This window comes from Bos grunniens, chromosome 6, assembly GCF_055505025.1.
Source record: "Bos grunniens cultivar Pamir isolate PY7600 chromosome 6, Bosgru_T2T1.0, whole genome shotgun sequence".
NCBI classification, from domain to species: domain Eukaryota; kingdom Metazoa; phylum Chordata; class Mammalia; order Artiodactyla; family Bovidae; genus Bos; species Bos grunniens.
In genome coordinates, this window is record NC_141170.1 from 52,999,015 (window position 1) to 53,287,372 (window position 288,358).

Below are 288,358 nucleotides of genomic sequence, written 5' to 3' on the forward strand. Positions count from 1 at the left end.
TTAACATTATTCAGTGGCCTATTTAATGAATACCAACATTTCATGACTTCTTGGCAGTTGATGACCTCTGTGGAATTTAGATACATTTGCCCTAGATTCTCAATATTACAATGTTAAAAAAAAAAGGTATTTGAACAATTAGTATTATAATCACTGGAGAATTCCAACCTATGAAAAAGACAACCCCAGCTTTATCCCCCATTGGCTTGCATCATGTGGAGTGCTGTTGTGTATACCACCATTACCTAATAGTTAAAGATCAATTCAGAGAAGAAACATTTGTTTTTCCATAAAATCCATTGAGGATACATCTCTCTGTTTTAAAACATGAAACAAGATTGTGAGAGAACTGGGTCACATATGTTGCTGTCAACAGGGTATAAAAATTAGAGGCCATTCAGGTTCCAGGGAAAAGAATTACTGGGGCAGGGTGGCTTCTTCCTAAACCTTAGCTAAAAATGGCAGCACAGTTAAGTAAAGGGAGTTCAAAGTTTGGGATTGTGACAGTGGAGATATGTTTTTCTGCTCCTGTTGCACCAGCCCCTTAACCATCCCTTTATTTAGCTAATTGACTCCAGACCTTAGTGAACTGGCACTTGAGCCAGTTAAAGTGGCAATTTGAAACAAAGAAATTTTAAAATTAGTTTTGGAGGTTCAATTCAGTTCAGTTCAGTCGCTCAGTTGTGTCAGACCCTTTGCGACCCCATGGACTGCAGCAGCCAGGCTATCTGTTCATCACCAATTCCCAGAGCATACTCAAACTCATGTCCATCAAATCGGTGATGCCATCCAGCCATCTCATCCTCTGTGGTCCACTTCTCCTTCTGCCTTCTATCTCTCCTAGCATCAGGGTCTTTTCCAATGAGTCAATTCTTGCCATCAGGTGGCCAAAGTATTGGAGTGTCAGCTTCAGCATCAGTCTTTCCAGTGAATATTCAGGAATGATTTCCTTTGGGATTGACTGGTTAGATCTCCTTGCACTCCAAGGGACTCTTAAGATTCTTTTCCAACACCACAGTTCAAAAGCTTCAATTCTTCGGTGCTCAGCTTTCTTTATGGTCCAACTCTCACATCCATACATGACTACCGGAAAAATCCTAGCTTTGACTAGATGGACCTTTGTCAGCATAGTAATGTCTCTGCTTTTTATATGCTAAGTTGGTCATAGCTTTTCTTCCAAGGAGCAAGCATCTTTTAATTTCATGGCTACAGTCACCATCTGCAGTGATTTTGGAGCCCAAGAAAATAAAGTCTCTCACTGTTTCCATTGTTTCCCCATCTATTTGCCATGAAGTGATGGGACCGGATACCATGCCATGATCTTCTTTTTTTGAATGTAGAGTTTTAAGTTTTTTCACTCTCCTCTTTCACTTTCATCAAAAGGCTCTTTAGTTCCTCTTTGCTTTCTGCCATAAGGGTGGTGTCATCTGCATATGAGAGGTTATTGATATTTCTTCCTGCAATCTGGATTCCAGATTGTGCTTCATCCAGCCCAGTATTTTGCATGATGTCCTCTGTATATAAGCTAAATAAGCAAGATGACAATATACAGCCTTGACTCCTTTCCCTATTTGGAACCAGCCTGTTGTTCCACGTTTTGAGGTTCAGTATCACAAATTTAGACAGGCGGTTCCAATGACCTAAATAAATGGAGAAGTCATTTCTGTCTAATATCCTGCACAGTATTAGCTATAAAGAAAATAAAAATAAAAACTTGCCAGGAATCATAATCTCTCAAGCATTCATGTGGTACTAATGTAGTTAGATATTTATTTTTAACCTGAATCACTTCTTGATGAAGATATATTATTTTATGACATCTCCTACTAAATTCCATTGTTTGTTTCATTAAAAAAATTTTTTTTGATTTTTTTTTCAAGTGTATGATTCTACTGCAATCATACATTTGCAGTAGAATGGTTGTAGAATCACAGCACAGCACTCAAAAATCAATTTCCAAGTAAATTAATTTATTCACTTGGATTTCTTAAACACCTTGAAGTGTATGCATATAATAAAAATGAACCACTTAAAATCTCCTCTTATGTCCTATCCCTTTCCCCATATTCCACAGTCATTCCCATTTCCCTGCCTCCAAAAGTCTTCATAAATGCCTCCTTAAGGACCTATATCATTCACCTCTCATTTTTTTACAGCTTTCTGCCTAACTCTCTAGTTTGCTTCTTCTTCATATTCCATTGTTCTTTAAAACAAAGCATCAGACTTTACTTTCACCACCAGACACATGCACAACTGGTCATCGTTTCTGCTTTGGCTCAGCCTCTTCACACTTTCTGGAGCTATTTCTCTCCTCTTCCCCAGTAGCATATTGGACACCTACTGACCTGGGGGCCTTATCTTCCAGTGTCATATCTTTTTGTCTCTTCTTACTGTTCATGGAGTTCTCAAGGCAAGAATACTGAAGTGATTTGCCACTCCCTTCTCCAGCGGACTACGTTTTGTCCTGGAATATTCATTGTAAGGACTGATGCTGAAGCTGAAGCTTCAATACTTTGGCCACCTGATGTGAAAAGCCAACTCATTGGAAAAGACCCTGAAGTTGGAAAAGACTGAGGGCATGAGGAGAAGGAGCGACAAAGGATGAGATGGTTGGATGGCATCATCGCCTCAATGGACATGAGTTTGAGAAAACTCTGGGAGATATTGAAGGACAGGGAAGTATGGTGTGCTGCAGTCCCTTGGGTCACAAAGAGTTGGACACGACTGAGTGACTGAACAACAACAACATATTCCATTATGAACAAAATAACCCATCAGGCAATTGACAAAATTTTCTTCAGAGAATTTTGATCATTCCTTCTCTCCAACTTGGATTCTGAATGGATCTAAATTTAGAAGTAGGAGTAGTGTGATCAGTTTTCAGAGATAGAAAAAAGAAAAATGTAGGAAAAGAAGAGAGGTAATACAGGGTGCCAATTTTCACTTCTGAAGTTAAGCTCTATGATGGAACAACAACAACAAAAAATCTACATGGTTAGAAATAACTATAAAGGGAGGAAAGTACATAAAATATATGTAGTTGAGTTGGAGAAGATCTTTTGAAAGGGGATTGCTTCCACACCTTTTCTGAAGACTTTCTGAAAGTGTCAGGCTCACAGAAGTGTGCCACAGAAAAGATTGTATATCCCATTTCTTGGCATCTTGTCCAAAATAGTATTTATCCCAGATTTTAAATTTTTGATTAAAAATTAGTCTTTATGTTTGTACTAAAATAAGTCAGCTATTTGTTAGATCTTAGCCTTATTCTTCTGACTTCTACCATGGTCTCATTTAGAAATGTGAAGCATGTATAACAAACAAAATTCTGATTTTGTTCGTTATGCATGATCAAACCTCAGAAACAACCAATAGTAGATTGTCTCTGGTTCTTGTCTTTCCAGACCCAATATAACCAACGTCTTTCCATTAAGAATATTAGGTAAGATACTGATAAAGCAACATGATCTGGGACACTAGCAGCTTAGGGCAGCTAAGAGAACTAACTTCTGGTCTTGGGTCATGGTGAGCAAGCTTTCTGATGCTGTTCTCCTTACTGTCCTGTTGGGGTACCATTCTGCTGTGACCTGGTTCAATAGACCTTTGAGAGACAGAGGTCCTCCTTTAGATGCCAAAGGATGTACTCAGTGAAACATTGCAGATAAGGTACACAAAACAAGCCTGGGCAACTGAGGCTAACTTATACTACTCTTGAGCTCATGAATAAGCTGAATTTTCTTGTCACAGTTGTTTTGTCATTTATTATATATTATAATAAAGTACTTTATTATTTAGTAAAATTTTAACTTGCAATAAGCCTTTTCATAAACAATCAGACTTAAAAAAAGGAAAGTGTATATTAAATGAGATTTTAAATATTAAATTTCTGTTTTTAAGAAAGTTCATAAATATTAAGTACACAAAAGAGTTTTCACCATTTATCATCCATAATGAGAACTTTGGTAGTGATATCACTACCAAAGCCAGAAGTGATAGATTTGCAAAAGAATCATCAGCATTTACTTCAAAGGTTAGTAGTTATTTTAAGAAGACTGTACTGGAAGATAAGAAATTAACCCACACATGGCTACAGAAGGTGCATCTATACATTTCATTGTGAAATAAATATTTTCCTTTAGAGCAAATGACTATTTATCTAGTTGTTTTTTATTATATTTTTAATCCCAAATATTTTAGTGCATGCAGTTTGATATATTGGCTATTACATAAGGCTGGTTTTGTATTATATTGCTATTTGGTGCTTCAGATAAATTCCCATGCTTTTTCTTTACTATTCAGCTTGTGGAATCACATTAAAACCTGAAAATTCATTCCTCAAAAGTAAAACATCTATTTTTGTGAATGTCATTTTATATTAAGTTAAAAGGATTATATTTAAAATAAACTTATCTTCAGTGATATGAATTTAAATTGGGCAGGTCATAAGATCATAGTAAAAGATAAAAATTCTTACTGAGAAATATATGCAATGACTATATCCTCAGAATTGGTGGTGGTATGTACATAATTCATAAATGCATCCAAACTGCAATTGACTTGTAAGCTATTAATTGTCAAACTTCACAAATAATGTTAGGTGCAGATATACCTTGTTTTTTTGTGTGTGTGTGCTTCATGTCACTGTGTTTTGTAGATACTGAGTTTTTTGCAAATTGTAGGTTTGTGACAACTCTCCTTTGGGCAAATCTATTGGAGACATTTTTCCAACAACATTTGATCACCTTGTGTCTCTGTGTCACATTTCAGGAATTCTTGGAATATGTCAAACCTCTTCATTTTATTATATTTGCTATAGTGATCTGGATTAGTGATCTTTGATGTTACTACTATGACTTGCTGAAGGCTCAGATGATGGCTAGTATATTTTAGCAATAAAATATTTCTTAATTAAGGTATATTTTTAATTTTAATTACAGTATATACATTGTCTTTTTTTAGATATAATGCTATTGTACATTTAATAGACTACAATGTACTTAAACATAAATTTTATATGTGCTGGGAAGACAAAAAGTGTGTGTAACTTGATTTATTTGATATTTGCTTTGTTCTGGTGGTCTTGGGCTGAATTTACAATATCTCTGAGATATGCCTGTATATAGATGACCTTCAGCATCTGCAGATTCCACATCCACAGATTCAACCAACCAAAGATTGAAAATATTTGAAAAAAATTTTCAGAAATTTATGAAAAGCAAAACTTAAATTTGTGGTACACACGTAACTATTTATATAGCGTTTACATTGCTTCAAATATTGTAAGTAATCTAGAGATAATTTAAAGTAAATGGGAGAATGTACATAGGTTATATGCATATTCTATGGAATTTTATATGAGGAACTAGAGCATCCATGAATTACTACTGTATATAACAGTTTGATGAATTAAACTATAAAACATTTTGTGATAAAACCAGAATTGGCTACCCCCTCCAAAAAAAACAACAACAACACTCAAACATAATAGCATATATTTTCTCTCTTTAGTTTCTCCTTAATAAGATTTTATGAATATTTAATTCTTTAAAAATACATTTTAAAATAAATTTAATTATCTAAAAATCTACTCAATTTTTTATAAACCAAAGTTAAAAATTTTGTTGCATTGTTTAAAATTCATTTAGAAATTTTAAACAGTTCAAAAGCTGTGTTAATGGAATTCAGATTTTGAAGATATTACAGTTATTGAAAAAGTGCTTGTGACACAAGAAAGACATTTATATTTACCTCTCCAAACTAAATAACCTAATCAAGTTCACATGAATTTTAAATGATGCATAATGTAAGATTTAATTTTGACATTCTATAATTATTTCTTGGGATATTTTAACTCATATGAAGAATCTTTTGATGGAGTGCTTATTAAAACAGGATAAATTTGCATTCTTAGAGAAAATAAATGAAATTTAAGAGGCTCTCCAATTTGCAGCATCTAAGTTTGGCAAAACCTTCAAAAAGATCATAAATAATGGAAAACATTTTATGAAACTTGTATCATACAAATGTTTGCTGAAGATTGTTACTTTGAGTAGAGACAAAAAAGACAGTACTTGGGAAAATATTTGGACTGGAAATTATATATTTTAAGAAAAACTGGAAATGAGATTTTCTGTTTAGCATAATTTCTCTGAGTTTATTTTCTAAATTTAAAATATTATCTACAGTGAGGAGTAAATTAAAGATGTCAAAATTTCCCATATATCAACCATAAGATACATATTTGACAAGACTGAAGGCAATTAAAAAATTTTAAAACAGTAACACCATATTGGAGAAGGCAATGGCAACCTACTCCAGTACTCTTGCCTGGAAAATCCCATGGATGGAGGAGCCTGGTAGGCTGCAGTCCATGGGGTCGCGAAGAGTAGGGCAGGACTGAGCGACTTCACTTTCCCTTTTCACTTTCGTGCCTTGGAGAAGGAAATTGCAACCCACTCCAGTGTTCTTGCCTGGAGAATCCCAGGGATGGGGGAGCCTGGTGGGCTGCTGTTTTCGGGGTCGCACAGAATTGGACAGGACTGAAGCAGTTTACGGAGAAGGCGATGGCACCCCACTCCAGTACTCTTACCTGGAAAATCCCATGGACGGAGGAGCCTGGTAGGCTGCAGTCCATGGGGTCACGAAGAGTCAGACACGACTGAGAGACTTCAGTTTCACTTTTCACTTGCATGCATCAGAGAAGGAAATGGCAACCCACTCCAGTGTCCTTGCCCGGAGAATCCCAGGGATGGGGGAGCCTGGTGGGCTGCCGTCTATGGGGTCGCACAGAGTCGGACACGACTGAAGCAACTTAGCAGCAGCAGCAGAAGTGACTTAGCAGCAGACTTAACAGTAGCAAAAGCGACTTAGCAGCTGCAGCAACAGCAGCAGCAACACCATATTAAAAATATATTCTTCAGGAAAATATTAGTGACAGTATTACAGACAATAAAGGCTGAAACTAATTAAAATACATTAAGATTTGACAAGAATTACCATTTTGCTGTTTTTTAATATTCATATTATAATGAAGACATCTTAAAGTTTTTGCTTAAATATAGTTTAACTTTGAGAAATAATTTCATTTAAAAAAATGAATTTTGAATTGCTGTCTATACTAAATTCGCCAATATAAAATCTCAAAAATTTATAAATTTATTTTATTGTCCCCTTTCACTTTCAGGGGTCCTAGCTTGGAAAACATGGTTACTGTAATTAATCGGAGAAGGCAATGGCACCCCACTCCAGTACTCTTGCCTGGAAAATGCCATGGATGGAGGGGCCTGGAAGGCTGCAGTCCATGGGGTCGCTGAGGGTCGGACACGACTGAACGACTTCACTTTCACTTTTCACTTTCATGCATTGGAGAAGGAAATGGCAACCCACTCCAGTGTTCTTGCCTGGAGAATCCCAGGGACGGGGAAGACTGGTGGGCTTCCGTCTAAGGGGTCGCACAGAGTCGGACACGACTGAAGTGACTTAGCACCATAATTAATAACTTGGCATGCTTAGGAGAGGTCAGATACACTGCAAGACTTGTGGCTCATTCTCTGATTACAGGCACTTTCAAATTTCCCTCACGGCCAGGTGGGATTAAGATGTAACTGAAAGAAACAACCGGAGAGTTTGCCGTAAAATCGCTGTGACAAAGAAGGAAAAGATTTCCACCGGAAAGACCATGCATTATGTTAAGGAACAGGAACCCTTGTCCCAGTGCTGTTTCCTTTACATGGAGGGACACATACAAGAACAACACCCTTAACGGTTCTCGATCTTTGGACTTCTTCCTGTATAGCCTGTGGCAATTAGCTATCTGATTGGTCAGTTCTGAAAGAGGAAGTCGGGATGTGACCCGCCCCTTTATTTCCTTTTAGGGAGGAGCGATTTCTAATAGGTTCCCACCTCACTCGGCACTCAGGCCCCCAGGCGGTAAAGTTGACAGGCGACGAATTTGCTTCTGCGCCATCTTCCGTTGGACGCTGTCTGGCCAGTGTTTGGTAAGTCTAATTCTGGAGTTCAGTATCAGTAAGCCTGCGGTTATAAGCCATACTTAATTAAGTACCTTCTCTAGCAGTTGTAAGGAAATATTTTGGTTTTCCTGCCGCTTTTATTTTTTTTTTTCATTTCTCTCAAGGGAAGAGAGAGAGTTTACTTACGGGACTCTTCTCACATGCAGACATCTAGAATATAGAGTGGGAGTAAAGAGAAAACGAAAAAGAGAAATCTGTGTTTTAGAGTGTTTATGGAGTAACACTTCAGGTGCATGCTTATGGCATGGTTGGAGTGGGAGGTATTGGACAGTGTTGGACTAGGCACTGACCACATATTTTCAGCAGTAGGGAGCTGTGACAACGTATTTTCAGTGGTAAGGGGCTGTTCCAGCTTATGGCAATTTTGTTTACAGGAGAGTGGCTGTTTTTATATAAGCAGACGCCGATTTCTGTAGCGGGCAAGTCTGCATACTTTGGGATGTAAGCAAAGGTAGGCAAGCTTTCAAGGGCTCAGCAAGAAAATCTGACCAGTACCACTGAGATATCCTTATTAAATGCATCCTAGCCAAATAGTTGCTGCTGCTTGACCTTAAATTCTACATATTTGATTATTTCTAAGTAGCCTTGTCAGAGACAAGGGTTTGATTATAGAGAGTATTTTCGTGTACCAGCCTTTTTTAGGTCTCAAAGTGTTGCTACTGTAATCAGCAGTATCTGCAGGATGTATTTAGTGCTAGGCTTAGGTTGTGGCAGAGAAAATATGAAATTCTGGTTATTTTTTATATTATTTGGAGTCCTTTTCAGAGTCAAGAGAGGAAACAGAGGGACAAATCTAGGAGTCATGTGACTTGTTCCTATGTTTAAAAGTTTCTCCTATCTCTTTGGGGAGATACAACAGGACTTAGTGACTAAACCACCACCACTTATCTCTTAATCTCAAGTGGCCCTAAATTTGATAATTTCATACAGTCTGACCATGACTTTTCACTGCTGAGATTCAAATTGTGACTCCACCAATAGGAGGTTGATGGATACCAAAATTAAAAAAAAAAAGAGAACCCTTACTGTAAAGAGTATCTTGTTGTTTAGTCCCTCAGTCATGTCCAACTCTTTTATGACAGGCTTCTCTGTCTGTGGGATTTCCCAAGCAAGAATACTGGAGTGGGTTCTCATTTCCTTCTCCAGAGGATCTGTCTGATGCAAGGATTGAACTTCGGTCTCCTGCATTGTGGGCAAATTCTTTACCGCTGAGCCACCAGGGAAGCCGATAAGGACCATATAACTTCCTAAATTCAGCAGGAAAAATAACTCAATAAAACGATTGCAAAAATAGTGTCTAAGAAAACAAGTCAGATAGGCTTGCGTTTGGGAATCTCTGGTTCTAATGATTGCATTTGCTTAGTTTGAGGTATTCAAGTAATTTAAAATTCGTGCTCAGGTTAATATAGAACAATGGAAACAAATGAACAATGGAAACAAAAGAAAAACTGGCGGAGAATAAAACTTATTTTAGAAGAAAACTTGAGAAATTATGAAGTGAATTGACAAAGGTGACGTAGAAAATTACACTTTGAAGTTCCAGTAGACATCTGTAAGGGAGAAATAGAGAGTCAAGGGGATGTAAATGCTGTTCCACAGAGTATAAGAAAAGGGAGAGGTGTTTAGTTGTTACTAGATTGAAATAGGTCCCCAGGTCCCAAAGTAATCAAAAAGAGAAAGAGGCAGGGTCTCAAATGGAATGTCTCCTTCAAAGAGAGTCAAGAAACAATTGAGGTAAGAAAATGATATAAAGTGCATTAGAACAGAATCTTAAATAGTGAGAAAAGTAGGAAGTTCTGTAGAATATACAGAGTATCATTAGGTGATTTTCAGGTACTGTAGTCTTTGTAGATTTGCAGAGAGATATACTTAGTTTGTGCCTTAAAGGAATATGCCCAAGAATTAGGACTGAAGACAAGGCTCAGCAAGATAAGGCACATTGCAAGGAACAAGGCAAGAAGATGAGTTAAATTTAAGCTTGTATAGGCTTGATATCAGTCTGATGGGAGAAAAGTCTTTTTTTGTTGAATTATCCATCTCAGAGAAGTGGGGGATAAGAAATCTGTTTAAATAGTAGATACTTTTAGTAAACTCAGAATGTAGTGATTTCATCATTGATAGTTGAAATGATTCTGGAATTTAAGAAATGGAGGAAGAAATTAGAAAAAAAACAAAACCCACAAACCCTGATGTCTGGAAAAGATAAAAAGGAAGGCAAGTATTCATTTCCAGCAAACAGCAATAATCTGTTATATTTTGGAGAACAGACCAAATTAATAAGCAGGTTAAGCAGTTAGAAACTCAACTTTTGAAATGGATTAAATGGTTAACAAATTAACTCCAACTTTCTGAAAGGTATAGGAAGATAAAAAGTAGAGGCATATTTTATTGCTGTAGAAAAATGTGTAGCAGAAAAAAAAATGCTATTCAAGGCCTGAACACTTCAGTGATGAAAGGCACTGCCCGCAGGAGCATATGGAAGGGCTATTAGTTCTCAGTGGGCCCCTAGGCTCTCAGGCTTCAGAAACATCAATTGCAGCTTCACTTCAGGAATCAACTTTTGAGAGTGATTTTTCAGCCAAAATAAATAAGATAAAAAGGAAACCCTCTCTGAGATACAGGTTTCACCAGCTAAGCCATTCCGTAGCAAGAGGCAGTGGAAAGAGTCACTGTCATATAGGATTGAAAATATCTGCTTTCTGGAGGTAGTAAGGCTTATTTCATGAGATAGAGTTTCCACTTCCAGTAGTAACAGAGTGTCAAAAACTGGAAGTTAAAGGAGAGAACAGAAATGAAGAGGTTTTAAAAATATGTTGCAGAGGGAAAAATTATACTTCAAGTAAAATCTGGCGATCTTGACTGCAGAATTTTAAACTTTTCTGAAAGTCAGGAATGTCTGAAATGTCAGTCCAAGAGAGGCAGTGGTATGCTAAATGCATTTTTGTGCCTAGATTGATGAGTCCATAGTGTCATAATTAATATACTAATAGTTTCCTGGAATCTGTACCGCTCACACAGACTTACAAGCATCCAGATAAAGCTAAAACCAATAATATTTCCAGGTATACTTCTTCCTTTTCGTGCATACTCAGTCGCTCAGTCCTGTCCAACTCTTGGTGACCCTATGGGCTGTAGCTTGTTAGGCTCCTCTGTCCAGGGGATTCTCCAGGCAAGAATACTGGAGCGGGTTGCCATTTCCTACACCAGGGGATCTTCCCAACTCAGGGATCAAACCTGCATCTCTTGTGTTTCCTGCTTTGGCAGGTGGATTCTTTACCTCTTGTGCCACCAATTCTGATTTTTAAGAACACAGTGTTTTAGGGGGATATCTAGTCTAGAATCTGGGAATGTCTTATATTTAAGTTTTAGTGCTCTGGGGCCAGTTTTAAGTTTATATGTTAATTTACTTTTGTTTTTGAACCATACATTCCAAACTCAAAAACTTGTAATTCAAAAACTAAAAAAATATACATTGATAAATCTAATTTCTGTTATATTTCTTTCAAGTTGTACTTACTGATATTTACTTGTTTAACATGGGATTCCCAGGTGCTTCAGGGGCAGAGAATTTGCTTGCCAAGCAAGAGACCCTGATTTGATCCCTGTGTAGAGAAGATGCCCTGGAGAAGGAAATGGCAACCTAATCCAGTATTCTTGCCTGGGAAATTCCTTGGATGGAGGAGCCTGGCAGGCTACAGTCCAGGGAGTCGCAAAGAGTTAGACACGACTTTGCCACTAAACAGAAGCAGCAGTTGTTTAACAAACATTACTGTAATTGTTAGTAAATGCCCAATATTGTCCTGTGTACTTTGCAGTTGTTAACTCATTGTTTTTGTGTATCAATCCCTAAAGTAAGAATTCCTACAATTTCCGTTTTATAGATCGTCTAAAAGACTTTAATTAATTTGTAAGTGTGAGAGATAGACCCAGGCAGTTTGGTTTGAGTTAGACTATGTGGGAAATTCTTAAAGAGATGGGAATACCAGACAATCTTACCTGCCTCCTGAGAAACCTGTATGCAGGTCAAGAAGCAACAGTTAGAAACAGACATGGAGCAACAGACTGGTTCCAAATTGGGAAGGAATGCCTTAAGGCTGTATATTGTCACCCTGCTTATTTAAGTTATATGTAGAGGACATCATGAGAAATGCTGGGCTGGATGAAGCACGGGCTGGATGAAGCACAGGCTGGAATCAAGATTTCTGAGAGAAATATCAATAATCTCAGGTATGACAGATGACATCACCCTTATGGCAGAAAGTGAAGAGGAACTACAGAGACTCTTGATGAAAGTGAAAGAGAAGAGTGAAAACCTGGCTTAAAACTCAACATTCAAAAAGCTAAGATCATGGCATCCAGTCCCATCACTTCATGGCAAATAGATGGGGAAACAATGGAAACAGTGAGAGACTTTTTTTCCTTGGGCTCCAAAATCACTGCAGATGGTGACTGCAGCCATGAAATTAAAAGACGCTTGCTCCTTGGAAGAAAAGCTACAACCAACCTAAACAGCATACTAAAAGGCAGAGATGTTACTTTGCCAACAAAGGGCAGTCTAGTCAAGGCTATGGTTTTTCCAGTAGTCATGTATGGATGTGAAAGTTGGACCATACAGAAGGCTGAGCACTGAAGAATTGATTCTTTTGAACTGTGTTATTGGAGAAGACTCCTGAGAGTCCCTTGGACTGCAAGGAGATCCAACCAGTCCCTCCTGAAGGAAATCAGTCCTGAATATTCATTGGAAAGACTGATGCTGAAGCTGAAGCTCCAATATTTTGGCCACCTGGTGCAAAGAGCTGACTCATAGAGAAGACCCTGATGCTGGGAAAGATTGAAGGCAGAAGAAGGAGATGACAGGATGAGGTGGTTGGATGGTATCACTGACTCAATGGACATGAGTTTGAGCAAGCTCTGGAAGATGGTGAAGGACAGGGAAGTCTGGTGTCCTACAGTCCTTGGGGTTGCAAAGTTTAAATGCAAATGTATGCATATATGAATACATATTTTTAATTTTGCCTTTTCTCTACAAAAGAAATCAAATTTTATATACTGTTCTACATCTTGTTTTTTCCCTTAGTTGCTCATTCTAGAAATGCTTCCATATCAATAGGTAGAGAGCTTCTTTCTCATGGTATAAAATATTAATATAGCATAACATGAATATTTGCTATGTGAATGTATCATAGTTTATTTAAATATTCCCCTGTTGATAGACACTTGAGTGATTTCCCTTCTTTTGCAATTAAAAATAGTAGTTTGGTAATAAGCTTATATACTTCTCATTTTTGGCAAGTTATCTATAGTATAAATTCTGAGACTTGATTTTTTGGATCAGAAGTTAAATGCATATATAACGTTGTTTGGTGATGGTGGTTTAGTCGCTAAGTTGTGTCTGACTCTTGTGACCCCATGGACTGTAGCCTGCCAGGCTCTTCTGTCCGTGGGATTCTCCAGGCAAGAGCATTGGAGTGGGTTGCCATTTCCTTCCCCAGGAAATCTTCTTAACCTAGGAATCAAACCCAGGGCTCCCACATTGCAGGCAGATTCCCTACCGACTAAGCTATGAATAAATGATTTCAAATATTACTAATGGACCATATATCTAATCAGTTACAGGTTCCATTATTCATCAAATATATGTTAAACTTAGCTACCAAATTCATCCAAATCTTACGTATGGAATTTTATTCAGAAACTAATGCTCTCCATTTCAAGAGACCAATATTGTCAACACTTAAGCACTTAATATCCAATTCTTCACATGAATTTTTTTGTCTGATGGACCACTGTTAACTTTTCTCATGAAGTCTGAGCAATAAAATTATATTTCATAGATGTTCTTACAGTATTTGCAGTAGATAGCATTGTTTATATATTGCTAAATCTCATAAGTCTTTTACATTTTGCATTCTGCTTATATGCCTCACAATAGCCTTATTAACAATATTATGAAAGGTTGAGATTTTTGCCAATCTGATAAGTGAAAAATGTTACTTCAGTGTTGTTTTAATTTGCATTCATTATATAATAATAGGACACAAAAGAGTTTGATATCTTTCCATTTGTTTAAGGGCCACTTGAATTTTTCTGGGAACTGGCTCTCAGTTTTTGTCCTTTTTCTAGGGAACCCTTAGTGTTTTATTTCTGTTCGATATCCAGCTGCTCTTTTTATATGAAGAAGATATTACTTTTGTCTCTGATGTGAGTTTCACATGTTTTTCCCATGTCAGTCATTTGTCTTTTGACCCTACTAATTTTTTTAATGTGGTAAAAATATATCTATTTTATTTTATGAGTTTGGAGTCATATTTAGAAATGTATTTCTCCAAGTTTATAAAGAAATTTATTTTCTTTAGTACTTTTATGGTTGCTTTTTTTCCTTTATACATTAAATTTTTGATTCTTTTTGAGTTTGTCAGTGGTCATGAAGTAAGATACAGATTCAACTTTATTTTTTTTTCAGATGACTACTTTTTGGACTCTTTAAGATGTTTGTAGTAAAAACATGTCTTTTTACCTGTCTTTAACATGATACAATTTATGAATCCTTGAGGAAACTATACCCATTTTAGACACTGAGAATACCTCTGACTGAGAAAAAGTAGAATAAATTTATCAACATGAGTTTTGGACTTTGTACTAGCAATTTGGTTTTAATATTTTCAAACTGCAGCTCACAAAGGCCTGAGACTTTGACCATAGACATTAAATTTCTTTCAACCTTAAAATTTCTTGTATTTAAACTTTCAAGGTTATCTAATTTTTGGACTTTAATTTATCCTTGGGATTTTAATAATTTAAAGAGGTTATTTTCAAGTTTGGAATATGTCTATAATGTCAGAATTTTATTCTTAGAATTTCAGCCTTTTGATAAAATTACAGGACTGCTGATGAAAATGGTGAATGTGCTGGTCAAAATTTGGGATAAGAAATAGAATTGGGATTAAATTTTCAGCATTAGATTTAGAATGACTACAGATTTACTTCAGTTAATGTGGTTTTTGACCTGTTTTGAAGGATTCTGAGCTTGAAAATCTAAACTGGAAACACTGGCTCTAGAAAGATACCCAGAGTCATAGTTGGAGTGGGTGACTCAATGGTGGGAGCAGGAATGTCTTGATAAGATACTCATTCCTTTCTCTAGGGGAAAGCCACTCCTCAAGCTGAGCTGAAGCTTAAGATTAAGCTTAGAGGTTTAGAAAGAATAGAATGCTGCAGAATATTGGTGTATGGGAGGGACCATAGAATGCTTCCTGCCCACCTCTGATGTTTCCTTTATGTGTAAGATCCATTGTCATAACATGTCTGAAGTAGTTCAGGGAGTTATTTGATTGTTGAATTGATAAGGAGAAACTAGGAACCCCTTTATTTTCACTTGTTCTTGGAATTGAACTGTCTTCAGGAAGCTGCTCTGCTCTCTTGTTTTACAAGGGTAGAAGAAGGACTATCGCCAATACCTTATTTCTGAGACTAAAAGGGAAAAAGCATAATTTTGGATTCAGTACTAGAAAATATATTAATAGATAAACTGCAGTCTTCACTATCTGCTTTAGTTAGTTCAGTCGCTCAGTCATGTCCGACTCTTTGCCACCCCATGAATCGCAGCATGTCAGGCCTCCCTGTCCATCACCAACTCCCGGAGTTCACTCAGACTCACGTCCATCAAGTCAGTGATGCCATCCAGCCATCTCATCCTCTGTCGTCCCCTTCTCCTCCTGCCCCCAATCCCTCCCAGCATCAGAGTCTTTTCCAATGAGTCAACTCTTCGCATGAGGTGGCCAAAGTACTGGAGTTTCAGCTTTAGCATCATTCCTTCCAAAGAAATCCCAGGGCTGATCTCCTTCAGAATGGACTGGTTGGACCTCCTTGCAGTCCAAGGGACTCTCAAGAGTCTTCTCCACCACCACAGTTCAAAAACATCAATTCTTCAGCGCTCAGCCTTCTTCACAGTCCAACTCTCACATTCATGCATGACCACAGTAAAAACCATAGCCTTGACTAGACGAACGTTTGTTGGCAAAGGAATGTCTCTGCTTTTGAATTTGCTATCTAGGTTGGTCAAAACTTTCCTTCCAAGGAGTAAGTGTCTTTTAATTTCATGGCTGCAGTCACCATCTGCAGTGATTTTGGAGCCCCCCCACCCCAAAGTCTGACACTTTCCACTGTTGCCCCATCTATTTCCCATGAAGTGATGGGACCAGATGCCATGATCTTCGTTTTCTGAATGTTGAGCTTTCCAACTTTTTCACTCTCCTCTTTCACTTTCATCAAGAGGCTTTTTAGTTCCTCTTCACTTTCTGCCATAAGGGTGGTGTCATCTGCATATCTGAGGTTATTGAGATTTCTCCTGGCAATCTTGATTTCAGCTTGTGCTTCTTCCAGTCCAGCATTTCTCATGATGTACTCTGTATATAAGTTAAATAAGCAGGGTGACAATATACAGCCTTGATGTACTCCTTTTCCTATTTGGAACCAGTCTGTTGTTCCATGTCCAGTTCTAACTGTTGCTTCCTGACCTGCATACAGATTTCTCAAGAGGCAGGTCAGGTGGTCTGGTATTCCCATCTCTTTCAGAATTTCCCACAGTTTATTGTGATCCACACAGTCAAAGGCTTTGGCATAGTCAATAAAGCAGAAATAGATGTTTTTCTGGAACTCTCTTGGTTTCCCATGATCCAGTGGATGTTGGCAATTTGATCTCTGGTTCCTCTGCCTTTTCTAAAACCAGCTTGAACATCAGGAAGTTCACGGTTCACATATTGCTGAAGCCTGGCTTGGAGAATTTTGAGCATTACTTTACTAGCATGTGAGATGAGTGCAATTGTGTGGTAGTTTGAGCATTCTTTGGCATTGCCTTTCTTTGGGATTGGAATGAAAACTGACCTTTTCCAGTCCTGTGGCGACTGCTGAGTTTTCCAGATTTACTGGCATATTGAAAAAAAGAGAAGGATAAATAGAGGTTGAAGTATTGATAATATTTATTGGAGGAGATGGTACATGATTTGGACCTTGCTTTTTATAAGTAAAAAAAGAAAGCATATAGGGTGTGGATATTAATATGAATTAAAGCCATTTCTTGAACATATAATAACTTTCTTCTCCAACTATAGAGAAATATAGCAGTAAACAAAAAGTGATGAACAGCCCCTTTTCCCTGATTTTACAGTGTGGTAATTTTACAATACACTGTGATTTATTGATTATTCCTGTGATTAGGGAACAAAGGAGATATGCTGTCAGCAATGAACTTACCAGGTTAGACCAAAGAGTTTAGGATAGATGCTATGCATTATGTAGGATCAACAAGAGATTTTAAACCAGAAAGTGAAAGCATGAAAAATGGTACTTTAGAAAATTTGGTTGTTGGTAAATTGAATGGAGAGAGACGTAAGTCAGGAAAATCAATTAGGGAAATAGTAGAATAATCTAAGCAATAAATGATGATAATAATTTAATTTTGACTTTTTCAACAGAGAATTCAAAAGAATCAGTAGTTCTTTTAGGTTTAATTTATGAATGGAAGAGGTAATTCAGCTTCAGGATTTGTAAAAAGGTATAGAAATTTGGAAGAGAAGTAGTTAAATTCATCTTGATATACAATTGGATATTGGTCAGTGCCTATATACAGGAGAAAAATCCCTATATAAATATTAATGTTTTAATATTAAAAATGTTATAAAAATCAACATTATAAAATTTAATTTTGTATTTTAGGGTGGCCTGCCTTGAACCCCATCACTTGAGAGTGGACAGTAATAGGCTGTTTCCTAAATTAGTGTCTGCTAGTAGTACTGGTAGCTACTTTGTTTCTTCGCAGAAGTCCAAGTGGTGTTTTTCTGCCTTAGCATTTTCTTGTTATAGAGAGAAAGAATGCCAACTGAGCCAGGAGAGATATCACCTCCTTTTCTTTTTAAAGATCTGAAACAAGCATGGGGGTAGGTGAAGACAGGGGAGAAAAGAGCTGGAAACTAAATTTTATGAAAAAACTAGCATTTCTTAATAGGGCCCACAGCTTGAGTGACCTGTATTTCCAGACAGTTGCCCCTGTCTTGACCTGTTCATTTCCGGTTTGTTGTCTGTGCCCCTGGGGTGAGGCTAAAGACAAAGGACAGTTGGGAAGCCAGCCCTGGCCCACAAAATAAGCCTTCAATTGTCATTTTAATGGCTCTACCATTTCACCTTAATATAATTTCCCTACCTCCAAGAATATATCTTGTTTTGTAAGTTCACAAGCTGACACATCATCCAGAGAGACTATTTATTTTTCCTATCTTCTCCACACAAATGCTGAGATTATTCTAGCAACAGTAATCAAGATCTTCTGTCTTTGGGTTGCAAAGAAAATGCATTCAACTGTACTTGAAAGAGGAAATTGAAATTTGGCAACAGATGATAAAGCACATTCTCCTCTCTTTCGATTCTGTCTGCTCTTATCCACTGAACTGCATTAATAAAAGCAAAAGGGGCAAATATACAATATTCAGTTGCCCAAAACTATGTTTTAGGTGTGTTGTGGTTATTCCTATTACAGAACCTTGTGCCTCTAGTCATTTTTTGGGTCAGTGCTAGCATGGTGCAAAATGAACCACGAAAATAGTCCCTAGAGGAAGGTTTTCCCACTAGCTTTAATAGCAGAGCTACTGTGAATTTTCTAGAAATATGATCAGATCTCAAATATGATTGTCTTACCTATCTGCTAACTGTAGCCTTTTCACATTTACTGGGGTAATTATTTTAGGAAACAACCCTGTAAATTTATTAGCATGCTTAATGCTAGCTTTAATTATTTATTGCATTTATTGGGTATGCAAGTCATGAAATTGCCACTGGGTACATTTACCAATAGCACAACCACCACAATAATAAAAGGCATCCAAAAATAAAAGTAGGTTGGTGCCTCTGAGAGAGAGTTCCATAAATAAAGGGCGTACTGCAGATTTTTCTTTTCCCCCATCAGACATTCTCATGGTCATGATGATTGTGAAACCATAGTCAAATTTATAGAAATGCATGGGTAAGGGCAAAATAAAAGTTCATACTCACGTACACTCAAAATAATCCTTTATTGCTAGCCCTGTAATAGGTGTGTGGCACGAGTCTAGGCAAAATTTTGAAGTAGGAATAGTTCAATTTCAGGTGCTTCTAGTTTGAGAAGGAATGGCAACCCACTCCAGTGTTCTTGCCTGGAGAATCCCAGGGATGGGGGAGCCTGGTGGGCTGCCGTCTATGGGGTCGCACAGAGTCGGATACGACTGAAGTGACTTAACAGCAGCAGGCTCCTCCTTGTGTACCTACTAATATTTCCTTCTCCAGAAGCCTCATTTATTTTCTCTCCCCTCCAAAATTATTTATTCTCAAGAGGAGATGAGATGCATTAACCCTGGGGTTTAAATGATGAAGGGGGCTCTATGATGCTAAGCAGCCCTAGTTTCAAGTCCATTTTTTATTATTTTCCATCTATGTGATTTTAATGAATGATGTCTACCTCAGGGAGATTGGGTGTTGGTACAGCTTGAGCTTATGCAATTTAGAGGACTCTTTTTAGAAAAATACAAAACTGTCTATGCATTTAGGTAAGAAAGTGAATATTTATAATTATACTTTAAAAATGACAAATACATCAAAATTCAGGAAAATAAATTTTACTGGGCATTCACCAGTCATATTTGTCCATAAAAATTTTTCTACAACAACAACAAGAATACCTTTCCAAGATAATGAGTGGTCTTGGGATACAGTGACCTATTCTGATTTTCTGAAGATGTAGGACTACTTTGATTTTCTCTCCTCTTAATGAGTCATTTTTTTCTGATAATGAGAACTGATGTGGGGAAGATGGGTAAAGTTTGGGATGAGTCAGGCACCACTGAGTAAGTCACGTCTTCAAGAGCACTGAGCTCTCCCTTTCATGTAAGCTGGTGGCAAGTCCCCAAAGTAACTCTTGTGCAAGGAATGCATGTCTTTGCCTTACTTCCTGAATCATGGCCAAGCCAATAAACTGCTTGTAAGATGTATCATAAAGTCCATAAAGAACTATAGAAATAAAGGTAACGTGACAGTGATTTCAAAGATGCTCACCTATACTGTTTACCTATATGTGACATTTCCAACAGACTTCTCCCAGTAACATTATGAAAAGTATCACTTAAGTCCAATACCGCATGTGATACTGCTTGTCTTTTCTTTTTAGCCTATATTCTAACCTGTAACAGTAATACCAACAGTCCCTGCAGTTAATATCAAAGTCAGGAAGAAGACTCCCAGGCCACCAGAGTTAGCAAGAAGTCTTTGACCCTCCTGAGAGGAAAGGTATTCTTTCCTTTGACATTGATGCATTAAGCAGGCTGTTTTTGGAACCTTTGGGTTGTACTCAATTATAGTCCTTAGTATTTGTCTCTCCTAAAGGATGCCCAACAATAGCTAAAAATAAATTTAACTGAATAGGGTGAAAGAGTAAGGAAATAAAATGAATACATAAGAGGTCCGTTGCACAGAGCTGGAACAAAAGAAACCTACTTATATCTGAGATTCATTTTCTCTTCACTGCATCAGAATAACATGCCTGAAATTTAATTTGATTTTACAATGGTCACAATCAAGCTTGGCTTTCAGGATGTGTTATTCTGAAAAATCTGTGGTCTCTTCAGCTTTTGCTGAATCCAGAGTCATTCTCTAGTTGAAAGAGGAGAAGGGAAAGAAACAAGAGTGGGCTCAGAGTAAGCAAACTAATCCATAACGAGGTGGCACAGTATTTACTAGTCTACTACATAGATTTCCCCCATGAGAATTGGGGAAACTGAGACCTGATGTAAACTACTGTCTTTTCTCCAAGGCTCTGAGATCAGAGACAAGACATGGGAGTTTTACATAGTTGTGTTATTCATCATATGTGAAACGAATCACCAGTTCAGGTTCAATGCATGATACAGGATGCTCGGGACTGGTGCACTGGAATGACCCAGAGGGATGGTATGGGGAGGGAGGTGGGAGGAGGGTTCAGGATGGGGAATACCTGTACACCCATGGTGGATTCATGTTGATGTATGGCAAAACCAATACAATGTTGCAAAGTAATTAGCCTCCAATTAAAATAAATAAATTTATATTAAAAAAAACAACAACAAAGTGCATTCTCTTAGACTCTTTCAGTTGGTTCTGGGGGCATCTTCTAATCTTCTCCTTGTCTCGTTGGTTTTCCCTTTCAGTCCTCTCTGCTGGATCCTCTTTTTCATTCTGGCCTTAAATGTTGAAGTGTCCCAGGACTCCGTCCCTTGACCGTGCCTGTTCTTTAGACACATTCACTCCCTAGGTGATCTTTTAATTACCACTCTGACACCGAAGGCTCCCTAGGTTCCATCTATGGCCTGAATCTTTGAGCCCCACATCCAAATGTCTGCTTAAACCTAACGTAACCAAACTTGAATTCTCGATTTTTCTCTACCAACTCTGTTTCTCTCATAGTATTCCCCTTCAAGCAAATGATAATATCTAGTTGCTCAAGTCAAAAAATTTGCCATCATCCTTGACATCACTCTTTGTTTCATATCCCGCATCAGCAAAACTGTTGGTTGCGCACTTTTGAATCTGACTACTTCTCTCCATTTCTGTTGTCACCACTTTCATTCAAGCCACCATCATCTATTGCCTGGACGTTTACTTAATCCTCCTACCTCTTATGTCTTCCCTTGCCTCCATTTAGCTATATGTCTTACATTGCCAAAAGTTCCATTTAAAATGTAAATATGCTACGACCCTCTGAGTAAAGCCCTTGAGTGCATTGCTATCATACTCAATGAAGTAGAAAATCCTTATTCACCCGAAGGCCTTAGATTATGTGCCTCCAGACTCCCTAGTTTCTGTCCTTACTTCCTGTTCTCCAGCAGCTCTGCTGCTCCTTTGCACTCGCTGTTCTCCTGTCCAGAATGATATTAGTCCGTGTGGCTCGCTCTTTTATTTCTTTCAGTCTTTGTCAGCTTGTCAGAGAAAACTTCACTGCTTGTCTTGCTCAAAGAAGCAGCTTTATCCTGCTTTATTTTTCTTTAAATCTTTATTGTCTGCATCTCCCAGTAGATTGTGAGATCTATGTGGAAAGAGATGTGGTCTGATTTGTCTTCTTTTATATGCCCAAAGTGTCAGATGTCGGGCATAGTGTAGTCAGTAAGTAAATATTTGGAGAGAGAATGAATAAGTCACCATTAATGTTCTTGGGGGGCTCCATTTGTTTTAGAGCAGCATCCTTTCTGTTGTGTAGTCAAGTCCATTATAGTTCCCAGCCAGTTTCCAGTCCTGGCTTTTAGTAGCTAATCTCTACTAGAACAGATGCCAAATCCTAGTGATTATGAAAACATGGCATGCACTAAGGAAGGCCTAGACTTAGGCTACATTTCTGCCCAGACACACCAGAGTAACAAAGCTTCAGAGCTCATAGCTGTCCTGCTCTCTTCAGCTATAAGTCATATTTTCAGAGCAGGGACACCTGGCTGTGCTGGTTGAAGGTTTCAAGGCTTAGTGACTTCCTGTAAGAAATGCTGCTGGGATTTATTCCTTTGTGTAAATCAATTTTCCTTTGTTATAAAAGTAACACTGACTAGATGAATGAGGAAACATTGGCAAAATAAGAATTGTAGAAAAAAGTAGAGAAATAATTATTCAAAATTCCACTACTTGCTGTGTTTCTCATTAACTTTATTTTAGTGTTTGTTTATATGTGTGTGTGTGTGTGTGTGTGTGTGTGTGTGTATGTATGTATGTTTACACAGTCGGGGTAAGCCAACAGTATTTATTGAGCACTATTTGTTGCCCTGGCGGCTCAGGCAGTAAAGAATTTGCCCACAATGTGAGAGACCTGGGTTCAATTCCTGGGTTGGGAAGATCTCGTGGAGAAGGGAATGCAACCCATTCCAGTATTTTTGCCTGGAGAATTTCATGGACAGAGGAGCCTGACGAGCCCCAGTCCATGGGGTCTCAAAGAGTCGGACACGACTGAGTGACTCACACACACATTTTTATTCAGAGCCTTCTGTCCCTGTCCTAATGATCTTAATAAAAAAATGAGGGGTTTTGACTTTCTGTCCTCAAGATGAATACTCTCCAGGAGGCATTCCTTTCACATGAAATTAAACTTCAGTCTTTCCACGTTACCATTACCCTGTGCTGAATGTACATTTGTCCTTTTAGTTACCTATCTATCTAGTCTCTCTCCCTCTCTGAGAGGTAGTACCCCTAGAAGCCTGCTCAGATATGTTGGAACAGTGTTGGAAAACAGAATTCCAGTGAAAACAAGAAAAAAGTATGTGAGAGTGTCATTGACTTGAAGAGGAGTCAAGTAGTATTGTGGTGTCAGGCTTGGTGGATATAGGGAAGAGTTGAATGTTAAGGAATATTTGTGACTGAACCTAAATTCAGGGAGCAGATAGCAGGTTTAAGGCCAGACCTAACAAAGAAGATGTGAAGTCCTAGCCAGAGAGAATGCAGATAGTAAACATAATGTATAATGGAAATGTGAGGACGTTTTATAGAGGTAGATGAATTAGTTCTACCAAATGGACTTTTCTCCTTGGGTTTATTAATATATGATCATTATAGAAACACTAGAAAGTGCAGTTAAGTAGCTGTCCACTTGGTGCTTGCTTTGTGATATTAGTGATGTCTAGGGTAGAGATTAGAGAAAGAGAGAATTGGAAATTGGAAGAGGTAGGGCTTCCCTGGTGGCTCAGATGGTAAAGAATTTGCCTGCAATGCTGGAGATCCGAGTTTGATCCCTGGGTCAGGAAGATCCCCTGGAGAAGGGAATGGCTACCCACCCCAGTATTATTGCCTGGTAAAGTCCATGGACAGAGGAGCCTGGCGAGCTACAGTCTGTGAGGTCACAAGGAGGCAGACGTGACTGAGTGACTTTTACTAAGAAATGAATAGGGAAACACATCATTGTAATATAATCATTCAGAAAGAAATAGTAATCTGTCATCTTTATAAATATAGTAACCTGTACATCCCTGCTGCTTGACTTGTTATGTATTACTTTTGTGATTTGAGTCAAATCTGTTACATTTAAAAAAACACTTAAATTCATAAATTGGCATTAAGAAGGTGGAAATAGACCAGAATTTAAATGCTACTTATTTCCTATAATTCTAAAAGACTTCTTTGAAATCTTGGTGGAATGCAATGTCTAATACCTGAGGGCACCCTTCTGAGATACCTAAGTCTTTGCCTCAAAGGAAAGCGATGGGCTCTTGTGGCTGGGACCACTTTGTCACTCTCATTGTGCTCTGAATTCACAGTACCCGGCATGTGATTTATTGCTTATTAGAGAAGCCCTTACTGTCACTGTGAGATGTTGTTCTCCAGATGTTTGAATCATTAAGAGTGGTGTCAGCACAGCAAGCAAGCCTTCCGTTTTGGAACATCAGTGCCTTCTGCAGGGGTCGGCAGCCAGTTGGTTCTGGCCTGATTAATAGTTGCAAACAGAAGTGAGCTGTGTCCAAGAGGTGGCGAAAGAATCCCTGGACCAGGCTAAGTGCTTCCTTTGTTTTTATTCTTCAAGCTGCCTCCAGTGTGTGGAGGCTAATTCTGCTTTGGTGAGGCAATTAGGGAATAGATAGTAAGACTGCTTTCTTAGCTGGTAAAAATTGTCACACAAGCCTCAACTGTCTTGTATCTGTATGAGATATTTACTTTGTAAAGTAATTTTACACACATCTTAGATGAAACCTATGAGTCCTCGGTGGCGGACAGTGTACAGATGAAGGACATAAGAACCTTTTCTCATGACCGTCAAACTGGTTAGGGTTAGAATGAAGTTTTGCTTCTTAAATGAATGTATTTGCATTTTGATGTTGTTATTTGTTAATACTCTTGGGCTGGGAGGACATAGTATCTTTCTGTGGAAAATGCACATGAAAATCTATGCCCTAAAATGCTTCTCAGCAAAAAATGAACAAAGTGAAACATGAACAGTTTAGAAAGAAGAGATGAGATTCATTCCTTCCTTCCCTCTTTCCTCCCTTTCTCTCTTTTTTCCTCTCTCCCTTCCTTCCTTTCAGTTTGATTTGTATTAAACCCTCCTAGAGTGAGGTCCACTTAATGACTCCTGCCTCTTATTAGAATTGTAATGCTAATTGTTTTTTAAAAAGCAAATTATATTTTCATGTTGCTGAGAGGATTTCTGCCTAGAGTATAAGACACCTGCTTGTGAGTTTTTTCCCCATACCAATTAACTGTTCTGTCCAGTAGGTGGACTCCTTCATGAACATATAAGGGTTTTCTTTTTCCTTTAATCAAGTGTTCCTTAACTCTGTGAAAAAGCATTTCCTCATATTGAACTTTTGATTTCACCAATTTATTTTCTGAAAGGCTGAAAATAGATTCTGGAATACTGCCTATTCCTGTTGAGAAATGACTTCATCTTTAGTTATTTTTTTAAATTTCATTTTTGTTTTAGTCTATATCTTGACATTTTTTATTTATAAGTCAGAGCTTCTTTGCAGTAACTAAACTTCATCTTCACTGGATTCTCTTAAACTGAATTTCTGTGCTTATATTCACTACCATATACAAATATATGATTAATGCAAATTGACACCAAGGACTAATAATTACGTTTGTTATGATAATAAATCACTTTATAGTCTCCATAGTTGTTTTCTTCACCTTGTTCTGCAGTAAATACTTTTTATAATGGTTTTTTCAACAAGTAATCTGGCACTTGGGTCATTTGTAAGCCAGTCCCTGAAACTTCCACTAATTACTGCCCCTAGGCTGATCTGAAGTCAGGTGTTTTTAGCAGTTTCTCTACGGCCTCTGGGACAAGTGCAAATTCTCATTTTAAGTTATGTCTTTCTTTGTCCCTAAATTCTTACTTTGTTCTTTGAAAATCTTATCATATCATGTACTTATAGACACAGATGTTGTATGCATGAAAATTACAGTAGTTGATTCTGTACTTTTATGTCAACATAAAGGAGAAATCTTTTGAAATGGAAATCCAATTTAGGAAAAGCTTCATTTGGGTAACCTTTGTGTGCTATTTCTCTGTGACTGAGCCAGTGAGGATAGCATGTGATCTGAAACCAAATTTCTCAAGTAATTCATTGCCTTTAAATATATGTTCCACCTCCAGTGAAAGATTAAAATGTCAAAGATAAGTAGAAAAAGAAAAGACAACCTTTTTCTTATATAATCAAGAGCAATTTTGCTGTTTTTATTCTAGCTTATAAATTTGTTGAAAGAGTTGTATCTTACTCATCTTTATATTGATCTTAGTATCTGATATCAAACATGGAGGTATAGCTGAACAGAATGTGTTCTGTTACTTTAAAAATTGAAATAACTTGAATTAGAACCTTCTATTAAGCAGAATAATTAAGGATGTCATTATAGAAACAGAAATTTTTTAAACCCACACACAGATTTTCAAGACAGGCAGGTACAGTTTTGACTCATGACTCCTTTTATTAGCTGCCTGACCCCGTACGAGTCATTGAACCTCTCGGAGCTTCAGGTTTCTCAGTTTCTAAAATGGGATTAACAATACTTAGAAATAATCAAGAACAAGATATTATATAAATTATCCAATAATATGCTACAAAAATGATTCAAACCTAGCTCTTCTGATTTATTTTATATAACACTGAAATTGTCTTCCTATACTTTAAGCACTTATAAGGACAGGGATTAGAAAATTCTCCACACTAGTTATGATAATCCTGTTCTACGATGTTACAGGGAGAAGAAAATAGGAAACTTCACTCTGAAAGCAGATTTGAATTTTGAGACCTTTATACTATCTGAATGTTTGAGTCCCCTTCAAATTCATATGTTGAAATCCTAAGGCCCCATGTGAAAGTATTAGTATGTGGGGCCCTTAGGCAGGGTGCTTAGGTCATGAGGGTGGAGCCTTCATAAATGAGATTAGTGCTTTTATAGAAGTGACCCCCATAGAGCTCCCTAGCCTCTTCCACCATGTGAGGATACAATAAGAAGTTTGTAACAGGAAGAGAACCCTCAGCCAACCACACAACCTGACCTTGGACTTCTGGCCTCCAGAACCATGAAAAATAAATGTTTATAAACCGCCTGGTATATGGTAGTCTGTTGTAGCAGCCCAAATGGGCTAAGACAGATCCTGATAAGAATTTTAAACTGATATTCAGGCAATGCAATTAAATGTTTATAAATTGGTAGATAAGAATTATTTTTAGAGAAAATTTTTAGTGTGAAAAAATGTGGAATGATGAGGAATTCTGCAAGGAACAAATCTGAGATACTATTCTAAATTAAGTCAAAAAACCAAGATATATGCCAAGCCATTAAATCTATGAAGTAATTTCAAGAAAGCATGAAGAAAATAAACAATCAGAATTGTCAGAGCAATTGATAACATCTTTCACATGGTTAAACATTTTCTTCTAGAATTGAAAATTTTAATCCAGATATGATATCAATTTAATTATACTCAAGATTGGTACTAGCCTTATCTAGGATTCAACTGAGTATGAAAATATAATACACCTTGATTTTTTTCTTTACCAAAAATTTAAAATAGAGATTTTATTTCCTACTACCTATCAAAAATAAGAGGGAATTGACTTTATTTTTTATACTATTATAACCTTCAGATTTGGTTGCCCAAGATCCTGAGTGAAGTGAAAGTGAAAGTGTTAATCACTCAGTCGTGTCCAACTCTTTGGTACACCATGAACTGTAGCTTTCCAGGCTCCTCTGTCCATGGAAGAATACTGAAGTGGGTTGCTATTCCCTTTTCCAGGGGATTTTACCAACCCAGGGATTGAATCCAGGTTTCCTGCATTGCAAGCAGATTCTTAGCATATGAGCTGCCAGGGAAGCCCATAAAACCCTGAGTAAAGGATATTTACTATCTGTCTTTTCCCCATTGCAAAACTAGGAATAGTACAGATATGTGATAATAATGATAATTGCATACAAAAAATGATTAAGAACCAAGGTTATGGGACTTTTCAAGGAAATGAACAGAGTCTACAATTTGATTCTTACTCTTCACTGCAGGCACTATATCAAAAGCATTCAAAAGATTCAGTTCAGTTCAGTCACTCAGTTGTGTCCAATTCTTTCTGACTCCATGGAGGGCAGCACGCCAGGCTTCCCTGTCCATCACCAACTCTCGGAGCTTACTCAAACTCATGTCCGTCAAGTCGGTGATGCCATCCCACCATCTCATCCTCTGTCATCCTTTTCTCCTCCTGCCTTCAATCTTGCCCAGTATCAGGGTCTTTTCTAGTCAGTTCTTCTCATCAGGTGTCCAAAGTATTGGAGCTTCAGCTTCGCCATCAGTCCTTCCAGTGAATATTCAGGATGATTTCCTTTAGCATTGACTGGTTTGATCTCCTTGCAGTTCAAGGGACTCTCAAGAGTCTTCTCCAGCACCACAGTTCAAAAGCATCAATTCTTCGGTGCTCAGCTTTCTTTATAGTCCAGCTCTCACATCCTGGAAAAACCATAGGTTTGACTATATGGACCTTTGTCGGCAAAGTAATATCTCTGCTTTTTAATATGCTGTTTAGGTTTGTCATAGCTTTTCTTACAGGGAGCAGGCATCTTTTAATTTCATGGCTGTAGTCACAATCTGCAGTGATTTTGGAGCCCAAGAAAATAAAGTCTGTCACTGTTTCCATTGTTTCCCCATCTATTTGCTATGAAGTGATGGGACTGGATGACCTGATCTTAATATTTTAAATGTTGAGTTTTAAGCCAGCGTTTTCACTCTCTTTCACCTTTGTCAAAAGTCTCTTTAGTTTCTCTTTGCTTTCTGCCATAAGGGTGGTGTCATCTGCATATCTGAGGTTATTGATATTTATCCCTGTCATTTGATTCCAGCTTGTGCTTCATCCAGTCTAGCCTTTCTCATGATGTACTCTACATATTAAATAAGCAGGGTGACAATATACAGCCTTGATGTACTCCTTTCCCCATTTGGGACCAGTCTGTTGTTTCATGTCTGGTTCTAACTGTTGCTTCTTGACCAGTGTACAGATTTCTTAGGAAGCAAGTAAGGTGGTTTGGTGTTCGCATCTCTTTAAGAATTTTTCACATGTGTTATTCAAAAGATTAGGCTCTACCTAATATCCTTTGGGCTTTGCAAATCTGCATGCTACATTGGGAAAACCTCATCTTACAGGATATCCTGTTCAAGCTGTACTGTAAAGGCAGAGAAAGAAATAGGTCCAGGCTTTCTGTCAGGACTCCTCTTGAGATATTAATGTATAAATTTACTAATGTTGAATTACAACCCAGGTTCGATTGGATCCATTAAAATGGCTTATGGTTCTGAGTAATTTATCAGATTTTTATATCTATTGGCAGAAATTGTAGTGTCATATAGACCACATACACATTGAGTTGGGGAAAGAAATCAATCCTTGTCATCCTTTAGTCTCTTTTGTCTTTGAGATGTGGCAGGAGTAGTGCTGAATGAAAGCCAAGTAAGCCAGAATCTATCCTTCTGTTAGAGTGACTTGGGATAAGCTCTCAATTTTCACATAGATGTTATTTTTAAAATACTGAGTTTAGAAAGAAGAGAGCTTTGATTGTCAAGGAGATATTTTTATTATCCTGGGATACATACATCTCAAATTCTGGGACTTTTCAGTAAAAAATTTCTGCATAGCTTCCAATCAATTGCACCAGCTGCTTCTTCAGAATACCTCTTGTTCAGTATTGCCCATGACACTGGAAGGAAAGGAGAGAAACTTTCTATACATTAGAAGTGGAATCTCTGCTAAGAGATTTCTATATCTGGTTGTTGGTCTGAAGCTTTGAACTGCTCCATTTTTTTCTAATATTTCTTATTAGATCAAGAATGTGTATTTTTATGGTATTTTATTTATCTAAAAAAATTTTCTGGCTCTTCTAGTTCAGTTCAGTTAGTTCAGTAGCTCAGTCGTGTCCGACTCTTTGCGACCCCATGAATTGCAGCATGCCAGGCCTGCCTGTCCATCACCAGCTCCCGGAGTTTACCCAAACTCATGTCCTTCGAGTTGGTGATGCCATCCAGCCATCTCATCCTCTGTCGTCCCCTTCTCCTCCTGCCCCCAATCCCTCCCAGCATCAGAGACTTTTCTAGTGATTCAACTCTTCGCATGAGGTGGCCAAAGTACTGGAGTTTCAGCTTTAGCATCATTACTTCCAAAGAAATCCCAGGGCTGATCTCCTTCAGAATGGACTGGTTGGATCTCCTTGCAGTCCAAGGGACTCTCAAGAGTCTTCTCCAACACCACAGTTCAAAAGCATCAATTCTTCGGCACTCAGCTTTCTTCACAGTCCAACTTTCACATCCATACATGACCACAGTAAAAACCATAACCTTGACTAGATGGACCTTTGTTGGCAAAGTAATGTCTCTGCTTTTGAATATGCTATCTAGATTGGTCATAACTTTCCTTCTAGTTAGCAGAAGACAAAGTCAGCCCACCATATTTGGACCTTAGTCATTACCAGGCTAGACTAACTGCCTTTCCAAGATGAATTTAACAGATAAACAGTGAACAACCAAAGTTTTTCTAATAAAACTTTTTTTTTTTTCTAAAAAAACTTTTCTCAGTTGTATTTAGCCCTAATTAGATGTAGTGACTTTTCAGAGTAAAAATGTCTGATATGTTTTCAGCATAGATGAAACTTCACAAGTACCCTCTTGGGTACTTGCATCAAACTTCCCTGCTCTAATTTATTTTATATACAAGTGGCTTTACATTAACCTGTTTTAAAACATTGTAATTTTTTTTTCAAAGTATCTGTTGTTAATACTTTTCTTATAGAATTTCAAACTTAGAAAAATTAGAAGCACAGTACAAATACTACTTTCTTCTCCTGAACCATTTGTAAGTTACTGAATTGATTCTTTATCATTCCCAATACTTTAGTGTTTAAACCTTATAAAGAAGGACATTCTCCCACATAATCATGGTACTACCTTCAAAACCAAGAAATCAACTTTGGTACATCAGAGAAATCTCAGCATCCAGCATCCAGCAAAAGAATCCAGCTAAAATTCTCATATTGTATTTAGCTGTTTTACCTCTTTTGACTTCTTTATTCTGGAACATTTCCATGATTTTTCCTTTGATGCAAGCTCCAGGAGTTGGTGATGGACAGGGAAGCCTGGCATGCTGCAATTCATGGGGTCGCAAAGAGTCACACATGACTGAGTGTCTGAACTGAACTGATTATGACCCTAACACTCCTGAAGATTGCAGACTAGTTATTTGGTAGAATTCCCCTTTAATGTGAATTTGTCTGATGTTTCCTCATGATTAGATTCAGATTAGGAATCTTCGTCAGAAACCACAGAAATACTTCCCTCTTTTCATTGCAGCCTATCAGGTGGTACATGATTTCAGTTTTACCCTTTACTCATGATATTCACCTTGATTACTAGATTAATGCAGTATCTGCTAGATTCCTTCACTTTTATAAAGCAACTCTTGTCCCTGTTTATATTTTGTGGGAAGTTACTTCGGTGCTGCTGCTGCTGCTAAGCTGCTTGAGTTGTGTATGACTCTGTGCAACCCCATAGACGGCAGCCCACCAGGCTCCCCTGTCCCTGGAATTCTACAGGCAAGAACACTGGAGTGGGTTGCCATTTCCTTCTCCAGTGCATGAAAGTGAAAAGTGAAAGTGAAGTCGCTCAGTCGTGTCCGACTCTTCGCGACTCATGGATTGCAGCCTACCAGGCTCCTCCGTCCATGGGATTTTCCAGGCAAGAGTACTGGAGTGGGGTGCCATCGCCTTCTCCGGGAAAGTTACTTTGGAACTGTGTAAATATCCTGTTCCTCATAAATCTATTCTTTAATTTGTTAATTTAGGTCAATATAAACTAGAGACTTTCTATTTTATTTTTGTGTTCAAATTGTCCCAATTTGGCAAGCAGTAGCCTACTTAAGCTGGCTTCTTTGTTCTTAGGATATGCATATTATTTGAGTACTTCCTTTTTGTGACTTATCTTTTACATTTTTTTCCAGCTCTATTGAAACTATGACCAACAGATACAAATTGTTTTTATTTAAGGTGTATGGTGCAATGATTTGGTATATATATACCTTGTGAAATGATTACTACATTAAGAAAATTAACATACCTGTTGCCCCACAGCTAACTTTGTGTGTGTGTGTGTGTGTGTGTATGGTGAGAAGACTTAGTATCTCTTCCCTTAGCAAATTTCGAGTAAACAATACATTATTATTAACTGTAGTCACCATTCTGAACTTACTCATCTTAAAACTGAAAGTACCTTTTGGCCAACATTTACCCATTTTCCCTAACCCCCAGGCTCCAGTAACCATTCTTCTGCTCCATTTCTATGGATTCAACTCTTTTTTAGATTCCATATATAAGTGGGATCATGCAGTATTTCTCTTTCTGTGTTTGGCTTATTTCACTTAGCATAGCGTCCTGAAGATTTCTTATGTTGTCACAAATGGTGACATGCTGAATACTATTCCATTGCATGTATATGTATATCTTTATATGTATTTGTATATTATATATAAATAATAATACTTATATGTGAAATATATATTAATGATAAATTTATGCATTGTATATAATATATATATGACTGGATATGGAAAATTTGGTTTATATATATATATATAATTTTCTTTATTCATTCATCTCTTGATGCACACTTAGGTTGTTTTCATGTCTTGGCTGTTGTAAATGATTCTGCAGTCAGCATGAGAATGCAGATATCTCTTTGAGGTATTAATTTTATTTCCTTTAGATATATACCCATAAGTAGAATTTGTGGCACATAGGATAGTTGTTTTTAATTTTTTGAGGAACCTCTCTACTATTTTCCTTATGGATATAACAAATTACTTTCCCACCAATAGTATATAAAAATTTCCTTTTCTCCACATCCTTGCCGACACTTATCTTTTGACTTTTTGATAATAGCCATTCTGACAGGTTTGAAGTATCTAACTGTGGTTTTGATTTGTGTTTCCCTAATGATTCCCTAATGGCTGTCTGGGGACGCCTTACAAATAGCTGTGAAAAGAAGAGAAGCAAAAAGCAAAGGAGAAAAGGAAAGATATAAACATCTGAATGCAGAGTTCCAAAGAATAGCAAGAAGAGATAAGAAAGCCTTCTTCAGCGATCAATGCGAGAAATAGAGGAAAACAACAGAATGGGAAAGACTAGAGATCTCTTCAAGAAAATCAAAGATACCAAAGGAACATTTCATGCAAAGATGGGCTTGATGAAGGACAGAAATGGTATGGACCTAACAGAAGCAGAAGATATTAAGAAGAGATGGCAAGAATACACAGAAGAACTGTACAAAAAAGATCTTCACGACCCAGATAATCACAGTGGTGTGATCACTGACCTAGAGCCAGACATCCTGGAATGTGAAGTCAAGTGGGCCTTAGAAAGCATCACTACGAACAAAGCTAGTGGAGATGATAGAATTCCGGTTGAGCTATTCCAAATCCTGAAAGATGATGCTGTGAAAGTGCTGCACTCAATATGCCAGCAAATTTGGAAAACTCAGCAGTGGCCACAGGACTGGGAAAGGTCGGTTTTCATTCCAATCCCAAAGAAAGGCAATGCCAAAGAATGTTCAAACTACCACACAATTGCACTCATCTCACATGCTAGTACAGTAATGCTCAAAATTCTCCAAGCCAGGCTTCAACAATATGTGAACCGTGAACTTCCTGATGTTCAAGCTGGTTTTAGAAAAGGCAGAGGAACCAGAGATCAAATTGCCAACATCCACTGGATCATGGAAAAACAAGAGAATTCCAGAAAAACATCTATTTCTGCTTTATTGACTATGCCAAAGCCTTTGACTGTGTGGATCACAATAAACTGTGGGAAATTCTGAAAGAGATGGGAATACCAGACCACCTGACCTGCCTCTTGAGAAATCTGTATGCAGGTCAGGAAGCAACAGTTAGAACTGGACATGGAACAACAGACTGGTTCCAAATAGGAAAAGGAGTACATCAAGGCTGTATATTGTCACCCTGCTTATTTAACTTCTATGCAGAGTACATCATGAGAAACGCTGGACTGGAAGAAACACAAGCTGAAATCAAGATTGCCAGGAGAAATCTCAATAACCTCAGATATGCAGATGACACCACCCTTATGGCAGAAAGTGAAGAGGAACTAAAAAGCCTCTTGATGAAAGTGAAAGAGGAGAGTGAAAAAGTTGGAAAGCTCAACATTCAGAAAACGAAGATCATGGCATCCGGTCCCATCACTTCATGGGAAATAGATGGGGAAACAGTGGAAAGTGTCAGACTTTTGCGGGGGGGGCTCCAAAATCACTGCAGATGGTGACTGCAGCCATGAAATTAAAAGACACTTACTCCTTGGAAGGAAAGTTTTGACCAACCTAGATAGCATATTCAAAAGCAGAGACATTCCTTTGCCAACAAACGTTCATCTAGTCAAGGCTATGGTTTTTACTGTGGTCATGTATGGATGTGAGAGTTGGACTGTGAAGAAGGCTGAGGGCCAAAGAATTGATGCTTTTGAACTGTGGTGTTGGAGAAGACTCTTGAGAGTCCCTTGGACTGCAAGGAGGTCCAACCAGTCCATTCTGAAGGAGATCAGCCCTGGGATTTCTTTGGAAGGAATGATGCTAAAGCTGAAACTCCAGTACTTTGGCCACCACATGCGAAGAGTTGACTCATTGGAAAAGACTCTGATGCTGGGAGGGATTGGGGGCAGGAGGAGAAGGGGACGACAGAGGATGAGATGGCTGGATGGCATCACTGACTCAATGGACGTGAGGCTCCGTGAACTCTAGGAGTTGATGATGGACAGGGAGGCCTGGCATGCTGCGATTCATGGGGTGGCAAAGAGTCAGACACGACTGAGCGACTGATCTGATCTGATCTGATCTGAATGATTAGTAGTGCTGAGCAGCCTTTCGTATACCCGTTGGCCATTTGTATATCTTCTTTGGACTCCCACGTATACATGTCCTCTTCACATCACTAGGGATCTTATACCCCATCCCCATTTACATCATTCTTCATTGAAAGGAGCTCACCACCTCATTTGGATTCTGACACCCAGTGCTACACTGCCTTCACTTACAAATATTTTCCTCTCTGCATTTGGGCTCCTGGTTCTCTTTGTTGGACCAATCTCTGTCTATACAGAAAGATCCTTCTCACTCTGCTGGAGCTCTGACATGACACACAAAGCTATGCCCATGAAGAGATACCCTTCTCTTCTTGCTTTGATGCTGGCATCTCACGGCAGTCCAGCTTCCCACAGGAGTCACTGCTAACTCTGGTTCTTAGTGCCTACATTGGCCTCTCCTCTTCTCTCTTGTTTGGATGTTCCCTAACTCACTCCAGGTTGCTATTCCATGAGGGAGGCCCTCCTCACATCAGACTCTGATACTTCATCAGAGGGAGATTTTCCCTGTGGATATCCTTGCTTCTCATTCATGCTCTGATACACTGCTCTTGGTTTCTGTTGGTACCCTTCTCACAGCTGGCAGACATATCTATTAATATTTTGCTTTCCTCCTGTATCTTTTTTTAACTCCTACTTTAAAAAATAAAAAAGCTTTCTTTTTTAAAAGAACAGGACTGAAACCTGTCTGAAACTTTGGATGTGAGGTGGTCCTCTTCTGTTTATAAAAATAAGATTTCTACTTAATCTTTTTCAGAGAAAATACATTTGCCCCATTCACATATCATATGCAATCATTAATTAATCCATAAGTAACACTACAATTAGAATTTTATTTTGTAAACCTTTTTTAAAGATGATGATGTCATGTCCACTTTGTGTTCTCATATATCTAGTGTGTTTCCAGCAATAAAAAAAAAAATGGTAATAGATGGCTTAGGGTACTATCTCATCACCTCAAGTTGCTCATGATCTTTTTGGATTAGCAGTAGTTCCAAAGGATAAAGAAGGCAGCACAATATATAAACTTCTGTGAATAACTTAGACAGTTGGTAAGTATGGTGTAAATTCCAAGAAAAATATGACTTGTGGTCTGGAGCAGTTGAATTTTCTTATAGGAAATGTCTAAAGGGTTATCACTTCAGTTGATTATGAACAGTAAATGGGATTCAGATAGATGAATGCATGGGGGAAAAAAGAAGAGGCAAACATCAGGAAAATCACAGGTAGAATAAGCATGGCACATGGGGGATGCAAAGAAATCTATTTTGATGGGAGCAACAGTAAAGGAGAAAGTCATAGGAGGTTAGATTGATAACTAAAATGGGGGCTATTTCCCACACCGTGGAACCTGTCAGTATAAAGAGTATGATCTTTTTTCATAATCACTAGAACCACAGTGGGATCTTAAGCAGTATTATGACATGATGAAAGTTGTGTTTTAGGAAATTTAATCTAGAGGTTGTTTCTACCTTGTGTGGATTAGAGTTGGGGAAAATTGTCACTTAGGCAGTTAAAAATGAATTGGGAATGTCCAGAGCCTAAAATTCAGCTATGAGACTGAGGATGGAAAAGATGAAACAACTCAGGGCTCTTTTCAAGAACAACTGAGAACACAGTGAAACAAACCGAAAAATGAAGGGTAAAGAGTGGCTTCGGAAGACATCAGGCAAAATGAGTGGACATTGCATCCTCTGGAAGAAACATTAACATCTAACATTTTGCACTTGCTATTGGATTTAAATGCTTTTCTTTAACTTCCTTGTTTAGTAATTATTTTAATCCATGACTTTCCAGAAAATCTGCAGAATGTTGATTTTAAAAAGCAAAATAGGAAAATTAAAAAGAATTGGTAATGAATGATCCAAAACACATACATGAACAGAAGTTATATCTTTATGCAGTGTAGCAGTTACCCACAGGAGGTACGTGTTAGGCAGCTTTAGTTCCCAGCCATGGTCTTGGAAGCAGATGGGAGATTTGAAATATTTTTAATAAGCATTTGGAGGCGGGATTGAACCCATAATTTTCAGAGAATACTTAGGAGACCAGCTGATATATCAGATTGGGAGCCCTTTGGTAAATGGTAATATGATTATATCTGTGTACAAACAAACACACAACAGAAGAGAAGCAACCAGCATAGAATTGCATGTGTCAGTCTTAGAAAATACAGAAAAATATCAGTGTTGAGAGAAAATCTAGGAAGCATCTTCATTTGCAGCTATTCAGCCAAGTTTACAATTTTCTCTTTTTTTTTTTCTTTTAAGCTTCGAATAGAAGTCTACATAGAGAAAAAATACTGTGGTTTCAGAGGGCATCAGGGACTATATACAATCTACTTATCAAAGCATAATGTTTATTTTGAAATATTAATATAGATGAAAATACATTCTATTCTTGGAACAAAAATAATACCCAAAGAATCAATGTGATGGGCCATGTATTATTTGGTAGTTATAAAATGAAACATAAAATGAAGGCTAGTTAGTTTTCAGTTGTTTTTTAGTTATATATATATTGAATGTTGCAACTGAAAAAAATATATTCTCAGTGAAGGTATTAGGGGTGAAATTCTACTCACTGCTGCATTTCATTTGGTTCTTATTGTATCTTGACTGCAACTAAAATAACCTCAAATTTGCTTTAAGTATATTTTGTGAATCCTAAAAGTATCTCAAATGTAAGCAAATTCCAACTCCCCCCCCCCAAGTATGTTGCTCTTACTTGAATAAAACAAAATTAAATGTTGGCTTTTGGTTGTAGGTTGTAAATTATGCACTGAATTTAGTTTTCTCTGAAACGTGAGCCAAAAATTTTTTTTTTTTAAAGCAACAAAATAGATGGATAAGCTACAGTTTCCAAAGTAAGAAAAGACTTGCTTCTGTTTGAGTTGGGACACAAAGTAAATGTAATCTGAAAGGAAAATATATTTTTTTCTCTTTATATTTTATAATAATTTATTTACCAACTGGGTATCAGTCTCCTGATAATCTGACCAAAAAGATGTGGCTGAGGTTTAAATAAACAAGGAAATAATATCTTTACTAACAAATAATAACAAAATTTATTGAATTCTTATCATAATTTAAGTGCTTTCTATTTTCTATTTAATTAAATTAACACCACAACTCTATGAGGTGGGTAGCATTGCTGTTGCTATTCTAGGCACAGAGTGAGTCAGTAAATTGTCCAAGTTTCCACAGCTAGGAGCAGGTGAAGACAGAAACTCTGACATTCTGACCTTTGAGTTCATTTCCTTTTCTCATGCTATAGAACTTCTCTGTTTGACATAATTTGTGAAGAATTACCTTTCTGAGATAGAAAAAAGAAACACAGATATGTATTACCTAGAATCAGATAACTTGAGGATACAAAATGTCATTAAAGACATAGAATATAATAGCAATAGCTACTAGACATACTTCTTAGGTTATCATACGTAAGAGCTTTTTACTTATTTTCTTTCCCAAGCACCATTTTCCAGATGAGGAAACTAGAACTCAGATACATTATATACCTTCTTCAGTATCACAGAGCTTGTAAATGTCAGATTCAGAATTTAAACACAGATCTCTGACTCCAGAAATCTGTGTTCCTTTTAATAGGAACCTGTGAGTCCAAAAAAAAGGGAGCTGAATAAAGATTTAGGAAAAATATAAGATGCTATATCTGTGGCAAGGGCAGTAAGGAAAAGGAGGAAGTTGGTAGATCTGAAATATGGATTGTTAGGTTGGAGACAACCTCATTGGCAGGAAGAGACATTTCTGGTGAGACAGGGGCTTTTAGTAATCTCACCCTTTTATAGAGTCCAGTGCGAGGGCTAATTCATCTAACCATGCATTTCTCAACATATCCATCCACATGTTTTAAATACAATACACTCTATGACACTCTCTATGAGTATTTTTTCCACCCTAAGTCAGCAAATATAAGATGAGGTTCTGAATCTGCCAGCTACTGTATAATGATGAGGCATATCATAAACACACACTTTTCAGCATTCATCTTCCAAGGTTGAAGTAAGGAGCAATCAGTGATGTTTGTGAAATGACTTTAGGAAAGTGGTCAGTGTGTCATACCTGTTAGTTGCTGTCATGACTAGCTTAAGTCTAGGACAGTGATTGTCAATCCTTACAACCTCCAGAACCCAAACAAAGGTACCCATACACACACACACACACACACACATACATGGTACCCATCAGAATCTTTTAAGAATTGAGGGAAACAGAGCTGTATTGTTTGGTAAAATCTCCTGGTCCCAGGAAATTCTTAGGTATTACTCTTGGGTATGTCTAACTGTGGGATTCCCTGGTGGTTCAGGTTTGATCCCTGGATTGGGAAGATCCTTGGAGAAGGAAATGGCAACCCACTCCAGTATTCTTGTCTGGAAAATCCCACGGACAAAGGAGCATGGTCAGCCACAGTCCATGGCGTCGCAAAGAGTCAGATACGACTAAGACTTCTCTTTCTTTCTGTTGATGGATATTTAGGTTGTTTCCGTGTCCTGGCTAATGTAAATAGTGCTGCCTGCAATGCGGGAGACTTGGGTTCAATCCTTGGAGGAGGGCATGGCAACCCACTCCAGTATTCTTGCCTAGAGAATCCCCATTGACAGAGGAGCCTGGCCGGCTATAGTCCATGGGGTCGCAAGAGAGTCGGACATGACTGAGTGACTAAGCACAGCATATCTAACTATACCAAACCAAATAATTAGATAACTTTGAAATGTAGTATTTTATTTTATTTATTTTCTTAGTTCTATATTTTCTTAAATTTTTACTGGGGTATAATTGATTTACAATGTTGTGTTAGTCTCAGGTGTACAGCTAAGTGAATCTGTTACTCAAATAAATATATCCACTCTTTTTTAGATTCTTTTCCCGTATAGGCCATAACAGAGTATTGAATAGAGTTCCATGTGCTATACAGTAGGTCCTTAATAGTTACCTATTTTATATATAGTAATGTGTATGTGTCAATCCTAGTCTTTCAGTTTATCAGTGCCTACTGTAACTCTGGTAACCGTAAGCTTATTTTCTACATCTTTAACTCTGTTGGTGTTTTATGGGAAAGTTCATTTGTAGCCTTTTTTTAAGACTCCACATCTGAGTTGTGTCATGTGATATTTGTCTTTATCTGACTGACTTCACTCAGTATGAGAATCTCTAGGCATATCCATGTTGCTGCATATGGCATTACTTTGTTCTTTTTTATGGCTGAATAATATTCCATCACATGTACATATGTACCATGTCTTCTTTATCCTTTCTTCTGTTGGATGGGGGCTTCTCTGGTGGCTCAGATAGTAAAGAGTCTGCCTGAAGTGTGGGAAACCCCTTTTGATCCCTGGATTGGGAAGGTCCTTGGAGAAGGAAATGGCAACCCACTCCAGTATTCTTGTCTGGAAAATCCCACGGACAAAGGAGCATGGTCAGCCACAGTCCATGGCGTCGCAAAGAGTCAGATATGACTGAGTGACTTCTCTTTCTTTCTGTTGATGGATATTTAGGTTGCTTCCCTGTCCTGGCTAATGTAAATAGTGCTGCAGTGAGTATTGGAGTGCATGTATTTTTTCAGATTATGGTTTTTCTCTGAGTATATGCCCAGGAGTGAGATTTCTAGGTCATAATGGCTAAGTCATGTCTGACTCTGCAAACCCATGGACTCTGCAAACACACTGGGCTCCTCTGGCCGTGGAATTCTCCAGGAAAGAATACTGGTGTGTGTTGCCAACTCCTTATGGTAGTTCTGTTTTTAGCTGTTTGAACTGAGAACTTCCAGATGTACAAGCTGGATTTAGAAAAGGCAGAGGAACCAGAGATCAAATTGCCGACTCCATTGTATCATAGAAAAAGCAAAGGAATTCCAGAAAAACCTCTATTTCTGCTTCATTGACTACACTAAAGACTTCCTGTGGATTACAACAAACCATGGAAAATTCTCAAACAGATGGGAATACCAGACCACCTTACCTTTCTCCTGAGAAATATGTATGCTGATCAAGAAGCAACAGTTAGAAATGGGCATGGAATGATGGCTGCTTCCAAACTGGGAAAGGAGTACATCAAGGCTGTATATTGTCACTCTGCTTATTTAACTTATATGCAGAGTACATCATGCAAAACACTGGGATGAAGGAAGCACAGGCTGGAATCAAGATTGCCAGGAGAAATATCAATAACCTCAGATATGCAGATAACACTACCCTTATGGCAGAAGGCAAAAAGGAATTAAAGAGCCTTTTGATGAAGGTGAAAGAGGAGAGTGAAAAAAGCTGGCTTAAAACTCAACATTCAAAATATTAAGATCATGGCATCTGGTTCCATCACTTCATGGAAAATAGATGGGGAAACATGAAAACAGTGGCAGACATTTTTTTCTTGGGCTCCAAAATCACTGTGGACCGTGACTGCAGCCGTGAAATTAAAAGACACTTGTTCCTTGGTAGAAAAGCCATGACAAACCTTGACAGCATATTAAACGACAGAGACATTACTTTGCTGACAAAGGTCTGCATAGTCTAAGCTATAGTTTAACTTGGTTTAACTATAGCCATAGTCTAAGCTATGGTTTTTCCAGTAGTCATGTATGGATGTGAGAGCTGGACCATAAAGAAGGCTGAGTGCCAAAGACTCAGTGCTTTCAAGCTGTAATGCTGGAGAAAACTCCTGAGAGTCCCTTGGACTGTATCAGTCCAAATCAGTCAATCCTAAAGTAAATCAACCCTGAATATTTATTGAAAAGACTGATGCTGAAGCTGAAGCTCAATACTTTGGCTGCCTGATGTGAAGAGCTGACTCATTAGAGATCTTAATCCTGGGAAAGATTGTGGGCAGGAAGAGAAAGGGATGACAGAGGATGAGATAGTTGGATGGCATCACTGACTCAATGGACATGAAAGTTTGAGCAAAGTCTGGCAGATGGTGAAGGACAGGGTAGCCTGGCCTGCTGCAGTCCATGGGGTTGCAAAGAGTTGGACACAACTGAGCGACTGAACAACAAAAAGGAACCTCCGTACTGTTCTCCATAGTGCTGTAACAGTTTGCGTTCCCACCGACAGTGTGGGAGGGTCCACTTTTCTCCACATCCACTCCAGCTTTCATTGTAGATTTTCGGATATATAAGGTGACTTGTGTAAGGTGATACCTCACTGTAGTTTTGATTGCCATTTCTCTAATAATTAGTGATGTTGAGCATCTTTTCATATACTTTTTAACTATCTGTGTATCTTATTTGGAGAAATGGCTATTTAGATTTTCCACCTATTTTTGATTGTTTTGTTTGTTGCTTTGATATTGAGTTACTTGAGGTGTTTGTATATTTTGGAGGTTAATCCCTTGCCAGTTCCTTTGTTTGCAAATGCTTTCTCCCATTCTGAGGGTTCTCGTTTCATTTTGTTTATGGTTTCCTTCGTCACGCAAAAGCTTTTAAGTTTTATTAGGTCCCATTTGTTATTTTTGTTTTTTTCATTATTCCAGGAGGTGGATTGAGAAAGATCTTGCTGTGACTTATATCTGAGAGTGTTTTCTCTATGTTTTCCTCTAAAAGTGTTTATATAGTCTTTAATTCATTTTGAGTTTATTTTTGTATATGGTGTTAGGATGTGTTCTAATTTCGTTCATTTACACGTAGCTATCCAGTCCAGCACCACCTTTTGAAGAGACTGTCTTTTCTCCACAGTATATTCTTGTCTCCTTTGTCTTGTATTAGGTGATAATAATTGCATGTATTTATCTCTGGCCTTTCTATCCTGTTCCATTGTTTTTGTACCAGTACCATATTCTTTGTTAATGTGGTGTATCATATTGATTTGTGCATGTTGAAGAATCCTTGCATCACTAGGATAAATCCCACTTGATCCTTTTAATGTGTTGTTGGATTCAATTGGGCTTTGATAGTGGCTCAGATGGTCAAATGTAGAAGGCAATGGCACCCCACTCCAGTACTCTTGCCTGGAAAGTCCCATAGATAGAGGAGCCTGGTAGGCTTCAGTCCATGGGGTCACGAAGAGTCGGACACGACTGAGTGACTTCACATTCACTTGAAGGAAATGGCAACCCGTTCCAGTGTTCTTGCCTGGAGAATCCCAGGGACAGGGGAGCCTGGTGGGCTGCCGTCTATGGGGTTGCACAGAGTCGGACACGACTGAAGCGACTTAGCAGCAGCAGCAGCAGATGGTAAAGAATCTGCCTGAAATATGGGAGACCGGAGTATTCAGTTTGCTAGCATTTTGTTGAGGATTCTTGCATCTATGTTCATTAGTAACATTGGCCTGTAAATTTATTTTTTTGTGATTTCTCTGTCTGGTATTGGTATCAGGGCAAAGGTGGTCTTGTTGAATAAGCTTGGAAGTGTTCCTTCCTCTGCAGTTTTTTGAAAGAGTTTCAGAAGGGTAGATGTTAACTTCTCTAAATGTTTGATAGAATTTGCCTGTGATTCCATCTAGTCCTGTACCAGTCATCTAATCCTGAACTTTTGTTTGTTGGAAGATTTTAAAAATACTTTTATTGATTTATTTTTGGCTGTGCTGGGTTTTCGTTGCTGCATGGGCTTTTCTCTCATTGTGGTGGGTGGGGGCTGCTCTCTAGTTGTGTGGTGTGGGCTTTTCATTGCCCAGGCTTCTCTTGTGGCAGAGCATGGGCTCTAGGCACATGGCCTTCAGTACTTTGTGGTACATGAGCTCAGTAGTTGCGGCTCCTGGGTTCTAGAGCACAGGGCTCAGTAGTTGTAGCACACAGACCTAGTTGCTCCACAGCATGTGGGATCTTCCCAAATCAAGGACTAAACCTGTATCTTCTGCATTGGCAGGCAGATTTTTTTTATCACTGAGCTACCAGGGAACCTCCTGTTGGATGATTTTTAATTGCAGTTTCAATTTCATATTTGTGATTGAATGTATTCATATTTTCTGTTTCTTCCTGGTTCAGTCTTGAAAAGTATCTTTTTAAGATTTGTCCATTTATTCTAGGTTGTCCATTTTATTGGCATATAGTTGCTTATAGTAATCTCTTATGATTCTTTGTATGTCTGTGGTGTCTGTTGTGACTTCTCCTTTTTCATTTCTAATTTTATTGATTTGGATTCTCTCCCTTTTTTTCTTGAGTCTGGCTAAAGGTTCATCAATTTTATTTATTGTCTCAAGGAATCAGCTTTTAATTTCATTGATCTTTGCTGTTGTGTTCTTGATCTCTGTTTCATTGTAGTTTTGCTCTGATCTCTGATTTCTTTCCTTCTACTAACTTTGGATTTTTGTTGTTGCTATTCTTTCTTTAGTTGCTTTAGGTGTAAGGATAGGTTGTTTATTTGCTATTCTTATTTCTGGAGGTAAGATTGTATTGCAGTAAACTTGCCTCTTAAGACTGCTTTTCCTGTGCCCCATAGGTTTTGAGTTGTCATGTTTTTATTGTCATTCATATCTAGGTACTTTTTGATTTCCTCTTTGATTTCTTCAGTGATCCATTGATCATTAAATCAGATATTGTTTTGTCTCCATGTATTTGTGTTTTTTCCAGTTTTTTCCCCCTATAATTGATTTCTAATCTCAGCATTGTGGTCAGAAAAGATGCTTGATACAATTTCAGTTTTCTTAAATTTACCAAGACATGATTTGTGACCTACCCTGGAGATGTGATTTGTCCTGGAGAATGTTCCATGTACACTTGAGAAGAAAGTGTATTCTGCCACTTTCAGATGGAATGTCCTATAAACATCAATTAAGTCTATCTGATCTAATGTATCATTTAAGGCTTGCATTTCCTTATTAAGTTCCTGTCTGGTTGGTCTTTCCATTTATATAAATGTCGATGCCCCTTTTATGGCTGTTAGCATTTGTCTTATATATTGATGTGCTCCTGTGTTGGATCCATATATATTTATAATTGTTAGATCTTCCTCTTGGTTTGATCCCTTGATCATAATGTAGTGTCCTTTCTTGTCTCTTACAGTAGTCTTTATTTTAAAGTCTATTTTGTCTGATATGAGTATTGCTTCTCCAGCTTTCTTTTGACTTCCATTTGAATTGAATATCTTTTTCTGTTCCCTTACTTTCAGTCTGTATGTGTTTCTAGGCTTGAAGTGGGTCTCTTGGAGACATCATATGTATGAATCTTGCTTTTGTATTCATGATGAAGTATTTTAAATCTCTAGAATAATGTCTATATCTTTTCTCTTTCTCTGTTTTAAATGTATTAATACAGAGATAATCTTTTTATGAATGAAAAATTTCCAGAAACCCACATGCTGCTTGGGCTGGCTTATTAAAATATATTAAAATCTAAGTGATGCTACAATATTTTCTTCATTTTGATGGAAAATTGGGTAAGGGGAACAAAGAATATTGTACTAAAGAAACTTAACAAGTGATTTTTCTGTTTCCCAAATGTAATTAGCAGTCTCTTTCCTCCTCACCTTTGCATAAGCCATTCCTACACAAAGTTTCTTAGAGCAGTGCTTGAACATTACTCCTTATCCTGCTCTGACCCAATCATGGCTAATTTCTGAATTTCCTTTAGGGGGTCTGCAGACTTCTGGATTTTTATTTTTCTAACCTTATAAGTTATTTTCTTAACTGAGCCAAGATTTTAAAAATTGAGACTTTACATTAAAAAACCCCTGCTTTCCAGTTTTATTTTTTTTTTAAAGAATATCAAAAGTTCTAACAACACTGGACTATCTCTCCAAGGCTAGATCTGAGATAAATAACCTTACTCATGAGAATATTATTTTAGATTTTCCCACAAAGCTTAGGTAATTTTAAGGAAGATAGTATAATTTTATTTTAAATCAAATTTAAAAGGGATCAGTGCCTTCTTTTTGTGGTTTTGAAATTAACATTATTTGTTTAAGAAAGTAGACTAGTTTCATTGTGATCAAGGCAGTTCTTAAACTTTTGGCTGGGGACAGATCATACTCTCTTGCAATACCATTGTCAGACACTTTGTGGGGAGACTGGGTAATCTCTAGATGAAATTAAGAAATGTAACTTTAAAATAATAATAACATTAAAAGTTGTTGATCATTATTTGACACTGAAGATTAGCAGGAATAGAAAAGAATAATTTAAGTTTACTAGCTTTTGATGTTCTGTTTTGTGTCAAATGTTAAATTAAATGTTATCTATGTATTATATATAATAGATTTTTCCTAGTTCCAACTATGAAATGTCTACCAGTCCAGTTTCCAAGTTTATCTCTAAAAATACCATGCTCATTCCTTCCTCCAGTATTCACATATTGCCTATAACTAAAACCATTTCATATCTCCCCTTTGGATACCCAGATCTTTCCTACCCTCCAGGGTCTAAAATAAAGTTCTCTTTTTTCATGCATCTTTTTTTTTAAATCAAAAAGTATTGCCTATTAGAAAGGATAGGGACTTGAGAGGTAGACAAACTCCTGAGAAATCTGTATGCAAGTAAAGAAGCAACAGTTAGAACTGGAAAAGGAACAACAGACTGGTTCCAAATCGGGAAAGGAGGATGTCAAGGCTGTATATTGTCACCCTGCTCATTTAACTTATATGTACATCATGAGTAGAGTACATCATGAGAAATGCTAGGCTGGATGAAGCACAAGCTTGGAATCAAGATTGCTGGGAGAAATATTAATAACCTCAGATATGCAGATGACACCACACTTATGGGAGAAAGCAAAGAAGAACTAAAGAGCCTCTTGATGAAAGTTAAAGAGGAGAGTGAAAAAGTTGGCTTAAAACTCAACATTCAGAAAACTAAGATCATGGCGCCTGGTCCTATCACTTCATGGGAAATAAATGGGGAAACAGTGGAAACAGTGACAGACTTTATTTTGGGGGGCTCCAAAATCACTTCAGATGGTGACTGCAACCATGAAATTAAAACTTGCTCCTTGGAAGAAAAGTTATGACCAACCTAGACAGCATATTAAAAAGCAGAGACATTACTTTGTAGTCAAGGCTATGGCTTTTCCAGTAGTCATGTGTGGATGTGAGAGTTGGACTATAAAGAAATGTGAGCACTGAAGAATTGGTACTTTTGAACTGTGGTGTTGGAGAAGACTCTTGAGAATCCCTTGGACAGCAAGGAGATCCAATCAGTCCATCCTAAAGGAAATCAGTCCTGGGTATTCATTGGAAGGACTAATGCTGAAGCTGAAACTCCCAATACTTTGGCCACCTGATGCGAAGAGCTGATTCATTGGAAAAGACCCTGATGCTAGGAAGGGTTGAAGGCAGGAGGAGAAGGGGATGACAGAGGATGAGATGGTTGGATGGCGTCACCGACTCAATGGACAGTTTGAGTAGGCTCCGGGAGTTGGTGATAGACAGGGAAGCCTGGCATGTTGCAGTCCATGGAGTCACAAAGATTTGGACACGACTGAGCTGAACAGAAACTTGGTTTTGAAACCAAGTCTGCTTATTTATGTGACTGTGTAGACAATTTTAGCTTTCCTGATCCTCCATTTCCCCATAAAATCATAAAGTTGGTGTAATAATTGCCTCACTTTTTATGAGAAAAATGTTACAACATGCTAAACATCTGAAGATTCATAAAGTGTTAACATATTTTCTCTAGCATTTAATAATCCAAAGTAGCAGCTCACAAGATGCATAAGCCTCAAACTTGTGTCTGTTTGATTTACCCATGTTTTAAAATGTTTACATTAATTTCCAGCACTAGAAAAATATTGATATTTTAAATAAACCTCTAAACTCTTGTTTCTGTTTAGAAAATTTGAAGATCTGGGAACCCTCGACCTCTGTTACTAAATGGCAGCAATCCATGGGTAGCTTTTCTGAGAAAACATGTTTCAGTGTGGCTCAGTATCTACTTTGCCCATTGCGTGCACTTATTTGCCTTTCTTGGGTCTGATTATCATTTGAATTTGCTATCCTAGTGTTAAGCCATTTATTTTTGTATTTGAATATATTCTACCTTTCATCTTTTACTATATGTGTATATATATATTTCATAGTCTGTGCATGCATGCTCAATTGCTCAGTCATGTCCGACTCTTTGCAGTCCTATGAATTGTAGCTCACCATGCTTCTCTGTCCATGGGTTTTCCCAGGCAAGAATTCTTGAGTGGATTGCCATTTCCTTCTCTGGGGGATCTTCCCGATCCAGGGATTGAACCCTGGTCTCCTGTATTGCAGGCAGATTCTTTACTGCTGAGCCACTGGCGATGCCCATCATAGTCTATAGTGTTTAAAAATACCATGTATTTTAATGTACCTTGTTTTATATATAATGTATATTGTATGCCTTATTCTATTATATGTTATAAACATATAAATGGGGCTACCCTTATAGCTTCATTGGTAAAGAATCCACCTGCAATGCAGGAGACCCTGGTTTGATTCCTGGGTTGGGAAGACCAATGGAGAAGGGATAGGCTACCCACCCACTCCAGTATTCCTGGGCTTCCCTTGTGACTCAGCTGCTAAAGTATCTGCCTGCAGTGTGGGAGACCTGGGTTCGATCCCAGGTTGGGAAGATCCCCTGGAGGAGGGAATGGCTACCCACTCTGGTATTCTGGCCTGGAGAATTTCATGGAGTGTACAGTTCATGGGGTTGCAAAGAGTCAGACATGACTGAGCAACTTTAAGGACTTCCCTGTAGCTAAAATGGTAGAGAATCTGCCTGTGATACAGGAGACCCAGGGTTCAATCCCTGGGTCGGGAAAATCCTCTGGAGAAGGGAATGCAATCCACTCCAATATTCTTACCTGGAGAATCCCATGGGCAGAGGAGCCTGGCAGGCTACAGTCCATGGGGTTGCAAAGAATCGGACACTACTGAGTGACTAGCACACAGACATATATAAATAAATTCCTAGATGGCACATATGAGATTTTAAAAAATCTTCAAAACTCTACCAGCTTCTGGTTGTTGTGTCACATCATAAGTTAATAAATACTGGTTAAATTATAGTATAAGGTTAAAAGGTGTAAAGATGTAATGTGTCCGTGGAGTTAATTTTATCTATCATCAGTGTACCTTCCATCTGTCTATGAAACTATGAAGGAGGATACATGCAGAGGGGGGAAAAACTTATTTTTTTTTTTCTTTTCAGCATCAGGATTGGTTTTTCAGGGTTTTTATTCTGTTCACTGAAACTTTAGTACGCATACATTCTGAAAATTCTTTGTTTTGATCAGTTTTTACTTCTGTAGCTCTCCCACTGGGAAATTTTACTTGTTCTTTGTTTAATTTAGCTGTTACATAAATATGTTGAAATGATCCATTATTTCAATTCCTACTGTGAAAATATTTTGTAAGCAGCAGTATTAAAGCACTTTTTTTTTTTCCCTCTCAGCTGTATAGATCATAGGAATTTGAAAGCAGCCAGAGAATATAAACCTTATCCAGCAGACCTCCTCATGACACCACTGGGGCTCTGGAAAGAAAATGTCCACAGCTCACCTCTAGATTGAAGAACCTCAAGTAGGGCCTAGCATACATGACTCCTGTTCCAACCAGTGTTTAAATTTTAAATAGTAATTCAGCTTTTTATGATGATGTGAAGCAAATAAAATTGATTTCACTGAAATAGTTATGTTTTCAACCTCATAATCTAAATCAACTAGTATTTATTAAACTTAGTATGTAGTTTTATTTTATTTTCACAAGAGCTGTGTGGGATATGTACTGTTATTATCTCATCTTACCGCAGGGAAATCTGAGTGACTTTTTGAGAGTTAGAAAGCTAGTGATGGTGGATGTGATATTTCCACTCTGGCCATCAGACTTCAGCTTCCATGTCTGTAACCACTTAGGCCACCCGCTTTGTCATCATGTGCTTATTTTCTCTATTCTGTCTTGCATTTGTCATGTCCATGTGTAAGAACTGATACAACGTTGACAAAGTTTTCAGTCTATCTGTGATTGTTTGAATGTTAACTTCTAAAGTTAAAAATTTCTACCTTCATTACACAGTTCTATCAAACTGTATCGCTACTGTTCTGATTCACCATTTCACCTATCTGTGAAATTCTGAAATTGCTATAGTGGTGATTTTCTTCCTCTGCAAATACCTCTACTGATGTTTGCCACTTTAAAAACAAGCAAACAAAAACACTTTAGGTATGATGACTTTGGATGAGCAAAATAATTCTTTTAATAAGTATGCCTCAAGCCTTTTCTCAATTGCTCAAAAAAATCTCATTTCCCATAGAAATAATTTTGGTCTTCAATTTTCAGTTTCACCCTTTTTATGTAAAGAGTGCCTGATGGGATGAAAAGCTGTGTACTTTCTATTCAAGAGAGGGTTTTTCATTCAACTTGTTAATGTCTTCATTTTTACAGAAGCTATATCCAGTGCTGGATGAGGCACTATGTAGGAGACCAAAGGATTGGAAGTTGGACTTCACAGTTGAGAATTAAAACATATGAACAATTGGTTAAATAACTTAAATCCATATAAGATGACCCTGAGCAGTGAAAGTCAGTGTTCTAGTCCTCTAGTGCTGAGCTAAAGAGAGTATGTGAAATAAAGCACAGTTGAGTCAGGTGATGTTAATCAAGGGCTTTGGAAAAAAGTACCATCCAGTTCTGGTTCTGTAGTCATATCCTCTGCCTGGCTTTCATTTCTCACTGATCTGTAAGAAATTGGAGGAGGCACATAAGTAAGATTCTGGGCTATCTTTTTTGTAACACTTTATTTTTCTGACTAGAAAACAAAACCAGACTTAACTGTGAATATTTAGAAACTATAAAAAAGTATGAAGAAAAATATTGTCATCCAACACCCAGAGAAATCCATTGTAAACAGTTAATTTTCTATTTTTCCAGGTCTATGTGCTTAACTGTTTAAACATCTCTTTGTTGCCTTTATATTATATATGTTCAACAAATTTAGGATCGTATTGTTTATGTACAATTTGTTTATTTTTAGTTCACTTTTTCTCACTTAGCCCAGAACTCAGAGGAGCATGAAATGCATGACTAGTTTGCATACGTTTAGTATTGCTCAAAAGGATGTTTTAATGCATTTGTCGTGTTTTCTTCTGTGATGATTAGTGTATTGTTATTCTGCTATTACATCTTCTCTCTTCATTTTTTAATTGAAGTATAGTTGATTTATAATATTATATTAGTTTTAATTGTATAACATAGTGATTGAATAATTTTATAGATTATACTCCATTTAAAATTATTATAATGGCTGTATGTGCTGTGCTATACATCATATCCTTGTATCCTACTTTGTAGATAATAGTTTGTACTTAGTCCTATATCTCTTGCCCCTTTCCCCTTTCTCTCTCCCTGTTGGTAACCACTAGTTCTCTCTATCTGTAACTTTGTTTCTGTTTTGTGTTTCTGTATTCATTTTTTTTTTTATTTTTTAGATTCCACATATAAATGATATAATACTTATCGTTCTTTCTTGACATATTTCATTGCGCCTAATGCCCTCCAGTTTCATCCGTATTGTTATAAATGGCAAAATTTTATTTTTTATGGCTGAATAATATTTCATTATATATCTCTCATATCTTCTTTATACATTCATCTGTTGGTGGAAACTGAGGTTGCTTGCTTTCATATGGTGGAAATTGCAAATAATGCTTGTAAGAACATTGGAGTGCATATATCTTTTTGAATTAGTGTTTTCATTTCCTTCAAGTACATATGTATTAGTGGAATTGCTGGGTCATACGATAGCTACATTTTTATGGTAGATAAATTTTGAGGAACCTCCATACTATTTTCCGTAGTAGCTACACCAATTTATATTCCCACAAACAGTGTTTTAGGGTTCCCTTATCTCCGTGTCATAGCTGATATTGTTATTTGTATTCTTTTTGATGATAACCATTCTGACAGGTGTGAGGTGATACCTCACTGTGGTTTTATTTGATTTCTCTGATGATTAGTGATGTTGTGCATCTTTTCATGTGCTGGTTGGCCATCTGCATGTTCTCTTTGAAAAAAATGTCTAGTCTGTTCTTCTGCCAATTTTTATTCTGTTTATATTTGGTATTGAGTTGTATGAGTTGTTTGTATGTTTTAGATATTAATCCCTATCAATCATATAATTTGCAAATATTTTCTCCCATTCAGTAGTTTGTCTTTTTGTTGTGTTGATGTTTTCCTTTGCTGTGTAAAAGCTTTTAAGTTTAATTAGGTCCCATTTGTTTATATTTGCTTTTGTTTTCTTTGCCTTAGGAGGTGGATCCAAAAAAATATTATGGAAATTTTTGTCATTGAATGTTCTGCCTATGTTTTCTTTTAGGAATTTTATAGCTTCTGGTCTTACATTTAGGTCTTTAATCCATTTTGAGTTTATTTTTGTATATGGTGTAGCCATATGGAAAAGGTTTGGCGATTCCTCAAAAAATTAAAAATTGATCCCTGGATTGGGAAGATCCCGTGGAGAAGGAGATGGCAACCCACTCCAATCCTCTTGCCTGGAAAATCCCATGGACAGAGAAGCCTGGTAGGCTACAGTTGATGAGGTTGCAGAGTCGGACACGACTGAGCAACTTCACTTCATTTCATAATCCAGCAACTCACTTCTAGGTGTATATCCTAAAGGAATGAAGTCATTTCCATAGGGAAAGATAGCTGCACCCTTATGTTCATTGTTTCATTATTTACAATAGCCAAGGTATGGAAATAAGTATCTGTTGATGGGTGAATGGATAAGGAAAATATCCTGTACAGGTTTCTCACACTACTTGAAAGCAGAATGTTCCTATGAAACCTTTCTTAAGCTGAAATGGCCTAAAGTGAAGCAGCAGTTACCTTATGATACACACATCTCACTAACAGATGCATGAAATAAATCTAGATAAAGCACACATGCTCACACACAGTTCAAACTATGATGACTTTATGCTAAGATACTGAGTGTAGTTAATGGGGAAGAAGCTTGGTGGCGCCACTCTAAAACAGATGCTGAATGCTATTTTCACTTTTTGCCTTTTTTCATATATGTGAAAAGTCTTCTCTGGATTTCTTTTAACTAACAAAAACTGGTACTAAAAGCCAACTGGTGTAAAGCAAACCTTTGAAAAAGCAGGATTCTATATATCCTGGAGGATATGTATCTCCTGGAGGAGGGCATAACAACCCACTCCAGTATTCTTGCCTGGAGAATCCCATGGACCGAGGAGCCTGGTGGGCTACAATCTATAGGGTTGCATAGAGTTGGACACAACTGAAGCGACTTACCACCCAGTATGCACTAATATAGTATGTTGATTATTGATACTCATAACTAATATATAAACATTGTGTAATATAATTATTATATAATATTTTCTAAATAATATAAACTTATTCAACCATAAATAGAAGAAAATTCAATTTCAAACAACAAGGATGGATCTTGAGGGCTAAGTGACTTAAGTCAGAGAAAGTACTGAATGATCTCATTTATATGTGAAATCAAAAAAAAAATAAACTCAGAAACAGAGTTGCAGTGGGGAGAGGGAAATTGGGTGATAATGGTCAAAAGGTACACACTTCCAGTTATAAAATGAGTAAATTAGGGGGATATAATGTATTATGTGCTTGAAAATTGCTCAGAGTGTATCTTAAATGTTCTTATGCACCCACACCCACACTGCCCTACACACATGTAACTGTGAGAGGTGATGGCTGTGTTAACTGGCCTTACTCTGGTAATATTTTGCAATATATTGTTGTTGTTCAGTCCCTCAGTCATCTCCAACTCTGCACACACCAGGCTTGCAATATATATATCTACCAAATTGGCACATTGTAGCCATTAAACTTACCCTTTGTTATATGTCAATTATATCTCACTAAAGCTGGGAGAAAAAAGGCATCTTCTTACTAGAACACAGATGAATTTGTACTGAACTGCAACGCAGGTGCTCTTGGGGGCTACCTACTTTGTTGGATCCTGTCATAAACCAAAACACCTCCAATGGCAACTCTACTATCCTCAGTGCCTATATTCCCAAGTAACATTTATTGCCTCTTTATTCCTCTGTCATTTTCAATTCCATCACTGCTCAATTTCCTTGTCATTTCTTAGTTTGAATCCAAAGAGAAAGAAGTACATTGGCTCCAGCATTTTTTAAACTTGAACCAGTTCTCATTTATTGTCACAAGCCAACCCAATGAATTCACTGTCCTTGGATTAGATGCCTAGCCCAAGATGACTGACTTCTGTTTCTATGGGGACATGGAAATGTGGTACAAAGCCTGGCTGCCTAATAATTGCACTCATCAGGAATAATGGTTTCAGCAGCCTGCTATGGTACTGGCAAGCAATGCATTTGGCCTATGGAGAACAGCAATTTATTCTCACTAATATATGACTTGGTAAATAACTATACTTTTTTTTTTTTACAATGTTAGTAATTAATTTACATTTCTGCAGTGTTTCATAGGCTAAAATTGTGTTCACTTATATAATTTCATGTGATACTTCATATTACATTTTAGGGGAATAGAAAATGGATCTTAAGATATGTTTTCCATGTGTGATATCTATACTATACATATTATTCTGTATTTGGGAAATTTACAAGATACTTATGTTCATTTAGCAATCTGTTTCTTTTTCTTGAAAATGCTCACTAACTTGTTCTAATAAATAATAATTATCCCTGGATGTAGGAATAATTAACACTAAGAATGATAGTTGATAGAATCACACAGTTGATAGAATTTCTGGAAAGAGCTGTATACCTCACTCAATTCAACATCTTCATTTTAACAATGCTGTGTCCATTTATCCATCTTTCTTTAGATCATTAAGGAAGACATGCTCTGATTTTTAATTATCTTTGCAATAAATTCTTGGAATTAATCACCTAGGGAAAAATGTTTTCTTTCATAAAATGAAATACTTATTTTTGTTGGAAATAAGGTTACAGAACTTGTTTTTCTGTCTTTGTAATAGCTGTGAGAAAGCACAGGGCTGGATTTAATTTTCAAAACAATTACATGGGCATATTTTTCAAAACAATTATTGTCTTCAATTCATTAGACAAATTATTGAGTGAACAAAACTATGGGTTAAGCATTTTGTAGGCCCTTATATTTAGCTGTAGTTTGTATATGTTTATCTAATGGTGTATTTCCATTTGATTGTGTAAATGCATATTTCCATTTTCATGCAAGCCACCTCAGTCATTTGGAAAAGTAGTTTTCCAGTCAGGTAAATCTTATCGAGCACATACTGTGGGTTCAAAAGTACTTCAGTGAAAAGCTAATAGGAGTAAATACTGTGGAGGGATATATATTCTAGTGAGGATTGGACAAAGAAGATTAGGAAAACTGTTAGTAATAAAATAAGTTGAAAACGCCTCCATGCCATGATATAATTCCCCTTGCTTCATGGTGCCAAGGACATTACTGAGAATAATGAAACCTGCTAACCCAAACAAAATGAAGTATATCAGCAATTGATTTAACTTTTAGCATTAATAATGGAGTAAAACCTTGGGAAGAGCTGATGGTGCAAGATGGAGAGTTGCATTGCTAGCTTAGCAGAATATCTATAGAGAAATATACTATAAGTATATATATACACACATACATATGTATATACCCACATAAAATATATTTATATATATATATGTATATATATGTGTTAGGCAGAGTAAATGCATATATAATGTATATGTTTACAGATATAATTGACCCTTGAACAACACAGATTTCAACTGCATAGATCCACTTATAGGCAGATTTCTTTCTATAGTAAATGCTATAATACTACCTAATGTGAGTTTGGTTGAATCCACAGATGTGGAATTGAGAATATGGTGGAACCATTAATTCAGAAGGCAGACTGTAAAGGTATAGAAGAATTTTTATATGTGCTGATGGTTGTCACCCTAACTCCTGTGTTGATTAAAAGAGTCAACTCTGTATAATATACACGTACATATAACACATGTATACACACACACATACATATAGATACCACATATTGCATATGTAAAATAAAAGGGAAACATTTTGCACGTTTTGGATAGTATTGTTTTCTAATAGAACAGGAATAATGAATACTTGTGTATCTTTTATACAGTTTGCCTCTCTATTTAACTAAGTAAGTGCTCAATATATCTTCAGTGAATAAATGAACAAGAAAGAAACTGCTTTCAAAGCATTATAGGAAAATAGGATGCTCACTGTAGATAAATGTAGATAAAAGCTGAATATTAATGATACTAGGGCACAACATAGGTTTTGATTATGTGACAGTGTTTTATAAATAGTATAAGTTTGCTTACAAATTATAGATGTTCAAAAAGTGGCAGGGCAGTTTCTTTCACTGAGACATACCTAGTTAATTCAGGGCCTTTCACATAATACATGCTCATTAGATTTAGTTGTATTAATTTTTAAAAAATGCACATTAAAAGCTAATCTGAGCATGTCTAAAAACAAAAGTTTAAAAATAAGTTGTTAGCCACTTAGTAATTAAAATGAACTGACTTTGATTAATATTAAGTGTTAACCAGTTTTGAAATACCAACTTTCAAAGCCTTATAAACAGTGAAGTAGCACAACTCTGGCACTAATTGGGTCTTCCTGGGAGCCTAATAAGGCTGAATGTCTTTTACTTAGGAATGCTACTTAGTGCTTTCTCCTCAGAAGGAGGCTGGAGTGAAGGCGGCTGGGACTTTGCTTCTTGTGTCCCTTCCAATGATGATCACCTATAAGCTGGCTAGAACACTAAGACCCACCTCTTCACAGAAACATCTGCAGGGACACTCATCATTGCTTAAAAAACTTAGTCTTTCATTGAAAGGACTAGTAGTATTAGTGAATGACCTCCTAAGGCAGAAGGAACTGAATGCTTACTGGCTTCTACCAATGTGCACGCAGAATCACTGCCTCTTACCTTTCTGCCAGCAAGGTGTTAAGTAGAGGATTCCAAGGCTGGAATGGAGATGGCTCCCCTGGTTTCCTTGTTCCTGTAATTGGTGATTACCCCCTGTGCCCCTAGTAGGTCAGAGGACTCAACTTTCTCTTTGCTCTTTATCTCTGTGTCAGATTTGTCTGAAGAATCTGGAGAAATTTCTCTTGGAGAAATGCTTTTCTCTTGGTTTTCCTCCTACCTCACTAGTCTCTCTTTGTTCGTCTTTTCCCTGGCTTTTTCATAATTCCTTAGCCTCTAAATTTTGTAGTAGCTCAGGACTTGCATAAATTTCTACTGATGCATAAAAAAATTACATCAAAGTTGGCTCAGATGGTAAAGAATCTGCCTGCAATGCAGGAAACCCAGGTTCAATCCCCAGGTGGGGGAGATCCTCTTGAGAAGGGAACGGCTACCCATTCCAGTATTTTTGCCTGGAGAACTCTATGGGCAGAGGAGCGTGGTGGTCCCTGCTTGGGGTCTTTGGTCTTTGTGTCACAAAGAATCAGAAAAAACTGAGCAACTGACACTTTCCAATTGTTTTAAACAGCACACATATATTATCTCACAGTTTCTTTGGGTCAAAAGTCTAGATGCAGCTTAAGTAAGTCTTCTGAAAGACTGCAGACAAGGTGTCAGCTGGTGTGGAGGTAACATCTGAATCTTTACTAGAGAAGAATATATTTCCAAGCTAAACAGGTTGTTGGCAAAATACATTTTCTTAAGGCAATAGAAGTGAGGGCTTCATTTCTTGGCTGAAGTTCAGAGACATTACAGGAAGCCAGATAGAGGCTGCCCTCGGTTCTTTGCCTAGTGGGTTCCCCAACATGGCTCTTGCTTCACAGAAATCAGCTAGCAAGGGAAAATCTCCAACACTGTGGGCACTATATACTTTATTGTAATACTGTGCTCACAGTGTCAATCATGTGCATGCTGTCATGTATTCTGTTGGTTAGAAGCAAGTTACAGGTCCTGCCCACATTCTAGGGAATGGGAATCAAACAAGAGCATGATACCCAGGAGGCAGGAAGGAGTGAGGCACCTTAAGAATCTACTCACCCCTAAGGCTGGTCTCTGTCATCTTTCTTCTCTGTCTGTACTCACTTCCTCTTGTATCTCATGTCTTTATACTATCAATGAGTTTACAATCCTGTTTTATATTTAAAACTTGATATCCTTCTGTAAGGGGCTTCCTCTGTAGCTCAGCAGTAAAGAATCCAGTGTTCTCACCAGGAAAAATCTCATGGACAGAGAAGACCGATAGGCTAACAGTCTGTGTGGTCACAAGAGACAAATGTGACTGAGTTGGCATACACAAGCACATACAAATCCTTCTGTAAACTCCACACTGATAAGACGCTGCATTCTTTATATTGTTTCTTTTGAGTATGTCTGATAGATATCTAAAAAATTCAAATATCGAAAGTCAAAATAATTGTTTCCCCTAATAGTAAAAATAATTGCTTCACCAGTGGTTTCACAGTCCCACTAAATGGCAGCTATATTCTATGCTTTCAGTTCCTGAGATCAAGAAACTTGTGTCATTCTTGACTCTTCTCTCTTATCCAAGACCCAAGTTATTAAATCTCTTACTTTTTAATTAGTCATTTCTTGATTATGCTTATCAATGTAAAGAAATTTAGGAAAACAATAGAATGGGAAAGACGAGATCTCTTCAAGAAAATTAGAGATACCAAGGGAATATTTCATGCAATGATGGGCACAATAAAGGACAGAAACAGTATTGACCTAACAGAAGCAGAAGATATTGAGAAAAGGTGGCAAGAATACACAGAAGAACTATACAAAAAAGATCTTCATGACCCAGATAACCACAATGGTGTGATCACTCACCTAGAGCCAGACATCCTGGAGTGCAAAGTCAAGTGGGCCTTAGGAAGCATCACTACGAACAAAGCTAGTGGAGGTGATCGAATTCCAAGTGAGCTATTTCAGATCCTAAAAGATGATTCTGTGAAAGTGCCGCACTCAATATGCCAGCAAATTTGGAAAACTCAGCAGTGGCCACAGGACTGGAAAAGGTCAGTTTTCATTCCAATCCCAAAGTAGCACAATGCCAGAGAATGTTCAAACTACCACACAATTGCACTCATCTCACATGCTAGCAAATTAATGCTCAAAATTCCCCAACCTAGGCTTCAACAGTACGTGAACTGAGAATTTCCAGATATTCGAATTGGATTTAGAAAAGACAGAGAAACCAGAGATCAAATTGCCAACATCTGTTAGATCATAGAAAAAGCAAGAGAATTCAAGAAAAACATCTGCTTCATTGACTATTCTAAACCTTTGACTGTGTGGATCATAAGAAACTGTGGAAAATTCTTAAACAGATGGGAATACCAGACAGTCTTACCTGCCTCCTGAGAAATCTGTATGCAGGTCAAGAAGCAACAATTAGAACCGGACATGTAATAACAGACTGATTCCAAATAGGGAAAGGAGTAGATCAAGGCTGTATATTGTCATCTTGCTTATTTAACTTATATTCAGAGCACATCATGCGAAATGCTAGACTTGATGAATCACAATCCAGTTTGTGATGAATCACAAACTGGAATCAAGATTGCAGGGTGAAATATCAGTAACCTCAGATATGCAGATGACACCACATTTATGGCAGAAAGTGCAAAGGAACTAAAGAGCCTCTTGATGAAAGAGGAGGGTGAAAGAGCTGGCTTAAAAACTCAACATTCAAAAAACTGAGATCATGGCATCCAGTCCCATCACTTCATGGTAAATAGATGGGGAAACAATGGAAACAGAGATTTTATTTTCTTGGGCACCAAAATCAGTGCAGATGGTGACTGCAGCCATGAAATTAAGAGACGCTTGCTCCTTCGAAGAAAAGCTGTGACAAGCCTAACATATCAAAAAGCAGAGATATACTTTGCTGACAGTGGTCATGTGTGGATGTGAGATTTGGACCATAAAGAAAGCTGAGCACTGAAGTTCGATGCTTTTGAACTGTGGTGTTGAGAAGAGTCTTTTGACTTTTGAGTGTCCTTGGACTGTAAGGAGATCAAACAAGTCAGTCCTAAAGGAAATCAGTCTTGAATATTCATTGGAAGGGCTGATGCTGAAGCTGAAGCTCCAATACTTTGACCACCAGATGCAAAGAACTGATTCATTGGAAAAGACCCTGGTGCTGGGAAAGACTGAAGGCAAGAGGCAAAGGGGACAACAGAGGATGAGATGGTTGGATGGCATCACCGACTTGATGGATATGAATTTGAGCAAGCTTCAGGAGTTGGTGATGGGTAGGGAAGCCTGATGTGATGTGGTTCATGGGGTCACAAATAGTTGGACCTGATCCTTATGTTCAGGTAGCACTGGGACCTGATCTAAAATATAGGTCCCTTGGCGACTCTGGCAACTGGAGTCATAATGAGAAGTAACCTCTATCTGTTTTCTACCAGCCAGCTCAGCGCCTGCTTCTACCGGGATGGACCACGTGACACTCCAGCCCCTCAGCTTTCTGACTTTGCTGCTGATGGAAACTCTTGTGATTTTACAGTGTGCCAGAGTTGCCTCTCAGCAAACAGGTCTGCTTTTGCCTTAATGAACCTCTCAGTACAGAGTAGGAGGTGCAGGTAATGGGAGTCACATACGTCCTGTCTTAATATACTCTGTCTTCAGGGTTTTCTCTTCTTGGGCCTTCCTGCTTTTCTTCCATTATTCTTTTTGTTTTTCTTTCATACCCACATTTTGGAAAACTGTTATTATCTGTTTCTGGTTAGGTAGGGCTTCCCATCATCCATTTACACTTTGGTTGAAAGTATTGAATAAATATATCATTTTCTCCAGGTGTGTTTTTATAGAATAGAAAAAAAGTGTTCCTGTGACTAGAATTTGAGGCATTAAAGTGGATTTAGGGCACAAACAGTAGAGACGTTCATAATTGTTTCCTTGAACTCGCATGGATGAGGTAGCTGCCTATATTTGTACATATCAGGTGAACCTTGATCAGAACTCTGCCTATTTGGGCTTGGACACAGGTAAATGGTGACTCATGGAGGCAGCTGACAGATAAAAGAGTGTGGTCTCTACTACATGGGTTTAGAAAATTTTACAGACTCCTTCTGTATCTCCATAGGAAGGCAGGAACCATGTCCCCTTCCTTTCATATGCTTTGCAGTTCTTTTCTTTGTACTTTATTTCTTCAGGTTTGTTTAATCAGGTGTTGCTTGTGTAAAATATTTTGTTGTTGGTGGAGTAGTTCTATGGTGATTTTCTGGATAATATAGCTCACTCTTTACTTTTTGCCTTTTTCTGTTTCCTTGAAACCTCATACTAATTCTCTAATTATATTTTTAGGAATCTGAATCTTGAACTTTGTGAGGAGAACATCTGAGCTTCAGTGTTCCTGTCAGGTAATGATAAGATATGGAAAAGGCCCATAGCGCCACGATTAGAATTTCACTATGAGTGTCAATTTTAGATAATTTTAAGGAACCCATTTTTTTATGGGGGCGGGGGAAGTATGGAAAGTGCTAGTAAGAAATTATAAACAAATAAAATTAACAACAAAGTCGGGGTGAAAAGTTGTATGTACTTCTAAGCAGTGTATTTATTATTCAGAATTAGTCCCACCACAGAAAGAATGGGGGGCATATGTAAATAGGTAAATGTTTCCAAAATAAGATTAATTCCTATCTGTCAAAAATGTTTTATTTGAGAGATTAATTTGATAATCTTAAAATGAAAGCAGTTGGATGAAAAATAAAATGTGTTTATTGCCAGCAAACATTTTGGAGAGGTAAACACTTATTGCAAGTACTGTACAGGCTTAGAAAGATCATTTTTTTAGCTAGCTGAGACCACCATTTGTTTTAAAATGCCATCCATCATTTCAGTGTTAAGAGCGCCCCCTGGTGTGATTGTATAATCATGCTTATGAGAAATTTAGGCACTATCCTTTTTCATTTTAAAACATTTTTATTGAGTACTCTTTTATTGATACATATAGTTGATTTTTAATATTATCTTAACTTCAAGTATACAGTACAGTGATTCAGAATCTTTGTATATTATACTCCATTATAAGTTATTAAAAGATAAAACTTAAAATTCTGTGTCCTGTACAATATCCTTTGTTAGCTTTTTTATATACTGTTTTTTAAATCTCATTTTTCTTTTTTTTTTTTCATTTTTCTATTATATGGTGATATGACTTCTTTTCCTGCTATGCCAGCCAGACCAGTATGATGTGTAACTATCTGAAGAAATGTGAATTTATTTTTTGCCTTGCCCTTATCCATTTTTATATCTGGAATCAGTGGTGAACCTGAATGTAGAATTTGGGAATACTAAGCCGTAAACTCCTTAAGTTAAAGTTAATGATCAGTAATATATGCTTTGGTAAATATTAAATTATATACTGAGATAAAATTTTACAGGGTAATAAAATTCTTTGATGGTGGTAGCTTTGTTCAGTGCCAAATTTCTATAAACAGTTTCTTTTTGGTAAACTCATGAACATTTTAATAATTAAATATGAGAATTAAGACATCACATTTTACTTTTAAAATATTCATTGTGTGAAAAAATTGATCTTAAGTTCTAAGTTTTTTTTTTATATTCTAGTACCCTCCTATAACCACAGAAATTCCAAATATAAACATAATAATTCATCCTTGAATCATAAACAGAACTCTTACCCACCCCCTGAAATCACCCTCACTCCTGTAAATTATCATTCAAATGTGGCAACAGATTGTCTATTTTATAACTTCATTTTCCCTTGCATTTAATATTTAGTCCTTGGGGTGTAATTAAACCATCCTTGCAAACTGAAAATGTGTATATTATTCTAAACTACATTTCTGTAAATTTGGTAATTGCAGTTATATTCCCTCTACTGTCTCTTCTCCAAACTTAAATTATCATGATGATATTAACCATTTCTTTTAGGTTCTAAACATGATCATTTATAGGGCTATCACACTGAACTCTTTGGAGTAAACTGGTTTTACTTTCATTTTCTTCTATATGGTACCTCTTTCATTGAATTCTGAAGTTAGAAGTTCAGCACAGGATTTATATTATGTCCTGGCCTGTTAAAAGGATATTTTCTAAAATATAGAATTAAAAAAATCAGAACAGTGAACCTATGATAGTTGACCTGTATTTGAATCTGTTGTTGAAATTTACTAGCATTGTGACCTTGAATAAATCGGTATCCATCACAGAGCCTTAATCTCTCTGTAAAAGGGGAATGCAAATTGCTACTTTGCAGAATATTGTTAATTCGTCATTTATATCAATATGCATTTAAGATTTACTATCTGTCAGATTTAAGGCTGGATGCCTTGTGAGCATTTCATTCTCAAAATAATTCTGTAAAGTGGGTGCTGTTCTGTGTTATTGATGAGGCTTAGGCCAAGATTTCTATTGTTGTCTTTCTGATTTAAAATGAGCTTATAAACACTATGCTTTGTATTTGTTTAAATCATACTTACTCATTTCTGTTAATTCATTGATTTTATTGTCCTTAAGGTCAAATCATCTCCCAATATACAAACGTACAAGAACCCAATCTTTTGAAAAAGAAGAGCTGGATCTTTTAATATGGATGCTCTTTATATTTGGAAATCAGAATTACTTTGGGGATTTATTCTTCTACACAATTTTTTCAAACCAGGCAACGCATTAAGAGGTTATTAGCATGGTTGAGCTGATAGTAGTGACAAGGACTATTGGGTTAGTGAACTTTGAGGTACGTTTATGCATACTATAAAGTAATAAATGCTAATCATGCTTCCAACTCACCATTTCTGCTGGTTTTCTCTGGAGCTGGAACCATAATCTATTCCTTTGTGCCTTATTGTTCTTATTAGTATTTAAGTATCTAATTACTAGGAATGGCTTTGTGAAGGCTACATCATTTTCCTTATGGTTTAAGAATTTTCCCTCATGTTTTAGATACCAGATTTTATTCTTTAATTGCTACAGAAGCTAATATAAGTTTCTCTTTTTGCTAATAAGTTGTTTTGAAGACTACTAAACAACTCAGTAAGGAAACGGTGTGAACAGGCTTGTTCTTTTGGAACACTATCTCTAGGAAAATCATCATTATTGAATCCATGAATGAGTGAAGAAATGGGAGTTGTTTTAGTTTTCTGCCCTCATTTCTGTCCCATTTCGGAACTTAGTCTCCTGCCTGCCCATTACATACACATACACACACAGCATTTGGTGAGTTTATTCTTTGACTTGTTTAATGTTCATGGAATCCAGTCTCTTTTTTTCCCCAAATCCTATATTTTTCATTGTAACAATTGGAATACTCCTTTATTTTTCATATTTTTCATTGGAACAATCATATTTTTCATGGAAACAAATCATATTTTTCATTGGAGCAGTCGGAATACTCCTTTAACTGAATTCTCCCTCCAGTGTTACCTGTCTCCTATAAATTGTCCCCGGTAGCACCAGAATAATTTTCTGAAAACTTAGAGCTAGTAACAGCTTAAAATTATTCATTGTCTCATTGTTCAAAAAGACTCTTTGGTTCTTGCTTACCTGTCTTCTGATTTGCCTCACTACCGTTGTCTTTACTCTTTGAATTCTGTGCTTTGCACTACTGAATACGTTACACATCCCAGAATGCTTTCCTGAGCCTTTATGCACTAATGCATTTGCCTTTATGCTGGTAACATCCTTCTGCATTTCATCTGGTAAGCTCCACTTTTTCTTCTCTGACAGTCAGTCCTTCCCTCTCAAAACTCACCCCACAAGCACATAGAGAGTCTAAGTGCTTCTTTAGTGGACAATTGCAAGATCCTGTGCTCACTTCTGTTGTTACAAAGTTTAGATTAAGGAGGGCAGCTTTAAAGCAAATATTGTGTTATATTATTCAACATACCACAGAGCCAGATATTTAGAAAATGCTCAGGACTACTTTATTTATAAAACCCATAAAGAGGCTTGATGAAAAATAAATATTGTGTTAGGATTCCCATGAAGATCCCATGCCTCAGTCAGGCTTGTGGATCTGATTGATTTCTGTCAGCTGGGCAGGATAGTGAAGCAGCCATCAGCTGACTTTATATGCTCTCTTTCATTTACATTGAATCTTTTACATTTTCACTTAAATTGACTTTTTCCCAGCACTCATGCACTTCTCAGTACCCCTGTGTGACAGCAATTTCTTGTGACTTGTTCTGTACTCATTCTCTTCTTCTTACTTGTGGAGTCAAGAGAAAGAAAAAAAAACCCACAAATTCCCCATTATCTCATTCTCCTTGTTGCTATGGGAGACAATCTGCCATAATTCTGTCTAATGAAATATAAACAAAAATCCGATGAAATTCCTGGGAAATTTCTGCATTCTTGATGTTGATTTTCTTGTCTTCCTTCTGGCCTTTTCTTTCTTGTTCCTGGAAGGTGCTCATGATGACTGGAACCTTGCTACTTTGAAAGATTAGGAATATTGCTGAAATTTTAGCCATGACTTACTTGAACTTCCAAATCAATATCAGTAATCTTCTTCCCTTGAACTTATTATGAGAGACAAGTGTCACCATTTTGTGTTTAAGTCATTGTTATTTGAATTTTCTGTTGCATCAACTGACTCGGTTCCCAAATTGATACTTCTTACAGTTGAAATGAATGCCTTGGAAGTTAGTGGTATAAGTTTTTCACCTGTTCCAAGTGTTTTGTATCTGGTAACTCAACAGCCATGTATTTAGACCTATTGTCATCATATACTACACTAGACACTAACGTATAAGGTCTAGAACATCATTCCTATGTAGATGGCTTACAGTCCCATAGATGCATATAAACATAAAATTAATTGTGATATTATATATGAACTATGATGAATTATGACAATAGAATATGAAATCGCATATATAATATGGTAAACACTTCAGCAGTATATGTAAAAAGCCTAAGTGTGTACAGAAGACAGTATTTACAATTTGATCAAGCTCTCCTAAAAACAAAGCTGCAATTTTTGAAATCAGAGAAATGAACCTCTTTTCTGGGATTTCAGGCACCTTGGACAGGACAGTGTGGGTGGTTACTTACCTTTATGGGTCTGTCTTCTGACTCTCACTAATAATTAAAATGAACACAGTCTCTGAAACCAGAGATAAAAATCTACACTTTGAATTGCTGACAGGCTATCTTTGGAAAGTCAAATTGGTGAAAAGCAATCTGTGGAGAAGGAGTGGCAAGAAATGACACAGGAAGTTGCCAAGGATTCTGTTGACACAGAATAGTAAGCCAAGAGCTGTGACAAGGATGGCAGTAAACAAGGAACTGAAGCTCGGTGGTTGAAAGGCAAGAGTTAGTTAATGGAGAGAGACATCAAAACATCAGGCAGCCAACAGCCCGGAACAGACTCACAATGAGGGAGGGCTAGGGAACAAGCCTCCTCAAGAGAGCACAAAAATAGGCTGCTCTTCTCCGGGACTCTCGGCACAGTCTGTGAGGAAAGCCAGAAACAGATCATAATAAGGACACTATTTATAAAATTACAGCCACTCAAAGGAGTTAAAATGAGAAAATGGTCTCAAAATAGAGCATAAAAATTTTAATCGGTCAATGTTTTGAAAAGCACTAAACATTCAAAGAACTTGCTTCAAAAAGAGAGTCCAGGGACATTGGCATTGATTTCAGTGCTTGATCTTGAAGTGATGTTTTTTTGGTACAGATTTTGAAATGAAAAAATGTTCAGGAAAGGCAAAAATCAATGTGGAATAAAATTTCTGGGCTTGGGCCAAATGCCATTCAGAATTCTCAGGTCTTGGGCTAAACTACAGAAGGAAATTTGAGCACGTTACTATTTCTTTTAACTGTGACACAGGGTTTTCCCAGAAGATGAATGAGAGGAAAGCTGCCAGTGATCCAGGTTTGAATAATAAGGACTGGCCATCTCTAGTCTACCACACACTTGAGAGAAGCTATGAATACCAATCAGGCAACAAGACATGTTGTGTGATCACAGAATACTCCATACTTTTGCTCTACTCAGGATTAATGGACCAAGTTATGCTTTGATAGATGACTCCCAGGGTCTGATAGAAAATTATAGACACTTTTCTGTGGTACAGTTCCAGTCTTCCTGAAAAAGAAAAAAGAGGATAACTAACAAAAATAAAGAGATATTTTGGCTTCTATGACCATATTGCATCTGCATTCTTCATCTAATGAAGGATGCTAATTACCTTGTTAAAATGGAATTTGATCAAGAGTGATTTTCTGGTGTGTGTGTATATATATATATATATATTTCATTTTTATATATTTTTATATCTGAAATATATTAAATCATTTATTACAAATTAAATTATTTCTAATGTAAGACATATAGATAGTTCATTCGTTTTTTTTTTTTTAATAGCTTTTAAAGTGCTTGCTGCCTCTGAGGAAGCATGATTACTTTGCATGATGTCAAATGCCACAGAATAAGGGTTTGACCTAAATACCTTTTACCTTTTCTTCATAATTTGATGCTTATCTAGAATATGCAAACTCATCTAAATTTTCTAGGAACTATTTTGCTTGTAGTTGGCAGGCTGCTTTGCTTCATCTGTGAAACACTAATGTGCTTTCAAAGAGTATACTGTTTTCTAGATTTATGTTCTAGGCATCCAGAATTCAGTAAATGCCTATGTTCACTTTATTCATGTCTTCTCTTTTTGAAGTAGCTTCACTTATTTCAACCTCAGTCTCAGAATGAGGAGTTTTGACCTTTGGTGTCTTTTCATTTATAAATCTGTTCTATGGTTTATTACTATTATTGTCCTTAACCAAACCTTACCTTCCTTTTTAGTATTTCTGAAATGTAGCAAACAGCATGAGGCTGTATGTGTGCATACATGCTCAGTTGCTCAGTCATATCCGATTTTTTGTGACCCCATGGACTACAGCCTGCCAGGCTCCTTTATACATGGGATTTTCCAGGCAAGAATATTGGAGTGGGTTGCCATTGCCTCCTTCAGGGAATCTTCCTGACCCAGGGATCAAACCTGAATCTGCTGCATTAGCTGCATTGTCAGGTGGATTCTTTAACACTGAGCCACCTGGGAAGCCCGTGAGGCTATATAGAAACACAAAAAAGAGAATGTTATAAAAAACTCTTGGTGGATATATAATCATCATTACTTTTCTAAGAGCACTGTCTCTTCCTGTTGATGAAACCTATCTCCAAATAATATATTCCTGATTTTGATAAACAAGGTTATGATTATAGTGAGTCATTAATATTTGATGAATATAACTTGAAAATTACGTTAGATTTCCAAAAGAGATCAAGGTCATATAATAATCAGGAATTAATTACGAATTTGCAAAGAAGTTTTATTTAAAGAGGCATTTTGTTTTTAACTTCTCAGTATCTTCCTTAGATTATTTATATAGGAAGATATTTTTTTCTTTCAAGAGTTTTCACCTATAGAAAACCAAAGGTAATGTTTTCATTTATTTGTGCCTCTACTTGTATGTTTGGGTTGGATCTCACTTATATGTTGCACAGGCTTCCCCAGGTAAGTCTGATGCACACCAGTATTATAAGAACATTCTAAAATACTCAATAAATGCAGAGTGAAAACTATTATAATGAGAATATACTTAAAAATATGTTTAAGGTTTCTGTGTTGATTTCAAATTAAATATAATTGCAAAGTATGTGTTGTGGACTGAATGTTTGTGTTTCCCCAGAATTCATTTGTTAATTCATTCATCAAAATTCATTTGATGGTATTAGGAGGTGGAGCCTTTCGGAGTTCCTTAGTTTAGATGAAGTCATGAGAGTGGAGACCCCATAGTGGGAACAGTGTTAGATGTTAGAGGATTATCAATATAATTAATATAAGAAGGGGAAGAGACTAGAGCTCTATGTGAGGACACAGTGATCTATGATACACTGCAAGCCAGGAAGAGAGCTCTCACCAGGAACCAAATCTGCCAGCACTTTGATCTTAAACTTTGCAGCCTCCAGAAGTGAGAAATTGTATTGTTCAAGCAATCCAGTCTATGTATTTTGTGTTACAGTGGCCTGAACAGATTTAATGGTATGAATTGGAAGCCAGAAACAAATTGAAAATTTAAATACCTTTTTCTAACTAAAGTTGACTACTAAACTTAGAGCTGCCTCAATAAAGAATGTAACCAAATGACCAATAGTAGGCATTACAGAAAAGATGATCCATTAGGAAACAGAATGTTTGGAAAATGTAGTGCAGATACATCCTATAGCTAAATTTAAATATGGAAAAACGTAGTTAAGCAGAATGCCTAGAGAGACATTGTTCTAATTTAATTGGATCTTTGATAAAAGTTGAGCTGAATGTCCTTTGTGACTCAGTCATTGCTGACAACTTTATCATCAGTAAAATGTTATCCTTATCTGCTCTCCCTTAAGGTAATCAGAATTGAATTGTTTGCTTTTGGAAACTTTACCCTGAAGCATAGTTCTCATTCCACAGTACTATCAAGGGATGAGGATTAAGAGCCATAAGTGTTTGTAATGGGACTCTCTGACATTACCTTTGTGTGATTTGTCACATTATGTTATTAATGGAATATAGAGAATTATAGATAAATAATTCAAGTTAATGATTTTATTGAAAGAACTTTTATTTATTTTTTATTTATTTATTTTTTTTGAAAAAACTTTTAAATCTTAGCTGTTAAAGGTGTTTATTCATCATAGAGAAAGAATTTTGTAAAACAGGATTTAGGAGATTGATATAGTCTAAAATATTTAAAGATGTATCCTGATTCTGCACACTACTTTTTAAAATTAATGGAGGTTTAAATGGAGCTCTATCTATAGTACTTATTTTGTGCTGGGCATTGAGTTAAATGTGTATACACATAAGCATACACATATAAAATCTCATTGCTATATAATATATATAGTCTGATTTCTGTAACAGCCTAGAAAATTAATGTATTTGTGAAAATGACATGAGTTTGTGTATTTGTATGTGGATTTGAGTGTTCAGAGCAATAGCAAACAAAATTGCTCTATTATCAACTGGAACATAATTGTATTTATTATTATTATTGCTGTTGTTAGTTAAGCTTGTTCTAAAACTTGAAGAAATAAAATGAAAACTTAATAGAACTCTCAGAAATAAAATGCTAAATTAAAAGCATGGAAAAGATAAAAAAAGAAGCACTAGAATTATCAAAATAGTGTATTCAGAGGAGTGAGAATCAGGAACAGGGCAGAAACAGTAGAAGACTTATGTTTTATCTCATAAACCTATTTTAAAAAAACATTTGATTTTTTAAAAATATGATTTTATAAATAGGTTTCAAATGTAACAAAAAAATAATTTTATGAGTTAAGAAAAAGAAATGAAGTGCTTAAGATACAAACTGTCAGAACCATTCTAGGTCGCTTTAGCATCAGGTAGGAAAGAAACAAGTTCATCAATTAGGTAATTACAAATTAATTAACTTTAAAGTAGCAAGATGTGTAAGATCTTTCTTCTTTTACTACCTTTACTTGATTCCTTGTCTCCATTGGCATTCCTCTCCACTCTTACTCATGTTAGATTTGAGTTGAATGTATATTTGAAAATTGTATAGTGTTACTCTGCATGTATGTGTTCATGTGTTTTTAGTTTACATAAATTATGACCAGTGGGCTTCCCGGATGGCTCAGCTGGTAAAGAATCCGCCTGCAATGCAGGACACCCCAGTTCAATTGCTGGATCAGGAAGATCCGCTGGAGGAGGGATAGGCTTCCCACTCCAGTATTCTTGGGCTTCCCTTGTGGCTCAACTGGTGAAGAATCTGCCTGCAGTGTTGGAGACTGGGTCTGATGGCTGGGTTGGGAAGATTTCCTGGATGAAGGGAAAGACTACCCACTCCAGTATTCTGGCCTAGAGAATAAATGAAAGTCAGTCACTCAGTCCATGGGGTTGCAAAGAGTTGGACATGACTGAATGACTTTCACTTACTTATTCTATTTAATAGGTTTTCTGATCAGCCCTGTTTTTTCTTGTGATTTATTAATTCTCTTAATAGTATTCATCTAATTTTATTCTTCTGATTGTTCCCTTGAGTTCGTCTCATGCATATACCACATTTTACTCATCTTATCTCTTATGATTGACACTTTGTATTACCAAGAGGATTCTATAGGTCACATGTGGATATAATTTTACTAAGTACTTCTTGATTGCTTTTCTAAAATAGTTTATAGGCCTAACAGTAAAACCTGGAAGCTTAACTTCACTCTTATATTTTCTAACATTTGTACTATGCAACTTCCTGATTTTTGTCACTTTGAAAATTGGTATTTTGAAATTTGTATTACTTAGTAGTGAAGATGAGCCTCTTTTTCACATATGTAGCCTTTGTTCATTCTTTTGGGTTTCTTGTGTTTTCCTTGACAATTTTTAGGAGCTTCTTATATATTCTCGATTAATACTTTGCAACATCTAGTCTTTAATATCTTTTAATTTTGCTTATAGTATTCTTCACTGAACAGAAATTCTGCATGTTTTGTCAAATTTAGTAGTTTTTTGCTTTATATATATCTTAATCAAAGTTAATAAGGTGTAATTTATATACAGTAAAATGCACTCATGCTGAGGATACAGTATGAAAATTTTGACAAGTATATACATCTGTGTGCTTACCATCACAATGAAGATACAGAAAATTTCCATCACACCAGAAACTACCCTTGTGACCCTTTGCAGTCAATTTCTTCCTTTTGTCTCCAGCCCCAGACAACTAATGTTCTCTTTTCTGTTGTTAAAGATTAGTTTTGCTTTTTCTAGAATATCATATAAGTGGGATCATGCAGTGTGAACATTCTTTTTCACTTCTTATACTCAACATGTTTTTTAAAGAAATTAAAAGGAGAAAATGTATCTCTACATACATACACATACACATATATGCATGCATACATATATGTGTACGCATACACAGTTAGATGTATACATACTATACATATATGTACAGTTTATATTTCTTCTTGTGTATCTTATATATCATTTCTTTTTAATCCTTCAGACTTCCTTTAGCATTTCTTTTAGTGAACCTCTGCTAACTCATTAAAAATGTTTTTCAACTTTATTTTGGAAGAGTAGTTTCACTCGATATAGATTAGTTCTTAGCTGAATTGTTTTTTCATTTGTGCTATGGACACATCATTCTCTTCTGGAATCCACTGTTTTTGATATAAAACCCATTGTTGATTGAATCACTATCGACATCTATGTAATATGTCAATTTTTCCCCTGCTTCCAGAGCTTTTTTTTTTTAATCTGTAGCTTTCAGAAGTTGACTGTGCAGTACCTGAGTGTGATTTTCTTTGTGTTTACCCCACTGGGAGTTTGTTAAACTTCTTGGATATGTAAGTTAATAATACTTTTTTCTTTCTTTTTTCCTTTATATTAAGTTTATGAAGATTACAGCCCTTAATTCTTGAAATATTTCTCTTTCATTTGTTGCCTCTATTCTCCTGGTACATTGAATCATTTGATGTTACCCCAGAGTTTCTGGGGCTTCCCTGATGGCTCAGACAGTAAAGGATCTGCCTGCAATGCAGAAGACCTGGGTTTGATCCCTGGGTTGGGAAGATCCTGGAGAAGGGAATGGCTATACACTCCAGTATTCTTGCCTTGAGAATTCCGTGGACAAAGGAGCCCAGTGGGCTACAGTCCTTGGGGTCACAAAGAGCCAGATACGACTGAGTGACTTTTCACTTTCTGAGTGAGTACTCAGAGTCTCTGAGCCTTTATTTATTTTCTAAAGTTTTTGTCTCTTCAAATTCTATTCATTCTAATGATCTACTTTCAAATTCATTGATTCTTTTTCAACTAGTATTGACCGCATTTAGTAAAATTTAAATTTCAGTTTACTTTTTAATCCAGAATTTCCATCTCATTCTTTTTATAGTTTCTATTTCTCTGCTAAGATTCCATATCTGTTCACACATTGAAGTGTTTTCCTTTAAGTTTTGAATGGTGATGTTTAGTCACTAAGTCCTGTCTGACTCATTGTGACCTCATGGACTGTAGCCTGCCAGACTCTTCTGTCCATGGGATTGCCCAGGCAAGAATGCTGGAATGGGTTGCCATTTCCTTCTCCAGGGGATCTTCCCCACCCAGGCATCAAACCTGTGTGCTCCACTTCTCCTTCATTGGAAGGTGAATTCTTTACCATATCTCTCTTTAATTCTTTGAACATGTTTGTAATAGCTGCTTTGAATTCTTTGCCTGGTATGTCTAGCATCTGTGCCTGTTCAAAGTCAGGTTATATTAAAATGAATATTTCATGAACAGGGGTCACAGTTTCCTGCTTTTATTGTTATTTTATTGCTTGCCTACTAATTTTTGGTAGAAAAGTGGACATTGTAAGTAATATGCTTTAATGACTCAGAAACTCCTTTTTTTCTTTCCCTGATGATGATGATGGTGATTATGACTTTGTTCATCAGAAAAAATGGAGAAAGCCCTTATAAGTTAATTTGTTTGGAATCAAATTTTGAAATCTTATTTCTCCTTCAATGTTCATCAGCATCTGATTTTTTCTTAGCTTCTGGCTGTTGCTACTGCCTCTTTGTCCTCCTATTCTCTCCTTGTTCTTCTTCCTTTTCTCTTCATTTTTCTTTTTCCCTCTTTTTGTCTAGCCTCCCAGCTCTAACCTGAGCATGAAGTTTAGCAATTAATCAAATATCTTATGTGCAGAGTTTATACTCAGATTCTGGGGCTCTGTTAGCTTTTTACCAGTCTGTTTGCTTTGTCTTTAGTTATTGACATAATTTTTTTACTTTATTATCTTATAATTGTGCATTACATTGGTTAGTTTCAAATATAAAATCAATTTATATATGATTTGTTTCCCTTTTTATATATTTCTAGATTTGATTGACTGATATTGTTAAAGTATTAATGTTGATTTTTATGTAGTTTTTTTTCCTCTAATAATGTCTTAATCTACTTTTGATTTCAAGATAATTCTGGAGTCAAAAAATGAGCAGAGATTTATTTCTTCCTCTCATTGTAATATTGCTTTGGCAGGGTTTCTATTGTTTTTTTTTTTTTTTTTTATGTGTTTGGTAAAACTGTCAGTAAAGCAGTTTATCCTATAGTAGTCTTTGTGGGGAGTTATTAAGTTACAAATGCAATTTCCCTAGTATATATAGAGCTATTTAATTTTATGATAATTTTTGAGTTAATTGTATTGTAGTCATGAGGAACCAGAGCTCAAATTGCCAACATCCATTGGATCATGGAAAAAGCACAAGAGTTCTAGAAAAACATCTACTTCTGCTTTATTGACTACACCAAAGCCTTTGGTTATGTGGATCATAACAAACTGTGGAAAACTCTTCAAGAGATGGGAATACCAGACCACCTTTCCAGCCTCCTGAGAAATCTGTATGCAGGTCAAGAAGCAACAGTTAGAACTGGACATAGAACAACAGACTGGTTCCAGATTGGGAAAGGAGTATGTCAAGCCTGTATATTGTCACCCTGCTTATTTAACTTATATGCAGAGTACATCATGCAAAATGCTGGACTGGATGAAGCACAAGCTGGAATCAACATTGCCAGGAGAAGCATCAATAACCTCACATATGCAGATGACACCACATTTATGGCAGAAAGCGAAGAGGATTTAAAGACCTTCTTGAGGAAAGTGAAAGAGGAGAGTGGAAAAGCTGGCTTAAAACTCAGCATTCAAAAAATGAAGATCATGGCATCCAGTCCCATCACTTCATGACAAATAGATGGGAAAACAGTGGAAACAGTGAGAGACTTTATGTTTTGGGTTCCAAAATCACTGCAGATGGTGACTGCAGCCATGAAATTAAAAGACACTTGCTCCTTGAAAGAAAAGCTATGAAAACCCTATAAAGAAAAGCTATGACAAAGAATATTAAAAAGCGGAGACATTACTTTGCTGACAAAGGTCCATGTAGTCAAAGCTGTGGTTTTTCCAGTAGTCATGTATGGATATGAGAGTTGGACCATAAAGAAGGCTGAACACCAAAGAATTAATGCCTTTGAGCTGTCGTGTTGGAGAGACTCCTGAGAGTCCCTTGGACTGAAAGGTGATCAAATCAGTCATTTAAAGGAAATCAGTCCTGAATATTCATTGGAAGGACTGATGCTGAAGCTGAAGCTCCAGTACTTTGGTCACCTGATGCAAAGAACTGACTCCTTGGAAAAGACCCTGATGCTGGGAAAGATTGAAGGCAGGAGAAGAAAAGGATGACAGAGGATGAGATGGTTGGATGGCATCACCGATTTGATGGATATGAGTTTGAGTAAGCTTTGGAAGTTGGTGATGGACAGAGAATCCCTCAGTGCTATAGTCCATGGGTCACAAAGAGTCAGATGCGACTGAAGGACTGAACTGACTATAATATTTGTGATATGAACCCTTTAAATGACTAGTTTTATGGTATATGATTTTTTAGAAAATGATTAGGTATAAAGTTTCATAAATGTCATCTAGATCAAGTGAAATTTTCTCAGTCATGTCTGACTCTTTGTGATCCCTTGGATTGTAGCCTGCCAGGCTTCTCTGCCCATGGAATTCTCCAGGCAAGACTACTGTAGTGGGTTGCCATGCCCTCCTCCAGGGGATCTTCCCAACCCGGGGTTCAAATCCAGGTCTGCATTGCAGGCATAATGTTTACCCTCTGAGCCACCAGGGAAGCCCAGTTTATTAATAGTGTCATTCAAAATTTGTATATTGTTAGTAATATTCTGTTTGGTTTAGTCTAACACTTGTGGGATCATATGGTAAATATATGTTTAACTTTATGAGAACATGCCAAACCATTTTCCAAAGTGGCTGTATCATTTTGAATTCCCACTCTCAATAAATGAGTGCTCTTTTTGCTTCAAAGGCATTTTTTTATAGAACTAGAAGAAAAAATTTACAATTTCTGTGGAAACATAGAAGACTGCAAATAACCAAAACAGTCTTGGGAAAAAAGAATAGAGCTGCAAGAGTCAAGCTTCCCAACTTCAGACTATACTACAAACCTATAGTAATCAAGAAAGTATGGTACTGGTGCAAAAACAGATACATTATATAGCTCAATGGAACAGGATAAAAAACCCAGATATAAGCCCATGGACTTACAGTATGTGACTTCACTTGTAATGTGATATTTTTGTTTGGTATAGAATTCTTTGTTGGCAAGTTTTTGTCTGCTTGTGTTGTTTTCTCTTAACACAAGAAAGATATCACTCTATTGTCGTCTTGCTTGCCTGGTGGTCTGGATCCAAACCATCAATATATTTGAAGTATTCCTGTAACTGTTTGTATTGAGACCTCAGTTCTTTGGTGTATTAAAGATAATTTTTAATTTGCTGTTTGTCTTATTTTTGTTTCTGTCATGTAAATTAGGAGTGAGGCTCTTTCTAGTTCTATTGAACTCCAAACTATTATTTTTAATGTACTAGTATATTATACAGTGTGTGAACTGTGGGCTTCCAGATGTTCAAGCTGGATTTAAAAAAGGCAGAACCACCAGAGATCCAACATCTGTTGGATCATAGAAAAAGCAAGAAAGTTCCAGAAAAACATTTACTTCTGCTTTATTGTCTATGCCAAAGCCTTTGACTGTGGGGATCACAACAAACTGGAAAATTCTTCAAGAGATGGGAATACCAGACCACCTGACCTGCCTACTGAGAAACCTGTATGCAGGTCAGGAAGCAACAGTTAGAACTGGCATGGAACAACAGACTGGTTCCAAATTGGGAAAGAGTACGTCAAGGCTGTTTGTTATCATCCTGGTTATTTAACTTATATGCAGAGGATATCATGCGAAATACTGGGCTGGATGAAGCACAAGCTGGAGTCAAGATTGCCCGGAGAAATATTTATGACCTCGGATATGCAGATGACACCACCTTTATGGCAGAAAGCAAAGAAGAACTAAAGAACCTCTTGAGGAAAGTGAAAGAGGAGAGTGAAAAAGTTGGCTTAAAACTTAACTTCAGAAAACTAAGATTGTGGCATCCAGTCCCATCACTTCATGGCAAATAGATGTGGAAACAATGGAAGCAACTGAACTGAACTGATTGTTATCTAGTAATCTGTGTTTGCTTTCATAAATACTTTCCTTATCCTGTTTTAGAATATGTATTGTCAGTTCAGTTCAGCCGCTCAGTTGTGTCTGACTCTTTGCAACCCCATGGACTGCAGTGTGCCAGGCTTCACTGTCCCTAATCAACTCCCAGAGCTTGCTCAAACTCATGTCCATCAGGTCGGTGATGCTATCCAACCACCTCATCCTCTGTTGTCCCCTTCTCCTGCCTTCAATCTTTCCCAGCATCAGGGTCTACTCCAATGAGTCAGTCCTTTGCATCAGGTGGTCAAAGTATTGAAGCTTCAGCTTCAGCATCAATCCTTCCAATGAATATTCAGGACTGATTTCCTTTAGGATTGATTGGTTGGATCTCCTTGCTGTCCAGTGGACTCTGAAGAGTCTTCTCCAATACCATAGTTCAAAAGCATCAATTCTTCAGTGCTCAGCTTTCTTTGTAGCCCAACTCTTACTTGCATACATGACTAAGGGAAAAACCATAGCTTTGATTAGCTGGACTTTTGTTAGCAAAGTAATGTCTCTGTTTTTTAACATGCTGTCTAGGTTGGTCATATCTATTATCCCAAGGAGCAAGCATCTTTTAATTTTATGGCTGCAGTTCTTTCCATAATATAAGTTGGTAGAATCATTTTTTTTCTGTAAGAATTTATGTGACATAGATATTAACTGTTTTTAAAAACAATATGGAGGGAGGTGGGAGGGGGGTTCAGGATGGGGAACACGTGTACACCTGTGGCAGATGCATGTTGATGTATGGCAAAACCAATACAATATTGTAAAGTAAAATAAATAAAAAAATAAAAAACAATATGATTGTGGAAAATCTAGGATTTTTAAAATTGTTGTAAGGGAAGACATTCCTTTAATTTCATTTTGTGTAAGTTTTTCTATTTTTGTTCCAATTTTGCACAGTGCTTCTGTTTTCCTGCCTATGATGGGGTTGGGCAAAAGTTACATCATAAGGAAGAAAAATAACACATAAATAGATATTTTCCCCTATCCCTCCGTAGTCCTCTCTCCACCTGCACCTCCTTCATGTTATCTTTTGTCTCTCTAGATGTTTCTTGTAGTTTTCGTGCTATATTCTGGGCTCTTTTCATCCTTCCTTGTCATTTTTGAAGCATATCCCATGTTGTTTTTGTGGACAGGATCTAGTTCATGTTAGTGGCCTTTTCCTTGAAAGACAGAATCTCTCATAATTTCTATTTAAAAATAGAAGAAACTGAGTTCTTAAAGTATATTAAACACTTGACATCTATTTTGGCAGTGTTAGAGAGACATACTTCATGATTTCTGTTTCCTAGGCTTAGTTTATCGGAGAAGGCAATGGCACCCTACTCCAGTACTCTTGCCTGGAAAATCCCATGGGCGGAGGAGCCGTCTTTGGGGTCGCACAGAGTTGGACAAGACTGAAGCGACTTAGCAGCAGCAGCAGCAGCAGGCTTAGTTTATAGACTTCCCGGGTGGCACTAATGGTAAAGAACCTGCCTGCCAATGCAGGACATGTGGATTCTATCCCTGGGTTGGGATGATCCCCTAGAGGAAGGCACGACAGCTCACTCCAGTATTCTTGCCTGGAAAATCCCCTGGATAGAGGAGCCTGGCAGACTATGGTCCATAGGATCACAGAGTCAGAAATGACTGAAGCGACTTGGCACACACACATGTGGTTAATCAACAGAGATCCCTCCATATTCCATTATCATCCTAAGTATTTGACCTTGATAATAAATATTTGTGAGAGTGATGATTATTCAGCTTCTATATTTAAATAATACTTCAGGTTTTATACTACTTATACATTCAGTTGATTCTCTTTTCTGCAAGTGTGAGCTAAGATACTGTTGTCTGCGTATCTAAGATTAGAGAATCTGATGCTGATGGGATTAAATGATCTCCCTAATATAAAAAAGTGAATGGTAGAGCAACCACCAGATCTTAATATTCCAAACCCAGTCCTGCTATTGCTAAAAAGACTGCTGCATGTGATCACCCTTCTTGGCTGCTTATGTTGTGTCTTAATTTGTCAATTTACATACAGGCTGTAACATGGAGTCAAAAATACTTAAGGATTCACTGAAAACTTCAAAGAATGTTTCTGCTAAATACAGTTCATATTTTCTTCTGGAAAAGTAATTTCTGTCAGAAGGAATTATTTATGCTAACTGATATTACTTTCTTGATGAGAGTGACTGAATTCTGTCTGGTACAGTTTTCAAAGTGCCTCTCATGACTTTGACTTCACATTTTCCTGTTGTATTTATGACATCTTGTTAAAGAATAATTAGAAATTCATATTTGAGTTGAAGTCAGAGCAGAAGAACCTCAACAAGAACAACTAGGTATGAAACTCAGAGTTGATTTTTAAGTCAGCATATGGTAGTGGATCTAATTTTAGTATGTGGAAAACTTAATTGACAGACCTAAATTAAAATTCAGATTCCTAGCCTTCAACTATAGTAATTCTGGTTGGGTTTCTGTGATGGGCTGTTGCATCTAAATTTTTACCCTTTAGAGATGTGCTACCTAACTTACTCTTCTGTATAAGCCAAAAGCAAGTAAGCAAAAAGCAAGTCATCAGATTAGATAGAGAATTATATTAAGCTGAATAGCTAGCAATCAATCTTGCAGAAACAGTGCAATTGCCTTTTGAAATGCAGACAGTGGAAAGATCTGGAATTCTACCCTGATCTAGTTTCTGTCTGGGACTAGATCAGAATTTCCTGTCACTGCTTGGTTTTACTTTAGCATTTAATTATGGTTTGTAACACTTATTTGTTGCTTTAATTTATTTCTATACCTGTGGATTGTAAAATTCCTGAGAGTGAGGTATTTGTTACTGTTTTCCTTTCAGCCCTTAGGATGGGAGCTTTAATTCCATATGTAGAAAGAATGAATGAGGTGTGACTATGAAATGATACCACCAAAGGAATTTTTGATGAAAAGTTCAATCAAGAAGTTTTCCAAATCAAATTTGACCTAATTTTGCATTTTTTTTTCTATCAAAAATACTCAGTAATCCCTATTATGCAAGGAACTCTTGTCACTTGTCAGCCAAGAGAAGCTAACATGCTAGGAAAAAAAGACTTTGTTTTAAAAAGGGCAAAATTTGAAGTGATTGTGAACATGTGAAAGTGACACTGAAGATGTATTCATTTTATTCAGTCATTCATTAAAAAATAGTTTTTGAGCACTTATATAAGTAGTTTTGAGCACTTATATTAATTTACAGGTAAATTAATTAATAGGTAGAATAGGTAAATTAATAGGTAGAAATAATGGTCACTTCGTTTTTGAAGCTTACGGTGTTTGGAGGAAGAAAGACAGCCAAATGAGTAGGTAAAACAAAGGAGGGGCTTTCTGCAACATTGAGATATCTGAAGTATCACAGAACAGAGCCTCCAAATTTATGGCATAGATAAGACAGATATGGAATCTGTGGTCTGCTTCACACAGATGATAACACATATGTATGCCATGTCTAAGAGAACTACTTACAGTAATGAGAACATTTTTGTTACTTGGTTTTCCATTACACTGAAAGATGCTTAAAGTCTGCCATGCTTTGCTAAGTTACTTCAGTCATGTCTGACTCTTTGCAACCCCACCAGTCTCCTGTGTCCATGTGGTTTCTCCTGCACTGGTCCATGCCAGAATGGACTGTTTGAAAACATCCAGAAAGTAGTGCAAGTGAGAATAAATAGAGAGAGAAATTATGTCGATTCTCAAATTATTCAATGATCTTGTAGTACTCAGTAACCTTTATTGAATTTACTGTCTTATTAATCCTTTGTACTTCCAGCAGAAGGTAAGAAGGGTCAGTTTGGTTTTTTGTTTTGTTTTGCTTTTGTTTGTTTTATTGGAGTTCCACTCTATTCAGAGTATTCCAGTGAACTTCGTAGAGAATATTGGTATTGTTTAGTTACTAAGGGGATCTTTCCGATCCAGGGATCAAACTCATGTCTCCTGTGGCTCCTGCACTGCAGGCAGATTCTTTACTGCTGAGCCTTATGCTCTTGTATTTTTCACAAGGGTGGCTAAGTGGTAAAGAATCCTCCTGCCAATGCAGGAGATGCAAGTTCAGTCCCTGAGTCGGGAAGATCACATGGAGAAGGTTACTGAGTATATACAAGATCATTGAATAATTTGAGAATGACATAATTTTTCTCTTTATTCTCACTTGTACAACTTTCTGGATGTTTTCAAACAGTCCATTCTGGCACAGGTACCAGTGCAGTTATCCTTTGTAAGGGGCTTAATAAGACACTGGAAGCCACTGTACACTATTTTGGGAAGAAGTCTATCTTCTTCAATTTTGAATTTTTCTGAAATTTAAATTTCTAATCAGTTCTTTTTCTTTGTTCTACTGAGAAATGCGTAGGTTCAAAGAGTTATTCAGACATCTCGTGTGCAAAGCAAGTTCTGAAGTTGAGGGATAAAATGTGTTTGAAGAGGGTTTCAATAAGGTGACCCTCCAACTCTGCTCACTACCTAAACTCTAATCTACTGAGATGATTAGAGTGTCTAGGCTTTTTCAGCTGCCCCAGTTTGAGGCTTTTCCCCCTGTCTCCTAGTTTTCTTTAAATTTCATTGAGCCTGACTCTGCAACCAGACCCTAATCCTCTTTGAGGCTTCTTTAACTTCATCCTGTTTCCTAAAGATGGGAAAGTATTTCAGAAAGTGCTTTTTACTCTGTGACCTAGGATTATGCTTTGATTATGTGATTATTCAGAATATTTAGAGCTTGTAGTTAGTGAATTAGAGTCACCCAATTAAAGAATGTCAGAGAGAAGTAATAGAAAAAGCACAGTGACAGTGAAAATGTCAATATTCAGATTGTACTTGATTTTTTCAGCATACTATAGTAGAGAGATCATAAACTGAGGAACTGATGGGATGAACTGTGAACCTGGCTTGTCTACTTACCTTGTAGGTATACTTAAATCCCTAGTGCCTCAGTTTCTTCAACAATGAAAAGAAGGAAAATGATTCTATCAGATGTTAGAAAGGAATAAAATAATTCATGTAAATCACTCAGCAGAATGTCTGGCTCTTGTTAATATCTAATGTGTTAACTTTTCTCTGATTCTTACTTTGCCTTTCTTCCTTCCACACACAGACAGACTCTAGCAAAGACTGATGACATGTTATTAGTTAACCACTTAATCTGTGTAGTTGAGGTTTGAAATTTACTTGCTTCCCTTCTATCCCCTTTCTTGTCTCATTTTAATTTCCCATTTATGTTATGAGCTTAAAGCCTTGAGCTAAGGTTTTATTTTTTTTTAATTTTTATTTATTTTATTTTTAAACTTTGCAATATTGTATTGGTTTTGCCAAATATCGAAATGAATCCGCCACAGATATACATGTGTTCCCCATCCTGAACCCTCCTCCCTCCTCCCTCCCCATACCATCCCTCTGGGTGGTCCCAGTGCACCAGCCCCAAGCATCCAGTATCGTGCATCAAACCTGGACTGGCGACTTGTTTCATACATGATATTATACATGTTTCAATGCCATTCTCCCAAATCCTCCCACTCTCTCCCTCTCCCACAGAGTTCATAAGACTGTTCTATACATCAGTGTCTCTTTTGCTGTCTCGTATACAGGGTTATTGTTGCCATCTTTCTAAATTCCATATATATGTGTTAGTATACTGTATTGGTGTTTTTCTTTCTGGCTTACTTCACTGTGTATAATAGGCTCCAGTTTCATCCACCTCATTAGAACTGATTCAAATGTATTCTTCTTAATGGCTGAGTAATACTCCATTGTGTATATGTACCACAGCTTTCTTATCCATTCACCTGCTGATGGACATCTAGGTTGCTTCCATGTCCTGGCTATTATAAACAGTGCTGTGATGAACATTGGGGTACACGTGTCTCTTTCCCTTCTGGTTTCCTCAGAGTGTATGCCCAGCAGTGGGATTGCTGGATCATAAGGCAGTTCTATTTCCAGTTTTTTAAGGAATCTCCACACTGTTCTCCATAGTGGCTGTACTAGTTTGCATTCCCACCAACAGTGTAAGAGGGTTCCCTTTTCTCCACACCCTCTCCAGCATTTATTGCTTGTAGACTTTTGGATTGCAGCCATTCTGACTGGCATGAAATGGTACCTCATAGTGGTTTTGATTTGCATTTCTCTGATAATGAGTGATGTTGAGCATCTTTTCATGTGTTTGTTAGCCATCTGTATGTCTTCTTTGGAGAAATGTCTATTTAGTTCTTTGGCCCATTTTTTGATTGGGTCGTTTATTTTTCTGGAATTGAGCTGTAAGAGTTGCTTGTATATTTTTGAGATTAGTTGTTTGTCAGTTGCTTCATTTGCTGTTATTTTCTCCCATTCTGAAGGCTGTCTTTTCACCTTTCTAATAGTTTCCTTTGTTGTGCAGAAGCTTTTAAGTTTAATTAGGTCCCATTTGTTTATTTTTGCTTTTATTTCCAATATTCTGGGAGGTGGGTCATAGAGGATCCTGCTGTGATGTGTGTCGGAGAGTGTTTTGCCTATGTTCTCCTCTAGGAGTTTTATAGTTTCTGGTCTTACGTTGAGATCTTTAATCCATTTTGAGTTTATTTTTGTGTATGGTGTTAGAAAGTGCTCTCGTTTCATTCTTTTACAAGTGGTTGACCAGTTTTCCCAGCACCACTTGTTAAAGAGATTGTCTTTAATCCATTGTATATTCTTGCCTCCTTTGTCAAAGATAAGGTGTCCATATGTGCTGCTAAAGTTTTATCACTCTCTCTCTCTCCATACAAAATCTAAAAGGCAAAATGAAGCAAAATCTTGAATCTAACCCCCATTTGAAAAACAAAATTCTCAGAGGCTCAAAAAAAGCTGTAAGCTATTCAAAGTAGGATGCCAGTAAATTGACCACAACACAGCAAATAATACACTAGATGCCTTGTATGAAGGTCCACTTCTAGCCCACACATAACCAGGGTTATGGTGAAAATGAATCAGTGAGATATGAAGTATTCTAGTGAAAGTGAATACTGTGCTATTTCATGAATTTTTATTATGCAAAATAATTTTTCTTGTTGTGGAAAATCATCCTAATGGAAATAATATATTATTTTGAAATTAAATATTTCTTAAAATTAAATAATATTTTCAACATTTGATTTGCATTTCTGCCATGTACAGGATATTTCACAGAGAAAAAAAAAGTCCAGATACCAAACATGATTTCAAGGTGATTACAGTATAGTAACAGGATAAGTATTAAGTAATTATAAGCCAGACTAGATCATTTTAAAGTTTCTAGTAACATACTATGAGAATTTAGAGAAGAACATGATTACTTCCTCTCACCTAAACAAGAAAGTAAAAATTTTAAGTTCTTAATTCACTGTTTAAGCAGAACTGAATCTGCATTTCTGCAGTTGTAAGTGAAGGCAGAATGTGTCCATTTTCTTACTTTGCTGAGATTTCTTTTACTAGAGTCAGGGCAGTCTTTAATTTCAAAGGCTAAGCTCTGAAATTTTCTTGGTTAGCACTGAAGAGTTGCATGGGGAAGTCAGATCTAAGATGTACAAAAGGTACACTATAAATAGGGAAAGGCTGTATTAGAATTGCTAGCAAGTAGGATTGTTAATGATCACATTGGAAGCCATAATGTGACTATCATGATTTCTATTGATATCTAAATAGAGTCTGCATAATTTTACTTTAATAGGCATAAATTCACTCATTCTACATTAATTGACCATTTATTTATCATTTAAAAGAAGAGTCTACCCTTAGCCCAACTGGAAATAATTTTTACTCACTATCTGAATAATTTATATGCCTCTCAATGACATTTTTAAAAACCAAATTTGTATACTAATAAATAGAAGAATGATAGGATTGGCAGATTTGGTTTTACCAATGCATCCAAATTCCCTAACGTCTAAAATATAACTACTGTAGGAAATCATAACTCATGCTGATATCTCTTCATTGAAAGAATCCAATGGCAGTCAGTACATCAGTAACACACAGTTATAAAAAAAGACTGTCAAAACTTATAATACAATCTTTGAAATCATTCATTGCCAACAACCTCGTAACATATCACCATTCGTTAGTATAACTATGACTTCACATAGCAAAGAGGGTGTTTGCTGTGACACATGGACATCACCAGATGGTTAATACCGAAATCAGATTGATTATATTCTTTGCAGCAAAAAATGGAGAAACTATACAGCCAGCAGAACAAGACAGGGAGCTGCCTGTGGCTCAGATCGTGAATTCCTTATTGCCAAATTCAGACTTAAATTGAAGAAAGTAGGGAAAACCACTAGACCATTCAGGTATGACCTAAATCAAATCCCTTATGATTATACAGTAGAAGTGAGAAATAGATTTAAGGGACTAGATATGATAGAGAGGTGCCTCATGAACTATGGACGGAGGTTTGTGACATTGTACAGGAGACAGGGAGCAAGACCATGCCCCCAAAAAAGAAATTAAAAAAGCAATGCAAATGCAAAAGCAAATGCAAAAAAAAAATGGTTGTCTGAGGAGGCCTTACAAATACCTGTGAAAAGCAGTGAAAAGCAAAGGAGAAAAGGAAAGATATACCCATTTGAATGCAGAGTTCCAAAGAATAGGAAGGAGAGATAAAAAAAAAGCCTTCCTCAGTCATCAGTGCAAATAAATAGAGGAAAACAATAGAATGGGAAAGACTAGAGATCTCTTCAAGAAAATTAGAGACACCAAGGGAACATTTCATGCAAAGATGGGCTCAATAAAGGATAGAAATAGTATGGACCTAACAAAGCAGAAGATATTAAGAAGAGGTGGCAAGAATACACAGAAGAACTATACAAAAAAGATCTTCATGACCAAGATAATCACAATGATGTGATCACTCATCCTGGAATGTGAAGTCAAGTGGGCTTCAGGAAGCATCACTATGAACAAAGCTAGTGGAGGTCATGGAATTCCAGTTGAGCTATTTCAAATCCTGAAAGATGATGCTGTGAAAGTGCTGCACTCAATATGCCAGCAAATTTGGAAAACTTAGCAGTGGCCACAGGACTGAAAAAGGTCAGTTTTCATTCCAGTCCGAAAGAAAGACAGTGCCAAAGAATGCTCAAACTACTGCACGAACACTCATCTCACACGCTAGCAAAGTAATGCTCAAAATTCTCCAAGCCAGGAAGTTCAACAGTATGTGAACTGTGAACTTCCAGATGTTCAAACTGGTTTTAGAATAGGCAGAAAAACCAGAGATCAAATTGCTAACATCGTTGGATCATCTAAAAACCAAGAGAGTTCCAGAAAAACATCTATTTCTGCTTTATTGACTATGCCAAAGCCTTTGACTGTGTGGATCACAACAAACTGTGGAAAATTCTGAAGGATATGTCAATACCAGACACCTGACCTACCTCTTGAGAAATCTCTTTGCAGGTCAGGAAGCAACAGTTAGAACTGGACATGAAACAACAGACTGGTTTCAAATAGGAAAGGAGTACGTCAAGACTGTATATTGTCACCCTGCTTATTTAACTTCTATGAAGAGTACATCATGAGAAACACTAGGCTGGATGAAGCACAAGCTGGAATCAAGATTGCTGGGAGAAATATCAATAACTTCAGATATGCAAATGACAGACACCACCGTTATGGCAGAAAGTGAAGAAGAACTAAAGAGTCTCTTGATAAAAGTGAACGAGGATTGTGAAAAAGTTGGCTTAAAGCTCAACATTCAGAAAAACAAGATCATGGCATCTGGTCCCATCACTTCATGGGAAATAGATGAGAAAACAGAAGAAACAGTGGCAGACTTTATTTTTTTTTGGGCCCCAAAATCAATGTAGATGGTGACTGCAGCCATGAAATTAAAAAACGCTTGCTCCTTGGAAGAAATGTTATGACCAACCTAGATAGCATATTCAAAAGCAGAGACGTTACTTTGCCAACAAAGGTCCATCTAGTCAAAGCTATCGTTTTTCTGGTAGTCATGTATGGATGTGAAAGTTGGACTATAAAGAAAGCTGACCACCGAAGAATCAATGCTTTTGAACTGTGGTGTTGGAGAAGACTCATGAGAGTCCCTTGGACTGCAGGGAGATCCCACTGGTCCATCCTAAAGGAATTCAGTCCTGAATATTCATTGGAAGGACTGATGTTGAAGCTCAATCTCCAATACTTTGGCTACCTGATGCAAAGAACTGACTCATTTGAAAGGACCCTGATGATGGGAAAGATTGAGCGTGGGAAGAGTAGGGTACAACAAAGGATGAGGTGGTTGGATGGCGTCACTGACTCAATGGATATGAGTTTGAGTAAACTCTAGGAGTTGGTGATGGACAGGGAAGCCTGGCATTCTACAGTCCATTGAGTTACAGAGAGTCAGGCACGACTGAGCGACTGAACTGAACTGAACTGAACTGAACTTTACATATACATACCTTTAAAGAAGGACTCTCTTAAAGTTGCTTTTTTTGAATAATCACTGTAGGCTTAGTTCATTTCCTAAAAGAAACATATTATTTTAAAAATACTCCATAATTTGCACTGAAATCAACTATATATTTTTAGTAGTAATTTTTCAGTAGGAAGATGATTCTGTCCAGGAAGGATACACTTAAAGATACATATTACATGTCACTTCCTGAGGTTGAGCCAACTAAAGGAAAACAGATGATGTATTTCTTTGCACATGGCAACTTCTCTGGTGAACTACAGAAAGCAAAGTGGAAGTTTCCTTCTGAAATCTGCAAGGCTACAATATCTTATGACAGACTAATAGTTTAGGCAAATAAGAAATATTTTAAAAAGTTTGTCATATGATTAAAGAAGTATCATCAAATTAACCTCAAAATTCACATGTAGCTAATAGTACTATTATAGACATTGCTGGTTGCTGATCAAAATCCATGTTTTAATTGTCTTTCTAGTCACACTGGTAGTGCTTGCCAAACTTTCTTGTGAATAGGCATGCCATGTGACTGAGTGCCACCAAGTGGAATGGGAGCAAAAGTAAAACATGCCACTTACTCACTTGAAAATGAAATTAAACTTCTCATGTTTGTGCTTCCCTCTTTATGACTCTTTTCAACAGCCTGGAATTGAGACTCCATTTTGCATGGGAAGTCAGCTCTACTGTTTACCCATCTAATGCTTTTATGTGAACAAGAAACAAATTTCTAATATGCTTCACTCATACTATATTTTTGAGTATATTTGTTATAACCATTAGACTATCCTAACTCATATAAATATGTATTGTAGTAATTAAATAGAATAGTATTCGGTTCAGTACTGAAGCTAGGGGAGCCGCACAGTTTAAGTCCATATTTATTAAAAGGAGCAACAACAGCAACAACAAACAGATCTAACCGATGATGGTTACATGAAAGTATGGAAGGGTATTCCTCTTACTTTTATTTTTCATGATAGGGAAAGTCAGTTATTAGCATTGTGATTTTATTTTTCCAATTAAGGCCCTAAGCCATGCTTCTTGTCATTTGACTTGGTTGGTTATTAGAACATATTAAAATGGTGTATTAAAATATAGATAATCTGTTACAATTGAGATGAATAAAAGGAGAATGATTGTAAGGGCATAGTTAGGGCCAGTACATTAAGGACCAGCAGAAACCCATGTAACCTAAAATAGCAGCAAAGAAATAAGATGAATACACAATGACAGGAAGATTGAAATTGAACCAAACAAGTATTTCTTATGAGGCAAATTAGAAAGGCACAGACAGTGCCTCTTGAGATGTGTGTGTGTGCATGTATGTACACGTGGATATGTGCATGCTTGCACCTACCTGTCCGAATTGATTAAGCATATATGCTGTATGAAGAATTAGAAACATAAAGGAAGCGGAAGAAAAAGATCAGGACTCCAGGTGATCAAAACATAAGGCTATTCAAGACATCTGGTAAAGAGCTTGTATCTTCCCATTCCTTCAAATATTTAAAGATTACATGAAGACATGGAAGGGTTTTATTTTATTTTATTTTTTTGAAACAACATCAAATAGAAGCATAAAGAGTAAAAACATAAAATATCTTATTTACCTATGAAAATCTACAAAGTGGCTGGAAATATGGGGGGAAAGAGGACATTGCAAGAAGATAAATGAAGATAGCATGAAATGACAGAAGGAAACAAATGACATCATTAAAATATTATATTTGAAGTCTTTTAAATTAAAAAATATTGAAATATAGTTGTTTTACAGCCATATTTCAGGCGTTAGTTTCAGGGGTACACCAAGTTAATTATATGTATATATATATATTCCTTTTTTTACTTTCTTTTCCCATTACAGGTTATTACAAGATATTGAGTGTCATTCCCCTTGCTATGCAGTAGGTCCTTGTTGATTTTCATCTATTTTATATGTAGTAGTGTGTATCTTTTAATCCCAAACTCCTAATTTGTCCCACCCTCTCCTTTAGTAACCGTAGTTTGTTTTCTATGTCTATGAGTCTTATTTCTATTTTGTAAATAAGTTTATTTGTATTATCTTTTTTAGATTCCACATATAAGCATATCATATGATATTTGTCTTTCTCTGTCTGGATCACTTCACTTAGTATGGTAATCCCTAGGTCCATCCATGTTGCAACAAATGGCATTATTTCATTCTTCTTTGGGGGCTGAGTAATATCCCATTATAATATTTGAAGTCTTAAAAAATCTAGGCTTAGCCCCTACACCTTCCATTTGTTGGACATATAACCTTTGATTTCACCATTCTTAATTTTCGTAGTCCTATTTGTGAAAAAGAAACCAGAATTCTTGATGTATTTATCTTGTAGGATTGTAATGAAGGTGAAACAGGATAATGGGTGTGAAAGAACTTTACAACCTATAACATAGTCTTACCTACGTAGGTTTTGGAGTATATTGTTTGGTTAACATGTAACATCTTGAGTTTTTTTAGAAGGAGTGTAGTGATATTTTCCTAACAGAGACCTCCAAGGTAACACAAAGGCAAGATTCATAGGGAACATAGCTTACGAAAGTCTCATTCTGATTTTTTTTTTTTTTTTAATGAGGGGGGTGTAAACTATAATGAATACTTGACTTTGTGGACAGCTTTATGTGTTACAAAGTAGAGAAAGCAGTAAAGTAAAGGAGGTTTAATTTTTGGACAAAGAACAAGAATGATTGTGATTTGAAAGCACTGAGGAAAGAAAGAAAATGGAAAGAAAGTGTCCAATTTATCTGAGAATAAAGATTTGTACTATATTTATAAATGCTAAACATTTGGAGTAGGGGGTAGTGGGAGAAAATGTAAAGAAATTGCATTGTCTCAGATTCTTAAAGGAACACTGGCTCAAGTCAGATGAGAATCTTAAAATTATGGAATCTAATGAAATAAAGTATTTGATGAAGAAATGGGAAGCACGGTAACTGGACAAGGAACTGTAATTGAACTCATATTTTTAAAAAAGATCCAGAGAAAAGATGAAAAGAGGCTCAGTTAACCCCACAGCATTGTGAAAGAATACCAAACAGAGCTCAGATTGAGCTACAATTTGAGAAAAGTGCTAAATTCAAGAAGCAGGAAATTTTATTTGTGATTAAGGAAAGTTGGACAGGATTCTAACTCTAGGTATGGATGTCATGATGTTAGCACCTGAAGCAAGAAGTCATAACACCATGGTTTTATTTGAATTCCATCTTCTCCTATAAAGAGGAAGTGGTTGAAACATAGAATCCTTTTTCTCCACACAGCATATTTAGAACCAGTAGAAAAGTTACCTCAAAAGAGGTGCCATGAAAGGTGGAACATGGTATAAATTTTCAGTAACTGAAAATCTGATGGTCTAGCCTAGAAGGTAGTGAAACTTCCATCTCTAGAAGTATTCAAGTAAAGGTCACATCGTTAATATCATTATTGAGTGGAACTTAAGTTGAAGTAGTTTGTTATGTTCACTCGCTCAGTCATGTCTGACTCTTTGTGGCCCCATAGACTGTAGCCCTCCAAGCTCTTCTGTCCGTAGGGTTTCCCAGGCAAGAATACTGGAGGAGGTTCCCATTTCCTTCTCCAGGGAATCTTCCCAACGTGTGTCTCCTGCTTGGCAGACAGATTCTTTACCACTGAGCCATCTGGGAAGCCCCCAAAATACGGGACACCTGGTTAAATGTGAATTTTAGATAAACAATGAATAATTTTTTAGTATAAGTATATATAAGATATTTTATCTAGAAAGCCTTCTTCTAGACATTTTTTTCCCCAATGACTCTCTGGGTCAATTTTTCCTGCTCTCTTATTATACAAGGAATAGGGAAGAAAGAAATTACCAGCACAGCACAGCCCAACACTACTTACAGACTTGACTCCAGGGGTTTTCTCAAGATTATTAAGTTAGAATCCATAGAATCACAAAATTGAAAGGAACTCCTATGTGAAATCTGGAAAAGTCCTTAATTTTAAGAGGAAAATGAATGATTTGGCTTCTCCAAGACAGAACATAATGATGTAGAAAGTTGTTTGCCACAGTTACTGGTTGCTAAGAAAGTTTATGGATTCTCCTTTATTGTAGGTGATTCAAAACCATTTAAAATTCATCCTTGTGCTTGTGGGAATGGAAGATAAACTTCTCCAGGTACATTTTTGCTCTGGAAGCCTATTATTAAGCCTTACCAGAATTCCCCTGACGTATAATCCCTTCACAGTTTTATAGGACTAAGTTTTTCAGCTCATCGATCCCTGAAGTTCCAGTAATTTCACTACAGATAGTTGTGGGGATAATTTAAGCAAGTCCCATTTCCCCCCAATTTCCTTTTCCACAACTTTACAAAATAACCCAAGCGTGGGACATTCTGTAAATGTGACAGCCTAGTTTTCAGCCTCTCCTGGGGTTAGAAGCTCTTGTGGCTAACCTTTGAAGAACTAACTCAAAGAAGAAATCTCTTAAATAGTTTGTTGTTGTTCGGTCACTAAGTTGTGTCCAACACTTTGCATCCCCATGGACTGTAGCCCACCAGGCTCTTCTGTCCATGGAATTTCCCAGGCAAGAATACTGGAGTGGGTTGCCATTCCCTTCTCCGTTCAATAGATTGCAAACTGTAATTCATTTTTTGTTGCTTGAATAACATATAAAATGATAGTAATGTTGCTGGGCATGAGGGTGGGGTGAATATTTGACTTATAATTAAAGCCATGTACCCCGAAAAAGGACATTTTAAAATATCCTGCAAAATTTTCTATTATGCATGATTTTTTCAATGTCAGCACTTCCATAAAACCATTTTACTCATTCCATGAAAGAAGCCATAGAAATTAGCTAAAATTAGCAAGTTTTTGTCATATTGAAGGACACCTTCCAAGATGTTTCATGCACATTCAACCTAATTCCCTTGTCTACTCCTGCATATCTCCTTTAAACTAATAGACTTATCCGTGTAACATGTAGCCAAAATCACTTACTATAACCCTAACAATCCTTTGAGCTTCCCTGGTGGCTCAGTAGTAAAGAATCTGCCTGCATATAAGAGAAGCAGATTTGATCCCTGGGTTAAGAAGATCCCCTGGAGAAGAAAATCTCAACCCACTCCAGAATTCTTGCCTGGGAAATTTCATGGACGGAAGAAACTGGCAGGCTATATAGTTCATGGGGGTCACAAAAGAGTTGGACACGACCTTAGCGATTAAACAGCAACAACAATCATTTGAGCTCTTGGGATTCTCCTCTTCATCTAAGCACTGGCTCTTTAGACTGACATATCTGCCTGGTTTGTTCTAACCAAATGAATGGAAACCATCTTAAACTGAACTCTCAACTCTAATACAGAGGTAACTCCTATGCTGGTTGTTTTCTATTGAGAGGTCCCCTTAAAGTAGGAAAGAACTATAAAGGGCTGTCTCTGTTAACATCATGTATGGAACTCACAGTGCTTAAAATAAATATATCTGCTCTAAGCTCTAAAGACCTGTGCATACAAGGGATATATTCAGAGCTTCCTGAGGCAAATTTTGTATGAGTTCTTTGATCTTCCTGGCAAAGGCCCCAATACTTTTATGTTAAGAAAACAAATGGGGAACTCAGAGGCAACGAAAGTACTAAGTACTTAATTTAGGGCCTGGGTTGTTCCTCAGCCTTCTCAACTGACTATGTCAGATGGGATGGTGAAGGTTAGAAAATTCACTAAACTTCCAAAATGACTCTTAACTCATTGATATCTGCTATATGGCACCCCACTCCAGTACTCTTGCCTGGAGAATCCCAGGGACGGGGGAGCCTGGTGTGCTGCAGTCCATGGGGTCGCGGGGGGTCAGACACGACTGAGCGACTTCACTCTCACTTTTCACTTTCATGCATTGGAGAAGGAAATGGCAACTCACTCCAGTGTTCTTGCCTGGAGAATCCCAGGGACGGGGGAGCCTGGTGTGCTGCCATCTCTGGGGTCGCACAGAGTCGGACACGACTGAAGCGACTTAGCAGCAGCAGCAGCAGCAGCAGCAGAGCAATGGATGTTAGAGTATTTAAAATCTGATTTGGGTGATGGCAGTGCCAAATGCTTCATTTGGGTTACATGATATATTAAAACATGGGGCTTCCCAGGTGATACTAGTGGTAAAGAACCTGCCTGCCAATGCAGGAGATGTAAGAGATGTGGGTTTGATCCCTGGATGGGAAAATCCCCTGGAGGAGGAAATGGCAACACACTCCAGTGTTCTTGCCTGGAGAATCCCATGGACAGTGGAGCCTGGCAGGCTACAGTGCATGGGGCTGTGAAGAGTCAGACATGACTGAAGTGACTTATCATACATGCATACCATGCATGCATGCAATATATTAAAGATTACAGTGTCTAATAAATCATATTCTCTTTGGCTTCTTAGAATCTGGGATAGGAACAATAGGTCTTGGGAATGTCTTGGAAAATCACCTGGTTCAAAAAATATAGAAGTAACTTCAATGACATCTCCTCTGGGTCAGTATAGATTCAAGACCTTTAACTAGATTCTTGTTTAAGTATCTGAAGGTCACAGTCTTAGGCAATCTGATTGGGAAACTGGAAGATTCTAAGCAAAGTATTTGCCCTCCTAAAGGATCCCTGATCTATCAAGCACACATAGGAGTTCTGCCTCTCATGTTGAAACCTACTTCTGGAAGTTAATCAGGCATGTTTCACTGGATCTTTGTGATAGCTGAAATATTGGGGGAATTTGAGGTGCTCTTTGTATGCATTTGAACAGTGTTATTGCATTTCATTGGTGTGTTCTAAAGTCAGAGTTGAAAACAGCTGTTAATTGTCATATCATCTTTTCATGCAGTGTCTAAAGACTTGGGTGATACCAATAACCATTCCTGGGTGCAAGCTGGAATTCAGGCAGGAGGGTCAGCAGATAGAGAGGTCCCTTGTTCTTTCAGAGTCCCGTGGAAAGGAATGCTTGGGTATGAGGGCAGCTATAATGCTCTGTGGGTTTGGATTCCAGGAGAGGGACTCTTAACAGCTGTTGTTTTCTTTCAGTAGGGCAAATGTGAGAACAGCTTTGCATGGGAAGAAATGGACAATTTGGGCTTAGGTGCTGGGCATTTGAGTGTTAGAAAGCCAGATGCCCAGCCCTGTGGGATCTAGGAAGCTCCTGGTCCCCTTGGGAGTTTTAATTTGGAAAAAGGAGAGCTACTTGGTCCTAGCTACCTAACTGCAAAGCAGTCTAGAGGAACCTCCCAGTGTCATTCACTAGATTATCCTATCTAACACAAAGTAAAAGAGACAAATGTATATCTGCAGGTTAGTCAAGACTCACCTACAAATCTACTTAAAATCCACCACTCTTGTTCAAAATAGTATCATTTTGTTAGAATTATAAAATATTATATGTGTTTCCTGATACTGTTTCCACTTGAAAGGGTGCTTAGTCACACAGTTTGTCAGACTCTTAGTGACTCCATGGACTGTAGTTCTCTAAACTCTGTGGGATTTTCCCAGTAAGAATACTGCAATGGGTTACCACTTCCTACTTCAGGGGATCCTCCCCATGCAGGGATCAGACCAACGTCTCCTGTGTCTCCTGCATTGCAGGCAGATTCTTTACTGCTGAGCCACTGGGGAAGCATTTTTACTCAAAAAACTCGGTGATTAATTAATATATAGTATAGAGTTTCACACAGCTGAGAGACTAACACTTTTCTCTTTTTTTTTCCCCATTGGACTGAGGGTGAGATGAAGTATCCTTCCGGAGCAAACTTAACTTTTTTTGTACAATGGAATTTCACTCTCACTGAGGACATTCAGGAAAAAAAAAGAACAGAAAAATGAGAATAAGCTAGGGCTTGATGCTTAATAAGCAACAAGAATGACAGTGAGAAGTGAAAGTCGTTCAGTCATGTCTGACTCTTTGCAACTATACAGTCCATGGGATTCTCCAGGCCAGAATACTGGAGTGGGTAGCCTTTCCCTTCTCCAGGGGATCTTCCAAACCCAGGGATTAAACCCAGGTCTCCCACACAAAAATAGGGTGTTTTAATAAACAGAGTTGGGGCATAATAGATGGTTCCACATGGTAGATGGAACCATAATAGATGGTCAGGCATGTGCCCAGAGCTCATCTGGTAGACTTTGTCTCAGCAGACCCTATTGAGACTGATAATGCATTGCTTTCTTTGGACAGATTTGTTAGGAATAGTAAGAGTCTGAGCTTATTAGAAATTCCAGGAGGATATAGGGAACTAGAACAGACATGGGCTGAAAATAATTAAAATGTATTGGGAAGTGGGATACCAAAGGCAGAGAATATAGTTTGGGGTGACCTTGTTTGTCTTTGTCTGAAATGGCACAGTCTTGATCTGGGATCAAGTAGTGACAGTGAAAGAGGAGCAAAAATAAGACAGGCATAGCAATAATAAAATAATATATATGTAATATGAATTTTGAACATGAAGTCACCAAACTGCTGATCAAAATATTATTCAAAACACTACAAATGTTAGATACATACCTTGAAGACTCAGGAATCTGGCTCTTTAAGGGCTACTTAGCTGCCCCCTCCAAATGAAATAAACCCACACATTTAGGGTACAAACTATGAGTCATCTATAGAGCTTAGCCTTAGGCCAGGGCTTAATAAATATTCGCTGAGTAAGTTAATAGAATTGCAAAGAGCACACCTATTTTGCCAACAAAGGTTCGTCTAGTCAAGGCTATGGTTTTTCCTGTGGTCATGTATGGATGTGAGAGTTGGACTGTGAAGAAGGCTGAGCACCGAAGAATTGATGCTTTTGAACTGTGGTGTTGGAGAAGACCCTTGAGAGTCCCTTGGACTGCAAGGAGATCCAACCAGTCCATTCTGAAGGAGATCAGCCCTGGGATTTCTTTGGAAGGAATGATGCTAAAGCTGAAACTCCAGTACTTTGGCCACCTCATGCGAAGAGTTGACTCATTGGAAAAGACTGTGATGCTGGGAGGGATTGGGGGCAGGAGGAGAAGGGGTCGACAGAGGATGAGACGGCTGGATGGCATCACTGACTCGATGGACGTGAGTCTGAGTGAACTCCGGGAGTTGGTGATGGACAGGGAGGCCTGGCGTGCTGCGATTCATGGGGTCGCAAAGAGTTGGACACGACTCAGAGACTGATCTGATCTGAAGACAGATAAATTGTTTACTCTGTTTCTGCCTCAAATGTCCCAATGTTTCCTGATTTTAAGTAGACAATGTATAAAGGTATGCTTAGATGACAGACGTAAAAGTTAAAGACATTACATCTTTTCACCAAAAGTATACCTGATTTTAAGATATAGTATTGGTTCAAACCAATATATATTATTGCTATCTCTTTTAAAACAAACCTAAAAAATAGTTTTTAGATGCAAAATATATGATAACCTTAGTTTATTTTAGTTACTAAGAGACAGTTCCACAGAGGGTCTCACTTACCTCATGTTTCTTTAAAATTCCAAGAAGTGTCACTTTTACACTTGCTAAACCTGAACTTCTACTAGTAGGATGCCCTTTAATTGGATCTATGAAAGCAATTCCCCTAGAGTATAGTTACAACCAGTTTACAGAAACCAGTTCAGGGTTTACAGAGAGATAGGAAAAACAATAACAACACTGAAAAACGGCAAGTCTTCCTTTGCTCAGCTTAATATTTAGAGGAAAAAGTGGGGTTAAGCTTCAGGGGTTCATCTGAATGACAATTTTTTCCTTCCTTGGATTATATAAAATAAAGAAATAAAACAATGTGTTTTATTTCTTTTTATGTAGTTTTCCCCAGTGTTTCAGGATCATGACATTATTAAAGCTGTGAACAGTAATATATGCCCACTGGCAATAGTTCATTCTAGAATTTTCAGAGTAATGATAAACAGTGTTAGATCAATGGAATTGACAGATAATTCAAAAGGGTGTTCTTATTCAGTAAACAATTTCAACATTCCAAGAGAATGCAGTTTTTAAACCTGTTTTTCTGTTGTGAGATTTTGCTTTTTGTAATGATTGTTTTTAACAGTAGTTACATACAGGTAGGAGAGGCACAGTATTGATCTGTTTTTTGATTCAGTTGTCTTGTTTACTTATTTTGGACCTTTCTGTATTTTCGTCTTATCTGGTAGAAATGCAAGTAGACAATTGAATAGTTAAAGGAGAGGCAATCAGAGGAAGAGAGGTAAATGGCTTTGATAATCCATACACTAGCTAATCATCCACCTAATTTTTGAGAATTGATTGGATTCACAAGGTGTGAAATAGAGTCCTGTAAAGTTTTTCTAACTAAACTTCAACTTATTTTTGCTTCCCAGTAACAAACTTTGTGAAGTTCAGAAATCGAATACTAAGAACACACCAGAGATGACTTAGGACCCAAAACAGAAAATAGAAAAGCAGGTATTTGGGGAAACTAGCTGAGTCATCGCAGTGCTTATTAGAAATGGTAGCCTCCACACTGAAGTCTCTACAATCCTGAGGATAAATAATTTTCTTCCATGGATCATTCATGGGCTGATGTAGGTCAACACTTTTCTCTGCTTTCCACTTGCATGTGTGCTAAATCACTTCAGTCGTGTCCGACTCTTTGCTACCTGATGGACTGTAGCCCACCAGACTTCTCTGTCCCTGGGATTCTCCAGGCAAGAATCCTGGAGTGGGTTGCCATTTCCTCCTCCAGGGGATCTTCCGGACCCAGGGATCGAACCCAAATTTCTTACATCTCTCTTGCATTGGTTGCGGGTTCTTTACCGCTAGCACCACCTGGGAATAGGCAAAATCATGTTCTCCATGGACGCATTAGTTTTTTTAGGGGGGGAAGCATCATTTCAGTAAATTAGAACAATATGAATTTATTATTAGAGTTGGAACATACTGGATCAATTTGGAATTTAGATCATATTGGAACAATATGAATTTATTAATAGATTACTATTAGATTATTTTTTGTGACTTTGTTAGAAAGTTTTATTAATTAACACAACAAGAATCAATCAATCCTGGTGATTCTTAGGATCCTAAAAAGTATCATTTAGGTCAAAGCATGCTGGTTGGAAATTCTGTTTCGAAATTCTGACTCCTCATTTTAGATTTTTGACTCCTTAAAAACAGCCATTTCACTTGATACGGATTTTTTAGCTAAGAAATGACTCTTTGGTATTTAAAAAATAGCATTAAAAAATAGAGAAATTTTTTCAAGGACACATTAATCTCATCAAAACTCTCAAAAGGCAACTTTTGCCTTTTGTTATCCTGTTATGTATAATGTTTTTATTGTATGACAGAAATAAAATTGGTTTTTCATTTCAGTTTTTATTATGTACTATCCAGCCTTGCTTGGTTTCATTTATATTGATGTAAATATAACTAGACTGAATGTAGGTGACCAAGAATATGGAACATGTTAAACTATGGAATTGGGGGCTTCTCTCTTATTGGATACCTTGTTCTACAATGTTGTTCTATAACTTTTCCTTTACTTTTCTTTCCTGGGCTTTTGTTTGTGCTGTTTTCACAATTTGGATGTATTCTCTCTAAGTCCAAGTGCCCAGCTCAGTTTGTTGAAAGCCTTGTCTCGTAAGTCCTAAGCTACAAGAGAGATAGCTGTAGAATAGAGTTGATATCATATTTAAACAATATGGTACACTTTATAGATGTGTTAAGAGGATAGATCTCATGTTAAATACTCTTAGCACAGTATTTTTTAAAAAGCAGGAGGGAGAGAGTTTTAAAAAAAAAGGAATTGCGGATCACAGGTCATACATGTCAGGACTAAAAAGCCATTCAAGAGTCTTGGAGAGAGAAGGATACACTTCGAGTGATGGAATTACCTGGGTGGTCAGGAACTGGCTAGGTTGAAGCCACTAAAACTAGAGTAAACTAAAATCCTGGGAAAGAAAATAAGGAGAACACCAAGTACATAGAGCCAATGCAGGGTGTGAAAGTAATTTCAGAATTTATTTCTAGCTTCCCTGCAGTTTAATGAAGTCCTACTGAGCAGGCACTGAGTTCTACTTATTTTGAGGTCTGGCTCAGCCAGACACTGCCTTCTAGGATTTTCATGTCAGATGGTTTCTCTTCGATGCACTCTCTTTGGTATCCCCAAAGCTACAATTAATATATCCCCTCAATACTCCACCAATATTCCCATTGTATTTTTACTTTCTAATTCAGTTTAATAAATATTGAGTGGCTACAGTGTTTCAGACATTCTGCTGGGAAATACCTTGTCATTTTTTATTGGTCTCCCATTTCCTCCTAAGGCTTCCCAGATGATTCAGTGGTAAAGAATCCGTCTGCCATGCAGGAGACATTTGATCCCTGGGTTGGGAAGATCCCCTGGAGGAGGAAATGGCACCCCACTCCAGTATTCTTGCCTGGAGAATCCCATGGACAGAGGAGCCTGGTGGGCCAGGGTCCATAAGATCACAGAGTTGGACATGACTGAGTACGCATGCACATTGTTCCCTCCTAACATCAAAAAGGAGAATTTGCACTTATTAGAAAATGGAAGAAGATTTCTGACTGGTCTCTTTGTCATGATTGTTAGTATCATCATCTTTTCCAAACCCACAGCAAACACTTGAAATCCAGAAACTTTATCTGTTTTCATATATTTTATGAAGATTCAAGTTTCTAAGGTATGCTATCCTGCAATGATACTCTCTTAGATACGGCCACCTTGGGGACCAACTATGGTCTATAATACCAGAGGTACCTCATCACTCAGTCATGTCCAACTATTTGCAACCCCATGGACTGTAGCACGCCAGGTCACCCTGTCCATCTCCAACTCCTGGAGTTTACTCAGACTCATGTCCATTGAGTTGGTGATGCCATCCAACCATCTCATCCTCTGTCCTCCCCTTCTCTTCCTGCCTTTAATCTTTCCCAGCATCAGAGTCTTTTCCAAGGAGTCAGTTCTTCACATCAGGTGCCCAAAGGATTGGAGTTTCAGCTTCAGCATCAGTCCTTCCAATGAATATTCAGGACTGATTTCCTTTAGGAAGGACCCGTTGGATCTCCTTGCAGTCCAAGGGACTCTCAAGAGTCTTCTCCAACACCACAGTTCAAAAGCATCAATTCTTCGGCACTCAGCTTTCTGGAGTCCAACTGTCACATCCATACATGACTACTGGAAAACCATAGCCTTGACTAGATGGGCCTTTGTTTGCAATGTCTCTGCTTTTTAATATGCTGTCTAGGTTGGTCATAGCTTTTCTTCCAAGAAGCAAGCGTCTTTTAATTTCATGGCTACAGACAGCTTTTTCTACAAGCAGGTATCCTTACCTTAATGTTTTCCACCCTAGGGTATCTCATATAGTCTTCTGAATGATTTTATGCTTTTTAAAAAGGACATGCGTCTTAGGTTGCTTCTGCTTTCTACCCAGCTGTAAACCCCGAGGGGAAGAATTACGAAGCCAGATTATCTCAGTAAAATGGGGGAAGGGAAAAGAGAAAATATAGCTGAAGTTCTCAAAAATTTACTTCCCAGACAGATATTGAACAAATGACTATTATAGATGAGAAAAATAATTATAGTTATCAGATCAGATAAGTCGCTCAGTCATGTCCAACTCTTTGTGACCCCATGAATCGCAGCACGCCAGGCCTCCCTGTCCATCACCAATTCCCAGAGTTCACTCAGACTCACGTCCATCGGGTCAGTGATGCCATCCAGCCATCTCATCCTATGTCGTCCCCTTCTCCTCCTGCCCCCAATCCCTCCCACCGTCACAGTCTTTTCCAATGAGTCAACTCTCCACATGAGGTGGCCAAAGTACTGGAGTTTCAGCTTTAGCATCATTCCTTCCAAAGAAATCCCAGGGCCGATCTTCTTCAGAATGGACTGGTTGAATCTCCTTGCAGTCCAAGGGACTCTCAAGAGTCTTCTCCAACACCACAGCTCAAAAGCATCAATTCTTCGGTGCTCAGCCTTCTTCACAGTCCAACTCTCACATCCTTACGTGACCACAGGAAAAACCATAGCCTTGACTAGACGAACCTTTGTTGGCAAAGTAACGTCTCTGCTTTTGAATATGCTATCTAGTTGGGTGAGAACTTTGCTTCCAAGGAGTAAGCGTCTTTTAATTTCCTGGCTGCAGTCACCATCTGTAGTGATTTTGGAGCCCAGAAAAATAAAGTCTGACACTGTTTCCAATGTTTCCCCATCTATTTCCCATGAAGTTGTGGGACCGGATGCGGTGATCTTCGTTTTCTGAACGTTGAGCTTTAAGCCAGCTTTTTCACTCTCCACTTTCCCTTTCATCAAGAGGCTTCTGAGTTCCTCTTCACTTTCTGCCATAAGGGTGGTGTCATCTGCATATCTGAGGTTATTGATATTTCTCCCAGCGATCTTGATTCCAGTTTGTGTTTCTTCCAGTCCAGTGTTTCTCATGATGTACTCTGCATATAAGTTAAATAAGCAGGGTGACAATATATAGCCTTGAAGAACTCCTTTTCCTATTTGGAACCAGTCTGTTGTTCCATGTGCAGTTCTAACTGTTGCTTCCTGACCTGCATACAAATTTCTCAAGAGGCAGATCAGGTGGTCTAGTATTCCCATCTCTTTCAGAGTTTTCCACAGTTTATTGTGATCCACACAGTCAAAGGCTTTGGCATAGTCAATAAAGCATAAATAGATGTTTTTCTGGAACTCTCTTGCTTTTTCCATGATCCAGCAGATGCTGGCAATTTGATCTCTGGTTCCTCTGCCCTTTCTAAAACCAGCTTGAACATCAGGAAGTTCAGGGTTCACATATTGCTGAAGCCTGGCTTGGAGAATTTTGAGCATTACTTTACTAGCGTGTGAGATGAGTGCAATTGTGCGGTAGTTTGAGCATTCTTTGGCATTGCCTTTCTTTGGGATTGGAATGAAAACTGCCCTTTTCCAGTCCTGTGGCCACTGCTGAGTTTTCCAAATTTGCTGGCATATTGAGTGCAGCCCTTTCACAGCATCATCTTTCAGGATTTGAAAGAGCTCAACTGGAATTCCATCACCTCCACTAGCTTTGTTCGTAGTGATGCTTTCTAAGGCCCACTTGACTTCACATTCCAGGATGTCTGGCTCTAGGTCAGTGATCACACCATCGTGATTATCTGGGTCGTGAAGATCTTTTTTGTACAGTTCTTCTGTGTATTCTTGCCATCTCTTCTTAATATCTTCTGCTTCTGTTAGGTCCATACCATTTCTGTCCTTTATCAAGCCCATCTTTGCATGAAATGTTCCTTTGGTATCTCTGATTTTCTTGAAGAGATCTCTAGTCTTTCCCATTCTGTTGTTTTCCTCTATTTCTTTACATTGATCACTGAAGAAGGCTTTCTTATCTCTTCTTGCTGTTCTTTGGAACTCTGCATTCAGATGTTTATATCTTTCCTTTTCTCCTTTGCTTTTTGCTTCTCTTCTTTTCACAGCTATTTGTAAGGCCTTCCCAGACAGCCATTTTGCTTTTTTGCGTTTCTTTTCCATGGGTATGGTCTTGATCCCTGTATCCTGTACAAGGTCACGAACCTCATTCCATAGTAGATCAGGCACTCTATCTATCAGATCTAAGCCCTTAAATCTATTTCTCACTTCCTCTGTATAATCATAAGGGATTTGATTTAGGTCATACCTGAAGGGTCTAGTGGTTTTCCCTACTTTCTTCAATTTCAGTATGAATTTGGCAATAAGGATTTCATGATCTAAGCCACAGTCAGCTCCTGGTCTTGTTTTTGCTGACTGTATAGAGCTTTTCCATCTTTGGCTGCAAAGAATATAATCAATCTGATTTTGGTGTTGACCATCTGGTGATGTCCATGTATAGAGTCTTCTCTTGTGTTGTTGGAAGAGGGTGTTTGTTATGACCAGTGCGTTTTCTTAGCAAACCTCTTTTAGTCTTTGCCCTGCTTCATTCCATATTCCAAGGCCAAATTTGCCTGTTACTCCAGGTGTTTCTTGACTTCCTACTTTTGCATTCTAGTCCCCTATAATGAAAAGGACATTTTTTTGGGTGTTAGTTCTAAAAGGTCTTGTAGGTCTTCATAGAACCGTTAGCTACCTAATAAATTTGAAGGATTTATTTCCCCCAAACAGTCAAACACACTAGTATTAAGTTACCTTTATGTCTAGCATTGGCAAAGGAAATGGCAACCCACTCCAGTACTCTTGCCTGGAAAATCCCACGGACGGAGGAGCCTGGTAGGCTTCAGTCCATGGGGTTGCGAAGAGTCAGACACGACTGAGCGACTTCACTTTTACTTTTCACTTTCATGCGTTCGAGAAGGAAATGGCAACCCACTCCAGTGTTCTTGCTTGGAGAATCCCAGGGACAGCAAAGCCTGGTGGGCTGCCGTCTATGGGGTCACACAGAGTTGGACATGACTGAAGTGACTTAGCATGTCTAGCATGTTCAAAAACAGAGACATTACTTTGTCACCAAAGGTCCGTCTAGTCAAGGCTATGGTTTTTCCAGTAGTCATGTATGGATATGAGAGTTGGACTGTGAAGAAAGCTGAGCGCTGAAGAATTGATGGTTTTGAACTGCTGTGGTGTTGGAGAAGACTCTTGAGAGTCCCTTGGACTGCAAGGAGATCCAACCAGTCCATTCTAAAGGAGATCAGCCCTGGGTGCTAAAGCTGAAACTCCAGTACTTTGGCCACCTCATGGGAAGAGTTGACTCATTGGAAAATGCTCTGATGCTGGGAGGGATTGGGAGCAGGAGGAGAAGGGGATGACAGAGGGATGAGATGGCTGGATGGGATCACCGACTCGATGGACGTGAGTTTGAGTGAACTCGGAGTTGGTGATGGACAGGGAGGCCTGGCGTGCTACAGTCCATGGGGTCGCTAAGAGTCGGACTGAGCAACTGAACTGAACTGAACTGAACTGATGTCTATCACCAACCCACTCCAGTAGTCTTGCCTGGAAGTCCCATGAACAGCGTCACAAAGAGTGGGACACAGCTGAAGAGACTTAGCATGCATGGCTTGGCATGCCTATCACAGAGTCACTTATTAGAAAAAAAGACATAGATATTAGTGCTCAGTAATGAGAGTATTCAAATAAAGTGTTCAAATAAAGTTACATCTGTAAAAGGATGTAGTTCATGCATGGGTACATGGGCATTTAAATGATGGTGATATTGACATTAGAAAATTAATATATATTTATATGCAAAATACAGTTTACAAAGAATATGATTAACAAGATACATACCCATGTTATACCAGTGGTTATGACTAAGTAGTCCATTTAGTGGGAATTCAACAGTTTTCGGCTTTATTCTTTTTGTTCTCTTGCATTTTAAAATTTTTCTCCAAGGAATGTGTATTGTCTCTTAACCATGAAAATAAAACTAATGAACAATTTTGAATTTCAAAAAGATCTAACTGCTTCCATCTAGTAAGTGTTTATTGTGTGTGGTCACTTTGGTAGGCACTTTACATACATTATTTCTATTTTTCGCCCCAGTGTTAAGAATTGGTATAAAATGGAATTTTTTCCTATTTATTTCCTTTATTTGTTTCTAGAAGAGGAAGTGTTAATCAGATTGGTAGATGGGAAAGCCCTGTTTCCTTCTCGGCAGGGTTGCTGTATAGTAACAGGCTCTTTTCTCACAGGCCACCCCCCTTCTGCTCCATCCATGTGATTAAGTGAAGAAGAACCCTCCACCCATGGCTTTCTTTTTTCCTTTCTCTATGATTATTATCTTAACATACTTGCTGTGATTTGGATAAAATGTGGTGATGAAGGGACTTTAAGTATGGAGTAAGAAGAAGAAATCTGATTTTTAAAAATTTAACTGTGGAGGAATTTCCACACAAATGGCTGCATTAGATTTTATGGAATTCATGTATGTTTGTTTCCCAGCAAGGGGATAGATTTCTCAGGAAAGCAGCATTGTGTTAGTTCTACATCTTTGGTAGTATTTTCCATTTCAGTGATGGCTATAACTTTGCTTAACAGTGTATCATCCACTAATTTAATGGGCATGTAAGTGAAGCTCTACTAATTGGAGAATCAAAAAGCTGCACAAGCAATGAGACATAAAGTGATAAAATATGTGCCTTAACTGATGATTTTTAATGCTACTGAAATATATTTTTAAAAATCAGAGTAATAGATTCTGAAAATGTATTGCAATATTTTAAATTTCTTTTATATTTACAATTTTATGCCAAATTCTTTTCATGTACCTAAATAAGCATATTATATTGGGCTTCTCTGGTGGCTCAGATGGTAAAAAAACTGCCTGCAATGCAGGAGACCTGGGTTCGATCCCTGGGTCAGGAAGATCCCCTGGAGAAGGGAATGCATATGGATAAGATACCCATTGAGTCATGAGAATTACAACCTGTCATGGCCTAACTGATCCTTATATATCTAACGTAGATCTTGGAGTTGAAAATTTCACTCCAGTTGGTTTTTAGTATGTAGAAACAGGTCATTCACTTGATTCACATAGCTCGTTTTATTTGTATAAGTCTATTTAGTCTTTACTGTTGTTGTTCAGTTGCTAAGCTGTGTCTGACTCTTTGCAGCTCCATGGACTGCAGCACAGCAGCTCCTCTGTCCTCCACTATTTCCTGGAGTTTCCTCAGATTCATGCCCATTGAGTTAGTGATTCTAACCATCTTTACGACCTAAGCCTGAATTTATATGGCTGTTGTTGTTCACAACAACAACAGTGATGCCATCCAACCATCTCATTCTCTATTGCCCCCTTCTCCTCTTGATTTCAATCTTTCCCAGCATCAGGGTTTTTTCCAGTGAGTCAGCTTATCTCATCTGGTGGCCAAAGTATTGGGGTTCAGCTTCAGCATCAGTCCTTCCACATTTCATTTTCTTGGCCTCCAAAATCAACATGGACAGTGACTGCAGCCACAAAATTAAAAGACACTTGCTCCCTGGAAGAAGAGCTATGACAAAACTTAACAGTGTATTAAAAAGCAGAGACATCTATTGTCAATAAAGGTCTGTATAGTCAAAGCTATGGCTTTTTCAGTAGTCATGGATGGGTGTGAGAGTAAGGCTAAATTTATATGGTACTTTATACTTTGCAGTGTAGTATGTTTTTTAATCCACTGTTCAATTTTTGTCTACCGAGTATCAATCTTGCTAATACTAGTACCAACTTCTTTGTACTTTACCACTCCTCTCTTCCATGAGGTTCTGAGGGGACTGCCATTCTCCAAGGTAATTTGATAGTGTAGGAGGCTTGTAAGGTACTGGAGATCTGGCTGTGATTACAATGAGGACATTTTTAACATTGAATGAAATACTATATACAAACACTGGGAAATAGAAGAAAAGTTATGATATTGTCTCAGTCATGTCCTCTGCCAAAGAGAGGATTCCAACCATTAGTAGAAAAGACAAAGAATGAGGAAAAGGAAAGCTAACAAATTCTGAGACCTGGCATTTCTATCTTATCACTCTATGTCTGTTATAGGTAGCATTTCTAACCTTCCCAGTTAAGTAAATTGGTAATTTATTTTTTAGCTTGTTTCATATTATTTGCATACAAAATGTGAGTGACCTCATTGAAGTGAAGTCGCTTAGTCGTGTCCGACTCTTTGCGACCCCATGGACTGTAGCCTACCAGGCTCCTCCATCCATGGGATTTTCCAGGCCAAGGGTACTGGAGTAGGTTGCCATTTTCTTCTCCAGGGAATCTTCCCAACCCAGGGACTGAACCCGGTCTCCCGCATTGTAAGCAAACACTTTCCCATCTGAGCCACCAAGCTTATGCCCAGTATATGTGACTTTTCATTAGTAAGATCCTACTTCAAAGAAAGGTAAATAGAATGACCTACTTTATAGATGCAGTCATTCTGCTTCCTTTGTCAATTTGGGGTTTATTCAGTAGGCTCATTTACAAAGTGGAAAAATAGAATGAGTATGGAGATGCTGGTGTGCTCAATAAAATGGACTTCCCCCATACCAAGACTGACCTGGCTACATCCACCGAGAGTGCCTAATTTTCCCAAATTGTTGACAAACATCACCTAATATGAAATGATATTTCTAGGAGATCAGCCAACTACCTAGTTATGGGTCAACTACATCGAATTTCTTTCATTTTAAAATGCCAACAGTCTACAACCTCAAAAATACACATTTTGAATTTGGTTTTGTTTTCTTACCTGTAATGTTTCTGTCAGAGCCATTATTCATCAATTTCCTGAATGTTCTAATATTGTCAAAATATTCCACACAAACCATCTTTTCATATTCTGTTTGACTTCACAGTGGAACAAGGGATGTAGTGGACCAAGGCCTTGGGTTCCCTAGACTTTTCATGAATCCCACTTGAGGTACCAGGTTAGAATTTATAACTGTTTCAGTAGTGCAAAAAGAACTAAGTTGAACATAGAACTGGCGATGGACAGGGAAGCCTGGCATGCTGTAGTCCATGTGGTCAGAAAGAGTCAGAAACGACCGAGTGACTGAACTGAACACAGAATATGTAGGAAAGGATTGAAGGGAAGACTTGAAAACCAAGCCTTGAGGTGTTCAGAAACTAGAGCAGTTCTGTTTTTGTCTACAGTAGATGATGCTGGCTGAATCTCTAAGGCACTGTCATCAGAATCTCAGCTCTAATTTTGGTTTCTCTCTGTGTGTGTTTTTCCAGACACTATCATTTCTGGAGCGGAGAATCTGGTTGGCTTAGTTTGGGTCTGTGCTTACTTCTGTGATAAATGTGGGGAGAAAGAAGTATATTAAATATTAGGCATCCAAGGACTGGACTGTAGTAGCTATTACTTTTGCTTCCTCAGGATGTTTCCTTTGTGTCTCCCTCTTTTCCCTGCTGCCCACCATTTAATAATAGAAAGTTTGTTCTCCTAGCTATATGGTTGAACATATGATCTGAGCTATTGATAAGCAAATCTAGCTGTTACTGTGGTGACTGTTTCTAATTTCAAAAGGATAATAGTCATTCTTTGTCTATCATATTGAAATTCATCATAAGCTATAAAATCTCTTTTGCAAGGATAATTTACAGTTAAAAATATTTTCATATGGTTTATAAGTTTATTTTCCTAGGTGTAATAAATGAAGACATTGACTTCACATAATAAAAATGATATGGAGTTGTGGAGTAATGCACTATTTTACGGAGAAGGCAATGGCACCCCACTCCAGTACTCTTGCCTGGAAAATCCCATGGATAGAGGAGCCTGGTAGGCTGTAGTCCATGGGGTCGCTAAGAGTCGGACACGACTGAGCGACTTCCCTTTCACTTTCCACTTTCATTCATTGGAGAAGGAAGTGGCAACCCACTCCAGTGTTCTTTCCTGGAGAATCCCAAGGACAGGGGAGCCTGGTTGGCTTCCGTCTCTGGGGTCGCACAGAGTCGGACACGACTGAAGCGACTTAGCAGCAGCAGCACTATTTTAATTTTATTAATTTTATAGAGAAGATGAGTATGGATTGCCTCCAAATTACTTATAATGTATAAACAAAAGATTTTGCAGTTGTTCAACTAGATGATAAATTGGAGCAAAAGAGTGTAAGCATGCTAACCTGAAGACAAAGAAAAAAAGTCAAAACAATTAGGGTTGTATTTATGTTTCAGATATAGGTAATCACAGATCTGATGTTTTAATTCTTAGGGAACCAACCAAATCCTGCCAGAGATTGTATGCCTGAATAATTCTGTACTTTTTCCTTAGAGTAACTTATTATATTGGTTCTGAAATTTTTGGTTTTATGTTCTTTGTCCCCATATCACACGGTGAGGCAGAGACTGTCATTCATTTCTATATCTCATAATCTACTCTTTAGTTCAGAACATGACAACACAGAACATAATGGTCACAGACATAACACATGAGTTTTGGCTTTAGTGAAAGGTGTTTGATTATTGGATTTACCAAGTTCGAGCCATGTAACCAGGAGTAAATTGTTGACCCTAATCATGCTTATTACATTTTTATATGTGATCTGGGAATAACATTGCCTCTTTGGGTAATGTAAGAATTAGGTGTGATAATGTAAATAAATTCCTAATCACAGTTTTGACATAAATTTTAGATGAAATATAGTTAGTAGCATTGGTTATCCAATAAATATTTTTGGCTTCTTAAGTGAATGGTTATTTAATTCTTCTTGGTAAAAGCTGTTTTTTTTTTTTTTCTAAAAAATTATATCAATGAATGTAAATATTTCCGGTATCTACAATGCAAGAGTATTATCTTGTGTTTGATATAGTATTTTTGAATGTATGCAGTTATAACAATGCAGTGTTATTGAGTAAGAACACATACCTACTGCATAAAATATTGTTACATAAGAAGAATGAGTCTTGTAATTGAATAAAATAGGCACAGGGACCATTGAACTACTACAGTGAAAGTTTGGTTTCATTGATTATTCTGCTAGCTTAATTAACAGATGCTATAAATACTAGCAAATATCTTAATGCTGATGGAGCTAATTGATATATCAAACTATTCAGTGGATCATCAGCTGATGTGATTAAATATGCAAGATGTAAGTGATATTTTAAAATGTCTACTAATTCTATATGCTTCATCTCACACATTAACACCACACATTTTTAAATTTGAGTGTAACAGTGGCAAGCTGTTTAAGTATGTCATTCATAATTGCAATTGATATATAGTGCTTATTTTTCTTGTTCTGCTAGTAAACAAATATTTTGGTAGGGTAGTCATGAAAAATAATGAAACTTAAGATCTGCATGCATTTACCTGTAACTATGGTATTACTAGGAGAAAATACTGATAGCATAGAGAATTCAGAATACAACTTGTCTTGCCAAATGCATGTTATTATCATAGTTACTTTATATTGAGAGAGAAAAATTAATGAAAATAGCAGATTTTGTAAATCCCTTTAGAAGAAATACAAACAGTAAGGATAGTGATACGAAGGGTTTTAGCCTTGTTCTGGATACTCCCGAGAAAGAATCTGGACCTTTTCAATGTATTACAGAATTTGATTTTTAGATCATGTCTCTCACACCTGCTCTCCCCTCACCTCATAGCCACTTTAACCACAGGGAAGGTCTTGTCTTTGTTGTGGGAAGGAATCATTTCACTCTGAATCAATGAGGATAGTGTTAAAATTAGTAACTGGTGGTAATACTAATAGGTCACCCTTTTTGAATACTTATTCTGTGTCAGGTACTATGTAACCACTTTTCAGGTGTTATTTATTCATTATTAGTTCTGTGCCTACTAAGTCTTGGACATTTAAGAACTAGGAATATAACATAAAATAGGAAAAATGATGGAAATTCATGTCAGAGCTTATATTTTGTTGAGAATATATTGAAAAATAGATTGCTGTGTTATTTAATCCTTTTCCGCTTTATTCATTTGGTTCCAGTATTATCTTCATCTACCATTGAAGAAATGGAGGTTTAAAAGAAACCCACAATGCTGTGGCTCAGATTGTAAAGAATCTTCCTGCAATGCAGGAGACCCAGGCTTGATCCCTGGGTCAGGAAGACCTCCTGGACAAAGGAATAGCTATCCATTCCAATATTCTACCCTGGAGATTTCTATGAACAGAGGAGCCTGGTGGGCCTGTAGTTGTTCTATGGGGTCCCAAAGAGTAGGAATGATGGCAAGACTAACACTTTGTTAATTTGCTTTACAGTTCAGTTTGGTCCAGTCGCTCAGTTGTATCCAACTCTTTGTGACCCCATGGACTGCAGCACACCAGGCCTCCCTGTCCATTGCCAACTCCTGGAGTTTACTCAAACTCATATCCATTGAGTTGGTGATACCATCCAACTATCTCATCCTCTGTCCTCCCCTTCTCCTCCTGCCTTCAATCTTTTCCAGCATCAGGGTCTTTTCAAATGAGTCAGCTCTTCGCATCAGGTGGCCAAAGTATTGGGATCTCAGCTTCAACATCAATCCTTCCAATGAATATTCAGGACTGATTTCCTTTAGCATGGAGTGGTTGGATCTCCTTGCAGTCCAAGGGACTCTCAAGAGTCTTCTCCAACACCACAGTTCAAAAGCATCAATTCTTTGGCACTCAGCTTTCTTTAGAGTCCAACTCTCAACATCCATACATGACTACTGGAAAAACCATAGCTTTGACTAGATGGACCTTTGTTGGCAAAGTAGTGTCTCTGCTTTTTAGTATGCTGTGTGGGTTGGTCATGACGTTTCTTCCAACGAGCAAGTGTCTTTTAATTTCATGGCTACAATCACCATCTGCAGTGATTTGGGAGCCCCCAAAAGTAACGTCTGTCACCGTTTCCCCATCTATTTGCCATGAAGTAATGGGACCAAATGCCATGATCTCAGTTTTCTGAATGTTGAGTCTTAAGCCAATTTTTTTACTCTCTTCTTTCACTTTCATCAAGAAGCTCTTTATTTATTTATTTATTTTTAATTTTATTTTATTTTTAAACTTTACATAATTGTATTAGTTTTGCCAAATATCAAAATGAATCCATCACAGGTATACATGTGCTCCCCATCCTGAACCCTCTTCCCTCCTCCCTCCCCATAGCATCCCTCTGGGTCGTCCCAGTGCACTAGCCCCAAGCATCCAGTATCGTGCATTGAACCTGGACTGGCATCTCATTTCATACATGATATTTTACATGTTTCAATGCCATTCTCCCAAATTTTCCCACCCTCTCCCTCTCCCACAGAGTCCATAAGACTGTTCCATACATCAGTGTCTCTTTTGCTGTCTCGAACACAGGGTTATTGTTATCATCTTTCTAAATTCCATATATATGCATTAGTATACTGTATTGGTGTTTTTCCTTCTGGCTTACTTCACTCTGTATAATAGGCTCCAGTTTCATCCACCTCATTAGAACTGATTCAAATGAATTCTTTTTAATGGCTGAGTAATACTCCATTGTGTATATGTACCATAGCTTTCTTATCCATTCATCTGCTGATGGACATCTAGGTTGCTTCCATGTCCTGGCTATTATAAACAGTGCTGCGATGAACATTGGGGTACACATGTCTCTTTCCCTTCTGGTTTCCTCAGTGTGTATGCCCAGCAGTGGAATTGCTGGATCATAAGGCAGTTCTATTTCCAGTTTTTTAAGGAATCTCTACACTGTTCTCCATAGTGGCTGTACTAGTTTGCATTCCCACCAACAGTGTAAGAGGGTTCCCTTTTCTCCACACCCTCTCCAACATTTACTATTTGTAGACTTTTGGATCGCAGCCATTCTGACTGGTGTGAAATGGTACCTCATAGTGGTCTTGATTTGCATTTCTCTGATAATGAGTGATGTTGAGCATCTTTTCATGTGTTTGTTAACCATCTGTATGTCTTCTTTGGAGAAATGTCTATTTAGTTCTTTGGCCCATTTTTTGATTGGGTCATTTATTTTTCTGGAGTTGAGCTGTAGGAGTTGCTTGTATATTTTTGAGATTAGTTGTTTGTCAGTTGCTTCATTTGCTATTATTTTCTCCCATTCTGAAGGCTGTCTTTTCACCTTGCTGATAGTTTCCTTTGATGTGCAGAAGCTTTTAAGGTTAATTAGGTCCCATTTGTTTATTTTTGCTTTTATTTCCGATATTCTGGGAGGTGGGTCATAGAGGATCCTGCTGTGATATATGTCAGAGAGTGTTTTGCCTATGTTCTCCTCTAGGAGTTTTATAGTTTCTGGTCTTATGTTTAGATCTTTAATCCATTTTGAGTTTATTTTTGTGTATGATGTTAGAAAGTGTTCTAGTTTCATTCTTTTACAAGTGGTTGACCAGTTTTCCCAGCACCACTTGTTAAAGAGATTGTCTTTAATCCATTGTATATTCTTGCCTCCTTTGTCAAAGATAAGGTGTCCATATGTGCGTGAAATCTTAAAAATTAGAGCAGAAATAAATGCAAAAGAAACAAAAGAGACCATAGCAAAAATCAACAAAACCAAAAGCTGGTTCTTTGAAAGGATAAATAAAATTGACAAACCATTAGCCAGACTCATCAAGAAACAAAGGGAGAAAAATCAAATCCATAAAATTAGAAATGAAAATGGAGAGATCACAACAGACAACACAGAAATACAAAGGATCATAAGAGACTACTATCAACAATTATATGCCAATATAATGGACAACGTGGAAGAAATGGACAAATTCTTAGAAAAGTACAACTTTCCAAAACTCAACCAGGAAGAAATAGAAAATCTTAACAGACCCATCACAAGCACAGAAATTGAAACTGTAATCAAAAATCTTCCAGCAAACAAAAGCCCAGGTCCAGATGGCTTCACAGCTGAATTCTACCAAAAATTTAGAGAAGAGCTAACACCTATCCTGCTCAAACTCTTCCAGAAAATTGCAGAGGGAGGTAAACTTCCAAACTCATTCTATGAGGCCACCGTCACCCTAATACCAAAACCTGACAAAGATCCCACAAAAAAAGAAAACTACAGGCCAATATCACTGATGAACATAGATGCAAAAATCCTTAACAAAATTCTAGCAATCAGAATCCAACAACACATTAAAAAGATCATACACCATGACCAAGTGGGCTTTATCCCAGGGATGCAAGGATTCTTTAATATCCGCAAATCAATCAATGTAATACACCATATTAACAAATTGAAAAATAAAAACCATATGATTATCTCAATAGATGCAGAGAAAGCCTTTGACAAAATTCAACACCCATTTATGATAAAAACTCTCCAGAAAGCAGGAATAGAAGGAACATACCTCAACATAATAAAAGCTATATATGACAAACCCACAGCAAACATTATCCTCAATGGTGAAAAATTGAAAGCATTTCCTCTAAAGTCAGGAACAAGACAAGGGTGCCCACTTTCACCATTACTATTCAACATAGTTTTGGAAGTTTTGGCCACAGCAATCAGAGCAGAAAAAGAAATAAAAGGAATCCAAATTGGAAAAGAAGAAGTAAAACTCTCACTATTTGCAGATGACATGATCCTCTACATGGAAAACCCTAAAGACTCCACCAGAGAATTACTAGAACTAATCAATGACTATAGTAAAGTTGCAAGATATAAAATCAACACACAGAAATCCCTTGCATTCCTATACACTAATAATGAGAAAACAGAAAGAGAAATTAAGGAAACAATTCCATTCACCATTGCAACGGAAAGAATAAAATACTTAGGAATATATCTACCTAAAGAAACTAAAGACCTATATATAGAAAACTATAAAACACTGGTGAAAGAAATCAAAGAGGACACTAATAGATGGAGAAATATACCATGTTCATGGATTGAAAGAATCAATATAGTGAAAATGAGTATACTACCCAAAGCAATTTATAGATTCAGTGCAATCCCTATCAAGCTACCAACAGTATTCTTCACAGAGCTAGAACAAATAATTTCACAATTTGTATGGAAATACAAAAAACCTCGAATAGCCAAAGCAATCTTGAGAAAGAAGAATGGAACTGGAGGAATCAACCTACCTGACTTCAGGCTCTACTACAAAGCCACAGTTATCAAGACAGTATGGTACTGGCACAAAGACAGAAATATAGATCAATGGAACAAAATAGAAAGCCCAGAGATAAATCCACGCACATATGAACACCAAGAAGCTCTTTAGTTCTTCTTCGCTTTCAGCCATATGGGTGGTGTCATCTGCATACCTGAGATTATTGATATTTATCCTGGCGATCTTGACTCCAGCTTGTGCTTCATCCAGCCCAGTGTTTTGCATGATGTACTCTGCATATCTTTTAGGCAATGGCTATTTTAGGACTGAACCCAGGAACTAAAGCCCTGCAGTGTCTTGCTCTACCATGATATTCTGTTTTTCCTAGTCTACTGCTTCTTTCTTTACAGCCCTGTTCATTTCTTGAGAAAACTGAAGTTTCTCCCTGGCAGCATCTGTTATCCACATAGTCTGTCTTCATTCTAATGATACAGATGAATTTTCTGTGTGCCATTCTGGAGCCACTTCCTCCGTTTGTACCCAGGATCCCTCTGCTCTTGTCTAGTTAAGGACCTTGTTCTAGCAAATTTCCCCTTTCTTTCCTGCATTAGTATTTTCCTCTCTCACTCTCTCTCTCTAGATCTACTGGATCATTCCCAATTAGAAGACATAAATTCTATTATTTTCTGTTATTTAAAACACTTGTGCATGCATGCACATGGGCACACATTCTCTTTACCTCAGTTTACCCTTCAGTTACTGACTCACTTATCTGTTCTTTGTTAAAAGCAGAATTTCTCATGAGTAATCCATACTGGTTGTATTCAATTGCACTTCTTCCACATTTTCTTAAAACCATCACATGCAAGCTATCACTCTTATTTCACACTGAAGTTTCCTTAAGTCCAAAGGCTTCTGAATTCCTAAATCCAGGTGTCATTTGTCAGTTCCCATTAGCTTATTATTGACATTTGGCACAAATAATAACTCTCTTCTCCTTGAAATTCCTTCTATACTTAGTTTCCAGTTGAATACACTCTTCTGTTTTGTTATTTAGTGGTAGCTTTTTCTCAGTCGCTTATCAGTTTTTCTTCATCTGGTCGTCCTTCTAATGATAAAATGAGCCTGGGCTCAGTTCCTAATAATTTTACTTCTTTTGCTGCTATACTCATTTGATGATCTCATCTAGTCTTGATTTTTAAATACAAATATATAATCTGTGATAAACTATACTATTGCACTCACTCACTCATTCTTTGTGTTCTTGCAACAAGGTTTCACATTCTTTTCTCTTGTAGCACTGTTTTATCTTCAGGGCACAGGAGAATTCCTAACGGAAAGTAAATATATCTTTGGATAAATTTTCTCCAGTTAAAATAAACATTCTACTGTCTTTTCTAAAATTGCCAATAATTGCATCTAGTCTTTTGCCAACAACTTGGAAATAATGATAGCCATTGTCCTGTTTAGTGCTTGGATTTTCTATCAACTTCAGGCTTCTTTTAACACCTCGGAAAACAGGGATCTCACTACCTCCAAAGGTTCTTGTTTCCTCAAAAGATAGTTTTAATGTTTATAATTCTCTTCCTTGTGTTGAGCCAAAGTCTATCTCTAAAGTTCTGTTCTAATTTGTCTTACTTTTTCCCCTTTGAACCCCATCTACTGTTTTTGCAGACCTCATAAATAATGGAAGGTTTTGGCTGTCTATATATCTTGCTGCTATAACAGATTTTACTTTGTATGTGGAGAAAATGACATTATTCAGGAGCTTCGTATTATACATCAATACATAATGCAGGGCGCGGTTCATTGCAATATGACCCAATTAGAAAAAAGCATTTAAATAACATATTTATCACTGAACAGTAAGATATTAAGCTAATAAAAGTAGTGCACAGTTATGTGCAATCTATTTGAGGGAAATGTAAGATTCTAAAAAGTGGACATTATGATTTCTATGATGAAAGATTTAAAGTCATCCTAAAGTACAGTGACTTTTTGCAATCGCATTAGAGCACCAAACTGAATAGAGATGATCCCTTTAACAATACATGACTATAGTGCTAAAATTTGGCTCCAGAGGGCCCAATACTCTGGTTTGCAAAATACAGTCTTGTAAGATAGGCTTTGCATAACATACTGGAAGTCCTCTTTTACTTTCCTATAAAGAATATAGCTTGTCTTTTCTTAGTCATTTTCATTAATAGTAATAAAGAATGACTAGCAAACCCTGTATATTTGCTGTATATATATATTTTTTAAATTTTATTTTATTTTTAAACTTTACATAATTGTATTAGTTTTGCCAAATATCAAAATGATATTTTTAAGTATCAAGCAGTATCACGTATAATATCTAGGTTAAGGTTAAGTCACTTCAGTCATGTCCGACTCTGTGCGACCCCATAGACGGCAGCCCATCAGGCTCCCCCATCCCTGGGATTCTCCAGGCAAGAACACTGGAGTGGGTTGCCATTTCCTTCTGTCTAGAGTAGGGCTAATTATGTAATTGAGGTAACAAATCAGAATATTAAAAGTTTCAGAAGTCTAATTTTATTTCAAAGATGCAGAAACATCATTGCATATTTGACAGTAAATGATACCTCTTTATTTATATTTCCAAGTAAAAATAACCTGTCTTATTATATAATGCCTTGTGTTTCTGAGTGAATAACTTGCTGTGTGAATTGAATAGTCAAAGTGTAAATTTTACATGTAGTTAAATCTCTGATGCATTTAACTGTTCTCCTTTTGGAGTCAAGATCAACCTTAGGAAAAGTAGTCCCTTCACTGCTCTCAAGAGAGTTTGTTATCAGCTACTGTTTTTACTCACCAGTGATAAGATTTGAGAAGAGGAGAGGCTCTGGTGAAAATGGAGCTTTCAAAATAGATGGAGATGTGAAAGTAGGGTATATAACAAAGAAGGAGGAAAGAAAAGTCATCGATAACTCTCTATAGCCAATCAGTCCAGCAAACCATAGTTCACATGGAATTTGGAGAAACAGATAATAGTCTACCAATGGAAAAAGAGTAAGATAGACATCACCTTCCTCCTAAAGTCAAGTATTCCATTTTGTGCCAACATAATAAGACGATCTGGAGAAGGCACTGGCAACCCACTCCAGTACTCTTGCCTGGAAAATCCCATGGACGAAGGAGCCTTGTAGGCTGCAGTCCATGGGGTCGAGAAGAGTCAGACACGACTGAGTGACTTCACTTTCACGCATTGGAGAAGGAAATGGCAACCCCCTCCAGTGTTCTTGCCTGGAGAATCCCAGGGATGGGGGAGCCTGGTGGGCTGCCGTCTATGGGGTTGCACAGAGTCTGACATGACTGAAGCAACTTAGCAGCAGTAGCAGCAATAAGACTATACACAAAAGATTTAGAGTGGAAAATTGGTGATAGGCATGAAAAATTAATAAAACTAAAGCACTGGAGCAGTACTGTATAGACTAATGGGGAGTTAGTATAATTTCTCTGCATATGAGGACATGGTCAGGCAAATTTAAAATCCAGGGCAGAATCTTTGAAAGTAGCCATATTAAGCTACTCAATAGAATTGAGTTCTAAAATAATGAATTATAATTGTATGGCTAGCCAATGCAAGTAAGGAAGGATGCATTTGTAAAATCATCTGCAAAAATTTGAGGCATCTTTCAAGAAGGGATTATTGGCTATTTGAACTGTTGAAAACAATAAAAGGTGAAAGCCTTAACTGAAAAACAGCTATGAAAAACATAACCTAACCAAATCTGTAACAGACTTTTTAGAAACTGTTAATGGGCTAGATTCCTGAAAGAGCAATGCTTAAGAGCAAATATCCAGGTCAGTTTAAAGAGAAAAACTGGATGAGGGAATTAGGAGGCTATATGTTTCCAGTTACTATAGGCAATACAGCCTTCTCAGGATCATGAAATTAAGTTTACTCATTGTCTGACTGAAACATCCATCTCAGTCCATTCGGGTTGCTATAACAAAGTGCCACACATGGAGTAGCTTATAAACAATAGTTCTAGAGATCAGAAGTTCTGAGATTTATTTCTCACAGTTATAGAGGTCAAAAGTAAGAGATCAGGTACAAGCATTGTTGGGTAAGGGCCTTCTTCTGCATTGCAGACTGCAAGCTTCTTGTGCTATGTCCTCAAGTACTGAAAGGGTTGAGGATCTCTCTGGAGCCTCTTTTATAAGGTACTAGTACTCTTGCTTGGAAAATCCCATGGACAGAGGGGCCTGGTAGGCTGCAGTCCATGGGGTCACTAGGAGTCGGACACGACTGAGCAACTTCACTTTCACTTTTCACTTTTATGCATTGGAGAAGGAAATGGCAACCCACTCCAGTGTTCTTGCCTGGAGAATCCCAGGGACGGAGAGCCTGGTGGGCTGCCGTCTCTGGGGTCGCACAGAGTCTGACATGACTGAAGCGACTTAGCAGCAGCAGCAGCAATCCCATTCATGAGGGCTCCACTTTCATGATTTAAGTACCTCCAAAATGCTCCATCTTCTAATACTGTTACATTTGGGGGTTAGGATTTCAACATGAAATTTTGGGGGAGGCAAGCATATAGACAATAGCAACATTCCTCTAGATAAGGTCTTACAGAGGCACTCCATAGACTGAATATGGCCCTCAAATGTGTTTTGTTTGCCCTACACCTTATTTTTTAAAATTAAACCTACTCTTGAAAGTCAGAATATTTCACATTCATAATCTGGATGTTCAGCTTCTCTTTAAAAAAATGAGATCTGGAAAACCATCTCAAGTCCTAACAAGGCAACAGTGAAATAAAGTTTCCATTTGTGGAAAGGATTTGATTTCATTACTTTACCATGGTTTCCAACATAGCCTATTTTTCCCCAGCACTAAAACTGGGTGTCAGTTCTGAATTTGAATCATGCTTACACCATGGATTTTCTTTGTAACAGTATAGAAATATTTTTCTGTGCCCACATCTCTATCTAGAATGGAAAATCTAATCAGTGTAAAAATCAACGTATTTCATATGTTACAAGGAAATGGAGAATACATGTATTGGGGGGCTTCCCTCGTGGTTCAGTGGTAAAGAATCCACCTGCAATGCAGGAGACACGGGTTTGATCCCTGGGTAGGGACGATCCCTTGGAGAAGGAAATGGCAACCCATTCCAGTATTATTGCCTGGGAAATCTCATGGACAGAGGAGCCTGGCGGGCTTCAGTCCATGGGGTTGCAAGAGTCGACTAAACCACCACCACCACCACGTTATTTTTGTTGAAATGTAAAAATGTTCTGCCTAATTCGTATGAAAATCTTTAGACCCTTTGCCATGTTTCCATTATTTTTCTAGCTTCTGTGGACGTTTAAGTCTATGCCTTGTGTAGTGGTCTCAATAGTCCAAAGTTTTAAAAAACAATCTTACTTAAAGTTCACGACACAGAGTCATTAGGTAATTTCGGTGTCCTTGAGTCAGGTACTCTAAATAGTGCACTAAGGAGGCGCTGGCAATAAATCATCCTGAACATCTGAAACCTAAACAATCTGCATACGTTGTTGGAAAGAAAAAAGACCTTCTGTGCAAATGAAAATGAGGTACTGGATTGTGATCACTCCACTTAAGCACATAATATAGCTGACTGCTATTCTATTCCTTGACATTTCTTTAAGTGAAAAAAACATATTTTGTTTCTATGTGTATATGCATATATTAATATATTTTATCTATAAACCCATATATGGGTATATGACATTTGAATTCTCTGATGGCTTCATGTTTAGTTCATAAAATTGAAAGGTTGATTTTCCATTTAAGAAATCATATAGAGTGTACACCTCGTTCCTGCCTTGGGCTGGATTTCTTGCCTCTTAAGTTCCTATGATTTGGCAGGGGTGGAGACATAGTTACTGAGGTACACAGAGAGTCTGATTAAGTTAGTGTGAAATTTCGTTGAATTAAGATCATGTTCATGAACTCTGGTAGAAATGGTCAGGAGCAGGATCAAAGACCTTATTTTGTGCTTGAAGATTTAAATGTTGTAGTCCTTTAGAAAATATATCAAAGACAGTTTGAAGTCCAACTAGACCACCTGAGTCACTGTTGGTAAGAATAAGATTCTGTCCTTGGGTCTACTCTAAGACCATTTAATGGAAAGGATCACATATGCACAAAAAGGGGGAAATGGGACATGTTTTTTAAGCTCATGAAATTATAACCTTTATAGAAAAGGAAACTGAAGCCAGCTGTTATATATGTCTATATGTGTATGTTTCCATTTTCCTGAGGTGGCATGAAAACTGTAATGTATACATCCCCACTTCCTTGGCATCTCTGTTAAGGTGCTATAGTTGGACACTTACTGACTTAACTCTATCAGAATTTATTCACTCAGCAAGGATTTATTGAGAACTTTTATATTCAAGATACTCTGTAGGTGCAAGTAATTAAAATATGAGTTGAAAACTACCTATTTTTAGTAAGTTTATTATTAAGTGGGAAAATATCAGATGGCAGGCCTTATTAATAAAGTTTAGAATGTATAACTATAGTGCTAAGAGCCTTCTTGTTCTGTGTTGGACACTGTATTTCATTGTCACCTATTTCTACGCTGATTAAACCTTTTATAAACTATTTCCCCTAAGACTGCAATAGTTATTATTATCCTTATTTATATATTAGGAAAATTAAGCAAGGAAAGTTTACAACCTGCCCAAGGTCACATAGTTACTAAAGTTGCAGAGTTGAGACTAGAAATTCCTGAATCCTTCACCCAGGATCATACTATTCATGTGGTTATGTGCAGTCTTAGCAAGATAGTCTAAAAAAATAGTAGATAAATATATGACAGTCATGATTAAAGGTATCAGTAAGGTGCCTTAATAAATGATGGAATTTTTAGGTCTTTTATATTTCACTCTTCTCAACAACTTTGACCTATAGTTAGAATTTCTGATCTCTCCTGGGTGCTCTTGATTTTTAATCCCGAATGTTTCCAAAGGTCTGAGAAGGGCATAACAGAAAGCAATTCATCATGTTGGCCAGCAGAGATCCATATTTCCCTGGGGCAAAGCAATGAACCTTTGAGTTTCAAACTGCTTGGGATATTGAGTCCAAGCATTCTGATTTCAGACGTAAAACTAAAAGGAACTAATAGTCTCTGAAAAATGCATTCTCAGCCTTAATTCTATTCATACTTTCTCAGCAAGAAGCAGTGGTACGAAAACGCAAAGAGGAACAGTTCATCTCTCTCCCACCTTTCGGACCAGGAGAACACAATGTAATCTATATGTGGAAGGAAGAGGAGACTGTATTTGGTAAAGGCCGTTTCTAATGTGCCTCTGGTAGCTGTGCCAGATCTTTAATGGGTACCATGGCCGCATGAAAACTGCAGGGAACTATATTGCACTCCAGATGCTACCATTTAGGTGGTCCCCTGCTACTGGTTCTGCTGACAAGCAAGTTGTGCAAATAGAAGGAAGGGCTATTTTTCAGGGAGCTCTGGCTTCTGTTGGCATAGTGTTCTTTTTAAAGCTGTTTCTAGTCACTTAAAAAAAAAAAAAGTGAAAGTCGCTCAGTCATTTCCAACTCTTTCTGACTTCATGGACCATAGTCCATGGAATTCTCCAGGCCAGAATACTAGAGTGAGTAGTCTTTTCCTTCTCCAGGGGATTGTTCCAACCCAGGGATCGAACCTAGGTCTCTTGCATTGTGGGAGGATTCTTTACGAGCTGAGCTACAGTTCAGTTCAATTCAGTCGCTCAGTTTTGTCCTACTCTTTGCGACCCCATGAACTGCAGCACGCCAGGCCTCCCTGTCCATCACCAACTCCCAGAGTCCACCCAGACCCATGCCCATTGAGTTGGTGATGCCATCCAACCATCTCATCCTCTTTCGACCCTTTCTCTTCCTGCCTTCAATCTTTGCCAGCATCAGGGTCTTTTCAAATGAGTCAGCTCTTCGCATCAGGTGGCCAAAGTATTGGAGTTTCAGCTTCAACATCAGTCCTACCAATGAACACCCAGGACTGATCTCCTTTAGGATGGACTGGTTGTATCTCCTTGCAGTCCAAGGGACTCTCAAGAGTCTTCTCCAACACCACAGCTCAAAAGAATAAATTCTTCAGCACTCAGCTTTCTTTATAGTCCAACTCTCACATCCATGCATGACCACTGGAAAAACCATAGCCTTGAATAGACAGACCTTTGTGGACAACGTAATGTCTCTGCTTTTTAATATGCTGTCTAGGTTGGTCAAGACTTTCATTCCAAGGAGTAAGCGTCTTTTAATTTCATGGCTGCAATCACCATCTGCAGTGATTTTGGAGCCCAGAAAAATAAAGTCTGACACTGTTTCCACTGTTTCCCATCTATTGCCATGAAGTGATGGGACTATATGCCATAATCTTAGTTTTCTGAATGTTGAGCTTTAAGCCAACTTTTTCACTCTCCTCTTTCACTTTCATCAAGAGGCTTTTTAGTTCCTCTTCACTTTCTGCCATAAGGGTGGTGTCATCTCCACATCTAAGGTTATTGATATTTCTCCCGGCAATCTTGATTCCAGCTTGTGCTTCTTCCAGCCCAGCGTTTCTCATAATGTACTCTGCACATAAGTTAAATAAACAAGGTGATGATATACAGCCTTGATGTACTCCTTTTCCTATTTGGAACCAGTCTGTTGTTCCATGTCCAGTTCTAACTGTTGCTTCCTGACCTGCATACAAATTTCTCAAGAGGCAGATCAGGTGTTCTGGTATTTCCATCTCTTTCAGAATTTTCCACAGTTTATTGTGATACACATAGTCAAAGGCTTTGGCATAGTCAATAAAGCAGAAATAGATGCTTTTCTGGAACTCTCTTGCTTTTTCCATGATCCAGCGGACATTGGTAATTTGATCTCTGGTTCCTCTGCCTTTTCTAAAACCAGCTTGAACATCAAGAAGTTCACGGTTCACATATTGTTGAAGCCTGGCTTGGAGAATTTTGAGCATTATTTTACTAGCGTGTGAGATGAGTGCAATTGTGCGGTAGTTTGAGCATTCTTTGGCATTGCCTTTCTTTGGGATTGGAATGAAAACTGACCTTTTCCAGTCCTGTGGCCACTGCTGAGTTTTCCAAATTTGCTGGCATATTGAGTGCAGCACTTTCACAGCATCATCTTTTAGGATTTGAAAGAGCTCAATTGGAATTCCATCACCTCCACTAGCTTTGTTCGCAGTGATGCTTTCTAAGGCCCACTTGACTTCACATTCCAGGATGTCTGGCTCTAGGTCAGTGATCACACCGTTGTGATTATCTGGGTCGTGAAGATCTTTTTTGTACAGTTCTTCTGTGTATTCTTGCCATCTCTTCTTAATATCTTCTGCTTCTGTTAGGTCCATACCATTTCTGTCCTTTATCGAGCCCATCTTTGCATGAAATGTTCCTTTGGTATCTCTGATTTTCTTGAAGAGATCTCTAGTCTTTCCCATTCTGTTGTTTTCCTCTATTTCTTTGCATTGATCACTGAAGAAGGCTTTCTTATCTCTTCTTGCTATTCTTTGGAACTCTGCATTCAGATGTTTATATCTTTCCTTTTCTCCTTTGCTTTTCACTTCTCTTCTTTTCACAGTTATTTGTAAGGCCTCCCCAGACAGCTATTTTGCTTTTTTGCATTTCTTTTCCATGGGAATGGTCTTGATCCCTGTCTCCTGTACAATGTCACGAACCTCATTCCATAGTAGATCAGGCACTCTATCAGATCTAGGCCCTTAAATCTATTTCTCACTTCCACTGTATAATCATAAGGGATTTGATTTAGGTCATACCTGAATGGTCTAGTGGTTTTCCCTACTTTCTTCAATTTCAGTCTGAATTTGGCAATAAGGAGTTCATGGTCTGAGCCACAGTCAGCTCCTGGTCTTGTTTTTGCTGACTGTATAGAGCTTTTCCATCTTTGGCTGCAAAGAATATAATTAATCGGATTTTGGTGTTGACCATCTGGTAATGTCCATGTATAGAGTCTTCTCTTGTGTTGTTGGAAGAGGGTGTTTGTTATGACCAGTGCATTTTCTTGGCAAAACTCGATTAGTCTTTGCCCTGCTTCACTCCGTATTCCAAGGCCAAATTTGCCTGTTACTCCAGCTGTTTCTTGACTTCCTACTTTTGCATTCCAGTCCCCTATAATGAAAAGGACATCTTTTTGGGTGTTAGTTCTGAAAGATCTTATAGGTCTTCATAGAGACCTACAGTAGATAGAGTCAGGACAAATTGAACTGTAAAATGAAAGTACTATTTCCAGTTTATCAGGCTACTGTGTGCGCCAAAATTATATTCTTCATCAGTGCAAGAGTATTATTAGACCTAATGTAACATTTCTAGTGAACCATGTATCTTGTTGTTGTGGTTCAGTTGTTAAGTTGTGTCTAACATTTTGAGACCCCATGGACTGCAGCATGCCAGGCTTTCTTGTCCTTCACCATCTCCTGGAGTTTACTCAAATTCGTGTCCATTGAGTTGGTTATTCCATCCAACCATCTCACCTTGTATTCACCCCCTTCTCCTCCTGCCCTCCATCTTTCCCAGCATCAGGTTCTTTTCCAATGAGTAAGTTCTTCGCATCAGGTGACCAAAGTATTGGAACTTTAGCTTCAGCATCAGTCCTTCCAGTGAGTAATCAGGGTTGGTTTCCTTTAAGGTTGACTGGTTTGATCTCCTTGCTGTCCAAGGGATTCTCAAGAGTCTTCTCCAGTAGCACAGTTCAAAAGCATTAATTCTTTGGCACTCAGCCTTCTTTCTGGTCCAAGTCTCACATCTGTACATGACTACTGGGGAAACTATAGCTTTGACTCTGCAGGCCTTTGTTGGCAAAGTGATGTCTCTGCTTTTTAATACACTGTCTGGGTTTGTCATACCTTTTCTTAGGAGCAAGTGTCTTTTAATTTCATGGCAGCAGTCACTGTCTAACTCATATTTTCATTGAAAAATTATTTCTAATATATTTTATTCTAAATAAGCCCTCTGATATATATTTCTATGGTTATGTGCTGGGTGCATATGTAATTATTCCTGAAATGTGCATTTCTGACTGCATGCATGCTAAGCCACTTCTGTCGTGTCTGACTCTTTGTGACCCTATGGACTGTATAGCCTGCCAGGCTCCACTGTCCATGGGATTTTCCAGGCGGGAATACTGGAGCAGATTGCCATGTCCTCCCCCGCGGAATCTTTGCAACCCGGGGATCGAACCCACGTGTCTTATGTCCCCTGTATTGGTAGGTGGATTCTTTACCACTAGTGCCACCTAGGAAGCCCATGCATTTCTGATTAATAAAATTCAAATGCTAACATCCCCTAGGATATAAACTGAGGTTAAATCATTTACATATATATTATACTATTTTTATTTAAACGTTTCAACAGTAAGTCATCTGAGAGTCTAATAAAGATTTGTCAGTGTGGATGTGATACAGTCATGTTTCTGCTTTTAGAAGATCGCTTATGAAGGAGGGTTCAACATATACAAGTCAAAAAAATGTGATACAGAACATTAACAAAATGAAAGATGAAAATCATATGATCACCTCAATAGATGCAGAAAAGGCATTTGACAAAATTTGAAATCATTTTATGACAAAAACTCTCAAAACATTTGAGTATAGCATCAGTTCAGTTCAGTCGCTCAGTCGTGTCCAACTCCCTGCAACCCCATGAATCGCAGCACTCCAGGCCTCCCTGTCCATCACCAACTCCCGGAGTTTATTCAAATTCATGTCCTTCGAGTCGGTGATGCCATCCAGCCATCTCGTCCTCTGTTGTCCCCTTCTCCTGCCCCCAATCCCTTCCAGCATCAGAGTATTTTCCAATGAGTCAATTCTTCACATGTGGTGGCCAAACTATTGCAGTTTCAGCTTTAGCATCAGTCCTTCCAGTGAACACCCAGGACTGATCTCCTTTAGAATGGACTGGTTGGATCTCCTTGCAGTCCAAGGGACTCTCAAGAGTCTTCTCCAACACCACAGTTCAAAAGCATCAATTCTTTGGCGCTCAGGTTTGTTCACAGCCCAACTCTCACATCCATACATGACCACTGGAAAAACCATAGCCTTGACTAGATGGACCTTTGTTGGCAAAGTAATGTCTCTGCTTTTTAATATGCTATCTAGGTTGGTCATAACTTTCTCAAAATAATAGAGACCATGTATGAGAAGCCCAGAACTATCATACTCAAAGGTGAAAAGCTGAAAGTTTTTCCTCCGTGATCAGGAACAATTCAAGGGTGCACTCTTTTGCCACTTTTATTTAACATAGTATTAGAAGTCCTAACCAAAGCAATCTGACAGGAAATGTAAATAAATTAAAGGCACAAGTTGGAAACCAAGAAGTAAAATTGTCTCTATTTTCAGATAACATGGTACTTCATGTAGAAAATTCTGTAGAATCCCCCCTAATTTTTTTTTCAGTAAAGTTGCAGAATATGAAATCAACATACAAAAATAAATTACATTTCTATATATTAATAATGAACTATCTATAAAAGAAATAAAACAATTCCATTTACAATATCATTAAAAACAATAAAATATCTAGGAATAAATTTAACTAAAGAAGTGAAAGACCTCTGAAAACTGTGACAGTGATGAAAGAAATTGAGGGAGACACAGATGAAAGATATCACATATTTATGGATTGGAAGAACTTAATATTATAAAAATGTCCACACTACCAAGTGATATATATAGTCTATGCAATTTTCCCAAATACCAATAGTATTTTTCAAAAAAATAGAAAAATAATCTTAACATTTTTATGGAACTATAAGGACCATAATTACCAAAAGCAATCTTGAGAAAGAACAAAACTGGATGCATCACACTCACTTATTTCGAACTGTATTATAAACCTATAGTAATCAAAACAATATGTACTGGCATAAAAACAGACACATAAGACCAGGGGAACTGAGCAGAGAAGCCAGAAATATACCTACGCATATATGGTCAAATAATTTTAACAAGAGCACAAAAAACACACGCTGGGGAAAAGATAATCTCTTCAATAAATGGTATTGGGAAAATTGTATATTCACATGCTAAAGAATTAAACTAGAACCCGAGTTTATATCACTCGTAAAATTTAACTTGAAATGGATTACAGACTTAAATGTAAGACCTGAAATCATGAAACTCTCCTATAAGAAAGCATATGGAAGAAGCTCCAAGTTGTTGGTCTTGGCAGTGATTTTTTAAATTTTGAGACCAAGCCACAGGCAACAACAACAACAAAAAAAATTAGAGCTATATCAAAGTAAAAAGATTCTGTAAAGCAAAAGGAACAAAATGAAAAGGCTAGTTGTGGAATGGGAGAAAAATATTTGAGAACCATATATCTAAGGGATATATATAAGAGATAATATACAGGATAAGGGATTAATATACAGGATATATAAAGAATTTATGCAATTCAATAGCAAATAAATAACCCAGTTAAAAAATGGGCAAAGAATCGGAAAAGACATTTATCCAAAGAAGATGTACAGATGGTCAGTAGGTACATGAAAACGTGTTCAAGGTCGCCACTCAGGAAAATGCAAATCAAAACCATAATGAATTATCACCTCACATATGTTAGGATGAGAGCAAAGTCACTCAGTCATGTCTGACTCTTTGCGACCCCATGGACTGTAGCCTACCAGGATTCTCCATCCGTGGGATTTTCCATCAATGTGTATTTTCCAGGCAAGAGTACTGGTGCTAAGTCACTTCAGTCATGTCCGACTCTGTGCAACCCCATAGACGGCAGCCCACCAGGCTGCCCCGTCCCTGGGATTCTCCAGGCAAGAACACTGGAGTGGGTTGCCGTTTCCTTCTCCAATGCATGAAAGTGAAAAGTGAAAGTGAAGTTGCTCAGTCGTGTCTGACTCTTAGCGATCCCATGGACTGCAGCCCACCTGGCTCCTCCATCCATGGGATTTTCAAGGCCAGAGTACTGGAGTGGGGTGCCATTGCCTTCTCCAGGGGATCTTCCTGACTCAGGGATGGAACCCAGATCTCCTGCATTGTAAGCGGATGCTTTACCGTCTGAGCCACAAGGGAAGCCCCATGTTAGGATGGCTACTATCAAAAAGGCAGCAGATACCAAGTGTCTTGGAAGATATGGAGAAAAGGGAACACTAATGCACTGATGGTGGGAATATAAATTGGGCTGGAAAACACTATAGAGGTTCCTCAAAAAATAAAAATAGAAATATTATATGATCCAGTAAATCCCATTTCTGGGTATACATCCAAAGGAAACAAAATTTGTGTTTTGAAGAGAGATTTGTACCCCTATGTTTATTGTAGCATTATTCACAATAGCCAAAAATGTGGAAATAATCCTTCTGTTGACAAATTAATAGGTAAGTAAAAGGTGGCATATGTTCAGCTATAACAAAAAGGGAAATTCTGCCATTTGGGCCAACATGGATTAACCTAGACTGCATTATGCTGAATGAAAAAGTCAGAGAGAGAAAAACAAATACTCCATAATCTTATTTATAAGTGGAAACTGGAAAAAAACACACAAACACAACAGAACTCATAGCAGCAGAGAGTAGATTGGTAGTTGTCAGGCACAGGGGATGGGGGAAATTGAGAGATGTGTATTCAAGGATGCAAATTTCCAGTTATAAGTTTTGAAACTCTAATTGATAGCTTGTTGTGTATACTAACAATTCTGTACTGTAAAGCTGAAATTTGAAAGTAGATCTTAAATGCCCTCATCTCTCTTTTCCTGTCTCTCCCTCCCTCTCTCACACACACAATGACAACTATGTGAGGTGACGGATGTGTTAACAACCTTCATTGTTGTAGTTCATTTCGCAAAGTACACATACATCAAATTGCCACACTATGTAACTTAAATGTATGCAATGCCATATGTCATTTATACCTCAATAAAACTGGGGGAGACAAAATCACAAAAATCTCAAGCAAAAAGAAATCACTTATGAGCAGTTGGGAGAATAGATAGAGAATGTGGGATGGCAGAGGCACCATTTATGGAAATCATTCACCATTTATGAAGAAAAGTTGAGCTATGATAGAGGCAGTTTGGATAGAAAAAAATTAATGGATTTGAGATGTTTTTAGGATGAAAATGTAAAAGAATCCAGTGCTGTATTAAATGTTTCAAGGGAGTTGAAGGTGTCAAGAATCATTTGTAAGTTTTAAGTTACTCCACCACGTGTGTGGAAGTAATCTTTGCTAGGTTAGGAAGCATTAATAAAGACCAGGTTTGAGTGTGGAAGGGAATAAATACACTTAGACCTGTTGATTTTGTAGACATCAAATTATTTTGGATTAATTCATAATATCTTTGAATTAGAATTATCTTAGAGATGTTAAGAAGGCAGTTTAATGTATTGCCCTGTATCTAAGAAGATAGCTTATATGTGGAGACATAATTTGGGAGTCATCTAATTGCCCATTGATGGTATGTTTATTAGTGTGCCTAGGAGTACCTAGTGAGAGAGAAAGCATATATATTCTTGAAGTACTCCTTCACAAAGGACCTAATAGAGAACAACGAGTTTGTAAAGAAGAAATAGCCATAGAAATAGAAAACTTAAGAGATATTATAGAAGCTAATGGAAGAGAAGGTATTCAGAAGAGGGGTGCATCATTGGATTTTATTGTAGCAGAAAAGTCAAGAAAAGGGATTTACTATATCATTTTAGAGACAGAAGAGCCATTATTGCTCTTTGTAATATCTATTTATATTGAATGAGGGGAAACCAGATGGGGTGCAAGGGAAAAAAACTGGAAACTCAGGAAATTTTCAGGGTTCATTAATTGTTTGAAACTAGATCTCTCTTCCATGGAATTGTGTCCTTCTATACATTCTTACATTGTGTGCATGCATGTATGCTAAGTTGCTTCAGTCATGTCTGACTCTGTGCACCCCTATGGACTGTAGCCCATCAGGCTCCTCCGTCCATGGGACTCTCCAGGCAAGAATACTGGAGTGGGTTGCCATGCCCTCCTCCAGGGAATCTTCCTGACCCAGAGATCGAACCCACATCACTTATGTCTCTTGCATTGGCAGGTGGGCTTCCCTGTTGGCTCAGACTGTAAAGAATCCACCTGCAATGTGGGAGACCTGGGTTTGATCCCTGGGTTGGGAACATCCCCCGGAGAAGTGAATGGCTACCCACTCCAGTATTCTTGCCTGGAGGATTCCATGGATAGAGGAGCCTGGCAGGCTAACAACCCATGGGGTCACAAAGAGTTGGATACGACTGAACCACTAAAGCACAGCACACCACAGCACCACCTTGGAAGCCCTTCACATATATCTACAGTTCACATAATGTAAATCGCTGTTTTGGCTTAAGGCTTCCCTGGTGACTCAGACGGTAAATAATATTCCTGCAATGTGGGAGACCTAGGTTCAATCCCTGGGTTGGGAAGATCCCCTGGAGGACGGCGTGGCAACCCACTCCAGTATTTTTGCCTGGAGAATCCCCATGGTCAGAGGAGCCTGGCAAGCTATAGTCTGTGGGATCAGAAAGACTTGGACATGACTCAGCAACTAAGCATAGCACATTTTGTTGTTGTTCTGGGACTGTTTTCTACAGTCAAATAAATGAATGTTTTATGTAGGAAATCCCCAGCATCATCTAGCTGCTGGGTTTATGTTGTATCAGTAATTTTGGATTTTCCCCATATTTTGACAAATACCATTTGTAGGCACTCACCTAATGTGTGACTTTGGATGTTAGGCATACTTAAAGGGAATACCTTCACAATCTAGCTTAAATTCAGTCCTGGATGAAGCAAGTGCCTATGAAACATGGCTATCATTTATTATCCCGGTATCAATTGCAAGATTTTCTTAGTTATTCTTTCTGGCTCTTTAATATAAATTATGAAGTTATAGGTGACCCTGTAAAATCATGAACTATGAAGTAAAAGCAGGAGCTTGCTTCACTTTGGATATTATTAATTCAAAACACAATTAGATTCTAACAGTCTTAATTCTAATTATTTTGTGTCTGTCCGGTCTTATAAATTGCCTGTATTTGTTCTCAAGTCTCTCAGGCTTATCTGCTATTATTTCTCAGAAACATTAACAAGTTTTTATGATGATTACAATATGATGTTCAGTCTAGATGAAAATGTATTATAGAATTGGCAAAAAGTCAGAAGGAGCTTCATTCCAGTATGATGTTTATGTGCTCCCATTACCGGTGCTGTTGTTATAAATTTGACATTAAAGGAGACCTCTTAATCTGTACATCATCAGACCTGAAGATCACCTTTAAAGAGGAAATGTTTGAAAATTAAATTTTAGTTTTGCTAGTTGGAGAAAAACCCTCAATAAAGCTTTCCACCACCATTCCTTTACATCTGGTTGAGCTTATTTATGAATTTTAGCTCACTCATCCATTACTCCAGGAAGCTTTTACTGAGCTCTTTGGCTGGCGTAGATGCCTTTTTTTTTGGTGGCTTAGCATCTTGATCATATCTGTTATAGAACTTTTCATATTGAAACCTTATCATTATCTGTCTTTCCCACTGAGCGTTCTTGGAAAGAATGGACCTTTCTGATCCATTTTTGTAACTCCAGTGTGTAGCAGGCTGCGGTCACATAATAGGAGCTTAATTGAATCATATTTAAGCATAGAATAGTCATAATACTATTTAGGATTTTCTAGAGGATCATTTCATTATGCAAAAATCTTGAAATGGAAATTTTCAGTTCTGTAAATGGCAGAAAGAAGAGTGTACATGCTCCCATCCTCACAGTCTCAATTGCTCCTTTTACTGACTTCTCTCTGCCAGTGCAGCATATTTATTTGAAACTTTTGATAATAGAAATAAAATGTTATAGATGGAAAAAGCTGGAGAGAATCTAGTCCATGGATCCCTGTCATTTAATGACTACATTGCTGTGTTTCCACTCCCTTTCCAATGGACTTGCATTTGGATCAGCTTTTTCTCTCAGTATAGTGGAGATATTTTTTGGTTTTGGTTTTGTTTGTTTGTTGTTTTGGTTTGCCCTTGCCCATTCAGTATGCCTTCCACCTTCTTCTGGTAACAGTAACCCATTGCTTATTCAGTGTCCTGATCTAAGGGAGGGCAAAGGATTCATACCTGTTTCTATACTTTGATCTTTGTGCCTCTTTTGTAACTAGCTTACATTACATGGAGAAGGAAATGGCAATCCACTCCAGTATTCATGCCTGGAAAATCTCATGGACCGAGGAGCCTGGTGGGCTGCAGTCCATGGGGTCACAAAGAGTCAGACACGACTGAGCAACTTCACTTATATTAGAAAAATACATACATGTGTTTGATTTTCCCTCAGTTAGAATGTGAATTCAGGAAAGGAGTAGTTTAATCTCTGTATTTACTCTACTCTGTCTTCCTATTTCTACCCATGTTTTTCCTCAACATTTATTTATAGTACTAAGTCATGAATGACCAATCACCAAAAGCTGACTATAAGCATTAATTATCAATTTAAAGTGATGTCTGGGTCTTTCAGATCTTATGGTTTCGATTCAATGAATGTGATAAAATACATAGTCTATATAAGAAGCCCCACAGATCCTCATCAGCTGGGTTCTAAGCTATATATAAATTGTGAAAGTGAAAGTCACTCAGTCCTGTCTGACTCTTTGCGACCCATGGACTATAGAGTTCATGGAATTCTCCAGGCCAGAATTCTGGAGTGGGTAATCTTTCCCTTCTCCAGGGGATCTTCTCAACCCAGGAATCGAACCCAGGTCTCCCGCATTGCAGGCAGACTCTTTGCTAGCTTAGCCACAAGGGAAGCCCACATAAATTATATGTATAATCAAATTATGGCCTATTTGCATATTAATCTTACTTTTCAAGTTAACAAATGTTCAAAATAATTTAAATTATGCCAGGTTAGTTTAAGAATGCCCATTTAGTCTGTGAAATGTTAGACTCTGTTAGATTAAAGAAAAAGAACGTGAAAGTAACCTCTTTGAAACCAGAATTCTAATTGGAAACCTTAAGATTTCAAAACAAGAATCTGTGTTCTGAATTTCTGTTGCATGTGCTTGGATGGGTAACCTCCCTCAGACTTGCTTTCTTCTTTAGCCTCTTTCCCTCAAGGATTTAAAAGAAAAACTAAAACGAAATATCAGTTCACTAAAGCAGGCACCCTGCCCCAAGGTTTGGCAAAATGCATCCTGTCTTACTGTGTCTTCTGAGGCATCTGCAAGGGAAAAAAAAAATCAGTTTACTAAAGTCAGCCCCTCTGGCCAAAGTCTTTCTTACTTCCAAATAATGAATTCTAAATGGAAAGGAAAAAAGAGTAGAATACCAGCATCTTGTTAAAAGTTTCCAAAATTTTATGAAAGCAAAAATAAAAAAATAAATTGTACTGAAAGAACTGGTAAAAAACAACTTGCAAAGTGATCACAGTTACTACTTGAGGGCTGTGAAGTGCTCATCTCATCAAATGATATTTCTCTGCAAATGCTCCATAAGTTGCCCAGGTGATGGCAATAACAAAAGTCTTATTCTGAAAGGTTTTATTTGCAGATATATTTTGAACAGAGTTTAGCAGGACAGAGATAGTCCAAGTAGGAAATAAAATCTGGATTTTTCAGAAACAAGGATGAAAGGATTATTCTGCAGCACTCAATATTCCAATCTAAATGTGGATTTGATCCGAATTAACTTCTGGAATAGACCATTACTGCCCTAATTTTTGACCAGTAGCTGAAAACAATTTTCATGAAAAGTAGAGACACTTTCAAAATTAAAATGTGGTTGATATCTAAAAGTTAAATATTAATATTTTAATTTTTCTCTACTTTTACGTGAATATGAATAAATACTTAAAGATAGGAATACCTTGCACGTTTTTATTTCAAGATTTAAATGAAAGTTTCACATTTTGCAAAGAGGGGTCATTGATGCAACTCTAATGGCCGACCACTTTCTAACACCATACACAAAAATAAACTCAAAATGGATTAAAGATCTAAACGTAAGAGCAGAAACTATAAAGCTCCTAGAGGAGAACATAGGCAAAACACTCTCTGACATACATCAGAGCAGGATCCTCTATGACCCACCTCCCAGAATATTGGAAATAAAAGCAAAAATAAACAAATGGGACCTAATTAACCTTAAAAGCTTCTGCACATCAAAGGAAACTATCAGCAAGGTGAAAAGACAGCCTTCAGAATGGGAGAAAATAATAGCAAATGAAGCAACCGACAAACAACTAATCTCAAAAATATACAAGCAACTCCTACAGCTCAACTCCAGAAAAATAAACGACCCAATCAAAAAATGGGCCAAAGAACTAAATAGACATTTCTCCAAAGAAGACATACAGATGGCTAACAAACACATGAAAAGATGCTCAACATCACTCATTATCAGAGAAATGCAAATCAAAACCACTATGAGGTACCATTTCACACCAGTCAGAATGGCTGCGATCCAAAAGTCTACAAATAATAAATGCTGGAGAGGGTGTGGAGAAAAGGGAACCCTCTTACACTGTTGGTGGGAATGCAACCTAGTACAGCCACTATGGAGAACAGTGTGGAGATTCCTTAAAAAACTGGAAATAGAACTGCCTTATGATCCAGCAATCCCACTGCTGGGCATACACACTGAGGAAACCAGAAGGGAAAGAGACACATGTACCCCAATGTTCATTGCAGCACTGTTTATAATAGCCAGGACATGGAAGCAACCTAGATGTCCATCAGCAGATGAATGGATAAGAAAGCTGTGGTACATATACACAATGGAGTATTACTCAGCCATTAAAAAGAATACATTTGAATCAGTTCTAATGAGGTGGATGAAACTGGAACCTATTATACAGAGTGAAGTAAGCCAGAAGGAAAAACATAAATACAGTATACTAACGCATATATATGGAATTTAGAAAGATGGTAACAATAACTCTGTATACGAGACAGCAAAAGAGACACTGATGTATAGAACAGTCTTATGGACTCTGTGGGAGAGGGAGAGGGTGGGAAGATTTGGGAGAATGGCATTGAAACATGTAAAATATCATGTAGGAAACGAGTTGCCAGTCCAGGTTCGATGCACGATGCTGGATGCTTGGGGCTGGTGCACTGGACGGCCCAGAGGGTTGGTATGGGGAGGGAGGAGGGAGGAGGGTTCGGGATGGGGAACACATGTATACCTGTGGCGGATTCATTTTGATATTTGGCAAAACTAATACAATTATGTAAAGATTAAAAATAAAATAAAATTAGAAAAAAAAAAAGAATCATACAATCTTTCTGCTCATAGAGTGTTTAATGAATAAAAAGGTAGATAGGGAAAAACATACACACAAAATATTAAAACTGTAGAAGTCAGATTCACATAGTGAAGGCTAGAGTTAATTGCTGAGAGTGTTAAGATACCCCCAGGCTTACCACACACGCTATACTCCCTGAGTCATATGTTGCAAGTCCCCACAAGGAAGTGATTTAGTTTGCAAGATGCCTCCTGGAGCTATTAAACTATTTAAAATGAGTACAGTGATGTAACAGCATTGAGAACCAGAGACATCCTTTGGTGTTCCCCAAAGTGCGTTCTGGAAAACACTAATATGGAAATACGCTCCAGAGGAAGAAAGCGTGCTGGCTCAACTAAGTTTGGAAATCTCCACATGGCGTTCCTCTCAGAGAATCACTGTATGCGTTAGCACCATACAGGTTTGGGAAATACTTCAGTAAAAAAGAGTTCAACTTTATTACCTGCATATTTACCAAATTTAGATGACACTGAAGTCGTTTAAATAAATAACACTCACTAGCATCAAACAGAGATACTGAAATAGGCATATCTTTAGGGAAATGCTGATAGAGGGTTACTTTACTACTGAAATCAGTGTCAGGCAAGTTAAAAGATATATTATGTATTCCAGTCACTGGATTGGGATATTATTCTTTTAAAGTTTAGAAAATAAATTCTCACATTCTGGTTTCTATGTCAAGTTCTGAGAGTTCCATTGGCATGAGGTGGATGCTCATCTTTACATGCCATGGCAACCAAAAGAACTGTGGTCTGGTGCTGCAGAGCAAAGGACTGGATACAGAAATTTGAAGACTGCAGAAACAAGGGACTGGCATCTTTTAAGATCTTGATTGGGTGAACTGTCCAAGTTCTAATCATTCATCATTAGCATTTGCATTATTCCCTTGCAAACTCTTCCCCACACCAGAGTAATGTCTAAGGTGCAATGTTGACCCCATAACTCATGTTCCTAATGTCTCTCAATGGCTCATTTTCTAGATAAAATTTTCAAAGCTTCTGGATTTATTAAAACCACATTCTTTTTCTTTAAAAAGAAACCACTCTTTCCTTTCCAAGATTAAGTTGGATAAATGCTACACATTTCTCCAGATGTTTCAGTTTACTGAATCCATAGACTCTTTTAGCTGGACCTGACTCTACAACAACCTACAAGCCTTGGAATGCACTTAATATAAAATCTTTTGGGAGTAAGCACAGCAGCCTCCTTTCTGACATTAATACATTGCCTAAAATAACAAGGTCACTTATTTCCAATGTTTGAAATGGATCGTAATGTAAAAATAACATGGAACTTTGCTGGATCTACTAGAGTTTAAGGGCTTCCCTGGTGGCTCAGCAGTAAAGAATCTGCCTGCAATGTGGCAGACTTAGATTTGATCCCCGGGTTGGGAAGATCCCCTGGAGGAGGAAATCGCAACCACTAAAGTTTAATAAAAAAACAAGATAAAGTCTAACAGAAAACAGTCATGCCATTGACTTGTAGTGTGGCGTGGAGAAGAGCCCCCAACCTCTGTGTAACAGTTTTGTTCTGTTATACGTAACTATCAGAAAGGGAGAAAATGAGGATAGTTGAGAGTGCTTTGTGACTAAAGAAAATATAATGGGCACTTCAGGAGAGAAGCACATTAATGTAATCAGTTACATGAAAGGAATTGCCTGAATGAACACTATGGTTATTCTGAGGATGGATAGAATTGAATCCTTTCAGCATTCTATATAAGATAGAAATAGTCTGCTCACTTTGGCTGTGAGAAGTACCTGAGGGAGAATATATATGTTCTATCCCTTCACTCTTCAAGCACCATTTGCCATTTGAGGGCATTGGCTGGCAAGTTGTCCAGTCTGTCATTTCTCCCTCCTGGCACAATAATCCACCACTGTAATCTGCCTTTGTGTTTGTTCAGGTGACATCCATTTGTGTCACTTTTAGGCTTAATAAAGTGACATAATCCACACCCTTAAACAAGTGGCTGCACCATCCATCGATTGAGTAACTCAGGAGGCAATATCATTACATATGAAGTAGACTATTGTTCAACATTTCCATCAGGGGCACTGCTTCATGCAGGGTTCCCAGATCTCCTGTTAGAAAAAGGCTGAAGGCTTAATTGTGATGGGTGACACCACATCGTGTACACTTAATCCCTCCTTGAGCAGCCTAATTTTCTGAGAAATACATAAATGAACAAAGACACTGCCGATTTGGTGCATTTTCATTTCAAGACGATTACCTTTTTACTGTTTCTTATTTTGCGTCAATGTTCTGAAGTCATTGACGAAGAGTAGAAGAGTAGAAATAAAAGGTGGAAATAAAAGTGTTGCAGTTGAGTAATGGAGTCTAGGAGCCTTAACTTTGAAAGCATATTATTCGTTATACAGCAGAACACCCGTGTTACTAGTGCTTTTAATGTTTTTAAATGCTACCAAATGTTTCGTTGACTAACCTATTCCCAGGGGTTCCGTATAACTCTTTCAGGTCACTCAGGTACTGCTTTCTAAATTACCGTGGTGGTGAATTCAATTACTGCTGTACTCTTTCAGTGGCCTAAAAGAATAAATGGTCTTCCTAAAATGTTTTTCTCTTTGGAAAGGTCTAGAGTGTTAGGGCTGAATAGGACCTTAGAGATGATCTGATTCAGTGTTCCATAAACTTGTCTGATGACAAGATTCTCCTGAGAACTTGTTTTCAAAAATATAGATTCTCAGGCTTCTTCCCTGGATACTCTGTTACAGTATATTTGACATGGGGCCCAGGAATCTACATTTTGTGATGAAGATTCCAAATAACTAAGGCGGGTTTGGGAAAAGCCAAATTAGTTCCACTTTTTAATTTTATGGATGAAGAAGCAGATGCCTAGATAGATTAAATGATTCATCTAAATTATACTGCACAGAATATTTTGAAAAATTGAGATTATTTCAGGAAAAAAAGTTGTGATGGGCAACTTGCATGCATCTCATAGTAGAAAATGTATTTTCTTAAAATTTAAGCCTTCTTTATTGAATAGAACAGTGCTATTTAGAAGATTGTGACAGTAGTGATGGAAGACACTTGACTGCATACGACAGTGGTTCTCAAGAATGATTTTGCCCCACAGGTGACATTTGGCAATGTCTGGAGATACACTTTGGTGTCACAGCTAAAGAAAAAGAGGTACTACTCGTATGTAGTGTATAGAGACAGAGATGCTACTAAACACACTGCCACACACAAGACATCCTCCTACAGCAAAGAATTACGTGGACCACAGTGTCAATAGTGTCCAAGTTGGGAAACCCTGGTATTAATTGCTTCTTGAGCATTATCTCCCTTTGAGATACTTAATAAGCCTATCTGGGCACATTTGAGAAGTAGGATACAGTTTCCAATTTTCTTCCTGAAATTAGATAGAAAGTCTTATACCAAAGTTAAGCAGGTTATTTATTGACCCATGTCAGGCTATTCTTAGGCTGGGTGAAATTCTTCTTTTTTTTTTTTTAATTTTAGGACGATACAGTAAAATCCTTTTAGGATTCTTCATCTTTCGTCTACTCAAATATCTAGACCTGTCATTCCTAGTACACCTCAATTATGTCTGCTTTGACCTTTCTGCATTCTGTATCTAGATCACCCAAATTCTAATTCCATGGGATCAGCTAAAAGCTACAGTGTCAATGTCTGCTGAGTTTTAACAGAAATTGAGACAGTTTGGGGCATAATCTTAACCTAAAGGCTAAAGTGAATAGAATACAAATTTACTTAGAGTAACTTATTTTCAAGTCAGTATGATTTTTTCCCCTAATATGTCTCAATTTTATCTCCTCTCTGTCGTCAGTACTTAATTCAGATACTCATCATCTTTTTAGTAAACCATTGAAAGAAACACTTAACTAACCTCTTAACTTTTCTGCCACTTTTGCTGTTTTCTTACCATTTTTTCACCTAATCTAATTTGTAAAGTGCTTTTTCCTCCAGATTTTCCCCCACCTTAAAATTTTCCTGATTAAACCAATAGGTAGTTTCTCCCCATCAGTAGAATGTTTCTCAATTGTGGATTACATATGGAATCTTTATAAAGAGGAAAGAAATCATTTTATCTCAGCTGATATCTACTTAATTTGATTGTAATATCACATGTATTTATGTATAAACATAAAATCAAATTCTTCTTTATGTTTAACGTTTAACACAACTATGAAACCAAAACAAATTTTCAAATTAAAAATGAACCAAACTATTCAACAAATAAAATTCAAATTTGCAATATAACTCAGTAAGACAGTTAATATTGTCTTGAAACTAAAGCATTGCTTTCAGTGGCCTTGTGTTCGTTATTTTCAAGTGCCTGTGCTATATGGTAAGCTGTGGTGTGACTGTTCATCTAATTCTTTATTCTGTCCCTGAAATCAGTGCATTATTTAAATATAAAACCTGCCTCTATTCTTTTCATATTAGCCCAGGACAGATAAATGTACACTAGTGCAATTGAAATGCAAAACAAGGATAAACACAGGTACTAGAAATTGATACATCAGCCAGTTCTCATATTATTTTCTTATATTTATTTATATTGTATTATTATAAAGGGAAAAATCACAGAATTAAGAATTCTTGTAAATTACAGGAAAGGCTTTGTGTTTGAGCACTGTTTCCTCAACAATGGGAAAGACTGACCTATAGAATTGAGTCCAGATGCCACAGCAAGGCATGTAAAGTCTTCAGTATCCACTGCTGTTCTTTTTTCATCCCTCCAGGCTCATCCATGGTATTTGCTGTTTTAGTACTTATTACTTAGTGTTACAGAGCTCATCAGACTGCCTTGCTCCCATATTATTTCACCTCTCTGTGCTTTTGCTTGTGGTACTTGGTCTACATTTTTTTCCTACCAGTTTTGTTTTTTATGTTTCTTAATCATCGTTCAGATCAAGCCTAAATATCTTTTCCTCTAAAACCATTTCTAGAACCCCAGGGTGAAATGTACCTCTCCTCTGTGGATTAAGGGTACCCAGTGACCTTCCCTAAACTGTCTCCTCCCTTGTGACAGTGCTCTGTCCATCACCTCCCTCTATCAGAGATACAATAAGAGTAGGGATGGTGCCACTAGCCCAGGTCCTGTCATACCAGGAATCACTCCAGAAATATATGCATGCATGTATGTATGTATGTATAGTAAGCTGAAGTGACCCATTTTAAACTAAAGACCCATCTCTGGTAACCAGGCTAGCTTTTGTTTCTTTGTATGTATGTTTGTTTCCAATGCTCAGAATTGAATGTACTTTAGGAAAACATGGCATAGTTGAAAATGCACAGTATTTAAAATCAAAGGACTTGATTCCACATCTTGCCCTGTCATTTATTCTTGTGTGTAAGATGGAGATAATCACCATCTCACACTCTTTTTGCGAATGTGCAAAATTTTGGCATAATATTTGGCAAACAGGCATATATGCAATAAATGTTCGTTTCTTTCCTATGTTATTGCTTTACTTCTTTTTATGGGCTGTAGGTATTTAAAATTGTTATTGTTACCAGTGAAGTTTCAGATTTATATACCTCCTTATTACAGTTAGATTGAGGACCACTGTTAGTTACTTTTTCCTGCACTGTGCTTCTGCTTTACTATATAAAATAGATGGGACAATCCATCTTTCCTTTTCATCCTCACAGGATACCTCACTCCCTGTAACTATTTATATTTATTCAGAACATATTTTTTTCTTTTATTGCCACACGCATGAGAGAACCTCTACTTTGTTCTTATTACCTAGAAAAATCTGTCTTCTTCCTTCTCTTTGTAGTCCATTTTCATCAAAAAGCATCTACTTTGAGAAGCATTCTCTTTACCGGCATTGTGTTTTTGAATTTTCCTTTTTTATGCTTTCATACAGTTATGAGAATCTATAGCTTCAGTTCTTTGGGTAATAGACTTAAGGCTCTTAGATAACACAAAATTTATTGTAAAAGTAAGTCATGTGGAGTTCAGCAAGATGGAAAATTTCTCTAATCAGTAGGTTCCCAGCTCTTACATGTGTTTTATAAACAAAAATAGATCAAAGGTAGATATGAAAGCAACTAATTCTGATTTAGCTGATGCTTACAAGGAAAAACAAAAAAAGAATGAAAAGGTGGCAGTTTTTTTATTATAGAATGAAATGACTGTAACTACATAAAGCTACAGAAAGCATTCCTAATATGAAATTCTTAATAATGGACACTTATTGGTACAAGAAAATTCAAACTAGATGGAAAAAAGTGTCACAGATCTGGTGATAGCCAGAGGATGAACTAAGCAGCAGAGGGATACAACCAAGTGTCACTAGAGACAAAGTATTTGAGTTTCAACTTAACATTGAGAGGATAGGAATAGTGAAACCAATTTGTCATAGAGCAGCAGGCATGAGTTGATGACCCACAGGAGATGCCTATTATCACGAATTATTCTCTGGTTCCGTGCGTTCTTAGAGACTGAAAGCTCTGTGGCGCAAGCGCTTTTGTATTGTATTAAGGCTGCACCTGTCATACTCTGATCCATTTCACCTTCAACCAACTCTCTGAACACCACTCAGACTAAAACTGCAGTGCTTTTTGGTGAAGAGAGTCATGACTAACAACAAAAAAAAAAAGCTATGAATACTTGAAACATCAGAGGAAATGCATTTGGTTCTGTTTTTACCCTGTTTGTCACAGTCACGAAGAGTACCACTTTACCATCTGGTAGGAAATAAAAGAGAACCTTAGGGTCTTGTTTTCTAAGTTGGGAATAAAATAATTTGAGTTGGAAAATCTCAGTGAACAGTTAAAAGTTCACAAGTACTGACCTCAGGCCCTTTTGTATCCATGTTGCCTGCATTTGGGGTTCGGTTAACGTATGTCATTGCTAGAGACTGAGCACTGTTTGACAGCTTGCACAGAGAAGAGAAATTAATAGAAGGGACTCCTCCATGCATTTCTGCTTCTATATCTCTTTTCAGTGTAACTATCTGTTTGAAAAATTAGAATTATTAGGGCTATTATGGTCATGTACATCTGATTTCATGATTTGGGGTCTTGTTCTCAGTTGGTTTTAACTTCTTATGAGAATACCAATGTTCATTTATATTTCAGATTGACTCAAAAATGTTCTTTCTTAATTTTCATGTCAGCTACTGGGTATGCAAAATTACATTCTTTGTTCTTGAAGATTTTCAGATTACTGGAGGAGAATATAAAGATAATTCTTTAAGAGAATGACAAGACAAGCCATAGGCTGGAAGAAAATATTTGCAAAAGACATATATGATAAAAGACTGTAGGGTCATTGCAACAAATCTAACAAATGTGCTATGCTGGTGCAGGATGGTAAAGGCACAGGATTATATGGAGACTTTATACTTTCTATTCAATTTTTTGTGAATCTAAAACTAAAGAAATTAAGTTTGTTTTAAAAATGATTAAACCAATGCATCATGCCAGATGGTATGAAAGAAGGGTTGTAAGAAGTGTAGAAGCCCAGAGAAGAAGGGCTTATTCAGCCTAGAGGGGTTTCAAGAAGACTTCATAGAACCAATGGCCTTTAGACCAGGATTTAAAGGTAAATAGAAGTTGCCCTGTAGGAAAGTGCAAGGCAAGAATTACAGGTAGAGGAGAAGAAATGAGGAGGTTTCGAAGGGAAGAAAGGAGCAAGAAAAAAAAGAGATATGACATACTTGTGAATGCCTTTTAATTCTGACTGAAATTAGAGTTTTACTGTAGACATAGGCAGGTCATTGGACTAGTGTGGCATGTTGGAAATCTAAGCCATTTTATCAGCTGGACATTTTTGTCTCAGTTTGCCATTGAAGAAATTAAGGCAAAAAGAACTATATGAACTGCCCAAGTTCATATAGCTGGTCAGTGGCAGAGCTAAGACTCAGATCCAGACATCATGAAAACTCAGCTGCCTGACCACACTGCAGGAGATGGTGTGGGTAAAACCTTCAAACTGGGAAGAACTAAATGTAGGTCAGATGTCATTGCCCATTTTTTGTTTTTGCAGGTTTCTTCACAAGGAAATAGACCAGCAGCTTCAATCAACTTCAGTTCTGTCATACCTTCATGATGTTTCCCTTGGTCAGAAATGCACTAAGTAGTCTCAGGATCCGAAGGATTCAACAAATTAGACAGAGTCACTCGAAACACTCACCAGATTTTCATGACAAATACGGTGATATCCTACTAGCCAGTGGAACCTCTTTCTGTCTTGTTACATGGGTATTTCTAGTCACACAGATTGGCATACAGTGGGGCCGTTCCCCTGTTGGCAGAGTCACCCCACAAGAGTGGAATGAAGAGTAGCCATCACAGTTACTGTAAAACAGAATTGTTTCAAGGTCAATTTGTTCTTTAAGCACTCTGCTGCTCATTAAACTATAGCATAATTGAAGAAATAAAATGCATGTGAAACTGTTGAAAAGTCATTGAAAGTAGTCATTATTGTGCGTGAAAGCAAGGCAGTAGTGGTATGTATAGATTCCAGGGCATTATGAAGAATAAATATTTGAAAGAATTAATGAAACATGTACTTTTCTGGTTTAATAATTTACATATCCTTCAGCAGATATACATACATAGGTACTTTACAGAGGGGCTTCCCAGGTGGCACTAGTGGTAAAGAATCTCCCTGCCAAATCCAGGAGCTGCAGGAGACTTGGGTTTCATCCCTGAGTCTGGAAGATCCCTGGAAGAAGAAACGGCAACCCACTCCCATATTCTTGCTGGAAGAATGTCATGGACAGAGAAGCCTGCTGGGCTATAGTCCATGGGGTTGCAAAAGAGTAGGACATGAATGAGCATCTGAGCACACACATACACTTTACAAATTTTACAAATTTTTGTCTGGCAAATCCTATTAAATCTTACTTTAAAACAATTCATAATTGACCATTTTTCCTTCCTCGATCTGAACCAACATACTTTCACTGGGATTATTATAAAAACTTCCTAGCCTGTCTCCTTTTCTTTACACTTGATGACCCCCAAGCCTGCCCCACACCCCCCAACCCAGTCACACACTATTTTAAGGACAACAGCAAGAATGATCATTTTAAAACATTAGTCTAGTTGGGCTTCCGTGGTGGCTCAGACAGTAAAGAATCTGTCTTCAGTGCAGGAGACCTGGGTTCAATCCCCGGGTCAAGAATCTGTCCTGGAGAAGGGCATGGCAACCTACTCCAATATTCTTGCCTGGAGAATCCCCATGGATGGCGGAGCCTGGCAGGCTGCAGACCATGGAGTTGCAAAGAGTCAGACATGACTGAGTGACAAAGCAGAACACAGTGATTTTACTCCTTTCTTCAAAACCCTGCAGCTCCCCCTTCCCTCCAGAGTACCTTCTCTCTTCCTGGAATGCATTTCCTCCAGACCCTGTATGACTCACTCCATCACACATTTTCTTGGTCTTGTTTGCATACTGTCTTTTCAGAGAAGGTCTCTAACTACACTTTCGAAAATTGCAAACCCTGCTTAGACCAAGCTTTGTTTATCCTGTCTACTTGCTTTATTTTTCTCTATAGGATTTTCATCATCTGACACATAGGATATATTTTATTATTTATTGTCTGTGTATTTTTTTTTCATAACTTTATCCCTACAACAGGGCCTGATAAATTAGGTCTTCAGTAATTACTGGTTGAATTAATGAATTAATGACTGATTTGAGATAAATCACAGTTGTCCTTCTTAGTCTGAAAATAATACTTTTGTTTACCACGGTGGGTTTGCAGTGATTACTGGAGATTTTATTAGTATCTGTTGCTACTTTACAAAGTGCCTTAAAATTTAGTGATTTGAAACGACAAACATTTATTATCTCACAGTTGCTGTGGGTCAAGAATCTGGGTATGACCTAGCTGGATATCTCAGGTCCAGGACTTCTTCAAAGTATCAGACAGGGCTGCTGTTATTTTAAGACAAACTGAGGGAGGATCCATATCTAAACTCACTCACATGGCTGTTGACTAGTCTGAGGGCCTGACTGGATTGTGGCTGGACACATCAGTTTCTTGTCATGTCAGTCTCATCATAGAGCTTATACTGTAACAGAATAAGAGAGGGTGTCCAGGACAGAAGCTTCAGTCTTTTTGTAACCTAATCTTATAAGTAACATTCCATCACCTGCACCATATTTTGTTTATTAGAAGTGAAACACTAAATCAAGGTCCTGCAAAAGGGGAGGGAAATTTACAAGGGCATGATTGCCTTAAGGCAAGGATCACTGGAACTATCTTATGAGAGAGACTTACTATCTCTTACTAGAGTGACTAGACCACCTCCTACTTCTGGATGATCAATTTCAAGGTAAGTGTACTGTTCTCAAGCTCAAATACATATTCGTATAATTACTCTCTGGATAAAGGACACATTCCTCCCTATTATTATTATTTGAGGGTTTTCTAGAATCTTTCTGAGGTGTGTTATTTATAGGTCTTTGAGGAATGCCCATTTTCAGTTCTGTTAGTATTACTAAGTTATTCCCCAAAGTGGTTAGTTTACATTCTTTTTTTTTTTAATTTTATTGTATTTAACTTTACAATATTGTATTGATTTTGCCATATATCAAAATGAATCTGCCGCAGGTATACATGTATTCCCCATCCTGAACCCTCCTCCCTCCTCCCTCCCCATACCATCCCTCTGGGTCATCCCAGTGCACCAGCCCCAAGCATCCAATATTGTGCATCAAACCTGGACTGGCGACTCGTTTCATATATGATATACATATTTCAATGCCATTCTCCCGAATCATCCCTAAGCAATGATATGTACAACTTCTTGTTTCACATCCAAACTCACTCTTAAGAGTTTTCATACATTTTAATATTTTCTACTTTAATGAGCATGAAATTATAACTCATACTTTGTTTTCCTGATAATTTATGAGGTCAAACATCTTGTCTTAGCTTTTTGTGTTTGGGATTTTTTTGTGTATGTGAACTTTCTATATGTTCCTTTTTGCCATTTTTTTTAATTATTTACCTTAATCATGCAGAAAATTTTGTATATTCTTCATACTATTAATGATTATATCAGTCAGGATTGAATCAGAGAGACAGAAGCTGTGTGAATAGTATAGACTCTAGAGCTAGAAGAGAAGTTTTTACAAGGCTGTTGTCTTTGGTACTGAACAAGTTCTCAGTAAAGGAGGAAAGCTGAACATCAATAAAGGGAGTGCTGGGGCCAACAGGAATTGAGAAGGATGCACTGAACCATGGCTATAAACTGGAAACTGTGCCTCTTTCTCACTGTCTCTTAATTGAGATGACAAGGATGCCTTATGGGAGAAGCTGGAGCCCTTCACAGTGGAACTGCACATTAACCTGGCTCAGGACTCAAAAGAGCTGGAGAAAAACAGGCGTTTGAGCAGTTACAGGCCCAGATGCTATTTCTTATCAATCAAGCCAGAAGATCGGTAACAGCATACGCAAGCTGCCACAGTGCAGGGCCACTTCAGTTCAATTCAGTTGCTCAGTCATGTCCGACCCTTAGCAACCCCATGAACCACAGCACGCCAGGCCTCCCTGTCCATCACCAACTGCCGGGGTCCACCCAAACCCATATCCATTGAGTTGGTAATGCCATCCAACCATCTCCTCTTGTCGACCAGTTCTCCTCTCCTGCCCTCAATCTTTCCTAGATCAGGGTATTTTCAAATGAGTCAGCTCTTCGCATCAGGTGGCCAAAGTACTGGAGTTTGAGCTTCAACATCAGTCCCTCCAATGAATACCCAGGACTGATTTCCTTTAGGATGGACTTGTTGGATCTCCTTGCAGTCCAAGGGACTCTCTCAAGAGTCTTCTCCAGCACCACAGTTCAAAAGCATCAATGCTTTGGTGCTCAGCTTTCTTTATAGTCCAACTCTCACATTTATACATGACCACTGGAAAAACCATAGCCTTGACTACATGGACCTTTGTTGGCAAAGTAATGACTGCTTTGCTATCTAGGTTGCTATCTAGGTTGGTCATAACTTTCCTTCCAAGGAGTAAGCGTCTTTTAATTTCATGGCTGCAGTCACCATTTGCAGTGATTTTAGAGCCCAGAAAAATAAAGTCAGCCATTGTTTCTGCTGTTTGCCCATCTATTTGCCATGAAGTGATGGGACCGGATGCCATGATCTTAGTTTTATGAATGTTGAGTTTTAAGCCAACTTTTTCACTCTCCTCTTTCACTTTCATCAAGAGTCTCTATAGTTCTTCACTTTCTGCCATAAGGGTGGTGTCATCTGCACATCTGAGGTTATTGATATTTCTCCCAGCAATCTTGATTCCACCTTGTGCTTCATCCAGCCCAGTGTTTCTCATGATGTACTCTGCATATAAGTTAAATAAGCAGGGCGACAATATACAGCCTTGATGTACTCCTTTTCCTCTTTGGAACCAGTCCATTGTTCCATGCCCAGTTCTAACTGTTGCTTCCTGACCTGCATATAGGTTTCTCAGGAGGCAGGTCAGGTGGTCTGGTATTCTTACCTCTTTGAGAATTTCCCACAGTTTGTTGTGATGCACACAGTCAAAGGCTTTGGCACAGTGTGCAGAAATAGATATTTTTCTGCAACTCTTCCTTTTTTGATGATCCAGCGGATATTGGCAATTTGATCTCTGGTTCCTCTGTCTTTTCTAAAACCAGCTTGAACATCTGAAAGTTCACAGTTCACGTATTGCTGAAGCCCGGCTTGGAGAATTTTGAGCATTACCTTACTAGCGTGTGAGATGAGTGCAATTGTGCAGTAGTTTGAGCATTCTTTGGCATTGCCTTTCTTTGGGATTGGAATGAAAACTGCCCTTTTCCAGTCCTTTGGCCACTGCTGAGTTTGCCAAATTTGCTGGCATATTGAGTGCAGCACTTTCACAGCACTGTCTTCCAGGATTTGAAATAGCTCAACTGGAATTCCATCACCTCCACTAGCTTTGTTTGCAGTGATGTTTTCTAAGGCCCACTTGACTTCACATTCCAGGATGTCTGGCTCTAGGTGAGTGATCACACCGTCGTGATTATCTTGGTTGTGAAGATCTTTTTTGTATAGTTCTGTGTATTCTTGCCATCTCTTCTTAATATCTTCTGCTTTGTTAGGTCCATACCATTTCTGTCCTTTATTGAGCCTATCTTTGCATGAAATGTTCCTTTGGTATCTCTAATTAGAGGTCTCTAGTTTTTCCCATTCTGTTGTTTTCCTCTATTTCTTTGCATTGATTGTTGAGGAAGGCTTTATCTCTCCTTGCTATTCTTTGGAACTCTGCATTCAGATGCTTATATCTTTCCTTTTCTCCTTTTCTTTTCGCTTCTCTTCTTTTCACAGCTATTTGTAAGGCCTCCTCAGACAGCCATTTTGCTCAGCCACTGCTGAGTTTTCCAAATTAGCTGGCATACTGAGTGCAGCACTTTCACAGCATCATCTTTCAGGATTTGCTCTACACCAATCTTCCAAGTGTAAAATGGATGCTGGTTCATGTCTGCTATCCCTATCTCATGCATCTCTCTCTCCTGTGGCCAGTCCTAACCTGAAACCATAGAGGGGAGGGAATTCTGGAAAAAGTTCAATCCTAGCTAAATTGACATTTAAAAAGCTACAGTAATCCACCACTTGTCAACTTGCCATCCATGCCAGTACTTGAATTTCAAATAAAGACAGTAGCAAAAATAAGCTTTCACCTAACACAATGCAACTGTCTCTTTTAAAACTAATACTCTAATCCTATCCTCAAAAGAGGACACCACAAAGACCCTTTATCTGTGGCAGGGCCAGTTTAGTGGAGCTGTTGCTGTGACCTCTACTGGAAACTTAGATGTCTAGACCAGCAAAACTCTAAAGTTACAGGGACAGGAAACAAATGCTTCTCTAGTGTAATGCTAGGGGTGATTGTGGAAAAGCAACTCTAATCTCCACCTCTTGATTTCCAGGCCTGTGAAGCTCAGTTCTGGGAAATAGCACCATATATTTGTTGGTTATTTAAAGCAAGTCCAGCATCTTGGGAGACATTACTTCAGCTGGCAAGGTAGTGTTGCCCAGTTGTTGCAGTCACTAACACTTCAAAAATGTCCCATTACCATTTCATAAGTGATGGGAAATGTGGTAATATTAGTGACTCCGAGAAGCATAAACCTATTACTATACTACATTTGCTATAAAGTAAGCTTCTTTGTCAGTATCAGTGCTGTGTTACATACCATGGTACTAAGTAAGACACTTTGTAAATTAATGGATGATGGTATTCACAGAAAAGTCACAGAGAGAAGAGGTAAATTGACCTTGTTAGTAAGTGTGTATTCGAATGAGAACAAAATGTTGCCTGTTCCATGATGGAGATGTCTAATGAAATCAACCTAGCACTGATAGCTAGCTGACTCCTTCCTTTCCTCTAAGAAATTAGTGTCCAGTAAAGGTGCAGTGTTGGTCTATTTATTTGATAGATTGGGCACTCAACAGTGACTACAGCCAGACTAACTTTGATGAGTGCAAGTCCACGTTGTTGAGCACAGACAATCTCCCTACCTGCTGTCATGATGACTTTGTCTCTGAGCCACGGTGAAAGTACAGGGTGGTTGAGTGTGATAGCCGCAAGAAGGGATCATCTTGTCCACCTGAGCATTAAGATAGATACACTTCTGATAAGTGTCCTTTTGGTGAGCATTTATATGGGTCTGAATATCTTCCTATTCTGTACTCATTTAGAGAAATCTGTTACATAATCCATTCCCAGACTTGTCACCAATTTTCCAATAGTGTTGCTTCTAATTCCCTGACCAGCTTACCAAACCATTAGGTGGTATCCATGACCAGGTGTACGGTTGTACCTCCAACTAAGCAACAACTCTGTGTACTATTTCATGTACTGCCTACCAAGATTTCCCTTCTTCAGGGACAATTGGTAATTAAACTATATTGCTGAAGCTGTCTGCTTTCAGGTAGGGCCAGCATATTTTGTAGAACCAGATCTGAATTCTTTATTCCTCATTCAAATGGCTTATGAACCTATAAATCCTAGATTTTGAAGTGACATGAGACTTTCCCAAACCTACAATGTGTAAACAGTGGAACCTGGAGTCAAACTTTAGAATATGTTATTTTACTTCCAAGTTACACTGTCTCTCAGTGTTTCTTAGTGTACGGCTTGGACGTTCCAGAGAAGGACTCAAGCTGGAGCTAGAGAAGATAGGGAGTTATCATAGATTGTTGTGAAAACCAAGGGGGTGAAAAACATTATCAAGAGAGTATATCAACAAGGTGGAGGAGGAAATGGGAACCCACTCCAGTATCCAGTATTCTTGCTTGGAGAATTCCATGGACAGAGGAGCCAGGTGGGCTACAGTCCATGGGGTCACAAAGAGTTGGACATGACTGAGTGTCCGAAACATGTATCAACACAAACACACACACATATCAACAAGGAAGCAGGTATAAGGAATACATGAGGTATGCAATGAATACTATTATTTTATGTTCACCTTGAATATTTTCTAATTTGAAATGAGAATGAAAGCCTATCTCTTTAGGCTTATATATGCATATGTAAGTATGGGCATGCATAAATGGGAATGTGTGTGTGTGGGGGGGGGTGTGGAGTGTGCATATTTAGGTATACAGATATAGACACATATCTATATCGATATACACAGATGTATACATATTTTTAAAATTTATTTAAAGGGATGTCTATACACATAAATGGACTTCCCTGGTGGCTCAGATGGTAAAGTGTCTGCCTACAATGCAGGAGACCCGGGTTCAATCCCTAGGTCAGGAAGATCCCTTGGAGAAGGAAATGGCAATCCACTCCAGTGTTCTTGCCTGGAAAATCCCATGGATGAAGGAGCCTGGTAGGCTTACCATTCATAGCACCACAAAGAGTTGGACATGACTGAGCAACTTCACTTTCACTTTCATACATATAAATAAGCTTTGCTGCTGAGTCACTTCAGTTGAGTCCAACTCCCTGCGATCACATAGACGGCAGCTCACCAGGCTCCCTCGTCCCTGGGATTCTCCAGGCAAGAACTCTGGAGTGGGCTGCCATTTCTTTCTCCAATTCATGAAAGTGAAAAGTGAAAGTGAAGTCGCTCAGTCATATTAAAATTTGTGACCACTGGTCTCTTACAAGAAATTGAAATATTGAATTTTTTGCTATTTCTGTCTTTTCCCACTGGATTGTAATCTCAGTTCAGTTCAGTCGCTCAGTCGTGTCCAACTCTTTGCAACTCCATGAATTGCAGCACGCCAGGCCTCCCTGTCCATCACCAACTCCTGGAGTTCACGCAAACTCACGTCCATCGAGTCGGTGATGCCATCCAGCCATCTCATCCTCTGTCGTCCCCTTTTACTCCTGCCTCCAATCCCTCCCAGCTTCAGAGTCTTTTCCAATGAGTTAGCTCTTCTCATGAGGTGGCCAAAGTACTGGAGCTTCAGCTTCAGCATCATTCCTTCCAAAGAAAACCCAGGACTGATCTCCTTTAGAATGGACTTGTTGGATCTCCTTGCAGTCCAAGGGACTCTCAAGAGTCTTCTCCAACACCACAGTTCAAAAGCATCAATTCTTTGGCCCTCAGCTTTTTTCACAGTCCAACTCTCACATCTATACATGACTACTGGAAAAACCATAGCCTTGACTAGACGGACCTTTGTTGGCAAAGTAATGTCTCTGCTTTTGAATATGCTATCTAGGTTGGTCATAACTTTCCTTCCAAGGAGTAAGCGTCTTTTAATTTCATGGCTGCAGTCACCATCTGCAGTGATTTTGGAGCCCCCAGAAATAAATCTGGTTATTATTATTATAATATGATCAGACATAAAGCATCAAATTCAGGCTGTTTTATTATTTTCCATGTGTCCTAAAACTAACTTTTGAATACATTTATCAAATTTTCAGCCACAATGTAATTTTTTATAGTATCTCATACACTTCTTGGAAGATTAATTTATATTATTAAAATGTCACTGTTTTTGTTCAGTTGCTAAGTCATGTCCAACTCTTTGAGACCCCATGGACTGAAGCACTCCAGGCTTCCCTGTCCTTCACTGTCTTACAGAGTTTGCTCAAACTCACGTCCATTGAATCGGTGAGGCCATCCAACCATCTCATCCTCTGCTGCTTTCTTCTCCTCTTCCCTTCCATCTTTCCTGCATCAGGGTCTTTTCCAATGAGTCAGCTCTCCACATCAGTTGGCCAAAGTATTAGAGCTTCAGCTTCAACATCAGGGCTCCCAATGAATATTCAGGGTTGATTTCCTTTAGGATTGACTGGTTTGATCTCTTTGCTGTACAAGGGACTCTTGGAGTCCTCTTCAGAACCACAATTCAGAAACATCAATTCTTTGGCACTCAGCCTTCTTTATGGTCCACCTCTCACATCCATACATGATTACTGGAAAACCATAGCTTGACTGTATGGACTTCCATCAGCAAAGTGGTACCTCTGCTTTTTAATATGCTGTCTGGGTTTGTCATAGCTTTGTTCCATGGAGCAAGCGTCTTTTAATTTCATGGCTGCAATCAGCATACACAGTGATTTTGGAACCCAACAAAATAAAATCAGCTACTGTTATCATTTTTTCCCCATCTATTTGCATGAAGTGATGGAACCGAATGCCATGACCTTAGTTTTTTGAATGTTGAGTTTTAAATAAGCTTCTTCACTCTCCTCTTTGATGGCTCACACGGTAAAGAATCTGCCTGCAACATGGTAGACCTGGGTTCGATCCCTGGCTTGGGAAGATCCCCTGGAGAAATGAATGGCTACCCACTCCAGTATTCTTGCCCAGAGAATTCCATGGACGAAGGACAATGGCAGGCTATAGTCCATGGAGTTGCAAAGAGTCAGACTAATACTTTCACTTTCACCCTCATAAAAGGCTCTTTAGTTCCTCTCTGCTTTCTGCCATTAGAGTGGTATCATCTATATATCTGAGGTTTTTGATATTTCTCCTGACAGTCTTCATTCCAGCTTGTGATTCATCCAGCCTGGCGCTTCATATGATGTACTCTACATAGAAGTTGAATAAGCAGTGTGAAAATATACAACCTTAACAAACTCCTTTCCCAATTTTGAACCAGTCTGTTGTTGTTCCATGTCTGTTCTAACTGTTGCTTCTTGGCCTACATACAGGTTTCTTTGGAGGCAGGTAAGGTGGACTGCTATTACCATCTCTTTAAGAATTTCCCAGAGTTTATTGTGATCCACACAGTTAAAGGCTTTAGTATAGCCAATGAAACAGAAGTTAATTTTTTTCTGGAATTCCTTTGCTTTTCTTGCAATCCAACAGATGTTGGCAATTTGTTCTCTGCCTGTTCTAAATCCAACTTGTACATCTGGAAGTTCTTGGTTCACCTACTGTTGAAACCTAACTTAAAGAATTTTGAGCATTATCTTGCTAGCATGTAAAATGAGCACAGTTGTAATGTAGATTGAACATTCTTGGTAGCTCAGCTGGTAAAGAATCTGTCTGCAATGCAGGAGACCCTAGTTCAAATCCTAGGTTGGGAAGATTCCCCTGGATAAGGGATATACTACCCCCTCCAGTATTGTTAGGCTTCCCTGGTAGCTCAAATGATAACAAAATCTGCCTGCAATACAGGAGACCTGGGTTCAATTCCTGGGTGGGGAAGATCCCCTGGAGAAGGGATCTACTACCCACTCTGGTATTCCTGCATGGAAGATTCCATGGACAGAGAGGATCCTGGCAGGCTACAGTCCATGGGGTTGCAGAGTCAGACATGACTGAGCGACTTTCACTTTCACTTGCACATTCTTTGGCATTGTTTTTCTTTGAGATTGGAATGAAAACTGACTTTTTCCAGTATTGTGGCCACTGCTGAGTTTTCCAAATTTGCTGGCATATTGAGTGCAACACTTTAACAGCATCATCTTTTGTGATTTGAAATAGCTCAGCTGGAATTCCATCACTCCATTAGCTTTGTTCATAATAATGCTTCCTAAGGCCCACTTGACTTCACACTCCAGGATGGCTGGCTTTAGGTGAGTGACCACACCACTGTGGTTATCTGGGTCATTAAGACCTTTTTGTATAGTTCTATGTATTCTTGCACTTCTTGTTCTCTTCTGCTTCTGTTAAATCCTTGCTATTTCTGTCTAGGTCTTTTCCCTTCTGTTATTTTGCTCTATTTCTTTGCACTATTCACCAAAGAAGGCTTTCTTATCTTTTCTTACTTATCTCCCGAATGCTGCATTCAGTTGAGTATATCTTTCCCTTTCTCCTTTGCCTTACTTCTTTTTCTCAGCTATTTTTAAGACCTCCTCAGACAACCATTTTGCCTTCTTGCATTTCTTTTTCTTTGTGATAGTTTTGGTCACTGCCTCCTTTAGAATGTTATGAACCTCTGTCCATAGTTCTTCAGGCACTCCTGTCTATCAGATCTAATCCCCTGAATCTATTTATCATCTCCACTGTATGATCATAAATGATCTGATATAGATCATACCTGAATAGCCTAGTGGTTTTTGCTACTTTCTTCAATTTAAGTCTGAATTTTACAACAAGGAGCTCATGATCTGAGCCACAGCCAGCTCCAGGTCTTGTTTTTTGCTGACTGTATGGAGCTTTTCCATTTTCGGCTACAAAGATAATAAGCAATCTGATTTCAGTATTGACCATCTGATGATGTCCATGTGCAGAGTCAGCTCTCGTGTTGTTGGAAGTGCATGTTTGCTATGACCAGGGTGTTCTCTTGACAAAACTCTGTTAACCCTTACTCTGCTTCATTTTATAATCCAAGGCCAGCTTGCCTGTTACTCCAGGTATGTGACAATATCTTTAGTATAATTGTTCTCTAGTTTATGAGTCTCCCACCTGGCAGCTCTATGATAGCGCTTCAGGCTCTATGGTAGGGCTAATGGCGCCCTCCCCTGAAAGGACTTATGCCAACACACCGACCCTCCTAGCACTGCTGTTGCCAGTTCTCCTGTGCTGCGGCAGACCACTGCTGACCCATGCCTCCACAGGGAACCTTCAAACACTTACAGGCAAGCCTGGCTCAGTCTTTTGTGGCAGTTACTGCTCCTTTCCCCTGGGTCTTGGTGTGAATGAGGTTTGTTTGTGTCCTCCAAGAGACTCTGGTGGATATGGGGTTTGATTTTAACATCCTTTTAATGTGATTCCTACTGTCTCATTGTGACTTCTCATTTGTCTTTGGACATGGGGTATCTTTTTTTGGTGGGTTGCAACATCTTCCTATTGATGGCTGTTCATCAGCTAGTTGCAATTTTTGTGTTCTCACAGGAGAATATGAGCACACATTCTTCTACTCCACCATCTTGTATATATCATTATGAGGAAAATATTACTTGGAAATTACTGAATATATTTGCTTGCTGCCATCAAAGAAGGAGAACTTCATTCTGACACATTATTTATTTTGAAAAACTGGGCTAGTAAGGCTACACTTTGATACTGGGCTTAAGTATGAATAATAAGTGAAGATAGAATAAAGCTTTCTATTTCTACATGCTCTTTTAGTTGTTGAAGCATTGAATATTTTTCTTATTTGAAATGTATAGAGTACGTAAGCTTGTCATGTATCCTATTGAATAAATGTATATCCGTGATTAGCCATGGGTTGGTTAAGTTTGCATGTCATCCAAAATTAAAGATAGAGATAGAACCCACATCTCTTGGCCTTTGGTCTACTGTCTCATTAGAATTTCACATGCTTCTAAGAAAAGACAACCCTGATCTCATCCCTTGGGATGATGGTAAATTGATAAATAACTGGAGTGGCTGCATGCCAGCTATTGGGAAAATAGGTAAGTTAAAGTCAGGCTGGAGAACAGGACTGAAAGGGTGGTGTGTGTGTGTGTGTGTGTGTGTGTGATCAGTCTAATTTATGTGCATGCACCCACTTTAATGTGATTTGAATATGAGGTCCAGCAATTACTAATTAATAAAAATGACAGAAGCTATCCAAAAAGTATGAACAATAAGTAAAGAGATATCTCTGTGCTAAATTTTTCACTCACATCATTAATTGATGTAACAGATGCAATGTGTGCCATCTTCAAAGATGTGACGTAAGAAAAATGAAGTGGAGATGACAAGCTAGTTCTTAACAGCCATTGTTAAAACAGATTTCAGTAGAAAATTCCCTCTTTTAAGGGAAATTTCTGCTAAATTTAGAACTGTTTAAGTATCATGTTAGTTTTTCATTTGTTACAAGCATAGAAAATAGCATAGACGTTTGACCTACATCATAAAATCTTTAATGTTTTGCAATAACTGCAGTTGCTTTCCTTAGTTGGGAGGTATATTAATTTGAGCAGTTATCTGTTATTTGCCAATAACCTTTTACATTACAAAGAAAAAAAAATATTTGTAACTTCGTTTTCTTCTCCTATCTGGAAACCATAGAAACCAATGCGAAATTACAGCAAAGAAGTTCGTCACTGGGCTATCTCAAGCTGATCTCCATGGAAACATTTCACATTTTCTTGAAATGAAAGATATTCCAATCAGACACAACCATAACTGATGGGTGTCTGACAAATATACCACCACCAACAAAAAGTACACAGATATTTTTATTAGATAATACATTTGGAAGAGTTTTATAACTACTTCATAAATGAGGACATTTAAATGGTAAGTGTGATACCAACTACAGAAATAAAAATACAGTTTTGAAAACAATGTTCTGTCACTCTATTTAAATATTTTTCTTTCTAGATTTTTGCATAAAAGGCAACTTCCTAAAATAGTATGGACTTCGAATTCAGAAAGATCTGTATTCACAGCGTAACTCTGCCCCTTAGCTGTCTGGCTTCTGACTCCTAATTTTTTTATTATAAAGTTGAGGAAAATAATACCTGATTTACAGGTTTTCTTTGCTAATGGGTTATGCTAAATGCTTAATAAGCAATTATGAATTTTTAACTGGTTAAATGAATAAATGAGTGATGGACGTATTGATAAGGGTGAGAAGGAGGATTATATCAGCCTTTTAATGAATGGTTAAGAGATGAAAGGTGAAAAGAGACTAAATAGGTGAAAGAGACCAAATAGGAATGTCAAGAGTTTTGACAATGATTTAATTCTAATAATACAATGATTATTCCTAATTCAAAATTTGAATAATCTCCAAAAGTTTATTTCTAAGATTGCTGTTTGGAGTTTGGGTCATATGAATGGAGTGGAGAAGGGACTTCATCATATTATAGGAGTGAGCCCTAAAATAAGCCCATAAGGTAAAAATCATATTTTCAAAAGTATCTTAAATTGCATGTAAAATTCAGTATCCATTAAATGTGATCTGTTATATAAAGAATATACACAGTAACACATATTAACCAAGACATATACATGACAAATATACAATATACCTCCGTAGAGTGTGAGGGCATGTCCTTTTATGAGAGCAAAGTGAAACCAAAAAAAACACTCAGAAACACGTAGGCTTACTGAGCAGAACAATAAACGGATTGTGTAATCACTATATTTTTGTGTGTGTCTGTCATTCTGTATCTGTGTTCCAGTCTCTTTAATCTCTCCCCATGCCTCTTTCCATTTTCGTGTCCTCCTGTTTGTCTCCAAGCCTATAAGCTGATCTGATTAAATCAAACACATATATGATATGACTCCACTATATTACCATGGAAGCAATATTAAAATTAAGCAGCAACACATGCAACACATGCTGAGTGATATAAAACAAACTTCTATGGGTGATTTCAGATTTTTATTTTTCCAAAAATAAGGAACGCTAAAGGAACATGCATGTTAAGTAAGTTAAGAAGTCATGGATATGCATAAAAGTATTTTAAACACACACAATTTCATTGATTATAGAATGATCAAACTTTCTAAGGAAATAACTAAACATGCATAAGCTGTATAATATGGAGAAGGACATGGCAACCCACTCCAGTATTCTTGCCTGGAGAATCCCAAGGACAGAGGAGCCTGGTGGGCTGCCGTCTATGGGGTCGCACAGAGTTGGACATGACTGAAGCAACTTAGAAGCAGCAACAGCATGTACATTAAAGACCTACATTTAAAATTTTTGCTTACTTTAGGTTAAGATAGGATTTCAGTTATGTTACAATTTCCAGTGCATTACCTTTGACTACACACCTTTTTATCTCAATGAAATAAATTCACATGTTAATATGTGTAAAAGGCATATGATAGGAAAACCTTAAACTACTCCAATTTCTTTCCTTTTCTTTATATATCTACCTCACCTACCTACTAAATAATTTGTGAATCTGAGTTTTTAACTCTTAGGACTTTAGCAATAAAGACATTATAATTTTTACATCACTTAATGAGAATGCTGGCTAGGATTATATGACATCTTGCCAAAGTTTGTTTACTTCATGCATTCTCTAAATTGTGATATCAAGAAAATGTTCTGTTCTGATAGCTCTAAAAATTACCCTCTAATGATACTGAAAAGCTCTAAAAGCTGTTATCCCCAGTGAAATAGAATGGCTTATGACCATAAGTGAATATCCAGTTGCTTCAGTTATGTCTGACTCTTTGCAACCATGTTTACAGTAGCCTGCCAGGCTCCTGTGTCTATGGGATTTTCCCAGCAAGAATCCTGGACTGGGTTGCCATGCCCTTCTCCAGGGGGTCTTCCTGACTCAGGGATTGAACCTGCATCTCTTGCATCTTCTGCACTGCAGGTGGATTCCTTACCTCTGAACCACCAGGGAAGCCCACTGACTGTACACTTATTTTTAAAAAGTTACTTATAAATTAAATTTATAAGTAAGAAACTACCCACTTCATATATGAATGAAAATTAATCTTCAGTGTATTTTCACAGTCAGTTCAGTTCAGTCGCTCAGTCGTGTCTGATTTTTGCGACCCCATGAATTGCAGCACGCCAGGCCTCCCTGTCCATCACCAACTCCCAGAGTTCACCCGAACTCACGTCCACTGAGTCGGTGATGCCATCCAGCCATCTCATCCTCTGTCGTCCCCTTCTCCTCCTGCCCCCAATCCCTCCCACCATCACAGTCTTTTCCAATGAGTCAACTCTTCACATGAAGTGGCCAAAGTATTGGAGTTTCAGCTTCAGCTGAAACTGATCAGTCCTTCCAATGAACACCCAGGACTGATTTCCTTTAGGATGGACTGGTTGGATCTCCTTGCAGTCCAAGGGACTCTCAAGAGTCTTCTCCAACACCACAGTTCAAAAGCATCAATTCTTTGGCACTCAGCTTTCTTCAGAGCCCAACTCTCACATCCATACATGACCACTGGAAAAACCATAGCCTTGACTAGACGGACCTTTGTTGGCAAAGTAATGTCTCTGCTTTTGAATATGCTATCTAGGTTGGTCATAACTTTCCTTCCAAGGAGTAAGTGTCTTTTAATTTCATGGCTGCAGTCACCATCTGCAGTGATTTTGGAGCCCAGAAAAATAAAGTCTGACACTGTTTCCACTGTTTCCCCATCTCTTTGCCATGAAGTGATGGGACCGGATGCCATGATCTTTGTTTTCTGAATGTTGAGCTTTAAGCCAACTTTTTCACTCTCCTCTTTCACTTTCATCAAGAGGCTTTTTAGTTCCTCTTCACTTTCTGCCATAAAGGTGGTGTCATCTGTCATTGATAGCTTGTGCTTCTTCCAGCCCAGCATTTCTCATGATGTACTCTGCATATAAGTTAAATGAGCAGGGTGACAATATACAGCCTCGATGTACTCCTTTATTATAACTTAAATACAAATAAATTTTTTATTTTCCTAATCTGACAACATAGAATGATTTGTTGAGCATGATAATTATTCCATAAATTTAAAAATAATAATAATTTAGCTTTACTGTGTTGGGACAAACAGCATTACAACTTGACTAATTAAAGCATCAGACTAACAAGAAAAAAATAGAGTTTCTTTATTTGCTAAATATTATCCAACTTCAGTGTTCAGTTTTTGAGTTATTACCTCACAAGTGAAGAAACCAGGTAGCTCGGACGGTAAAGTGTCTGCCTGCAATGCAGGAGACCTGTGTTTGATCTCTGGGTCGGGAAGATCCCCTGGAGAAGGAAATGGCAGCCCACTCCAGTATTCTTGTCTGGAGAATCCCATGGATAGAGGAGCCTGGCAGGCTACAGTCCACGGGATCGCAGAGTTGGACAGGACTGAGCAACTAATACTTTCACTTTTTGCTTCTGTAAAATGAAAAAAAAAATGCTATTAGTAGCCTTTAAAAGGCAGTTTCCAAGAGAATTGGGCAAAGAGGAATTTTATATTTTACACAACTATTCTGGTATATTACATAAAAATTTTAAGCAAGATTATTTGCTTTGTCTTTAATTGTGTCACATAATTATGTTGTTGTTGTTATTGTACAGTCACTAAGCTGTGTCTGACTCTTTGCTACCCCATAGACTGCAACATGCCAGGCTTCCCTGTCCTTCACTATCTCCCAGAGTTTGATCAAATTCAAGTCCATTGAGTAGGTGATGCTATCCAACTATCTCATCCACCACCACCCTCTTCCCATTTTGTCTTCAAACTTTCCCAGCAACAGGGTCTTTCCCAACGAGTTGGCTCATCACATCATGTGGCCAAAATATTGGTGCTTCAACTTCAGCATCAGTCCTTCCAATGAATACTCAGGGTTGATTTCCTTAGGATTGACTGGTCTGATCTCCTTGCTGTCCAAGAGACTCTCAAGAGTCTTCTCCAGCACCACAGCTCGAAAGCATAAATTCTTTGGTGCTCAGCCTTCTTTATGGTCCAATTCTCTCATCCATACATGACTACTGGAAAAATCATAGCTTTGACTACATGGACCTTTGTTGATACAGTGATGTCTCTGCTTTTTAATACGCTGTCTAGGTTTGTCATAGCTTTCCTTCTAAGAAGCAAGTATCTTTTTATTTCATGGCTACAATTACCATCCAATGATTTTGGAGCCCAAGAAAATAAAATCTACTACTGCTTCCACTTTTTCCCCATTTATTTGCTATGAGGTGGTGGGACTGGATGCCATGATCTTAGTTTTTTGAATACCGAGTTTTAAGTCGGCTTTTTCACTCTCTTCTTTCATCTTCATTAAGAAGCTCTTTAGTTCCTCTTTGCTTTCTCCCATTAGAGTGGTATCATCTGCATATGTGAGGTTGATATTCTCCTGGCAATCTTGATTCCAGCTTGTGCTTCCTCCAGCCCAGTATTTCACATGAAATACTCTGCATATAAGTTAAATTAACAGGGTGACAATATACAGCCTTAACATACTCCTTTCCAAATTTTAAATCAGTCTGTTGTTCCATGTCTGGTTCTAACTATTGCTTCTTGACCAGCATACAAGTTTCTCAGGAGACTGGTTAGGTGTTCTGGTATTCCAATCTTTTTAAGAATTTTCCGTAGTTTATTGTGATCCACACAGTCAAAGGCTTTCATATAGTAAATGAAGCAGAAGGAGATGTTTTTCTGGAATTCTCTTGCTTTCTCTATGATCCAATATGTGTTGGCAATTTGATCTCTGGCTCCTCTGCCTCTTCAAAACCAGGCTTGTACATCTGGAAGTTCTTATTTCACATGCTGCTGAAGACTAGCTTGAAGAATTTTGAGCATAACCCTACTGGCATGTGAAACAGGTGCAATTTTACGGTAGTTTGAACGTTTTGGGCATTGCCCTTCTTTGAGATTGGAATGAAAACACATTTTCCAGTTCTGTGGCCACTACTGAGTTTCAAAATTTGCTGACATATTCAGTGCATCACTTTAACAGCACATCTTTTAGGATTTGACATAGCACAGCTGAAATTCCATCACTTCCACTAGCTTTATTTGTTTAAATGCTTCCTAAGGCCCACTGGACTTCACACTGTAGGACATCTGGCTCTAGGTGAGTGACCACACCATCATGGTTATCTGGGTCATTAAGACCTTTTTTGTATAGTTTTGTTTGTTTGTTTATTCTTGCATCTCTTCCTAATCTCTTCTGTTTTTCTTAGGTCCTTACCCTTTTTGTCCTTTATCATGCCTATTCTTTCATGAAATAGTCCCTTGATATTGCCAATTTTCTTGAGATCTATAGCCTTTCCCATTATGTTATTTTCCTCTATTTCTTTGCATTGTTTATTTAAGAAGGCTTTCTTGTCTCTCCTTATTATTCTCTGGAACTCTGCATTCAGTTGGGTGTATCTTTCCCTTTTCCCCTTGCCTTTTGCTTCTCTTCTTTTCTCAGCTATTTTAAAGCCTCCTCAGACAGCCACTTTGCCTTCTTGCATTTCTTTTTCTTTGAGATTGTTTTGGTCACTGCCTCCTGTGCAACATTATGAGCTTCCATCCATATTTTCAGGCACTCTGTTTAGCAGATCTAATCCCTTGAATTTATTTGTCACTTCCACTGTATACTCATAGGGATTTATTTAGATCATAACTGAATGGTCTAGTAGTTTCCCCTACTCTCTTCAATTTAAGTCTGAATTTGGCAATAAGGAGTTCATGATCTGAGCACGGTCAGCTCCCGGTCTTGTTTTTGCAGACTGTATAGAGCTTCTCCATCTTTGGCTGCAAAAAATATAATTAATCTGATTTTGGTGTTGACCATCTAGTGATGTCCATGTGTAGAGTCCTCTCTTATGTTGTTGGAAAATGGTGTTTGCTGTGACCGGTGTCTTCTTTTGAAAAAACCCTGTTAGCCTTTTTCCTGCTTCATTTTGTACTCCAAACTCAATCTTGCCTCAATACTCCAGGTATCTCTTGATTTTCTACTCTTGCATTCCAGTCCTCTATGATTAAAAGTATATCTTTGTGTGTGTTAGTTCTAAATGATCTTATGGGCTTCCCTGATGCTCAACAGGTAAAGAATCTGCCTGTAAGGCAAGAGATGCAAGAGATATGAGTCCCATCCCTGAGTCTGCAAGATCCCCTGGAGGAGGGCATGGCAAGTCACTTCAGTGTTCTTGCCTGGAGACCTATTACTGTGATGTTGAATGGTTTTCCTTGGAAGTGAACCAAGATCATTGTCATTTTTGAATTGCACCCAAGTACTGTATTTCAGATTCTTTTGTTGACTATGATGGCTACTCTTATTTCTTCTTCGGGATTCTTCCCCTCAGTAGTATATATAGTGATCATCTGAATTAAATTTGCCCTCTCCTGTACATTTTAGTTCACTTATTTTGATGTTCACTCTTGCCATCTCCTGCCTGACCACATTCAAGTTACCTTGATTCATAGTCCTAACATTCCAGGTTCCTATACAGTATTGTTCTTTGCAGCATCAGACTTTACTTTTACCACCAGATACATCTATAGCCAAGTGTCATTTCCACTTTGACCCAACTGCTTCATTCTTTCTGGAGCTATTGGTTATTGTCTCTCACTCTTCCCCAGTAGCATATTGGACATCTTCCAACCTGGGGAGCTCAACTTCTGGTGTCATATCCTTTTCTGTGTTCATACTGTTCATGGGATTCTCTTGGCAAGAATACTGAAGTGGTTTGCTGTTTTCTCCAGTGTACCACATTTTGTCAAAACTCTCCCCTATGACTAGTTTGTCTTGGGTGGCCCTGCACAGCATGGCTCATAGCTTCATTGCATTATACAAGCTTCTTTGCCATAACAAGACTGTGATAGTTCTTTAATTAATAGACTGCTATCATAGAGAATGTTTGTATCTCTCCAAAATTCATTTTGAAACTTAATTCCCAATGTAATGGTATTTGGCAATGGGATCTTGGGGAAATGATTAGATTATGATGATGAAGCCCTCGTGAATGGGGTTAGTGCCCTTAGAAGAGATCCCAAAGAGTTTACTTGCCTTTCTGACATGTGAGAACTTAATCAGAAGAACCTATATTTAAATCAGAAAGCAGGATTTCATCAGACGCTGAATTTGACAGCAGCTTGATTTCAGACATCTCAGCCTCCAGAACTGTGAGAGATGCATTGCTGCTGTTTATAAGCCACTCAGTCTCTGGGATTCTGTTATAGTAGCCTGAATATACCAAGACAAATGTTTTGTATATTTTACTCATTCAAAATTATTAATTTATTGGGTTGTATTATAAATCTCCTCAGAATACAATATAATTAAATAGTCTGTAGGACAGAATTATTAGCATTTGAAATGATTGTGGGAAAGAGAGTGGCAAAGTAACAAAAAGAAGTATCTTCTTTTATGAGTTAGTCCAAAACGCATGCCACACTTTATTTGTATTAGTTGGAACTGACCGTTTTGTAAAGTTACCTGTCACTAAGCCAATGTCTCTTCAGAGATAAACTTTATAAACTTGGTCAATTTGTCTGTAGTTAGTTAGATAAAATAAGGCTAAGCTTAAAGTTGAAATTTATTTCTTTCTGATTTAGCAGTTCTGTGCAGGTGAACAGTTTAGGGCATTAAGCAACACCATAGCAACAGCAGAAGCCACTGGAAATTCGAGGACAAATAGGAAGCATTCACAGTAAGAAGGAGATTAACACACCCCTTACACCAAAGCAGTGCAGGTTCCCTGTTTTCTCTAAAATAGTACGGTTATAGAAACAGAAAGGTTGTGTGTGTGTATGTGTGCATGATTGTAGTAATAAATTCTATGACCATACTGCAATTACAACCAAAACAAACAAAAACTCCCCAAATTTTAAAACAGAAAGCCCTGCCCACTTGGTGTGTGTGTGTGTATGTATGTATGTATATATATGTATGTATATATATATATATATATATGCATTTCATTATCAGGTATAGATTAGTTCCTTGGTATAACAAGGAGATCCAACCAGTCCATCCTAAAGGAAATCATTCCTGAATATTCATTGGAAGGACTGATGGTGAAGCTGAAACACCAAACTTTGGCCACCTGATGTGAAGAACTGATTCATTTGAAAAGACCCTGATGCTGGGAAAGATTGAAGTTGGGAGGAGAAGGGGACGACAGAGGATGAGATGGTTGGATGGCATCACAGACTCAATGGACATGAGTTTGAGTAGGCTATGGAAGTTGGTGATAGACAGCCAAACCTGGCGTGAGGCAGTACATGGGGTCACAAAGAGTCAGACACGAATGAGCAACTGAACTGAACTGAATAGTTTGGCTCATGCAATGATGAAGGCTAAGTTCCAAGATCTGAAGGGTGAGTGGGCAAGCTGGAGATCCAGGAAACAAAAGTGTAATTCCTGTCAAATTCCAGCAGCCTGAGAACCAGCAGAGCTAATGATGTAATTTCCAGTCTGAAAGTCAGGCAGGCTCTAGACCCAAGGTGAGCAGATATTTCAGTCTGATTCCAGGGGCCAGTGTCCCAGCTCAAACAACAAGAGGATTTTTTATTTGCAGGAAGGTCAGCTTTTTATTCTTTTCACACTTTCAACTGATTTGATGAGGGCACACACATTAGGGAGGGCAGTCAATTTTATTCAATGTATGAATTTCGAATTTCAAATGTTAATCTCACTCTAAAACACCATCTCAGACCTACCGTAATGCTACTTGACCAAATATATGGGCACATGAAATTAACTGTCACACAGCTCATGGGTCAAAGAGTGTTACTGAAAGAGTATGTGTTTGGGGTCTGGCTGCTCACTGCTTAAAAGCCAATGAACATGTCAGGTTGGTGGAAAGGAACATTTGCTTTATTTCAGATGCTGGCAACTGGGGTGGGGTTTGGGGAGGGTGGCAGACATCTGTCCAAAGGCAGACTCGCCCCTGATAAGCAGGGGGTGTCAGCTTTTATAGACAGAGTGGAGGGGAAGTACACAGCACTGTCATCTCTAACATCATCTTCAAATTGGTCATCGGTGGTCTGACCAGCATCATCTTTATTGTTTTAGGTACAGTTAAAGAATCTTCGGTTCCAAGGTCCATTTGCTCCCATTTCTTTGCTTTCAATTCTCTGAATTGTGGCCGCTCATGCCCTGGCTACAGCCTGGTCCTCATAGTTAACTTCTCCACCTGGTGTTTTGGTATCTATAAGACAGCTCACAGAATATGACTCAGAATATTACCTACAACCCTTGAGAAAGAACTAAAGGTCCCTGATGATGTTTAGTGACTTTGTTTATGTTATGTTTGTTATTTAACCCCTTTTGACTGTTTTCCTTTGTTTCAGTATTTCTCACTTCTCTGATTAAACTTATTCTTTGACTAAAGGTTTCCACAGGCAAAGGCAGGCCGAGGACATAGTGGGGGGCGGTGGGATGGGGGGGCAAGGATCATAGGGTCCTGCTCAGTTTCAAGAGGAAGTAGAGTCCAAAAGTTCAGACCTTCCTCAAAATTCAAGAGAACACAATGTATCAGAATTGATGAGATACAGCTAAATTAGGTATTAGATGACAATTTTTAGATTAAATATTTATAAAAATAAAAGTGAAAAGTGAATTAAACACCTCGCAGCTCAGTAAACAAGAAACTTTAGAAAGAATTATATAAAACTCAAATCAGAAGATTTAAATCAACTCTAAAACTGAAACATAATGAAACATCATTAAGAACTAATAATCCAAAGGTGAACTCACTCATTTGAAATGATCAACACAATAAGAGAGAACTAATCAATAAATAATCATATTAATTTTAAAAAATGTGTGGGAGAGGACACATATACTGAAATTTAGAAATGGCAATGTTTTATTCAAACTGAAAAAATATAACAGATTATTCATATTCTGTTTATATATATTATTTACATTTATATATATTTATATTCAATATATTTAAAAATCTAGATGAAATGAATAATTTTCTAGCAAAATATAATTTATCACAGCTCATTTATTCTAAAGGATATATAAACATACCAATTACCTAAGAATAAAGAGATGACTCCAATAAAAAAAAAGAAAAGAAAACCCTGAATAGGCCCAGTTGAGAATTTGGCCAAACTTTGAAAATAAGAAAATCCTCAATCTATTTAAACTATTATAGAACAGGAAAAAATGAAAATTCCAAATTTATTTTAGGAAATAAATGAGTTATAGACCCTCAAATTAAAAAGAATGTACCTAAATTAAAATTCAATCTCAATATCAATGTGGGAATAATACACAATGATCATGTGGATTTATTCCAGGAATGCAATGATAGTTAAATATTGACATTTACATAACCCATTATATCAATGGAACTAGGGAGGTAAATGATATCCTCAGGTTCAAAGATGTATAATGATATTTAACAATGTATAAATTTTTTTTCATTTAAAAAATATTCATGTGTGTGAACATACACACGCACAGACACACACACTCCTACAACCGTTGATCCCAAAGTCAGCATCTTACGTAATGGAAAAGCACTGGGGACTCTGATTAAAATAAAGCAAAAAGCACATATGTTCTCAGCTTCTATTATTATTTAAAATTTTAATTTACAGGAAGTAGCATATACAATTAGTCAGTAAAAATGCAATTAGAAGCGTAGGAGTTGGAAAGAGTTAACTCCTATTTGCAGATGACAGAATTGTGTATGTGGAAAATGGGGGGAAAAAAAAAAACTGATGGAGTAACTACAAACAATAAAAGAATTCCAGGTGAGATCAGATTATAAAATCATAGAGTCAACATTTGAAAAGATAATGTGGTTGAGACAGTTCCACTTACCAAGGAAAAATAATGAGCACATAGAACAGCTATATGTAGAAAAATGTACAGCATGTGTATGTGTGTCTATATGAACGAATGAAAACACATGCCATGGTCTTGGACAGAGAACTTCAGTGTCATAGAGTTTAATCTTCCCTGAGATAATTTTAGCATTAAAGCTTTTCTAGGAAATATTAGTAAACTGTTTTTCTTTAGGACTTGGCAAGTTAATTATAAAATTCATTTAGCAGAGCAGATAATAATCTGGACACATGAATATCCTGGAAGGTAGTGACTGTCTCTCTTAGTTATTGAAACATTTTTCATAATCTTAATTTCTAAAGCAGTGTGCCATCATGTATAAATAGAAGCCAGACCAATATAATGGAATAGGGAACCCATAAATAGATTTTTTATGTGGAAATTTAATATATGACAAAGGTAGCATTTAAACAGTGGGGAGAAGATGCATTTTTAATGAATAGTGTTGGGATAACTAGTCACTCACAAGGAAAATAAATAAAATTGTGTCTACTTCTGACACTTAATACAGAATAAATTCCAACTGGTTTGGATCTGGAGAAAATTTTTTTTGAGTGACAAAAGTTTCATAATTATAAGTCAAAATCAATATACAATGAGAAAAAATGCTGATAAATTTAATGATATAAAGAAATAACTTTTACATTGCAAAACAATCCAATAAAGTAAAAATTACAATGACAATTAGGAGAAAAGTGTTTGAAAATTATGTCATTTTAAAGAGTTATTATCCCTAAAAAAGCCTTATACTCACTTAGGTTGTTACATAATATTGAGCAGAGTGGGAAAATAATTTGAAAAAGAATATATACGTGTGTACATACAACTGAATCGCTTTGCTGTATACTTGAAACTAACACAACATTGTTAATCAACTATATTTCAATATAAAAAGTTAAAAAATAAAAGTCTTCTGAAAGTAGAGAGATAAAAGGCCAATTTACAAAAGAGATATGAACAGATAGTTCACAGAAGAAATGCAAATAGTTCTTATATATGAAAATATTCACAACTTTCCATAAGAGAAATGTGCTAATTACAGCTAAGCTGAGATACTGTTTCTCATCAATCAGATTGACAAAAATCCCTCAACCTCATCAACGTTTGGTTGAGGGAAACGTTGATGAGGTTGAGGGAAAACAAGCACTTTCATAGATTACTATTGGGAATGGAAAATGGTAACATTTCCTGAAGGAGAATTTAGCTATATTTTCCATTTATCTTTTGATCCAGATATCTCATTTCCAGAAATGGATCTCAAAATGCACTGACAAATACATGAAAAAGTATAAACAGCATGCTATTCATGGCAACGGTTTTGAAAGAGAAAAAAAAATAGCCTGTTATTGAACGCTTATTTATTTATTTTCAGCTTCAAAATCCACACGTGTATAACTGACCAGATTTGCAGTCTGGCTCTATTGACCACAGTTCTGTTTGCTCCATGGCTTCTGTTAGTCTCTGCCTGCAGGGGACACTATAACAAACAGAAACTCAGAAAAGGAAATAAAGAATGCTAACTTTTCCAAAACATCTAAAGGATGATTTGCCTTCAGTTTCTTTGAGTGTCACAACAGCAATATTTCTTCACTCCAACAACAAGAACTTGTTCCCCAGTGATTTAAATGCTGCCTTTATCACATAGTAAATGCTTTGTCTGAAGCTTAACTTGTTGGTAATACAGTTCATTTGGAAGAACAAATAATATCCAGGAAAACCTGGACTTTTTACTAAATTGTGTTGGACTAGCTGGTTAACCACAGGAACAATAGATAAAACTGATTTTATTTATGACCTTCTCCACAGGTTTGATTCCAGATGGTTCTGAGATTTAAATATTTTAAAAATGAAATTGTATAACTAGATGAAAATGGGAACACTTATGGGTCACACAGGTAGTAACTACAGAGAAAAAAAAACCTATGACTAGATAGCATATTCAAAAGCAGAGACATTACTTTGCCAACAAAGGTCCATCTAGTCAAGGCTATGGTTTTTCCAGTAGTCATGTATGGATGTGAGAGTTAGACTGTGAAGAAAACTGAGCTCTGAAGAATTGATGCTTCTGAACTGTGGTATTGGAGAAGACTCCTGAGAGTCCCTTGGACTGCAAGGAGATCCAACCAGTCCATTCTGAAGGAGATCAGCCCTGGGTGTTCTTTGGAAGGAATGATGCTAAAGCTGAAACTCCAGTACTTTGGCCACCTCATGAGAAGAGTTGACTCATTGGAAAAGACTCTGATGCTGGGAGGGATTGGGGGCAGGAGGAGAAGGGGACGACAGAGGGTGAGATGGCTGGATGGCATCACTGACTCGATGGACATGAGTCTGAGTGAACTCTGGGAGTTGGTGATGGACAGGGAGGCCTGGGGTGCTGCAATTCATGGGGTCATAAAGAGTCAGACACGACTGAGTGACTGAACTGAACTGAACCAATGACCGGGGAAACAAAGGGGTGAATAATCTGCAGTTATGAGAACTTGAAAGCCTGAAAAGGGAAGTAGCAGAACTGGTACTTAGACCTCTAAAGGAAGGGCACTACTTGGACGGCACTGGCGTCTTTGATCTTCGAGTCCTGTGGAGCTGGCATCCAGGCCTCCAATGAGGGGAGACCAGCAGGTATGTGCTGCTCTATGAGAATTAGAACCTCTAAAATGGAATCAAATGCTCCCTTTGGAGAATTTAGGAAACCATCTCATTTTTTCCAAAGACTGGAATAAAAAATTTTAGTATTCATCCTGCCTCTTCTCTATGAACTCAACTAACGGATAAACAAATGGCAAGAAGTCTCTTTTCATATTATTCTAGCTAATGAATAAGAATAAAACGAGTTAGAATATAACCAGGAAAGAATGGATCTAAGCAAAGTAACTAGTGACTGCTGCTGCTGCTAAGTCGCTTCAGTCATGTCAGACTCTGTGCAACCCAACGGCAGCCCACCAGGCTCACCCATCCCTGGGATTCTCCAGGCAAGAACACTGGAGCGGGTTGCCATTTCCTTCTCCAATGCATGAAAGTGAAAAGTGAAAGTGAAGTCTCTCAGTCGTGTCCGACTCTTAGCGACCCCATGGACTGCAGCCTACCAGGCTCCTCCGTCCATTGGATTTTCCAGGCAAGAGTACTGGAGTGGGGTGCCATTGCCTTCTCCAAATTAGTGACTACTCACAATTGCACTCATCTCACATGCTAGTAAAGTAATGCTCAAAATTCTCCAAGCCAGGCTTCAGCAATATGTGAACTGTGAACTTCCTGATGTTCAAGCTGGTTTTAGAAAAGGCAGAGGAACCAGAGATCAAATTGCCAACATCCACTGGATCATGGAAAAAGCAAGAGAGTTCCAGAAAAACATCTATTTCTGCTTTATTGACTATGCCAAAGCCTTTGACTGTGTGGATCACAATAAACTGGAAAATTCTGAAAGAGATGGGAATACCAGACCACCTAATCTGCCTCTTGAGAAATTTGTGTGCAGGTCAGGAAGCAAGAGTTAGAACTGGACATGGAACAACAGACTGGTTCCAAATAGGAAAAGGAGTACATCAAGGCTGTACATTGTCACCTTGTTTATTTAACTTATATGCAGAGTACATCATGAGAAATGCTGGACTGGAAGAAACACAAGCTGGAATCAAGATTGCCAGGAGAAATATCAATAACCTCAGATATGTAGATGACACCACCCTTATGGCAGAAAGTGAAGAGGAACTCAAAAGCCTCTTGATGAAAGTGAAAGTGGAGAGTGACAAAGTTGACTTAAAGCTCAACATTCAGAAAACGAAGATCATGGCATCTGGTCCCATCACTTCATGGGAAATAGATGGGGAAACAGTGGAAACAGTGTCAGACTTTATTTTTCTGGGCTCCAAAATCACTGCAGATGGTGACTGCAGCCATGATATTAAAAGATGCTTACTCCTTGGAAGGAAAGTTATGACCAACCTAGATAGCATATTCAAAAGCAGAGACATTACTTTGCCAACAAAGGTTCATCTATTCAAGCCTATGGTTTTTCCTGTGGTCATGTATGGATGTGAGAGTTGGACTGTGAAGAAGGCTGAGCGCCGAAGAATTGATGCTTTTGAACTGTGGTGTTGGAGAAGACTCTTGAGAGTCCCTTGGACTGCAAGGAGATCCAACTGGTCCGTTCGGAAGGAGATCAGCCCTGGGATTTCTTCGGAAGGAAGGATGCTAAAGCTGAAACTCCAGTACTTTGGCCACCAGATGCGAAGAGTTGACTCATTGGAAAAGACTCTGATGCTGGGAGGGATTGGGGGCAAGAGGAGAAGGGGACGACAGAGGATGAGATGGCTGGATGGCATCACTGACTGGATGGACATGAGTTTGGGTGAACTCCGGGAGTTGGTGATGGACAGGGAGGCCTGGTGTGCTGTGATTCATGGGGTTGCAAAGAGTTGGACACGACTGAGCGACTGATCTGATCTGATATCCTTCCCTGGTGGCTCAGATGGTAAAGCGTCTGCCTACAATGCGGGAGACCCGGGTTCAATCCCTGGGTCAGGAAGATCCCCTGGAGAAGGAAATGGCAACCCACTCCAGTGTTCTTGCCTAGAAAATCCCATGGACAGAGGAGCTTGGTTGGCTACTGTCCGTGGGGTCGCAAAGAGTCGGATACGACTGAATGACTTCATTATCACTATCACTATATCACACATAGAAGAGAAAATCAGACAATATATACCTACTGGTGAGAATACAGAGACTATTTCTGGACCACTCTTGCCAAAAGAATTCCCAGAGTTGAATGTCATTCTAACTACCGATTTACAGGAAATAATGAGAGAGAGAAACATTTTTGACAACACCTTGGAGATGCGCTAAGCAAAATCAAGTCTGGGAAACTCTTGGACAAATATCCAGTTTCCTCTGCAAATAATTGGCAAGGAAAAAAAAAAAAAAGAGAGACAGAGAAAAAAAAGAGGGAGTGGGTGGGAACATATAAAGTGAAACTTGAAACAAAATAATTACAAATTGCAATGTATGGACCTTCCTTGGATTTTGATTCAAACAAAATATATACGAGACAATTGGGAATTTGAACACTGGCCTGAACGTGATGATTTTAAGGAATTTTGTTTTAGATATAACAATGATATTTTGGTTGTGTTGCAAGTAAGAGAATGTTCATATTTTAGAAATATACCCTGAGACACTTTTAAGTAAACTGCTACCTAGAACTTGCTTCAAAATAATCCAGTGTGCATGTTGGGAGCAGGCAAGCATAAATGAAATGAAAATGGTCACTTGTTGAAAACTATTAAAACTTAGAATTGTGTGCATAGGAGTTCATTTTCTTATTCTATTTGTATATTTATATATTACTTTTTACATTTTTCAAAATTAAAAGTAAATAATTTAGTATGTTTATTTATAGTATTTTTGCTGATAATCATAGTGATTAATATAATGACAATGAACATTTCATTTGAGAACTGTGATGCTTAAATGTACTTTAAATGCTTTATTTCTTTAAATTTCCCCAGTAAATATGTGGAATACTTATTTTTGTAAAAGTATTTCCATTTTGCCTGATTTCAAAACCTGTATCTTCACAACTATTTGCGTCTCTGCCATTCTATCTAATTAGTGGTAAAAGGTGGTAAAAATTTCAGTTTCAAGTTTGTCAGTGAATAAGTTCTTTTAATATTAATGTTTAATAATTATTAAATAATAATGGTTGTCTGTTATCATTATGTACCAGGCACTGTTCTAAGGACTTTGAGTATTTATTTGACACCTTTGACTATTCTAAGAAGTAAAACTTTTATTAGCTAAATGCATTTTATCATGCTTGGAAAGCTTGTGTGATTTCGGGGTCTCCTATGCAGAATCTATTTAAACATTTATCTTGTGTTAGACCTATAAATTCCTCATTTGTTCCTATTAGAAATAATACTGTATGAGGAAGTCTTATACACAAATCTTGAAGCTTCACTTTTGGTATTTTTAAGAAGAATCTTAAGAGAAAAAATTTACTAGGTATAAACATTTGAAACTTTATATATTGATATGTATATTGATTAATAATCCCTTTCAGAAAAACTTTGTCAGCTTCCACCAGTTTTACATAACAGTTCCAGTATTATGTGGAGTTCAGTACACTTGAGTTTCGCTTAGTAATCTCATTTTTTAAAAAGCACAGTTGAAACCTGAGAGGTTTCATGCGATTTGTATGTTAATTTTCATTTCTTTGATTGTTAATAGTATAAGACATTTTGAAGTAAGATAATTTTGTGTGACTTGTGTATATGTGTATATGTGTATTGTGTATATGTGTAATGTGTATATTGTGTATATGTGTAATGTGACTATGTGTATATGTGTATTGTGTATTTTTTTTGTGTGACTTGTGTATATGTGTATATGTGTATTGTGTATATGTGTAATGTGTATATTGTGTATATGTGTAATGTGACTATGTGTATATGTGTATTGTCCATTAGTTTCCTTCATCTGTTTTTTTATATGAAGATTTGTTTATTTTTGGTCATGCTGAGTCTTAGTTGCTGCATGGGCTTTTCTCTAGTTGCAGCAAGCAGGGACTGCTCTCTACTCATGGTGTGTGGGCTTCTTGTTATGGTGGCTTCTCCTGTTGTGGATCCAGCAGTATTTGCTGCCTGTGGGCTCAGCAGATGTGGCTCTTGGGCTGTAGCGCACAGGCTCAGTAGTTGTGGCATATGCAATTAATTGCTCCTCAGCACGAGGGATCTTCCCAGATGAGGGATGGAACCCATGTCTCCTGCATGGACAGAAAGATGCTTTACCACCCAGCTACCAGGGAAGCCTCTGTTTGTTTGACTGACATTCTTATCTTTTTAAATTCTAAGACTTCTGATAATCATAAAATACCAGTTATTTTCAGTCATATGTCCTGCTTTTTTTTTTTTACTTTAGTGTTTGCTCTTTATATTTGTTCACGATATTTCTGACAGGTGATTTTTTCCAATTTTGATCATTTAATCATTTAATCAATTGATTTTTTCCAATTTTGATCATTTAATCATTTAATCAATCATTTCCTTTTACATTTTTCAATGAGCTTTTTCACTTGGACAGTCTTTGGGGATCACATCAGAGAAACATTCACAGACTTGTGCACTAATTGGTTAGGTTTTGAGCCATTATTCTCCCCTTTGCCCTCAAATGCTCTAGTCAACTGACTTCCTTTCAGAATCTTGACTCTGTCAAGCTCTTTTCCAGTTTAGGCTGGGAAAACATTGTTGTAACACCTGCTCTCTAGGCAGTGCAGAGCTGGACCAACTTGTTCTAAGGCTGTTTTGTAGTCTGAATTGGTTGAAGAATCCTGGCTGTCAAAGTACCTGATCTCAGCAGGAAGTTTCTGGAGTTGAGCCAAGGAGCATTATTAGTGTAAAGGCTATGGAAGGCAGCTTGAGAGGAGAGCATCACCAATGCCTTTCTGTGTGAACACTTGGTTTGGATGCAAATAGGTCCTTAGTAGAAAAGACAGAGGAGAAATAATTGAAAAAAATCAACATTTTCGAAGCAAGTTTTAATTTTTGTTGGCATTGCTGAAATGGAGCAGGATCCTGTGGTCCTTGCCCCTCTAACCTGCCCCATGTCTTCTGTCTTCCTTTTGTTTGTGGTAAACCAGTCAAAGAAAAAGTTTAATCAGATAAGTGAGAAATGAGGAAACAAAGGAAAACAGTCAAAGGAGACTAAATAATAATAATGTAGTCATTAAGCATAGTCAAAGACCTTTAGATAATATTCTGAACCATATCCTGTGAGCTATCCTGTAGATACTAAAACACCAGATGGAGAAGTTAACTACATGTTGACTAGACTATACCCAGGACATGAGCTGCCACAATTCTGAGAATTGGCCACAAGAAATGGGAACAGATAGACCCTGGAACTGAAGATTGACTGTCCCTAACACGAAGATGACACTGGTCAGACAGCTGATGACCAACTGGAAGATGACTATTACAGATGACTGTGCTGTTTCTGCATGCGGCCCCCGCAGCCTTTAGACAGATGTTGGCCCTCCCCCTCCCCACTGAGTTGCCAGCACTTGAAATAAAGCAAACTTTTGTTTCAACCAACTTGGCCTGTTTATTGGCATTTTGAGCAGGGAGCAGCCAGACGCCACCACATACCATGTCTTTAATGATGGCATAGGAGATATTTAGCAAGATGCTTGGAGATTTTCATTCCGGGACATAGCTTTATCTAAAGCACTGAAATTCCAAAGTTCAGTTCAGTTCAGTTCAGTCGCTCAGTCGTGTCCGACTCTTCATGACCCCATGAATCGCAGCATGCCAGGCCTCCCTGTCCATCACCAACTCCCGGAGTTCACTCAGACTCACGTCCATCGAGTCAGTGATGCCATCCAGCCATCTCATCCTCTATCGTCCCCTTCTCCTCCTGCCCCCAATCCCTCCCAGCATCAGAGTCTTTTCCAATGAGTCAACTCTTCGCATGAGGTGGCCAACATACTGGAGTTTCAGCTTTAGCATCATTCCTTTCAAAGAAATCCCAGGGCTGATGCAAAAGCATCAATTATTCGGTGCTCAGCTTTCTTCACAGTCCAACTCTCACATCCATACATGACCAATGGAAAACCATAGCCTTGACTAGACAGACCTTTGTTGGCAAAGTAATGTCTCTGCTTTTGAATAAACTCACATCAAGTACATACTTGACTAAAGAATTTCAGTGATGGCAACAAAATTAATCATTCCCATTAAAACTTCAGAGATGATTCTCCGTTTCTGTTTTCACTACTCAGAATGAGAGTTAAAGCAAGTGTGAATTTAGAAACCTGACTTTTGTTTGGAAATCTTATTTTGAGAAGGAACATTTTGAAACAGATTTCTTCCCATTTTTAACATTATTTTTTATTTGTAACAAAGTAGTACAAGTACATGGTTTTTTAAACTCTAGCAATATAGAAGGCTTAAAAAAAAATTAGTCTCCCACACAATTTCCTTCCATCTTCAGTTTCTCTCTCATTATAACCTTTTTACCATTTTCTAATTGTTTTTCTGTTTGCTAATTTTTATTGTAGCTCTACATCATAAACTGGCATTGATATTTCTTGATTAATTTATTTCAGCCTTTGTCTCTGCATATCTTTGTATGATGGATGCTGTGCATGCCCAGTCATCCCAAACTCTTTGTGACCCCATGGACTGTAGCCCACCAGGCTCCTCTGCCCATGGGATTTTCCAGACAAGAATCCTGGAGTGGGTTGTCACTTCCTCCTTCAGAGGATCATCCCGCCCCAGGGATCAAACCCACATCTCCTGCGTCTCCTGCATTGGCAGGTGGATTCCTCACCCCTAAGTCACCTGGGAATGATAAATAAGTATTTAGCAAAATTTTCTGTTCTTATTTTGGGGATTAGAAAATCTTTTCAAATCTGTGTACTAGGGTTAAAATTTTTTGTTTTTTAAAAAGCTCACTTCAATTCCCTGATAATTGATCTTTTTCCTTTGGTAACTTTTTCAAATTTGTTTAGCTTGATCTTTCCCTTGCTACAGATTTTTCTTCAGTTTCTAGCGTATTTCTTTCATAGTGAGAATGACTGTCAATGTAAGGTGTGTGCTTGGGGCCTGTGAACTGGCAGGCTTCGTTTTGAATAATTGAGCAGGGAACTGGAATTTTTCTGAATAGTAGAATTTGAAAATTTTTGCTTTTGAGGCAAATACCCACTTATCTCAGTTTGTCCACAGACATTTAAGTTTCATTAGAATGAAGTCCTCTTCCTCCTAACCCCAACACTTTGGGTGATTTTGCTTTATTTACAAGTCAGGATAAATGGGGACTGTTCTGACTTTTCTAAAAATTAACACTAAGGTGTTGTATTTAGAAGGTCAGCTCCCTGCTTTTCTGGGTTCTTCCTTAAATTCTAGGGTGGGTGGGTCCTCTTCTGTTTGTCCATGTTTGGTAAATCTGCTGAAGCTCTTATCTCATTTTAGTATAGTCATCTATATATTTTTTGACCATTACTTTACTAGCGTGTGAGATGAGTGCAATTGTGCAATAGTTTGAGCATTCTTTGGCATTGCCTTTCTTTGGGATTGGAATAAAATCTGACCTTTTCTAGTCCTGTGGCCACTGCTGAGTTTTTCAAATTTGCTGGCATTTTGAGTGCAGCACTTTCACAGCATCATCTTTCAGAATTTGAAATAGCTCAACTGGAATTCCATCACCTCCACTAGCTTTGTTCGTAGTGATGCTTTCTAAGGCCCACTTGACTTCACATTCCAGGATGTCTGGCTCTAGGTCAGTGATCACACCATCATGATTATCTGGGTCATGAAGATCTTTTTTGTACAGTTCTTCTGTGTCTACTTGCCACCACTTCTTAATATCTTCTGCTTCTGTTAGGTCCATACCATTTCTGTCCTTTATCAAGCCCATCTTTGCATGAAACGTTCCTTTGGTATCTCTGGTTTTCTTGAAGAGATCTCTAGTCTTTCCCAATCTGTTGTTTTCCTCTATTTTTTTGCATTGATCACTGAGGAAGGCTTTTTTATCTCTTCTTGCTATTCTTTGGAACTCTGCATTCAGATACTTATATCTTTCCTTTTCTCCTTTGCTTTTCGCTTCTCTTCTTTTCACAGCTATTTGTAAGGCCTCCCCAGACAGCCATTTTGCCTTTTTGCATTTCTTTTCCATGGGGATGGTCTTGATCCCTGTTTCCTGTACAATGTCACAAACCTCATTCCATAGTTCATCAGGCACTCTATCTATCAGATCTAGTCCCTTTAATCTATTTCTGACTTCCACTGTATAATCATAAGGGATTTGATGTAGGTCATACCTGAATGGTCTAGTGATTTTCCCTACTTTCTTCAATTTAAGTCTGAATTTGGCAATAAGGAGTTCATGATCTGAGCCACAGTCAGCTCCTGGTCTTGTTTTTGTTGACTGTATGCTGCTAAGTCACTTCAGTCATGTCTGACTCTGTGCGACCCCATAGACGGCAGCCCATCAGGTTCCCCTGTCCCTGGGATTCTCCAGGCAAGAACACTGCAGTGGGTTGCCATTTCCTTCTCCAATGTAGGAAAGTGAAAAGTGAAAGTGAAGTCGCTCAGTCGTATCCGACTCTTCGCGACCCCATGGACTGCAGCCTACCAGGCTCCTCCATCCATGGTATTTTCCAGGCAAGAGTACTGAAGTGGTGACTGTGTAGAGCTTCTCCATCTTTGGCTGCAAAGAATATAATCAATCTGATTTCAGTGTTGACCATCTGGTAATGTCTATGTGTAGAGACTTCTCTTGTGTTGTTGGAAGAGGGTGTTTGCTCTGACCAGTGCATTTTCTTGGCAAAACTCTATTAGTCTTTGCCTTGCTTCATTCTGTATTCCAAGGCCAAATTTGCCTGTTACTCCAGGTGTTTCTTGACTTCCTACTTTTGTATTCCAGTCCCCTATAATGAAAAGGACATCTTTTTTGGGTGTTAGTTCTAAAAGGTCTTGTGGGTCTTCATAGAACCGTTCAACTTCAGCTTCTTCAGCATTACTGGTTGGGGTATAGACTTGGATTACTGTGATATTGAATGGTTTGCCTTGGAAATGAACAGAGATCATTCTGTTGTTTTTGAGATTGTATCCAAGTACTGCATTTTGAACTCTTTTGTTGACCATGATGGCTACTCCATTTCTTCTGAGGGATTCCTGCCCGCAGTAGTAGATATAATGGTCATGTGAGTTAAATTCACCCATTCTAGTCCATTTTAGTTCATTGATTCCTAGAATGTTGATGTTCACTCTTGCCATCTCTTCTTTGACCACTTCCAATTTGCCTTGATTCATGGACCTGACATTCCAGGTTCCTATGCAATATTGCTCTTTACAGCATCGGACCTTGCTTCTATCACCAGTCACATCCACAGCTGGGTATTGTTTTTGCTTTGGCTCCATCCCTTCATTCTTTTTGGAGTTATTTCTCAAGTAGCATATTGGGCACCTACTGACCTGGGGAATTCCTCTTTCAGTATCCTGTCATTTTTCCTTTTCATACTGTTCATGGGGTTCTCAAGGCAAGAATACTGAAGTGGTTTGCCATTGCCTTCTCCAGTGGACCACATTCTGTCAGACCTCTCCACCATGACCCGCCCGTCTTGTGTGGCCCCATGGGCATGGCTTAGTTTCACTGAGTTAGACAAGGCTGTGGTCATAGTGTGATTAGATTGACTAGTTTTCTGTGAGTATGGTTTCAGTGTTTCTGCCCTCTGATGCCCTCTTGCAACACCTACCGTCTTACTTGGGTTTCTCTTACCTTGGATGTGGGGTATCTTTTCACAGCTGCTCCAGCAAAGCGCAGCCACTGCTCCTTACCTTCAATGAGGGGTATCTCCTCACGGCTGCCCCTTCTGACCTTGAATGCGGAATAGCTCCTCTAGGCCCTCCTGCACCCGCGCAGCCACAGCTTCTTGGAAGTTCACGTATTGCTGAAGCTAGGCAATAGGCTTCAGCAATACATGAACTGTGAACTTCCATTTCTTCAAGCTGGTTTTAGAAAAGGCAGAGGAACCAGAGACCAAATTGCCAACATTGCTGGATCATGGAAAAAGCAAGAGAGTTCCAGAAAAACATCTATTTCTTCTTTATTGACTATGCCAAAGCCTTTGACTGTGTGAATCACAATAAACTGTGGAAAATTCTCAAAGAGATGGGAATACCAGACCACCTGACCTGCCTCTTGAGAAATCTATATGCAGATCAGGAAGCAAGAGTTAGAACTGGACATGGAGCAACAGACTGGTTCCAAATAGGAAAAGGAGTATGTCAAGGCTGTATATTGTCACCCTGCTTATTTAACTTATATGCAGAGTACATCATGAGAAATGCTGGGCTGGAAAAAGCACAAGCTGGAATCAAGATTGCCAGGAGAAATCTCAATAACCTCAGATATGCAGATGACACCACCCTTATGGCAGAAAGTGAAGAAGAATTAAAAAGCGTCTTGATGAAGGTGAAAGAGGAGAGTGAAAAAGTTGGCTTAAAACTCAACATTCAGAAAACGAAAATTATGGCATCTGGTCCCATCACTTCATGGGAAATAGATGGGGAAACAGTGGAAACAGTGTCAGACTTTATTTTTTGGGGCTCCAAAAATCACTGCAGATGGTACTGCAGCCATAAAATTAAAAGATGCTTACTCCTTGGAAGGAAAGTTGTGACCAACCTAGATAGCATATTCAAAAGCAGAGACATTACTTTGCCAACAAAGGTCCGTCTAGTCAAGGCTATGGTTTTTCCAGTGGTCATGTATGGATGTGAGAGTTGGACTGTGAATAAAGCGGAGCGCCGAAGAATTGATGCTTTTGAACTATGGTGTTGGAGAAGACTCTTGAGAGTCTCTTGGACTGCAAGGAGATGCAACCAGTCCATTCTGAAGGAGATCAGTCCTGGGATTTCTTTGGAAGGAATGATGCTAAGGCTGAAACTCCAGTACTTTGGCCACCTCATGCGAAGAGTTGACTCATTGGAAAAGACTCTGATGCTAGGAGGGATTGGGGGCAGGAGGAGAAGGGGACGACAGAGGATGAGATGGCTGGGTGGTATCACTGACTCGGTGGACGTGAGTCTGAGTGAACTCCAGGAGTTGGTGATGGACAGGGAGGCCTGGCGTGCTGCGATACATGGGGTCGCAAAGAGGTGCACACGACTGAGTGACTGAACTGAACTGAACTGATATATTTTTTACTCTTTATTGGCCTTTGTTGACGATCTTAAGGTAAGAGAAGAAAAGTGTTTGCATTTTATCAGCTGTCCTGAACCAGAAATCATGTTACTTTTTAAAATAAATTTTACTGCATTTTATTTTAAAAACAAATATATAATCATTGAAGAAAAAGCTGGCTTAAAACTCAACATTCAAAAAACTAAGCTTGTGGCATTCAATCCCATCACTTCTTGGCAAATAGATGGGGAAACAATGGAAATGGAAACAGTGGTACATTATATTTTCTTGGGATCCAAAATCACTGCAGATGATGACTGCAGCCATGATATTGAAAGGCACTTGTTACTTGGAAGAAACACCATGACAAACCTAGACAGTGTATTGAAAAGCAGAGACATCACTTTGCCAACACACTTTGGAAGCACTGTGGCTCAGATGGTAAAGAATATGCCTGCAGTCCAGGATACCCTGGTTTGATACCAAAGTTAGGATGATCCCCTGGAGAAGGGAATAGCCACCCACTCCAGTATTCTTGCCTGGAGAATTCCAAGGACAGAGGAATATAATGTAACTACAGTTCATGGGGTTGCAAAGGGTCGGATGTAATTGAGCAATTAACACACACACATCATTTGCCAACAAAGGTCCAAACGGTCAAAGCTATGGATTTTCCTGTCATGTATGGGTGTGAGAGGTGGACCATAAAGAAGACTGAGAGCTGAAGAATTGATGCTTTCAAATTGTGGTGCTGGAGAAGACTCTTGAAAATCTCTTCGACTACAAGGAGACCAAACCAATTAATCTTACAGGAAATCAACCCTGAATATTCATTGGAAGGGCTGATGCCGAAGCTGAAGGTCCAATACTTTGGCCACCTGAAGCAAAGACGCAACCCTTTTGAAAAGACCCTTATGCTGGGAAAGAGTGAGGGCAACAGAAGATGAGATGGTTGGATGGCATCATTTACACAATGTACATGAGTTTGAGCAACTCTGGAAAATAGTGAAGGACAGGGAGAGTTGGACATGACTTAGCAATTGAACAACAACAGCAATCATTAAAGAAAACTTGTAATACTCAGGAACATATAAAGAAGGAAGTAACCATAAAGAATCATCTCATTATTAATTATAATGACATTTTGCTACTTTTTTTGCAAATCTATATTTTTACTTCTGTATCTATAGCTGTACTATAGTTTTGGTCCAGTTTTGATCACAATATTGTATGGTAAGGATTTTTCATATACATGATAATTACTCATAAACAAATTTTGAGGGAAAAAATTCTCCATTGTGTACATGAATATATCATAATATAATTTACTATTCCCTCATGGTTACAGTTAAAACGCCTTCACCTTAATCACTACTGTAATAATGCTACACTGAGAATTCTTTACATAATCTTTGCCCCTATTCCTCATTGTTTCCTTGGGATTTCATCTTCATAGTAAAAATTCTGAATCAAAGTCTATAAAAATATTAAATTTCAAAATTCATGTGCCAAATTGTTTTACCAAAAAATGTGTTCGTCAGCAGTATATAAGAGACCTATCACACCATTGTCTCCAAATAACATAATATTAACTTTTAGTAAATGCCAATTTCGTACATATAAGCTGCATCTTATTTTACTTGGCTTTCCTTTCATCATTAACAAGGTTGAATTTTTAAAATTTTATTTGTCTATTTTTGTTTCTTTTTTCATAAGTTATCTGCTTGGATCCTTTGCTGATTTTTGAAATCATGATATGTAACGGTTGCATTTTAGAATTTTGTAATAAATCAAGATGTGTTCCATATAAAAGCTACTTCTATATGCCAATAGTTTTGTTTTAGAAATTTTGTAGTGTAGACCATGCCTAGAATGTTCAGTCAACTTTTAGCTTTCTATGAATACTGTAATTATCTACTTATGCTTTTGCATGTTGCCAAATTTTAAAACTCAATCATAAACACAATAGAAGCATAAAGGAAAGAAAATTGTGGCAAGGATAGTAATAGTTTTATTATTAATGTTGTTTAGTCTCTAAGTCATGTCACCTTGCAACACCAAGGACTGTAACCTGCCAAGCTCCTGCCAAGTCCATGGGATGTCCCAGGCACAGTACCACTGTGGGTTGCCATTTCCTTCTGCAGGGGATCTTCCTGACCCAAGGATTGAACCCACATCTCCTGCACTGCAGGCAGATACTTTACCCCTGAGCCATTAGAGAAGCCCAGTTATATTATTAGCTCAGGAGAAATAGGGAAGACAATTGCAAAGTATGCAGAGAAGTGTAGTATCTACTGTAGTGCCTGCTTAGAGGCTGTCCCCACATACGTATTTGGTGAATGAATGAGTCAGGGAAGTATGGCCAAGCAGAGGACTGAAGACACATCTGGTGATGGCATCTCTTCCTCCTTACAGTCTTTTCTATGGTTTGATAAGTATAAAGGCTGATAAGGAATTCTTTTGTTCCAGTTTTTCTATACTGCTGAAAATAATCATATCCACAACACTCCAAGGTGATGCATTTATTGATAATGTTTTCAAAAGTGGTCTGAACGCTTTAAAACAGAATTAGGCAAATACAAGCAGTTCTTATCAAGATATCATACATAATGGAAAGAGTATTAATTCATATTCAAGACAGATAGGCTTGCAAATGTTAGTGTTTCTTTAAATAGCAGGTGTTATGATTGTTTCTATAGCAATAAAACAACCTTCATAATGTTTTAAAGTTATTCTGTTTTGGCAAGAATTTTTTCCTTTGAAACTTTTTAATTGTAAAAACTATATCAGAATCATATTAAAGATAATTCAGGGAAAATTGCTTCAAGTGCACCTGTTGTTAATTTACATTCCATTTTCCTAACTGTTAATGGGATATGTATTTGCTAGAAGCTGTTGTAGACACTTCAAACTAGGTATGAGAAAATAAATTTTTAGTGAATTTGAACTCTATGTGCAAAAACTAAATTAAAAAATGAAGTTAGGGATCATTTCAGTCAGATATTTTTATTACCAAAAGTCTTTATATAAATATTTTTTGAGATTCTCTTTGTTACAAACCATGGAATTTATATGTGACCTTTATATCTTGCCTATATTCCTTCCTTTGGGTGAGTTCCTCTTCTCTAACCTCCTCTCCTGGCTACAGAAGAAAAAAATAATCCAGGTTGACCTGTAAGAATAGCCCTTACTGTTAGGAATATTAAATACTCCAAAACTTTTCAAAGGATTAATATAGATGTTAATAGTATAGGGAATATTCTATTTCTGTGGCAGGAATGTTTGGTATAAGGAGACAGCAAACCCAGACCATGCATCTTTGTTGAGATATGAATAGTCCATTTGAGAATGAAATGATGGCAGCTTCTTGATAATATTTGAACCTTTGGATCCAGCCAAGTCCAAAGCAAGAACAACATATATTTTCTTATTAAATGAGTCAATAGGTTTCTGTTTTAGCTTAAGCTAATTGGGATTGGGTTTCTGTTTTGTTGTTGTTGTTGTTGTTGTTAAAGAACTGTGTCCTGATGCATTATGCAGACTCTGAGTATGTAGATTCCATCTTCAAGTGAAATGAACAACAACAAAAAAGAAACTCTTGTCACCCAGTGCAGATTAATGCAGATGTTAGCAGTGAGTGCACAGAAGCCCAGATGTATAGTGGAACTTGGATAAAGGCATAGAGGTAAGAGAGATACTAGGACACATTATGAAAATCAATGCATTTGAGGGGCAGGGAAGTTGTCACTCTGTTCTAAAAACAAATAAAAAGCTGAACAAACTGAATATCCACTACTCTTAGATCCATCAGAGAACTGAAGTCATAGGGCAAATTGTTCCCCCCCAAATTAGAAGGATAGACAAGAAGACACAGAAAATCACAGTTTACTAGAGCAGAAATCTAAACTGTAATTGACAAAATGCTAGAGTTTCAGTGTAGGCAAGCCTGAGCTTTAAAAACTAAAGGAGACCCAGACTTAGGGGGGACCTTACATTAAACTTACTGTGACCATATGATTCAGAAGTCACAATCCCTTGGTTATTGCCCACATGAGATGACAACATGCTCACAAAAACTTGCACACAAATGTTTATAGCAGCATTATTCACAGTTGTCGCAACCTGGGAGTAGCCAAAATGTCTTTCAGTAAGTGAATGGATAAATAAACTATGGTGAGTGAAAGTCATTCAGTTGTGTCTGACTCTTTGTGACCCCATGGACTATACCATCCATGGGATTCTCTAGGACAGAATACTGGAGTGGGTAGCCTTTCCCTTCTCTAGGGAAATCTTCCCAGCCCAGGAATCGAACCCAGGTCTCCTGCATTGCAGGCAGATTATAAACTATGGTAAATCTATAAAATGGAATACTTTTCAGGACTAAAAAGGAAATAAAAAATCAAGCCATGAAAAGACATGTAGGAACCTTAAATACATATTACTAAATGAAAAAATCCAATCAGAAAAGGCTACATACTGTATGATTTCAACTGTATGACATTCTATAATGGCAAAGCAATGCAGAGAGTAAAAAGATCAGTTATTGCCAGGGATTAGGGAAGAGACAGTGTAGAGTAGACAAAGCACAGGATTTTTAGATAATGAAATTACTCTAGTATCGTACTCTAGTACGATACTAGAAAGCTGGATACTTCTCATTGTATGTTTGTAAAGCTCCTAGAATGTACAACACCAAGAGTGAGCTCTCATGTAAACTATGGACTTTGGGTGGTAATAATATATCAATGTAGGTTCAGTGACTATAACAAATGTACCACTCTGGTGAGGGTTGTTGATAACTAGGGAGGCTATGCATGTGTGTGGTCAGGGAGTATATAGGAAATGTACTTTCTGCTCAACTTTGCTGTGAAACTAAACTGTTGTAAAAAATAGAGCCTTTGGGGGTTGGGGGCAGAATCTAGCATTATCAAGAATAATGAATATGAGAAAAATGACAGAAGATAGTTCCATCATCCACTATGACCACAACCACAACTGCTACAGTGGAAATTGGTTTGTTGTTCAGTTGCTAAGTCATGACTGACTCTTTATGACCCATGGCGTGCAGCATGCCAGGCTTCCTGTCCTTCGCTATCTCCTGGAGTTTGCTTAAACTCATGTGCATTGAGTCAATGATGCCATCCAACCATATCATCCTCTGTCACCCCCTTCACCTCCTGCCCTCAATCTTCAGCTTCAGAATCAGTCCTTCCAATGAATATTCAGTGGTGCTTTCCTTAAGGATTGACTGGTTTGATCTCCGTGCAGTCCAAGGGACTCTCAAGAATCTTCTCCAACACCACAATTAGAAAGCATCAGTTCTTTGGTGCTCAGTTTTCTTTATGGTTCAATACTCACATCTATACATGACTATTGGAAAAACCATAGCTATGATTATGTGGACCTTTGCTGTCAAAGTGATGTCTTTGTTTTTTAATACATTGTCTATGTTTGTCATGGGATTCCCATGTGGTACAGTGGTAAACAATCCATCTGCCAATGCAAGAGATGAAAGAGACACGGGTCCAATCCCTGTATCAGGAAGATCCTCTGGAGTAGGAAATGGCAACCCACTCCAGTATACTTGCCTGGAGAATTCCATGGACAGAGAAGCCTGGCGGGCTGCAGTCCATGGGGTTGCACAGATACGGACATGACAGAGCACACCACGCCACGCCACACAGGTTTGTCATATTTTTTTCTTACATCTATTTGCACCTGATTCCTAGTAATCATGATGTCTTTTAAAAAGGTTTACTAACTTAATTTTATTTATTTTTGCATTTTATTTATTTTTCACTGTGTTGGATCTTTGTTGCTGTGTGGGCTTTTATCTAGTCAAGGTGCATGGGCAGTCAGGCTTCAGTAGTTGTGGCAGGTGGGCTTGGTAATTACGGCTCCCAGGCTCTAGAGTGCAACCCACTCCAGCATTCTTAGCAACTAAACACCACCACCACCACCAACAACAATGTTGTTATCTGTAATCACTATGCTGTGCATTAGATCTCTAGGACCCATTTGTCCACAAGTTGCAAGTATGTACCCTTAAGCAGCATCCCTCCAATTCCCCCACTCCCCAACCCCTGGTCACCACTATTCTACTCTGTTTTTACAAGGTCAGCTGTTTTAGGTGCCATGCGTAAGTGATATCATACAGTATTTGTCTTTCTTCACCTGACGTCTCACTTAGCATAATGTTCTTAAGGTGTTTCAATACTTAAAGCAAAGTAGTGACACCACTTATTTGATATGTATGTGGAAAAGACACTCTTGGTATTGGGAAAAATGGATTTGATTAGGATGAGAGTAGCAGAAATGAAATAAGTTAGAGAACTGTTATTATCATCCAAGTTAAATTCATGAGTGTGTAGACAAAGAGAGGGGAAGGATTCAAGAAGCAATAAGGAGTTGGACCCGCAAGACTTGGTGAGGGGTTAGTGAGAGAATAGGAGGGGACTAGAAAGAGCAGACTGGCCTCTGACCTTTAGGTCCCAGTGCATGAGTCAGTGTAGGTCAACATAATCACAAGTTTTAAAAATTTATTTAAGTTGACAATCCAGTAATTAAAACACATCCTCTCCTCCCATCTTGAAAAATATAAATCTGTAATGACAGATTAACTATAGGGTTAATCTATGATTTTTATATAACAATGTTGGTAAAATATCAATGATAATTTAATTACTATATAGTGCATATCTGAATGTTTTTGTCAGCATTTTTTCATGAAAATAATGGCTTAAGGGATTAAAAGCTAAAATATAATTGTGCTCAAAGTATATTTAATTAAATATATTTTTGATAAAATTATAAACTTAAAAAATTACTTTTAATATTTTGGGGAAGGATTTTTTTCACCTAAAGCAACCCAATCATCTATTAAAATTAAGATGCGAAATGTAAATTATAAAGAATATTCTATTTAAGATCAATTCTAGCATTTAATGTATACCTGGTTGCCAATATGAAGAATCGGTATCATACTTCATGCCTGTTTCCTCCAGACTTTAACTCATACAAATTTAATATTAAGAATTCTTAACATTGATAAATGTTCCACAGTCTCCACTGAACAGTTAGCAACACGATACTAATGCTTGAGCACATCTGGAACTACAAATTGGAACAGGAAGAGAACATGAAAATGGATGCTTAGCCCGAGAAGTTATTGCAAGAATCCATTGTACCCATGCCTGCTGAAGGAACATTTTGATAAGTTCATTAATATGTCTTTTCATTTACCTTAACACATCCACAGCTTAAATCCTCATCGTTCTCTTTGGCAAGACCCCTTTCTGAAGTTATTAGTGACACAGTTCTCACACCTTCCCGTCATTCAGAAGTAATTCCCTTTGATTTCAAGAATATAGGGCAAAAGATATGTGAAATGTTGTCGTGGAAACTGAAGGGTACTAGCCAAGAGAAAAGATATTAGTGGCACAATTCACCTTGTGCCAATCTGAGTGCCAGACCCAGAAAGTCAGAGATGCCCATGACTTCCTTGAGAGAGAGAGAGAGAGTTTGTGCATGAGAGAGAGAACCCAGAATTTTTTTTAAAGATGTGTGTATTCAGTTGCTCAGTCATGTCTGACTTTTTGTGACCCTATGGACTGTAGCCCACTAGGCTCTGCTGTCCATGGAATTTTCCAGGCAAGAATACTGGAGTGGATGGATCAGAATAGATGTTTCTCTTGCCTTGGTTCAGTGATGCTTGGAGGACCACCGTGAAATTTTACCTTAAGTGTCTAGGCTTCTGGCGGGTTCTTAACCAGGATAGGGATTATCATAGCAAGAGGAGCAGATTTAGGAGAAAATTATAGGTTCAGTTTGGGACAAGTTAATTTTGAGATGGTGGGATAGTCAAACTAAGAAATTTAGCTGAGTTAGAAATGTAGTCTGGGCCTCTGAATATGGGAATGAATCTGCAATATAGACTTAAGAGCTGTTAGCTTTGTAGTTTCTGGGGGAAAAAGAAGATTTCACAATTCTACTCTCACACTCTTCTTTTTCTTCTAGAGGAGAAATCTGCGTATCAGATGTCAGATACTGAAAAGGCCATAACAAGCAATGAGTGAAGTTAATCTGTGGATTAAATGGCCAGCTCCCTTTGAAATCTCTCTCATGCCTCCTTGACTCGGAGTTCAGGAACTTGGCCATTTCAACAACCCTGGAGCCTACTTTACTTTCTTTTTCTTTCTTTGAATATCTTCTACATCTTCCTGCCATGAAATTAGAATGTGATAATACTGAAAATCTGCCTTAGGTTGAGGAGGTATGTGTGGGAGGAGAGTTTGAAATAGAGAAGGTGACAGGTTAAACTTCAGAAGTCTCAATATAAAATGATTATAAGCTTTGAGGTTTAGGGACAAATACAGCTTTTGCCCAAAGCTTCTTTCTCCCATTTGTCATTGTTCATTGTGTATAGCCTCATGAGAAGGGCGATATAGTGTAGGTTAAAATTTCAGTACTCCTGGATTATCAATCCAACTGATACTGGTGAAATCCCATCATAATATGAATTACCAGGATTAAAAAGTAAAAGTCCTATTATTACCTGCATTATTGATAATTAAATAAATTCAAATGGTAACATTTGAACACATGTGCAATGAAAGAAGTTTTCCATTCCACTTTAGGTCTGGGTCCCACATATCAACACAAACAGGAACCTTCCCTGCCTATTGATCAATGCTTTAATTTCCTCACTAACAACATATTGAAAGAAAACAACATTGTTAATTAATGTCAGTGCATACATTTGTGTGCACATGTATACGTAAGAATATATTCCAAGAAGTAAAATTTCTAAATCAGAAAATATCTGCCCTTAAAATTTTGTGATTGCCAAATTGTTCTCCAAAGAGACATAGCCAATTTTCACCAGGATTTGAAATTTTTAGATGAATGTTCATAAATATTTTCACTTTTTTAATCTTGGAAGATAATGATGGCATCAAATTTTTGTTTTAAAGTGCATCCTATTGATTATGAAAGAGGTTTGTAAATTGGTGGTGTTTCTTCTTTATATAATCTATACATGTATCTGTAGGGTTATTGAGTTTTTCTTCTAATGTGTAGAAATGTTTTATATCTTTAGGAAACATAGCCCTATTTTTAGTTTATCACTTGCTATGTTTATCTTTTCATAATATTTTTCCTGGACTGATATTTAATAATTTTGTTATATACAACTTTAACAACATTTTCCTCTATGAAAGTGTTAGTCACTCAGATGTGTCTGACTCTTTGCGACCCCATGGACTGTAATCCACCAGGCTCTTCTGTCCATGGAATTCTCCAGGCAAGAATACTCTAATGGGTAGCCATTCCCTTCTCCAGGGGACCTTTCTGACCCAGGGATCAAACCCAGGTCTCCTGCATTGTAGGCAGATTCTTTATCATCTGAGCCACCAGGGAACCCATTTTCCTCTATAGCTTTCTCTAAATTGTTAAATATTATTAAAATATTTAACAATATTTTCCTTTGTAGTCCTTTCCTCTCTAGTGTTTCTCATGAAGAAAGTCATAACCAACTCTAATATAATGAATAAATATGCTCATCTTTTTCTATCTCCTATGATATATTCATATTTTCTACTTTGATATATCTAAAGTATATTTTGTTTAAAATGATAATGTTGAAATATAGCTCTATTTGTTCCTAGTGACTAGCAGTCATTCTGAACACTTTAAGAAAGAAAAATAATCCATCTTTTTCCTATTGAAGTGAAATGCCACATTTAGCTATTTGCTAAATCCCCATATGCATTTGCTTCTATTTCTGTGCTCTCCATTCTGTTCCTTTGATCTGTCTACATTTCTCACACCACAAAAGATCAAGTGAACAGAAGTTTTGAAATATGAAAGATGTAAATAAAACTATAACATATATTTTATAGAAATACACATACCTATACACAAATATACATAAAACCAGCAAAGTTTATGTACAGATAGTCTATAAGAAAAGAAACACAAATGCCTGATGAAAATTTGAAACATGCCCAACTTCAGTCATAATCAAAGATGAGCAAATTAACATTACAATGATGTTCCATTTTTGGTCTATTATGTTGGCAAAAATGAAAATGTTTGATTAACACGGGTACTCCCTTACCATTAATGGAATGTAAATTGGCACTTTTTATTTGATTAACCACTTGATAAGAACTCTCAAGAGTCTAACTGTACATATCTTTCAACCCAATAATTTCCTACAGATGTCTTGTATACATTAAAAAAATATAAGTACAGTGTGATATGTACAATATTAAAAGACCAGAAACAAACAATCAGGGGTAAAGGAACTTTTAAAATGAAATATTACATACATACAAAGACAAAGTTATCAGCCTTTAAAAAGAGTGATTTCAATATGTATCGACAAGGAAAAATATTCTGAAAATATATTATAAATGAAAAATTTTTTTAATGATATAAGCAAATACTGAAGAATTGTAAGCTCCTCTGTATATTAAAGAGTATATATCTCATGAAATTGGCACACACGGATTTGGCTCTATATGGATAGAAGATTTCTGAAAGAATATGTAAGAAAAAACTAGTGATTCATTCTGGTAACAGGCAGAATGTAGTGTTTCCAACATAATTGACAAGGTTTATTTAATCATGAAATGTTTTCATAAGAAGGAGTACCAGCAACTCTTTTCAAACATGGAAAAGTAAGCCAGTAAATATTTTACAGGAAAAAAAAAAAAACAACTATAGTGTTTAACCTTACTCCAAAATGAACATTAACATGAAATTCCACTCTTTACCTATCAAATTAGAAAAGTTTGGCAACTCAAAATTTAGTAGTTTATATATATGTTTATAGCTTCCAATTTGACAGTACTTTATTTCTAGGGATAAATGAATAGTAGAGTAGTGTGTGTGTGTGTGTGTGTGTGTGTTTATAAGGGACTTCCCTGGTGGCTCAGATGGTAAAGCATCTGCCTACAATGTGGGAGACCCAGGTTCAATACCCGATTCGGGAAGATCTCAGGGAGAAGGAAATGGCAACCCGCTCCAGTACTCTTGCCTGGAAAATCCCATGGATGGAGGCGCCTGGTAGGTTACAGTCCATGAGGTCCCAAAGAGTTGGACACAACTGAGCGACTTCACTTTCTTTCTTTGATTCTGTTAACTTTAACCAGAAATCTGTGATTTTCTGTCTGCTGTTAAATAAAATGAAGGAAAGAAAGAAAATAAAAACAAAATAATAATAATAATAATGAGAAACCTTCACTGCTGCTGCTGCTGCTGCTGTGTCGCTTCAGTCGTGTCCGAGTCTGTGCGACCCCATGGACTGTAGCCTATCAGGCACCTCACGGACCTTCACTAAACAGAGTCAAAAAAGCAGAAGGGGGAGCTCTCATGTGCTGTGAAAGCAAAGCCCAACAGGGAAAAGAAAGACTCATCTTCTTTCCTGGCAAGGACTCAGCCAATGAAAATCACAGACTATTTACTAGAGCTGTCTGAACTTCCTCTTTCCCTCTGTAAAAGTGTACTCCTTCCCTTGCCCTGTGGGAACATGTATGTGGCTTGCCACATTGCAGAACCTGAATTACAATTTTCTGCTGATCCTGAATAAACTCCCCATTGCTGGGGAAATATCTGGCAGTCTATTTGTTTCAGGTCAGCATTTTGGTGACCTATTTGGGAACTAGAGAAGACCCCTGAGGGCCCTGGGACTGGTGAGCAGATCTGAACCCTCTGTCACTCATTGCTTTTCTTACCAACCCTGGGGTTCAAATGTATGCGTTTCTCCTGGATCTAAGTTTACAACCTGTTTGTGTTTGAAGCTCTCCAGGTGTTGTTTGGGGTCTATTTAAGGGTTTTGACTTTCTGGTTAAGACCTTGTTCTGTGTCCTAGTACTGGTTTGGCATTTCCATCTGACTTTGAAATCAGACTGTTTCAACTGATAGTGGTTGGAATTGCTGTTGGCCCAATTCTTTTAGGAAGGAACTGCTTCAAAAGAAAGTGTGCTGAGCTTTTTAGCTTTCAGACTATTCCTTTGGAAAGACTATTCTCTGCAGACTGAGAAAAAAGAAAGCTTTTGCCTTGGCTCTTCCTGGACCAAGCTGTCTTCTTAGGACTGGCTGGGGTTGACTTGCAAGCTGTTTGAACTGAATCATTTGTGCTGTAAGCTGTTTGAGCTTTTGAAAATTGTTTTTACTCTAGAAGGAAAAAACCCTGAAAATGGAGCCCCAGTTATCTAAATATTTGGAGAACCCCAACCATCCATCCCACCACAAAGTCTAATATTGGCTAATATTATGCTTAAAAACCGCGATCCTTCCTTATGTGCATTACTATCTAAATGGACCAACCTGACCAAATGCAATTTAGAATATCACTGGTCATTACGGGGAATTTTGTAATCCCCAAACTTAATTTCCTCAATACTAAATTGAACCACAGAAACTCAAAAGTTTCCAGAACTGAGTGGAATGCTTATTGTGATTGGTATTTTGAGACTTCCTAACATTATCAAGAGTCTAAAATTGCCTCTTTGCAAAATAAGGTGTTAATATTAACTGAGGCAAACAAATGATTAAAAAAAGGTAAAATGAGTCCTGAAGCCTCAGATTGGCCTTCCCTGGCTTCTTTGTCTCAGGCTCTGTCTCCAGCAGCATCTTGTCTCTCTCTTGGCCTGGAACCGTCACTGACACCATCTTCTTCCTTTCCTTCTACACCGCCTGTGGCTCCATTGTTCTCCCATAAAAACTTCCAAACTATTTCCCCCTTTTCTTGGAGCTTGCCCCATTCCCTTTTCCTCTGAATTGTCAGAACTTATTCATTTAAAGTTAATCCTTTTGAGGCTCCAGAGACTAAACTCTTAATTTCTTATATTCCCCAGACTAAAGCTGAACTATAAGCCATAGTCAAAGATTTTCCCAAAGTAATAGGAGATTCTCACAGATTTCTGAGGAATTTAACACAGTCACTCAAACTTATCAGTTTCTTTTCTCAGACTTATATCAGCTAATTCATACACTAGTCTGTAAGACCAAGCCTAGCACTTAATGAAAACCACTAATTGGGAAAGTTCTGAAAGGTCTCTGGAATTAAAACTGGGAGGCCAGCTGACTAACTTATAAAATCAGGCTTAAGCAAGCACTGAGTGATTTCATCAATAAATTCCTAGAGCTTTTCCAAAGCATGGTAATTGGGACAAAATTCAGGCCTGCACACAAAAGTCTGATGAATATAGTCATGATTGTTACAATTGACTTCAGTTTATTTTTGAAGAAAATTCTGATCTTCCTTCAAATGCTGATTCCACCCAAGTAACTTTCAACTCTATATTTATTAATGAAATGGACTGGGGCCTTTCCCCTCTAGTGAAAAGGACCAGGGTAAAATGGGAAATTATGTCCACTTCAGGTTTAGTTCATCTGGTAAACTAACGCTCTTGTACTTTAGATGTTGTTGTTGTTCAATAGTTGAGACGTGTTCGACTGTTTGCGACCCCATGCACTACAGCACGCCAGGCTTCCCTGTCCTTCACTATCTTCTGGAGTTTGCTCAATCTCATGTCTATTGAGACAGTGATGTCATCCTCTGTCGCCCCCTTTTCCTCTTGCCGTCAATCTTTCCCAGCATCAGGGCCTTTTCCAGTGAGTCGGCTGTTTGCATCTATTGGAGCTTTAAGTGAGTTATTGCCAAAGAAAATCACAAAAATATTTTTTCTTCAACTCCAATAAATGAAGGCTCCGAAATGAAACCACTGCCCACCTGCACACACACACTCTCTCATTTTACCAGTGAGAAAACCTAAGGGCTGATAATGGAGGTTTGTCCAGGACCTCTAAGCAATGAGTAACACTGTTATCCTTTGATAGCCTGTTGTTCCTAATCCTTATGTGTTACTAATACGCATTCCTACTGGAAGTAAATTCTTTAAATTGATTCATGCAGCACAGTCTTTAGTATTCCAGTTGATGAATCTAGACAGTACCTTTTTGCTTTCATTTTGGAAGGAAACAGTAATGCCTCAGGGTTTTACTGAGAGTTCTTATTTCTTGCAAATCCTGAAGGCTAACCCAGATGACAAAGAGTTCTTTAGAGGTTCTACTTTGTTGTGGTATATGGATGATTTGCTTTTTTGCTTTCCTTCTCAAACTTCTTCTGGCGTGCTGTAGTGCATGGGGTTGCAAACAGTCGAACACGTCTCAACTATTGAACAAGGCTGCATCCACTTGCTAACTTTTAATCTTAAAAATTATAACACCACCAAGGAAAAATTGCTATTTGCCCAAACCCAGGTTTGATGTTTAGGGCAAATTTAGAACAAAGTCTACACCTAGATCCAGAGAGACTTCATGGTGTCCTGTTTCCCCAAACTCAAAACAATGCCAACTGTGAGTTTTTGTTAGGCTAGTAGGTTATTGCCAAAATTAGATTCCAAATTTTTCTCTTACAGTTAAACCTCTATATGTTTTACTCAACAATAACAAGTCTGATCCAATTTTATGGGAAGAATTGAATGACATAGCCTACAGGGCCTTAAAGGAGAGTTTGATGAACCCACTTGTCCTGGGTATCCCCATTATTAGATACCTTTTCCCATTTTATATGTGAAAAGAAAGGGAATACCTTTGGGTACATACCCTCAAACAAAGGAGACCACCATCAGCCCATACGGTATTATAGTCAATCACTGGGAGCTGTAGTACAGGGATACTCCACTTACTGTAGAGACATTACAGCCACTGCCCTTTTGGTTAAGACCAAAGAGAAAATTGCTGTCCCCTTTAATCATTTTTGTACCTCATGCAGTAGAAACTCTCCAGAATTTTCAACATACTCAACATTTCTCAGCCAGCCACTTTACCTCGCATGAAGTTTTTCTTATTAACTGACCCTCAGATAACTATTTTACATTTTAATAACCTCAGCTTGGCTACTTTTCTCTCCTCTGCCACCAGAGGAGTATATTACAACTGCTTAAATCTGGTGGATCACTTCCTGACTCCTCATAATGATCTACAGGAAATTTCATTTGGTAAAGTTGACTTCTCATTGTTCACTGATGGTTGTTATTCAAAAAGTGAAAATGGCAATATTGTACTGGGTGTACTATTGTAAATTCTTTTGATATTGTTGTTGAGGCAACATCTTTATCTATGGCTAGATAAAGCCATAGATAAAGGTTCAACAGGTTGAATTATACACTTTAGAAAAGGCAGAGGAACCAGAGATCAAATTGCCACCATCCGCTGGATCATGGAAAAAGCAAGAGAGTTCCAGAAAAACATCTATTTATGCTTTATTGACTATGTCAAAGCCTTTGACTGTGTGGATCACAATAAACTGTGGAAAATTCTGAAAGAGATGGGAATACCAGACCACCTGACCTGCCTCTTGAGAAATTTGTATGCAGGTCAGGAAGCAAGAGTTACAACTGGACATGGAACAACAGACTGGTTCCAAATAGGAAAAGGAGTACATCAAGGCTGTATATTGTCACCCTGCTTCTTTAACTTATATGCAGAGTACATCATGAGAAACGCTGGACTGGAAGAAACACAAGCCTGAATCAAGATTGCTGGGAGAAATATCAATAACCTCAGATATGCAGATGACACCACTCTTATGGCAGAAAAATATCAGATCAGATCAGATCAGATCAGATCAGTCACTCAGTCGTGTCTGACTCTTTGTGACCCCACGAATCGCAGCATGGCAGGCCTCCCTGTCCATCACCAACTCCTGGAGTTCACTCAGACTCACGTCCATCGAGTCAGTGATGCCATCCGCCATCTCATCCTCTGTCGTCCCCTTCTCCTCTTGCCCCCAATCTCTCCCAGCATCAGAGTCTTTTCCAATGAGTCAACTCTTTGCATGAGGTGGCCAAAGTACTGGAGTTTCAGCTTCAACATCATTCCTTCCAAAGAAATCCCAGGGCTGATCTCCTTCAGAATGGACAGGTTGGGTCTCCTTGCAGTCTAAGGGACTCTCAAGAGTCTTCTCCAACACCACAGTTCAAAAGCATCAATTCTTCGGCGCTCAGCCTTCTTCACAGTCCAACTCTCACATCTATACATGACCATAGGAAAAACCATAGGCTTGACTAGACGAACCTTTGTTGGCAAAGTGATGTCTCTGCTTTTCAATATGCTATCTAGGTTGGTCATAACTTTCCTTCCAAGGAGTAAGCGTCTTTTAATTTCATGGCTGCAGTCACCATCTGCAGTGATTTTGGAGCCCAGAAAAATAAAGTCTGACACTGTTTCCACTGTTTCCCATCTATTTCCCATGAAGTGGTGGGACCGGATGCCATGATCTTCGTTTTCTGAATGTTGAGCTTTAAGCAACTTTTTCACTCTCCTCTTTCACTTTCATCAAGAGGCTTTTGAGTTCCTCTTCACTTTCTGCCATAAGGGTGGTGTCATCTGCATATCTGAGGTTATTGATATTTCTCCCAGCAATCTTGATTCCAGCTTGTGTTTCTTCCAGTCCACCGTTTCTCATGATGTACTCTGCATATAAGTTAAATAAACAGGGTGACAATATACAGCCTTGACGAACTCCTTTTCCTATTTGGAACCAGTCTGTTGTTCCATGTCCAGTTCTAACTCTTGCTTCCTGACCTGCATACAAATTTCTCAAGAGGCAGATCAGGTGGTCTGGTATTCCCATCTCTTGAAGAATTTTCCACAGGTTACTGTGATCCACACAGTCAAAGGCTTTGGCATAGTCAATAAAGCAGAAATAGAAACTATTAGCAAGGTGAAAAGACAGCCTTCAGAATGGGAGAAAATAATAGCAAATGAAGCAACCGACAAACAACTAATCTCAAAAATATACAAGCAACTCCTACAGCTCAACTCCAGAAAAATAAATGACCCAATCAAAAAATGGGCCAAAGATCTAAATAGACATTTCTCCAAAGAAGACATACAGATGGCTAACAAACATATGAAAAGATGCTCAACATCACTCATTATCAGAGAAATGCAAATCAAAACCACTATGAGGTACCATTTCACACCAGTCAGAATGGCTGCAATCCAAAAGTCTACAAATAATAAATGCTGGAGAGGGTGTGGAGAAAAGGGAACCCTCTTACACTGTTGGTGGGAATGCAAACTAGTACAGCCACTATGGAGAACAGTGTGGAGATTCCTTAAAAAACTGGAAATAGAACTGCCTTATGATCCAGCAATCCCACTGCTGGGCATACACACTGAGGAAACCAGAAGGGAAAGAGATACGTGTACCCCAATGTTCATCGCAGCACTGTTTATAATAGCCAGGACATGGAAGCAACCTAGATGTGCATCAGCAGATGAATGGATAAGAAAGCAGTGGTACATATACACAATGGAGTATTACTCAGCCATTAAAAAGAATACATTTGGATCAGTTCTAATGAGGTGGATGAAACTGGAGCCTATTATACAGAGTGAAGTAAGCCAGAAGGAAAAACATAAATACAGTATACTAACGCATATATATGGAATTTAGAAAGATGGTAACAATAACCCTGTATACGAGACAGCAAAAGAGACACTGATGTATAGAACAGTCTTATGGACTCTGTGGGAGAGGGAGAGGGTGGGAAGATTTGGGAGAATGGCATTGAAACATGTGAAATGTCATGTATGAAACGAGATGCCAGTCCAAGTTCAGTGCACGATGCTGGATGCTTGGGGCTGGTGCGCTGGGACGGCCCAGGGGGATGGTATGGGGAGGGGGGAGGGAGGAGGGTTCAGGATGGGGAGCACGTGTATACCTGAAATTTTTTTAATAAAAAAAAAAAGAAAAAAAATCACTGATCACAGATAACCTGTAACAAATGTAAAGATAATGCAAAAGTTTGAAATACTGTGAGAATTAGCAAAATGGGATACAGGGACATGAAGTGAACAAATGCTGTTAGAAAAAAAGGGCACGGAAGGATGATCGACACAGGGTTGCTTCAAACCTTCAATTTGTAAAAAACACAATATCCATGAAATGCAATAAAGTGAAGTACAGTAAAACAAAAAACAAACAAAAAAAAAGAAATAGATGTGTTTCTGGAACTCTCTTGCTTTTTCTATGATCCAGTGGATGTTGGCAATTTGATCTCTGGTTCTTCTGCCTTTTCTAAAACCAGCTTGAACATCAGGAAGTTCACGGTTCATGTATTGCTGAAGCCTGGCTTGGAGAATTTTGAGCATTACTTTACTAGTGTGTGAGATGAGTGCAATTGTGCGGTAGTTTGAGCATTCTTTGGCACTGCCTTTCTTTGGGATTGGAATGAAAACTGACCTTTTCCAGTCCTGTGGCCACTGCTGAGTTTTCCAAATTTGCTGGCATATTGAGTGCAGCCCTTTCACAGCATCATCTTTCAGGATTTGAAATAGCTCAACTGGAATTCCATCACCTCCACTAGCTTTGTTCGTAGTGATGCTTTCTAAGGCCTACTTGACTTCACATTCCAGGATGTCTGGCTCTAGGTCAGTGATCACACCATCGTGATTATCTGGGTCATGAAGATCTTTTTTGTACAGTTCTTCTGTGTATTCTTGCCACCTCTTCTTAATATCTTCTGCTTCTGTTAGGTCCATACCATTTCTGTCCTTATCGAGCCCATCTTTGCATGAAATGTTCCTTTTGTATCTCTGGTTTTCTTGAAGAGATCTCTAGTCTTTCCCATTCTGTTGTTTTCCTCTATTTTTTTGCATTGATTGCTGAAGAAGGCTTTCTTATCTCTTCTTGCTATTCTTTGGAACTCTGCATTCAGATACTTATATCTTTCCTTTTCTCCTTTGCTTTTCACTTCTCTTCTTTTCACAGTTATTTGTAAGGCCTCCCCAGACAGCCATTTTGCTTTTTTGCATTTCTTTTCTATGGGAATGGTCTTGATCCCTCTCTCCTGTACAATATCATGAACCTCATTCCATAGTTCATCAGGCACTCTATCAGATCTAGGCCCTTAAATCTATTTCTGACTTCCACTGTATAATCATAAGGGATTTGATTTAGGTCATACCTGAATGGTCTAGTGGTTTTCCCTACTTTCTTCAATTTAAGTCTGTATTTGGCAATAAGGAGTTCATGGTCTCAGCCACAGTCAGCTCCTGGTCTTGTTTTTGCTGACTGTATAGAGCTTCTCCGTCTTTGACTGCAAAGAATATAATCAATCTGATTTCAGTGTTGACCATCTGGTGATGTCCATGTGTAGAGTCTTCTCTTGTGTTGTTGGAAGAGGATGTTTGTTATGACCAGTGCATTTTCTTGGCAAAACTCTATTAGTCTTTGCCCTGCTTCATTCTGTATTCTAAGGCCAAATTTGCCTGTTACACCAGGTGTTTCTTGACTTCCTACTTTTGCATTCCAGTCCCCTATAATGAAAAAGACATCTTTTTGGGCGTTAGTGCTAAAAGGTCTTGTAGGTCTTCACAGAACCATTCAACTTCAGCTTCTTCAGCGTTACTGGTTGGGGCATAGACTTGGATTACTGTGATATTGAATGGTTTTTCTTGGAAACGAATAGAGATCATTCTGTCGTTTTGAGATTGCATCCAAGTACTGCATTTCGGACACTTTTGTGAAGAGGAACTAAAAAGCCTCTTGATGAAAGTGAAAGTGGAGAGTGAAAAAGTTGGCTTAAAGCTCAACATTCAGAAAAAGATGATCATGGCATCCGGTCCCATCACTTCATGGGAAATAGATGGGGAAAGAGTGGAGACAGTGTCAGACTTTATTTTTCTGGGTTCCAAAATCACCGCAGATGGTGACTGCAGCCACGAAATTAAAAGACACTTACTCCTTGAAAGGAAAGTTATGACCAACCTAGATAGCATATTCAAAAGCAGAGACATTACTTTGCCAACAAAGGTCCATCTAGTCAAGGCTATGGTTTTTCCAGTGGTCTTGTATGGATGTGAGAGTTGGACTGTGAAGAAGGCTGAGTGCTGAAGAATTGATGCTTTTGAACTGTGGTGTTGGAGAAGACTCTTGAGAGTCCCTTGGACTGCAAGGAGATCCAACCAGTCCATTCTGAAGGAGATCAGCCCTGGGATTTCTTAGGAAGGAATGATGCTAAAGCTGAAACTCTAGTACTTTGGCCACCTCATGCAAAGAGTTGACTCATTGGAAGAGACTCTGATGCTGGGAGGGATTGGGGGCAGGAGGAGAAGGGGACAACAGAGAATGAGTTGGCTGGATGGCATCACTGACTCGATTGACATGATTCTGAGTGAACCCCAGGAGTTGGTGATGGACAGGGAGGCCTGGTGTGCTGTGATTCATGGGGTTGCAAAGAGTCAGACACGACTGAGCCACTGAACTGAACTGAACACAGGCGAAGACAAAACTGCCAGTATTTATACTGGTAGCAGGTATACTCTTAGAGTAGCTCATGATTTTAGAATGTTGTGGAAGCAGCAGGGCTTTCTTATTTTCTGGAGAAGTAAAATTAAAAATAGCTCCAGTGCTCAGGAATTTGGGGATGCAATACTTTTCCAGAAGCTTTGGCAATTATTAAGATTCTAAGGCATTCTAAACTTTATCGTTAGGAAGCTAGAGGAAGTTACCTTGTTGATATTTCTGTAGGGAATACTACCTTTAAGGGGATCAAGAGCAGCCAGACCTCTGTCATGGTGACTTGGTGGTCTTGTAAATAATTTCATCAGAGGATTAGGGGCAGATGCAACAGTTGGTAAATATTGAGTAGAAAGTAGAGATTATTCTATTTAGAAGCTTTAATAAATATATTATTTGTTTCAGATAAAACTGCATAATTCATCAATCTATTGACTAAAATACTGTTTAGTTCGTTTTTGTTTGGACACAGCATAGTATATTTTTCATATTTTTGATATTAAAAAACTTTGGAATGTGAAGCAATGCAGGACAGATTTAAAATATTTTTCTTCAAGATTATTCTTAAACCCATAACCCACCTGATTCTTAAATATAGCTAGAGGAGGCCTTTGTATAATCACTCCTATTCTCTAATATAACTCCAAGACAGAAGAGTTTTTTCAAGATTATATTAGTCCCTCAAAATTGAAGATTTTTCTTGTGTTACTTCTCTTTATTATGAAATACTAATAACCTCTGACCTTAATATTTTAATTAAAAAATGCCAATATCTAAAAATAAACATCTTTAGAATTAAATTTACATTAGAGTTGATAAATCAAACATGAATAAACAAACTAATGCAACTATCCAGTTATAAAAACTTGCCAGAAGAAAAAAAAGACAGTTTAATTTAATGGAGAGCCATATATCTTTTGTAGAGCTCCTGAGTAGGAAATTTTTGGATAGCATCTTTTTTGAATTGCAGCTAAGTCATGTCAATTTTGGTTCAGTTTTCAATATGGGATATCAGTTTAAAAATGTAATGTTTTCTGGAAAATTAAGCACTAAAAACAAATTAAAATCAAAACCTTTACCTAGATCTTATGAAATGTAGTCAAGATATTGGTTTCTAGCATATTGTTTCAGGCATAAGTTAAAAGACTATAGACATCAATTAAGATCAAACTTTTCAAGCATTTCTAATTATAATGAAAAGCCATTTCTATTTGTTTTTCAAAAAGTGAGTATTGACTTTATATTGATGGCAATTAAAATTATCATCAGACTTAGTTGTAAAGAAAAGCATCCATCTCAGGAAAGAGTCATTTTCCATACTATTTAACTTTGGCACAGATCATAACATTGTGCTTCTCAACACCCAGATCACAAACATCATACCTTTTATGAGACCCAAGCTGCTGCTGCTGCTGCTAAGTCGCTTAAGTCGTGTCCAACTCATGTGACCGCATAGATGGCAGCCCACCAGGCCCCGCCATCCCTGGGATTCTCCAGGCAAGAACACTGGAGTGGGTTGCCATTTCCTTCCCCAATGCATGAAAGTGAAAAGTGAAAGTGAAGTCGTTCAGTCATGTCTGACTCTTAGCGACCCCATGGACTGCAGCCTTCCAGACACCTCTGTCCATGGGATTTTCCAGGCAAGAGTACTGGAGTGGGGTGCCATTGCCTTCTCCTGTGAGACCCAAGAGGGCACAGAATTCACAGGTAGAACCGGAGATGTGAAGATCACTGGATTGAAATGATACCCAATGAGTCAGGTACAAAGCAGAGCCCTCTTCTATGTGAAGGAGATTAAAACATAAATGAAACAGAAGGAAGCCTTTTCTGGATGATGAAACCAACTGGGTCATGACCAATCATCTAGTACTTTAGTTTTGCCATAATCCACCTACCCAATATATCTAGATATGGTATGTGGTAACTTGTTAGAAATAGGATAGAAAGTTAAACTTTCTTCAAGGTTATAAGATTAAAACCTGGTTCTCTTTATGACCGTATGATTATTTCTCTGTTTAAAGTCATGGAGAAAATCGTTGAATATAGGAGATCTGGACAGGAAACAGCTTAACGACTTGTTCCATGTTTGAGACATGGAAATGGAAACCCACAGTCACTCGGAACAGAAATGCTAAGCCACATAATTTATTGTAACACAGGGAGAAACTAGTTTTCTTACCTTGGATCCATGTTTCAGTCTTACAGTGTTGCTGATAGTTCTGAGACACTTCTGAGAAATCCTGTGTACTTCTCTCAGTTCTTCAAGAAAAAAAGATAGATAAGTGTTTTTCTCTCTTTGCCTCTCCTGGGACAGCTGAAATTGTGTCTTTCTATGTTCTTCTAGGGGTGAGAGGATGTGTGATAATTGATTCTGTTTGTGTGGTGTAACACTCTAAAATGAATAATAATCCAGGGTATTACAAGTTCTTCAACAATTTAGCTGAAATTATCTTAGAGCAGCATTGTCCAACAGAAATGTAATGTGAATCACGCAGGTACTTTTAAATACTTTAGTGACAATCTTTTTAAAAAAATAAAGAGAAGGAATAAACATAATTTTAATAATAGATTTCAGTTAACTTGATATATCAAAAATATTATTGCTTCCACATGTAATCAATATAAAATTTTTAATGACATACTTAAGACTAATTTCTTAAGTGCAGGTTAATGCAGGTTTTTTTTTTTTAACTTCTTTGTTTGTTTGTTCTTACAGAACACCTAATTCATACCAGCACTTAATATTTGTATGGAGATCATGGTCATTGTACTACACAGCACAGCACTAGGTTGTAGGCAAAGAGATAGGAGAGGAGGATAGCCTGATTTAGGCAAAATAATGAGATTCTTGGACTGTGAGGATTAAAGGATGTTGAGATCAGTTTCCTATATGCAAATATACTCTGTAATTTGGCAGGATTTCAGTGGGGGATAGCTGCAAAATGCCTGTGGAAGGCGGTGAGCCAGGGTAATTTGTTTCAAAATGTGACATTTCTTACATTTGATTATTCTTGGATAAACTCACACCTGTTTTGTGGGTGTTCACCTCCAAATAGAGTTTCTGATTAAAGTATCTAAATAGAATAATATTGTCCATACTCAATACTTCTATCCCCAAAACCATGACTTGTGGCTCAATCTGATGAGGCCTAAATTCTGCTTCTAATCTCTTGTTGAAATTATCCACTCTAAGACAAGGAAGGATGGAAGTTTACTTGAATCAGAGGAGGACTTATTTTTGGAAATTCTCATAAATAATTTATTTTATGATACCATTATTATTTTCTTCTACAACAAAACAAAGAAGCTGTGAGTTGATAATAAATTCTAGAGGCCATGTAACTTAATATTCATATAATACTAAAGGCTGTACCATGGATTTGTAGTGTACTCAGTTTAACTATGAAGTGAAGAGTTAGTCCCTCAGCTGTGTCTGACTCTTTGTGACCCCATGGACTGTATGTAGCCCACCAGGCTCCTCTGTCCATGGGATTTCCCAGGAAAGAATACTGGAGTGGGTTATCATTTCCTTCTTAAGGGGATCTTTTGGACCCAGAGATCAAACCTGGTTCTCCTGTATTGCAGGCAGATTCTTTACCATTTGAGCCACTAGGGAAGCCCAGTTTAACCATAAACCTGGGGACATAAGGTTTAGACTAGACTAAGCATAGCAGTTTTCATTTCGTATGTTAACCTGGAAGCTCTGGTAAAGACCACCATTATCTCTTTGTGAATTACAGATTTGAGGATATAAATTTCTGGATTTTTTAAAACTTTTTTGAGGTAGAGTTGATGAACAATTTAAAGTGCACATCATGATTTGAAACATGCATTCTTTGTGAAAGAAGTCTTCCCATCTAGTTAATTAAGCTGGGCTTGATTACAACGTCTGCTGTGAGTTCAGGAGGTAGACTGGATTAGATCATGCTTGAGTTATATAATTGTATATGTTTTCATTGAATATTTTAGACTCTATGCCTCCAGAAGTCACATTTGGAGAGTCAGACATACCCAAGAACTATTACTACCTCATGCTGGTATCCAGACCCAACTCACTGCTCATCTTTGGTGCTGTGAAAAACAGGGAGAGTGATGGCATCAGTTAAGTTGAAATGTAGAGTAGAGAAAAAAGAATGAGCCTTAAAATGGGAATACTTGGATAGAAATATCAACTCTGTAAAGTTAGTTATGTATATTTAGGAAAATTAATTTTCTCTTCTCTAAAATGAGGATAATAATAACACCTATCTTACAGGATTGTTGTGAAGCTCCCTTTAATGTATAAAGCATTTGGCATTCATTGTTCTTACTTTGATTTGGGACCCTTATAAGATTTTTAAGAACAAGGACCATGACTTCAGTTCCTTTGTACAAATCCAGCAGAGGCAAACAATATGTGTGAAAGCAAATGAAGTACTTTTGAACTGGAATGTTGTCAAGTTTTACTTTTTGTGTACTTCAAAGCAAAAGCATAAGTTAACTTTCTTGTCTAGTTGATCAAAGTATAGGCTTTATTAGAGATAGGATAAGATGCTGAAAAAGTTCTCTGGGTGGCTGCCAACACTTTCTTTCTATGCTACCAAAATAGCCAAAAAGGAAGGGCCTGTCTGTAACAATTTTGAGCAGGGATTCATTGGTAGTCATTGTGTGGTTGTTGTAAAATACAGCTTAGTATTTTATGGCAGCTTAATCTACTTTGCCTTTCATCTGTGCATCTGTGAAAAAATAGTGACAACATGGAAAATATTCTAAATCAAACATATGGAGTGTTGGAGTCTGCAGCCAAATCCTGTCCTCACCAAACTGTTATTGAGAGAAAGTAGAAATTCCAAGACTTATTTGAATGCTATTATAGATTATTGTCATGTACTCAGCCACTCCTTTAAATTGATTATTATTCTAAAATATCCTCAAAACAGAAACAATGAAAAGTCACATGAAGTATTTTTTTTTATCTTACCAAATGTTTAAGACAGAAAAGAACTTTCAGTAAATCCATACATAAGGAACATACATACATCACAGACACACACAGCATATATACCTGATAGTTGAACACAAATTAACATGTATGGATCCAGAGTGAAAGAGTGTATAGATTCAAAATGAAAGACCTCAGTCATGTCCAACTCTTTTCGACCCCGTGGCATATATAGTCCATGGAATCTCCAGGCCAGAATATTGGAGTGGGTAGCAAAGATCTCCAGAAGATCTTCCCAATCCAGGGATTGAACCTAGGTCTCCCACATTGTAGGTGGATTTTTTTACCAGCTGAGCCACAAGGGAAGCCCAAGAATACTGACATGGGTAGCCTATTCCTTCTCCAGGGGATCTTCCTGACCAAGGAATCAAAATGGGGTCTCCTATTCCTTAAAAAACTGGAAATAGAACTGCCATACGACCCAGCAATCCCACTGCTAGGCATACACACCGAGGAAACCAGAATTGAGAGACACGTGTACCCCAATGTTCATTGCAGCACTGTTTATAATAGTCAGGACATGGAAGCAACCTCTATGTCCATCAGCAGATGAATGGATAAGAACGCTGTGGTACATATACACAATGGAGTATTACTCAGCCATTAAAAAGAATACATTTGAATCAGTTCTAATGAGGTGGATGAAACTGGAGCCTATTATACAGAGTGAAGTAAGCCAGAAGGAAAAACACCAATACAGTATACTAACGCATATATATGGAATTTAGAAAGATGGTAACAATAACCCTGTATGCAAGACAGCAAAATAGACACAGATGTATGGAACAGTCTTTTGGACTCTGTGGGAGAGGGCGAGGGTGGGATGATTTGGGAGAATGGCATTGAAACATGTATATTATCATATGTGAAAATGAATCGCCAGTCCAGGTTCGATGCCTGATAGAGGATGCTCTGGGCTGGTGCACTGGGATGACCCAGAGGGATGGTACGGGGAGGGAGGTGGGAGGGGTGTTCAGGATGGGGAACACGTGTACACCCGTGGCAGATTCATGTTGATGTATGGCAAAACCAATACAATATTGTAAAGTAATTAACCTCCAATTAAAATAAATAATTTATATTAAAAAAAAAACCACGAGGTCTCCTGCATTGCAGGTGGATTCTTTACCATCTGAGCTATCAGGGAAGTCCAACATGAAGCAGGCTTAGCATTAAATTTTTGAACAAGAATAAACTGATTACATGACATGATGTCACATCTGTGTATCACAGTTTGTTGTTGTTTAATACTGTGCCTCACTCAGAGAGGTGAAGAATGGAGCTCATGAAGTGCTGCTCACACCAGGTTCAGTGTTTTGTCATTTGAACTGTGCCATCTCTACATCGGTGGAGGGACCAGTCACACAGATCATGATGTGAAGGGCAGCTGTACATCATCAGAGCAGCACTCAATCTAAAAACACCAAATGAACTCCAAAAAATGAGTTTTTCTGCGGGAAGATGACCTCATACTACCTTTTAGTTTGATTATATATTATATTGTAAATTATTTGATTTTCTATATTTTGGTACAATATGCATTACTCAGCAATCTTTCTCCAAGAGCAATGCCTCGCAAATGTTGGCGACATTGTAATCTTTGAAAGGCTTGTTTTTAAAAAAAAAAGGATTTCTGAACTCTGACCCCATAGTTTCTACTTCAGTTAAGTTTGAGGTAGAGACAGAATTTTTATCTTGAACTAGTTTTTAAGTGATACTGATTCAGTTGGTCCAAGGACCACACACTGAGAATCTCTTTCATTATAGTAGTTGTTGAAATAATATACCAGTGACTAAATGAGATAAGCAGTAGAATTACATTTATACTGATTTTTTTTTTACAATTTCAGTATACATGGAGATACTTTTATATAACACTCTGAATATAAAGTGACAATGTTGGTTATTTGGTAGATGTTGTCTATACCTAACTTTAGGTATCCAAATATATGGCATCGAGTAGACAATTGCTTTGATTACTCTACATTTTACTTTTGACACAGATGTATTTACATGAACTTACTGGGAGTGAGATTGTATTTTTAATTGAAATGTTGAAATAATAATTTAAAAACAAGTCAGACTGACAGATCCTATGATACCCAAAGATATTTGCTTCAGAATATTCTTGTTTTAAAAGAAACTGCTCAAGGTTTATAGATATCAGGAAATTGTTGACTTTAGGATTTGGTTATAAGACATCTCTTTTTCCTTTTATCATTTTTAAATTACTATGATTTCAATTATAGGCCATCACCTATGCCTGTTTAGGGTGGTGCAGGCTTTGCGGTTAGGTTGTTTCTAGCCATTGATTACTTAAGAGATAAGTATCAATAAAACACAAAAGAATTGACATATAAAACAAACTCTATTCTGTCAATTTAGGAGAAGCTCAGGCTTTCTGAAAAATATTTTAGTATGCTATAAAAGGTACCAAATGACACTATATTTTTAAAGCAAAAAAATAAACTAATGAACAAAAACCCCAGAGCAACAACAAAAATAAACAATAAAATTTTATTATTTATTACAGTGATTGTACTATTTACTATTTCTGCTCATTTAATTAAATATAAATATAATAATTTTATTTTTGTAAGGTATAGAAATATTCAAAATATACAAAAATATATAGCAAAAAAAATCCACACATCACACACACAAACACAACACAACAGGTGATAATTTAGGTTCTTTGGATCCTTCAGTTGATCTCTGGTTGATAAGGAACAGATGTCTACTCAAGCTTACTCAAATGAAGGGGGAGGTTGCATCTTCACAAAAATATGCAAATGCTGAAAAAATAGGCCTTATATAATAAAAGAAAAAATGGGTTAGCTCCGGGAGCCCATCAACTAGATTTTGTGGGCCTTCATTCTGGTTTCTTTGACTTCATGTTCACTTATCTCTACTTATGAATCTGCATCCCCCACCGCTGTTTTCCTAAGGGATGTTAGGAAACTGATGTCTCAGTGTCTCTAAATATTCAAACTTCAAATTCCAAGGAAAGAAATCTAATGGGTAGCCCAGCCTGTGGATAAAATCTTCTCGGGCCAATGGTTTGCTAGTTGTTCATCTATGGTTAGATAATATATGGGCACATGCTACATGGAAAGGCCCTCATCAGGGATTCTTGCATAGTTGAGTTAAAATATAAAGGTTGGGTGGATACTATAGTCAAATGAAGCATTTTTAGAAGAAGCCAGATTGGCTGAGGCACAACATCCTAAACAGAGCTGGTGATTCATGTACTGACAAAGCACCCAGATTACAGAGGGAATGCCAGAAGGGAAATAAATGGCCTCTTGAGAATGGGATTGAAATTTAAACATAAATTAATGAAATTGCAAGTAACAGGAAGCAAAATGTAGAACCCATGGAGGGAGCAAAATGCCTCCTGCAGTGAGGTAGTATGTCATAAGGAAGGAAGTAGACAGGACTACCCAGGAGAAATCATACATACTCAGTACATTAGAAGTGCCTTCGGTCTGTTGGAGAGAAAAAAATTTCCTCTACCCTTCTAAGTTGCTTCCCTGGTGGCTTAGTTGGTGAAGAATCTGCCTGCAATGCAGGAGACCTGGGTTTGATCCATGGGTTGGGAAGATCCCCTGGGGAAGGGAAAGGTACCCACTCCAGTATTCTGGCCTAGAGAATTCCATGGAATTCTCCAAACAGGTGAACACGACTGAATGACTTTCACTCAGTCTAAGTTCTTTGGGCTGATCTAAGAATTAAATTGACATGAGATCTAAGAGTTAAATTGACATGAGGTTAATGGAGAAAATAAAGAAAAAGTTTCATAGCGTTTATTTGCAGGAAAGACCCAGGAAAACTGGGTTACTCACCCAAATAGCCAAAATTCTCACCTTATTTACTGTCTTCAGCCAAAGAGAAAAGAGGATGTTTCAGAAGGTGTTTTGAGACTTCAGAAGGGAGGAAGGCAATTGATATGAAGATGGAAAAGCACATATTTGGTGCATCAATGTTTGTTGGTCCATACAGAGGCAATGAGAAAGGGAGTGGACTCTGATCTTTAAACCCTGCCAAGTCTCCTCCACCACATCTAGACCACATTCCTTGCAGGTATATCTGGTGATGGCTCTATTCTGAAAGAGACCCTTCATCTAAATTATGTAGACAAAAAAAGATTTCCTGGGTCTTCTGTTTCTCAAAGATAATCAGCTAAATTAGTCTTCTTGCCAAAGAGACATTTTAGGGTGCCAAATTTTGTTTCCTCACTGGTCTTATGATGAATATCTTATCTTTAGACTTCATAGTAACATTGTGTTATAACTTTAATAATTCTTTCATAGAATAAAAAATTGAAATCCCCCATATGTAAGCTTACTAATATCATCTTGTTTGGCCCAATTACAAATCTCTTGTTAGGTGCTTTTACGTTTACTATAGGAAACTTCAAATTTAGAAATATATAGATTTTCCTATATTAAAATTAAGTTTTAAATTTACCTTTCTAACCACTTTTTAACAATGGGAGGAACAAATGATTGCATACCTTGCCACTTTTGCTTTTCACCATCTAAAATTGAACTATTTAGTGGTTTATGGTTGAGAGTGATTCAGTTCAGTTCAGTTCAGTCACTCAGTCGTGTCCGACTCTTTTCGAACCCATGAACTGCAGCATGCCAGGCCTCCTTGTCCATCACCAACTCCCAGAGTCCACCAAAACCCATGTCCATTGAGTCGGTGATGCCATCCAACCATCTCATCCTCTGTCATCCCTTTCTCCTCCTGCCCTCAATCTTTCCCAGGATCAGGGTACTCACATCAAAGAATAGAACTCTCTTACTAAAGAAAACTTTTTATGTGTGTAGTTTTAAAGTAATTTGACTTTTACCAATCCTTAATATTGACCATGATCATAGTTTTTAATGAAAACATGCTTTTATCACCGGGATTTTTTTTCATCTAATTATCCCTTTGGACTTAGTGAATTAGTTAGACAAAATAAATATTGAAGATCATGTATGCTTTTCTATTCTCAGAAAACAAGCTTCACTTTCCTGTTTTTTTAAAAAAAATTTTAATTTGCTTCTATAGTTTATTTACTTTTTTTTTTTTTTTTACTATATGTAAAAATCTCTACCTATAATTCAAAGCCACGCATTGCTTGGCTACTTATACTTGCACAGGGTGGATAACATGGAAGAGAGAAAGAAAAAGAAGATTGGAAAGGTAAGGCTGAGGTCAAATTTCTGAATTATTTTGGATGCATTCTTAGGATTTCTGGCCCTGTGATCCTTGAAATCTGTTGTGCCTCACATTTTACTTTATTTAATTTTTTAAGGTTTCTTGTTCTTCTTGTAAATATTCTTATTTAAAAGATTTTGGATGAGACCTTGGAATCTGTAATTTGAAGAATCAACTGATGATGTTGCACTTCAGTATTTGGAAGAAACTATCTTTGGCAGTGGAGAGTCAATGAAGGGTTTTGAGCACAGAAGTATTAAGCAGAGATATGTTTCAGAAAGATTACTTTAGGAAATAATAGGTTTGTGAAATCTGGGACTTAACACAGAGAAACAAGTTAGGAGATGATTGCAAATGGCCAAGAGTTAATGAGGGTCAAAGTTGGGACGATGGCATGAGAATTGGAAGGACAAGGAAGACTCAATGGTTCAATAAATATTTGCTGCTGCTGCTGCTGCTGCTGCTAAGTCGCTTCAGTCGTGTCCGACTCTATGCGACCCCAGAGACGGCACCCCACTAGGCTTCTCCTTCCCTGGGATTTTCCAGGCAAGAATACTGGAGTGGGTTGCCATTTCCTTCTCCAGTGCATGAAAGTGAAACGTGAAAGTGAAGTCACTCAGTCGTTCCCGACTCTTAGCGACCCCATGGACTGCAGCCTACCAGGCTCCTCCGTCCATGAGATTTTCCAGGCAAGAGTACTGGAGTGGGGTGCCATTGCCTTCTCCACAATAAATATTTACCAAATGCTTACTATAAGCAGGTATTGTTCTAGGTATTGTGAATACAGCAAAAAGAAAAACAGAAAAATTTTTTTTTACTCTTGTGGAGGTTATATTCTATTGCTATAAGACATAAAATAAACATATTACTTATAGAGATAGACAGATTAGGTGCTATGAGGAAAAAAAGCAGTGAAGGGGACATACAGTGCCAGGTGGAGAGAGGGGTTAAATAAGATGATTTGGGATGGTTTTACTGATACAGTGATATTTTAAATAAATTTGAAGGAGGTGAAGTTTCAAGCCAAGTAGTTATCTGGTGAAAGTCATTCCTGACAGAGAGCAACATATCAATAGAAAGATCAAAGCATGGAAGTGTCCTAGAAACAGCAAAGAGTGATACTGTAGCTGGAATAGAAGTAATGGGGAGAGGAGTAGAGTGTTAGGTGAGATGAACAGTGGGGTGCCTGATATTTAGAACTCTGTAGTTTCTTATAAGAACTTTGTCTTTTGCTCTTGACTGTGATAGAAAACCAAGTAGGGCTTTGAGAAATGGAAAGACACATTGTGCTTTATGTATTAATAAGATAAATCTGACTGCTGTTTCAATAGACTCGGTGACAGTGTTGATGGAAGAAAGAGAAAGACTAGTTAGAAGGATATTGCATTAACCCAGTTTCATATAGTGATACTTTGGACAGTGTGACAGCAATGGAAATAATTTGAATTATCAGTTTCTTAAACTATTCTGAAGATACGGACAACCAAAGTTTCTGACAATTGGATGTGATATATGAATGATAAGGAGGACTTAAAGATGTCTTCAGGGAAAGATGGAATGGTTATTAAAAGAGAAGAGTTAAACTGCAGGTGGAAAAAATTGGAGGGAAGAATATCAGGGGTCTAATTTTGACATGGTTACATTTGAAATGGATATTAAGGCATCAAAGTAAAGATGTTGAGTAAGAGGTTGAATCCTATAATTTTGGAGTTTGAAAGGTCAAGCCTTGAGATAGAAATTTGGCAGTTCTCAGTTCCATAGATGAGATCACTAAGGAAAAAGTCTTGAGAGAGAAGAGAAGCATCCTAGGGACTGACATTTGGAGCATTTTAAAAACAAGACATTTCCTTCTCCAGTGAATCTTCCAACCCTGGGATGGAAACTGAGTCTCTTGAGTCTCCTGCATTGGCAGGCAAGTGTTTTTTGTCACTGGTGCCACCTGGGAAGCCATAAGGTAGACAAGGAGGAACAAAGAGACTGAAAATCAGCACGAGTGAGATAGGAGGAAACTTAAGAGATTACAATGTCTTAAAAGCCAGGAGAAGAAATTTTTTCAAAGTTGGAAGAGTAATCAACTGAATCAAACACAGCTGGTATTTCAAGCAAGAATTCTAAAAACTGACCTTTGGATTAAATAATAATGAGATCTTTGCTGACCTTCACAAGAAGAGATTCTGTGTGGAGGTGGAGTGAAAGTATTTCTGAATTGCATTCAAGGGATAATGGGAGTAGACGAATTGGAACAGTGAAGAGTTTTATTTTAAAAGAGCCAAGAGGAAATATTAGATAATACAAGGAAGAATATGAAAATGGAAAAAGGAAAGATATTTTTTTTTGTAGTTACCCGTCCATGCCCCCAACAAAATTGGTTAATATGTCTAAATTGGTGATATCACATGTGCTAAGAAGTTATGAAAAGGTTTAGTGCATATAATGGGTCTATCTGTTGATAGTAGTCAAGTACAATAACTTGAGCAAAGGGAGGGACTTCTGTTTTTATTTCAGTTAGAGTATGAAATCTAGAGTAAGAGTTTCTGTGTGGACTGGGTTTGCATAGGTCAAAGTCCTGCTGGTGCCAAGGAAAGGTGGGTGAAGTCTTTCTTACTGACTTTCCTAGCTGTGGGGCAAGAGACAGAAATAGATGGGGCTTGAAAACTGTCAGTGGTCAAACACAAAAAATGGAATCAGAATGCTACAAAAGAGCTTAGTGACAAGTTTGGCATAGACATTTAGGAAAGTTATAAAGAAGTATCTCTACTTTGAAGCGTAATGATTGAAGATATTGATGGCATTTAATCAAGACAGGAAACACCCAGTGTGGATCAAGTTACATCTAGAAGTACCAGCTCATTCTGGTCCTCAGGAAGAAGCAAGAGGAGCAAAGGAGGAGAAAGGGTGGAGAGCCAAGATAAAGCAGTAAGGGCTGATGGTGTGAATTTTGACATTTGAGTCTTGAAGAACTATTCTTCCAAATTTCCATTTCTCTTTATGCAAATGTTTCTCATTTAGTTAAGGATTTTATAATATGAAATCAGATAAAAAGGATCACTCTTTTTAATTTTGAGGAGTTTGCTCTTTCCTTTTTAGGTTAGCTAAATTCTTTAGTCAGCATCATATTTAAAAGAATTTATTAAGAGTCTGTTGTGAAACTTCTTGACTTCCAATTTTGGTTCTGAAATGAAAATAGCTTGGAAGTGATTATTTTTCTTTCCAATAAGAAAACAACTGAACAGATGAAAAGTCAATAATTTTTAAAAATTCATCACAAGGCTGAAGTTGTAAGGTAAATTTCTCCCCCAAAATCTGGGTGGACAGGTGTAACTAGAGAGTCACAGACAAACTCTCCTTACATGAGGTGGAAACCACTAGAGCCATAAACTAGTAGTGAAACCGAGCAGGACTCTGTAGGACTCCTGGGCACAGAAGCCTTTCTGTCCCCAGGTTTTTTACTCCAGCCTCCATGACCTGCCCTGAGTTCCAAAGGACAGATTTAAACAATGGAAATCAACCCTGAATATTCATTGGAAGGACCGATGCTGTAGCTGAAGTTCCAATACTTTGGCCACCTGATGCAAAGAGCCAACTCATTAAAAAAGACCCTGATGCTGGTAAAGATTGAAGGCAGGAGTGTAAGGGGACAACAGAGGATGAGATGGTTGCATGGCATTATAGACTCGACATGAGTTTGAGCAAGCTCCCAGAGATGGTGAAGGACAGGGAAGCCTGACGTGTTGCAGTCTGTGATGTCATAAAGAGTTGGACATGACTGAGTGACTGAACAACAACAATACTCCTGGAAGGGAAGGGATGCAAAGAAAAGGGAGAAGCAGCCCAGGAAGCAATAGTGTAGCCTTGGCCAGGGTCCTGGTTCCACTTCAAGGATAAAAATGTCCTAAGGTCTCTTTAAGATGTTAGCCTTCTTCATACCAGAGAAAGACCACCTTAGTCTACATGAAACGAATTAGAGTAACTCATCAAGAAGCTCTGGTCACCTGAGACCAGAGAAGAGGAGCAGAGACCTGCACACAGCCTCATCTTACCCCACTCTTGAATCCTTGCTATAAAACCCTTCCTCAAGTCCTCCCAGGTTGGGACACATAGTTTTTGAGAGGCAGAGCCTGCTGTGTCCCCCAGTGCCTGGCAAAGCAATAAAGCTATTCTTTTCTAGTTCACCCAAAACTCTGTGAGATTTGATTTGACATTGGTGTACAGAGACAGAGCTTTTGGTATCAGTTGTTTAGTTGCTAGGTCCTGTCCAACTGACTGGAAAAGACCCTGATGATGGGGAAGATTGAGGGCAGGAGGAGAAGGGGACGACAGAGGATGAGATGGTTGGATGGCATCACCGACTCAATGGACATGAATTTGAGCAAACTCTGGGAGACAGTGAAGGACAAGGAAGCCTAGCATGCTGTGGTCCATGGGGTCATAAAGAGTTGGACATGACTGAGTGACCGAACAACAACAAGCAAGAGAGTGAGAAACTATGGGAGCTTCTGTCTTAAAGGACCCTCTGATTTTCATGTTTTAACCTGTAGTAATCCATCAAGCTCTCGTATTGAAGAGTTGGAGAAGATCCCCTCCCAGCTCTGCTAAGGGGCCTGCAAGAGCAATCACTGTGAAATATCTAGAGCTTTCTCCATAACAAAGGTTTCCCTCAGGAGGAAAAGCATTTACCAGCGATTTATCTCCGCTAGAGGCAGGGTACTCCTCAAACTCAAGACTCTTCTATACTTCTAACTCATTGGAAATGACCCTAATGCTGGGAAAGACTGAGGACAGGAGGAGAAGGGGGAGACTGAGGATGAGATGGTTGGTGGGATCATCGATTCAATGGACGTGAGTTTGAGCCAAGCTCTGGGAGATAGTGAAGGACAGGGAAGCCTGGAGTACTGCAGTCTATGGGGTTGCATGGAGTTGCACACGACGGAGTGACTGAACAACAACAAATTCCTAGCCAGATTAACATAAAGGCATATTTATCTTAGTTCCTATTATTGTGTACAAGGCATCCAGTTTTCAACAAGAATGGATATGTCCAAGGACTGCAAAAGACAAAAAGAAAAGAAGAATTGAAGAGACAAAACAATTATCAGAACCAGCCTCAGATATGACATAGGTATTTGAACTAGCAAATTGTGAATTTATATATCTATAATTAATATGCTAAGGACTCTCAAGGAAAAAGTAGACAACATGCAAAAATAGATGAGAAATAAGTATAGATATGGAAATTCTAACAAAGAAGCAAAAGTTCAGTTCAGTGCAGTCGCTCAGTCGTGTCTGATTCTTTGCGACCCCATGAATCGCAGCACTCCAGGCCTCCCTGTCCACCACAACTCTCGGAGTTCACTCAAACTCACGTCCATCGAGTCAGTGATGCCATCCAGCCATCTCATCCTCTGTCGTCCCCTTCTCCTCCTGCCCCCAATCCCTCCCTCTGAAAGCATCAGAGTCTTTTCCAATGAGTCAATTCTTTGCATGAAGTGGCCAAAGTACTGGAGTTTCAGCTTTAGCATCATTCCTTCCAAAGAACACCCAGGGCTGATCTCCTTCAGAATGGACTGGTTGGGTCTCCTTGCAGTCCAAGGGACCCTTAAGAGTCTTCTTCAACACCACAGTTCAAAAGCATCAATTCTTCAGTGCTCAGCTTTCTTCACAGTCCAACTCTCACATCCATACATGACCACTGGAAAAACCATAGGCTTGACTAGATGGACCTTTGTTGGCAAAGTAATGTCTCTGCTTTTGAATATGCTATCTAGGTTGGTCAGAACTTTCCTTCCAAAGAGTAAGCATCTTTTAATTTCATGGCTGCAGTCACCATCTGCAGTGATTTTGAAGCCCAAAAAAATAAAGTCTGACACTGTTTCCACTCTTTCCCCATCTATTTCCCATGAAATGATGGGACCAAATGCCATGACCTTCATTTTCTGAATGTTGAGTTTTAAGCCAACTTTTTTACTCTCCTCTTTCACCTTCATCAAGAAGCTTTTTAGTTCCTCTTCACTTTCTGCCATAAGGGTGGTGTCATCTGCATATCTGAGGTTATTGATATTTCTCCTGGCAATCTTGATTCCAGCTTGTGCTTCCTCCAGCTCAGTGTTTCTCATGATGTACTCTGCATATAAGTTAAATAAGTAGGGTGACAATATACAGCCTTGAGGTACTCCTTTTCCTATTTGGAACCAGTCTGTTGTTCTATGACCAGTTCTAACTCTTGCTTCCTGACCTGCATACAGATTTCTCAAGAGGCAGTTCAGGTGGTCTGGTATTCCCATCTCTTGAAGACTTTTCCACAGTTTATTGTGATCCACACAGTCAGAGGCTTTGGCATAGTCAATAAAGCAGAAATAGATGTTTTTCTGGAACTCTCTTGCTTTTTCCATGATCCAGTGGATGTTGGCAATTTGATCTCTGATTCCTCTGCCTTTTCTAAAACCAGCTTGTACATCTGGAAGTTCACGGTTCACGTACTGCTAAAGCCTGGCTTGCAGAATTTTGAGCATTACTTTACTAGTGTGTGAGATGAGTGCAATTGTGTGGTAGTTAGAGCATTCTTTGGCATTTCCTTTCTTTGGGATTGGAATGAAAACTGACCTTTTCCAGTCCTGAGGCCACTGCTGAGTTTTCCAAATTTGCTGGCATATTGAGTGCAGCACTGTCACAGCATCATCTTTCAGGATTTGAAACAGTTCAACTGGAATTCCATCACCTCCACTAGCTTTGTTCGTAGTGATGCTTTCTAAGGCCCACTTGACTTCACATTCCAGGATGTCTGGCTCTAGGTCAGTGATCACACCATCGTGATTATCTGAGTCGTGAAGATCTTTTTTGTACAGTTCTTCTGTGTATTCTTGCCACCTCTTCTTAATATCTTCTGCTTCTGTTAGGTCCATACCATTTCTGTCCTTTATCGAGCCCAAGCAGGGCAAAGGCTAATAGAGTTTTGCCAAGAGAATGCACTGGTCATAGCAAACACCCTCTTCCAACAACACAAGAAAAGACTCTACACATGGACATCACCAGATGGTCAACACCGAAATCAGATTGATTATATTCTTTGCAGCCAAAGATGGAAAAGCTCTATACAGTCAGCAAAAACAAGACCGGGAACTGACTGTGGCTCAGATCATGAACTCCTTTTTGCCAAATTCAGCCTTGAAGAAAGTAGAGAAAACCACTTGACCATTCAGGTATGACCCAAATCACATCCCTTATGATTATACAGTGCAAGTGAGAAATAGATTTAAGGGACTAGATTTGATAGAGTGCCTGATGAACTATAGACGGAGGTTCGTGACATTGTACAGGAGACAGGGATCAAGACCATACCCATGGAAAAGAAATGCAAAAAAAAAAAAAAGTAAAATGTCTGTCTGAGGAGGCCCTACAAATAGCTGTGAAAAGAAGAGAAGTGAAAGCAAAGAAGAAAAGGAAAGATACAAGCATCTGAATGTAGAGTTCCAAAGAATAGCAAGAAGAGATAAAGAAAGCCTTCCTCAGTGATCAATGCAAAGAAATAGAGGAAAACAACAGAATGGGAAATACTAGAGATCTCTTCATGGAGAAGGCAATGGCACCCCATTCCAGTACTCTTGCCTAGAAAATCCCATGGACGGAGGAACCTGGTAGGCTGCAGTCCATGGGGTCGCTAAGGGTTGGACACGACTGAGCGACTTCAATTTCACTTTTCCCTTTCATGCATTGGAGAAGGAAATGGCAACCCACTCCAGTGTTCTTGCCTGGAGAATCCCAGGGATGGGGCAGCCTGGTGGGCTGCCGTCTATGGGGTCGCACAGAGTCGGACACGACTGATGTGACTTAGCAACAGCAGCAGAGATCTCTTCAAGAAAATTAGAGATACCAAGGGAACATTTCATGCAAAGATGGGCTCGATAAAGAAGCAAAAGGAAATGTCATAAATCAAAAACACAATAAAAGAAACAAATTATACTTTTAGATGAGCTCATCAGTAAACTGACATAGTTAAGGAAAGAATTAGTGAGCTTCAAGATAGGAAATTTCCAAACTGAAATGCAAATATAAACCAATAATACACCCAGAACAGAACACTCAAAAAACTGTGGGACAATTTTAAAAGCTACTGAAACACCATGCTCTTCATGCCCTGAATGGCTCCCATCACATTTAAAAGCTGAGCTCTCTATTTGATCAGGTTCTCTTATTTCTCAGGCTTCATCTCATATATTCTACTATCAGTTGTTAATACTCTAGCCTAACTGACTTTCTTTTTATCAAACACATTAAGTTTGTTCCTACATTATGGTACTTTTCCTAGTTATCTATTATATCTGGAATATTCCTCGCAAATAACTGGCCTGGCTGCTAGCTACTTATCATCTGAAAGTCAGCATTAAAGTAACCCTCACAGGTGTACATGGATTGAAGCCTTTGCCTTCTCCACTGATATGAGTTTCTAGAGATTGAATCATCCCCCGCTTCCTGGCACAGTGAGTGAGACACCCTTACAAACAAAGATTTCCCTTACAAACATAAACATCTCTTACAAACAGTAACTTGCCTCTTGGTTTTCAGAACTTCTCTAGTGCCTGTCATTTATTAAAAATCAGCAGCTAAAAATAATCTTTATGCCAAAGAGGTACATTTTGGGGTGGCAAATTCTACCCCCCATACCCTCTCTCATCATTCAATCTATAGTAGCAAGCCAGTCACTCTCTTTCATAGTGCACTATTTATTTTTATTATATTTGTCTTCATAATATTAACCACTATGAAAATTATTCTTGTTTACTTATATTTCTTGTTGATTTCATCCAGTAAAATAAAGTGTGAGTGTGAGGATCGTGTCTGTTGGTCTTGTTTTATTGTCCTACCTGCGGTGATTAGGTGAACAAAACATGCTTGTTCTCAAATTTGATTTGTTTTTCAAAGTGAGGTACTGTATACTACTCATCTTCAAAATCCCCAGATGTCAAAGGAACTGTCTTTCATATAGCATTCAAAGCATGAGATCACTGATGTGTTATTATAAATTTAGTACATCCATTAAAATACTGGGCTATATTCTATATTTAAATTAAAATATGCAAATTAATTCCTCTGTGTCTCTCTTTCTCTATCCAAATGTTAAGGTGCTTTTCTCTTGATATTGGAATTATAGTGGTTTTCTTTCTTTTTTCTTAATTTTTGGAGAAGGGATGGATTTGTATGGAGTGGAAACTTTATTATTTGATACACTCATGACCAGAGATAGTCAATAGATTGAAAAATTAATTTAAGGCAGAGTCATAAAAGTTATATATAAATGCTGCTTTACTTCATGTCATTGCTGCTGCTGCTGCTGCTGCTGCTGCTGCTAAGTCGCTTCAGTCGTGTCCGACTCTGTGCGACCCCATAGACTGCAGCCCACCAGGCTCCGCCATCCCTGGGATTCTCCAGGCAAGAACACTGGAGTGGGTTGCCATTTCCTTCTCCAATGCATGAAAGTGAAAAGTGAAAGTGAAGTCGCTCAGTCCTGTCCGACTCCTAGCGACCCCATGGACTGCAGCCTACCAGGCTCCTCCGTCCATGGGATTTGCCAGGCAAGAGTACTGGAGTGGGTTACTTCCTGTCATTAGTCACCTAATATTTAGCATAAATTATCAGGTGTGATCCAAGGGGCTCACCATACATAACAAAAACATTCTTACCACTTGAGAAATTCCAAGAGTTTAAGAGATTGCTTTTCAAGACCCTGGGACAAAGGCAAGAGTGCTTGATTATAATTATGGTAAGAGAAGGAAATGGCAACCTCCTCCAGTATTCTTGCCTGGAGAATCCCAGGGATGAGGGAGCCTGGTGGGCTGCTGTCTATGGGGCCGCACAGAGTTGAACACGACAGAAGTGACTTAGCAGCAGTAGCAGGACATCTGACACAGGTAATTCTGGTAATGAACATTATGGTCTCTTTGCAATCCTAAAATTCACTTCCTATGGATAAAGTGCATGTACATCCTAGGAAGGTCTAAAAGAGGGAACACTCAGTTCGTCGTTATAGACTTGTATTATTATTATACTTTTAGGGAAACTTCCTCTTAATATGCTTTATAAACAATTGAGGAAATGAGTAAGTTGAGGTCATGAAGATCTTGTATTGAATTTCTATTTTTTATAATAACTATGAATTCCTTAATTATGGGCATACATATTAAAGAACATGTTTTAAATGCTTAAAGGAAATTTTTTTGAGTTTTGAGATTAGTGAATAAAATTAAATATTTATGTTTTTTCCTGAAAATAGTTGATCTTCAATTGCATTATAAAAGTATCCTTTTTTTTTTTTCTTCTGTCCTTATTGATTTTTGCCTCACCTCTCCAAAGTTACAATACATCTTGTTGAAGGTGGAAAAATCTTTAAAGTCCTTGTAAAGTTCAGGCTTTCACTTTTCAGGTAAGGAAACAATAAGCTGTGAACTAACTTGCTCAACATCAAGCAAATTCTAGCAGAGGGCTTACTGCAATTCAGAGTTCTTGAGTTCAGTCCTGGGCTTTTATAGGGAGTTAAAAAAGGCAAAAATTATGACAATTGCATATGTCCTAATTGAGAGATAGCATGACACATGATAAACAGCTTCATTTTTTAATTAGGTCTACAATTATATCTCACCTCTTGTTATCACTGGCTAGGTGCCTTTGATCAAATTATTTAACCTACTTGAACTATGGTTGCTTCCCAGTTTAGAGATTATTAAATGAGGTAACTTCTAAAGTAACCCAGCATTGAGAGTACTTCTATGAGTAATTGTGCTGCGTGCCATTTAATTAACAAATGTCTAGTAAGTCAGACTTTCTACGTTTTTATTTGAATTGGAATATGAGCAGATATATTACATTTCAAAGCTGACCCCTTTTGATTTCTAGATCCAACTGAGTTCGTACTTTGCAGTTCGTTGCTTCTTTAACTCTCCCATGGAGACTGTTATTGCTGCATCATTCAAACTGCTGAAATGAAAGATTTCCATTCTTCTGGAGTATTTTAAAAATCACTGAGAAATGTCCCTGAGGCTTTGCAAGCATGCTCAAATGCCACGGCAGGTGTTTCATGTGAAATCTAAAATATATTGAGGTAAAAACACATAAGAATGACTGAAAAGAAAAGACAATATTACTGTAATAACTTCTTATAAGGATTTACCATGTTAACAAAAATATTACTAAGTGAGAAGCCAATATGAAAAGGCCACATACCATATGATTCCAACTATATGACTTTCTGGAAAAGGCAGAACTGTGGAAACAATATAAAGATCTGTGGTTGCTAGGAAAAAGCAGGGTGATGGGAGGTGAACAGAAGAGTTTGGGGCAGTGAAAATACTTTGTATAATATTATAATGATGAATATATGTCATTATACTTTGTCCAAAGTCGTAGAATGTGCAACAACAAAAGTGAAACCTAAAGTCAGCTGTGGACCTGGGGTGGTGATGTGTCAGCATAGGTTCATCCTTGGTCATAAACGTGCCATTCTGGTAAGTACTTGTGGAGAACAGGGGCCATAAAGGAAATCTCTGTACCTTCTTCTCAGTTTTATTGTAAAACCTAAAACTGCTCTTAAAAATACTCTTTCTAAAAAATAAAAAATAAGTAATTTGAAGACAAAAAATAAATACAATTTTTGCTGAATGCTGAACTTTCAGTTGAATGTAATGTTTTAAAAGTCATATACAGCTAGTTTCATATTTTTAAGATTTCACTTATGATACCTTTCTTTATTTGTCAAGTCAAGTCAAGAACTATTAAGCAAAACATCTGCTCCATATTTCTCTCTCTTCATTGCTATCTTACTTACATAATGATTTATAACATTAAAACAACTGAGAATTATATGCAGCAACTATAGTACAAAATTCTAAACATAATATCTGCAAAAATCATACCATTGAACTTAAGGGATCATCAGTTTAAAGACATAAGTAATGTTGGTTTGAATCAATAAATGTATTTTTGGATGCCAGGCCCTCTGGTAAGAACTAATATAGAAATGAATAAGACATGAGTCCTCACTCCTCAAAGTCTCAAACTAGTACTAGAAAGCTCCGTTTGTGCATTTGCTGTGAGCACTTGGTTCTCATTTACCTAAAGATACATGATGATTAGGAAACTTCCAATTATCTGGTGTAAAATATAAGACATAGATATATTTAATTTATTTAATTATTGTGATTGAAGATTACCCAAAGCCAGTGGTTTTGTCTATCATGTGGTTAGTTTCTCTTAAACTGTTATTTCACTTTGATAGAAAACATTGCATTCTAAGACTCTGAAAAGTATAAAAAATTAATAGAAACCCAAATTAAATAGAGCTGGGAGACTGGAAGTGGTAGCTTTCCCCCACTGTATTGATAGCAGAGTCCAAAAGGAAGAAGAAAGACTTTCCTTTTTCCTGGCAATAACTCTGCCAAATGAAAACCCATGGACTCTGTTTCCTATAGCCCTCCCAAGTTCCTTTCCCTTTTATAAAGTGCCCTCCTTCCTTCGCCAGGCACTCACATGCAGGTGCAAGATTGCAATTCTCTCGTGATCCCAATCCGCCCCCCCCCCCCAAAAAAAAAATCATCTTTACTGCAGAGATATCTGGGAGATATCTGATAGACCATTTGTTTTAGGTCAAGAAAAGAAAATTATTGGGCTGGCAAAAGGTTCATTCTGGTTTTGGAAACCCAATAAATGCTGCAATAATACACCTCACAGCGTATTTTATGTGAGGCTCAAAATGACATTACTTTGAGTGCCCCAAGAAGATATTTTGGGAATCAGGTAGATCTCTGAGCCGTGTTCCCAAAGATACAAACTACGAAGAATCATGAAACTAAAACTAAAGAGAAGATTTCAATGATGTCCTCTTTCTGATAGAATTATATTGAAACCAGGCACATAAAAAGATGTTGCCACTTTTGTGATGTGAAGAAATAATCAACAAGAATAGAAGATAACATGTCAGTCACTCTGTGCTTTGATAGAGAAACCACAGATTGTCTGAGATGTATAATATGACTTCCACAAAGGGAGAGGCAGAATTGAAGGAGCTAAAATTTTCAGAAACAATGGTCTGAGGAGAGCTAGAACACTGAAAAAGAGGCCGTCACTAATGGACTTCCTAAAAACTATATTATGTAGCTGGAACACAGAATTGTTAGGCTTAAGACAAATGTCCTTGGATATATATTTCTAAAAAGAAAATAAATAACAGTGATAGAATTTAACATGAAGAAAAGGAAAAACAATGACATTTTAGCAGTAAAAAAAAATTAGATAGAATTTGAGATAATGGCTTCATCCCTTGGGACAAGGGTTATGAAATAATAAAAATGTATTGCAGTTGGGGGATAACGACAAGGGGAAAGTGGAATTAAATTTCTAATTACAAAAATCATGTGTTTATGCAAAGGTCTAGTCAATTATCTTACAGTAGTCTGACTCACTCAACACATTAACACATAGCAAATTTTGAAATGCATTTGGGAGGCAAAAAGCAATCATTTGGGGTTTGAAATTATTAAGGAAGTAATTGTGAACAATTTCCAAGTGTTTAGCTATTACGAAAGAAAAGCTACATTTGAAATAAACAATTGAATAAAAACTTAAACAGCATTACAGGGAATGCAAAATGTGAATTTTGTATTGTTTAAAATGTAGAAGAGAGATAAGGGTTCCACAAGAAATATTAAATATATTGTTAAACCCCTGGGGTAATTGAGTAAAAAGAAGGTTCAACAGTTATTGTTTAAGGGCTATTGAAAAGGAAGGATGAGAAAATTCATTTTTAATTTCAAAAAGCTAGAATCTGGCTTACTTCAAGGAAAATAAGAAAAATGATGCTTCTGTAAAAGGCAACTTAAAAAAATAATTTCAATTTAATGTGTGCCCACAAGTTGGCACAAACAGTATGCATACTATATGATGATGAACACATGCAATTTCCTTCTTTACTGTATTTTAAGACTGCTCTGTATGGGTGGAACTATAAAACATTGCATGCATTATTGAAGTGAGAGAAAAATGGTCTAATACTTGCTCAGCTGAATATAGAATGAAAAACAAGTATATTTCTTGTTTCTATTAAAAATAGAACATTAAACTCATGAGGAAAAAGATCATGTCAGAGCTGATCACTTGTTCAGATGCTTCAAAATTTTGGATTCCATAACACTTTCAGTGTGTAGAATGTTTTATACTGAGAAACACAAAAACATTTTTTGTATAACTTTCTTTATGTCTATACACAGTCTGTTGTAGATATGAGGATGCTAAAACTGGAAAGAAGGTTTAGAAGTTTTAAGCTTTTCCTAATAGACCTTTATAGAACCAGGCACATAGGAAGATTTGCATCTATTATGATAAAAAAAATTAATAAGGATAGAAGAGGCACAGAACAAAAAAACAACCAGATCTTGAACAATGTTGGAAGATGTTGAAAACTGTCTTTAGTATCATCTCAAATGTACACCCCACTCCAGTACTCTTGCCTGGAAAGTCCCATGGATGGAGGAGCCTGGTGGGCTGCAGTCCAAGGGGTCGCTAAGAGTCGGACACGACTGAGCGACTTCACTTTCACTTTTCACTTTCACGCATTGCAGGAGGAAATGGCAACCCACTCCAGTGTTCTTGCCTGGAGAATCCCAGGGGTGGGGGAGCCTGGTGGGCTGCCGTCTCTGGGGTCGGACAGAGTTGGACAAGACTGAAGCGACTTAGCAGCAGCAGTAGCAGCAAACCTACAAACCAGGACAACCAACAATCAAAGCAGAGTCTGTTGCTGCTGTGTCAAACTAAGTGCTATCTTCCTGAACTCTGATACTGCCACAAAGTCCACAATTTTTTTTTCTGTTTTTTGCTATGTGATTTATTTTGAACATGTCAGAGAACAGGAACAGTTCTCAGTCCTACTCAGTTGAACTCTAGATTTTACAGTTAATTCATCCACTGAATTTGTTTATGAATGCCTATTGCCTTTCAATCAATTGTTACCTATATTCAGGGTCTATTGTACCAGGAGGGGCTTCCCAGGTGGCACTAGTAGTAAAGAACACACCTACCAATGCAGGAGACCTGGGTTCGATTCCTAGGTTGGGAAGCTTCCTTGGAGGAGGAAATGGCAACCCACTCCAGTATTCTTGCCTAGGTAATCCCATGGACAGAGGAGCCTGACAGGCTATAGTCCATAGAGTCACAAAGAGTTGGACAAGACTGAACTAACTTAGCATACATTGTATCTGGATCTATTTTTGACCTACCTCTTTTCCTGGTAGAATCCCTAGAATGCTTTATTCTACATTTTCCCTCAACTAGACTTTTCCCTCAAGGCATTGACTGTTCTTTGCACATGTCCCATCATTAATTTTTTCAGTACAATGCAGATCAGTTCAGTTCAGCCGCTCAGTCATGTAAGACTGTGACACCATGGACTACAGCATGCCAGGCTTCCCTGTCCATCACCAACTCCCAGAGCTTACTCAAACTCATGTCCATTGAGTTGGTGATGCCATCCAACCATCTCATCCTCTGTCATCCCCTTCTTCTCCTGCCTTAATCTTTCTCAGCATCAGGGTCTTTTCTAATGAGTCAGTTCTTCCCATCAGGTGATTAAAGTATTGGAGTTTCAGCTTCAGCATCAGTCATTCCAATGAATATTCAGGACTGATTTCTTTTAGGATGGACTGGTTGGATTTCCTTGCAGTCCAAGGGACTCTCAAGAGTCTTTTCCAATACCACAGTTCAAAAGCATCAATTCTTCAGTGTTCAGCCTTCTTTATGGTCCAGCTCTCACATCCATACATGACAACTGGAAAAACATAGCTTGACCATAGATGGATCTTAGTCAGCGAAGTAATGTCTCTGCTTTTTTAGTATTATGTCTAAGTTTGTTATAGCTTTACTTGCAAGGAGCAAGTATCTTTTAATTTTATGGCTATAGTCACCATCTGCAGTGATTTTGGAGCCCCCCAAAATAAAGTCTGTCACTGTTTCCATTGTTTCCCCTTCTATTTGCCATGAAGTGATGGGACAAGATACCATGATCTTAGTTTCTTGAATGTTGTTTTAAGCCATCTTTTTCACTCTCCTCATTCACCTTCAACAAGAGGCTCTTTAGTTCCTCTTCACTTTCTGCCATAAGGGTGGTGTCATCTGCATATCTGAGGTTATTGATTTTTCTTCCAGCAATATTGATTCCAGCTTGTGCTTCATCCAGCCTGGCATTTTACATGATATACTCTGCACATAAATTAAATAAGCAGCATGACAAAATACAGCCTTGACATACTCCTTTCCCAATTTGCAACCAGTCTGTTGCTCTATGTCCACTTCTAACTGTTGCTTCTTGATCTTCATACAGATTTCTCTGGAGACAGGTAAGTTGGTCTGGCATTCCCATCTCTTTAAGAATTTTCCACAGTTTGCTGTGTTCGAAACAGTCAAAGGCTTTAGGATAGACAATGAAGCAGAAGTAAATGTTCTTCTGGAATTCTCTTGCTTTTTCTATGATCCAACGGATGTTGGCAATTTGATCTCTGGTTCCTCCGCCTTTTCCAAATCAAGCTTGAACATCTGGAATTTCTCTGTTCACACACTGGTGAAGCCTAGCTTGGAGAATTTTGAGCATTACTTTGCTAGCTAGCATGTGAAATGAGTTCAATTGTGCAGTAGTTTGAACATTCTTTGGCATTGCCTTTCTTTGGTATTGGAATGAAAACTGATCTTTTCCAGTCCTGTGGTCATGGCTGAGTTTTCCAAATTTTCTGGCATATTAAATGCAGAACTGTTACAGCATCATTTTTTAGGATGTGAAATAGCTCAGGTAGAATTCCATCACCACCACTTGCTTTGTTCATAATGATGCTTCCTAAGGCCCACTTGACTTCTCACTCTAGGATGTCTGCCTCTAGATGAGTGATTACACCACTGTGGCTATCTCCATCACTAAGATCTTCTTTGTATAGTTCTTCTGTGTGTTCTCGCCACCTCTTCTTAATATCTTCAGCCTCTGTTAAGTCCATATTGTTTCTGTCCTTTAATGGTTTCTGTGCCATTAACTAGGGCCTTTTTAACAAAGAGAGGTCAACTTATTCAAAGCGTTATATATCCTTGACATCTTGACTATTTAAAATCCTGTGTTTAGGGGCTATCTGGATAGCAATGGGAAAGTCTTATGCTTCCTTTCAAGCTGGTTTATAATAACTTCACCAAGCTGTGCTCTGGAACATTGTTTTAGTTTCTCTGAAAAGGTGTGGCCTCCCAGCATGGAGCCTACCAGTGATTCTGGATCTTGCACAAACCTAATGTGGTAGAAAGGGAGGACCCAGGAGCCATTGTGTGTGTGGGTAGACCATGATGGGAAATGTTTTGAAAAGAGACATAAAGATTGGGTCTTGGATAGTCTCTGACACTAGCTGTTGGACCTTGAACTGGAGTATATATTTTATTAGGCTAGTGTTTCTTAAACTTTGCTATCCTATAAGTCATCCATTATGTTATGGAGATGCAGATTCCTGTTCAAAAGGTATGAGATTCCTGTTCCATAGGTATGAGATTCCTGTTCCATAGGCATATAGTGAGGCCTCCAACTTGGTATTTTTAATGATTCCCAGATGCTTTTGTCTGTGGGCTACACTTAGAGTAATAAGGCTCTGAATCATATTGGTTAAATTGAGGTGATGGTGGTGGTGGTAGATTAGTTGCTAAGTAATGTCTGACTCTTGCAATCCCATGGATTGTAGCTTGCTAGGCTCCTCTGTCCATGGGTTTCACTAGGCAAGAAAATGGAGGTGAGCCTCTAAATTCTTTAAGTGTGCTTACATTCTGTATTCTTTCAGAGCTGGTACTTTGGTGATTGGATCTGAACCAGTTCACATTTCTGAAAAGATTAAGATTTACTGCTCTGAAATGCCCCCAGTGAAGATGTTAGGCATTGAAGGATGCTGTAAATGCTCATCCAGATCATTGGAAGGGGAGGCAATTTACTCAAGAGTATATAAACCCTTGCTAAAATATTAGTTTTCACAACATTTCCATTGGGGTACCAGGGAATCTGAAATGTGGCTTATGGCTCAAAGGAACAATGGCATATTTAGGTTTTCATATTTCTTCCTTCTTAAGTGGCATTCTTTAATTTTCTGATTATTAAATTTTTAAAGTTCTATTTGCATAAATTATAAAAGTTTTTTCTCTAGTATAGCTGGGATGATGCTAATTAATGATTTCTTGCTAGATCAAATAGACTCAGAATAAGTTGCCAAATGTGATAGAATAGGAAACATTATTAAAAAGCTGTTGATCAAAAGTGATTGGTTTGAAGGACTATCATCTATTATGTTTTATAATGAGATAGACTTATTGTGAGATGATATCCCTAACATATGGCATCTGGTCCCATCACTTCATGGGAAATAGATGGGGAAACAGTGGAAACAGTGTCAGACTTTTTTTGGGGGGGGCTCCAAAATCACTGCAGATGGTGACTGCAGCCATGAAATTAAAAGACGCTTACTCCTTGGAAGGAAAGTTATGACCAACCTAGATAGCATATTCAAAAGCAGAGACATTACTTTGCCAACAAAGGTCCGTCTAGTCAAGGCTATGGTTTTTCCTGTGGTCATGTATGGATGTGAGAGTTGGACTATGAAGAAAGCTGAGCGCCAAAGAATTGATGCTTTTGAACTGTGGTGTTGGAGAAGACTCTTGAGAGTCCCTTAGACTGCAAGGAGATCCAACCAGTCCATTCTAAAGGAGATCAGCCCTGGGTGTTCTTTGGAAGGAATGATGCTAAAGCTGAGACTCCAGTACTTTGGCCACCTCATGCAAAGAGTTGACTCATTGGAAAAGACTCTGATGCTGGGAGGGATTGGGGTCAGGAGGAAAAGGGGACAACAGAGGATGAGATGGCTGGACGGCATCACCGACTCAATGGATGTGAGTCTGAGTGAACTCCGGGAGTTGGTGATGGACAGAGAGGCCTGGCGTGCTGTGGTTCATGGGGTCGCAAAGAGTCGGACATGACTGAGCGACTGAACTGAACTGAACTGAAATGATCCCTAACATAAAGATAGCAAAGTTAAATACAGATGCAGGGTTTCATGCAGTGTAAAAATAAAGAAGAGTCTAGGATAAGACAAACTGGGCACTAAGTATATAGGAGAGTTGCCAAGCTTTAGTAAAAGTAGGCCAGTAGCAGCTGATATCAAAGTAAGGCACAGAGAAAGGAGAACCACATTGGAAAGCTCAGAGTCAGATGTTTTCTTGAATCATGGTTTTAAGTCATCAAGATCAACACTTACAGCTTAATGTTTAACTTGCTTTATTCCTCAACAGGAAAACAAGTAACATCAATAACAAATAGGGTAAAATATAATTCAGGAATTTAGTATGAAGAGAAACTTCTATAAAAATTATAATCATGACAACTATGATATTTACTGTTATCAATAATTCCAAGAAGTTAAAGAGCTGACCTCTTTGTCCTCCTATGCACAGTTCTCATACTCCTTTTTTATCCACAAACTTGATACAGAGGACTCCAAGGCCTGCAAAGAGGCAGAGCCATGACATGGAAGCAACCAGACTCCCTGACTCATCATGTAGAAGAAAGCAACGGGAATGTATGTGCAGAACTGCTATGTAGTTGTGAAATACTTTTACAAGTATTTGTTGTAATACTTGTAATTTGGTTCTTGTTTATAACTGCAGCTAGGTCACCCAAACTAATACAGAAATTTATACCAGAAGTGGAGTGCTACTAGTGAAAAAACACTAAAATCTGTTGAACTGGCTTAGCAGTCTGGTTGTGGGCAGCAAATAGAGGTGGCTAGAGAACTGGAGATCTTTGTTTACCATGGCAAACATTTGATAAAATTGTCACCTGGGATGACCTAGAAGGTAGATCAAGTGCCTACTAAGCTGGTAGCTCTTAGGAAAGCTGTCAGAACCATCCAGATAGTTAGAATATTTTGGTTAATTCCTTCTAAAATAGTAATTGACTAGCTTTCAAGTGGAAAATCTAACACATTGATTTCACATCATGATAAAAACTAATAGTTTCTGGAGTTCAAATAATAGAAAATAAGACTGAAAAGGCATTGAGGGCATAAAGACCATCTAGGCCTCTCAGGTGAAAAAAATGTAATTGAGGCATCAGTTCAGTTCAGTGGCTCAGTCATGTTCAACTCTTTGCGACCCCATGGACTGCGGCACTCCAGGCCTCCCTGTCTGTCACCAACTCCCGGAGTTTACTCAAACTCATGTCCATTGAATCAGTGATGCCATCCAACTATCTCACCCTCTGTCGTCCTCTTCTCCCAACTTCAATCTTTCGCAGCATCAGGGTCTTTTCAAATGAATCAGTTCTTCACATCAGGTGGCCAAAGTATTGGAGTTTCAGCTTCAGTCCTTCCAATGAACATTTAGGACTGATTTCCTCTAAAGGACTGGTTGGATCTCCTTGCAGTCCAAGGGACTCTCAAGAGTCTTCTCCAACATCACAATTCAAAAGCATCAATTCTTTGGCACTCAGCTTTCTTTATAGTCCAACTCTCACATCCATACATGACTACTGGAAAAACCATAGCTTTGACTAGACAGACCTTTGTTGGCAAAGTAATGTCTCTGCATTTTAATATGCTGTATAGGTTGGTCCTAACTTTACTTCTAAGGACTAAGTGTCTTTTAATTTCATAGCTGCAGTCACCGTCTGCAGTGATTTTGGAGCCAAGAAAAATAAAGTCTGTCACTATTTCCACTGTTTCCCCATGTATTTCCCATGAAGTGATGGGTCCAGATGCCGTGATCTTCGTTTTCTGAATGTTGAGTTTTAAGCCAACTTTTCCACTTTCCTCTTTCACTTTCATCAAAAGGCTCTTTAGTTCTTCTTCGCTTCCTGCCATAAGGATAATGTCATCTGCATATGTGGGGTATTGATATTTCTCCTGGCAATCTTGATTCCAGCTTGTGCTTCCTCCAGCCCAGCATTTTTTATGATGCACTCAGCATATAAGTTAAATAAGCAGGGTGACAATATACATCCTTGACGTACTACTTTTCCTATTTGGAACCAGTCTGTTGCTTCATGTCCAGTTCTAACTGTTGTTTCAGACCATATAAAATTAAAGGGATTGACTTTCAGTCTATGCCAGCAGGCCTCAATATGGTAGGATCTTCCTGACCCAGGGATTGAACCTGGGTCTCCTGCATTGCAGGCAGATTCTTTTGTCTGAGCCACCAGGGAAGTTCTTTTTTTGCCAAAACCATACTGCTAAGGATACTATGATCCCAGCCAAAAATAACTGGTGACTTTGAGCCAACTCTTAGGCCACACTTCCAACTTACCCTGTTAGGAAGTAGAATAAAAAAGCTAAACTTTCCACAACTCCCTAAGTAACTAAGGCCAACTCTCCTGCATGCTCAATGAGCAGGACTAAGCATTACTGAGTACAATGAACAGTTGGTTCCTTCAAGGTAACCAATCCAAGTCTAAGCAAAGAGCAGCGGAGGATTCTTCAAACTGCTTGCTCAGCAGAATTCTGTCTTTGCCATAGATCAGTAACTGCTGTGTGTCTCCCATTTTCACTTTGTTGATCTGAAGTTTTTACTGGGCACACCCTGTCCTTGTTCCAGGCATACTCTGCCCCTGCTCCCTCATTGTATATTGGCTGGTTTAATTACTTAGAGATGCAGCAAGTTTGTCATTTTAGTTTGTACATTGTGACTCCCACAGGGAAACACAGAAGACGTCAAAAAAGATACTGTACTACCTAAAAAGCCTAGACTTCAAGCTGGGTTCAGTAACTAAATGGTGCTTTGAATTATTTCCCTTTAAGACAGAAATGAGTGTTGTAATAGATTGAATGTATTGCTTCAAAATTCATATTTTGATACCTAATTCCAAATGAGATGATATTTGGAGGTAGGACATCTGGGAAGAGATTAATACCCTTATAAAAGAGATAAAGCTCGTTTCCAGTTGAGCTATTTCAAATCCTAAAAGATGATGCTGTGAAAGGATTGCACTCAATATGCCAGCAAATTTGGAAAACTCAGCAGTGGCCACAGGACTGGAAAAGGTCAATTTTAAAGAACGGCAATGCCAAAGAAGGCTCAGACTACTGTACAACTGCTCTCATCTCACATGCTAGTAAAGTAATGCTCAAAATTCTCCAAGCCAGGCTTCAACAGTACGTGAACCGTGAAGTTATTAAAGCTGGATTTGGAAAAGGCAGAGGAACCAGAGATCAAATTGCCAGCATCTGCTGAATCATTGAAAAAGCTGGATTTGGAAAAGGCAGAGATCAAATTGCCAGCATCTGCTGGATCATTGAAAAAGCTGGATTTGGAAAAGGCAGAGGAACCAGAGATCAAATTGCCAGCATCTGCTGGATCATTGAAAAAGCAAGATAGTTCGAAAAAAACATCTATTTCTGCTTTATTGACTATGCCAAAGCCTTTGACTGTGTGGATCACAATAAACTGTAGAAAATTCTGAAAGAGATGGGAATACCAGACCACCTTACCTGCCTCTTAAGAAATCTGCATGCAGGTCAGATAGCAACAGTTAGAACTGGACAGGGAACAACAGACTGGTTCCAAATTGGGAAAGGAGTACATCAAGCCTGTATATTGTCACCCTGCTTATTTAACTTCTATGCAGAGTACATCATTACAAATGCTGGGCTGGATGAAGCACAAGCTGGAATCAAGATTACTGGGAGAAATATCAATAACCTCAGATATGCCGATGACACCACCTTTATGGCAGAAAGTGAAGAACTAAAAAGCCTCTTGATGGCAGTGAAAGAGGAGAGTGAAAAAGTTGGCTTAAAACTCAACATTCAGAAAACTAAGGTCATGGCATCTGGACCCATCGCTTCACAGCAAATAGATGGGGAAACAATGGAGACAGTGACAGACTTTATTTTGGGGGGCTCCAAAATCACTGCAGATGGTGACTGCAGCCATGAAATTAAAAGACACTTACTCCTTGGAAGAAAAGTTAGGACCAACCTAGACAGCATATTAAAAAGCAGAGACATTATTTTGCCAACAAAAGTCTGTATTGTCGAGGCTATTGTTTTTCCAGTAGTCATCCATCTAGATGGATTATGGATGTGAGAGTTGGACTCCAAAAGTGCCAAAGAATTGATGCTTTTGAACTATGACGTTGGAGAAGACTCTTGAGAGTCCCTTGGACTGCAAGGAGATCCAACTAGTCCATCCTAAGGGAAATCAGTCCTGAATATTCATAGGAAGGACTGATGCTGAAGCTGAAACTCCAATACTTTGGCCACCTGGTGCAAAGAACTGACTCATTTGAAAAGACCCTGATGCTGGGAAAGATTGAAGCTGGAGGAAAAAGGGACAACAGAGGATAAGATGGTTGAATGGCATCACCAACTCAATGGACATGAGTTTGTGTAAACTCTGGGAGTTGGTGATGGACAGGGAGGCCTGGTGTGCTGCAGTCCATGGGGTTGCAAAGAGTCAGACACGACTGAGCGACTGGGCTGAACTGAACTGAACTGAAAGCTCCTTTGCCCCTTCTGCCACGTGAGAACATAGCAAGAAGATGTTCTTACAAGTCTTCTTTGTTTTACTGAGTGAAGTAGAATACAAATAAATAATTAACAAATGAATGAATTGCTTTTCATTGTTTAATTTTTGTTGAAATACAATAAGTAGTAACAGCAGTTAATGATTATGTTTACCTATTTAATAAAAGTTTATGAACATAATGATTGCATGAGGAAGATTTGTTCCGAATTAAATATTCCTGTGACCATAGTCATTAAATTCTGACAGTTATTGCTATGGCTTTTCTGGAACTCTCTTGCTTTTTCTATGATCCAGCGGATGTTGGCAATTTGATCTCTGGTTCCTCTGCCTTTTCTAAAACCAGCTTGAACATCAGGAAGTTCACGGTTCACATATTGCTGAAGCCTGGCTTGGAGAATTTTGAGCATTACTTTACTAGCGTGTGAGATGAGTGCAATTGTGTGGTAGTTTGAGCATTCTTTGGCATTGCCTTTCTTTGGGATTGGAATGAAAACTGACCTTATATCAATAACCTCAGATATGCAGATGACACCACCCTTATGGCAGAAAGTGAAGAGGAACTAAAAAGCCTCTTGATGAAAGTGAAAGTGGAGAGTGAAAAAGTTGGCTTAAAGCTCAACGTTCAGAAAACGAAGATCATGGCATCTGGTCCCACAACTTCATGGGAAATAGATGGGGAAACAGTGGAAACAGTGTCAGACTTAATTTTTCTGGGCTCCAAAATCACTACAGATGGTGACTGCAGCCATGAAATTAAAAGACGCTTACTCCTTGGAAGGAAAGTTATGACCAACCTAGATAGCATGTTCAAAAGCAGAGACATTACTTTGCCAACAAAGGTTGTCTAGTTAAGGCTATGGTTTTTCCTGTGGTCATGTATGGATGTGAGAGTTGGACTGTGAAGAAGGCTGAGCGCCAAAGAATTGATGCTTTTGAATTGTGGTGTTGGAGAAGACTCTTGAGAGTCCCTTGGACTGCAAGGAGATCCAACCAGTCCATTCTGAAGGAGATCAGCCCTGGGATTTCTTTGGAAGGAATGATGCTAAAGCTGAAACTCCAGTACTTTGGCCACCTCATGCGAAGAGATGACTCATTGGAAAAGACTCTGATGCTGGGAGGGATTGGGGGCAGCAGGAGAAGGGGACAACAGAGGATGAGATGGCTGGATGGCATCACTGACTCGATGGACGTGAGTCTGAGTGAACTCCTGGAGTTGGTGATGGACAGGGAGGCCTGGCGTGCTGCGATTCATGGGGTCGCAAAGAGTCGGACACGACTGAGCAACTGATCTGATCTGATCTGATTGCTATGGTTTCAAAAAGATATAGGTTTTGAGATTCATCAAAGCAATGTGGTTTATCTACAGCACAATATTTAGCCTTGATACTCATGAAATTGGGAGGTGCTCTCTTTACAATGTAGAACGCTAGCATAATACCTACCTTCTACCTGTCTATGCCAGTAGGGCTCCTCTGCCCCTAGTGTGACAATGAAAATTATATCCAAATATTGCCAAATGTCCCTAGGAAATAAAATCACCCTGATGGAGAATCTGACATACTACTTCCATCCATTCATTTGTCAACCAACTTAAAAATGATATTGAATGTTTACTCCATGTCTGGCACTATTCTAGCACTAGGAATACAGCAATGAATGAAACAAAAAAGACTCTACCTTAACAAAGCTTCTATTATGGAAGAATAAATATAGAATAAATAAATAAAGTAATCCATAATATAAGGTAAGGTAGTGAGAGATGATATGAAGAAAATAAAGTTGGTATGAGGATTATTTTAATAATGTCTTTCATTTTCTGCATTCTAATATCTTCACATCTGAGAATTTCTGACCCTGGAGTGATTGTCCTTCCTAGGGGTAGCCAGTTCCTAGTGGTATAAACAACTTGCCGGAAAGTGTGTTTTTAAATGCAACCTAAACGGTGAGAGTCTCACCCTCAAGTACTTTCTCTATGAGGTTCTCATTCTGGACCATTATCCACCTGCCCTAATCAGCTCAGGGACAGTACCAGGCAGCTAGGAACAGCCCTTGTGACCCAGAGATGCTGAAATTATTCAAAGTAGGCAATCCTAGACCTGCTTACCCTGTCTCACCTGTTCCTTCCTGAGAAAACCACAGTAAAGACATTTGCCCACAGTTCCCCCAACCTGTTCCCTTGGTTTCCTGACCAACCCTGGTGCCTCTCCGTGTGCCAGCCCACCCATTTCATGGCATGCCCTCTCATGGGAACTATGAGTGATAAACCATCTTTTCACGGGTAATTGTCTCCTGATCTGTTGGCCTCTCTATTACCTTAATACACCATATTTTAGAATAAGACTAAAGATCAGCAGGGTTCTATTTTAGATGAGGTGGTCAAGAAAGGACTCTGTGAAGGAGTGACGTTTGCAAAACCAGAATAGGATGCATGAACTGTGCTAGTACTGGAAACAGTAGAAACCACAGAGGCAAACGTCTTGAGGTGGATGCACATGTGTGTGTCTAAGGAAAAGCAGAGGCCCGTGTGACTGGGGCGCAGCATGAGGGACAGAAGGGAAACTGGCGAGGTAGCCAGGGGCCAGATCATATAGGACTCTGCGGGCCTCTGTAAGGTTTCTAACTTTGATTTGAGTAGGATAAGAAGCAAATGTAGAGCTACTAGCTGGGAAGTGCATAATTAGACTTATGTTTTTAAAAGATTCCATGTGACTTCCCTGGTGACCCAGAAGCTAAGACCGCAATGCCCAGTTTCGATCTCTGGTCAGGGAACAGAATCCCCCATGTCACAACAAAGATTTGGCACAGCCAAATAAATAAATAAATATTAAAAATAAAAAGATTTCTGCTGATGCTGTTTAGAGAACAAACTGTAGTGGGGAAAAGAGTGAAAGCAAGGAGATCAATTAGGTCAGGAATTGTGAACTAGGAGACTAGCTATTGAGGGGGACACATTTTGAATGTAGAATCAAGAGACTCGATAGGATTTGCAGTGAACTGGATTTTCTATGTGAGACAAAGTGAAAGTTTTGATCTTAGGGATCTAGTGATGACATTTGCGGATATAAGGAACACTGAAAATAGAGCAAGTTAAAATCAACAACTCAGTTTGGGGCATTAAGTGTGTGGTGCCTGTTCAACATCTAAATATGGATGATAAATAAATAATAAGCATTTGTGTGTATATATCACTGGTATCCCAAGAAATAGTAGGGGCTAGTGATATAAATTTTGGATTCATTTATATCACTATATAAATGAACGAGTATATAGATAGTATTTAAAGCCACTGAGATGGATGAGATCAACTTACAACAGTATATTCTGCTTATAGGCCCAGAAGAATTGAAAGCATGTATTACAATGAGTTTAGACTTGGAAACTATGACTTAGAAAATGTTTCAAACATCATAAGGAATAAAGAAAAGAAAGTCCTGTAAGATTTTAGGGCTTCCCTCATAACTCAGTTGGTAAAGAATCTGCCTGCAATGCAAGAGACCCTGGTTTGATTCCTGGGTCAGTAAGACCCGCTGGACAAAATCCCTGGAGAAGGGATAGGCTATGCACTCCAGTATTCTTGGATTTCCCTTGTGGCTCAGTTGGTAAAGAACCTGCCTGCAGTGTGGGAGACCTGGGTTTGATCCCTGGGTTCGGAAGATCACCTGGAGAAGGGAAAGGCTACCCGGTCCAGTATTTTGGCCGGGAGAATTCCATGGACTATATAGTCCATGGGGTCCCAAAGAGTCAGACACCACTGAGTGAATTTCACTTTCTTTCTTTCATAGGTAATCAGCAAATGGTAAAAGTTTTTAGAAGCCTTTACTTAAATCTTCTGTACTTATGGGTAGATTTATTGGTAGCTGTCAATTTATTTATCTCCTTGTTGAAGTATAGATTTATTGCAGGGGGAGGATAGGAAATAGGATAATGATTTTTTTTCTCCTTCTATTGCATATTTATAGCTTTCACACCATCACTTGAAGGCTTATTTGTTTATTTCAAATTCTTAACCTGGCTTATTACTCTCCCCTCCCTCCTCCTCCCTTTTTAAATTTCTCCCATTTGGCAGAGTGTTAGGCAGCAGTACTCATGATGATAAAGCATAGAGCAATAGCAATTCCAATTGGTCTTTGTGGATTAGCATGATAATGCGTCGATAATGAACCCTGACTGCTTTTCTTAAAAACGCACTGCTAGCATCACCACCAATGAGTCCTTTGGAGCCATTACCATTTGCCTGTGTCTTTGCTAGACTGAGGCAAATATCCAGAGAGTACAGTATGCTGAGTTCAGGTTATATCTGAATCCCTTTCTTGATCTATTCTTCTAGCTCTTGATAAAGTCTCCATACAAAAATTACACAAATGTTCAACACACAAACAAATATGAAATACTTTTTCTAATTTGTATTTTATATATATGTGTATGTGATTTTTTTCATACTACCTACCTCATTACTTAGCTACCTTTCCATATATCTAATGTCAATAATAATGAAAAGATTATATATAGATGTCTATTTTTAGAGATAAAATTTTTTAAGGCCTTGAACCTAGGTATAAAAATGAGAGAGACTTCTTTTATATAATGAAATTTTCTACAGGGCTAATAACTGACAGTAACAATGAGAGTGGGGACATGCTAAGTTGATGAAATATATTTACCAAAAATACATCAGGCTATGAGCAAATTATGTATTAAATGAACAGAAAGCCAGAGCCAGAGAAGGAAATCTGGAAGGTTAAAGCAAATGGACAACCCAAGACACGAAGTAAGGAGCTATGTGAAATAAAAGTTTTGGGACTTCCCTGGTGGTCCAGTGGTTAAGACTCTGCCCTTCCACTTTAGGAGGCACAGGTTTGATCGTTGGTGGGGAACTGAGATCCCACAAAGCATGCCACATGCCCCCCAGCCCTTGCCAAAAAAAAAAAAAAAAGAAACACCCAACCAACCAACCAAACAACAAAAAAACTTGATGACCAAGGAACATTCAACAGCTCTGAATACATACATTTGGTCTTTTTCCATGTGTGAGAGAAATAAAATTATTTTTTTAAAAAAGAGAGAAATAGTTTTATAATGGAGAGTGCTTAGAAAAAAGCTTAAATTCATACATACCACTAAACAGATAAAACTACATACCACTGAACAGATAAAACTAATATTCAAGAGAATACATATCCAATGTTATTCACATATGCACTCACATATAACAACTCTTACAGATGTTTAGCGGAGAAGGCAATGGCACCCCACTCCAGTACTCTTGACTAGTAAATCCCTTGGACAGAGGAGCCTGGTTGGCTACAGTCCATGGGGTCGCTAAGAGTCGGACACGACTGAGCGACTTCACTTTCACTTTCCACTTTCATGCATTGGAGAAGGAAATGGCAACCCACTCCAGTGTTCTTGCCTGGAGAATCCCAGGGACGGGGGAGCCTGATGGGCTGCTGTCTATGGGGTCGCACAGAGTCGGACACGACTGAAGCGACTTAGCAGCAGCAGCATAGGTGTTTAGACACCCATGCGCTCATCTTACTGCACTGACAGTGTGTTGTTGCTGTTCAGTTGCTGTTTGTTGTGGTCGTTGTTCAGTTGCACCAGCAGTGTAAGTCACACAAATACCTTTCAAGGGGCCCTCTTGGCACTTTGCCAGGCAGAGCAGCACATCAATATGAATATGGATGAAGTATCTCCAAGTAACTTTCTTCTTAGAATCCTCTTGATTAAGTCAAGGACTCTTGAGTAGATCCCTTCCTTTGTCATATATCTTCTTGATCCATTGTTGTCAGGGAAAGTTGAGACATATTTGAGCTTGAGATGAAGATGCTTAGTTTACAAATGAGCTAATATGGTGTAGTTGAGGTGAAAATCCTTTCCATCGCCAAAGGTCTTTGCTCTAGCAGAGATGTTTTCTCTATTTGGCTGCTAAGACTTAGTGAGTGGTAAAATCTTGGTAAATCTTGGTAAAATCTTACCAAATCAGCAAGGGTGCCTTTTGGTTTTGTTAAGGGAAAGACCCTTTGGTCAGTTGTTAACCAATCCACTGAATTTTCAGCCTGTTTAATCCATATAAATGCAAGTACAAGTAAACCAATCTGCAGACACTCTCAATAATGTATGTAGCCTACTCATTTACTCTCCTTGATAACTGAACCGTAAACGTAGGTTAATTATTAGCCCAATACCACTAATATGTTTTATGTTTGCTTGTTGTAACTGTTGTACCATCATTCTTATTGATTGCTCTTATTATGGTTAACAAGAACCATTACAATTAGTACTGTCCTAGGTGACCCATAACAACTACTCTCTAGGTACAAGCAGAGTTTGAATGCATGTGGGGAAGGTCAAAGCCAGTTCATAATTCAACTTATGAACACTGAGCTCCTGCTAAAGTTTTCCTCTTATGGGTGATTTAGGATTTCTATTAGAAAGGTGTGGGCCTCAGAACAGCAGAATCTGAACATAGACCTTAGAGACAAAAATTCACACACGGGAGAACTCTAAACAGAAGCGTTATGTACCAATCAATATTTTCTCTAACATTGTTGTGTAAAAACAAAATATGTTCTATCCTGGGCAGATCTATCAATCTTCCCCAGTTCTAATGCTATATGTAAACTTGCTATATTAATTTGCTAGGGCTGCTGTAACAAAACACTTCATACTGGTTGAATTAAGCACCCAGAAAATTATTTTCTCAGAAATATGAAGTCTGGACAAGTTGCTGGGAAGACGAATTTTTCTGAGGACCACGTGGAAGGGATCTGCTCTAAGCCTCTCCCCTTGGCCTGTAGTTGGTTGTCTACTTCCTGTGTCTTGACATTGACTATACATGTCTGTGCCCTAATATCTTCTTTTAAGGGCTTCCCTGGTAGCTCGCTGGTAAAGAATGTGCTGCAATGTGGGAGATCTGGGTTCGATCCCTGGGTTGGGAAGATTCTCTGGAGAAGGGAATGGCAACCCACTCCAGTATTCTTGCCTGGAGAATTCTATGGACAGAGGAGCCTGATGGGCTACAGTCCATGGGATCACAAAGAATCAGACACGACCAACATTGTCTATGCATGTCTGTGCCCTAATTTCTTCTTCTAAGGACATGGGTAAGATTGGATTGGAATCTAGTCAAATGATCCCATTTTAACATAATTACCTCTGCAAAAACCCTAATTCCAAATATTGTCACAATCTGTGGGGTACACAATTCAACCCATAATACCAACTTTCTTGGTAATATTTGAAAGAAATCTCCTACAGCTCACATCCCTGTATCAGACATAGTGTTTTTATACAATATATATAAGCCAAATACATTTTTAAAGGTGTATTATACTTCTTAATGAGGTCAGAGTTCCCAAGCTATTGCAAAGCAATTTGAGGGTCCTGTAATAGATGGACACAGGTTTCTTTTATTCAACAACTACTTAGCGAGCACCAACTATGTATCATATACACTTCTAGGCTTGGGGGATACATAAATTAATAAAACAGATAAACCCCATTGCTGTTACAGAAGTTACATTCTCTCTGGGAAACACAGACAAAATAGACAAAAATAGTAGATACAATAAACAAGTAAATTTTATTGCAGGTTAGAAAGTGTTAAGTGATATGGAAAACAACAGAGCAGGCTAAGTGGGAATAAGAGGTGATGGGGGTCTAGGGTTGATGGAATTATAAATGGGACAATCTCAGTGGGCCTAACTGGGAGGCTGGCATTTGAGTCAGAGTGTGGAGAGGAAGGGTAGAATAGACAAACATCTAGGGAATGAGCTTTCTAAGTGAAGACCCTGGTTTCCACTATTGCTAACCAAACATTCCCATTTACTGGACTTTGCTGGCATTAACTTTTACTGGACTTTGCTGGCATTAACTTTTACTGGAAATTGAGATTTCACATGCATCCCCACAAAATACATGACTATCTGAATCCTCACCATCAGCCATCCCTAACTATAGGAAGACAATTACCTCATCCAACAAGCTGCATGCTACACTCTCTGTTTAAAAATTTCCCACCTTAGGTAAAATAATTTAGTCTTCTCCTAAAATCCTCTTGATGTCTGCAAGAAGTTAACAGCACACTCTAATACTCATGTGTTTCTGCTAAGCCTTCTGAAAGTATGCCATTCATAGGCACAGAGCTTGGATCTTATATAACAGATAAAACATTAGGCAGTTTTTGCTGCCACTTAAGAAAGCTTTGTCAAATTTCAGCCAGGAAAATGGGGCTCTGTATCAATGCAACTTGTCTATTTAATTGTCTGTCTCTTTGGATAGTGTGTTCCAGGTACCAATTTTTAAAATAGTTGGGCCCCAAATGACAGCCTCAGTAGAATTACGGCATAGGGAGGGCTTGTTCTAAGAAAGAAGAGAGTGTGGACAAGAGTAAATGCTCTACTGCATTCACTAGTTATTACTCTAGCTTTTTTAAAATTTCATTTAAAATTCACTGAATATCACAATGTGAGGCTCCTGATGGTGAAACATTTCACATTTTTTAAAACTTCAGTGGCTAAGTGATTCTTTACTGTGTCACTGTTTTTATTTCTTCCAACCCAGACATGCAAATGACTTTTGGTTTATCATCACACACACACATAGCAGAAATAATGAATGGGTTAGAGCAGTGTTTGTCGAAGCTTAGGATGTATGGGAAACCTGGAGAGCCTGTTAAAACACAGATTGCTGTCTCCAGTGCCAGAGTTTCTGATTTGATAGCCTGAAGGTGCAACAGGAATCTGCATTTCGAACAAGTTGATCAGTGACAAAACTTTGAGAACCAGTGGAGCACACTTCTACTTGAAGTCAGCCTCATTTGCAACACATAGCTCCAAGCAACTAGAGTCAGAATATTTTCCCATCTGAACATAAAATAATATTCCCATGTACCTGGAATATAAGGACATAGTCCCAATATGTTCAGGGGAATTTCTGCTAATTTTGCTAAAATCACTACCTATGCTTCTAAAAATCTTTACTTGTTATGCCCTGGAACTTCTAGGTCTTCCAGAAGTTGCTACTGGAATAAAAACATAAGAAATAAAGATTTTAGCAAGATCCATTTTAGTCAGTCTTATCCTTCCCATAATTTCCCCTGTCTTTGTCATTAAGCAATCAATACTGAGGATTCAAGCATAGCAATACATGACAGAACAAACAAAGTCATCACTGAAGCTCGAAGGCCCACTTGCATCCAAATTTCAGTAAAGTTTTTTAAAGATGCATAATACCAATTATGAACCAAATGGAATGAATCTGAGTAAAGACATCATGGAAACCTTAAAATACTATGACCTAAAATGTTTGTACTCTACAGTTGGACATGTATTTGAAATGTGGCTTCCTGTCTTTCCATTCAGAAAATGGTGTGTACAGAAAGAAAAGCAAGAAATAGAGAAGTTTCTTGTGCTTCCTGATATATTTTTTCACTAAAGGATAAAGTAAATAGTAAGGATACAGAACTTATGAATCTAGACAGGAAATAAAAATGAAGAGTAATCATGTGAAAAAACTAATCTGACACAGTTATACCATGAGAACAGAGAGCTGGATATAGAAGTAGATCAGTGGACAGTCATAATCAGTTGATTAGAAATGGCTTTTAAATATGATTTTTCTTCTGAAAATCAAAGGGTCCTATATTTGTGTAGTAAAACTATAACCCTGGTCAACCCAAGCATCTTCAAAAGAACCCCCCTATTATGTTAAAACTTTCTTATCTGCATGTAGAGTTAAGCACACAAAAAGCTACAAAGAAGAGTCATGATGTTGATTAGGGTGGAAGGTACAGATTTTTAATGAGTAACTTCACAGCTAGGTGTACTGTGACTGTTTATCCCAGGGTCAAATACAGTATGCTTACATATCCCTTAGATGCCTACCTGACTGACCGAATGATCTTGGGAGAGTGTGCTTGAAAGCACTTGTCAAAATTAACCTCAGGGGCACTGAGGTGCTAAAGCTCTCCAACTGAAATCTCCAGAAATAGATAGGAAGTAGAGTAGTAATATGATTTCGTTGTTGAATTAAGCATGAGAAGGAAAAAGAAAGAAATGCCCTCAAGCATGAATAAGTCTTCATTTAAGAGTGTCCCATAACTTTTGCCTGACGTATTGCTAATTTTTTAGTTAAGCTGATACCAGCTATTTCTGGTTTAGAATCCTCTGAATTGAACGATAAAACCCATAAAAAATTATTTGCTGATCTATTAACATAGACAATGAGATTGACACTCATATGTCTGCTCTAATGAATACTGTAGCAATAAACAGAAACAGCCAACCAAATTTAAGAAGATTGAAAATCTGGGTGAATTATAGGATTTGAAACATACAACTGGAATTATCAGTTTTCTGATACTACAGCTATTTAACCATTTTGAGAGACGATAATGCAGATTATAATGTCAAGTTCAAGAAATTCTGATCTCCATGGCAACCATGGGTGCTAAAGTCACCCACATGGTTATTAAACTTCTTGGTTTCACATTCTGGAGTCAGAGTGTAATCAGTTCCGTATCCTATTGGGAATAAGAAGAGTAGGGGAACATAAAGGCAGTCAGTATCTACTGACAATTGCAATGTCACTTTCATTCTCTTGAAGGCTAAATAATAAAGACCTTTCTGGGACCAGAGATTGGGGTTTCATGCAAAAATTTACCTCTTTTGTTGTTACAATAAAATGCTGCCACATTTTCTTAATATAATGGGAAATAACCCTTAGAAAATGTCAAAGAAAATTTTCCTTCCCCTGTTCAGTTAAATTGTGCTATTTTCTCCAGTGTACCATAGATCTCCAAATTGCTAATAGAGTTACTTAGTAAGGTTGAGATTATATTGGACAGAACACATACAGACTACTGCACTCTAGTCTCTTTTATCTATCATACTTTATTTTTCAATTTGTCCCAAATGTGTAGTTTACCAGTTAGGGCAGAACTATAAAATATACATAAGAGCAAAGAGGAGGTCACTCTGACAATGTGCTGTTTTTGCATATCTTTACTTCTTCAAGAATGACAGTTAGGCAAATAACTATCTCTCTTTAGTTTATGTCTGTGAAATATTATATCAAAGATGTTTTTATGGCTAGCACACAATATATGGTATTTTTACTTTATCATGAGCCATAGCAAAGATCTAAAGCAAAGTGAGCAATAGTTTTGTACGTAATTCAATATAGAAGAATCTTTTTTAGCAACTGGTGCTAGAAACATTGGATATCAAAATGTCAGTAATCAAAAACAAACAAAAAAAGGACTTTGATACATAGGCTCATACAGATATACAAAATTAATTAGCATAAAATGGATCAAAAATCTAAACTTAAAGAGGTAAAGTTATACAAGTACTATAAGAATATATTGGAGATAATTTTGGTGATCTTGGTATTGTGGAAGAATGGAGTATAGGGACTATTTGGACTAAGACATACTTAGTGTTTACTTGTTCTTTATAAACTTGAAGTAGATACACACCACTGGCCACAAGTAGCATTCAAAATATTTAATAAGAGGTCAGCATGAGTATCAGCTGTTTAGGTTGGATGCTAATCTTGAATTCTAGGAGAATATCATTTTAACTACTGACTGAGACATAAGTTGCTATGTCTTTTCCAGATATTCATAATTCATAATTCTGGAAGAAGTATACATTTCGATTCTAACACAAGCTGGAATCAAGATTGCCGGGAGATATATCAATAACCTCAGATATACAGATGACACCACCCTTATGGCAGAAAGCAAAGAACTAAAAAGCCTCTTGATGAAAGTGAAAGAGGAGAGTGAAAATGTTGGCTTAAAACTCAACATTCAGAAAACTAAGATCATGGCATTTGGTCCCATCACTTCATGACAAATAGATGGGGAAACAATAGAAACAGTGACAAACTTCATTTTTTGGGGGGCTCCAAAATCACTGCAGATGGTGATTGTAGCCATGAAATTAAAAGACCCTTGTTCCTTGGAAGAAAAGCTATGAGGAACCTAGACAGCATATTAAAAAGCAGTGACATTACTTTGCCAACAAACGTCTGTATAATCAAAGCTATGGTTTTTCCAGTAGTCATGTATGGAAGTGAGAGTTGGACTATAAAGAAAGCTGAGTGCTGAAGAATTGATGCTTTTGGACTGTGGTGTTGGAGAAGACTCTTGAGAGTCCCTTGGACTGCAAGGAGATCCAACCAGTACATCCTAAAGGAAATCAGTCCTGAATATTCATTGGAAGGATTGATGCTGAAGCTGAAACTCCAATACCTTGGCCACCTGATGTGAAGAACTGACTCATTTGAAAAGACTCTGATGCTGGGAAAGATTGAGGAAAGGAAGAGAAGAGGACGACAGAGGATGAGATGGTTCGATGGCATCACCGACTCAATGGACATGAGTTTGAGCAAGTTCCGGGAGTTGGTGATGGACAGGGAAACCTGGCGTGCTACAGTCCATGGGGTCACAAAGAGTCAGACATGACTGAGTGACTGAACTGAACTGAACTGATGCTCTTCATACCTCTGTTCCCCTCATCTGAGATTGCCATTCGTTGGCTGGGGATTGGTGTAGTGTGGATTAATTGACATGCCTGATTGTGTGTTTATTTTCCAGGAAATCCCAGGGCTGCAGATTAGAAGGAAAATGTCAAATTCTCTTTTCTTCTATCATTTCTCTGTTCTCACCTTCATTTATCTTCTTCACAGGGTGTTTGCGTGACCCGATGGACTGTAGCATGCCAGGTTTCCCTGTCCATCAAATATAACATCAGAGAGTCCTCTTGGAGATGTTAATGGACTTGGTAGCAGAGTAGCTTTAATTTTGCACACTCAATATGACATCTATGTTTTTATTTAATGAGATCTTAAAAATTATGGTGGATGGGAAAGAGTTGCTGGCTTTTTCTTTTCTCTAAGGAAAAAACATTTTTGTGTGTGTGTGTGGCTAAGAAATAGGTGGATGATAAAGTTGAAATGAAGCAAGCAGAAAAATTTCAAATTTTCACCCTTTGATGTATCAAAAATTATTCAAAGGGAGGAGAAAGATAGTAGAGTCCAAAGAATTCTATTCTTCTATGCATTAATTTTGTCTCAGCAGCTTCAATTCTATGAGTTGAATCTTCAATATCCAAATAATTAAACGAAAAAAAATCTGGCTTGTACATTCTGAATATTGTGTTTCAAATGAGCTCTTATTGGGATGGGGTTGGTTTGAAAGGTGTTAAATGTGACTTTTGGAAAAAACATCACTATTTTCAACACTTTTTTCCCCCCAAATAAGTAGCTTCTATTATGCTGCTGCTGCTGCAAAGTCACTTCAGTAGTGTCCGACTCTGTGTGACCCCATAGACAGCAGCCCACTAGGCTCCCCCGTCCCTGAGATTCTCCAGGCAAGAACACTGGAGTGGGTTGCCATTTCCTTCTCCAATCCATGAAAGTGAAAAGTGAAAGTGAAGTCGCTCAGTCGTGTCCGACCCTCAGCGACCCCATGGACTGCAGCCTCCAGGCTCCTCCGTCCATGGGATTTTCCAGGCAAGAGTACTGGAGTGGGGTGCCATTGCCTTCTCCGGCTTCTATTATGAGTCAATGACAAATCTGCTTTCAGTTAGGCATGTAGATTCTTTTTAATATGTTTGTTAGTTTTACAAAGCTCTATCCAGTTTGCTAGCATACAAAATCACCTGAAAAACTATTATGTCTGACTTAATCAAGAGCCCTTGATACCAATGACTCTCAATGAGAGCTTTTAATACCTGCCTGGTAGAACATGTGTCCAATTTCATAAAACCCAAGGAAGAGCCAATAAAGTGCAAGGCCCTGTTAGGCACAGTGAAGGAAAGAACACAGTTATTCTTGCCTTTCATTAATTTATAATTAATTAGTATGCCAGTCATGTCAAATTCAGTATAAATAATTTTGCTGGAAATGTGACAAATGTGTGAATTTTTAAGATACAGATTGGTAACCATAGAGATATAGATTAGACAAACTACCCAGCTTTGTGTATTTTTTATTATTTTTTTTAAATTTTGCTTATTTTTATTGAAGTATAGTTGATTAACAATGTTGTTCTAGTTTCAGGTGTACAGTAAAATAATTCAGTTATAGGTAAATATATTTATTCTTTTTCAGATTTTTTTCACTTATAGATTATTACAAGATATTGAATATATCATAGTTCCCTGTGTTATACAGTATATCCTTTTTGGTTATCTATTTCATATATGATAATGTGTATGTATATTGCTTTAGTTAAATGACCATGTAATTCATCATTCAAACTGGTACATTTTTGAGAGATAAAGGAGTCAGTGAATTGTTTAAAGATAATAGTGAAAACCTGGACTATCCCAGGGCAAATCAAGGTATATAATCAACTAATTCTGATAAACATATTTTATGTAGGGAAAAATTGGTCCTAAAGATTTTATCATATTGTAGAGGTCAAAGGTTGCCATATATCTGTATGGGGCGTCCAGACTCCTTTCTAGTTTCGTCATGAATATTTTCTTGGTATCAATGTATTGCAAGCTGAACTCTCCAATTACCTCTTTATCTCAGCTGGATGCATGTCTTTGCTTTCTTTTCCAATTATTTCAAATGTAGATCACATCTGCTATCTAACTTCTTCCTTCTTCCACAACTGTATTATAGGGACTTCACCGGGAATCCAGTGTTTAAGGCTCCATGCTTCCAGTGCTGGGAGTGCAAGTTCAATCCCTGGTAGAGGAACTAGGATCCCACATGCCATATGGCCCAGACCAAAGATAAAAATAAATAAATAAAAAACAACTGTCTAATGGATTATTTTATGAGACTTTTTTTAAATCTCCAAATGAAAATTGTGAGAAGGTGGAAACATTAAATTCAGTTATCTACTCAATATGTTGAAGGCACTATATCCTAGACTTTGCAGGAAAAACAAGGGCATTAAGATATTAGATCTCATCCTTACTGCATGGTGTGGCATGCTCAGTCCTGTTCGACATTGTAAATCTATGGATAGTAGACTGCCAGGCTCCTCTGTCCATGGGATTCTCCAGGCAAGAATACTGGAGTGAGTTGCCATGACCCAGGGATTGAACCCCCGTCTTGTGTCTCCTGCATTGGCAAGCAAGTTCTTTACCACTGTGCCACTTGGGCATCTCATGATTCCTGCTGCTGTAGACTTGAATGTCTGTGGTGTGGTAGAGGTGGTGTTAGTTGCTCAGTCATGTCTGGCTCTTTGCAATCTCATGAACTGTAGTTCACCAGGCTCCTCTGTCCATGTGATTCCCCAGGCAAGACAGTGGAGTGGACTGCCATTCCCTTCTCCAGAGGATCTTCCCAACCCAGGGATCAAACACAAGTCTCCTGCATTGCAGGCAGATTCTTTACCATTTGAGCTACAGGGAAGCTCTTGTCTGTGCCCTCTCCCAAATCTATATGTTAAAATCCTAATCCTCAAAGATGATAGTATTAGAAGGTGGGGCCTTTGGCAGGTAATTAGGTCAGTGAGGGTGGAGCCTTCATGAATGGGATTAGTGATATTTTAAGAGAGACCTCAGAGAGCTTCACTCTGAATTCCATCACATGAGGACACACAGAGAAAGTGCCAGCTATAAACTGTGAAGTGACCTTCACCAGAACTGGACCCTGTGATCTTGCACTTCCTAGCCTCTACAATTCACAGCAATAAATTCCCTTTGTTTATAAGCCACCCAGTCTATGGTGTTTTGTTTTAGCAAAACAAAAGTTAAGACACCAAAGGGGATATTTGACAAGCTAAGACACATACAAAAGATTATAATTTTACCGACAGGATTAAACAATCAAGTAGATAATAAGGGGGGAAAAAAAAGCACAGGTAGAGTAAGACAAGTGCCATTAAAAAAGAAAAAAACAAAACTCATACAGAAGAAATAATCATATTCATTTTGGAGAATCAAGAAGTGTTTTTCATTAACATGAAGACATTTGTGACAAATCTTGGATAGATATATCAACAGAATGAGTTAAGGAAGAGAAAGGATAGCAAGTCAGGGGGATTAACAGAAATATACTTAACAAAAAATAATAAAAAATAAGGGTGAATAAATATATTGTCATAAAATGGAGTAACTAATCTGGTGATCAGGAAGCTTTAGGAAAAGATTTGTATCATTTACACTAAAACAGCAATTTAAGCGATAAAATTGTTTGGAGTAATCTATGTGGAAATTAAGAACAAGACCAGAAAATGTCAATTTTTATGATGCAGAAACATACATACAACAACAACAAAAAATATTAAGGAATTGCAAAAATAAACTAAAACAGAGCTAAAGAAGAAATTGTTTTAAGAATCTGGTTAGTGAAAACCAAAATTTTTAGAGAGATCCAGGAGGATTGGACCGAAAATCCATAGTTATATTTTATCAATTATATATTTTGAAACCAATTTTTAGCACAGGGATGAAGATTGATGGTAGATCTGAAGAGTTAAGACTTGAACTGGTAAGAGTAAATAAGCTTGCGTTGAATTCTTGAACCATAAAGTTGGCATTCAAAAGAGAAAACATGATCTGCATCATACCAGCAACAATTAGCAATAGTTAACTGCAGCCCAAAGAAAGGCAATGCCAAAGAATGTTCAAACTACCACACAATTGCACTTATCTCACACTCCAGCAAAGTAATGCCCCAAATTCTCCAAGCCAGGCTTCAACAGTACATAAACTGTGAACTTCCAGATGTTCAAGCTGGATTTAGAAAAGGCAGAGGAACCAGAGATCAAATCGCCAACAGCCATTGGATCATTGAAAAAGCAAGAGAGTTCCAGAAAAATATCTACTGCTTTATTGACTACACCAAAGCCTTTGAAAGTGTGGATCACAACAAACTGTGGAAAATTTTAAAGAGATGGGAATACCAGACCACCTGACCTGCCTCTTGAGAAATATGTATTTAGGTAAAGAAGAAACAGTTAGAACTGGACATGGAAAACAGACTTGTTCCAAATTGGGAAAAGAGTACGTCAAGGCTGTATATTGTCACCCTGCTTATTTAACTTATAAGCAGAGTACATCCTGTGAAATGGCAGGCTGGATGAAGCACAAGCTGGAATCAAGATTGCCAGGAGAAATATCAATAACCTCAGATATGCAGATGAGACACCACCCTTATGTCAGAAAGCAAAGAGGAGCTAAACAGCCTCTTGATGAAAGTGAAAGAGGACAGTGAAAATGTTGGCTTAAAGCTCAACGTTCAGAAAACTAAGATCATGGCATTTGGTCCCATCACTTCAAGGCAAATAGATGAGGATACAATGTAAACAGTGAGACACTTAATTTTTTTGGACTCCAAAATCACTGCAGATGGTGACTGCAGCCATGAAGTTAAAAGACCCTTGTTCCTTGGAAGAAAAGCTATGAGGAACCTAGACAGCATATTAAAAAACAGTGACATGACTTTGCCAACAAATGTCTGTATAGTCAAAGCTATGGTTTTTTCTAGTAGTCATGTATGGATGTGAGAGTTGGACTATAAAGAAAGCTGAGCACTGAAGAACTGATGCTTTTGGACTGTGGTGTTGGAGAAGACTCTTGAGAGTCCCTTGGACTGCAAGGAGATCCAACCAGTACATTCTAAAGGAAATCAGTCCTGAATATTCATTGGAAGGACTGATGCTGAAGCTGAAACTCCAATACTTTGGCCACCTGATGTGAAGAACTGACTCATTTGAAAAGACTCTGATGCTGGGAAAGATTGAGGAAAGGAAGAGAAGAGGACGACAGAGGATGAGATGGTTCGATGGCATCACCGACTCAATGGACATGAGTTTGAGCAAGTTCTGGGAGTTGGTGATGGACAAGGAAACCCGGCATGCTGCAGTCCATGGGGTTGCAAAGAGTCCAACACAACTAAGCAACTGAACTGAACTGTAGCCTTAAGGATAGTTGCATTGTCCTCACATTGCACTAAATAGATATTAAAATCTTTAAAAGATAAAATAAGAGGGTAGCTCACCACTTCTCTCCTTTTCACAAATCTTCCCAAGGGCCAAATACTTACACAGAAATAAATGGCTATGGCATTATTTACAGAGAGATACAGGCTAAATGTAATCCAGTACATGGATTTGGATATAATTAAATATGATATGTGGCAGGAAAATGTATAGATATAACCACACAATTAAGTCAATTCAGTTTAAAAACAGGAAAGCTGCATTTAAATCAACCAAAAGCATTAAAATTTGTTTTAAGAAATAATTACTATTCGTGACAGGGTTTTTAAGAAATCACAATCTCTAAATATGTTTATGTGTTTTGTTATTTTTATTTGGTCTCTTTTTTTTCTAGTTTTAACTTTTTAATGGAAGTATTCCAATATAAAATGATACTATTTTGAGTGACTATTATTTTAAAGTTTCAGAAACTTTATCTCTAGCTAACATGTGTAAGACAAATGTAATTATTTTGCCAGTGGGCAACGTAACCTGATTGACTTGAAGTGGAAATATTGATTTCTATGGAAACTTCCCAATAACATTGTGATCTGGGAACTCTAATTACAAAACTCTCAATCCACTTACAAATATATTTGGAGATTGGTCTCTTCCAAATTATTGCCTCTGGTAAACATTCTATTTTTTCACATTGACATAAATATCACTTAAAATAATTCACTTTTATATGAAAATTCTTGTGTGAATATTAAACCTATTCTTAAGTGGTAAATAGCAAATATGTTATTTTCTTTCAAAATGAAAATGATAAACCAAATCCAAATGTTTCATTTATGATTCATTTCTTTTAAAAATTAAGATGAAAGACCGTACTCATTTTGCTGACAGATTTTATCAATTTTACTGATAGATGAATCTTTTTCATTAGGCGTAGGAACAGAGGAGTAAGTTTGAATTGGTATTGTAGCATCAAAGTACAGAGTAAGTGGCAGTAGAAATGTGGAGAGAAAACAATTTAGTTTTGGTGATTGAGAAGAAATCTTGTGAGAGCATTTTCAATTCAGATGGATAAGGACTAAAGTGAGCCACAAGCTAGGCTGTTGTCCATGAATTGTCTGTAGGGAAATGCACAGCTTCCTGCTCTGTTACAAAGTAAGAAAAAAGAAAATATCTAAATCTGCTCAGAAATCAAATTGAAGGACACTGGAGGAATTATTATAAAGTACCAAACATTTGCATCTAGTCTGTCAGGTAAGAGAAATCTAAATAATTTAGTTCAGAGAAGGAAATAATTAAAAGTATAGTGATTATTCTTCCTATTTTGAAAGATTGAAGGCAGCAGGAGAAGGGGTTGATGATGGTTGGATGGCATCATTGACTCAATAGATGTAAGTCTGAGCAAACTCCAAGAGATAGTGAAGCACAGGGGAGCCTAGCATGCGGCAGTCCATGGGATTGCGAAGAGTCGGACATGACTTAGCAACTAAACAGCCACAACTTTGTCATAAGAGTAAAGAGTTCTCTCTTCCTCTTTCTGGATTTTGTTTTAGATAATATTTCCTAATACTGAACTACGTACCACATATTTTGACAAGTCAATAATTTTAATAAAGAATATAATAAACTAGATTTTCAATATACCCTAAGTATGCTTAAGGGACTGGTAATTTGCAAGAGTACATCAGATTTTTTGGTTGAGAAAGGAATATACATATTCATTTGATTAATTAACAAATTCATATTGTTTCCTGATAATTTTTTAATTTTGTTCTCAGTAGTAGGACCATAGGATATATAACTATGATTTAACTGCTTATATGTTGAAAATTGTGGCCCAATGACATATGATGGCCTCTAAATATTCAGATTGTGTTGACTTATAGGAAGGTATGGATTGATGTTAGTTTTGGATGGTCTTTGAAAGTATAAAATGAATAAGAGAATTTTTAAAATTTAGCTATTTAAAAGAAATCTTAGATTATTTTCAGAGAATAGAAATAAGAATTTATAATGATGTAACAGAATTCTGTTTTGTCAAACATTAGGCAAGAACTGTTGTTTTTCAATTTCTGTGTTACTGAAGAATGCTAATGGTTTCAGAATGAAAAAGACTGGAAAATTAGAATTTTTATAGTATACTGTGGGTGGCATCCAATTATTTTTCAGTAAAAGTTGTGTATAAATTTCATAAATTCTCTTAGGCATTTCAGTAAATATAGATATATTTCTTTCTAAATATTGCCAAGACATTTTCTTTTTGCATTGTCTAAAATAATTTAACTCTTTGTTTTTGGTAATTTGAATTGATAAGGATCGAGAATGGGTTTATTATGTGGAAGTAATGTTAGCACAATGAATTTTGCCCCACTCTTTATCCAATAGTCTGGATTAATTGAAAACATTTTGTTGTTGTTACTAAGAGTCTTAGATATAAAAAAGCATTTCACATGCCCCCAAATAACACCCTCTTTAGAAGTGATCTTGGGTGGCCTCAGCCTGCAATGGCTGGAGCAGGGCTTGGGTTTCCAGCAAGAGACTGAGGTGGTGATAGTTCCAGATCTTAGCCACTAGACCAGTGATCAGTGACAAGGGAAAGTGTCAAGTGAAAGCCTTTGGCTTTACAGAAAAGAACTTCCCCAAAGAAGGAAGTAGTGAAGAAGGTAAAGTATTTATTAAGAGGGGGAAAAAAGCACAGTACATGTGGATAGACCATGAGGTAGAGAGAGTCACTGAGTTGCATCCTTGTGGCAGTTTCAATGACTTTTATGGGGTATTTTGTCCATGTTTCCTTTGGCCAATCATTTTGATTTGCCTGGTTCACAGATCTTTTTGGTATATCGTAGGATCCTCCCTTGTGTGCACATGCATCTCTTAGCCGAGATGGATTTTACCAAAAAGGCATCTGGATATAGCATCCCTTATCATTGTTCCCTGTTTGGCCTGCAAGGAACCTTTTTCTGTGCATGTGTGGTCTCAGAGGTTTCTTGATTTCAGAACGAAAAATTTGTGGTCTGGGCAGGGCCCAGCCTCCTCATCTTAATTGTTCTGCTAGTCTTGTCTTGGAGTTTTTGTCCATAGGAAATGAATCTGCAATCACTTTACCCTGGGAGGGTCCATCTGCCTCCTACCTCAGAAGGACTTCAGTTATTAGACTACAGAGGAGTGCTACTGGAGGTGATGAAAGAGGATATTAAACTATAAAGTTTGCTAAAACATGAGACTTATCTAAAAAGGATCTACTTGCTGAGGAAAGAGGCCACTGTGTCTTCTCTCAGTCAAAACTCTCCAGAGTTTCTTATAGAAACACTTTTCTATATCTAAATTGTCCTATCCTGTTTCTCTTTTCCATTAACCTTAACATGATAATAGGTAATATTGGCAAGTTCTATATAGTGATTAACACTAATATACAATTGCACTCATCTCACACGCTAGGAAAGTAATGCTCAAAATTCTCCAAGCCAGGGTTCAGCAATAGGTGAACCGTGAACCTCCAGATGTTCAAGCTGGTTTTACAAAAGGCAGAAGAACCAGAGATCAAATTGCCAACATCCGCTGGATCATGGAAAAAGCAAGAGAGTTCCAGAAAAACATCTATTTCAGGTTTAGTGACTATGCCAAAGCCTTTGACTGTGTGGATCACAACAAACTGTGGAAAATTCTGAAAGAGATGGGAATACCAGACCACCTGACCTGCCTCTTGAGAAACCTATATACAGGTCAGGAAGCAACAGTTAGAACTGGACATGGAACAACACACTGGTTCCAAATACGAAAAGGAGTATATCAAGGCTGTATATTGTCACCCTGCTTTATTTAACTTATATGCAGAATACATCATGAGAAACACTGGGCTGGAGGAAGCACAAGCTGGAATCAAGATTGCTGGGAGAAATATCAATAACCTCAGATATGCAGATGACACCACCCTTATGGCAGAAAGTGAAGAAGAACTAAAAGCCTCTTGATGAAAGTGAAAGGGAAGAGTGGAAAAGTTGGCCTAAAACTCAACATTCAGAAAACTAAGATGATGGCATATAGTCCCATCGCTTCATGGGAAATAGATGGGGAAACAGTGGAAACAGTGGTTGACTATTTTTCTTGGCTCCAAAATCACTGCAGATGGTGATTGCAGCCATGAAATTAAAAGACGGTTACTCTTTGGAAGGAAAATTATGACCAACCTAGACAGCATATTAAAAAGTAGAGACATTACTTTGTCAACAAAGGTCCTTCTAGTCAGGGCTATGGTTTTTCCAGTAGTCATGTATGGATTGAGAGTTGGACTATAAAGAAAGCTGAGTGCTGAAGAATTGATGCTTTTGAACTGTGGTGTTGGAGAAGACTCTTGAGAGTCCCTTGGACTGCAAGGAGATCCAAGCAGTCTATCCTAAAAGATTGACGCTGAAACTCCAATACTTTGGCTACCTGATACGAAGAGCTGACTTACTGGAAAAGACCCTGATGCTGGGAAAGATTGAGGGCAGGAGGAGAAGGGGACGACAGAGGATTAGATGGTTGGATGGCATCACTGACTCTATGGACATGGGTTTGGATGGACTCTGGGAGTTGGTGATGGACAGGGAGGCCTGGCGTGCTGCGGGTTGCAAAGAGTCAGACACGACTGAGCGAATGAACTGAACTGAACAGAACAGAACAATTAAGAAAAGAGAACGAATGCCATTCCCTAAGGAATATTATTGGTAGGTTATTGAAAACCATGTGTAATTCACTTATACACATATGCAAATAAATTAACTGTAATAAGTATTCACATTTAGAGAAAAAGTGCATACTTGCTGCTGCTGCTGCTGCTAAGTCGCTTCAGTTGTGTCTGACTCTGTGCGACCCCAGAGACGGCAGCCCACCAGGCTTCCCTGTCCCTGGGATTCTCCAGGCAAGAACACTGGAGTGGGTTGCCGTTTCCTTCTCCAATGCATGAAAGTGAAAAGTGAAAGTGAAATTGCTTAGTTGTGTCCGACTCATAGCGACCCCATAGACTGCAGTGCACCAGGCCCCTCCGTCCATGGGATTTTCCAGGCAAGAGTACTGGAGTGGGGTGCCATTGCCTTCTCTGAAAGTGCATACTTGGTTCATGCAATTGGAAAAGAAAGGTAAGAAATCTATGAAATAGTAATGGCATCTACCTTGTCACTTCAGGAAGGAAATGAGCACGCTCAATTGTTCTTTATAGGAGCCCTGAAATAACCCAAGGGTGTCGAACACATCAAGACTTTGATTGCAAGTTTTATGTAAAAGAGCTGACTTTGATTAAAATGTTATGCAATATAATTGTTCTAGTCACTTAAAGTCTTAAAGACAAAAAGTAATTCTTACTTGGACTAGACCATAAAGTGATTTCTCTAAGACTGATTTCACACACAAAAATGTCTAAAGCAAAAGTTTTCTCTAACTCCCAAATACTGGAGTATAGACATTATATGTAATATAGGTATTAAAGAGGAGATCAAGGACCATTAGCTGTTTCAGTTTGCTTTTGCCATTTCCCTGATGAACTTCCATAAGGATACCTTGACTTTATATTTCTGGATGAAACTAACAATTAAATGCAGAGATGGAATATTGTTTCATTTTGCCCTTTCATGAATATTCTTTTGTTTACCTTTGGTCAAGCAAAATCCCAGCTTGACTGGTTTCCTAACATTAAATCTTCAAATACAAAAGGCAGCAGAATTCTTACATGCTTTTATTCTTCTTAAGAAATGTTCTGATCACATCACAGTCTTTGATACTTTTCAGATATTCTATGGTATTGCTTTAGTTGCACAAGGATTTAGAACAAAGAGGAAATTGTGCTTGCTTTATTCGGAGGAATATGGAACTTTGTACAGTTTGCTTTGACATCATGCTCATTCACAGTTTTGAATTTATGAAGAATTATCCACATTATCCTTGTAGATCCCACTCCTTTGCCTAGAAGTACTCTGCCTTGCTCACCAGAGGGTTAAAAGGAACCTAGTTTTCTGAGATTTATTCACACACTGGTATCTTTTACTACATCTGCCTTGGTATTACAATTTCCAGTATTGCATCTTGGTTGGCAGTAAAAATAGACAGTGACTTGTGATGTCAAGTATGTTATAGGACCTGGCAAAAATTGGAAAATTTATACCAATATTATAGTCTCTCAAGGCAAAAGCTACCCAGCTTTTAAATAACCCAGGAATTGGTCCATGGTAATAAGAACAAAAGTTTTTCTCTTAAATTTAGCAAAGCTGAATTAAATTCATGAATATAGGAAATCCCAAATTTTCATAAGAATATTTTCACATGGTCCAAGTTTCCAACTTGTAGGAAAATATTACAAACCACTGGGGAAGAAATCAATTCTTCAAGAAGAAAGGTGAAAATTTACTATGAAGGAGAATGAATCTTTGTCTAACATCAGACTAATATGAAATACAGCATGTTCGTATTTAATATGATGCTTAAAATCTAAAAGAAAAATAAGTACAAATATGAGTTTTGTTCAGGTTTAAGGTTTATCATGGGTATCAGAAATTTACTGTTATTTGATTGTTTATTTTTTACAGTTGTTTCAGATGACTCAGTGGTAAAGAATCTGCCTGCGTTGCAGAAGTCATGGGTTGATCCCTGGGTGGGGAATATCACCTGGAGGAGAGCATGCAACCCATTCCAGTATTCTTGCCTGGGGAATCTCCATGGACAGAGGAGCCTGGTGGGCAGTAGTCCATAGGTTCACAAAGAGTCAGACACACGGAAGCAACTGAGCATGCACATGCATATATACATGTATCTATGTATATAATTTATCCTGACAGTTCTGTTTTGGTTTTAACTAGGAGATACACACAAATAATTGAGGCAGCTGTAAAAAGAAACAGGGAACTCCCCTCTCATTGTGTAGTACAGATAGAACTAGGAGATGAGATCGGGCGATATGATTCTGTGGGAGGTAATATACTTTCACAAAGAAATTATGGAGCTGATGAATCCTATCTCTAAAACCCTACTTCCCCCTTCACCCTTACAGTTACATAAATCATAAAACAATGACAAGCTAAATGTTCAGAGTTATTTTCATTTTGATGGGGTATCTTAAAGAGCCAAACCCTTACATGGATCCAGAGTTGACATTTGTTGGTCAATATCACAGTTAAGATATTATTGGCCAGGTACACCTGTCCATGTCCCTATTAAGAGGTTACCAAATACTGTTCTTCCCACTTGCTTGAAGCCTGATGCTGTGGCTTGCCTTAGGTACTTTCTCCAGAAAGGAATAGATACCTGACATTGCTGAAGCATTAGAATAGAGCAGGGACAGTGGTAAGATTCCTGCTGTGTACTTTAATGATTCCTAGTGCTGGAAACTGGCAGAGAAAAAGAATCTCTCTATAGTACAGTTATCCACTAGGGGGAATTATTCCCTTTAGAAAATATAACCCAATTGATTGATATAAATCTATATATATACAGTTATTTGCTGAGCATTTCCTGTATTCCCAGTGCTGTATCATTCATGATAAGAAGAGAAATATAGGACACTGCTCAATTATTTAGAGCAAAAAAATTCATTTTTTGAAAAATTGCATTTCTGTTGCAAACTTATACTTTTCTAAAATTCAATAAAATAAATTACTAGGAAAATGAAATTAAAACCAATACAAGCCAAGTTGTTATTATATTCAAGAGAAAAATTACATTTAACAAATACAATAAAAATGCATTACAAGGAAAAAAATTAAAAATATGTACATTGTTCGTTGAAAATTGCATCACTGTGATTCAGATAGAAAATCACTATTACACTTGAACCTGTAGTGTCATAACAGAAATTAAAAGTTATGAGTAAAATAGAAATTCTCTGTATATTGAGAACCTATTTCACCCTTTGAAGAAATATCCTACACATCAAAATATAACATTTTTAAAGTAACAATAAATTTGTTCCTTGCTTATTAATTTATTGAATATAGGTTCTCTCAAAAACAACTCTTATTTATAGAGAATGACATATATAAACTATTTCAGTTTTTTATCAACTCATTATAAATGAAATTACCTGATAGTCCTGTTGTTAGGACTCTGCCCTTCCATTGCTGGGGACTCAGGTTCTATTCCTGGTCAGGGAAATAAGATCCCACAAGCCACACAGGGCAGCAAAAATCGATCAATCAATCAATAAAATAAAGAAATAAATAAACTAACTGTGGAGAAATCAGACTCACAACAATATGTTGATGGCAGTGAAAGTGGTTTTAAAGTAATTTCAGCAAGTTCAAGGTATTCATTTTTAACTTTTATCCAGGATGCTATATTTTCAAAACTCATCTTCAATGCTTCATCAGCAGCTAGTGCCAACATTTTATACTGCAAGTTATTGCAAAACTTAATTTAACTTATGATGAAAGAAACTGATTTTAGATTCCATTAATATATGATAGGGCTTCCCTGGTGGCTCAAATGGTAAAGCGTCTGCCTGCAATGCGGGAGACCCTGGTTCGATTCCTGGCTCAGGAAGATCCCCTGGAGAAGGAAATGGCAATCCACTCCAGCACTCTTGCCTGGAAAATCCCATGGACGGAGGAGGCTGATAGGCTACAGTCCATGGGGTCGCAAAGAGTCGGATACGACTGAGAAGTGAATATTCTTTTGATGGAAAATTAATTTATATCATTCTATCAAATTCATAAGGTCCTTATTGATGATAACTTTCCACAGATAAAATTTATCAAGATCATTACCTGCTTGCTTAATAATTGTTATTAAATGCTGGACCACATAATAACACTTTTTTCTCAAAGATTCTCACCTTTGATTTTTACCTATAAGACTTATCTGCCATGAAAAACATATTGCATTTTTCCATTGCATGAATGTATTAAGATCACTAAAAGCTCCAAATTCCAAACAAGTAACATGTCCTGAGGCTCAATTTATGATTTGAATATATTGACATTAAATTTTTTTTTCCATACCGTATACTGTTTCTTTCTGTCATCCAAATATTTTCTACAGAACTTTTCTCCTTGATGGCCATTGTACTTGAAAAATGCAACAATACTTTGTGATCAGCTTTCATATTATTTCCTAATAAAGAAAATAATCTGAAATGTGAAATTTCAGTTTCTAATATCATAATTTTTTACTACATCCTAAACACATTACTAAGGCTTCAGGTGGCACTAGTGGTAAAGAACCCACCTGCCAATGCAGAAGAATAAGAAATGTGGGTTCGAATCCTGGGTTGGGAGGATCCACTGGAGGAGGGCACGGCAACCCACTCTAGTATCCTTGCCTGGAGAATTCCACGGACAGAGGAGCTTCAAGGGCTACAGTCCGTGAGGTCTCAAAGAGTCAGACATGACGGAAGTGATTTAGCATGCACACATGCAAACACATTATTTAGTGGAGTTAACATTTTTCTTTTACTATCAAAACATTCCAATGAAGTAAGGCAGTTGTGGGGATTAATACTCCAGAACCAGAAAAACTGGCTAATTACTCCAGAATGCTTCCTTGTCTTTGGAACTGTAGCAAGAGCATATTCCTACACAAGATTTGAACTCCAAACTATTTTTATGCACTTCATGTATAGTTGTGTTTTTTTAACAATGAAGCTAAAAAGTGTTCGGGCAAATTGCACTTATACTGAAAAGACTGCCAATGTTAAGAATATCTCTGGATTTTTAAAATTGCATTAAAAAGTACTTTACTAGCTTTACTTATCCTCTGAGTTAGTATTCCATGTCATTAGTTTGTTTCTTAAGTTGATGTATAGTGTCACTGAAAATTTGTACTGAACTATCTTCTTTGCTGAAGTTCCACCCACTGTTTTTCATGCTAATGCCTGAGGAGTGGTCTTGCATTAAAAATTCAGCAGTTAAGTATACATATGCTTTTAGTGTTAGCAATTCACAGAGCTACTTATAATAAACTCACAACATACTAATGGTTACATATAAAATACTAAACATTCTTTCCATCACCTTTTTAACTCAATACTATTTCTTTTTTTATAGAGCACTTTTGGTTTTTAATCTTTCTTTATGTTTTGAGTTTAAAAGCTATTTAAGTTTCATTGTTTCCTTTGCCCCATTAGCCAGCACATTAGCTAGAACATATTAATGTTGGAACTTCATCATCAATTATGGATATTAAACAGGCTTTATAATACAGTATATAGTATCCTATATAGTATAATATAATAATATATATAGTATAATATAAATACTTTTGATTTTCATTTCTTCACAACCATAATTTAGTTTATGACTGTTGCTGTATTTTGAAAAGGTGTATCTTGACAAAAATGTCTGATGTCCTACATCCCCATAATTAAATTAGAATTTAAAATAACAGAAAATTTTCTTCCCTAATTTAGCTAAGAATATTAAACTGAAATCTGAAACCAGGTTTGATTAAAAATTAAAACAATTCTAAAAATGTCAAAAATATAAATATACATTGAGATGTTCTCACATATTTCTATAAATTTGGTCAAACTCAGTTACAGACTGTAATGCGGTTTGAGTGAGTGTGACCAGCCTGCATGTCCTGCTTTATACTACCCACAGAGCCAGTTTGGAAGTATGAAAACTGCAAAAAGAAATGCACTGATCATATGCTTGAATGTCATTGCCATGCCAAATTACTGTAAAAATGTCTGAATCCCTTTTTGTCCCTCAACTTATACTGTCACAGCCTATAAGAGATGGTTCATGGATCCGCCCAGGAACATGGGCCACATTTTTGAGTGTCGTTTAGTTATGATTCCTGAAAGGTAAACCAAATGCTGAACCACCCCGTGAGTGTGGATCATGTGTGTGTATCAGAGATATGAGCGTTAACATGAGGAAGAGCAACTGTAGAAGGTGGAGAATCTTGAGATACAAATAAAGGGATTTCATCTTGTACCACAGGTACCTGGAAGCCGGATTCTTAAGTAGGAGTAATAGGATGATTGTCATGTTTTAGCAACCTGTGCTCTGGCAGGATGTTAGAACTTCATGAGGCTCTTGTGCCACCTAAATATTTTACAGATAAGAAAAATATTTTGCAAATAATTTACCAACAGAACTATGGCTAAGCCCTCCAAACAGAGCATATTAGATTTATAAGGATGGTTTTGAAAAAAAAGGTAAATACAGTGCACACAGGAAAGAGTTTCTACACCTCATCACGTTTCAAGTTAGGTGACATTGTAATGCCAAGAACAGTTAAATTTACAAGGACACTGTAGAAGACCTTAACTCAACCCTCTCTGAGAAAAGTTCTCTGATATTTAATTGTCTTTACAGAATTACTCTTCATTCAATGACTTGGGCAGTTTTCAGGTCAGTCCATTCCCAACAGCTATGTGACATGAATTAACCATGACTGCTGAAGTGTGAAGAAATTAAGCAACTGCAGAAGACATTAGGAAACTATAAAAATTCAAAGACTAAAAGTGGCAAAGTAAAGTTGAAAATGGCCCACTTTTATTCTTTTTAGGTAACATTTCACTAATGTATATAAACTTGGAAATGGCAGGGCAGACTCATTACCTTACAGAGAAATTTGTGAGTGCTTATTATGGTAGAAGTAGTTTGAGTTTATCTGAAACTGCTAATTCTTTCACAAGTATACTAGATATTGTAAGTTGCCTATTAAGCAATCATTTCCCGTGTTTTCATTTGGTATCTATTACTTTACCATTTAAATAAGATCACTGGGAAAAGTCAGAGGCAGGAGGGAAAAAGAGCTTCTCAGGTGGCACAGTGATCAAAAATCTGCCTGCCAATGCAAGAGTTACAGGAGATGTGGGTTCAATCCCTGGGTCAGGAAGATACCCTGCAGTAGGAAATGGCAACTCACTCCAGTATTCTTGCCTGGAAAATTCCATGGGCAGAGGAGTCTGAAGGGTTACATGAATTCCAAAGAGTTCACACAACTTGGAGAGTGAGCACTCACCCATGCAGGAAGGAATAATGGACCACAACTTAGAGAGAGGGATACAAATGGGATACAATTTGAACCTACGATCTTAAGTCATCCCACAGTTATCTCCTATTACACAATATCAAACTCACACAAAAATTACATTCTTTGAGAGAATGAATGGAGAAACTTATTTAATGGCAGAAGTAAACTCAGAAGAATGAGGACTGCTAGATAATAACTGATTGTACATAGTTATTTTTCTTTATAGGGTCACTTGTGGAAATAGTGGTCAGGAAAAAAAAGGCTAGAATTCTTATATATGCAGAATACATCATGAGAAATGCTGGTCTGGATGAAGCACAAGCTGGAATAAAGATTGCTCGGAGAAATATCAATAACCTCAGATATGTAGATGACATCACCCTTATGGCAGAAAGCAAAGAGGAACTAAAGAGCATCTTGATGAAGGTAAAAAAGGAGAGTGAATAAGCTGGCTTAAAACTCAACATTCAAAAAACTAAGATCATGGCATCCAGTCCCACCACTTCATGGCAAATTGTGTGTGTTGTGTTAGTTAGTCAGGTCTGACTCTTTGTGACACCTAGGACTATAGCCCACCAGACTCATTCATCCGTGGAATTCTCCAGGCAAGAATATTGGAGTGGGTTTCCATTTCCGTCTCCATCATGGCAAATAGATGGGGAAATAATGGAAACAGTGACAGATTCTATTTTCCTGGGCTCCAAAATCACTGCAGATGGTAACTGTAGCCATGAAATTAAAAGATACTTGCTCCTTGGAAGAAAAGTTATGACAAATCTAGACAGCATATTAAAAAGCAGAGACATTACTTTTTGGCAAAGATCTGTATAGTCAAAGCTATGGCTTTTCCAGTAGTCATGTATAGATGTGAGAGTTGGACCATGAAGAAAGCTGAGAGCCGAAGAATTGATGCTTTTGAACTGTGGTGATGGAGAAGACTCTTGACTCTTGGACTGCAAAGATATCAAACTAGTCAATCCTAAAGGAAATTAGTTCTGAATATTTATTGGAAGGACTGATGCTGAAGCTGAAGCTCCAATACTTTGGCCACTTTATATGAAGAGTTGACTCGTTAGAAAAGACCCTGATGCTGGGAAAGATTGAAGGCAGGAAGAGAAGCGGGTAACAGAGGACGAGATAGTTGGATGGCATCATTGACTCAATAGACATGAGTTTGAGCAAGTTCTGGGAGATGGTGAAGGACAGAGAAGCCTGGTGTGCTGCAGTCCATTGGGTTGTAAAGAGTTGGTCATGACTGAGCGACTGAACAACAACAAGCTCTGTTCGACCAATGGATTCAGTCAGTTCTCTGTTCCTATGGTTTGCATGCCACTGCATCTTAAGATAGCCTTTGTAAATGAATCATTCCTTAGAATGGAAGCCCCCAACAGAAGTTACCTTCATATTGTCAGGAACATTTACTTATTTATTTTCTTATTGATTAATTAATTTAAGAAATATTAATTGAAACTCTACCATGCACAAAGTATAATCTGCATTACTGGAGGTACCATAAAGGTATACTCTGTGGGACTTTCATTCTACTTGGATAGAAAAGTAAGAAAAAAGTAAGCAAAAATGTGAATAAAATAATTTCAAAAAGTAATGAAATTCAAGCACAGTTTTGTGATACGAAATTGGGGATGGAGTAGTGGCCCATCAAAGAGGATGATCACAGAGGGCCTAAGAAAATATACTTTATTTATTTATTTTTTGATGTCTGATCTTATTTATTTGTTACTCTTAGAACATCTCATTTTTGACTGGACTCAGACTTGGAGAAGGAAATGGCAACCCACTCCAGTGTTCTTGCCTGGAGAGTCCCAGGGACGGCGGAGCCTGGTGGGCAGCCGTCTATGGGGTCGCACAGAGTCGGACACGACTGAAGCGACTTAGCAGCAGCAGCAGCAGACTTAGAAGGAAATGGCAACCCACTCCAGTGTTCTTGCCTAGAGAATCCCAGGGACGGGGAGCCTGGTGGGCTGCTGTCTATGGGGTCGCACAGAGTCGGACACGACTGAAGTGACTTAGCCGCAGACTTAGAAGTAGAAGCTCTCAGAGAGGACAGCCTCCATCTCTTGGCAATCTGTTCCTGCCGTTTTTCTTTGGCCTCCTTCATTCTCTTGGCCAAAAGTTTAGCATATTCTGCAGCCTCGTCTTTATTTTTCTTAGTACGCTGTTTCTTCAGAGCAATATGCCGGTGTTTGTGTTGCAGAACTCGTGGAGTCACCAGACGCTGAATCTTGGGTGCTTTAGTCCTAGGTTTCTTACCGTCTTTGTTTAGGGGCTTTCGCATAACATACTGGTGGACATCATCTTCTTTTAGAGAGATTGAAAAGTTTGTGGATTCTGCTAGCTCTTTTGGGACCCAGGCGATGAAGCACTATAGTATCAGTGAGTCCAGGAATATCCTTCTCCCCTTTTTTCACGATGACCAAATTGAGAACCCTCAGATTGGCATCCATAATGCAACCCCGTACAAATTTGCACTTTCTCCAGTCCTCCTTGGTCTGTAACAGGAATGCCCCTTACTCAGTAGCAGGCAAACTCGGCCATGGGTCAAGACATCCTACTTCATGGGGAAACCCTGCTTATCGTTCCCGCCACTGATTCGGACCACCGAACCCTTCCATTCTTCACCCAGAGCGTCAGCATCAACTTCTGTGGCCATACACTTCTTGTAGAAAGGTACGAAGTTTTCATTCATCATCCACTTCAATGGGCTTCTGGCAGCCAGTGGCCAGGAAAGAGATGTTCAGCTTCATTCTGAAGTGGCCAATAGCCTCCGAGGCACCACGAAAAAGAGCAGGAAATATACTTTAAGTGAGAACTGAATGATGAAGGGGCAGACAAATGAAGAGCAGACTAATTCCCTTCCTGTTAGATAGGGCCCATAAATTCAAAGCCCCAATAGTGGAAAGAACTGGAATCTAATTTGTCAAATTTGTCATTGAATCCCCAGTACCTGGGAAATACTGAACACACATTAAGTATTTATTAAATGATCTTTAACAATTTTTTTTACACTTAAAAAAAAATTTTTTTTTTGAAGGATACAATTTTTTTTTTTTTTTTTAACATTTGGAAAGTTTGAACAAGAGAGAAGGGAACACATGTATACCTGTGGCAGATTCGTTTTGATATATGGCAAAACCAATACAATGTTGTAAAGTTAACTATTTTTTCTAATTTTGTATAGAGAGTAACATTTACAAAGCAAGTAAATACATAAAGTGGAACAAGTGCTATAAATAAAATTTCTATTTTCTATAAGGCCCTATGGTTAATAAAATAAGGTAAGGGCAGGCAATGAAGAAAGGCTCCCCCAAAGTACCATTTAATGGATTGTTTATGTAAATATAAAATGAATAAATAGAGCTTTATGAATAAAAAAATAAAAATAAAAAATAAAAACAATAGAGAAGCTTAAATGAATAGGGCTATGTACACATTTGAAGAAGTTGAAAGTCATAGAAGAACCATATGCTTGTATGGGTTTTGTCATAGCTTTTATTCCACAATGTACTGTTTATTAATTCAATATACCAATGTGTTCTCAAACTTACAAGCAGTTTTATTATATTGATTTCTATTCAGTTCAGTTTAGTTCAGTTCATTCACTCAGTTGTGTCTGACTCTTTGTGACCCCATGAACCACAGCAGGCCAGGCCTCCCTATCCATCACCAACTCCCAGAGTCCACCCAAACCCATGTCCATTGTGGCAGTGATGCCATCCAACCGTCTCATCCTCTGTCTTCCCCTTCTCCTCCTGCCCACAATCTTTCCCAGCATTGGGGTCTTTTCCAATGAGTCAGCTCTCTGCATCAGGTGGCCAAAGTATTGGAGTTTCAGCTTCAACACCAGTCCCTCTAAGGAGCACCCAGGACTGTTCCCCTTTTGGATGTACTGATTGTATCTCCTTGCAGTCCAAGGGACTCTTAAGAGTCTTCTCCAGCACCACAGTTCAAAAGCATCAATTCTTCGGTGCTCAGCTTTCTTTATAGTCCAACTCTCACATCCATACATGACTACTGGAAAAACAATAGCCTTGACCAGATGGACCTTTGTTTGCAAAGTAATGTCCCTGCTCTTTAATATGCTGTCTAGGTTGGTCATAACTTTCCTTCCAAGGAGTAAGCGTCTTTTAATTTCATGGCTGCAATTACCATCTGCAGTGATTTTGGAGCCCAGAAAAATCTTAGTTTTCTGAATGTTGAGCTTTAAGCTAACTTTTTCACTCTCCTCTTTCACTTTCATCAAGAGGCTCTTTAGTTCTTCTTCACTTTCTGCCATAAGGGTGGTGTCATCTGCATATCTGAGTTTATTGATATTTCTCCCTGCAATCTTGATTCCAGCTTGTGCTTCCTCCAGCCCAGCGTTTCTCATGATGTACTCTGCATATGAGTTAAATAAGCAGGGTGACAATATAGAACCTTGATGTACTCCTTTTCCTATTTGGAACTAGTCTGTTTTTCCATGTCCAGTTCTAACTGTTGCTTCCTGACCTGCATACAGGTTTTTCAAGATATGAGAAAATTTTACTAACTTCATAATAAACAATGTGGGAGTTTTTACTTAAACTTTAATTGGATACAAATGTTGATGTGAGAGGATGGGAACATATAAAAATGAACATTTATGTAGGGGAAAAAGCTAAGCATGGGAAAAATCTGTCACATAGGCTAAGAGCAATATCTTTTAAATGCATGTTATGGATAATTTTACCATCTAAGTTTTTGTTAAGACAAGTTTATATCTTTCCTAATGAATTATGAAAGGTGTTTAAATTGGAAAATAAATAAGAGAAGTAATGATGAATTGTAAAATGCTGATGTTGAAAATACTCAGATGCATTCAATTATTTTTAGCATATTGTAATTTCTGAAAGGCTGAAACTGCTTCTCTTATTGAAAACTTCCCACCTGGCTAGGTAGAATTATTTAAATAGTAATGCTTGAAACTAGTCTTTGTGTAGAAACTGTTAACAAACATAGGGAGTGATTTTTATCATAGGATTGAGTCTGTCATCCTCCTACTATTGTAATTTCACATTTGTCACCATAGCAAAATCTAAAATTACTTTTGTGCTCTACCTACCTCTCAGTATTACTTAAATAATAAATATCAAAAACTGCTTTGCCTGAAACTTAGATTTAACTTGAAGTAGTAAATTTCTATTTAAAAGAAAATATGCTATTCTCGTTCAGAAATCTAGCTCCAAATCATTTCTCCCCAGTGAAGTGTGCTTTTATTGTTTATATATTTCCTACTCTAACTGTTGAAAAATTGTTGATATTTATTATTTAAATTACTGCCATGTACACAAGAGTCTTAAATTTGATTCACATGGTGTCAACAATAACTTTAAAACTTTAGAAATTTCCCTACATGATACCATGTCCTACCTATAAAAAGTATAATCCAATGTGAACATCAAGTAGTTTATTAACTAGATATAACAGCAAGGCAATAGAAATGGAAGAAATCGTTGATGGTTTCTTCCATGGGGCCTTAAAATCATGAAAGCATATGCAATTTATGTCTTGGCCACAAGTTACTGTTTGTAATTTCCTTCAGGTTACAGAGTCTTTCTAAATTCAGTAGATATTAATAACTTTTCTTCAATGGGTGATTTAATTAATTGTTGGTATTTGGAAAGGTAGATTAGAAAAGAGTGAGAAGCTGGAAAATGCTGATTAACAAAATAAGCACAGTTGGTTCTACCTGGCATATAAAGAGTTTAGAAACTGTCCCTCCATCCTAAAAACATTAGAAAGGTGAATAAAATGAAAAGTTAACAAATCTCCATAGATTTCTCAGAGTGAGGTCACAGGACAAACCATTGTATTTAAAATTGGAGAGAGAAACAGGCAGATACAGAGACCAGAGCAGAACCGCAAGAGCTGAAACTCCATAGGACCAGTACTGGTGTAGGGAAACCTGAGCTATAATTAATGAATTGCTAGAGACTCAGTGTGGAGACAATAGATAGAAAAACTCCAAGGGGACCCAGTCACAGGGGGCGCCTACACTTCTGTGAGTTTAACTCCAGGAGCCCCATTAGGTTCTTGCAGTGGAGAAAAATTCCCTCCTGTTTCCAGCAGAAGAAAGAGAAATGGAGCTATTTTGAAATATGCCTCTTCTATCTCCCAAACTACAAAAGTCTGATGAAAGATATTAAGGACCTTAAGAAGTGGAGAAAGAGTCTATGTTCATGTATAAGAAAACTCAATATGTCAAGATGTCAGTTCTTATTTTGTGGCTATCAACAAGTTGATTCTAAATTTTTTGTAGAGGACCAAAAAATTCAGAATAGTCAACACAGCATTGAAAGAGAAGAACAAAGTCAGAGGACTTACACAACCCAACTTCAAGACTTTCTACGAAGCTATAGTAACCAAAATGATGAGGTATTGGAAAAAAAATACAAATATAATAGAACAAAGAGAGTTTTTTCATCAAATAGTGCTGGAATAACTGTACATGCACATACAAAAATTTAGAGACTGACTTTATATCCATCACAAAAATAGCTCAAAATGGATCACAAACTAAATAAAAAATCTAAGAGTATAAAACTCTTAGGACATAAGAAAAAATCTGCATAATCTTGGATCTAGTAATGACTTTCTAGATATAACACTAAAATAACAATCCATGAAAGAAAGAATTGATAAGCTGGACTTCATTAAAGTTGAAAAATTCTGCTCTGCAAAAGACATTGTCAAGAGAATGAGAAGACAAGCTAAAGACCAGGGAAAGCATTTGCAAAAGACACATCTGAAAAAGGACTATATCCAAAATACAGGGTACTTTTAACTCAACACAAGAAAATGAGCAAGCTAATTGAAACATAGGCAAAAGATTTGAACACCAAAACCTCACCAAAGAAGATAAACCGAAGGCAAGGAATCATTTGAAAAAATGTTCAACATCATTAAGTCATTCAGTTCATTTCAGTTCAGTCACTCAGTCATGTCCAACTCTTTGCAACCCCATGAACCGCAGCACACCAGGCCTCCCTGTCCATCACCAACTCTTGGAGTTTACCCAAACTCATGTCCATCGAGTTGGTGATGCCATCCAGCCATCTCATCCTCTGTCATCCCCTTCTCCTCCTGCCCCCAATCCCTCCCAGCATCAGGGTCTTTTCCAATGAGTCAACTCTTCGTGTGAGGTGGCCAAATTATTGGAGTTTCAGCCTCAGCATCAGTCCTTCCAATGAACACCCAGGACTGATCTCTTTTAGGATGGACTGGTTGGATCTCCTTGCAGTCCAAGGGACTCTCAAGAGTCTTTTCCAACACCACAGTTCAAAAGCATCAATTCTATATATGGAATTTAGAAAGATGGTAACAATAACCCTGTGTACGAGACAGCAAAAGAGACACTGATGTATAGAACAGTCTTATGGACTCTGTGGGAGAGGGAGAGGGTGGGAAGATTTGGGAGAATGGCATTGAAACATGTATAATATCATGTATGAAATGAGTTGCCAGTCCAGGTTCGATGCACGATACTGGATGCTTGGGGCTAGTGCACTGGGACGACCCAGAGGGATGGTATGGGGAGGGAGGAGGGAGGAGGGTTCAGGATGGGGAACACATGTATACCTGTGGCGTATTCATTTTGATATTTGGCAAAACTAATACAATTATGTAAAGTTTAAAAATAAAATTAAAAAAAAACACATCAATTCTTCAGTGCTCAGCTTTCTTCACAGTCCAACTCTCACATCCGTACATGACCACTGGAAAAACCATAGCCTTGACTATTAGGAAATTACAAATTAAGACAATGAGATACCACTACACATCTATTGGAATGGCCAAAATATGAAGCAAGCAATACCAAATGCTGATGAGCATATGAAGCAACAGGAACTGCTGATGGGAATGAAATGATATAGCCACTTTGAATACAGCTTTGCAGTTTCCTACAAAGCTATACATACTCTTACCATACGATCCAGCAACTGCTCTCCTTATATTTAACCCAATGTGTTGGAAACTTTGGTCAACATGAAGTGAAGTGAAGTGAAGTCATTCAGTCATGTCCGACTCTTTGCGACCCCATGGACAGTAGCCTACCAGGCTCCTCTGTCCATAAGATTTTCCAGGTAAAGTACTGGAGTGGGTTGCCATTTCCTTCTCCAGGGGATCTTCCCGACCCAGGGATTGAACCCGGGTCTCCCGCATTGTAGGCAGATGCTTTATCTTCTGAGCCACCAGGGAAGCCCATACACAGAGACTAGCAAATGAACATTTGTCACAACTTTGTTCATGATTGCCAAAACTCGGAAGTAACAAAGATGCCCTTCAGTAGGAGCATGGCTAAATAAACTCTGGCTGTTTCAGGTATATAATAGTCCAACGTGGGTTTGAATTATGGCTTTATCTTTTAAATGTTGTGTGACTTTGGGCTGCCTAATTTTTCCAATCTCACTTTTCTTCTCTCTAAAATATGATAATACCTGCATTATATGCTCACGAGACTTGTACGAGGTAATATTTGTAAAGATACTCCCTCCAGCTCTTTCTGCTCCTCTTCTTTTGCTGTTTTTCTCCTCTTTTCTGTCTCCCAAGTAATCTTTAGGCTGAAAATGAAGATCAACAAAGGCAGAAATGGATGAAAAAACTGCAAGAAGATTGTGACATCCAAAATGCCAGTTATGCAAAGAGGAAAGGCCATTTGAGTTCTCATTTGCACATTCAGTTCAACTCAGCTGTCTGGGGTTCCTTCTGAACTAAGACATGGGAAGCTGGTCCTATTCCTGTACTAAGTAACAATTGATGCTAATATGTCTTCAGCAGGTGCTCTCTTGTTTACCAGGCTTTTGCTTTTGCTTCTAGAAAACTGACTTCCCTTAAAATTCTCAACTTTTAGAAGGTGTTCATATTTGTGCACTTTTAAATTACATATTCCCTGATCAGAATTAGAATCTTGCCTTGTTTTTACCAGGATCTTTAATCTAGTCCCTGAACTCCAAAAAGACACTGGAATGATATTTTCTGCTTATTAAACAGCATCCCTGTTGTTAACTGTCAAGTCCCAAGAGATGACAATCAACACATTACACATTCATGACTTTAAATCTGATTCTCCTCAGAAATCTTTTCTTTTGTATTTAGTCATTTCTTCCCAAATTCTTCAAAAAAGACTCTTACTTCTAAAGGACAAGAAGACTCTAAAACTCACTTAATACTTGATTCTTATTTAAACAAGAAATTGGACCACCTGATAAGGACATTTTCAACTTCTTTCCCTACATGTAGTCTTATACAAAGCTTGATTCTTGTGTATTTATTTTTAAGGGCTGCCTTACAAACACAGGGGCTTAAAGCAACAGAAATGTATTCTTTCACAGTTCTGGAGGCCAGAAATCCAAAATCAAGTGTCAGTAAGGTCAAACTCCCTACAGAGGCTTCAGAGAGAGTCTCTTCTTTGCATCTTCCAGCTTCTGGTGGTTCCCAGCTCCCTTGGCTTGTGACCACAACACTCTGGTTTCTTGCTTTTGTTTCCATGTTGCTTTCTTCTTTTCTGTGTTTCTGTGTCAAACCTCCCTCTACTTTTCTCTCATAAAGACACACATGATGACATTTAGAGCTACTTAGATAATCCAGATTTTTTTCATCTCAAGATCCTTAACATAATCATATCTGCAAAGACTCTTCTTCCAAATTAGGTAATGCTCACATGTTCCCAAGATTTGATGTGAGTATATTTTTTAATTTTTTATTTTTTGGAGGGAAGCTATTTTTAAGCCTACCACGTTGTGTTTTCCTCTCTCTTTTATCTTCAAGTGCTATTACATGCTTAGTCACTCAGTCATGTTCGACTCTCTGCAGCCCCATGGACTGAGGCCTGCTAAGCTCCTCTGTCCATGGAATTTTTCAGGCAAGAATACAGGAATGGGTTGCCATTTCCTATTCCAGGGTATCTTCCCTACACAGGGATCTAACTTGTATCTGCGTTTCCTGCATTGGCAGGCAGATTCTTTACCACAAGTGCCACCTGAAGAGTCATTATCTGCTTGTTGGCCTTCACTCTTGATCCCATTCTACTTTAGTTTGGTTCTCTGAATAGCAAAACCCAAGACAGGGACTTGGTTATTTGGAAGGTTATTCAGAATTGAAAATATCTCATCCTACCCTGTGGCTTCTCTTTTCACCCACTACCTGTCAGTCTGGGCCAGAGTTCTCTCTTCCACATGATTTCTTGGTCCTGTTATTCAGAGTTTTCCTTAGCAAAGCTTCAGTCTTATCCTATTGTATTAGTGTCACTATTATTTAATTCTTTCAATAAAGACATTTTAATTTTTCATTTCCCAAAATATATTCTATATGAGCACATGTTTCAAAGCCTTAGGTCTACCTACATTGATTTTCTTAGGGATTTTCTGCAGAAACCTCCTGGCTTTCTCTCACATAGACTAATATATGGGGATAGCTCTATGGTATCTGTTTTTGTTGGTCTCCTGAAAATAAGATAAGACATCTTTTTTGCCAGGCTTTTGAATCATCCTTCCAGAAAAATGGTTTCACCACATCAGGTCTGCATACATGCAAACATTCAGTTTCATTCAATTAGGTGCAAATATGAACAAGACAGACTGTCCTAAATTAATTCACTATGCAGAAGGAGAGAATAAAACAAATAAACAAATCACAATGAACCCAAGGTAAGGTAGACTTTTAAAAAGAGAAAAGAGGAAAGGATAGTACAAATGAAGCTCCTAGTCCACAATGTCTCCTAGAATAGGGCCTGGGCTAAACTGTAGTTGTAATTGAAATTATCTGTTTATATCTTGGAGGTGGGTTATGGAGTAAAACTAAGTAGAAGGTTATTGGTGAGGTGAACTAAATGGATAAATATCTTTTCTTGGCCAGGGTTTAGACAGCCATATAATTAGAGAACACAATGAAAACAGGAGCAGAGAAGATGGACAACAGTAGAGTGTTTGATGTGGTCTGTGTTATCTGTGGGTTGGCCTTGTGCTTCACCAGCGCTGGTTACAAATGAGATGACATGAACATTACCATACCAAATCCCAATGACTTTGAGTTACTACCCATTTGTCAGCACAATTCTGGGCTTACTTAGTGGGTCCTTTCCCTCAATATTTCTGGGGTTCCCTGGGGGAACATTTCTGTGCCCTTGATTCAAGTTTGCCTTGCAGATTGATTGCTGCCAAGTGCTGGGGAACTAAGACACTGTTTTCAGCTACAACTCCTAGTCCTCAAAGCCTCACCTGCTTGTTTTCTTTCCTCCAACAATCCTGCCATGCTACAGATGATGGGGTTGATAGAGATCTGAAGGTCCCCATATATTTGCATCTCTCTGAATCACTTATTTAAGTGATTCCAACCACTTCCATCTCTGATGTTGCTGAGCTTCACTCTCACTAACTCTAAATCAGTCTTTACTTGATCCTGCCCTTGCTATAGTCTGGCAGATGCACTCTACTGCAAATTCAAATCTGTGCATGTGTATACACACACACACACACACACACGTAGAGAATGTTTGCTTGCCTGCTGCAGGAAGGATTTCAGTATCAACTAGATCCAGTTTCCCTTTAACAAGCTAGAATGGTGTGAAGTCTAGCTCACTGATTCACATTTCCTACTTTTAGAGAGGTAGTACTATTTTTTTATATGTAGACATAAATGTATCTCCAAAACAAACTTTAGGCATCAAATAAATGCTTTTTAATGACTGAGTGAATGAACTGGATTTTCCTAAGTGATTTCGATGTCATTTCTTTTTATTTGACTTTTATAGGGATAAGCACAGTCTTACGGATTTTAAAAATATATTTGTAACATCCAGAGTAAGAAAATGTTAGGATCCCATAGATTTTTCTATATAAAGCTCCTTTAAAAATTTATAATTAGTAGATGCAAACAGACAAATGGTGTTGACTTCATGATCTCTTTGCAGAGTCAACATCTGTGAGAGACATAAACTTGGGTAAATGCTTGGGTTGAAACAGGTCGTATCTGTACCACAGCTCCTGTCCTCTGGATATGGCTAATAGATACAAGATTCAGTCTAATCACCCAAGCTAGGACAGTCTAATGACCCAAGCTAGGGCAATCATGGAAACACATAAAGATAGAAGTGGTTGAAACGAAATCATCATATGATAGAAGTTGCTGCTAAGATATCTGGAGCTGCCCTAGTTTTTGTCATTATCATGCTTGGAGACTCAGTCTTTGCTTTAATTCAAACAGTGACCTTAATGTCCTTCCAATAAATCTCTGTTTTGCTTAAGTTAGCCAGTGCCAGCGTCTGCTATTTGCAACCCAAAGAAACGTAAAGAATAAATTATGTGGTCCTAAAAATAAATGACAATGTGTGGAAGAGGGATGCTTTATTCACCAGCCAACAAAATTGGAAGCCAAGTCCCAGAATCTAGTTAAAATGTCTTGTCAGGAAGTCCTGACTTGATAGAATTGGGTACGCAGGTTTATTGGAAATCCCAAGGACTTTGGTACTAGAAAAGCTAAATCTGAATCGTAGCAACATTTTTTCTTTGTGGGATTTGGTCAAGTTAATGTTAATTTAAAAATATAAAGAGATACAAGAAGGATTATAGAAATATAAAGTTAACATATAACAATAATATTAGGTAACATTAAGAAATATTATGTTATACTTCTATACATTGGAAATGCTGATACCTGATCAGTGCTATTATGAGAATTAAGGAGAGGGTAGTTCGCAAGACAGAGAGCCAATATTTATAGTATTTGTGTAGAAATGGTTGAAGATAAGGACAGAAAGACACATTGGAGCTACATTTTGGAAAACTTGAATGCCACAGTGCAAAACTGGGAATTGATTTATTTGGGAACTTGAAGGCATTGCACTGAAGGTCATTGAGCACGGGAGTGATATGATTGTTGTTGTACGGCTTGAAGATTAATATGACACCATGATATAGGGTGGACAGTTTGGAGATGGTAAATGGCAGACTCTCAGGAGATGTTACAGTAATCTAGGTGGTAGCAATGAAAGCCTGAACTAGGCTGGTAACAGAGGGAACAGTAAAGGGTGAAGGTACTAGAGACACATAAAGTGCAATGAGCTGGCTGTGGTGATAGCTAAAGGAGAAATATATAAATCAGAGATTCTTGAATTTCCAATCCTGAGGGCTTGAGATAAAAGCAAATATGATTCAGGAGCTAGAAGTACTTCACGAGATACAATTAAGCAAAATAAAACTATAACATTTTTACATTTTGTAACATCTAAAGTTTCTTGCTGCTGCTGCTGCTGCTAAGTCACTTCAGTCGTGTCTGACTCTGTACGACCCCATAGATGGCAGCCCACTAGGATCCTCTGACCCTAAAGTTTCTTAGCCATTTTTATTTGTGTTTCTTCATTCATATTGGGTTACAAATCACTGCAAGGAGATCCAACCCAGTCCATCCTAAAGGAAATCAGTCCTGAATGTTCATTGGAAGGACTGATGCTGAAGCTGAAACTCCAATACTTTGGCCACCTGATGCAAAGAACTGACTCATTTGAAAAGACCCTGATTCTGGGAATGATTTAAGGTGGAAGGAGAAGGAAACAACAAAGGATGAAATGGTTGGATGGCATCACCGATGTGATGGACATGAATTTGAGTAAGCTCCAGGAGTTGGTGAAGGACAGGGAAGCCTGGCGTGCTCCAGTCCATGGGGTCACAGAGAGTCAGACATGACTGAGCAACTGAACTCAATTGACAAATCACTCACCATTTATGTAGTAAGCTGATTACATTTTTCTGGAATTGTGTTAAAAGAAAGAGTTTGGCTTTTCCTCAGACCTCCAGTGCTTTCTTATGTATCACATACCATTAAATTGTGGGTATCTACTTCAACCTTACCTGTGATTAACTGAGCAATTCCTTTGTACCTGAAGTACTGCCCATAATTTTACATTAACTATCTTATTTTATGTTTTTAATCTGTACAAGCTCCTTGGAAGAAAAGTTATGACCAACCTAGACAGCATATTAAAAAGCAGAGACATTACTTTGTCAACAAAGGTTCATCTAGTCAAGGCTATGGTTTTTCCAGTAGTCATGTATGGATGTGAGAGTTGGGCTATAAAGAAAGCTGAGCACCGAAGAATTGATGCTTTTGAACTGTGGTGTTGGAGAAGACTCTTGAGAGTCCGTTGGACTGCTAGGACATCCAACCAGTCCATCCTAAATGAAATCAGTCCTGAATATTCATTGGAAGGACTGATGCTGTAGCTGAAACTCCAACACTTTGGCCACCTGATGCAAAGAACTGACTCATTTGACCCTGATTCTGGGAATGATTGAAGGTAGGAGGAGAAGGAGACGACAGAGGATGAGGTGGTTGGATGGCATCACCGACTCAATGGACATGAGTTTGAATAATCTCCGGGAGTTGGTGATGGACAGGGAAGCCTGGCATGCTGCAATCCATGGGGTCACAAAGAGTCAGACACGACTGAGTGACTGAACTGAACTGAATCTTTACAAGCAACTCTTTGAAGTAGACACTATTGTTCTTTCTCCAAAAATAGGGAAGCAGAAGTTCCAAAGGTGCCCATTACTCAACCCATGGCTGGACTTACTTTCTTGAATGAACTTCTTTTATTTTTCCAGCCACAAGAACAAATCAGCATCAGGGACTTGCCTCTTGAGACAAATGAAACATGGTTCTGAATGATTATTCTTTCTTTCTGAAGCCTAAATTACCTTTCCTTAGAAGATTTACTAGCATTGAAAGTATCCAACCTAATATGTAACAGGTTGTTAAAGGTGATTACTTTGAAACAAACAAAATTAAATTACAGATAAGAGTTCTAAAATCTATTTTTTTATGGCAGTGGTTTTCCAACACTTTGTACCACAAAACACTGAATCTGAGTTACAAAGCAACCAGTGACAATGGTTCTTTAAAGCAGTTGGGTCTTATGGGTTGGGGTATTTATGCATGGCACAAAAATATTTGGAGCTGTGTGACATTGCAAAAGTGACCCAGAATTTTTCCTGATTGATTCTTTAAGTAGTGTGCTGCTGTCTTATCCCCTCTTGATCTCTGCAAAAAATAAATACATACTTCATGTGCCAAATCTGACCCAAACTTCATCTTAAATTTGTAACTACATTAATCCATTTGAAAGAGGTTACTGACTGCTTAAAATCACTATAGCACGTTTCAAGGCACATTCTGAAAACAAGTGACTCAAGTACAGTCTTAATTGTACATTTTACATTGATGTGCTCTGGCTGAGAATTACATAAAAAAAAAAAAAAAGGATGACCTTTAGAAGTTTAGAGTTATCTGTTAATATGTAGATACGTTGGTGAAGTCAGGTAAATTTCTGGCCTTTTCTGGGCCTAAGTTTCATCATCTGTAAAATATAGGTCTATGAAAACTTACAGTAGGTGCTCAGTAAACACCAGCTGTCTTTCTACCTAAATGTGTTACTGCTCTCAGTGTCCTTGTTAAAGGGACTTTCTCAGTTCAAGTTTCTTTCCATCTACCACACATACTACATTCACACTTGGTAGTTTTTCTTTTTTTTCCCATTTTCTCTTGTCAACACCTGTTCTTAGGGAAGCTTTTGACATAATTTGTACGATGAATACTTAGAATGAACAAATCTTTAAAATCAAGGTAAGAACTTGGTCATTAGGCAAGTAGCAGTGGTGTTGATTGATTTTGTCCAAAGTAGGATTGAAAAGAGGAATGTGTGTCGATGTGCAAGATTTGTGTTCAAAGAATATCATTTAAGCAGTATCTTAAAGGATAAAGAACTTTTAAAGCTTAGGATGAAAAGAAAATTTCTTAATTAATTTGCTTAACAAATATATTTCTTTATTCCAACTTGTGTTTCTACCTTGGAACTCTAGTCTGAGAACACTCTGCAATCTTTGTACTGAAATCTTAAATAGTCCTTAGTTCATAAAAGCTGACTTCCCACTATCAGCTAATAATTTATGAGTCATGATGCCATTCCTATCTCTTTTTTTTGCCATTCCTATCTTAAAGATAAATGACTCATCCAGAAAGAAAAAAAAATGTGAAGTTAAATTGCCTTGCAATAATTTCATTGGATTTATTTTATGTTCCAGGAATCTTGAGATCAATAGAACACAAAGGGAATTCATAAAAAATATGGCGATTTTGCTTTACATATTTCCATTTAGTTCTCTATATTTTAAAAATAGTACCAAGTACTTTGGTATTAAAATACCAATTCAAATTTTAACTGAATGAACAAATAAAAATTAATGATAATCTTTGATATTGCAATTAGTGTATTTATTGATGTGGACAGATAGTCACAATGAATGACAAACACATAAAAAGGTTATAGCAAAACACATATTTATATGTAGTAGCTACATGTACATATTATGCTATGTACATCATATAAAGTTCAATCTCTTTTTTTGGAACTTTTACACATATCTAGGTGAGAAAATCCTAAATATGGTTTTCACTGAATTTTACAGTGATCAGCACATCAGTGTAATGACCACCCCACTTAAGATGTAAAGCATTAACCTTAGCCCAGATGTAACTCTTATGGTCCTTCCCAGTCATCAACCCTGACAAAGATAATCATTATTAAACTATCAAGATTTTTGCTAACATAAATTAATTGTGCCTATTTTAGAAATTTATGTAAAGGGAATGATAGTGTATTTATTTCTGTTTATAGTTTATTTTATTCAACATATGCTGTTGAATGTATACCTTATATATGACTTATTTGAATGAACATTCTCCAATGAATATATGCTTTCTATAGTTGAGGATGGATACCTGAGTATTTATTTCATTTTTGACTATTAAGAATAATGATTCTATATACTTTTTAAAATATATATAATAATATATATATTAGGTTTCAGGTGCATAGCATTGCAATATGACATCTATGTACACTAAAAAATGATCACCACAAGTCCAGTTGCAATTCATCACCATGTAGTTGACCCCGTCACCTATTTTGTTCACTCTCCAGCCCCCTTTTCCTCTATGTGTGTGCTAAGTTACTTCAGTCATGTCTGACTCTTTGAGACCCCATGAACTACAGACTGCCAGGCTCTTCTGTCTATGGAGTTTTCCAGGCAAGAATATTGGACTGAGTTGCCATTTCCTTTTCCAGGGGATCTTCCTGACCCAGGGATCGAACCCATGTCTCTTACGTCTACTGCACTGGCAGGTGGGTTCTTTATCATGAGTGCTCTTGCCTGGAAAATCCCATGGATGGAGGAGCTTGGAAGGCTGCAGTCCATGGGGTTGCTGAGGGTCGGACACGACTGAGCGACTCCCCTTTCACTTTTCACTTTCATGCATTGGAGAAGGAAATGGCAACCCACTCCAGTGTTCTTGCCTGGAGAATCCCAGGGACGGGGGAGCCTGGTGGGCTGCCGTCTTTGGGGTCGCACAGAGTCGGACACGACTGAAGTGACTTAGCAGCAGCAGCAGCAGTGCCACCTTGGAAGCCCCCTTTCCTCTAGTAACCACTAATCTATGCCTGTATCTATGAGTTTATTTTTGTAGTCTGCAGATATGAGTGAATTCATATGGTATTTGTCTTTCTCTCCATGACTTCTTTCACTTACCATAATATCCTTCAGGTCCATCCATGTTGTCACAGGCAGCAAGATTTTATTCTTTTTTAAGAACATAAGTCTGGGTAGTATTCCATTATAGATAGATATCACATCTGCTTTAATTCATTCATCCCTTTGAAGGTATGTAGCATGTTTCCATATCTTGGCTATTGTTAATAATGTTGCAATGAACATTGGGTTTCATATATCTTTTTGAGTTAGTGTTTTTGTGATTTTTAGATAATACCCAGAGATAGATAAATACCCAGAGTACCTGGGTTATATGTCAGTTCTGTCTTAAATTTTCTGAGGAAACTCCACGCTGCTTTTCGTAGTGGCTGTGCCAATTTACTGTCCCACCAACAGTGTAAACAGAAGTTGCCTTTTCTTTGCATCCTCTCCAATGTTTGTTTGTTTATTTTTCTTTTCAATAATGCCATTCTAACAGGTGTAAAGTGACATCTCATTGTGTTTTTAATTTGCATGTCCCTAATAATTAATAATGTTGAAAATCTTTCATGTGCCCGTTGGCCATCTCCATGTCTTCTTTGGAAAAATGTCTACTCAGATCCTCTGCTCATTTTTAAAATCAAGATTTTTTGTCATTGTTGGATTGTATGAGTTTCTTATATTTTTTGATTTTTAACTCCTTATCAGACATCTGATTTTCTAATATCTTCTCTAATTCAGTAGGTTGCCCTTGCCCTTTTGCTTTGAAGATGCCTTCCCTCACTGTGAAGAAGCTTTTGAGTTTGATACAATTCTATTTGTTTAATTTTGCTTTTGATTCTCTTGCCTTTGGACTCAGATCCACAAAAACACAGCTAAGATTGAGGTCTATGAAGTTCCTGCCTATGTTCCTCTGTTTTCTTCTGGGAATCTTATGGTTTCAGGTCATATATTCAAGTCTGTAATTTATTTTGGGTTAATTTTTGTATGTGGTATATGATAGTGGTCTAGTATTACTCTTGCATGTGGCTGTCCGGTTTTCTTAACATTATTAATTGGAGAGACTGTCCTTTCTTTGGGCTTCCCAGGTGACTCAGTGGTAAAGAATAAGCCTGCCAGTGCAGAAGATGCAGGTTCAGTTTCTGGGTTGGGAACATGGAGATAAATGGCAACCCACTCCAGTGTTCTTACTTGGATAATCCCATGGACCAGTAAGTCTGGAGGATTGCAGTCCATGGGGTCTCAGAGTTGTACACAACTAAGCAACTGAGCACAGCACAGCATCTTTTCTCTATTGTATAGTCTGTGCTCCTTTATTGTAAATTATTGTCTTTATATAATGTGGTATATTTCTGGGCTCTAAACTGCATTCTATTGATCTGTGTGTCTGTAGTACATTCTTGTCTACTCACTTTTTTTCAACTATTCTGTGTTAATTTTTAAAAATTTTGCTGAAATATGTAGATGTGGAAGTTCTTCAGAATAAATTTGTGGATACTAAACTTTTAAAATTCTTTAATGTCTAAAAGTGCCTTTGTATATTCAGTGCCATTGCATTTGAAGGTGGTTTGATTGGATATACGTTTCTAATCTCTGATGAACATTTTTGTTTTTTTTGTTTTTTGTTTTTTTTCCTTTGAAATTCTTTTTTTTATTAATTAATTTATTTTTTTACTTTACAATATTGTATTGGTTTTGCCATACATTGACATGAATCCACCATGGCTGTACTTGTGTTCCCCATCCTGAACCCTCCTCCCACCTCCCTCCCCATCCCATCCCTCTGGGTCATCCCAGTGCACCAGCCCTGAGCATCCTGTATCATGCATCGAAACTGGACTGGCAATTCATTTCACATGTGATAATTTACATGTTTCAATGCCATTCTCCCATATCATCCCGCCCTCGCCCTCTCCCACAGAGTCCAAAAGACTCTGTGTCTCTTTAGCTGTCTCGCATACAGGGTTATTGTTACCGTCTTTCTAAATTCCATATATATGCGTTAGTATACTGTATTGGTGTTTTTCTTATGAGCATTTTTCTTCAGAGCTTTGTTACTCTTCTGTCACTTACTTGGTGTTCCGTCTCAAGCTTGCTGCTTTTCTCAGAGCCCATTCGTTCCTACCTTAGCATTCTCTTGGAGTTCTCCTGGACTCGCAGCTTGGGAGCCTCTTTCCAAATGTACAAATTTGCAGATGTCTCAGCTCTTTAGGCTTCCATTTTCAAATGGGCCCCTCTAACAAGCCCTTGTTACATGGGAACTCAGCCCTTGACTTTCCACACTACTATGAATCTATAAATTTTGTTTAATATTTTTATATTGTTATTTAAGGTGAGGATAATATCTTGAACAGGATTTCTATAAGGACATAGTCCTTAACATCTTATTTATTTTGTACCTTACAATTTAATATTGGGAACAATGTGAGTTTATTCAGACATCTGTGCTCACATGCTAGCTTTGCCTCTGTGATAGCTGTATGCCCACCACCAAGCTATAGATCCCCTTTTTAGTTCCAATATTTTCATCTGCGGTTCAGAACTAGTTATCATAGGGTAGTAATACAGATACAGGGAAAAGAAGTCAATTAACTCAATGTTAACCACATTATGTTGGTTGTTCCAACACTTCCTTTGTAAGTGTTGTGGGAAATGGGGCCCAGGTTGTAGGACTTCAAGCTTAGGATTCTAATTCTTGCTAGCATATCCTTTGTCTTGGTGAGTAACCTTGGGCTTGTGATTCCAGTTTTTTGAGGCCCACTTTCTCCACATTTTAAAAAGAAAGGTTGGAGGCTTTGTATAAAACAAATCCCACAAAACCCTTAAAAAGCCTATAGTTCCAGTAGCCTCTGTTTCTAAGCTTCTTAAAACTTATGTTTAATCTTTGAGTGTATTTTACAGTTCCCTTTTTTTGCCCCCACTGCTACCTTCTGTAACATTCACTTATTCACTTTTTTATTTAAAATTTAAAATTTTTTCAATGAAAAAAAAAAAACAACACAGTTATTAAGTACTAGACATTGCACATAGTTGAAAAGGCCAAATGTATGCTTGCCCCTATGGATCTTACAGATTAATAAAAACACATGCATAAAAATTACACCTAGGCATATATATTAATGGGTCTTCCCTTGTGGCTCAGCTGGTAAAGAATCTGCCTGCAATGCGGGAGACCTGGGTTGGATCCCAGGGTGGAAAAATCCCCTGGAGAAGGGAATGGCTACCAACTCCAGTATTCTGGCCTGGAGAATTATATGGACTGTATAGTCCATGGGGTTGCAAAGAGTTGGACATCACTGAGCAACCTTCACTTCACTTTAGTATGTATTAATAGTTACAGGTCCCAATAAGAGATACTAAGTAAAGGAGCTGGCAGCTAAGAAAGAGAGTAGCCTCGGTGGGGAATTATTTTGTTGAGAGTCAGGAAAAGTTTCTCTGGAAATGATATTTAAAATGAGAATTGAAAGACAAGAGTAAGGTGAACAGTTGGCACACATTCTATAGGGAGAAATGCTATTTAAACACTTAGGGCAGGGCCATAATTCATCCACTGGTCAATAGGTTCTAGTACTTAGAAAAACACCCTGGTAGGTCTCAATGGGCTTTTTGATTGCTCAAATGGGGGAATGTGAAAAAGCAGCAAAGTATAGTTGCTCTACATGTCAACGTAGGAGTTTGAGATTATGAAATGAGGAAAGAGGTGACAATAAAGGAAAAGTATGAAAGAGAAATAACGTGGGAGGGCCTGTGGATGAGGACCTATCAATAACAATGTTAGAAGAAACATAGAGAAAGATACAGGGAGAAATTCCTAATTGGGGATATAGGCCATAATTTTGCAGACACAGTAATGACTGATGTTGAATGTAACATTGTTACTTGCCTTTTGATGTATTTATTCTCTTACACTTATCAACATTGTATAAAATAGGGCAACCACATGAGCCTTTGGCTTAGTGATTGCTTTTTGGGGGGAGAAGATTGAAAGAAGTTAGCGTGGACAAGCATAGCGGCTGAGGCAATTGCAGAGGCTACATGACAGGCGAGGCTCAGGATGCCACATGGATGGTATAGGAGCAGTTTAAAGTGTGGAGATTCCTTAAAAAACTGGAAATAGAACTGCCTTATGATCCAGTAATCCCACTGCTAGGCATACACACTGAGGAAACCAGAAGGGAAAGAGACACGTGTACCCCAATGTTCATCGCAGCACTGTTTATAATAGCCAGGACATGGAAGCAACCTAGATGTCCATCAGCAGATGAATGGATAAGAAAGCAGTGGTACATATACACAATGGAGTATTACTCAGCCATTAAAAAGAATACATTTGAATCAGTTCTAATGAGGTGGATGGAACTGGAGCCTATTATACAGAGTGAAGTAAGCCAGAAAGAAAAACACCAATACAGTATACTAATGCATGTATATGGAATTTAGAAAGATGGTAACAATAACCCGGTATACGAGACAGCAGAAGAGACACTAATGTATAGAACAGTCTTTTGGACTCTGTGGGAGAGGGAGAGGGTGGGATGATTTGGGAGAATGGCATTGAAATACGTATAATATCATATATGGAATGAGTCGCCAGTCCAGGTTCCATGCACGATACTGGATGCTTGGGGCTGGTGCACTTGGACGACCCAGAGGGATGGTATGCGGAGGGAGGAGGGAGGAGGGTTCAGGATGGGGAACACATGTATACCTGTGGTGAATTCATTTCTATATTTGGCAAAACCAATACAATATTGTAAAGTTTAAAAATAAAATAAAA

General features: G+C 37.9%; 1 protein-coding gene and 1 pseudogene across 3 annotated transcripts; one reads left to right on the forward strand and one right to left on the reverse strand.

Moving 5' to 3' along the window:
* Positions 1 to 7,897: 7,897 nt before the first annotated feature.
* Positions 7,898 to 144,301, forward strand: COX7B2 (cytochrome c oxidase subunit 7B2). Of its 3 annotated transcripts, XM_086407689.1 has the most exons (4): positions 7,898 to 7,994; positions 60,219 to 60,344; positions 61,117 to 61,172; positions 143,885 to 144,301. In XM_086407689.1, the coding sequence occupies exon 4, from the start codon at positions 143,944 to 143,946 to the stop codon at positions 144,181 to 144,183; it is 240 nt and encodes a 79-aa protein (XP_086263815.1). In that variant the 5' UTR covers positions 7,898 to 7,994; positions 60,219 to 60,344; positions 61,117 to 61,172; positions 143,885 to 143,943; the 3' UTR covers positions 144,184 to 144,301. The 3 variants fall into 3 exon arrangements, with proteins under 3 accessions (XP_086263815.1, XP_086263814.1, XP_086263816.1); XM_086407688.1 differs by lacking the exon at positions 60,219 to 60,344; XM_086407690.1 differs by lacking the exon at positions 7,898 to 7,994 and having other exon boundaries at positions 60,219 to 60,392.
* Positions 144,302 to 260,532: 116,231 nt separating this feature from the next.
* LOC147370731 (small ribosomal subunit protein eS6 pseudogene) lies at positions 260,533 to 268,794 on the reverse strand (annotated as a pseudogene).
* Positions 268,795 to 288,358: the final 19,564 nt, after the last annotated feature.

What these genes read in the sequence shown, in the direction of transcription:
- COX7B2 (XM_086407689.1), top strand. Translation starts at nt 143,944, where the DNA reads ATGATGTTTCCCTTGGTCAGAAATGCACTAAGTAGTCTCAGGATCCGA.